A 246273-nucleotide genomic window follows, 5' to 3' on the forward strand; every position below is an offset into this window, starting at 1 on the left:
TACTCAAGTCGGCGAGCGGGGAGTGCAGCTGTCAGGTTGTCAGAAACAGAAGGTGGCAATAGCTCGGGCAATATTAAAAGACCCGACAATTCTTCTTTTAGATGAAGCTACCAGTGCATTGGATTCAGCCTCAGAAATGACAGTACAAGAGGCACTTGATAAGCCAATGAAAGGTCGAGCAACTATCATCGTCACACACAGGTTATCAACAATACGTGACGTGGATATGATATGCGTATTGCAGCATGGAAAGATTGTAGAACATGGTAGCGACGAGGAACTTATGAGTAAACCCGGAAGTGTATATACCCAGCTAGTTAGCCTACATGATACCAATAGAAAAGCTATATCTTAAGAATAGGAAACATAGTCCCTACTCCCAACTCCAATATAAGGTGAAGATGCCTACATTGAGAAAGCTAATTAAAATAAGTGAAATATGAGGAATACAGTCTTCAGTTAGTAAACAGAATGGAAATGGCCAGGGCCTCATCGATTCAAAATGTTCCTCTTCAGTTATCCTAGAGACCTAGTAGGGTTTAAAATCTCAACCCAAGCCCAGACAAAATTAGTTCGGGCTCAGCTTTTCTTGCAAGTTAAGAAAGAGCCCAGCCCAAATCCCAGCCCAAGTAACGCGAATATTCAAAGATCAGAACTACTCCCGCCAAAAAGACATTTGATCAAATGGCTGAGAGAACTTGGCTTGAATCTCAAGCTGGAAATATTTGACAGCCGACAATTATCTCTATAAATAAACAGCCTACCCATTCATAACAAAAAAAAAAATCCAAAACAAAGAAGAAGGTACGTACGTTGTTTTCTGTAGTCTATAAATAAGTGATTTATACGTAGTCAAGATGTTTCCGGTGGGATTTCGTTTTGTTCCAACTGAAGTTGAGATGATGTATTAACTGCGTGATTCCTATGCCTATGGAGGAGGTCTACATGGGATAATGAAGAATATTATTGTTACAAAAGACCTATATGGGAGCGAGGAGCCTGTCGAGATATTCAACGAAAAGTTCGGCAGAGATGTACTTCTTGGCCGCCAAGAAGAAATCGATAATGGCGGCGAACGAATGTAGATAGAACGAATCGGCGATAAAGGAAGGTGGAAGATGCAGAGTCGTGGCAAGACGAAAGGGGGAGTCGAGATGCGGCGATCTACGACCCTCAAGATAAGTCTCTAATTATTGGGTATATGAAAACTCAAATTTTTATGGTAATGATGAATCAAAGAAAGAAGTAAGTTTGGATAATGCATGAGTACACTTTAAGTGTTAATCCTCCTCGTCCAACAAGTATGGGCTCTTTGTAAGATCATCAAAAGTCCAATAACAACACATGTTCAAGTTCGATATCTTAGAGAAGAATACTAGAAAGAGGGTTCGGGAGATAGCGACCCCTTCCCCTTTCCCCCTACACTTCCAACCCTAAACCTGCCGAACTTCTTACCAAGGTTCTCCTATTCGGCTTCAGTTTCGATTATACGATGACTCAAGTTCAAGGTTGCATCCTTTAATATGCACACCACATGATGATGGTAAAGTAGGATCCGGTGGTGCCGTGGTGGCGTGCCCTACGATGTTGATATGTTTTCCAGTCCAGACATTTTCATTAATCTAGATGAGTTATTAGCTTATCTGGAAGATGAGCCCAAATCTCCGTCTGATCTTCTTGCTCAGGCATCGAGTACTCAACTGTGTGCTAATAATAACAATGACGATAAGTTTGGCTTAGAGGAGTTTTCAAATAAACTAGAATCGGTACTAGAAGAAGAGGAGGATAATGATGCCGATGAGGCTGATTTAAAAGAGTTTTCAAGTAAATTGGAATCGGAACTGCTACAAGAAGAGAAGGATATTATTAATGATGGAATGGAGAAACTTGCAGAGGAGTGTATTGTGGAATCATCAGCAGACACTCTGGGCGTTCTTAGTGAAGAGGCAAAGTTTCAGTCTGATGAGGATAATCAACTGGATCATCATGCTATTCTAGCTCACTAATTGGGTCCCTTATAATGAAAAAGACATGGAATCGGCTTACACAGATCTTGACAACTTTAAGTTCTTAGAGGAACTAGAATCTATTGTGGGTATATGATGTGAATATAACACTGCGGAAACAACGTTACCCACTACAATAGATCAATCCTACACAAGGATCAATCATTCTTACTAGACAAGACTTCAACACCCTCCAAGCAATATCACAACACTTTTCAATATCAAATAACAAGCATATAAAGTAAAAACAATTAATGTAAAAGAAGAACAAACCACAAGACGAGATATATCGTGGTTCGGCAATTTGTCTACTTCCACACTGCGAGTTCCAAGCTTTACTGGATGTCCGGAGTAACATATTACAAGTCTCTCAATCTACTCACAAAGAATGAACACTCAACTCACAAAGAATTGCTCTCTTATAATCTCTCTTTTTCTTGGTTTTGGAAAAGTTAGGTTTCTACAGAAAAAACCTATATTTTTACTATTTCAAAAAACTTCCGAAAAAGGGCAAAACTGAAAACGTGTGGAGCGCGGGTCACGCCCTTGGCTAAGCAAAACTGAGCATAGGTCACGCTTAAGCGCCTGGAGTTCACGAAGAACATGAGCGCAGGGCGCGCCCTTGCCAAGGCAAAGTGAGCGCGGGTCGCGCCCTACACGTGAGAGAGAAAAAAAATTTTCTCTACAATTCTCCACCTCGGTGAGGTTTAAACACATAAAACCAAACCGAACACATCCATCCAGAAACTCGCAGTCCATCCGCCCCTAAGGGCCATGCCCACAAAGGGCCCTATCAAGCATGTAGGATTTGGAGCAAGTCCAAACAATGTTGGAACTTAACTCCGGTGACAACTTTAGTCAGCATATCAGCAGGATTGTCATGGGTGTCCACTTTCTCAAGTGCAACATCACCATCCTCAACGACATCCCGTATAAAGTGATAACGGACATCAATATACTTGGTTCGAGCATAATGAACCTGGTTTTTCGCCAAATGAATAGCACTCTGACTATCACAATGCAAAGCAACACTATTTTGCTCAATACCCATATCATCCAGAAGACCTCGAAGCCATAATGCCTCTTTCACTGCCTCTGCCACTGCCATATACTCTACCTCAGTAGTAGATAGAGCAGTTGTAGCCTGTAGCATAGACCTCCAACTAACCGATGCACCATGCATCATAAACACATAACCAGTAGTCGATCGTCGTCTATCTAGATCACCTGCATAATCTGAATCCACATATCCACTGACATAACAAGTGCCTCCACCATAAACTAATCCCACATCCAAGGTACCCGTCAAGTACCTTAATACCCATTTCACTGCCTCCCATTGCTGCTTCCCAGGATTAGCCATATACCTGCTTACAACACTAACGGCCTGTAAAATGTCTGGGCGTGTGCACACCATAGCATACATCAAACTACCCACTGCATTAGCATAAGGAACATGTGCCATATACTTTTGTTCTTCCACCGAACTAGGAGAGAACTTAGCTGAAAGCCTTAAATGACCAGCCAAAGGCGTAGAAACCGACTTTGCATTCTCCATACCAAAACGCAAAAGTACTTTCTGAAGGTATTTCTTCTGAGATACAACTATCCGTCGATTATGCCTATCTCTGTCAATCTCCATGCCCAGTATCTTCTTGGCTCCACCTAAGTCTTTCATCTCAAACTCAGAGCTAAGTTGAGATTTCAACTTTTCTATCTCCACCATGCTTTTGGAAGCAATAAGCATGTCATCCACATAAAGCAGGAGATAGATGAAGTCATTACCACGAAGCCTACGAAAGTAAACACAACAATCATACTTACTTCGGGTGTACTCATGTTGCATCATGAACGTGTCAAAGCGTTTGTACCATTGCCTGAGCGATTGCTTTAACCCGTACAGTGACCGATTCAATTTGCATACATGATCTTCTTTCTCAGCAACGACAAACCCTTCAGGTTGTCTCATATAGATCTCTTCCTCCAAGTCCCCATGCAAGAAAGCAGTTTTCATATCAAGTTGCTCTAACTCCAAGTCGAAGTGAGCAACTAAACTAAATAACACACGAATGGACGTATGTTTGACCACCGGGGAAAATACCTCATTGTAGTCGACTCCTTCCTTCTGTGAAAAACCCTTTGCTACAACTCTTGCCTTGTACCCAATACTGTCGGACTCAGGAAGGACCTCTTTCTTTTTGAACACCCATTTACTGCCGATAGTCCTTTTGTCCTTTGGCAATAAAATTAGGTCCCATGTGTGATTTTTATTAAAAGATTTCATCTCTGCTTGCAAAGCTACCAACCAATCTCTGTAATGAGCATCTCTGACAGCTTCCTTGAAGCTATCTAGCTCATCATCTTCGATATTCAGTGCATATGCCATTAAATCCACCTGACCATAGTGTTTCACCGGCTTCTCATGTCCATACTTGTGCACTTCTTTAACTTGTCCCTTTGGCCTATGGTCAGCCACTACAAGTTGCGGATGCTCTTGCTCTTCTTCCTTTTGCTGTGTGGTTGCATGATTTGGTACCTCATCATGATCTAACCAGTCATTTGCTGCATCAGACAACTCAAGCTCAATAGCTTGAACTTCTATAGACTCATTATTTTGCCTAGCTACTTCCGGCTTACTAAACAATAACACGAAAGTCTCATCAAAGGTAACATCTCTGCTAACTAGGAACTTGTGGTCTTCTAGACACCACAATCTGTATCCCTTTATCCCATTTGCGAAACCTAAGAATATGGTCTTCTTAACTCTAGGATCTAGCTTGCTTTCTCTCACATGGTAGTAAGCTGTCGATCCAAACACTCGCAAAATACTATAATCAGCTGGGTTACCTGACCACACCTCATAAGGTGTCCTGCAATCGATAGCTGGTAATCGGGTGACCTATTATGCGGGTAACACGCCATGGACACCGCATCGCCCTAATACTCTTTGCCTAGGGACCGCATTAGACAACAAACATCTCGCTCTTTCAAGCAAGGTTCTATTCATCCTCTCTGCCATTCCATTCTGCTATGGCGTGCCCCTGACTGTCAAGTGTCTGGCAATTCCCTATTGCGCACAAAACTCTTGGAAAGGTCCATAGGTATACTCAATACCATTGTCAGACCGTAATATCTTTACCTTCCTATCTGTATGATTATCAACCTTTGCTTTCCACTTCTTAAATGTCTCAAACACTTCATCTTTTGATTTCATCATATACACCCACACATAGCGAGTATGATCATCAATGAATGAGACATAATAGCGGTTACCTCCCTTTGAAGCCACCCTGGAGGGTCCCCAAACATCCGTATGCACATAGTCAAGGATGTCTGTTGTCGTGTGCTTACTTGACTTGAACTTGATTCTGCACTGCTTCCCATAGACGCAATGCTCACAGAACCCCATACTTGGCTTCTTCAAATTCTTCAAGAACCCTCGATTGCACAACTCAGACAAACCTTTTTCACTCATATGCCCTAAACGCATATGCCATATCTTAGTGCACTCAGAATCATTACTACATGCACCCACTGCTACATCGCCTATCACCGTACTACCTATCAGAGTATACAAGGTTCCATGTTTTTTACCCTTCATAACAACTAAAGAGCCATTAACAATATTTAGGACTCCACCTTCTCCCACAAACTTGTGGCCTTTGGAATCCAAGGTACCAAGAGAAATAAGACTTTTATTTAGCTCAGGAACATGTCTCACATCGGTTAAAGTCCTCACTACACCATCATACATCTTGACCAGTATAGTTCCAATTCCTACCGTCTTACAAGCAATGTCATTACCCATCAAAACAGAACCACCATCAATGCTCTCATAAGAAGTAAACCACTTTCTATTCTGGCACATATGATAGGAACATTCGAAATCAAGAATCCACCTTTCGGTCATATAGTCTTGCTGGACACACAGAGACTGAACTCATCCTCTTCAAAGCCTGAAGCATAACTTGCCTCAATTTTTGTCTTACCTTTCTTCTAGCCATCTCTCTTGTTCTCTTTCTTCGGGTGAGGACAATTACTTGCGTAATGTCCCTTTTCATTGCAATTGTAGCATTGTACATGTTTTAAAGGCTTATTTGACTTGGACCTAGAATTCTCATTACTTGTAGAATTCTGTTCATACGAATTTCCTCTTGTTACTATCCCCTGACCTGCATCAATGTTATTCTCTATACGTGTCTTCTTCATCAATTCATAAGAAAGAAGTGCACTCTGAACTTCGTCAAGATCGACGACTTCTCTATTCATAAATGTAGTCATTAGATGATCATAGCTTTCTGGCAAGGAGAATATCAAACATGCTGCTTGATCATCATCATCCATCTTCATACCAACATTCAAATAATCTGCTAGACGTCGACGGAACTCACTAACGTGCTCTTGCATCATTGAACCATCGACCATCATGCACCGATAAAGACGCTTCTTAAGGTACATCTTGTTCGTCATGCTCTTGGTCATATACATATACTCTAGTTTGAGCCAAATACCGGTAGCAATATTTTCTCCCATCACACTATACATGACCTCATTAGCAAGACATAACCGGATTGATGAACAAGCCTGAAGATCAAACTCTTCCCAATCATCATTACTCATATTCGCCGCCTTAGATTTAATCCCCTTTAAAGTTTTGTGAAAACCTTATTGGATGAGGATGTTCTTTACTTGGACTTGACAAATCCCAAAGTTATTCTTCACATTAAACTTCTCTACTTCAAATCTTGCGTTTGACATCTTGGGAGCCATCTTTCAAGTTACACACAATAACCCAAAAATAATTTCACTTTGGAATTTAATCGAACACCTTGTCTACACAAATTTCGAACACTAAACTCAAAATCCTAGGTCGTAAACCTACGCTCCGATACCAATTGATGTGAATATAACACTACGGAAACAACGTTACCCACTACAATATATCAATCCTACACAAGGATCAATCCTTCTTACTATACAAAACTTCAACACCCTCCAAGCAATATCCCAACACTTGTCAATATCAAATAACAAACATATAAAGTAAAAACAATTAATGTAAAAGAAGAACAAACCACAAGACGAGATATATCGTGGTTTGGCAATTTGTCTACTTTCACACTGCGAGTTCCAAGTTTTACTAGATGTCCGGAGTAACAGATTACAAGTCTCTTAATCCACTCACAAAGAATGAACACTCAACTCACAAAGAATTGCTCTCTTATAATCTCTCTATTTCTTGGTTTTGGAAAAGTTAATTTTCTACAGAAAAAACCTATATTTATACTATTTCAGAAAACTTCTAAAAAAGGGCAAATTAAATTGAAAACGGTGGAGTGGAGCTGGTCGCTTTAAGCGACTTTGAGGTCACGAAAACATGAGCGCAATCTTGCCGCCCTTGCCAAAAAAAGTGAGCGGGTCGCGCCGTACATGTGAGAGAGAAAAAAATAATTTTTTTCTCTACAGTACAGAGAAGTATGAGTTGCAAGTAGATGATCCGTTTTGTAAATCATGCATGGGAGAGATGGATGTCGCATCTGCAATGCCAGCCTTGAGTGTTCAATTAATTCGCCTACTCGATCAATGTGGCGCAGTACTGATGGTGTGCCAAATATATAATAATCCATGGGCATGAGAAAAAGCTTATGCCGGTGATCTATATAGAAGAGAGGAGGAAGAATAAAGAATGAAGAAAGGACATAAAAACGAAGAGTATAATATATAGTCAATTGGTGGTGCACTACTGAGGGCTGTGTGCCAAGTAGCAAGCAATGGACATGTGAAGAAGCTTACATCATATCTATTGAAGTATTGAACAGAGGAAGCAGGAAGAAGCTACTGATGGTGTGCCAAATAGCAAGCTATGGGCATGTGAAGAAGCTTGTGCAAGTCATTTATAGAGAAGACAGGCAGAAGAAGAAAGAATGAACAGAGGAAGTAAGAAGAAGAAAGACAAGAGAATATGTGCTAATTGCATCTCCAAAGGCAATCCATGTATTAAAACTTGAACTTAATGAAATGATTCTCGCTCCCTGTGGACGTAGGCACAATGCCGAACCACGTAAATCTTATGTTGTCTTGATTTTTGTTTTTGCTTCTTTTTCAATTTTCTTGTTAGCATAGGAGCTTCTCTAGCTACGCATACTCATAGTCAACGATATGCAGGAAACCTTTGCTCAAGAATCTGGTCTTTCCTTAGTTAAATGAAGAGAGGCCTTCTTGTCTGCCTAGCTCTTTTCCATTCCACTCTAATGTATAGAAGAGTATAGGAACACAGGACCGGTCTGCCCTGCTTTATTGATTATTTATTTTTTCATTTTTTTTCGATTCGTTTCTTTGATATCCTGTGGTTACATCCTCTTTAGTCTTTGTTTTTCTAGGTTTAGCTCACTATCAAAATGTGAATTTAATTGTCTCTGATTATTGGCTTAGTCTGGTTTCAGGAGTGCTTCTCTAAAAGCTGATGTTCCATGCATGTGTAATGTCTTCTTATTCATCACCTTGGTCCTTGGAATTGACGTAGTAATCATCATAACAATAACAAGAAGCCGAGAAACAACATAAAACACAAAAAACCAGCCATTATATCTTCTCATTGTGCACCACAAAAGTGTTTGTCATTACAATGTGTCAGTTTAGTGTATCAACATCTCTCCCCTTACTTAAGCAGATATTCATGATTATGCCTCCTAAACTTGTGCGTTGATCTCAAACTTGCTACTGAGAATTACCTGTTCATTCCATGTATTTTGTGTTGTGCCAGCAACATAGCGTGTTTATTGTTGTGGGCTTGTGGCTGTAATGGTAAGGTTTCACATGTCTCCTCATGTAGCAGTAGCAGTACATATATCAACTTCGTAGGGTAACTTTGCATTGTAAAACTGAAAGTGATGATTGGAGGGGATTCACTATCAAATCATATACTCAACTAAGATATTTTTGTGTTATTTATTGCGGAGAAGATTCATAATAGAAGTGTTAATAGGTCGAATCACTAACTCAGTTCATAGACAAACAGTGACTTGGTTAAGCCCCATATTTTCTTTCCATACCTTAGAGAAACAACATATTAGAGTTGATACGTTTTCATATCATGATCTGAATTAGTTATTAGGAAGGTACGAATGTGTTTGATTATGGTTGGTGCCTTGGTGGATCTTTCTGTCTTTGAAAACATCAGATGTCTTTCTTGCTTACATCAGATGTCTTTTAGGGCTTGCTTACAAAGTTTTTGACTGCAGCCTCTGGGAATAGAATTATAGAAGTAGAGGAGGAGCTTATAAGCCAAAGATAAGATTTTTCACTACCATTAGCCCATTAGGAAACAATGATACATTTACAACAAAATTTTCTTGCTAAGAAAGCTGAAATCAAAAGCCACACACAAAACGGCCAGAATTCAAGAATAATAATACACAAATCTTTGCACCCACAGATACCACCGAAGTCCCTAAGGAAACTTCCAAATGCAAGCTTCAAACACACGTAGAAGTCCCTCCATGATGGCTCAAGTACTATCCGCCTCGTTCACCATTTACCAACTTCCAAATACAAGCTTTGAACACCCGTAGAAGTCCCTCCATGATGGCTCAAGTACTTTTCGCCTCGCCCACTGTTTACCAAGCACGCAAGGTAGCTACTAGACACTCTAGATCCAAGACCCAGTCAAGCCATTTTTTCAAGCACATTATCATTCATCAATTTATTTGCAGAAGCTTTTTTACATATGGTTGTCCAATCCACATCAGTGCACTTTGCATCTAATGGAATGCAACATTGCAACTATTACATACTAATCACTAGTGCAGGTCTGGAAGGGTAGGGCGTGATCTGACAACAACATTCAATACTCCTCTTGCAGTTGTTTGTTTGATAAGATGAAGGGTCCATTAGTTGTATTGATTTGACCAATGAAACTAGAAATATCATGAAGCACATACAATATAAAGTTTTACCTCAAAGAAGGAATTGCAGTTGAGACGCAAGAGAAACCATCTCAAGAAGGGGGCTCGTTGACTACCAACAAGCCTGCTACTTCGCAGTATAGTGTACAAAGAATTTGATTTCTTATTAAATTCCTATGGGGGAGAAAACATTAGGAAACCATAACAGAAGAAACAAAAATGGAAAAAACCACCAAAAACAAAAAAGGATGGAGTAAACACAGCCGCATACAAGATATACTTCCAACTTCCTCTACCTCATTCTGTCAAAACTAATCTAGCGAGAGGCTGACTGAACTCTACCACCACAAGACAGTCAGCCAACACATTCTTTCTTTTCTGTTTATGGTCAAACTTACTTTTAACCCTAGATCCATCGAGGTGAAGGTGAAAATAGATCCCAAGATTTTTCCGCAACCCTCCAGGCTTGATATCAGGCTTTTAAAGTTTAGTAACATTTTACCTATATGGAGTTGATGTAACATTTATTACATTGCTACCTGACATTATAAGGAGCGATTGTTTAACAACCAACTACAGGTTTACCATTCCATGTTCTCTTTTGAAAATCCCAGGAACTTAAGAAGTCAAATTGCAATAATCAGAAAGCAGACATCAAGATCTTTAGTTGGGTATATAGTAGAAATTAGATACTATGTACGAATGAAACGTATTTGTTGCTAGTTGCTACCAACATCAAAGCATGAAAGAAATTTACTTACTCAACAATCAATATCTTTGTGTTCTAATTTTCAAAAACATTTATATACATTTTCTTATGTACATTTCTTTTCTCAGAAATGCATTAATTTACTACAAGTTGCTACTACAACTACATATGTGCATATTTATTCTCCCTGCTGCACACAATAGCAAGGCAGTATCTTATGTATACCCCACCTTACATAGAGAAACCACACATAATTAAAAATATTTGGGCCGTACCTCAGTTACATGTTCCAGTTCTGTTGTATTAACACTATCACATTCTATGTTCCAGCAAAACTGCAGGCAAAGCTTCATTATGCTGTCCAAAATCCTCGAGATAGATCCAATGTCCAAGAAAGATTGTGAAATCAGAGCGGACAAGTATCTAAACGAACGCATAACAATAAGCACACAATTAAAAAGTATACATCGTCTGGAATCAAAAGAGACACCGTGATCAGTGAATGAATACTGTGGAGATCAACACTAAGTTAGAGAAGTCCCCTTTGATATATGATCATGGAGATAATTATAGAAACTTGAAAATATATCAAGGAGTCATTGGGATGAAGGGAGGCTCTCAAAGGAAGTGGACAACAAGGTTTTTGCTGTTAAAATGTAGGGAGCACCAATAATGCCGTTTGATTATATCGATTGACAGTATGTGTATGCAAGAAAAATGAATATATCCTGCAATAATCCTTGCAACAATCATATAGGCAAGATGAGGTTTATGTTCAATCAACTGTTCTATCATTCAAAGGTCAAATATGAAGAATGTGGTGACAAGGTATTTGTTAAGATCAAGTTTTTTTTTTTTGGATTGGCAAGCCTGTTTTTAAACGAGATCAATAACTCATTGATATGGCGGGGTTCGAACCCCAGACCTCTGGTATCATCACCCAAAGGTTTTACCAATTTTGCTAGTTGGTATTCGTTAAGATCAAGTTAGAGGTCCATTTGGCCTCATTTAATATCATTTTATTATCGATAAGACCTATTAATTGTTATATCTAAAAAGAAGTATATCAACACCACATTCAATATCAATAAGAGAATCTTGGCAGAATAAGAGCCAGAGGGCTACCTGACATTTGTTTTTAAAGATAAAGAGTAAAAAGGGCTATTTGCTTAATCCATTAGACAATAATATTTGCCTTTATGCATTCAACAAATGTTTCAAAGGAACAAAATCTTGCCTAAAAGGGTAAACAAAAGAATAGTAATGAAAGGTTATATCAGACCATATCCTCAGTTGAAGGTTTAGAGAAAGACGGTAAAGTTCACAAACCCATCTAATAAAAAATCTAAAAAAGAAAGTAATGGACATCCAAAACAGATTGTCATACTGCGTTGATATGAGGGGTCTAGGTGCACACCTGTGTGTGTGTGTTAGGGGGGGTGGATATTAAAGCCATTTAACTTACTCTTGGTGAAACCCTACAAGTTCGGTGAAATCGTGAGAATCTTGGACATGAGCATGCAAAACGTTCCATTGAGATTCTATCACATCAACCAGGAAAAGAAATCAGACCTTATTATGAGAAATGGAATTCTCAAACTGATAATATTGTACAAAGGGCCTGAGACTCCCACAGGCAAAGAAGTAGTAAGACTCTGATGAGACGTTCATGACCTAAAAATGGGGACAACATCTATCTGTAAACAGCTGTAAAAGGACCGAAGCAAAATATTACATCAATCTTACCAGATCAGATCCTCATTGTATCCTAAAGGTTGGACATACCTGAATATCCAATATCCTATTGAAGTTTTAAGAAGACACTCAAATTTAGAAGATCAGATCTAGGCTAGAAATTAATGAACCAGATAAAGTTTATGCATGATCAGATCTACTGATAGACACCTTAATGGTGGATAATCTAAAACCCAAACGGTTTTCAATACAATATTAAAGAAAAACCATATGTTGTCAAATGCGTCCAGGCAGCACAAGCAGTAATTAATAGTGAAAATAGTTACAGGTGTGTGGTACACTAGTGTTATACACGCACAAAGTCAAGTGCTACACAAGAAGAAAGTAAGCTAAGTACTACAGAAGCATAACATAGGCACAGTGCTACACATGCACAGTGTAATACAAGTGATACACAAGCATAAACGCATGAGATTCACAAGAATGTCAACCTTTAAAGAAACAAATATTCTAACAGATGTTCTGTAAAATAGGAGCATAATTCCCTCATTTGCTCCGTCCCACAAGCCGATGTTGCATACTTGCATAAACTCAACCCTAAGGAGGATTATGTAGAATCTGTTGAATTCGTATTGCAGCTACAGTCTCTGCCCTGATTAACTGTTTTGGTTGTTTCTGTTTCTGCGTGGGGGGGGGAGGGAGGAGGTGGCATCCAATCTAAGGATAACTACAATCCCTGAATGATATGGCCCTTCTCCCCACAGGGGTAGCAGTAACCCCAAAAACGTTTGCACTGTTCATTTCTCAATAGTAACTAATGATTCCTTAATCTGTTGCTTCATATGATAATATTGTCCTTGTCGGGTGATAAATGTTATCTTGCTCTAAGAGACATGCTTGATGCTTTTACCTACAACTTCACAAAGTATCCGGTGTTTGTGAGCTTTCCCAAGTGATCCGTTAATCCCTCCTTAAATTCCCTGCCCTTGTGGGACTCATCCAAACATAATCGAATAGCAAATGGAGCTAGTCTCCTACTCAAAAACAGTCAAGGTACCCTGCCTTAAAACTTTCTAGTCTTAACTGATCTAAGGCTCTTTGGAAAGTACAGTAAATAAAATCTTTTGCATAACTCAGCACGGGTGAGTACATGCTTCTCCTCAATTCTCGTGACTTCCATCAAATAAAAACATCTCCTCTCAGACAAACTGGAGCTCAATTTCTGCACTTCTGTCTAACCCATAACAGCAAAAAGAGCTTCCATATTTTCTCACCTGTCTTTGCTTCTATAGGATCACTCGTACCACCAAATTTAGGTAAGGATCCATCTTCAAGAACCTCCCTACCTGTTTTTTCCAGTCATCCTGGTAAGGAACTCTCCCAGCCACAACTGCAACTGCATGTCCTGTTATAGTCCCAACCTCCAACAGAGTCACCCTTTGTGCCCATTGTCTTAGTTGTTTGGTCTAAAGGCCTAGTTAGCTAACCACTTTTCGGGAACCTATCCTCTAGTAGCTCCTGGTGGTGGGCAGGGGGAAGTACTTGTTGATGGCAAGCATTGGCATAGAGACGCATCATATACCACCACCACCACCACAAGGAGTTACAACAGGAGAGGAACGTGAAAACTGGTTAGCTAATGTGACTGGTTTTTAAAGCAGATGGCTCAGACAGTTAACCAAACTTCACAAAAGGTGACTCGGACAAAAGGTTGGGACTACATCAGGGGCAGTCGCAATTGTGCAGGAATGGTATGACTGATCCTACGGAGGCGGAGAACTGGTAGGAAGATATGGAAACACTTTTTGCCAGTACAGGTTATAAAAACCGGAACAGAGGTTAGTTGCAGTTTGTCAGGAAGAGATGCTTCTATCTAGTGAAAGTTCATGACTAAAGCTAAAGAGCAGCGTCACTCACTCGGGCAGAGCTTTACGAAAGATTTGACTTACGATACTTACTTCCCAGAAAGCCTTAAATAGGCCAAGAGTAGAGTTTCTAGGATTAAAACAGTTACCATTATTGTTTTCAAGTCCGAGAATCATTGACTATCTCGATTTGCTACTCTGTTACATTTGGATGAGGCCAAAACGAGCAAGCAATTTGAGCAGAGATTAGAGGATTACTTGAGGCCACTTGTGAAATCTCACGAACACCAAACACTAAACACTTCGTGAAGTTGTGGATACAACGAGTCCATGAGACTCATAGAGCAAGATCATATTGATCACACGCAACAACATCAATGACAACATTATAAGAAGAACCAAAAGACTGGGGGATCATCATCGTCAGTTATTGGATAAACAGATCAAATCTTTTTTGGGGTACTATCAGTACCGATGTGGGTAGAAGGGCCATGTAAGTAAGAATTTTAATTATCCAGAAGAATAGGTACACCCACAGATAAAGGAACAGCCAAAGAAGACACATTAGGCAGAGGCCACATAAAGGACCGTAGAGAGGGGGAGTGGGAGGCAGAGCCAGGGGCACGTGAAGTGCATGATCATGTGTATGCTATAGCACCTGTAATATCTGTTCAACTGATTCCTCCACATGGTCGGACTTATACAATAGCAGCCCGTGCTGGAGCGCAAACGAGGCAGTAGTGGAAATTATGTGCCTATTCCACACAATACCTGTAACAATAAAACTGTCATTCCTGTGCTTTTATACTTGTGTATTGTGCTTGTGTAGCACTTGGCGTACTTTGTGCTTGCGTAACACTTTGGCTTACTTTGTGCTCTTGTAGCAATGGGCTTACGTTGTGGTTGTGCAGCCATTCTGCACTTGGCTTACTTTGTAATTGTGTAGCAACATGCCAACTTTGTGCTTATGTAGCATTAACTTACTTTGTGCTTATGTAGCATTGAGATTTAGATTCTGTCTACATAGCGGTGAACTTGCATTGTGGTTGTGTAGCACTACTCATAGATTAGCTTGTGTAATACATCTGAGCCTAATGTATTTGCTTTGTTCTTTGCTTAGAAGAGAACATCCTAACACTAGCTAGCTCGAACATACCGTTAGGTCACTGGTGTCGCACGTGAGCCAATCACCAAGCAAATTTGAAAGACACCTATTTTACTTGCATGACATTATAATTAAAATGTTGTCGAATATCAGACGGTATTCCTTTTTAAAAGGGATAAGTTGGAATAGTGTTAAGTGGTAGGTCGTTACAAATTTATAGTGATTCCCTGAGTGGATTTTATCTCACATCAGTAGGAAACCATCGAGAAAACCACACACGTATGATGCACGGATACTCCTAAAATGCCATTGCACCCGTATCGGTCCCCGGGTACTGGATACTTCTAGGGTACTGGAATCTCTAAAATAGACCTGATCCAATAGTTCTACTCCGTTGAAATGTAAATTGTTCTTGAGACTTCAAGCTGTATTGACTTTAACATGTGCTATAATAGTTTTTCACATGTTCCTAACTAACTTTACTCAAAGAACTACTAACATAATTTTCATTATACACATATTTTAAAATATTCATATTTATTAGCCGTACCAATAGGCCGTATCCGTATTCTAATATTTCATAAAAGTCGTATCGTACCCCATACCCGTGTCATCGTATCGGTATCCGTACCCGTATCCGTGCATCATAGCCACACCCCTATAATGGGCATGCTTTGGGTGGCTAAGTGGAGACCAGCAACCTCTATTGATACAGATTGGAAGTCGTCTTAGATCCTAGATAAATTGTATTACTTACCACTTACACGTGTCAAGGCCTTTTGAGAATACTCTACAAGTAAGTGGTATGTGATACAATTATTCAGAATCCAAGAATGATTCCTATGCTACATGGGATTGAACACACTCACAATATCACACAAAAATAAAAAATTCCAAGCTAAATATGAAACCATCTATGATCACCTAAGCGTCCATTTTATTTATTATGTAAGCGTCCATTCATCACTAACTCAATTACATTTACATACTACTAATAAATTGATAATGACAACACTAAGGACAAAAACACATATTTAAATGAAATATGAATATACACAAAATCTCAACAACATGATAATCTCTTAACAATATTTTCAAGCAATAAATTGGAATGCCTACTCCCAAAATGTTTTGGGTGTTTTCAAGTCACTCCTCACCCCATGTATTTTTTACTTTGAAGTATGCGCCCACTATTTCATGGTCCAACAGCATAGGCTTGCCTAATAAGCCGATTTTGACAACCCATTTTTCCACCTATTTTTTTATTTTTTTACTCTTTTATAAGCTTGTATATATCTTAATCATGGAGGTTGAATTAGCCACACCCCACACCACACGTACTTTTAAGACCAAGATATACTTCCTTTTTCTTTCCATACTATGGTACCCATCACTGCTCTCATTTGAAAGATCTCATTTTGGAGCTTTTCATAAATGATAATTTTTCCCAAAAACTAACTAATTGATAACCACTCAGCATTTTAAAATTCAAAAACAACAATTCTATCTTTACTATGTAATGCACACCATCTCTCTCCTTCAAAGAGGGAGTGAAACCTAACTACCAAATCTATGATTATCCACGTTTTACCTTAAAAAAAGAAGAAAAGCAAAACAACGAAATCCCACATGCAGTCTTTTCCCTCAATACAAACCCAACCTAATTTATGATGAAGATAATTGTTCCAGTGTGATGGATATATATACACAGGTTTTGTTTGTGTAAGTTAAGTAGTTAACACATACCTGGATATAAAACTGTAAATTTCTAATCAAGAAAGCCATATGCTCCCTCACACGCCACATTGGTCTAATTCCTTGTCTTCATTGTTGAGATATAGAGCAGTTTATCCGATCATGGCAATGTTTAGCAAATTCTGTATGATCTTGATGCATCGCTGATGCCCATGATTTTTCCAATTCCATTTGCGTCCTCTTCAGCCTGAGTAAGTACTGGAAAACCTTGAGGTATCTGAAGCACACAAATTGTTTATATATATGGAAGGAATGAGTACGATAGATTGGAAAGTATAGGGTTTTGCTTCAGTTTTGCAGGAAAGATAGCCATATAGTGAATCAATCTTTAAAAATGATTTTGTTGACTTTTCTTGATGCAAAAGAAAAAGAAAGTGGGGGGGGCATACTTTGAGAGCACATCTTGGGTAAAGAATAACTGCAAGGGCCAATCCACATTATATTCAAGAGCAATACCATCCCATCCATCTAGGGACATCTCTGAAGCAGGATTTCCTTGTGAAAGAAAACCTGAGTTTTCATCAGTGCTAACTCTCACTTTTGGTAAACTCGTTTGGGTGGACGCCATTGTGATTCAAAATGAAGGCATCCTAGTTGGAAAACATAAAGTTAGTTTAACTTAATGAAACGGTCAAAAACTGAATTGAAAATGGACAACTAGAGGGAAAAATGTCCAGCTAGATAGCAAGAGTCATTTTTTGGCCGGTAACCTTAACGATACTCTAGAGAAGTATTTGTCTTCATCACTTATAGTCTTTATCGCAGCCTGCATAACAAAAATTAAAAACCTCGTTAGAATTCATTATTTTATACCATGAGGTTAAGTTTCCCAAATAAAGAAAGGAATGAGAAAGTTAATATGTAATCTACATATGTATTCACATTTAGAGTCCAATTATTTGCACTTGTGATTTTGATTCATAGTTAATTTAGAATTAGAATAGGTACTATTTTAGTTTTCCCAGTACAATTTGGAGTAGGAATTGTTTTAGAAATTAGTTTCTCTATATAAACAGTTGTAGGCATAATACTTTCAGCTTTGATATTTTCTTCAAAAAAGATATTCAATTCCTAATCCTAATTGTATTGGGAAAACTAAAATAGTGCCCATTCTAATTCTAAATTAACTATGAATCAAAATAGAAATACAAACTAATAGAGATATTTTTACCGGATTTAGTATGCATGTGCTGTGCACATGATAATCTATGACACCCTAACATAGTTACATCAACCTGTTCTTCCTTTTTCATTAAATGGGCAAAAAGGTAATGTCTTAACTAGTGATAAGTTGACAGAGCATGGCAAAGCAGATATAGAAATGAAGCGAAGTTGGTTAGTGCAGTTGTGAGGCTTCTAGTTATCTCAGTTTTACTTAGTTGAAGTTAATGTCTATTAAACATATAATTGGATATTTGAGAATGTCCTAATTCTGACCATGGCTTAGAATTAATCTGATGGCTTCTACAGGAAATGCCCATAGTAACCATGCGTTAGTGGGTTAACCACTTTACATGTGTCAGATAGAGGGGCAACTAAAGAATTCTTTATTGGCCTGTTTGCTGTGGGCCTGTGGCTCAAGTGCCCCAGCTTGTTTAGTAAGTAGAGATAAACAAAACAATAATGATACTTGTATAACCCTATGCACATCAGTATGTAATGAAAAGGAATATGCTGAACGAAGCAAATCTCAGGTAGACTAGTGAAGAAATTCAGAATTTACATTAAGAGAAATAGATGGGGGAACACATCGGAAAAGAGAACTAAGAAGTCAAAAGTAGGGGTTGTCAACCTCCAAAAAAAACTTGGTTGGTTAACAGGCAGGTCAAGGATCTCATTAGAAGTCAAATGTGTGCATTTTCCAACTAGATGGTGCAAGGAGAAAACTGATAGCAGCATAAAAACATAATGATGATGACAATGATGCAAAGAACATTAACAAACTAACCAGCTGAAATGGAACCATGAGATCAGATTCAGCAGTTGACTGACATGGTGGTAAACGCATCAAATGGCGACTTTCTTCAAGGAAACACTGATACATTTAGTAAAAACTGTATTAGTAATGAACATAGAGAGCTTTTTCCAATTTCTAGCAAGTGATAATTTGATCTTCTATAAGACCAAGAATGATCTTACTAAATTCATTTTGGGGGTTGACAAGTATGTCAATATATTTTTATGATAATCACAATTCCAACAGGAATGCTTAAGAAGATCAACTTTGGGCTTTGCCGAGGATGACATATTGCAGGAAAATAGTATCACGGTCTCCGTGACAGAAGTCATGATCCAACAAAACAAAGATGAGACATGTATAGTCCCTCAGAAATCATACCATGTATCCTACTCTCCTTCTACTGTTAGTTTCCCTAATGAAGACAGCCAAGGTGTGTTATCCTTGAGGGCCGTTTCTCTTCGAAATTTCCAATTAAAGGCGGAGGTCTCAAAGGCCGGACGTGTCTATTTTAACTAAAGCGGAGGTATAAGGGCAAAACACCTCACCATGTTGTGACTTGGATACATCATTATTTATTTCTTTGCTACCAAGTTTAACCCGCAAAGTTTAAAGCTTTTGTCCTTCGGACCCAACCAAACCATGGGTGAGTGGTAACAACTGCCTCCTGTCTTCAACAGACAAATGATTCTGCTTCGAAGGAAATGTGCTTTTGCGCTGGTGTATAACCAAATCTATTTCCTCCAAATCCTTAAAAAACAATCCTTCAAAAGGATATCTCAAGCAAATATTCCAATGCTCTTCGATCTCAATCAAAGTTCTCACAGTCTTTTCAATGATCTGAATACTCAAAGACCCGCCAATAAATACTGCAGAGGGAATGAAGCTCTCTTAAATTAGGAGAAACATTTGAAGGCGTCTTGCGCTCCTTGCTAGTTCTCCCTAGTAGAAAATATTAAACTACTTTGTTTTCTCCATGTAGTGGGGGTTTCCACAAGCTCCAATTTTTTTTATTCAATTCTCTTCAATTGGAAGGTTTTCTTTCTTCAAACTCAGTTCAATGGCTTAACTAGAAGAGCGGATTTCTTTGTTGGTCCATTCCCTCTCCCCCAGTAACAAAGCTAAATAGATAAAGTAACGTAATTAAGAGTCAACGAATAGTACCCACCCCTTCTCTCTCTTCCAACTTCAATCTTTATCTCTATTTTTATTCAAAGTAATTTATGTCCACCAGGCAGTTGCAGTGGAGGTGTCTATCCTGTCTGACTTCACACCTTACGCATGTTAACAAAGAAGGCTAGAATGGTAGATGGGTGTAGACATTCTACAGCAAACCAGTAAATACTAATGAGCAGAATGAGAGTAATCAAGTTGAAGACGTATGCTTCCCATAAACAACCATTTGTTACATTTATGGTCTCGTAAATACTTGATGTTTCCTCTTACATAAAGACATTTAATATTATTTTCCAGGGCAGCGACCTGTCACTTTCAAAAACACTAAAGATAATTTGAATGATAACCATGAGAATCTGAAGAAATGGAAAAATACTCTCTTAAATTACTTGTTTACAGTACCAAAGGTGTAAGCAGGATAGAGCTTGTAACACGTGCACCAACATCTTGCACAGGGAATGACTAGTATTGTTCATACCACACACAATATCATTCCACTGTGAACATTAGCACGATGCAAGTGGTTTGTCCAAATATTAATAACAGCAGTCTTTTACAACTATGATTAGGAGGACAGCAAAACATGAAGTCTAATCTTTTTAACAAGCAAAAAATAAGGACAACATGTATATGCAAAGTAAGGTTCTTTACAGAATAAAAAAATTGCAGGAGATAAATGAAAAGGTCGGGAAAGGGGTATTCTTTACCTGGAAAAAATCTCCTTTCGCCAGAAGGAAATAATCTTTAAGGGCCTTAAGGTGGCCATTCAAGTCAGTGCGTACAACAACAAGCTGGAAAAAAAAGGTTGGGCTAAATACATGCTTGAAGTGCCGAAAGAAATGAATTGACATAAACTTCACCTGCCAAAGATGACTAGCCCGGATAGCAACGAATAGAGTCGACAACGTATTCAAATGATCTTTTGCGAAACTCAGAAGATTCCTGCACGTGTTGAGCCACAACATCAGTCTAAAAATTTGATACTCAATTAGCGTAGGAAAGAAAAATGTAGTTATCATTCATGACAAGAACTGAAAAATGAATATCAGGGCAAGAAGCCACATTAAGCACGATCCACTATAAAAAGTATCTCTAAGAACTGAGACATGATACCTTCAACTCTTGCAACATAGCATCAATTTTATCAGCCTCTGACTGTGGAAGTAACTCTTCTCCGATCATCTTTTTATCAACAGAAGGTTCCTTCTGCAAAGCAAAGCGTCCTGTAAATCCTTGAATTTTATGTGTTTCCCTTGAAATTTGATGGTGAGAAACCACATCCTGACATTTGAAAGCAGGACTTGGATTCCTCAGCACCCTTATTGCTTTACCAGCAAAAAGAACTGACTCTGCAACACGCATATGGATATAATCTGGTAACATGTCCTGCATAGTTTATGTAATATAACTCAATTAGTAATGAGTTATAGAACAACTGAACAAGATAACTAACAAGCTTTCAGAGAGCAAAATACTTATTATGAAGAAAAAATATTGTCATGAACATGTAATGAGTTACACAGAAGTCGGCGTGGAAAACACTTCATGCTACTAAACTATGCTAATTGGAAGATCTTTGTTCCATAACAACGATTCAAGAATAGATTCACGAGCTGATATGGTAGTTTAAGAAAATGAGGAAACATGAGTGTTTGGGAAGTCACCCAATATGAAAGACTAGCTTTTGCAATGTTATAACCAACCCTTTTACCCAATGCATACATGGGGTAAGGATTGGCTCATTGGTGAGAAAGAGTATAAATTTGTGGAACTGGTTATTAATCCAAAACACAATTAGCATGAATGGTGAATGATCTCATGAAGATAAGTAGCATGACCCTAAACACCTTGTGAAGTGAAGAAAGTGGCGTCTTTATAGTCATTCATCAGAAAAATTCATCACAAATTCTTGGCTATTAGTAGTTAGCACCAAGTAAACAGTCAGATTCCGATGCCTTTTGGTACTGCTTTAGCAACTTAAAGCGAAAAAATGAGATGCCAAATACAACGACAACATATATGATAATTAGTAATAACAGTAAACTGATATTGATAAAACTATCAAAAACCATAGTGACAATCATAGTAACTAATAATAGTGATATTAATAATACTGTAGTTAGTATTAAAACCGGTAGGACATAGTAAAGGAAAGCAAAATAAAAGAAATGGTGGTACCACAAATAAATGTAGATACAGCATACAGGAAAAGAAAAAGATGTGATGGAGGGAAATTGGACCATTGGATCCAAATAAAGAAGAAAAAGAATTTCCAGCATGTCCTCTATATGTAAAAATGCCAACTCAAATAATAGGACGCAAGTGTGTGAATGCACAAAATTACCAGGTAAATATGGAATCCCAAGTGCCAATCAGTTAAAGATGCATCCTCAGGTGATTTTTGTACTGACTTGGCAATCATCTCCAGAGAAAATGGCGCATTTTCTACACCCATATCTTCCTGCCTGAAAAATAATAAGAACATAGTATAGCATATGAAAAATGATACCCGTATGCAACATACTCAGATCTGGAACTTATAAATCAAACTGTAGGAAGAGTTCTCTTTTCATGTTGCATTTGCGTCTATTAAGTAATAAGTAAGTCACAGCTTAATAAACAGAGATTCAGTACCTTCTTATAAAAAATTCTCCATACTGCTCTTGAAGAATTCCGTAAACCATCCAAGACGCAAGTTGGTGGTACATAACCTGATGCCCATGCCAAAGAAGCCTATACTTTTGGTACGTAAAAAACAGCAAATGAAAATCATTTTCAAATTACATAACCAAAAACACAAAAAGAACAAATCTGTATACAGTAAGGAAAATTAACTTCTTATACCTTTGGATACATGCTTGCAGTTCAGGCACTCCACAGTGACATCGTTTGTGCAAAAGGTTAAGAAGTTGACCACCACGAATGTCATCCCGTTCAATCTCAACAATGAGCTCATGAAGAGGTGGTAAAAGCACAAAAAACTGAAACAAAATAAACCACTTTTATCTTCGTCTCAATAAATAAAATTTTAACAAAAAAAAACATCTACGGAAACACTAATTCTATCACGTACAGGAAATGACAGTCATTGTTTGCCCATAGTGGGTAAACAATTTTTTGTGATTAGATTTGCCAATATTTGATCGGCAAATTCACCGATGGACAATGCCCACTACATAAACAACAGATTTATATACCCCACTTGCAATATGCCAATGTTAAAATTTTCCACTAGCAAGTGTACAAACATTTACATTTCCCCACTACATCTCATACCAACACAATAATACTCTTCTTTTTCTTCATTTATAACGCAACACAACATTAATTTCACAACACGTAACTAAGTAAGTAATTCACACACACCTTATTAAGACCCTGAGTAACAGAAGCCAAAATAGGTACAGGATCAGAAAGCAAAACTTGCTCCACATGCAAAACAGCTGAAAGTCTCCAATATAAAGTTGAGTCCCAGGAATTATTTTGCCGTTTTAAGTTTTATTATTAAAAAAAACATGTTTTAGTCCCACATCGTATTTTTATACAGTGTTTATTACGTATTTATTAAGTTTGATAATAGAAACAGATGCTGAGGACTCGGGTCACTCGAGTGGAAACCCCACTCCCCGACGAGGCATCTCACCACCTACCGCCCCACTTCCTGCTGAGGACATGGCCGGGGAAACACGACCCCTCACTGAGGCTGAACCCCCCCTGTCATCGAGGCACTTCCACCCCCTTCTCGGTGAAGGGGCTCCGCCCAATTTTTTTTACTTGGCTGATCTTGATGACCTCCGGAGCACAGAATATGATTGTCTTAATGTATACCTTGAAAAGCTGACTGTTCCAGACATTAAGATGAAGGTGCATGCTAGTGTTTGTCATTCAGAATTAGTTATTCAAGAAATTTTAGAGAGACAGGTGGGCCTATCTCGTGTATCATCAGTTGAAAGTTGCTTGGATATTCTCGCTGAGGTTGTAACTAATACATGCAAAGGGATATCACGAGACACGGTGTAAGATATTCCCAACATGCGTCTAGTTTAGATTTTTCTTTCCACTTGTTATTACTTATTCTATGGAGCATATCCAAAAAAAACAGGGGATGAGGTTTGTGTGTGAGGAGCTAATTGTCTATTTGCGCTGTATTGTTTATCCTTTTTAGTGCATTTAAAATGCTAAAATATGCAACCAGGAGTGAAGAACAGGTAGTTGAATTTTCTGCATGGAATCAGTGGAGATCAAGGAATCTCTTATACTTGCTCAACAAGAGAACACTTAGACTGCTCTCAGTGCCAAGTTGATATTTTCTGCTCCTAAGGTTCAGTGGCTTCAGGTGTTCGAAAGATTGAAAGTTTCAAACGAAGCCCACGAGGATCTTGAGATGATAGTAAGTTGGTTCTTGCGATCGTTAATCACTTGTTCTTTTCAATGATTATCTTATTTTCTTGGCATTTCTACGAAAGTTAAGAGTTATAGTTCCATATTCAGATATGTATACATAATCTTTCTTTAGATAAATTGTTATACACATTCTCTCCAGAAAAAAAACCTATTCAAAATATTTAATTTCTGAAGCCTGACTAAAACTTGTAAAATTAGTGTGAATTTCAGATATTCAAAATATTTAATTTCACATATTCAAAATATTTGTTGAATTTTTTTCTTAAAGCTAATCAAATGGTAAAAGTACTTATTTTGTGCCTCTGCTCATGAAGTCCTGTACGAAGTCCCACGCTTTAAAGTCTATCTTTCAGTTCTCAATGAATAAAATGAATTCCACTGTCTTCATCGGCTTATCCCAGACAAAAAGAAATCTAGAACAAAGTTAGTACAGCTTTCAGAACTTCATGCACTTTTGGATTATGTAATAAGGTAAGATTTGAGATGATGTAATAGCGTGTGTAAGATGTAATGTATACGCGATAAGTTGGACGACGAAATAACGAGGGAAAGGAAAGCAAAATATAATGTTGGAAGATCAGATTTATTAGGAATATTAGGGTTAATTAGACTAAACCCCCCATTTTATGATTCCTTAGACATAAACCCCATTCTGTTTTCTCCCCATCACACCAATGTCAATATTTTACTTAATATCCTAACTGTCCTTGCTGTGTTTAGTGCACAAACTCCTCCACCCTGCAAAATTTAACACTCAATTCAAAGTCTGCAAATATTGAAATATGAAATATACTATTTGCAAAAGCACGACAAGCTGGATTCCTCTACAGGCCTACTATGGTAAGGTTTTTTTAAAAAATCAATGGAAGAAATGAAACATACTCTTTGCAACTTCTAGAAGCAAGTTGAAGACCTTCACAATATTTTAACTCCTTATTGAAACCAAACTGACCTGTGAGATTCTTGCAGCGAGGTTTAAAATGGACAGGGAGGTAATTAGGACAGTTTTCCACAAACGCTCTACACCAACAATATAACCACAATATGATATAAAATAAATTAGATTAGAAAGCCGGCGCACAAGCTCTAAGGATTATACCAAACTTCTGTTAGGACACATCATCACTTCATTGGTAAACCAAAATAACGTGGATGTTGCTTTTGCACCTAAATGAGCCAATAAACATTGGTAATAATGTTGCAAGAGAACAATGCAACTTCCTTTGCAAAAGCAGTCTCTACAATCTCCAATCACTAAAAAAGTGGAAAAGAGCATTGGATTATATTAATCCTGGAAGGATGGGTCTAAGGAAGACAACTGCAAAATAGAGCAGAGACTATCATGGACTGCAGTTATGGAATTGGATGAAGTCTGGTGGACTTTCACAATCAACAAGCAATCCATAGCTCAAATACGATATTTCCCTTGCAATTTTAATATCTACTACTCCTATACAAAAACAAGGTTCTAAGCTACAACTCCTAGAGACACTACATCACTAATTAGTATACCACCAAATTTAGCAAATGTTACATAGCCAAAACTCAAAATAGACCTAAAACAAAAGCGTTTATGAGGATTTTGGTTGTCTTGGTAGGGACTAATAATATCTGACTACAAAAATCTCCATTTAGGATGTTGCAAACTCAACCAATGGTTTACGCTTCGCTACCATTTCAAAATTACAAACAAATTATTTAAATTTTGCATTCATGATGTGAATTTGGAGTAAGATTTAAAACCACAAGTGACCCCTGACTACACTTTTATCCTCAAAGCCAATACTGACCACGCTTTTTTTTTTTTTTTTTTTTTTTTTTTTTTTTCTAAAAACAACTTGTGTGTCATAGCTTACACTAAACACAACAAGGGCAGTTAGGGTATTAAGTAAAATATTGATGTTGGTGTGATGGGGAGAAAACAGAATGGGGGTTTATGTCTAAGAAATCATAAAATGGGGGGTTTAGTCTAATTAACCCGGAATATTAATTGGAATACTAACAACAATGAGGCGCAGCATAGCCGGTCCGGGCTTGGGTTTGCTCCCCAGTGGTCACCGGCTCAAGTGGCCAAAAAAAGAAAAAAGTTTGTGATTCAGATCAATTCTACATATTTTGAAACAGTTACTTCTATATCTTCAATTAAATTTGTCGATAATTCAAAAGTGCAAAGAAATTATAACAATTTCGTTCAAGCTTACAAAGTTACAGTCATAGTACAAAATATCCCGATATATCACGATATTTGGGGATATCTATCCAGATTTCAGAGAAAGATATATAAATATCACGATATGTTCAGAGATATATATGACTGCAAATATCTGCGATATTTGTGATATTTTGCGATATTTGGAGATATTTGACGATATTTTGTGTATATAACAATGTTATTTAATATTTACCATTATATTTCAAATAAATATAAATAATGTATCATGATATATCAAAAAATATCCAATATATCCACGATATTTATCGATATTTTGGATATATCCAAGATATTTGCATGTGAAACAATGTCAAATATCTCCAAAGAGGGGGATATATCCACGATACATATCCAGAAATTGAATATGGATAAATACCCATTTTCTGATATTTTGTATTATGGTTACAGTAATGAACTAATGATATTTGTACAAAGCTGTATATTGGCATAAACAAAGTTAGTACTTTTGTTCCACTTGTGCTTAGTTTATCTTTCAGAATTTCTTCGCCACTACTTATGTTAGTTCACATGGAGCTTTAACTTAATGCTACTCTTCTAAACTCTGATTATGAACCTTGAGGATCAATGCATAAGCATGTGTGCTATATGGCGGTAAGGAGGTGGTGTGGAGAACTCTTCGCTCCACTCGCTATAAACATATATTTGTTCCTTCACTCACTTGCATTGGTTCAACATAATATCCTTTCTACTTGGAATATTGTATAGCGGAGAATGTCAAGTCGTCAACCAAGCAAAGTTGAGATTCTTATGTCTTTTTCTCCCACCAAACAATTGAAAATTGACTACCAATATCACCAGTTATAGTGAACATTTATAGGGGTAGTAATAACCATAAAAAAATAATAGTGGTAGTAATATATATGTAGCTCTGGATCATATTCTTTCGAGTTAGCTATATAACTTAAAGCAACTGTATGTGTGTGAGAAGCTGATTGTGGGAACCTCTGAGTATGGGAAGTATGAAGAGGATCGTATTCATGACATGGGAAAGGAGACTCACAGGTGAAGGGAATGTTGTTAGTCTCGGCCGTGTACAACAAAAAAAGGCGATTAACTGGTGGGACGGATTGGCTGCTGTACAGCGGCTATTGTGGAGGTTCAAGTCACAATGGAGACAGTTCGGTAAATCTAACAGGAATAGCATACGATTTAGATATGATCTGTACAGCTATTGTCAAAATTTTGATGATGGTATCCTTCATCATCTCTCAACGGATCCTACCTCATGACCAATTGGCCAGTGTCACCAGTGTGGTGTCTTATGTATTACTACAAGACCGTTTAGTTTATGCTCTGTGTTTAAACGTCTATAAATATACCGATTTGGATGATAGATACGTGTGACGATCAATCCACCACTTCAGATTTGTCTTGATGGTCTAAGGTAGGAAGCATCTCAAATTTAGTTAGTTGTGCTATGCATGATCATGTACCATCACCAAGTGTCCAACTTTTGTTGCAACTTCGTAAGCTTTTACTAGATATTTTCAAAATTTTGAGGGTGAGAGATTCCAAATATGATTCGGACTAAAGCGCCTGATCAACTTTAGAAACAATTAGTAGTACTGGTACATCCTTCTTCCAGTAGGATTTGGCATGACGGAAGTGTACAGACTGTGTTAGCAAGTAAGTAACTGTCGCAGACCTGTGTTTGATCCAAATTTGGGTCGGTTAACCTGTTTGAGTTAAATAAGGAGATGTAGTTGTGTTCCCCTTTTGCAGCTACAACGTCAACTTTCGTTGGCCTTACTGATCGAGTTTTACCATCTTCTTTTTCCGCTTTGTTGCTGAAGCTGCGCTGACAGGAGAGATTACAGGAATATTCAGCCCAACATGTACAATCTGGACAGTGGAGATGGAGAACGTGGATGCTACTTATCCGCAACAAAATACCATCTTCTTACAGTTTATCCTATTTTCCTATTGATATTATTGGCGTGTTTAGTGATCTATATTCTCTACAAGAACAAGAGAACTCCGTTATGGATAACTTGTACTATGGTTATGGCTTCAGTCTTAACTAGATTTTGAGCTCGGGCATACACCCGAGATCTTTTAGGTATTTTGGGTAAATCGCAATATTCGAACATTGTTTATGCCCTAAAACACTATTAAGATCAAATGTGTTATATGCTCCAATGCGTACTCTATCAATCTATCACATGTGTCCTATGCAGTTTAGATAAGGCATCCATTTCTGGTTGTGGTTTTGGTCTAGCACTTTTTGATGGAAAAAATTTAAATTATATGGCTTTTTCACCGAAGTTTCCTAGGAGTAAAAACTACTAAACCCAGTGACCCACTACTAACATTACTAACAATTTGCTTCATCTGCACAATCTCTCTCCTCAAATATCACTTTTATAATGTGTGATTCATGTAATGTCGGATTGAGTGGAACAATAACATGTTAAGCAAAAATTAATGCAGAGAACATAGTGTCTAGACTATTTTTGAACGTACAATATAATTTTTTTAATTGACTCTTGTGTTGTGTATATTTAAGTAAACAAACAAACTAATAATTGAAACAATGCAAATCTTTAATAATCATCACTAATATTGATGAATTCTTCTTTGTCGTCGGTTATGCATTACCAGTGGTGAAGATTAAAAAAAAAAATTAGAAGAGTTAAATGTCAACAATTTATGAAGATCCCAATAGAAGACGTTTATGCATGTTGTCCCATATAAAAGTTTATATCAAAAAGTTCCCAACCCATAAACATTGCTTCTTAAAAAAAATTGTAACCACACCAATTTCCCGTCCTTAATTGTGGGCTGTTATTTTCCAACGGATTAATTCTATCAACGTATTAAATATTTTATGCCCCATCAAGAAAATATATATAAGTCAAGACTCAAGAGAGAGATAAGTGGAGGCAGTATAGAAAGCTTTGCCAATTTGGAGGTCTTTAGGTTTCTGAAGAAGTCAAGAGTTTTAATTGAGAGAGAAGTCTACATGGTGACATTGTAGGGGATATTAGAAAAGGCTAACTCTTATATTAGAGTGCCACCTAGGAGAGAGAAAATTCTCCATTGGAGGTCTCTACTTTAGTATATAGATAGTAGATACTAGATTTTGGACCGGACATACGCCCGGGATCTATTAAATATTTTGTGTGCTCAAAAGGCTTTACAAAATGTCTCACACAAATTTTCGAATCAGAATATATTTTTATTGAAAATAAACCGAAATACGTTAATGAGCATCGATTATGGTGCATAAGTACTTGGAAACTAAAAAATCAAATTGAGATAGCCTATTCACTTTGTGGTTTAGGATATTAATCCATAATTTTCAAATAAAATTATCTTAAACTCGATCTAGCTTGTATAATAGTTTTCTTATATTTATGGTGATTTAGCGGCAAATTTTCGAATCAGAATATATTTTTATTGAAAATAAACTGAACTACGTTAATGAGTAGCGATTATGGTGCATGAGTACTTGGAAACTAAGGGATCAAATTGAAATAGCCTCTTCACTTTGTGGTTTAGGATATTAATCCGTAATTTTCAAATAGAATTATCTTAAACTTAATCTAGCTTGTATAATAGTTTTCCTAGATTTATGGTGATTTAGCGGCAAATTTTCAAATCATAATATATTTTTATTGAAAATAAACCGAAATACGTTAATGGTAGCGATTATGGTGCATAAGTACTTGGAAACTAATGGATCAAATTGAGATAGCCTCTTCACTTTGTGGTTTAGGATATTAATCCATAATTTTCAAATGGAATTATCTTAAACTCGATCTAGCTTAGTTTGTATAATAATTTTATTAGATTTATGGTGATTTAGCGGTAAATCATCACCACTCGGCTTACGTACTAATGTGTACAAATCACTAAAATAGATTGATTGTTTTCATATCCTCAAAGAATATACTACTCCCACTTGAAAAGATTTATTACATGAACGTGTCCTACGAACGTGTGTCATTATATTAAATTATTCTAAAAAATATTAGCAACTATACATAGCTATGAGATATGAAAATTATATTAATTACTCATTTAAATTTCTTGCACCACTCTCTATAAAAAGAAAACATCAAACCTTGATAAAACTCATCGACTTCTTTTTATTGTTCGGTTTAACAATAGAAGTTTGATTGAAGTTTTGTGAGAATGCCCAATATGGTGAAGATAATATTGAAGCTACTTGAATAGCAAGACATTCCCAATCACAATAAAAGAATTGTGATAAACACTACTTAAAATGCAAAACTATATTTGTCGAGACATTTATTCCCCTTACATATAATACAAAAATATTTTAGGGTTATTAGTTCAATGCATTTGCATCAAATTTCTGATTTTCCATTAATTATTCTTTGAGTTTAGTTTAATGTAGTACGTTGCATCCAGTTTTCAATTTCTCATTAATTATTCTTTGAGGTTAGTTTAATGCAGTTGCATCAAGTTTCCGATTTCCCATTAGTTATTGTTTGAGGTTAGTTCAGTGCAATTGCATCCACTTTATGATTTCCCGTTAGTTATTCATTAATGTTAATTCAGTACAGTTGCATCCAGTTTTTTATGTTTCGTTAATTAGTATTTGAGATTAGTTCATTGCATTTGCATCCAGGTTCCAATCTCCCGTTAATTACTCTTTGAGGTTAGTTCAATACATCTGCATCCAGTTTCTGATTTCACGTTAATTGTTTTTCTAGGTTAGCTCGATAGTTTACAATTTCTATACAGTTTGCATACATGTAAGAGTCTGTTTTTATAAATTTACTTTCGTTTTGGGTTCTTAATTACTCATAATTACTCATGTGAGAAGGCTAAAAAAGCAGATATTTATGCTTTGAGGTCAGTGCGATGTAGTTACATCCGACTTCCGATTTCCAGTTAACTATTTTTTTTAGGTTATTTCAATGCATTTGCATCCAATTTCTGATTTCCCGTTAGTTAATCCCTAATTTTAGTTTAATGCAGTTGCATCTAGTTTTTAGTTTTTCATTAATTATTCTTGGAGGTTAGTTCAATGCAGTTGCATCCAATTTTCGATTTTATGTTAATTGTTCTTTGAGGTTAGTTCAATGCATTTGCATCAAGTTTTCAATTTCCCGTTAATTATTTTTTGAGGTTAGTTCAATGCAGTTACATCAAATTTATAATTTTCTGTTAATTATTCATTTAGGTTAGTTCAGTGCAGTTTCATCCATTTTTTAATGTTTCGTTAATTAGTCTTTGAGATTAGTTCGTTACATTTGGATCCAGTTTCTAATTTTCCGTTAATAACTCTCTAAGGTTAGTTCAATATATTTGCATCTAGTTTCTGATTATTTATGCTTTGAGGTTAGCTCAATGCAATTATATCCGATTTTTTATTTCCCATTAATTATCCTTTGAGATTATTTCAATACATTTGCATTTAGTTTCTGATTTCCCACCACCATTCTATGAGGTTAGTTCAATGCGCTTGCATTCGGTTTTGATTTTTGTTAATTATTTTTTGAGTTTAGTTTAATACATTTGCATCCAGTTTTTGGTTTCCCATTAATTAATTATCTGAGGTTTGTTTGATGTATTTGCATACCGTTTCCGATTTCCCGTTAAATATTTTTCAAGGATTTGCATCCAATTTATAATTTCCTGTTAGTTATTATCTGACGTTAGTTTAATGCAATTGCATCCAGTTTCCGATTTCTAGTTAATTACTTTTTGAGTTTAGTTTATTGCATTTGGATAAAATTTCCGATTTCCCGTTAATTACTTTTTGAGCTCAGTTATGTATTTGAATCCAGTTTCCGATTTCCTTTTAATTATCCAATGTGGTGTGTAATACCAATTTCTACTGATCTATCTGTAGTGTCTTTGCAAACATGACATAAAAAATAAATTATGTTTGATTTACTATGTGGGATCATCGAAGATTATCCAGTTCCTGATTTCCCATTAATTATTCTTTAAATTATGCATGACTCACTATGTGGAATCTTCAAAGATTATCTATGAACGGGTGTTGTTATATTAATTATTCTTAAAAATATTTGCAAATATGTAGAACTATTATATATTAATATTATATTGATCACTCACCCAAATTTCTTATAACGTGAAAACTTCATTCTCCATTAAAAAAAAAATAACTCACCTTTGATAAAACCCTTCAACTTCATTTTGTTGTTTAATAATAGAAGTTTGATTCAAGTTTTGTAAGATTGCTTAATAAGGTGAAGTTCATATATATATATATATATATATATATATTGAAGCTACTTGAATAACAAGGAGTTCCCAATCATACAGAAAGAGATAAGATAAACATCACTTTAAATACAAAATTATACTTATCGAAACATTCCCACAACATATAACCCAACTATGTTTTGAAGCCGGTTAGTTCAATGCATTTGCTTCTAGTTTCTTATTTTTCGTTATTTATATTTTGAAGTTAGTTCAATGCAGTTGCATCCAATTTCCAATTCCCACTATTTATTTTTTGAGATCAGTTCTATGCAGTTGCATCCAGTTAGTTTATGATTTCTCGTTGATTATTCTTTTCGGTTAGTTTAATACATTTGCATCTAATTTTCAATTTCATGTTAATTGTTCTTTGAGATAAGTTCAATGCATTTGCATCTAGTTTCTGATTTCCCGTTAATTATTCTGTGAGATTAGTTTAATGCATTTGCATCCAGTTTTCGATTTCTCATTTATTATTTGATAAAGTTGCATTTGCATCTAGTCTTCGATTTCTTGTTAATTATTGTTTGAGATTAGTTCAATGAATTTGCATCCAGTTTTCGATTTACTGTTAATAATTTCTTGAGGTTAGTTTAATGTATTTGCATCCAGTTTATTTTTTGAGATTAGTTCAGTGCAATTGCATCCGGTTTCCGATTTCCCGTTAATTATTTTTTAAGATTAGTTCCACGCATTTGCATAATGTTTCTAATTTATAATTAATTTTTCTATGAAGTTAGTTCAATACAGTTGTATCTAGTTTTCGATTTCCCGTTAATTTAATCTTTGAGGGTTAGCTCAATGCATTTCCATCCAGTTTCTGATTTTCAGACAATTATTTTTTTATGTTAGTTTGATGTATTTGCATCTAAATTTTGATTTTCCGTTAATTATTTTTTGATGTTAGTTTAATGCAGTTCTATCCATATTCCAATTTTCTATTAATTAATTTTTAAGATTAGTTTAATGCTTGCATTTGCATTCAGTTTTCAATTTCCCGTTAAATATTATTTGAGGTTAGTTCGATGCATTTGCATCCAGTTTTCGGTTCCCCATTAATAGTTTTTTTATGTTAGTTTCATTCAGTATTATATATTTTTTAAAATATTTGTCATTATTGCTTTGCCGTTATTTTTATTTTTTATTTTTTTTCCATTTTCTATTATATATTTTGTGAGGCCGTGTTAAAGATATATTCGAAATAAGTCGGTGTTTTATCATAAACACTAAAATTGTATGATTTGTAATAGAGAATTAGTTTCTACAAATCACGTATTTTTTAGCAATTTTTTTTTATTTGATCAAATATATAAGAATTGGAACACTAAAAGTGTTTGATTCGTAAGAGGAAATTACCTTTTACAAATTACCTATTTTTTAGCCATTTTTTTTATTTGATAAAATATATAAGAATTGGAAATACACTCAAGCTCTCCAAATATAAGAATTATAAATACAATCAAACTCTCTAAAGATTATTTTTCATATTAGAGTGCCACATAAGAAATATAAAAAACTAACTCTCATAGTAGAGTGCCACATAGGAGAGAGAAAATCTTTCATTAGAAGTCTCCGCTTTAGTATATAGATAGTAAATAGTAAATATGAAAATTGCTACATGGGAATATGTGGAGGCAGGATACATAGTCAATTTGAATGTCGGGGAGATGTCTCGTTAGGATACTAGTTTGTTATGAATAATATGTTTACTCTCTAATCTTGATGATGAGAGCTTCATTTACTTATTTCCCTTTTATAGATGATCCACTCATTATCATACTATTGTTTTGATTGTTTTGTTTTATCATACTATTAAGGGCAGGTGAAAATTTTGAAGTTTATTGCCTTGCTATTTAGGATTCTATCTATTACTCGATTTATATCAAAATAATATCATTGACGATAAACAAATAAAACATATAATGGGAAATTGAGAGAGAGGAAAACATATTAAGGTGAAGAAATTAGTGTGGCAACTTCTAGCACATAATAATGGAGATAGTAGAAGCAGAGAGCATGGTTGAGATTAGATGGAAGAGTTCGACTCTAGCCGAGTATCTTTAGGAAGCACTCAGAGAAGCAATTGGCCCTGGTGGGAAGTGGGAACCATCAAGTGCTACAAGCTCTCCTATCAAGTATATCAATATTCATTGCAAGAGACCTCATTGGATAACCTACAATGGCACATCTCGAGTAGCTTCAGTCTCTAAATTTCTGTCGTAATCCATTATGTTTTCCTTGCTGACTCGTTATTTCCGAGATCTGTACATCACTACATCCGAATAGGTTCTAGAACTAACATATTTGTGTTCGAATATCGATCTATTACATTTTATTATGTCAATCTTGAACCTGATCACACTTTTTTTCAGGAGGTTGCTTTGAGTACGCATCAATGAACTAGATAATTGTTATCAATCGCTGAATTACATAAGCCGTCTTAATCCTCCAAGCATCATCACCTGACACTTAGTCCCACATCGTATTTTTATACAGTGTTTATTACGTATTTATTAATTTTGATAGTAGAAACAGATGCTGAGGACTCGGGTCACTCGAGTGGAAACCCCACTCCCCGACGAGGCATCCCACCACCTACCGCCCCACTTCCTGCTGAGGACATGGCCGGGGAAACACGACCCCTCACTGAGGCTGAACCCCCCCTGTCATCGAGGCACTTCCACCCCCTTCTCGGTGAAGGGGCTCCGCCCAATTTTTTTTACTAATATGCAGATTACTTTTTCAAATGGTTTTACAAATGTTTTGAAACAATGTGTTGTGTGATTCTTGGCCAATATGCAGATGCTGAAATGTGGCAGTTTGGCTGTCTGGTTGAATGCAAGACATTCAGTGGTACGATGAGTTTCTCTTCTGTTTAGCTTAACTTTAATCTTTAGTCACACAGACCACCTCTAGGGGTTACCACTCCCACTCTTACTTTTAAACTCCCAAATCATCCATCATCAGAAGTACGAATTGCTTTCGAGACTATCAAATTAGCTGAGCTGTGTTTTATGTGCTATGTTAGCTTCACAACTCATTTTGACATAAATTATTAACTTCAGGTATAAGACGTTTGTCATTTGATGGATTTTTTGACTTTTTTATTGGGTGTCTTAGACTGTAAGGAGGGAAATAATTTCAGGTATAAAATTTTGCTTTTCCTCACTCTTTAGGGTGTCTTGAACTGTAAGGGGGATATTCGCGAGTATGTTTTACTTGGCAGTAAAAAACTTCCATATTGTAGGAAAATATTATTCTCCACGCCTGTGAATTTTTTCTGAGGATTCATTGCGGAAGGGACGTGGAGCAAATTCACTTGGCAATCAACTTTACTATGTCAAGGAAGTTCTTTTATATCAAGTGAGACTTACTCGTCAAAATTCTCTCAATTAGTCGATAACACCTTTTCAATGTTTCCTGGTTTCTAATTTCAACTTCTTACAGTGAGCATGAAACAATGGTTTTGAAAATGGTTTTTTTAAGCCAAAAATATAGTCTGCTCTTGAAACAATGATTCTATATTGTTTAGCTTTCTTCAATTTGTTTTAAAATACTTTCTGTTTTCTCAAAAAAGAAATGTCTCTTTTCTTTTATATTAAGGATTTACTTTCTCTCTTTTTTACTTAGTGTTTGTGTGTTTATTCTTATAAAAATGTTTTTCTTGTATCCTAAACTTTTTTTAATAATGGTTTTGAAACGACAATTCAGTTACTATATACTTTTTATTATTCTTTGGCATGGAATGTGAAATGTAGCATTTGTGGACGACTTTAAAGCATTTAGAAGGAAATTTGAGTCTCACTTGCACAGTTACACGTAGAGAGCCAGAGCCAGAGCCAGAGCCAGAGCCAGTTCAATAAACCTTCACATTGTGGTTTAGAGGCCAACTTAAGGAGAGAATAGGTATTAGGTGCATGTACTTTAGTTTCTCAGATGGGTCCTTTATCTGGAAAAACTTCAACCTCTCCTGTTGGGTCTTTTCTTCTCTGAGTACCAAGCAAAAAAAAAATCTTCTCTGAGTTATTTATTGTTTAGTACTTATTATTATGCTCGGGGATTTGAGGTGTTTCTCTTATTTTCAAAATGAAACTTCACATTTTGGTTTTACCTTACTCTTTAGGGTGGATTGGGTCATTGGGAAATTCCGTGTAGTAGGAATTACGGGTGTGCAAAAAAGTAGTATGAAATGCTAAAACATCTTATCATAATAAATAATAAATACTAAAACTTTATAGCACGGTAACTGATATGGTCATTTGTTATTAAATCTTAGCTTCTGAAAAGTTTGGATATTGTAGTTGATATTTAAAGCATATTAGGAGGTGCTGCCACAATTTCACATAGCAGTCTCATACTCTATTCTGACCTGTTGCTGAAAATTATGAGCACTTCTTCAGTGCGCAGGTCGTAAGGTGCGCAGGTCGTCAGCGCCTTTGGATTCAGTACTTCTGCCTCGAAATACACACGCACCCCCTTGATGAGTGGCCGAGATGTAATGGCGCACCATACATCTCGCGCACGGTAGATTTAGCCGAAAATTATTAGGATCAAGATTTCTGCTGCCCGCCTAGTCAATCCTTGATTCCACTTCTCTATCCTGTAGGTAATAAATGCACGTAGCTGCGTGGCAGCTGAACTGGTGGGAGAAGTGGACAATCTCAACCAAAAACGTCTTCGTGCCTTAGACTCCTAAAAAGCATTCGAAGATGCGCCTCCTTTCAATTACCATTGTAGTGTTGCTTCATATTCTCTGAAGCTGAAATCTTTATTTGTTCTACTCTGGTTGTTATCTAACTCAATGTTCTGTGTTTGCTGACCGTGATCTCTAAACAAATGTAATGAGAAGTGGTTGTAATTTTGGTAGATGATTAGAACTATGCAGTTAACTGGTGTTATATGGTCATAGTTGAGCATTCGTGAATCAGTCCGCGAACAATTTATTCAGCTTATAGTGACTTACAGAACTGTTATAAACTCTTGTTGAAATCTTTATTCACGAAGAATCAGGAGTTTTGGGGGCACTGGTGGGATGAATGACCGGTGTTCCTATTTCATTACTTGTAATTTGTAAGTAGACAAACTTCCTTTACTTGGGGTTGTCCAGGCAAACTTGGATTGGGTGAATAAAATTTGACAGTATATAAAATGGCTGTCCCCAACTAGAAGAATGCTTTCTTCTGACTGTATATAACCTTTTTCGTAAAATTAGTTTCCCATTTGAAGGAACTTTTGTGATGTGTGATCGAATAACTAAGTTGAGATATGAATAGTGATTGTTCATACTCCAAATAAGTATGAACAATCAATATTCATACTATATATACGGGGTCGTTTTGGTTTGGCCGGGCCATTTATTATTTTGTGCTAGGGGCATACTTTACTTTTCATCTACTTGAACAATTTTTAATTTCGCGTCAAAAATATAATTGGCATTTCATCTACCCTGTCCTTGTGAGTGATTAAAAAAATATAGTTATGAGAAGTACTTTTCCCCCGATCTGTCCTGGAGAGTCACTCTGTGGAAAAATAGATGCACATCGTATCGTTATTTCTTACACAATGATCTTTTAGCAAACACTTTTGTGATCTATGTTTGTGAAAAATGCAAGTTTTTTGAATTACAAATAGTTATAGGAATTCAAATAGCTATCTTCCTTCCAACATTGAAGCTGTTAGCTCATTCTTGGAACAGTTATCTGGACCACTTGATGAAGATTGAGTGAGAAGACTTTCTCTGATGAAGAAAGCTGGTTTTTTGGGTGTTACTAGATCCATTGTTTCACTTGTGAGCATGATCACAACAGAGGCCATTGATGGTCGATCTGTGGCATCTTCTTGGACACACAAAAGCCCCAGATGAATGCACTTGATAACATCTTTAACATCACTTCTTGCTTCATTAACTAACAACGGATCAATTAACTCTGACCCCTTGTTTTCACTCCAAAGTCTCCATGCCTGGGGCATAATAAACACTTACGTTAGAAGAGAAGGTAGACTACAACATGAAAGAAGAGTTATTGAAAAGGTCTATTACTCACGTATCCTAGAAGACTGAATGAATTCTCAGAGTGATAAAAGCTAGTAGTTTTCTTCCCAGTGACGATTTCAAGTAGTACAACCCCGAAGCTGAAGACATCAGATTTTGTTGAGAAAAGGCCATCTAAGGCATACTCAGGAGACATATACCCGCTGCGCTAAACCAAGGTACAAGTGTACAACATAAAAAACTAGAACCAATACTGGATTGGAAAATGTACATCCTTCTACACATAGCAGAGACTCTACGGTACCATTTTCATTTACTCCTAAATGAAACTTAGAAATTCACTGTATGTATGCAAAAAACATAAACACATTTTGTTTTCTGAAATAATTCATTCCGCTTATATAATTTAGCTATTCAACTCTTGGTTTTAAACTTCTTCACTATAACTCCGCTCTAAATCATATAATACGTTCATATCTGAGCAGGGACAGAGCCATGATTCGAAAAACTTTTGGAGGTGCACCGGCGAAGCTTTGGAGTTTCAAAAAGTATCATACTGAGTCATATATCATATTCTTGATGGTCAGAAAGTCTTATACTTACTATGTGCCAACTACTCTGTTAGTATTTGCTTGAGTTTGATTTCCTCCAAAAATCCTTGCCATTCCAAAGTCTGAGATTTTTGGATTGAACTCGTCATCTAAAAGAATATTACTAGTCTTTAGATCTCTATGGATGATTCTCAGCCTTGAGTCTTGATGAAGATATAAAAGCCCTCGAGCAATGCCCACTATGATGGTGAAACGCTTTTCCCAGTCCAAGAATTTGGCGATGATTTTGATCTGTCGAAATTCAAAGTTTACATGTATTAACGCCTGAATAGTAACAAAAGTCAGGAGTAGTTATAGGAAATTAAAACTAAATAGATATGATCTTGTAGCTATTTAAGTTTTGTAAAACAAACCAAAGAGGAAGTAGTCCAAGCTTTTCTTCGCATGTATTAGTAGAGTAGCAACATCTCATCTCCTTGAATACAACAGCCTAAAAAAGTCTAACAAGGTTCCGGTGTTGAAGTTTTGCAATTAATATGATTTCAGTCTTGAACTCTTCTAGTCCTTGTCCAGAAGTTCGAGAAAGCCTTTTCACAGCTATTTCTTGTCCTCCTGATAGCTTGCCCTGGAACCACCAATTTTTCATTTTTGACAAAAGGTGATAGAGTGAAAACACCTTAAATTATAATGGTTTGGTTGATATTTTGTCACCTTGTAAACTGGCCCAAAACCACCTTGTCCAAGCTTATTGGAATCTGAGAAATTCTCAGTAGCTGCGGCGATACTACGAAAATCAAAGAATGGAACATCTAGCTCTTCCTTACCATTTCCTCTAAATTTATCTGCAATCCGACCTGGATGTCTTTAGCGCAACATCCAAAACACAGGCAAATAGTTTACTACTTTCCAAAAAGATAAAGTAAGTTCAGAAATTTACCATTTTCCTTAAACATTTTGCCCCTCCACCACCGACTGATGGTGCCGAGAAACAGAAGCCCGACGATAGTGGTAACAGGAATAATCACTGACAGTGATCTTCTAGTCCAAGAATGTTCTGAACAAAAGAAGAAAAAAAATGTCAAGTTAAAACAATTTCTCACCTTTTGTACAGTAACCAGCTAATGGATCCCAACGGAAGCTTGAAATGCAAATGCACCTTCTATTTCCCGTCCCTGACCTCTCTGGCATGCATGCTGAATGTGGCCAGTCCTCACAATCTTTTGGTAAATTGCAGAAGGGCTCCAATGGTGATTCCCACCCTATCTCCACTCCATATGACCAATCACTTACTGGCAGCCTTATAAGATCATTATGCACACTTGCATAAAACTCGCACCCAGTGTTCAACACACCAATCCTATGTAATGTTGAGGACGATTTGCCAGCAATATAACTACAGCAGGTCCTCATAGAGGAAAAACATTGCATTTTGTCCAGCATTATCATGGGGCATAAGCTTGACGAATTGCAATCTGTACCAGATGACCGAAGAGGACTAGGACAGTTGAACATGAAGATAGTATTATTAGAAGTCATGTGGAAAGGCAGCGAAGGATTTAACTGTATATCGCTATGGTAACTTTTTGCATAGCAGGAATTATTTGAGCTGTCCCATTTGATAACAATTGTGCGCATCTCTGGGATAATCTTATTAACTGCATAGCTGGAGTCCAATGCGTTGAAAGTATGGTAACCTGTGGAATCATCGCATTTGAAATTGCGATAAGCTGGATCTCCGCAGTTCGGTCCAGTACTTAAAGGATATGGAATGGCGTGTATGCCACAATTCTGACAAAGTCTTCGATTAGTCACTGCAGAGTTTTGGAAATGAGTATGGTGTTTAGGGGATTCAACCAAAACTTGAAGTTGGTAGTAGATACCAACGAACTATATAATAACAAGTTATCAGATCCCCCATGAATGTTAAGGCACTGAACTAACCAATTATGCCTTACACAAAATGCACCTCACCACTAACAATAGCGACTTAATTAGCTTATAGCTGCTTATATATGGGGCAGTAGATTTGTACCACCACAGTATAGCATCCCAACTCAAAGAGCCTCTACGCAGTGGAGGGTATTGGCAAATAACCATTAAACGAAACAAAACGTCCTTCGTAAGTATTACTAGGAGTCGCCAAATATAAGTTAGACTAGGAACCATCCATCGACCTCTATATATCAGATTGTTGAGCAGTCGAGAAACTTGTTCGCAAATTTATTGTGTCAAGATGTGGATGAGATAATGGAAGGTTGGTACATAGCTATGACCATCGAGCTGAGGAATGGGTAGAGAGTAATCTAATGGGTGATGAATTAAGATGGCTTGCTATATACTATGGTCATATTATATACTATGGTATAATCTAATGGCTCTACTTGGGATTGTGCAGGTTTATGACTTTATGGTTCTGGACAAACTCAACGGAGGAAAAAAAAATGAAACTCACTCTGTCTCTGGCAAAGCATTTTCTTTGCTGCTATAATGGCACTTAAAGCATGCAATTCAAAGGCCCCGTTACCATGAAGGAAAAATTAGTGAAGCCGACTTACCAATTTCCGAAGCATCTATACGTACGAAAATGTCACTAGGGTCAATTGTTGTTGCACCAGTAAAAACTCTAAAACTCCCATCCCAGATTAGGCATGAGATTATGCCAGCGCTGCTCCCATTCGTGTAAGCATAAGCATTACAAGTACATCTACTGAGGCATTCTGTTCGACAACTTTCTGCTGTTGCAGCTTCAAATGCAGAAGTGGGGACTACCGCCTTCACATTTTTTAAAGGATAGAACCCATCCTCTTCCTTTCCACACTGTAGAGGTGTCTTTCTCTTGCAACCACCAGAAAAATCTCCCAGCTCCCAGGCCTCTTGAGAAACAGGCTCAAAATTCGTTATGCACGCACAAGGCCCATCTGTGCGGTAATCATTTCCGCTGTTTCCGCCCACTAAATAAAAGGCGCCGTTAAAATAACAGCTACTATAAGGCCCACAAGACTCAAAGGTGCACAGAGTCTTTGGTAAATACCACACACGCCACCAGAATCCACTACGCCAAACGAGTAATGACAATAGTCCATTGACATCCAACACTAGCCTTGTTAAGTTTTGAGTAGAAAAATATGTGATGTAAGCTTCATCACCATTTCCAATTTTACTGAAGAAAAAATTATTTGTATCGTTTTCTGAAATCTTCTCAAATTGACTATCGTTCAAGGTTCCATTCCAGTATGAAACTGATGATCTCCACAGCCATAGTTGGTCAGAGTTAGAAGCAGTAGTTCCAAATGAAATGGTTCCAACTGCTGGGTCGCTCGAATTTTTCCATGAAGTAAGAAATCTATTTTTTGACTTGGTTGATATCCTTAGCTTCATACCTGGAAGAAATGCATCTGTTGGATGATCGAAACTCTGCCACAGAATAATCTCTGAGTTATTTTTCGAATTTTCTTCACGTACAACTAAATTCCCTGAATCCATAAGTACAGCAGTGGTTCTAGTTGATATAAAGGAACTATCTGTGGACCAAATAGCTTTCTCACTTCCATCTAAAACAACCAGATTACCATCCTCTCCTATCTTAACAACTCCTCTGGAATCTTTTACCGGGTATTCTCTGTTAGCAACCCAAACAACTCCTTGTGGCTGAATCTTGTGATACCATATCCCTACGTATCGGTTAGTTGAATTCTTGGGAGTGAAGAATCCTAATTCGAATAACCCGCCTGAGGAAACTATGGTTTGCCCATCTTTGATACTTTGGTTCCATGTCAAAGTGTTCATCTGTGCATTGCAGGACACTAGATAGAACGACCAAACAAAACTGAAACAAAAATGCCTTATTTCCATTTCGAAAATTGCTTGCAAGGATCAATAACGTCCTCCTCAGCTCCTTAGGAAATGAAATAAACTAAAACATTTTAGGAGAAATTTTGGGGCTCTCCCTGCTGCTCTTCATTGACATGAGAAAATGAAAATCAAATTGGATTGGGCAACCCTTAAAAAAAACAGGGAATTTTACAAGTTTGCCATCAAAGTCCCGGCCTAGCAACCAATTCAACCGGTATCGCCAAAACGAACCCTCCGGGCCGTTTCTGTTTACACTCAAACAACATAACTATATCATTTGAATGTATACTCAAACGATGTGACTATATCGTTTCATGTCGTTTGAATGTTAGTTTGAATAACACTCAAACTACATGACCAAAGCCTAATAAGTCGATTACTGAGGACCAAAGCCTAATAAATCGATTAGTGAGGACCCATTATTTAGGAAAACCAAAACCAAAAAGACCCAAAATGAAAATAACCCCCCCCCCCCCCGTCCAGATTGATATCATCAACCAAGAAAATTAATTCCCAAAAAATAACGATCCAATCCCCAAAACAAGACACAATTAAAAGTAAAAGCCAATTCATATACACAATAAATAAAACCAAACTTTATATTTCCATGTTTTATGTTTTTTGCAAAGATATAATAATAATAAATAAAAAATAAAAATAAATAGTATGTTCTCTTTAAGAAAAAGCTTTTGTGCATAAGACGAGGATTCAATTTTTGAGTTGATTTGAGATTAATTATTACGTACATAACACATAACCTATTTTGAAATTTATCACAATATTACTTTTTTTTGGTAGAAGGATTTATCTCTATTAGTAAAGTACACTATAATTAATCTGACATTTTAAATTAGACCAACCTTTTATCTACCAGTAAATACCCTTGATTAGATATTAAAAAAAAATATTCAATGCCTTTAAAAAAGACTATTCGGTCATTTCAACTTTTATTTCCATTTATACCCTTAAGTTATAACACACTCACAAAGGAGTTTTGTGTAAATTCAGGTTGAAAACCAAATGCACGCACTATATGACTATATGAATTGTACGCCTATATTTATTAGTCATAAATTAAGACTTAAATTACCATAAATATACTAATCCTTTCACTTTTCGTCTCCCTCTCAATCTCTACGTATCCCACCTTTTTTTTTTGCAAACAGTAGGTAAAAAAAATCGTATTATCTCTTGCCCCTCTTGAAATATTTGGGATCAACAGCCTTCTCTTCTCTGTCTCTTAAATTAAAAAAAACCTCTAATCACTTAACCTCCGGTTTCTTAACCTCAACTAAAGTTTCTTTCAGAACAGTCGCACCATTTTGCCCAAAACAACGCATTGTGAAGGAAAAAAAATTGTTCGGTGTAATATAATAGGTAAGTTCTTCTTCTTCTCCTATTTCACATTTTTATTTAGTTCTTACCCAACATGCAGTCTCTCTTCCCATCACCGTTCAAAAAAAAAAAAAAAAAAACAACCGCTCAGTAAGTTCGCAGGCAATAGAAACTAAAAGTAATAAGATTTTCGTTAATTTTTTCTATTACCATGTCCTAGAACGTTGTCTTCTTGAAAAGCTTTTATCCGACAGCCACATCCAAGGGCTTATCCAAAATACTCTATACCGAAGGAATTTGGGAAAAACTCAAACTCTCAATCGAGGGATTTGAACTCGCACATAGTCTAAAACTTACTTTTCTCCTTGCTTCTAATTGTCTTTCTACTGCCGAATGAAGAACCCAGCATTTTTTATGTTGATGTATGTTCGTGATGTGTACTTTTTGATTGTGTAGATGCTTTCGACGAGAAGATCTTAGCTAATCAAATTGTAGAAGGAGGTTAAGAAGATGGTTTAAGGGACCGGGTTAGGCATACAATGTTTGAGAAGGGGCAAAGTAAACGTATTTGGGGTGAGCTTTATAAAGTAATAGACTCCTCAGACGTTGTTGTGCAGGTCAGTTTTATACAATATAGTGCAAATAGTAGTGAAGTGATAAAAAAATGTTGTGAACAGCATCTTCATAGTCTAAAGAGTGAATGAATCGTGATTGTCCATTCTTTTCATCTTTTACTTTCTTACAATTTTGTAGCGAACACACAAAATTTCATTTAACCAATTCAAGAATTTCATATATTGGAAACTACTGATTCGAGGATCTGCAACTATTTCGCTACTTTGGTAGGAATGTTAGTTTCGTTCTAGCATCGGTTGTTTAAAAGGAAATTAAGTTGGTGTTTTGGTTTTTTCTTTTTTTCCTTTGTTCAAAATACATCAGAAGATTCAAGTAACTTAGTTGTATAGCTGTAAGTTGTTTCATATCTCAGTCATGAGAACTAAATTCTGCCGTTGAGGTCGCTTCGAGATGCTCAATTATATATGCTTTTGATCTGCCCGCTTTGTTCTTGTAAATATAAATTGTTACTAGACTTATTAGTTTCTTGCATGTGGCTAGCACGGGGGGTGTAGGATTCGCCTTCATTTCGTTTTGCTTCAACTTTAACCTTTCTTTGGATGATTTGGTGCAAGTCTACCTTTTCTTGATATCTCTTTTTTATTTATTTTTTAAATATTCATTTTCAAGATTTATATATCTACAGAAAGTATGTGCTAGCTTACTTGAAATTTCTCTTTACAAGCTTACATATGTAATCATCTTGGGGCACATTGCAGAAAAGAAGATGGGGGATTCACTGGAGTGGGTATTTGTGTTTTGGATCTCATAGAAATAGGAAGTTTAATTGGCCATTCTCGCTTTAGTCCCTCGAACCCTGCAGTAATGTCGAATCTCACCGGGCTTCCACCGAAATTCAGCCCATCCGCCATTTGTTGTATTACCCCAGCGCTCCTCCCTCTTCCCTGCTTCATTCCTTCAAATCGGAACCCCTTCGCTACCCGGACACCGCCAGGATTCTTATCCTTCACTTCTCTATCCGGCAAATGTCTATTCCCCGGTCCCAATTCCATCTTTGCCATTGGGCCTTATGCGCACGGAGACCCGTTAGTTTCTCCACCTGTTTTCTCAACCTTCACTCTTGAACCATCCACTTTGCTCCCTTTACTCCCCTCCGAACCTTTGCATCGACAACACCTTCGTCACCGGAGGTGCCATTTGCTCGACTACTAACATCCTCGGCTGGATGCAAGTTGCGAGAAATAGTGTAGCCGGTCGAAATTTCCACCTTCTCACTATGAATTCCAGTCCTATTATCTGTATCCACGAAGCCCGGTTGGCCACCTTATCACCCGGGGTTTAGTGATCTCTAATTCGGGCACTTCTTCTCCTTTCCCGGATAATGAGTTCACTTCACCGACATCTTTTTCTCGAAGTTTCGTCTTTCGGAGAACCTCCTAAGCTCGAGTATTGATGGGTTCTCTACACGCAATTGGGGGCCACATCAAGGTTCTGGTTCCATAACACCAGATCCCGTGACACCACCTTCCGGAGACAATTTCCATCTGGAGAATCAGATTTTGGAGGTTGCATCACTTGCAAACTTAGACAATGGGTCCCAAAATGATGACATTGTCATTGGTCACAGGGTATCGTTTGAGTTAACTGCAAAAGTGGGTACCAACCGTATGGGAATGGATCATCTGGCATCAGTAGAATCTACAGCAGAGCCTTTATTAGACAGAACAATAGCGAGAGCTACAATTGAAAGAGATTGCCATTCCAATGGAGCAGAGAACTCAATCGACTGTCATGAAAATCTTTTAATGAGATTGTTTTGTATTACAGGAAGCTAAAAAACCAAAACTGTCGATACTACCGGAAGACTATACTATCATAGATGTGGATGAGTACAAGGCAGCTAATGACTTGCCTTTGCCGATGTTCACAAAACTCACAGAAGTTAAGATTGTATGTACTATCTATGTTGTTGATTAACTAAGACAGCTCTGTGAAACGGGTTTTAAAAATTTTAACTGATGATCTTACACCTTGGGATTATTGTAGGAGGAGGTTGAAATGGAGGACGTATCGCCAGATCCCATTATTGATATAGACAGCTGTGATTCGAATAATCCACTTGCCGTTGTTGAATACATTAAAGACATTTACTCCTATTATAGGAAAACTGAGGTACACTAACTTTAGTCCTGTTTTGTTTCAATAAGCTATTTAGCCGTTTTAACGTTCATCAGAAAAAAATTCCATATTCAAAGTAAATTTCTATAAGAACCTAGCTTTATGTGACCTTAGATAGAAACTATATAGGGATCGATGGGAAATAATATATGGTCGCAAACTTTACTATTCACTCAAATTTTGTTTGGAAAAAGATTTGTTTGTTTTCTCAAATACAAAAGCCCCTTTGAAGAATTGTTTTGTTGGTTGAGCTAAATTGATTTTAATAGTCCTTGGGTACTCTATGAGTTTGATATGTTTTGATTTTTTTTTTTAAAGGAAATTACGATCTTCCAATGGTTTCATCATCTTTCGGCAGCTCATGCTCATCAGCCTTGGCTCTGTTGCTCTTGGTTCCCTCGATTGTACCATTTGTCCACTTAATATTAATTACGTGTCTTTAATTACCATAAATACATATAGTCCTTTCACATTCCGTCTCCCTCTCAATCTCCGTCTCTCTCTCTCACTTTCTTTTGCCAACAGTAAAAAAAACAAAAAAAAAAAATTATATTTTCTCCAGAGACAACAAGATATGCACCACTGTACAACTGGACTGCTTATGAAGAAGCTTTAAGAGAAAATCTTGTTTTAGCTAAAATGATGATAAGTGGCGTAGTCTACTCTCTGGGAGATTGGATTGCGCAGGTAACTCTTTGAGGCTCTCTGATACATTTAGTTTCTATTTCCATAGTTTTCTTCTCATATTCTGTTGATTTGTAGTGGGTTGAAGGAAAACCTCTTTTTGATTTTGATTGGACACGCATGATCAACATCCTTTTTTCTGCTTTAGCTAGAGATTTGATCGCACTGCTGGTATGTGAAGAGAGACGGTTTAGATTATTTCCTTTATAGTTCTTTGGTACTTCTCCTCAGTGCGATTTTCTATTCTAAAGGATATAATGTTCTTTGAAAATTCCAGTTGTGCAACAGAACTTCAACTGGATGCACAGGAAATTCCATCGCACTGTTGGTGGCTACATGGTTTCTCCAAAGAAAGGTACGAAGCAAATATGAAACTCACACTAACGTCATAGTTGAATCTTAATTCTTAATACTGCACAGTTATATTCTTCAAGTGATTATTTGGAGTGATGGTGTGACTTTTGAATATTCATCAGCTAAGTAAGCCATTTCTGTTATCTATGAAAGTAATCCAATGTATACAAATAGAAGCTAGATAACGAGTTTGTTGTTCGCTTTCTGCCATTCTATTTAGCCTAATAGAGTAATTTACAGTAAAAGAGAGCTCGCTCCTAGATTTGAAACTTTTTCCCAACTCTTTGCTTGCAAATCCCCTGAAAAAGCCACTCTTCTTGAAATCAATAAAATCAGTTTTTTCTTTAACAGATGGATGCGAATTGGGTGAGTGAATTCTGACCATCACTTTTATAGTCTACCATGAAGATTGTCTACTGAGAATTTTGATCTTATTGCCCACAGTTCATGTAAATTCATCTCTTAACATACCTTTGTTTTTTCTCATATATCATTCCAATGTTTTTGAGTTTGATGTTACGTCTCATTTTATTAACCATTTTGTCTCTAATCTCTTTGCAAGGGGCCCAATCTCAAAATATTGATAGAAAAGATAAATAGATGTGTATGTGGATTACCAGCATGCAAAAGAGGACTCCATAGAATTAATAGTTTAGAGGTCTGCTTGCAAAGGTTTGATTCATTTTACTTTCTCTGTTCTCATCGGATTTTGTTTATAGAAATGCTTTAGCTATATATCTAAGGTAATCTACTCTTGGTTCACATAAAGAATTCATTGTTGTAACATTCTTAGTTTTTTTTATTTCTTATTGTAAATGCAATGGGATTGCAATATTGTTGAATAAAAGCAATGCAAAACTTTCTTACTGCACGTGCTTCTTTATATTTGAAGTCTCTTACAATGTAGGATTTCACTACCATTCTTCTTTATATGATGTCAATTCAAAAAAATTGAATTCAACAACTTAAAACACATTCCATAACTTTGAACTCACCTTAAATAAACTCATTTGGTTAAGGTATCAATTGCATTAGAATGCTGATGTTCATTTTTTTTTTCGAGATGCTTAAAATAGTTTCAAAAATGTTGTATGGACTTTTGTAAGAAAAAACGGGAAAGATATATTTTTCAGGGATATATGGCCATCGAATGAAGAAGTCGCAGATGTAAGATATTCCATTGTTTCCACTTTTTAGGCTTGCTTGGTGAGATGCAAAAGATTGCAGATTAAATTCTGAAATGGTTTTGCCAAATTAATGGTCTGCTTATGTCATTGTACATGGTTTCCATCAGAAAATAATAGAATTTAGTAGGCAGAAGCCCCTCCGCAAAGTTTTTGACCGAATTCTATTGTTACCGTGCTCTCATTTTGTAGGGTATGCTTTGGAAAGACACCCAGACCCATTATCCCATCATAACAAACCAAGATTTTGCCTCTGCAGTATTTCACATTAACCTAGCAGGGCGTAAGAAATCTTAAGCTCCCGATTCAAGTATTTTATTTTTATTTCTTAATTCCATTTTTGGGGTTTTGCAGGTTGTGCAATCCAGCGTGCTGCCAGACATGTTTAAGGGTACGTATGAAGCAATCACCAAAGGCAATTCAATGTGGAATCAACTGTCTGTTCCATCAGGCAAACTCTATTCCTAGGATCCAACGTCAACTTATATACACGAGCCTCCTTATTTCAAGGGCATGTCCATGTCTCCTCCTGGCCCACATGAAGTAAAGGATGCCTACTGCTTGCTTAACTTTGGGGATAGTATTACAACTGATCCCATTTCACCTGCTGGTAGCATCCACAAAGATAGTCCAAAGAAATGGCACCTCATGGAACGTGGGGTTGATAGGAGAGACTTCAATTCCTGTGGAAGTCATCGTGGTAATGACGAGGTGATGGTAAGGGGTACTTTTGCCAACATTCGCCTTGTGATTAAGTTCTTGAAGGGAAAAGTTGGTCCCAAAACAATTCATATTTCCACTGGGGAGAAACTGTATGTATTTGATGCAGCCATGGTAAGATATCCTCTGCTCCTCCTTTAGGCTATGCATCTTCTCCATACGGAAGAGGCTAGATTACTTTTTTTTCAATTGTATTAACTGTTGTATTTCAGTCCTAGGAATTTCAATCATTGGTTGGATTAAAGAATCATTGGTCAGGATGAAGCTGTCAAAGCTATTAGCCGTGCCATCCGCCGAGCCCGTGTTGTATATGATATCAATGGTAATGCCTGTAACCTTTTATTGATAATATGCTCATTTCCATGGCTTTCAAGGAGGCATTTACTACATTTCAATAAGAATTCATTTCTTTCCCATTTTCAATTAATAACTTTTGGAATTTAGGACGAGGCGAGAGGAAGTAGAACCAATACTAGATCGCTACCAAAACTTGAACAAGAAGATCCTAAATCCCAATAGCCTTTTCACCTTTGTGATTGGACAACATTTGATCTACTTAATCTCTAATTGTCAACCAAAGAAGTCTTAAGTATATGCACTAATAACTGATTCTCAGACAATCTCGTACATATATTGTTCATCGGCAGTGTATATCTCAAATCGATCTGTTGCCTCATGTTGAGGTGAGTTATGATCATGCACCGCTTGCTTTCGGGATTCATTTTAGCTATAATTTGGTTTATGTGCGAAACTTTACTCGAAACAAGAATCATAAGATGGTGTTCCCGAGTATGAAGCAAAGACGGAACCGTTTCAGCGGCCAATTAATTTAAGCCCATTAATGTTTCCCTCAAAATCTTAAATATGATCCCCGCGAGGTCTTCAAAGAATATTGGGAGTCTATTTGGTCATTGAAAAGGTCAAGCCCCATATTTTCAGCTTTCAATAGATACACTGAAAGAGCCTTTAGTCCTTTTTAACGTTAGGGAAATATCCCTTAACGATCCACAGTTAATCTGCTTTCGGATGCAATCGTGGCGCGTAAGACATGCTTTCGGGACATTATTTTACTTGTTCGAAACTCATAGTTGACAAAACCCTTGGCTTTTATCTCATGGAAAGCAAAACCGAGCAATTAGTTATATTACGGAAGTTTCGATCCTTAGATCTTCTTCTAACTTGTGTGGATCTGTATGATAGGTTGATGCAGTAGATCCAAAGAGTATGCACAAAGGAAAGCTTGACACGAAAAACTTACTACTGATCGAGAGATGTGAACTGGACTTCAATAAGACCGGTCTACATTTATGGCCCTTTGAACTACAACCCGGTTGAGGAATGGTTCGTGACGAAGTTAACATCACAAACATATTGTGTCTTCATGGACTGGAATCCAAGTTGACAAAGTATCAAGTGATGAGTCGATAAACTCCTCAAGATGGAAGACACACTCCACCAAAGAATCATTGGTCGGGATGAAAGTATCCCAAAGCTATTAGCCGTGCCATCTGCCGAGCCGATGTTGGCTTTGAAGAATCCAAATCGCCTATCGCGAAGTTTCATATTTTCAGGTCCAACCGATGTTGGAAAGTCGGAGTTTGGCGCGCGGCTACCTATTACTTTGGTTCCGAGGAAGCCATGATCCAATTTGATATGAGTGAGTTTATGGAGAGGCATATACGTCTCCAAGCTGATTGGTTCACCACTGGTTATGTCGGCTACACCGAGGGTGGTCACTTACTAAAGCCGTTATTTTGCCCAACCTATAATCGTGGTCCTCTTTGACGAGATAGAGAAGGCTCACCCGGATGTCTTCAATATGATGCTTGATTCTAGAAGATGGGAGGTTGACGGATAGCAAGGGTCGATCGTTGATTTTAAAAATACGCTTGATAATGACCTCCAATGTTGGTAGCGAAGTGTAATTGAAAAAGGAGGCCGTCGTATTGGATTCGATCTCGACTATGATGAGAAGGACAGCAGCTACAACCGGATAAAGAGCACGGTTACCGAGGAATTGAAGCGATACTTTAGACTAGAGTTCCCGAACGAGGTTAGACGAGATGATTGTCTTCCAGCGATTAACGGTTGGAAGTCAAGGATATTGCGCATATAATGTTGAAGGAGGTATTTGAGAGGCTAAAGGCCAAGGAAATAGAGCTTCGTGTTCTGAGACAGATTTAGAGACGAGTTGTTGATGAAGGATACAACCCGAGCTATGGAGTAAGACCTCTAAGGAGAGCAATAATGAGGCTTTTAGAGGACAACATGGCTGAGAAGATGCTCTCGGAGATATCAAGGAGGGGATTCATTATCGTGGACGCCGATCTTCGATGGAAATGTTACGATTATTAACGGAAGTAGTGGGACTTTGGAATCGTTGCCCCCAGCAGTACCTGTGTAAATAGCACTCTTCCGCATATGATGTTCACAAGCATGTTATTTGTATTTTTAATTACATTTAGATAGATTTAGTTATCTGTTATATATACATACAGTATTGTCACGCTATACTGAATGCATTTCAAGGCATAGGCAGGAGAATTTATCCCGGAGAGCAAATGTTCCTGAAATAACATTGTAATATAGACATAAATTATTGTGTGATGGATTAGGTGAACATTCTATCTCTTCCGTCCCTGCTTTGTTCTGGGGTTCCAACATCACTTTCATATCATGTCATCTTTTCTTTTTCTAGCCAAACCGAAGTTCTCGTGCATGTGCTCAAACCTGTTTTGTCGGTTACTTACTTTTGAAGGATTGGTGCAGTTTCTGCACCTTGAGGTACTTGGAAGTATGCGTATTCAGATGGGAAGCAAATTTTAGGCCACGCTGTCCTACTCATATTTTACAAGAAGAATATGGTGAAGCACAAAATTCCTTCAGTCAACATGCCCGTCACATTGCAAAACTTGCATCACTGTGGAGTGTTGCAAATGTTTTGTTCCCTCTGATTTCTTGGCATAATAATCAAGTTATCTCTCGGTCTCATTCCCGTATCTAAAGTTGCTCTATAAGATTTGGGTGTCATTCAAGGATGTACCTTGCATATTGCCATTTCAGCGTGTATATATAGAAGTCGGGGAAAAAAATCTTTGTAATACTGTAAAATTGTGAACATTAGGAAAACATTAATGATTAGTATTCATGTCTTTTTTATTTTAATTATTATGGTCAAGACCCTTTAAGGTGTCTGTTGTAGTTAAGGAAAGTCCACCTCTTACAGATTGCTAATTTAGTAGAAGTTTTTACTTATTATTATTATTATTATTTTTTATGTCTATGGAATGGAAGGGGCAATTATTATCTTTCTTCGTCAAATTTAGAGGAAACAATTATTCTTTGTGACTATGTTTACCATGCCGTAGAGACTTCAATTCAACTTAGAACCTATGATGGACAATTGCATTTTTGTTTTATGAACTTACACAACATTACCTAATTGTGTTCCACACTTCTAAGTTCCACCTCTAAAACCACGTAACATTTTACGTAACATTTTTTCTAAGAATATATATGTTGCCACTATGTGATTTTTTTTGTATGTATGGGCAGATATATGCTATAACGATATTTAATGGCTTCTATATTCTTTTAGCATGCCCGTTTCAGAAGCTAATGAACTTAGTATGCTAACATAATTTGATAAAAATTAAATGTAGACACCAATATTATATGCAAATATAAATACCTGTCAACATGATCTATTTGTTATCCACGTGCAGATTACGTCCTTCAAATGTGTCACAAAGACTTTGAGGACCATATACATTCATCTTTTTTTTCCTCCCATTTTTTTTTCATGTACTTAGATTGTTCTGCGATTGCGGCATTAGAAATTATTTGTAAACAGAAAATGATATTTAAACAATAATATGTATTATGAATGTAATGTAATGTACATGATTTTTAAATTGTAGTATTTGTTACACGTGCAGCTTTGCTAGATTTTTTGAATTTCATGTATAAATTAATAATAAATTAATTAGGGGTCGTTTGTTTTTTTGAGCCTCTGAATGCTGAATAGCCCACCTTCTGAATGCTAAATGCTGATTGCTGAACTCTGAAAAATAAGTGCTTCACGTTTCTCATTTCAGCATTCAGGAGCTGTGAGACCGCTGAACTGAAGAAGGCGATTTTGGCGTACCAACGCTTAAGACAATTGGGAAAACAAACAACTGTTGAGAACGCTGAACGCTGAAAACTTATGTTTCAGCGCCTCTGAACGCTAAAAAACCAAAAAACAAACAACCCCTTAGTAACAATCTGACATAGCTCTCCTCTTGATAACTATGTTCACATTCTCTTCAATAAATTGTGTGTCGTTCATGTGCAGAGCACATGCATTTTGCTAGTTTCTATAGTTGATAAAGAAGAAGGCCAATGTTGTAATTAAGTAAAATATTAACCCGGACTGGGGGGCTAAGTCAAACGATTTCAAAAATGGGGTGTTAAGTTAAAATGCTACATAGTTTTGAGGGGTTTAGTAAAAAAACCCATTTTAAAAATCTCAAGTGAAATTTAGAGTTTTCAATAATTCATATTATATATACACCAATTTTCTAGGAACAATGGCATTAACAAATTTATGGAATTGGCAGTTTGGCACCCTCATAGGAAAAGAGTAGATGAATAATGGTTATTCCACCTATCTATGTCCAAATAGAAATTGGGTGGGAGTGTGGGACGCCATATCTTTTGCATAATAACATTTTTATGAAAATAAGAGATCTATGGAATTCGTTACCGTGAAAATATATATTTTCACATTTTTTTTTCAACATAAAACTAGGTTCAAAACCCTGATTCCGGTCTTTATTAGCCTAAAACCCGTTGACTTTTTGAATTATGTCTAAAGCCCACCCGGTTTGTAAAAGTGTGAAATAAAGATTTAGTTTTTGAGAGTTTGAGAAAAAACCAACCTCACCTTTATTGTTTTTCAAAATACCTTACATACCCTTTTATATGAAAGTTGTTACTTAATTTCTTTCTTCTTCAATTGGCAATGGTGATTTCTCATATCGGATTTTGACCAAATTGAGACCGTCTTTTCTCTTTTCTTCTTTGTTCTCCTTTTCTTTGGACTTTCTCTGAACCTGTCACCACTAAGGTACATTTATTTACACATACACTTCTATTATTATGTTATCTAGGGCAAGCAAAAGATGGAAATTGACTCATCGATAATTTAACTTATCGCCATCTCTCAGATTTGATCATTTTTTTCATTGAATAATATAACCCGCACTCTTTTTTGAGATAATGGAATTGTTGTAATTTTTAGTTTCATTTCAATTTTGTGTTGTAGGATGGATTTTACTGTTCTTGGAGTTATATCCTACAAAAATTTGACTCTCGCGAGTCGTATTGGTCCGTCTTCTTCAATTATCGATGTCAAAAATGAGATTTCGCCAATTTCCCTTGCATACATGCTATTGCTGTATTGGTAGTAAGGGTGATTCCTTTTATGGCTACATTGATGAAAGATATACGGTGATCGCGTTCGTAATGCTACTCACATTCTATCAAGCCGCCCGAATGGTTTTATGCCAAGACGCATGCTGATTCTCCCTGCGGTTTATCCGTGTAGTCCAAAGATTGGTCCCGTAGACCCAAGAAGAAAAGAATTGAAAGCTCCAAAGTGATTCGTTAGTCTATGATCAGTTTTGATGTTCTCGGCAAACCATATGTTTTAGTTGTCTTAATTGAGATTTTTTAAGTTTGGTCTTTTGACATTTATTAATGAGAAATTGATATTCATTGTATACTTTTATGGAATGTTAATACTCATTTAAGATTATTTGCTAGTCGGTTTGTTTTATTTTTCATTTGTTATAATGAAATTTATAGTCCAGAAATTATTCATGTTGCGGCGACTGACAATCTGCAACATTCATGTTGCGATCATTTCGCGATCGTATTGAGAGTGCAACATGCATGTTGCAGTTGTAATTGATAGTGCAACATTCATGTTGCAGTCGTAATTGAGAGTGTAACATTCTTGTTGCAGTTGTAATTGATAGTGCACCATTCATGTTGCAGTCTGTTGCAGTCGTAATTGAGAGTGAAACATTCATGTTGCAGTTGTAATTGAGAGTGCAACATTCATGTTGCATCTGTTGTAGTCAGATTGAGAGTGCAACATTCATGTTGCAGTTGTAATTGAGAGTGAAACATTCATATTGCATGCAGTCGTAATGCGTGCGACTTACTAAACCCATCTCTTTTAAAGGAGACTTCTCCATTTTACAGGTGCCATGCTATGTACTACAACTACATAGTTTGATAGATGCTTCATTTTAAACTTGGTGTTTTTGTCTTTGGAATCATGTACTCATAATGTAGACAAAGCTAACCCCATTTATTAGAAACTTGGAATTTAGGAAGCAACTGGCTAATGAGGCATTCAACGTCTACTGATACAAATTGCAGGGATTGTAGGTCATCCTATATAGGGTCTGAACTTTACTACACATTCACTATGATGCCCACCAACACAACAAAACATTGCAACCCCTATTGGACAAGGATACCATTCATAACAACAATCACAATTCACAAGAATGAACCTAAGCACAAAATGGGATTTATGAAGTACCAAATTCTCAAGAAATGACCGAAACGAAAGCCTCAAGCATTCCACAACCTTTCATCAATTTAGGCATAAAAAGTAACCAAACTTTACAATTATGCTAACATTTTCTTAAACGCCATCATTCCAATTCAAGATCCATAACCATCATCAATTATAACTGGTTACAGAAATTTACGCCAATAACACCAGATTGGCATTGTAATCAAACCATCTCAAATCTGAACTAGGTAAAACGAATGAAGAAATCAACAAAAATAGAGAACACCAGAAACCTTAATTTCATTCACAAAAGATCTAATTCTGATTCATAGGTTCCAAATCAACTATATATTACATCGACACCACTAACATTGAAACATTCTAATACTAAATACTAAAGACAGAAACATTGAAACATTGAAACAAACCCTAAACAAACATTTTCAAGAACTAGTAAATTTGGTAACCGCCTTGGTACCTTCAGAAACGACATGCTTAGCCAATTCAATAAGAAGAACAAGATCGAACGATGAAGAGTCCGAATCTCCTGAGAAGTGATGGTGGGCTTCTTGTTGTACCTTGCAAGCCTTGAAGATTCCTGAGCCAGCTTCTCAAAGATATCATTAATGAAACTGATGAGGTATCAAACTGATAGCACTAATAAGGAATTTTGTATGCCTTCAAACCCACCAAAACATCAATATTTGCTTTTATTGTGGTCTTAACATTCACCCTATTTTCAATAAAGACACTAAAAAGATTTGCAAACGGTGTATCCATCATTTTTTCCTTATGCACTTCCGTTATATCAGCTCTAATCAAATCTATAATATCAATCATTGACTTTAAACTGGACCTATAATTCAACAACTCGCTTTTCACCAAATTTTCTTTACCTTTCTCCTCTATCTTTTCTTTGCCTTTCGTTTTTGGGTTTTTGCTCGTTGAGGTAGTTGCATCTTTAGTTTGTTTCGGAAGGCTCAGTTTAGATTTAGTGGCCTTCCCTTGTCACAGAACTTTGAAGAAAACTAATGAATTAGTAGCTTGTTGCAACCAATTCTTAACCGCAACATGAATGTTTCAGTGTGTTTTTTTACTACAACATGGATGTTTCAGTGGAAAACATGCCTCAAAACTCAAACAAACATCACCAATTTAAACCTCAAACAACACTCATGTTGCATTCGACCCAAAATACTCATGTTAAAGTGGGATTTGACACTGCAACATCCATGTTGCATTAGGATTTGATAGTGCAACATCCATATTGCGATGGTAAGTGGCGGTTGCAAATGAAAATCTAAGTATATTCGATGCAACACTCATGTTGCAGTGAATACATTCAACACACTTTAACCAATTTTTCATAAAATGAAAATCCTAATATATCAAAATTGTGAAACTATCAATGAAATTTGGTATCTAACCTTTTTGCCATCTTGTTCTCTTTTTTTTGTAGTAGATCTTGTGTTTGCTTGCACATTATCGTTTGAATCTTTTCTTTTTTCTTCATTAGGGTTCTTCATTTCGAAATTTGGGTTTAATTTGAGGAAACTAGGGTTTAATTTTGGGAACTTGGGTTTCAAAATTTGGGTTTAATTTGGGGAAGTAGGATTAGGGTTTCAAAATTTAGGTTTAATTTGGGGAATTAGGGTTTTGAAATTTGCATATGTTGTTGACTGCAACATGAATGTTGCATATTTGTCTAGTTTGATTTCTGTTTTAGGGACAATTGTGTAATATTGCCAACAAATGGACCGGATGAGCTTTTGATATAATTAGAAAAAGCTGTGTCTTTTTTCCGTAATTAAATTGAAACACTGGGCTTCAAGCCCATTCTCTGTTTTTTCAATCAATAGAAAAGACAGTTTTGTGAAACTCAAAAACTATTGAGATAGTATTTCAACCTGTTACATTAAAAAATTGATTCTCACAAAAAAAATTGTCGTAGAGAATGGAAGCTTTGTGCTAGAATTATAGTTGGGGTATAATATTGGGATATGTGTATTTATCAATACTCAATTTCTTGATATGTATTGTGGATATATCCCCTCTTTGGAGATATTTTACATTGTTTCATATACAAATATCGTAGATATATTCAAAATATTGACAAATATCATAGATATTATAGACATTTCTTGATATATCACGATATATAATTTATGTTTATTTGAATTATAATAGTAAATATTAAATAAAATTGATACCTAAACAAAATATCTCCAAATATCTCCAAATATCACGAATATTGCTGAAATATCACCAATATTTACAGTCTTATATATCTCTAAACATATCATGATATTTATGTATCTTTTACTGAAATCTCAATAGATATCACACTATATCACGATATATCGTGATATTTTGTACTATGGTCATATTATACCAAGTCTCTCTATTAATGTAGGAGTGTTTTAACTCTGGAATTTATCGAAGGAAATCGCTTTTTGGGGTTCTAATTAATAAATATTGCCTCCCTTTTTTGACCGTCTTTACATTTTTTATTTACGAGTGCTTCTAGCGTAACACATGGTGTTACAATATGAAGTAACACAGACTAATAAGGCTGCACGTGTATGGTAAGACCTAATACTAGAACAACTGATAGACCAGGAAAAACCAAAAGAAAATAGTGGTGAGCAGGTGACACAACATGCAGTCGAAATGAGGGATCACTGAAGTCCAAAACCACGTCACCATCGTCTTCTTCGTCTAAACACCAACACGGCTACAGTAGTTTTCTTGTTTTATTTATCTCCTTTTCCGTTTTATCTAAAGCTCATCTTTTTTGCCAAATAAAATTCGATAATAATTAAAACTTTAATCTCAAAATGCAAATTTTGATTTAAGATAAAACTTTATGAACTTCCAATACACGAAACAAAGTGGGTACTCTCATATTAATATAGGAAAACATCTTCTACTATGCCACAATTTCATCAAAGATTGTCCACACATATACCCATCATTCCATCAATATCAGTCAGTTTTCCTTTCATAATAGAGTTCACTTGTACTTAAATCAATAAGAGATTAAAAAATAGAGTTCAGATTTCATGAAATTCTAAGAGAAATCAATCTCAAAAACGAGAAATTGAGAGAGAGAGAGGCCAAATTTTTAGAAGAAAAGAGAGGAGGACAGCTAGCTTAGCAGCTAGCGGTGGTGGAGGTTTAGGGTGGGTATATGTATATGGAAGGAAAATGTTTTGTGTTTGGTATTTGCTACGGGCATTTTCCATTTTGTGTTGGGCTGACAAAAAAACAAGAGATTTATTATAAGTTTGCCATTGCCCTAACTTGTTTTTTTTATTGGTATACCACTTTTGCCAGTTGCCTAGGTTGTTTTCCAGGTGTTTTATTTTCTTTGGCTTATGTTATGCTTCAAGTGCAACACGTTGTGTTACCCTATAATTTCCCTTCTCTTTATTTATCATTGGCCTATTTTGTTGGTTAGGTGATGTGGCTGGATTCATGAATGCCACATAATTGATAATTGATACGCATATATGAGGCTTGGACACTTGGTATGATATCTTAGGTTTGATGTAACGCCCGTATTTAAAATACGTATTTATTTATTTATTTATTAATTTATTTATTTATTAAAAATTTGTTGGATTGGATTTGGGATATGTGATACCGATTTTTTTCAAGTCCGTGTTGAGGCTTAAGTTTCAAACCCAGGTATATATACATATTTTTCTAGAGAATAGTGTTTTTAGATAAAAATAAAATAAAAATGGAGGCGGAGATAAAAGCTCGCTTGCTAGAGGGTTGGAGCGCGACGATTCAGACGATGAGGGATTCGTGGAGTTTTTAATATAGGTAAGTAGTTATATTTTATTTTAGGGTTATTTAGGGATTGGTCCTACTTATTTAGGGGTATTTAGGGATAGGTCCTAAAATTATCGATTATTAGGGATTGGTCCTACTTCTATCGATTGACCTTGAGTCGTCTTAGTTGACCGTGGTCAACCCATTTTATAATAATAAAATTTTCATTTTTATCAAAATGGCCAAACTACCCTTCAAAGCGGTTTTGACACGCTACATTATATTGAATTGTTTGTGAACACCACGCGTCGAATGTGAGGAATGAAATTATGTAAGCCTTTTCGATCATTTCAGATTATTAGATCTCGAGGAAATAAGTGAGATAGAGGGGGGAAAATCTACGCCTCCCCATTTTGTCCACTTTACTTAATCTTAGTTACAACAAATAGATCTTCACTCACGAATCTTAGTCTTAATCTTCTCCATTAAAAATGATAACTTGAAGATCTCTCTTGTTTGCTACCAAACACTTAACCTTCACTCCACGAATCTTAGAAAGAAACTTCAACTCAGAATTGTTTGCTTTGAAAAAAACTTCAACCGAAATGTTTGAAAAACTTCAACCTGAATTGTGAGTGTTAGCTAGCTAGTCGTCAATTTTGTTCGTGGACATCTCTCTTGGTGGTGGTCGGATTTTTTGGAGTTGCTCATTGTAAGTCGGCTCAAACTTTGTATGCGTTTACATGTCAAAACATGCGTTTTTAAAGTGAAAAGCATGGATCTTTAGGATTGTTTATAAAAATCGTGTTTTATTCCATTATTTGTTTGTATTGATTGAACCCTATGTTTAAAAAACATTTTTTGTAAGAAGATTGTTGGGTGGGTGGTTGGGTGGATATATATGCATGTATTTTGTTCTTAGGGTACTCTTGTTATTGCATGTTCTTAAAAGTAGGACTATTTTATTGTGATAAGTGTATAATGTCAAGATTTTTGTTGCTTTGTTATGTCCAAGACTATTATGAACTATGGCCAAGACGGGTGCTAGGTGTAAAACAGTATGTTGTACATTATGGGGGTTCTTGGGGGACAACTACCCCTGGGAAGATTAAGAGTAGTGATTACAAAGGTGGTAGGAGAAGCAGTACTATGGAATTTGATGGGGATGAATTATGTATGTTTGATTTGAAAAAGGATGTGAAAAACTTGGTTGGTGTGGGAGTTGAATTTCAAATGGCAAGTATCATTCAAGGGTATATTTGTAGGTTAACAAAAGATGAACACCTATTACATATGTGGCATGAGCTTAAACCTGATAGAGACAAAAAATACCACCTCATGTCTTTCCAAACTCCAACAATTTCTAAACCCACTAGAGTCTCTATAATCCCCACCATCGCTTCTAAACAAATCTCCCCCACCAATGAAGTCACCAAGAAAGGCCCAACCAAGAAAAGCCCAACCAAGAAAGGCCCAACCAAGAAAAGCTCAACCAAGAAAGGCCCACCCAGTTAAGTCCACACCAAGAAAGGCCCACCCATTACCCACTACCCCCAAAAAGAAAAGTGTCCAAGTAAGTGCTAGTGTTAGAAAATCCCCTAGATTTTACTCCCACCACTCTATACCACCACCAAGTCCTATACCACCACCAACTCCTATACCACCACCAAAGTCCCATACCACCACCACCAAGTAAGACTATCACCACTACGTAGACTTCCAACAACCCCAACAAAAGTATAAAAATGGGTGAGGCGCTTAGAGTTAGAAGATCCCCCTGTGGAACCCAGATTCCCTGTATACAACCAAATAAAGTTCTTCAAATAATGTCCAACCTACTGAGAAACCCCTTACTGTGAAACCCCTTTATTTGTGAAAACCCCTACCAAAAGCAAGAAAAACCTTTAAGAAGGTCGGTAGGTCGCGGGTTGGAACCACTTGTAGGCCCTAATGGAGAGACTTTGATGTTGGACCTTATGTCTTTCCTCGATGATGAAGTAGAGAAAAATAATTGAAGTTGAGCATGTTGTGGAAGTCATTCTATAATCACCAATGATGTTGTGGATGATTGGGAACATGTATTGGGTTCACTTGATCCGAAACATTTGATGAGGTTACTTTAGGTGAGACTTTTACGATGGTGATGGTGATGCATTAGATGACAAGGATAGAAGTGATGATGGAGGTGACAAGATGTATGAATATGGTTTCTGATTTTGACCACGTTTTTAGTAATCATCACAAATAATGATGAGTGGAGTGTTGAAGATGAGGATGAAGAAGATTATAACTACAATCCTTCAAATAGTGACTACTCAAGATGTGGTGTGAATGATGAGGCCTTGGATGACATGGAGCCAATGGAGGAAGAAGTACAAAATTTAGAAGAAGAGATACAAGGTAGTGACTCTAGTATTGTGAGGGTCATGACAAACATATTTGAGGCGAGGGAGATGGCTAAACTTGCGGGACCAAAAGTTGAGAATGTTTTTGTGTGTGACTTGAAGCCTAAAATGTCTTGGCCAACAAATTGAGGCTTGTAGGGATTTTTCATAAATTTGGCAATTAGAAAGAAGTTTAGCTATAGACATCCTAAAATGACAAGGAGAGGCTCATTTTAGAATGTAAAGATTTCAATTGTCATTGGAAAGTAAGTGCCTCATACCAAAAAAGAGACAATCACACATTCATTCTTAGGAAGTTTTGGACCAAAGATACATGTGAGGTCGATGATGAAAACAAGTATGCATGGTTACATCACCCAAGCTAAAACACTTGTTGACAAAATGAGAGATCATCCCGATTACAAACCAAGGGATATCTGAGAAAGAGATTTTTGTGAGTTTGGAGTTAGTATATCTTATTGGAGTGCCAGTCTAGTAGAGTTTTGATGCTAGAAAAAAATTAATGGAAATTATGAAGTTGGGTATCAAGTAGTCCCGAGATGTGTAGACAGATAGAGAAGTCCAATCCCAGTAGCCTTGTTAAATGGTTTGTGAAAGATAGCAATCGACATTTGTTGGTGTAGTCATTGCATTCAAGGGTTCACCGGATGGGTGGGTAAACCGGGTGTAGACCGGTGATTTGGGCTTGATGGCTGTTTTTCTCAAAGGTAAGTATGGTGGGTGTTGTTTGACCAAGCATAGGACCGCCATGAATGGGTTTTTCCTATTGGTTTTATGTGTGCAAAAGTGAGAACAAAGATACATGGAGGCTTTTTTGTCCGAATTGAAGCCACATCTCATCAAGCACAAGGAAAAAGTTGACATTCATTAGTGACGGTGCGTAAGGATTGGTACCAGCTGTTACCGCAGAATACTTCCCGATTCTAATCACAGGGTTGTTGTTTTAACTTATACATGTATTTTGTTATAAATCTCATCAAGCCAAATCTAATGTTTCAGACATGTGTATTTCTTGTTGCAATGTTGTTTCAGATTTTGTTATAATGTTGTTTTAACTTGTACATGTATTTCTTGTTGCAGATTTTGTTTTACATATGTATAAAAAAATTTAAAGCTAAGTTTCCTGGTGAATTATGGGAGAGTCTTGCTTGGGAAGCTGCAATGACATACAAGCTACCAGAATTGACTAGGATCTTAGGAACCATAAACAAAACTGATAGTGCAGCATTGGATTGGTTAGATAATGAGCCAAGGGAGTGTTGGGCTAGAGCACACTTTGATTGGACATCAAAGTGTGATGAGTTGACTAACAATTTCAGTGAGTCTTTCAACTCATGGATTTTGAAAATAAGAGATAAACCTTTGGTCCAGTTTATAGACATGTATAACCTGCTTTTGTTGAAGTCCATCTATGATAGGAGAATGTTGTCAATGAAGTCTTTTGAACATGGTGTTGTTCTAAATGTTTTGTACATGATTAAGAAGAGAGAGGAGAGGTATAACAATTATGAGATCAGAGGTGTAACTGAGACTCAGTATTTAGCAATAAGCCACCTAACTGGGAAGAAGTATAATGTGGAAATCCAAAAGCAAAAATGCTCTTGCATTGAGTGGCAAATGTCAGGAGTGCCCTGTGTGCATGCAGTTGCAGTACTCAGGTCAAGGAGGGAACCATGGTTTAGGTAAATCACTTGTGTCTATACTTGTGTCTATATGTGCATTCTCTTGGGGTACTTTCTTTACATTTTTTTCATTATATGGCAGGTATTGTAGTCCTTATTTTAGTGTTGAGGCCTTCAAAGCAACTTACGCAAGTTATTTGTATCCACTTGATAATATAGAGGATTGGCCAGAAATAGTGAGTGATGCCCCTTTCCTAATACTTTTATTATTTAGCAATTTATTTATTTTATTTGTATGTAATTTGTAATGTATTTTTCTTAATGCACCTTGGACAAAGAATTGGTATCGCCTCCCTCAAGTCTCCACACAAACCAGAAGACCAAGGAAGCAGAGAATTAGAAGCAGATGATGAAATGCCCAAGTCAAAAAGAAATGTGCAAAGTGTCAAGAAGAAGGTCACAATTCCAGATCATGTGATGCAAGGAAAAAAGGAGAATTTGGCAAGAAGAAGAAAAGAAAAGGTATCCTTCAATGTCTAATGATACTCATAATGTCATAGTTGGTTATAATGTGATTGTGATGTATCCTTCAATGTCTAATGATACTCATGATGTCACAGTAGCCCAAGTGCAAGATGGACTGCAAGATGGACCTCAGATGCAACAACAAGCTCCTCCAATACAAGAAGATGGACCTCAGATGCAACAACAAGCTCCTCCAATGCAAGAAGATGCACCTCCAATGCAGCAAAGAAAAGGGAAGAAAAGTAAAGGTATGTTAGTTGAATATTGAAAGCAAAATGCATGAGTATGGTTAGTGCATGACTGCATAAACCTTACCTTATGCAAACACTAATTCAATAAGTGAGCAGGTGCCCAAATAGAGCAAGAAGTAAGTCAGCAACAGCCACCACCCCAAGTACAACAACAACAAGAGGCACCAACACAAGGTAGGGGAAGGAGAGGCAGGGGAGGGAAACGAAGAGGAGCCCCAGTGCAAGAGGCAACTCCAGTGCAAGAACCACAAGCAGAACAACCCCCAGGCAGGGGAGGTAGAGGAAGAGGAGCCCCAGTGCAAAGAGGTAGCTCCAAAGTGCAAGAACCACAAGCTCCAGGCGGAGGGAGAGAGAAAGACCAAGAGGAGGCGAGATGGGAAAGAGGAGGGAATGGAAGGGGAAGGGGTAGAGAATTCTCCTGGCTTGTATGGCTTGTTGTTTGGTGATGACAATGTAGAAACTCCATCAACTCCTCCAAAGAATGCAAATCGAGAGCAGAGAGAGCCACTTACACAATAGTTGGTTTTTGAATCCTTTTGGGGATTGTCAGTGAATATTTGTCCATATTTTGTTGTTTGGGTTATTTTGTGTTACATATACTTGAGAAATGGTCTATATGATGTTGTTCATTTTGGGTTAGGTTTATGTATGTGTCCATATATATCTTTTGATTATTATCAGATGCTGACATTATTTTGGTACCCTTGTGAATATTGTCTGAGTGACATTGCTGAGTTTAAGATTTGAATTGTTGTAGGTAAATCTATATTTCATAACCAAGAACTTTTATTTCATAACCAAGAACCTTTATTTGAATCCTTTTCAATGAGGCCTTACATCAGATAGAACCTCACTTGGGATACCCTATTCAATAACACAACAACACTCATTGCCACACACATTACAATCTAGGACAAGTGTAGTCTTGTTTTCAAGAGGGCAAAGATAGGTTGGTTGCAAATAATGTATTACATCTCCCTACTAAAACATCCAACCCAACAAGATTGCAACCACATTCCAACGACTTTGCCTGTTATTTTATCCCAACTCTTGAACAAATACATGATCCCTTGCAATTATCCTCCCTGCATCTCCTATTAAGGTAGGGACAAGTTGGAGCAGATGTGGCCTTTTGCTCACATAGGTCCGACATCATCATCAATAAACCAAGTTCAAAAAAAAGTTAGAATTTGATACAACATAGAATTAGTCTTTTAGGATTTAACCCCTCAGTATTTGAGTTAATTAGGCTTTCATCCTACTTTTCTGCCATTAAAGGAGTTTCAATTTAAGTTCGTGAAATACTTTTGGTGAATTTACCATTTAAGTTGATTTCATACCTTTGGTACAATGAAAGTTTGAACAGGAGCTCCACCCATGTTTTTGCTTCAGTGTTCAAGTTGTTGAGTGAAGAGTGTGAGTGTTGAACGCCTTCTCTTATAGTACAGCAAAGAGACAACTTCCAACGATTCTATAATTTTGGCCATTGGATCAAATGCTTTAGATTTTTGACACGTGGCCATTTTAAACGTCTCTCTAAAGTCACATGCAAAGCACATGTGAAGGGTAGTTTGGCCATTTTGATAAAAAAACGAAAATTTTATTATTATAAAATGGGTTGACCACGGTCAACTGAGACGACTCAAGGTCAATCGATAGAAGTAGGACCAATCCCTAATAATCGATAATTTTAGGACCTATCCTTAAATACCCCTAAATAAGTAGGACCAATCCCTAAATAACCCTTTATTTTATTTTCTCTATTTCACAAAAGCTTTACTGTCAGAGTTTTTGTTCTCGCTCAGTTTAGTTTTTCTGCTTTTTCCTATGTCGTTATTTTACTCATACTGTCAAATTTTTGGACTGGTTAGATGTTAGTATAGTTATTTACTAAATCATTGAAACATTGAAACTCTGAATTTAACTATTGGAACTCGGAAGTAGGCGTTAATGGCGGCGCGAGTCCAGAGTCGTCCTGGACATTAGTTTGAAGTTGAATACTGTTGTGGTTGTTGTTGTTTTGATTGACGGAAGATCAGTCGTAGTGGGTGTTGGAGTATTAGAGAGTTGGGTGGGCTGTTGAAGCTTAGAAAAAAGATTGAACAACTATTAATGGCGGCGAGATCGTGAGTCCAGGATTAGTAATATATATTTTAAATCTTGATGTTGAGAATTTCATTTTGATTTTGATGGGATGATGTTTGGTGGTAGTGGAGGTTTGATTGGATGCTTGGGAGTGTGGTAGAAGCTTGGAACAGGCGTTAATGGAGGTCCAGGTATCGATCCATTTTGATGAAGGATTGTTGAAGTTATGAATTGAGTTTTTAGTGTTAACTAAAGTTGTAGGGGTTTTGTTTTGGGGTATTTTCGGTTGGGTTTGGAGTGGTGGCTGTAGAGAAGAGTGGTGGTGGCCGGAATTGGAGCTGCTGGCGCTAGTGAGAGTGGGGGAATCGGGTTTTGTTGGTATTGGAAGATGGGGTTTTTATGGGAGTTCAAAACCGAACCTTTTCGGTTAGGTTGGAGTGCTGGTGGGTGGTTAGTGGTGGCTAGTGGAGGAGAGCTGGTAGAGCTGCTGGAGCTGGTGAGGAAGATGACCGGTTGGGCTTGGGCTTAGGGCTTGGGCCTTTAGATTTTAGTTGCTGGGCCAAAATCTAATTTTAGTTGTTGGGCCGGATTCAGTTCTTTTTGTTTTGTTTTGGGCCAGTTCTATTAGTTTTTGTTGGGGCCAGTTCTAATTTTTGTATACATGGGCCTGTTTTCTTTTATTTTGTGGGCTGGGTCATTATTGTTATGTGGATCCGGCTAACATTATTTGAATATTGGTTGAGTCATGGGCTTGGCTAGTTAGGTCTGAACTAGCTATGACCTTAGGCATGAGCCCATGAGCCATGCACCTTTACCTTAGCCGTGACATGAACTATGGCCTTAGCCATGAACCATGGCTATGACCCTGAACCTGTTGAACATGGAAATGACATGATGACTTTGACCATTGACCGTGGAATATTGACTTTTTCCAGATTATCACATATTTAATTTTATGGACAGTTGTAATAATAAAATGTTGTCGAAAATGGTATAACCTTATTTGTCATTATCTAATTAAGATTTGACGTGAGTAGTGTTTAAAGAATATAAATATTGGCACGTAATAAGAAGGGAATTCTTATAAGACTTAGATATATACGTTTCTATGAGAATTACACTACATACGGACTCATATTCATGGACTTTAGTATTAGGCTGTTGACGGTTGATCAGTTTGACTTGACTTGTGATTTGGACTCGAATAATTATGCGTGATATTTGGACTTGAGTTATTCTTTCTTTTTAAAGTCGTTTCATTTTGACATTGGTAGAATGGACATATATTTTGGTTATTTATATACTATTTATATTGTGCACAAATGGAAATAATGCGTGCCTTTGATGGTGAATTGAGTTCACATAAATATATTGAACGAATATATTACATGATTGATTACTATTATGAGTTGCTACTTAAATGAATGGTAGTATTTATGAAGGCTTGAGATATTCCATATGGTGTAGTGCAATATATGATTGACACGTGAAATAATAAGTTTCAAGATTTGATATAGAGATACTTGGATATCGTGCAATGAATAGTATTGGCACGTGATAATGTGGATTGTATTATAACGAGAAACGTTGAGCTTCAGTACAATTAAGTATACTGGCATGAGATAGAATAAAATTTATTATGAGATATAAATGTATGACACTTGAAAAAATTACGTAACGAAAATCCTAGAACCTAGCTACCACAACTCATGTGATTTGGCCTTTGTGATGGGCGTATGTGATATGATTGGCCCTTCGAGGGTTTCAGTGAATTTGAATGGCCCTTCTGGCGTAAGTAATTTGATTGACCCTTCTGGCGTTTCAGTGAATCTGAATGGCCCTTCTAGCGTAGCCGAATAGTGGCTTGATTATTCCATTTGCAAAATTAGAACGAGACACGCGATATTTTATGTCGAATAGTGGCAGTACTTACATAATGGCTTTCGTATGAGGGTTACCTGGTGTGCGGCATATTTCTCAGGGTAGCTACGCACAGAGTGGTTCATTATGTGAGGGGAGGCATCTGGATGTACATGTTCGGCGTTGGGTAGCGATTGTGGTAGCCAAGGAAACTAGGTAAAACATAGATACGACGTGATTTTAGGGACACGCAAAGAAATCCTTAAATAATATAATTATGGTAATATGTTGGTGAATGATATATCTCTAAATATATGATTGTATATAGTTTTGCAGAAGGGTGGGTCAAACAAATTACTTGTGCAGAGACGGCCCACTTTGTAATTGAGCATGAAATGCGGTAAGTATAGTATATGCTTGGCTGGTTATTAGTTTAGTTAGAACCTAAAAACCTCGGTGGTGGAGGAACTAAATGCCTTTGTATTATTGTTGGGAAGGCGGAAATACTCAATAGAGGAACTACATGCCTTATTTATTATGCGTATGGTTTGTTGTGTGGTTAGTGGGAAGTTAAGGCACCTCAATGGAGGAACTACCTGCCTTAATTGTTGTACTTAAGGATGTTGTATTATTAGTTGGATGTTAAGGCGCCTTGGTGGAGGAACTAACTGCCTTATTTAGTGTGTAAATATATGTCTAAGTATATTTTGTATTTTAGGGCTACTCACACCAGCATTGTTTATAATGCTGACCCGATTTTCATGTTTGCTTATCGGGTGTGTTCATTAAATGAACATAGTTGATAACTCTTGACAGGTTTCATGTTGAAGAAGGTTGGATGTTGCTTATGGTTTGCATTAGCGTCGCATTCAGGATATGTTTTGTTTTCCCTTAAGGTGTAATAGATTTTAGTTGAGACAAATGTTGTTTTACATTTTCAGTTGTAATTATAATTAAAGAGGGTTGAAAGGAGATTTGTAATTTAATCATATTTGTGAATTTTTGTAATGAAGAGGACTTCTGTTTTTTTTTTTTTTTAAATTTATTGGTTTTTATTTATCCGCGTATTTAAACTGATTATGGGTTTTTGGGAGTTGAGAGTGCATCACACCTCGAAAATCGAAGAGTCGGGAACAAATATTATTTTTTCCGAATTCTGTCGAAATTCGGGGTGTGACATTTGAGGTTGAGATTGAATGGTTGGAATTAAGTCAGTTTGAGGTGGCTCTTTAATGTTTAGTTGTCATAGTGGGGACCTTTGCTATTGTAACCGGCCTTGCTTGACTCTACTAATAATAAGTTTTCCCTTTTGCTACAGTCACCTTCCATTTTGTGTTGGGCAGACAAAAAAAAAGAATATTTATTACAAGTTTGCCATTGATCTAAAAAACATGTTTTGTGTCACCCCCCCCACCAAACTACATAAAGTTAACCTATTGCAACCTCTTTTAGCCCTTCTCCCCCACAATTATTTGGCATAGCTCAACCTTATCAAATTGTCGCACAAGGCCTGGTAGGGCCTTATGAACCCACCCTACAAGGCACACGTAGGCCTTTTGGAAGCTAAATGTTTATGTTTGGCAAATTAGTGACATATGTTTTTAAGCCAGCAGGCGAAAATAGCCTTATGAATCCATCACAAAAGGCATGACTAGGCCTTGTTCATCACTGCTAATGGGCAATATCTTGCCTATAGAGATTGTTGTGAAATAAATAAATAAATATAAAAAAATAAAAACAATAAATATTGAACATTTCAATAGTTATTTCTTTTATTTTTTAAAGTTGAATAAAAAAATTGAATATTATATAAAATAATTAAACAATAAAACACATTATTAATACTAGCAAATATGCACGCACTTTGCACGTGTACGTGTTAGTGAATAGTTGATTCGCAAGTTCATTATTATATAGAGTGAGTACTACCAAAAACCAAAAGTTTATATACAAAAGTATTAAGATAGAGTACAGAGATAGAAGTCACAAAGAACGCCTAAGAAAAGAGTAAATATCATATACAGAGACAGATACAAAACAACAAAAGAGTGGCTAGGTTGTTGGGATCCAAAAGAACAAAAGAGTACTATCATACACATATACAGAGCAAGTAACGTTAGTGCCACTGAAGTTCTTTCTATCTGGCAAGTTCTTCGTTGAGTTATTTATTGAAGCATTCAGTATACCAGGCTTGGAACATGATGACTTGCTTACTGATTCTACCACCTCACCACCTCAGTTTAGCTTTTCATCAAATAAAGAACATATTAGGCACTCGAACCTCAAAAACAGAGCAAAAACACATTATTACACATGAATCTCTAAATTGCATCCCAGTTCTGGTTCTGTCTCAACTCCCAATAGTGACCTGTCCAAACTCTTGCCACGTAACACGACAGATTGAGTAAACTGATAAATTCATAGCACACCTTTTCATGTCCATACTAATTCAATGTTGTTGGGGAGTCTATACACTCAAAACGATATGGCCACGTCGTTTTGGTATACACTCAAACGACGTGGCCATATCGTTTGTGTGTGCATTTTAGATTTGGCTAATCATTTGGTATCACATGCAAGTGGGTCGTTTAGAACTTATATGGGGGGATATGGTCAAGTCGTTTGGACATAAACACCAATTACACTTTTCTTATACATAAACACTAACACTTTTTTTATAATTCAAATAATTAATCAATCATAAGTGTATAATAATTTATTTAAATAATTGTGTGCAAAATTGAATTAGTAATGATCAACTATCAACACATTCCAATTGAATTAGGAAAATTGAAATCCGATTTAAAAAATTGGGTTAGAAATAACACAATTACACCAACACAACATGCACTCTGCACTCTTTATTTGTTATGACATAGTCACCTATTTTTATAACCAAGTTAAAACATGTAATCAAACATGCTAAAATCTAAAATAATAATTTGTTTTATATCTAAACTTGTTATTATTATTTTTTTTTTTCAATTGTGAATCATAAACTAGTTTGGGGTTTGGAGTTCAGGGTTCAGGGTTTAGGGTTTAGAAATTTCGTACCAACATATTTCACTTAATTATTTGCAATAATAATTTGTTTTATATCTAAACTTGTTATTTTTTATTTTATTTTTAAAATTTTGAATCATAAACTAGGTTGGGGGTTCAAGGTTTACAAATTTCGTACCAACATATTTTACTTAATTATTCAAAATAATAATTTGTTTTATTTCTAAACTTATTATTTATTATTTTCTTTTTCAAATTTTGAATTATAAACTAGTTTGGGGGTTTGGGTTTAGGGCTTAGGGTTTACAAATTTCGTACCGACATAAAAAAATTTTAATTTCAAACATATTTCACTCAATTATCCAAATCTAAAATAATAATTTGTTTTATATCTAAACTTGTTATTTTCCATTTTTTTTATTCAATTGTGAATAATAAACCTAGTTTGGGGGGCGGGGGAGGGGGTTTAGAGTTTAGGGTTTACAAACATATTTCACTCAATTATTTAAAATATATCAAAATTTCAAATATACATAGAATACTTATTACTCCTCCTTGCTCATTTTTTCATCAAAATTATTACTCCTTACATAGAATACTCAAGTTTCTCTACATATTAGAATACTCAAGTTTCTCTAAATGGAACATGAAGATGAAGAAGAAGCATTTGAGGTAATGTTTGAGATGCAACAACAAATTGGAGAAAATAGAAGATATGTTGAAAGTGAAGAAGTGGAACAAAATGTTGAAGGTCAAGGTGAAGAATTTGAAGATGCGACTAGTCGAGCAAATGAGATGCCGAGAAATCGTCGACGACAAAGTGCAAACCTAAATAATGAGGTAACAACACTTGATTAAAATGAATACAAAACACTTGATTGAATAAATGAATGGATGGATGCAAAACACTTGAATGAATGCAAAACCCAAGCCCAAACGACATGGCTGGGTCATTTGGGAACACTATAGAACGACATGGCTGGGTCGTTTGGGAACACTAAAAATCGACATGGCTGGGTCGTTTGGGGACACTACAGAACTACATGGCCTCGTCGTTCGGGAACACTATAGAACTACATAGCCGGGTCGTTTAGGGACACTATAGAACTACATGATCGGGTCGTTTGGGGACACTATAGAACTACATAGCCGGGTCGTTTAGGGACACTATAGAACTACATGATCGGGTCGTTTGGGGACACTATAGAACTACATGGCTGGGTCGTTTGGACTAAATTTAGTTAAAAGTTCATTTTTTTTTTTTTGTAACTTTGAAACTAAATGCAAATTGTTTGAGACTCTTGTTTTATTCTTCTATATGTAGAATTCTTTGCCGTTATCCGGGAACCGATCTTCTGCAAACTCGAATGATGTGGATTGTCAACCGATTTTAAGTGATACAACATAAATTTTTACTACGGAAGAGGTATGATTGAGTAGGCATTTATTTCATTTTTTAATTTTTTTTTTCTAAATGTAATTTTATTAGTGTATTAATAATAATAATAGTTGTTGTTTTTTATGTGTTTAGGTCTTTCATACACGTAGCAAGGCAATCGGTTGGGCAACCGCTAGAGGAAGACAAGTTAATGTTGTTGTGGTCATTGAAAAGTCGGAGTGTGCCAAGGGAAACTGAGTAGCAAGATTGAATTTGGCTTGCGAGTGCTTGTGTGTGTATCGGTCACACAAGAAGGAAGGCGAAGGGAGGGCTAATAAGAGAAGGTTGGGAACCAAGAAATTAGGATGTCCATTTAAGTTAAAAGGTGTTTTCCAATGCGGCACTGTCAATAGTTGGAAAATATAAGTTACAAATGGTATTCATAACCATGTATTGGCGAAGACCCTTGAAGGAAATGCATTTGCTACTCGTCTGACCGTTCCAGAGTTCGAGTACTTGTCAGAGATGAGTAATTGTGGAATAAAGCCTAAAAAAAATTTGGATTCCATCAAGAATAGGTATCATGGTAACATATCTAGTATATCCCAAGTCTACATTGCAAGGCAGAAGGTGAGGAAATTAGATATGAACGGTCTCACACAATTGCAGAGATTGCGTGAGTTGTTAGCAAAAGAACATTATTTTGAAGAGTTGAGACAGGATGAGAATACCGAGGAGATAATGGGATTGTTATGGGCCCATCCAGAAGGTGTTAAGTTGGCTCGAACTTTTCCAATAGTTTTCATGTTAGATGCTACCTACAAAACTAACAGGTATCGGTGGCCTTTCGTACAATTTGTTGGGGTGAGTTCAATGTGGAAGTCTTTCACCGTGTGTTAGGTGCTGCTTCAGTCTGGAACAACAGTCGACTATGAGTGGGCCCTGCATCATTTTAGTGGCTTGTTTGGTGACATAAGCCCATCCAGGATCGTGTCTGACAGGGACTTGGCCCTGATGAGTGCTGCTGACAAAGTTTTCCCTAACGCACACAAACATCTATGTAGATGGCATATTGCTACCTGCATCCTTTCAAAATGTTACGATATTTTTCCAACTACAGAACTTGTAGAGAAGGCTCAGTTCTCGTGGAACACTATAGTCAAATCGAAGACGAGAGGTTATTTTCCAAAACAGATGGGATGCTTTGGAAAAATATTACAAGGTTGAAATACTCCAATTTTGTTAGTTATTTGCAAGAGACTTGGTTTCCTCACGAGGGGATCGATTAAGTATGTTGTTGGACCGACCAACACATTCACTTTAAGAGTACAACGACCAATAGAGTTGAAGGGTCTCATGCTCAAGTGAAGCGTGTACTAGGAAATGCAAACCGCCACGATTTTTTTGAATATATTTAGCTTAATCCACCCGATTCTAGAGATCCGGATGTCCAAGATTAGAGCTACCTTCGAGAAGTATGATTGTAACTTCAAAGACCACCACCGGATTCCTTTGTTTAAATGAACTTCGGAGGCCTTGTCTCACGCAAGTGTTTGGACTTGCTATTTGAAGAAATAGATACCCGCGTAAAGTTAAAGATGGAGAGATCAGGTGTTGGTGTTATTTGCGCACGAGCCATGGACTGCCATATGCTCATGAATTAATTGACTTTGAAGAGCAAGAGCGGTCCATCCCTTTGACTGTTATCGACCCCTTTTGGAAAACATTGTCTACTTCTCCCAATGTGTCAATGGGTGTTAGTCCTGATGTTACACCTTCGTTGGACTTGTTCATGAATAGGTTTGCAATGGTTTCTGAAGAAGAGCAAAGGGTTATGATTAGGAAGCTTATGGAGATTGTCGTACTAGAAAGTACATGGCTAGTACCGCCTCGTGAGGAAGCAAAAACTAAAGGTCGGCCGAAAGATAGCTGCAGCAGAAAGCTTCCAACTGAAGATGAGAACTTTTCAAAGCGAGATCCATCTCATTTTGAACATTCTCAACATGATCATGAGGAGTGGGTCTCGTCACAACCAAATACTACACCCACCCAAAACACCCACACCACACCAAGAAAGAAGCCTTCTCCAAAAATACCAACCCAAAACACCCACACCACACCAACAAATAAGCCTTCTCCAAAAACACCAAAAACAACCACGCCAAGAAATAAGCCTTCTCCAAAAACAACCACACCACGAAATAAGCCTTCTCCAAAAACAGCCACACCACAAAATGTGAGAGATGGGTTAAACTTTGGAAAGACGAGGGGTCCTAAGGATTACGGGTTGGATATTCTTGAAGAAATGCATAAATACATTGTTAGAGTCTATGACCCTGTTGGCGATCGCAACTGTGGTTATAGAGCTTTCTACATTGCATTAGGAAGAAGTCAAGAAGATTGGCCGCAGATAAGAAAGGACTTGTACCAAGAGCTTATTGACAACCTCCCCTTTTATTGTACTTTGTACAGTCAAAGTGAGGTTGTTTATGCGATGAAGGAAATCCTACATGAAGAAGGTTATGCACCCTTAAATAAGTGGATGAGCATGCCCTTTGTTAGATACCTATTTGCTTCAAGATTTAATGTTGTCCTCCTACATTTAGGAGCTTCGTCGATCTTCCTTATCATGCCATTTGAACCGATAAGAGCCCAAAACTGTAGTTTTAACCCCTTAATAATCATAATTTGTTAGACCAATTATGTGAATAATAAGTAAGAGTTAACACTCGATTCACGGCGTTTTTATGCATTTCGGGGCTTCAAAGTCCATCCATTATGAAATGTACCACTTTAGCGAGATCTGAGGAGCAAAGTCGTGAGAACTTCGAAAGCCGTATCTTTGGACTCAGACCTCGGAATTGGGCATACCTTATGTCAAAACGACCGGCTCGGAAAGAGCTTTGTAATGGTCCAAGCCTTGACCCAATCAGAGGAGCAGAAGTGGACGAAAAGTCTGTGGAAGTCAACTGCAGCTGAAGAGGCCTTTTGATTTGAAAGAATTGGGTTTGGGCACGATTCTCAGCCCAAACCCTGGCTCCAAGCCCATGCACGATTTTTGGATCTGAATGTATAAGAACAAAAGCTTAAGTCTTTGTTAATGGTAGATTAGATAGTAGAGAATTAGGGTAGATAGCTTATATAGAAAGTAGCCATTAAAATAGCTTCTAGATCTAGATTTAATTGTTTTCTTTAATTAGTTTCAAATCCCTTATTAGATTAAACCTTTGAATCTTGTTCTTCATTTGATTAGATCAATAAAGTAGTATTCTTTATCCATTTCGATTTTTGTCAATTCCAATTCTAGATCTAATTTCAATTCATGTCCTTAGTTCAATTTAGTCATTAAATTAGATTTCATTATTGTTTAATTAAATAAATTTCAATGCTTTATATTATGTTTAGTTTTAATATAAATGGAAATGATTGCGGAATGATTCAAGGCTAAACCTCCATTAGAGGGGTTGTGAAGCCTTGATGAAAGCTTGATTCGATTATCGTTAGAATCGTCGATTTTTCTATTCCACTCTAGAAATGATTAGTTCACCATGAGAATGGGTTTAATTGTTCACATGCTAGTTATAATTGGTAGAAATGCCATGTATAATTAGGGATTAGAAATAACCCATTGTTACTGAAGCGGCGATTCAATTCGGTTCTGACGATTAAATGGATTAGTGGATTAAGTTGAGTTATGGTGGAATCAATCCCCCTCTAACTCCTTATCAAGAATCAACGTAGCATTCCCGGTAGATTACGATAACCGACTAGTTGCATCTTGTGGGTAGTTGCATCGTAGTATAATTCCTTAAGTAAAACTCTCATAGACTTAAAAGCGACTAGTTAGATTAGAAAACATCCATGCTAGAGCACTAGGAGTGGAGCGAACTTATCTACTCCACTATATCTCATAGGATTGAGAGTAGAATTCTTTGATAACTCAAGATAGCATCAAAATAGTTATAGTTTACTTCGTTTGGATTCATAGTTCATTTAATTAGGTAGACTATTCATTTTATAAATATCAAATGGCGCTTATCTTAGTTGCACTTTAGCATTGTTTTCATAATAGAATTAGTAATTTTTTAAGTCCCATTTCACCCACGCCCACCCTTGTTTGATTCATCTTGTGGTTGCCGTTTCAGTTTTGGAAAAATTCGAGAAAATATCTTGGCGCCAGCGCAAAGAAGCGACCCGCTATGTTCTTCTTGGAATTTGATCAATACACCGATATTCTTGGAAGAGAGCGACCAGCGCTTATTCTTGGAATTTGATCAATACATCGAAGCCAAAAAAAGCGACCAGCGCTAAGTTCTTGGACTTTCGAATTTACATAGAAGCGCCATACAAGATAAGTTCGCCTTCGCCGCTTCATTAGCTGAAATTTCCGGATTTCCACGGTTTGCTTCAAACTTCGAGTTGTCAAGTTTTTTCGGTGTTCTATTCTCTTATATACATAAACAACGTACACAAAGGCAGCTATTCATAAGCGAAACAAGGGATGTCGGGTATTCCTTTCTTCCACACCTCGCGTCTCTGTTAGAGGTTTATACTAGTACATCGAATTGTTTGGAGTGTTGCATGTTTAGTTAAGCTCGACTTAGCCTTGCATGAGATTAAGGTCTGGCCTAACAAAAACACCGAGCGTAAATACACAACAACATCAACAATCAAGTCTATCTAGTATACCACACAACTACACCTCTAGCTACTATTCTACACACACCACGATATAATGGGGAAGAAAGAGACTCTCTCTCGGACTTCTACAAAGCCTTGGCGATAGCCCCAAATCTTGCATCGTTCTAGCAAACCCGGTGAGGGATTTGAGAATCCCTCAAATATTTTTAATTTGTTACCCGTTTTCATGGTTTAGACCATGAAAAACCTTACCACTACATCGTAGGATTGAACAAGTCCTAACAACATTCCACCATCCTACGGTTGGTTGAACAAATTAAATTAAGGGTATTCCCTTTCACCTTAGCCCGATAAAGCGCGTCTTGGTTAAGCGCCCAAAGCGCCTAATTACGTGGACTCGTGGGCTAAACTTGTTCAAATTGTTTATGGAACATTTTTACCCACCCCCTAAAGACGGATGAGATGCTTTCCAAGATTCATTTCTTTTCGACAAAATCCTCATGAATCATTTTTCAGAGGCTTGGAATCGTTTCACCCGATCTGCTTATAGAGTGTCCACACCATAACTTAGCAAAAACCCGTTAGTTAGGTGCCTTTTCAAAGGACTTCAACATCACCATAAAGAAGTCCTTGACATAATGAATGGGGTAGTTTCTTAAGTAAAGGAGCCTCGGAGGCTTATAAATTTTTAGAGGATCAAACTAAAGCGAAATAACAACAGGGGGGGTAGTGATGATACTCCCGCTCTCAGCTAGTTCTTCTTCCCGCGATTAAGACTACCGGTATGTTTGAGGTTAAACCGGATCACGAGCTTAAAACTCTAATTGAATCCTCACTAAAAAGGTAGATGCCATTTCACGTACAACAAAAGCCAATCCCGTTATGAATGTAAATTCAAATCCATGTAGTTTACGTTTGGAGTCCCCGAGCATCCCGATTCCCAACGTCCTATAGCCTATGAACGGGCTTGTTCCATTAATAGTGAACCTAAGCCCCGCGGAGACAAAATCCCAACTTAGGTTGGCGGAATAACCAAAACGTCACACCCTCGAAGGTACAATAATCAATATGTTAGGCTCTCGCAAAGCTTTAACCAAGCTCCACTCACGACAAGGGCGAGTCGGGGTAATTTTAATAATTATAACAACCAAGTGCAACCTCGACAAGGTCAAGCACAAGGTCAAGGTAATTATAATAATTATAATACTAATAGAGGTATCGTTCCGGTAAATAATAACTATCAAAATCCACCAATAAATAATTCACGGAAATAGTTCCAGATCCACACCACCCGTGACCACTACACCCCTGGCCGGGATCGTCTTGACACCTTTATACAAGTGAGCCAAAAACTTTTCCAAACCATGGCTCAATCTAACCAAGCAGCTTCTACAATCCGTTAATAATTTAACCCAACGGTTGGCTCAAGATAAAGCCCAACCCAAAGGTGTGTTTCAGAATAGCATGATACCTAATCCTAAAACAACAAACCGCGACCTTTGAGGTAACCGATAATACTAGTAATGAATATGAAAATGTAGGTGAGATAAATGCCATCACCACTCTCCGTTACGGCGAGTGGTTGATAACAAAAAGTAACTATGCCTATAGTTACCCCACCAAGATAACCCCACACTGCTATATTACTAGATACGAAATAGAAGAAGAGCCTACCAGCTTGTAGGGTCCCAATTACAACACAACCTAAAAACAAAAGCCATGGTTAAACATCCGGGTGATACCATTGCTAAATATCGTGAAACCACCGTTTCCACAAAATTAGCCATGTTAACTAGAGATACAAATTACGAGGAGATTAGGGATGTTTTCAAGAATCTAACTATAAACCTTCCTTTCCTCGAGCTATTAAAAAGCTACCACATCATGCTAAGTTTCTTAAGGAATTGTGTACTACTAGGCGTAAAGACAAATATACCAAAAGGCGCCTTTTAACGAGAACAATTCCCAACCTTATCTGAACATAATGGAATTGTTAAGTACAAGGACCACAATTAGATCCCTCTTGTCAATGCACCTTAGGAGATTCCTATCGACCACCGCGTTATTAGACACGGGGGCTAGTGTTAACTTACTCCCATTTTATTTGTATAGACAAATAGGTCTAGACAAAATGCAACCCACTAAAATGGCGTTGCAATTAGGCGATCGGTCTATTAAGTACCTAAAGGGTGTAGTCGAAAATGTGTTTGTAAAAGTTCGGGGATTTCTACTATCCGGCTGATTTTGTAGTCCTCGATCTGAAATTAAGCTAACGACTCTGTCCCGGTCATTTTAGAAGCGTCCTTTCTTGGCAAAGCTGCCAATGCGCTCATTAATTGCCGTGATGGTTCAATGTCCATGTCTTTTGGCCATCTTGCTGTTGAAGTCAATGTTTTTAAAACAAGGACCGCGATTACCCGATTAGATCTATGGATGGAGAGGTTAGCATGATCGAGAGCTTTGCTTTCGAGATTATTATTTCAACAACGTTCCATGATGATCATATGCCCAAAATTCTTTCCTTTGGAAAGTCGGACTCAAACATTTTCATTCCTACACTAGTCGATACACATATTATTGATGAGGGCCGGGATAGATGACTTTCTCAAAGATGTAGAGGACTACCATAGTAATGTGGATATGACCAATCTAGATGAGGAATTTGATGAGTTTCTTGGTAGGTGACAATTCACCCTATCAAGAACTAACTTGCACAACAACAACCACCTCGATGCCCCTCCTTCCACCCTTTCAAAGGAATCCCGAGTTTGCACTTTCGATCCTGTTGTTTCTTACGTGCTTCATAATTTTTTAATCCTCCTAGCAAGCGGATACTTGAAGGATAAACTTTTTGACACCTTCATTTTCAGAATTGAGGCGGTCCACACACACACAATGAATGAGTTGATGCTAAAACCACATCCTCATTGTGTGCAAGCTGCCTTTCTAAAACTTATCCATATCCACCATATCCTTCATAACCATTCACTTTTCCACACTTATTTACTAGTACACCCACTCATTCAAAAATGAAAAAGAAGGTGCATGATAGGTTACACAATAGGGTTATCCGACTTAGTTTTGGATTCCACTAGGGTAATAATGGTAGGAAATCTTGGTGTTTCATTGTGTTTGGATATGTTTCCTCGATATTTATTTATGGAATGATCCACAACTATTTAGGTTGTTGATATATGATCAATGCATGTTCATACATATGTTTTAGATAAAGTCTTGAGTATCGACTATAAGCGACTCAAATTTACTGTGTTGGTGCATTTCCTTTCATTCCAATATATTGGTGAGTGCACCATTAAGGTAACCGGGCCCTCCCTATGGAGTGTGTGGCTGTAAATCTACGGATCCTAAGTCCACGGTTCACATAGTTCCGTTTTCCACTCTTGCATGTTTTTCTCGGATTTTTGAGTCATGTTTCTCTATGGTGTGAATTATGTCTTTATTGCTTATTGTTTTCCTTCTAAAACTAAAATAAAAAAAAAAAAAATAAAATAAACATAGTAATCTATGAAGTCTCCGGGAATCGACTTTAAAAGACCAGCTTGCTAAAAACAAATTTTCTAAGCCGTTGTAAAAATTTGTTTGGGGGTCAAAGTGTTTGTGTTTCTGTACTAAAATGTTTTATGTCCCATTAGAGTTGCTTAGGCGTTTTATTGTATTACGATTCGGATTGACATGATCTATTCATTTAGATTTCATTCGTTAAGCATAACTTCGTCATGCACGCGCCGAGGCGTTTTCCACTATCTCGTATGTCATCTGAAGTCGGAATAGAGTGTTTTATGGATCATTGGATAGGAAATTCTCTCCTGATCATTTCCATATCTCATTAAAAAATCGGACATGTAACGAAGCGGGAATTTTGATTTGAAATTAGCGAAAAAAAATCGAAAAATCGAAAATTTCGATTTTGGGCTTGGACCCAACTTCAGCCCACCAGCCCATGGAAGAAGCCTTTCGCGCTCTTACATTCTCACATAACAGTTCATCTTTTCCATCTTCCACCGCCATCAAACCACCTCCAAACCTAGAAAAATCAAAATTAAAAGAAATACCATAAACCCAGCGCCAAAAATCAAATCCCACCCCAAATCGACTTCAAACACCAATCAAAACAAACTCCACCAATTTAACCCAACAAAAGCGACCAAAATTTCAAAAATTTGTTGCTTGCCACCACTCCACCACCACCACTTTTCTTTAGGTCGGTCAAGTTAAACCCACGACTACCACACCCTCTACAAACCCCAAACCGTAATCAAACTCTAAATGGCTCAGCGCCCGAATCATCTGCGGAGCGGGTTTTCACTCCGGACCATTTAGCGCCCGTTTTCACGGTGTGAAATGGCTAGTAAAGGCTGGAGTAGTCTGTGTGGTACTTTCGACCGAAGACTTCTACCACGAAGACTTGGTCCGGCGGTTCTACTGACACCGGGGAGTTGGAGGAGAGTAGGATTTTTGTGATGGTAAGGAAGAAGAAGGGGAGTTGACTCACGGAATTTGTTGGGTGAGATTCTAGGCATTCGCCTAGAATCCATCTGGAAACCACTCTACGAGCCCCGGTTTGTGAGGGTAGAGCCGTTGATGGGCGTTCTTGTCATCAATGGGAGTTACAATCAAACTCCCATTGTGTGCGCCGCCGACATCCACGAGGACCAACCGGTAGCTCTGACCCGGTGGATTAGTCGAATGTCCTAAAGGGAAGGTCAAGGTCGGTGACATCGGTCGACCCTCCTCCGCGTGTTATGGGTACTCGGGGAGGCGGAAATGCGATTTACGTATCACGGAGTTTTTCTTGAAACATGATCGGAAGTCGGAAGGTCTTTGGCACCTCTCCACGTGCTTATTACTAAGATCATCTTTGAAGATGAAGGCAACTCCGACTTAAAGAGGGATTTTACATTACCACTGCACAAGAACCAGCGTATCTATAGGGAGTGTGTCCAACAAGTCTGGTTGAGAGGATAGAGATGAAGAAGGATGGTGGGCTGGGGATGAAGAGGAGGGCGGGGGACGGCCGGGATGATTCGGAGGAGGATGAGGAGGATGGCACTTGTTTTGATCTGGATGCCTTCGGAGGTGTTGAATCTGATCTTTGGCGCGCGACTATGCTACATAGGGGCATCGTTCACTCAACACTCTCTGCGGACCTCCGGACTCGACGACGACCATTCACCACAACCGAGATCCGCGCCCGGAGGGAGAATGAGAGATGGGGCGGCGAGGGCTGAGATAGAAGCCAGCGCCGGTTTAGAGTGGACATGCTATGCGCTTCCCCCCTCATCACGGACTCGCCCTCGAGGACCGCGACTCTGAGACATGGCGTCGTCGGCGAAGGGCGGCTAACTATTCTTTGGACCTTATACGGAGCCAGGGGAGCCACCACTTTCGAGTCGTGCCCTCCGCCACCCGATGGCGAGGTGTTTAGAAGGATGAGGAGTGATAGTGGTAGTTATTTTTGTTTTATAAGTTGTTGTTTTATTTATTTTTGTTGTTTTATTGTAATGTAATTTTTATTCTCGTAATTTGAATTTTGTAAGTGAAAGGACCTCCGAATGAAAAATTTTTATATAAGGGGTTATTTTCAGTTTGTGTGCTTGTTTCATATTGACCCCACCTTCCCAACTTGTTTGGGGGTGGTTTGATTATGTCAAAATTTGTATTTTTATAAAAACCCTACTTGTTAGAATTTCTTTGCGGAGTAAGGTGAAAATATGGTAGTTTAGGCATATCGTGATTGAGAATCATTGTAGGATGAAATCTAGATTAAATAGGTACATTCGATCATAAAATCCAAATAAGAATCTTGGGGTTTGAATTAGAATCCGGAGATGAGTTGTTTCGTTTTCGAGTTTGGAAATTTTAGGATTTCGGAAAGCTGCCGTAATTAGTTTTGGCAACTTTCCGATCCATTCTAGCAACTTTAAACCTATATAAACTTGATACAATCTATCCTCACAACTCACACTACACCTAAACTCCATCACTCAACCTTCACACCCGCGATTCCCGCGTTTAGTCTCCATTTTCACAAAGCACCTTCGGGCCGCGCCAGCGCCTAGTTATTGGCCTTCCAGCCTAAATTCTGTCGAGAAAAATTTGGTGAGCGCCCGCGCCCAAGTCAAAGCGACCAGCTAAGTTCTTGGAAATCAAAAATACAAAAAGCGCCGCCCGGCCTCTAAGTTAAGTTGGCGCCAGCGCCCTTCTCTGGACCAGAAATTTTCGGTTTAGCGTAGTATCGGATCATTAGCGGCTATTCCAAAGCGTAATTTAGAGATGACATCTCCAATATTGATCACGAACATCTTTTCGATTTGTTCCAAAAGCACTACTTACGGTGCTTGGTTTTGTGAGTGATCACATATGTTGGTTGGGAACCTCTTATGGTAAGACCGGTGAACTTTATTCTCCGGCACTTGCATCTTATTTTTATAATAAGCTGCATTTTCTTTGAGAGACCGGATGGAGAAAAGTGTTCTCCATCAACATTGACGATGAACCAATGGAGATTACCGGGGTTCTTGCTAGCATTTGTTCTTGGACTTGCTATGCCCGGCCGAGATACAAGACCCATGGTGCTATTAGATTCGATAATATGCATGTCTACACTTATGAGTCTTTGCCGCGAGGCTTATGGGGCAGGCATTTTCCGTATTGAGGACCAAAGGGACTATAACGTTGCCCTTGGTAGCTGTCCATGAACATAGGAACTGTTATGTTTTGGATTATGCTAAACATTTTAGGGGAATGGCGTTTTTCTTACGTGAATGGCGCCACTTGCGGCGTTTTTCCTTGCTTTAGCCAATGGGCCTTGATTCTATGACCTTCCCGGAACTTTGATGTCTAGTTTAGCACGAGCCTATACCATGAGGCATAAGTACCTTCTTATGCCTGTTTTAATTCCGCGTATTATGCTATGTTTCTTTCCTGTTTTTGTACCGTTTCCGCGGATTGGATTAAAGGTAGACCGGTCGACCCCCCAATAGTATTATTCGATCTTTCCGTGCAATGACTTGGCATGGGTGGCGGATACAACCTCACCGGTTGCACCACACCCCATCGGACCAAGTGGCACTTAATAGGTTAGCAACCATAGATGATAAATGGCGTGAAGCACGGCAAATTATCATAGCATGGCGGGGCGAAAGGAACCTCACTTCTTTATAGAAGTAGAGGATGGCGAAGATGACGAATAACAACGGGAGTGGAGGTAAGTTTTAGTTTACGTTGAGTGTGCGCTTATGTCCCCGAGCAATTTAATTAGGTTAACCCCATAATGGGTGGAACTCTTATAGAGTTGCGTCGGTTTTATTTCCTATATTAGTATGCGTTCTAACATTGTTTTGCGGATGTTTACGAATTTCCGCGGCGTTTCAATGGTATTTTTCCTACCCTCTTTATTTACAATGCTTTGAGGACAAAGCATGTTTTTTGTTTGGGGGCATAGAAACCGCGTGTAATTAAGACATCTGTTAGGATATAGATAGACATAATATGCATTTGTTTTCTAGTTAAAATTTCAAAATTTTAAAAATATAAATAAATAAGTCATGCTATACACTTAGGAATATTGGTATTGTTTTCTTTCTCCATGCTTTTAACAATCTAGAAGTCTCACATAGTTTTTGATCGAATAATAATTGTTAGAAACTTAGGTTAATCGTGGGTAATAATCTTTGCATCTATCTATAAATATATTACATGAGTATCTATGATTGTTAGCGATAAAGTTTAAAATCTAGGCTAGAGTACTTATTCTACAAATCCTGTGAGAATATAGCCTAAAAAAGCTTATATGAAGCGAAACATTTGAGAAATGACACAAGGGAGAAGTAAAATCCGGATAGAGAAATCACCGTCCCACTTGCTTGATCACTAAACCATATCCTAAGTGAGAATTTAGGCCGCTCTTTGGATCGATATAGCTAGAAATTCAAACCTATGAATTATTTTCCGCTAGTCACCACTCTGAGCCTTTCTTTAGCCTTCCATACACCACAATTCCTTTACCACATTACAAAAAAAAAAAAAAAAAAAAAAAAAAAAAAAAAATAAATCAACCTACCCAATTTAGAATAAGTCGAGAATAGAATGAGTGAAGAAAGAAGAAGAAAAAAAAAACATGTAAACAAAAAAATTGTTAGTTGCTTGAGAAAATAAAGAAAAGTTTCCATCCAAAGAAAAGAAAAATAGAAATAAAATAAAAACTCGAAAAAATAGAATAAAAGGGAGTCAAAAGCGAAAAAAAAAAAAAAATATGGCTAAGGATGGAAACAAAGTGTAGAAGCAAAAAAAAAAACAAGGTTTTCTCTAAGTTACATATCTGAAGACTCTATTATCTCAGACTTGTCCTTTTGAATATCCATTTCCTTCCTTCTTAAACCATCTCCTAATCCCGTAACACCTAATAAAGACCTCTAGCTCGATTAGGAATAGGTTAGTGTGATAGTAAGTGGCGGATGTGTTTGATTGACCCCGAACTTCCTTGTTGTCATTGAGATTGTAAGGTAAAAGTGTACCCACTGTACACTTTGGATGCTTGAAACTTGAGTGAAAAAATCAGTGTTGTTTCTTGACTATTATTGTGAGAACCTACTTAAGGCGCTATTCCGGAGTTCTCGAAAACAAACACTGCTAAACATTTGATAGTACTACTCATTGTATATATGTTTATTGTAGATGATTGATTATTATGCATATATTAACTTAGGGTTTTGGTAGGTTATTCTTATGTAATTGCTAGAGATGTATAGATAGTTGAGCATGAATAAAGGAAGCAATAGTTTTATTTTCTTAGTCGTTGTAGTATAGATGAAGTTTGTGAGTACCTTCATTGGAAAACTCTCACGAGGCTATAACTTCGTCCACTAGGGAATTCCTAGTGGTTTAAGGCCTTGTTGCATATGGTCAATGCAATGCACTCAATGAAAAACGAGTAGTTAGAACTCCATTTTTGGTCACTTATTCTAATTTCTCATTTTTGCTTGAGGACAAGCAAAATCTTTGTTTGGGGGTGGTTTGATAAGAGCCCAAAACTGTAGTTTTAACCCCTAATAATCATCTTTGTTAGACCAATTATGTGAATAATAAGTAAGAGTTAACGATTCTGCGTTTTTATGCATTTCGGGCTTCAAAGTCCATTATGTGCGAAAATGTACCACTTTAGCGAGATCTGGGAGCAAAAGTCAGTGAGAACTTCCGAAGCCATATCTTTGGACTCGGACCTCGAATGGGGCATACCTTATGTCAAAACGACCGGCTCGGAAAGAGCTTTGTAATGGTCCAAGCCTTGACCCAATCAGAGGAGCAGAAGTGGACGAAAAGTCTGTGGAAGTCAACTGCAGCTGAAGAGGCCTTTTGGTTTGAAAGAATTGGGTTTTGGGCACGATTCTCGGCCCAAACCCTGGCTCCAAGCCCATGCACGATTTTGGATCTGAATGTATAAGAACAAAAGCTTAAGTCTTTGTTAATGGTAGATTAGATAGTAGAAATTAGGGTAGATAGCTTATATAGAAAGTAGCCATTAAAATAGCTTCTAGATCTAGATTTAATTGTTTTCTTTAATTAGTTTCAAATCCATTTCATTAGATTAAACCTTTGAATCTTGTTCTTCATTTGATTAGATCAATAAAGTAGTATTCTTTATCCATTTCGATTTTTGTCAATTCCAATTCTAGATCTAATTTCAATTCATGTCCTTAGTTCAATTTAGTCATTAAATTAGATTTCATTATTGTTTAATTAAATAAATTTCAATGCTTTATATTATGTTTAGTTTTAATATAAATGGAAATGATTCGGAATGATTCAAGGCTAAACCTCCATTAGAGGGGTTGTGAAGCCTTGATGAAAGCTTGATTCGATTATCGTTAGAATAAATAAAGTATTTTCTATTCCACTCTAGAAATGATTAGTTCACCATGAGAATGGGTTTAATTGTTCACATGCTAGTTATAATTGGTAGAAATGCCATGTATAATTAGGGATTAGAAATAACCCATTGTTCTGCTTGAAGCGATTCAATTCGGATTCTGACGATTAAATGGTTAGTGGATTAAGTTGAGTTATGGTGGAATCAATCCCCTCTAACTCCTTATCAAGAATCAACGTAGCATTCCGTAGAATTACGATAACCGACTAGTTGCATCTTGTGGGTAGTTGCATCGTGAGTATAATTCCTTAATTAAAACTCTCATAGACTTAAAAACGACTAGTTAGATTAGAAAACATCCATGCTAGAGCACTAGGAGTGGAACGAACTTATCTACTCCACTATATCTCATAGGATTGAGAGTAGAATTCTTTGATAACTCAAGATAGCATCAAAATAGTTATAGTTTACTTACGTTTGGATTCATAGTTCATTTCGTAGGTAGACTAGTCATTTTATAAATATCAAGAACCCAAGCAAATCCTGAAAGAGTGACCCAAGTGTTGGGTAGCGCACATGTTGGTGGAAATCATTTTGTCAATATTGAACTTGTTGAAGATTGTCTGGTTCCTCCAATAATGCGCCAATGGCTTAGAGCTCGATATGATATTGCTGAAAGTTGGAATTTGGCCTTGACAACAAGGCAATTGCAATTTATGGCATTAAACATTCCCAATTTAATATGGAAAAACGAGCCCGTTGAAGACCTAATAGTACATGTTATTGACTAAGTTGTTTGTATATTGTCGATATAATATTTTGATGTAATTTGATATTTTGATGTAATTTGGAACAAGTGTAATTTGATTTGATTTTTATATTATTTGTTATGTTAGGGCTTTTATTTGATTTGATTTGGAAATCGAGTGATCGACTAAGTTGATTCGGACGGCAATCGAGTGATTTGGAAATCGAGCGACTAAGTAATATTTTGATGTAATTTGATATTTTGATGTAATTTGGAACAAGTGTAATTTGATTTTATTTTTATATTATTTGGAAATAATGTTAGGGCTTTTATTTGATTTGATTTGGAAATCGAGTGATCGACTAAGTTGATTCGGACGGCAATCGAGTGATTTGGAAATCGCTCGATCGACTAAGTTGATTCGGATGACAATCGAGTAATTTGGAAATCGAGTGATCGACTAAGTTGATTCGGATGGTAATCGAGTAATCGACTAGTTGATTTGGACGACAATCGAGTGATTTGAAATAATGTTCGTATGTTGTCAATAATGACCGAAACTACATGGTCAAGTCATTTGGCTTTTATACCAAACGACCCAGCCACATCGTTTGGGCTTAAAAGCAAACGACATGGTCAAGTCGTTTGGCCTTTATACCAAAACGATGTGGTGGGTCGTTTTTGGGCTTAAAACAAGCGATCTGCGAAAGTCGTTTGGCTTTTATACCAAACGACATGGCTAGGTCGTTTTAGGCTTAAAGGAAATCGATTCGCCGAAGTCGTTTGGTATAAAGGGAAAACGATCTGACGAGGTGGTTTGGCCTTTATACCAAACGATGCGGCTGGGTCGTTTGGACAAAAAAAAAATTTGAAAGTTCATTTCGTCTTTACAACACTTTTATATTCATTAAATTCCACTTAATTCCATTCAAACATCAAACATCCATTCATCAAATTCATCCATTCATATTCATCAAATTCCATTTAAACATCAAACATCCATTCAAACATCATTCATCCATTCAAACATCAAACATTCATTCAAACATCATATCTATCCATTCGAAGTTAACAAAGTTATAAACCCTAAACTGAAACAAATTACATCCATCAAACTAAAACTGAAACAAAGTTAACAAAGTTTTAAATAATCCATCCATTAAACAAATTACAAAGTTACAAACCCTAAACTGAAACAAATCATGAACTATAACGCCCACCAATGTACTTGCACCTAGTCAAGTTGTACGCCCGTTCGAAGGAGGACCTTGCTTCCTCTGGCATATCATTCCCAGCCAATTGTAGACCTCTCTCTAGCAAACGACTGGTTTCATCGATGACGTCGTTCTGTCGAAAAAAGGAAAATCAAGATAAGTTACCAATCGAATGCAAAAAATCACAGTTATAGAAACTCAATTAAAAATCACAATACTTACGATCGGTGAACAATTAGGCAGTGTCTCCAGGGAGAGATGAATAAGAAGACGCTCAGGATTCACCAAAACCACATGAGAATTCCTCGCATACCAAGTCATGTAGTTTTGATGACACTCCCATGGATAAGACGAGATAGGTCCTCGGTTGCAGGGTTGGATCACGTGATTCTGCCATGACTCCCAGTAAAGTGGCCCAATATTGGTCCAGTTCACCTCATACCCGCATCCTACCACAGTTCGTGTTCTCCAATTTGGTATTGGAGGATCTACAGGTACAAGCTACACGTGACCCAACTGACGCACCACCCTTGCGACAGTGTAAAGCTCGACAATGTTGAAAAAATATAGCAATCCCTTAAAAAATGCAATGTCATCGATCGGGTTTGTATCTCTGACATTTTCGTAGGGATGCCAAACAACCTGAAACAAAATCAAATGTGTCATTAACAACTCCAATGATCAATTACTAAAAAAAAATATAAACAAACTTAAATACTTAAACTTAAACTTAAATACTTACATACATTGAACTTAATACTTACATTGAAATAATTCAAATCATCAATTATCGCTCAATAATACTGCAATGCATGCGTTGTATCGTAATAGTGTGGAGCGACTGGGGTGTGTCTATGAGCACGCGGCTGAGACGAGGTATAGTTGAAGTTTGGGACTGCTATGAATACCGAAAAATACTCATAGATCCACACCTAGATATGCACAAATAGTTAACATATTATTGGTAGAGTAATAGAATTAACATTAAAAAAAAAAGGTTAGTTAGACTTACCCCCCATTACTAGTTGCAATTAGTGTTACCCCGTTTTCAAAATAGTGATACCCCAATTGCAAGATCCAACGGTTCTGAGATGAATTTTTTTCAGATGAAGAAATCTAACCGTTGGATCACTCAAAATGGGGTAACACTAATTACAACTAGTAATGGGGTAAGTCTAACTAACCCTAAAAAAAATAAACTCTAAAATACTCAAGTTTTACATATATAAGAGTCGTATAGCCTGTAATCCCTTTCACCTTTGCACATGTGGCAGCCCCAAGACCTTTATACAAAAACACCAAAATTGCTGCACTCCATGCATACTCTTCTATCTCACTGAATTTCAACAATGGCCTCAGATAACATATAGGTGATAGGGTTATATACTAAAAGCATTACTTTTGTATTAACTCTAATTCTTTATATTTTGAATGAGAATCATATGAGCAAATGTTATGCATATTATATATGCTATTAGTTATATGCATGTGTCTAATAATTTATGTTGTAGATGATATGGTGTGAACACACAGAAGATCATATCATCAGTACCTTATAAAGTATAAGTAATCGTTCACAACCTAGATGGATTTGGACAAACCATTAGTACGGTTGTAATATAATCTGGTATTAGTCTATCTTGACTATAGGATTACACTAGTACACTTTGTGTATATTGAATAGGACCAAGTGAGGTTGTTTCTCCTTATACTGACTATATAAGATAACAAACGCCTCTGTTATTATGGATGCTTGTCCTCCTAATCCGGATATAATAACGGGCACTTACATGCATTGTACATTGCTTTAAATCATCAATGAGTGAGATTCATTTGTTAATCAACAAACTCGATGGATTGGGTAATGACATTGTATGTAAGGTGTCTTTATTGATTATAGAAGGAATCGTGTCCCAAAAGAAGTCGGGTTGATGATGTCCCCTTGAGGAGCTCAAAAAGATTGTCATGTAAACCCTGCAGGTGGATTTATTCCGACATGACAATGAGGTTGAGTGGTACTATTCAAGGACATAAGAAGTTGATTAATGTAGTTAACAGTAACTTGACTTAATTAACGGACATTCGATATCTTAAACACGGGGAGATCCACAAGCATATAATATGGAGCCCATAAATGCTGACACGTAATTTGGGATTAGGGCGGTAGTACAACAATGGCCTTTAGTGGAATAAGCCATTTGTTGATAGACTTGGGTCGTGTGTTCGGGGCGAATATGGGAAGCCCAAGCCCGTCGGGAGGCCCAACCCTAATTTCTCCTCATGGTCCCTATTGTAGCCTATAAATAGAATAATCTCTCTCTAGCCGAAATTAACTATTCACTGGTTCTGAAAAAGAGGCAAGAAAAGTAGATCTGAATTTGTTTCTGATCTTGAGAGAAAGAAGGGGATTAGTAGATCGTTGTCCACACAACGTCCAATCTATTCTAAAGGAATACAACAGAAGATCAAGGGGTTGATTGTTGATTTCAGATTTGATAAAGCTTGGATTCTCAGAGTTATCTAAATCGTATTCAAAGGTATGTTTTCCAATCACAAATCGTGAACACCCATTAATTCCGCTGCGCGTGGTGTTCGCGGTTTGTAGAAATAGTCATTCTGAAATAACGGTTCCTACAATAAGCACTCCGGTCCTAGACTTGTTAGTAAAAATGGCACATCCAAAGAAAAATAGGATAAAAGCTCTGACAGCCCGTTGGACTTCCTGGAAACTCGAGGCCTTCTCCACCACCTTCCCAGCAGCGTCATGATAACCCATAGACTAGATTATGCTTACTTTATTCTTACGGTATCAATTATTTATTTCCTACTCTCACATATATATTCATGCAATATATGGAGTTCGGAATCGTTCCACTCTTAACTCTCTAGACTTAAACGAATTCAACTAATCAAACACAAGGAACAATGGTGAAAGTAATGTGTGATGTGAAATTTTTATTCTACGATTATACTATGGATTCAAATAACTCTAAATTAACTAAACTAATAAAAGTATAGATGAATCAAATATGGAAAAATCTAGAGAGAGATTGAAATCCATTTTTTAAGTTCTTAACATGCTAGCATAGATTTGTGTAGAAAACCTTAGTCTAGATATTCTCACACAAGATTAAAATATAAAGACTAGACCTTTAATGATCCCTAATTACTTTATCTATCTCTAGTCATAAAATAATTAACATGAGAGAAAGTTTGTTCTCATTCTCATGGCAAACTCACTATTCTCTAGTTTAGGTTAAATTCTTCTTATCTCTAAGTCAAGAAAAACATAAACTTAAAATCCTAAACAACAAATCTATACTAACAAATCAAGTCCTCTCAAAGCTTCAGTCAACTCCCTCTAATGGAAGTTTAGCTTTGATTCATGGGATTATCATGAACAAAATAATGAAAAGAATACATAATAGAAAGAGAAGCAATTGAATTGAATAATAATTAAACTTTTATTAAATGGTTATAATGGAGGCTACAAAGCTAAATCTAAATTAAAACAAGGTAATAGAACTAATTACTTCAATTCTAAAACTAATTGTGATTCTAAATAATAATCTATTTTGTTCTAACACTAATTAATTGAAGGTAAAAACTAGATTTAAAACAAGCTATTGGAACTAATTAATGGAGTCTAACCTAATTTTCTAATCTAGATCTAACTATTCTTAAGAGCTAAGTCTTTTCCATACAAATGGAGGAGACCAGATCCACTTTTTCGTGCATGGGCTGAGGAGCCATGTTTTGGGCCGGAAAATCGAGCCCAAAACCCAATTTCTTCAGTCCACAGAGGCCTTTTCGGCTGGATTTGACTTCCACGGACTTTTTGCCCACTTCTGCTCCTCTGATTGGGTCATTTCTTAGACTATTGGAAAGCTCTTTCCGAGTCGGTCGTTTTAACATAAGGTAGGCCCAATTCCAAGGTCTAAGTCCAAAGATACGACCTTCGTAAGTTCTGCTGACTTTTGTGCACTGTTTCTGCCCGCGTTGACTTTGACTTTTCAGCTTTGACCGGGATTTAAAAAGGTTTTTTCTCCTTGAATCTTGGCCTTTAATCACAGAACTTCTTAGCAAGCAACCCTTGCTCCTTTATCTCGCAAAAGGGGCGCATTTCTGCACATATTCGACTCCAATGCCTGAAATACATAAGAACACGATAGCAGTACTAACCATACTTATTAATCACATAATTGGTCAAAAACGATATTGTTAAAGGGGTTAAAACTATAGTTTTAGGCTCTTATCAAACCACCCCCAAACAACATTTTTCTTGTCCTCAAACAAATATGATAAATTAGAATAAGTGACCAAAAATGGAGTTCTAACTAATCTCATTTCGCCGAGTGCGATTGCATTGACCATATGTAACAAGGCCTTAAACTACTAGGAATTCCCTAGTGGACGAGTTATAGCTTCGCGAGAGTTTTCCAGTGAAGGTACTCACAAACTTCATCTATACTACAACAACTAAGAAATAAAACTATTGTTTCCTTATTTATGTCTCAATGATCTATACATCTCACTAGTATTTAAACAAGAATGATCATTCTAAAACTTAAACTAATACATGCATAACAATCAAATCATCTTAAGATAAACAACTATACAATGAACTATGATATCAAATGCAATGGCAGGTCCATTTCTGAAACTTTTGGGTAGCGTGCCTAAGTAGGTTCTCACAAGGAATGTGTCAAAACACATAACACTCTGATTTTTCCACTCAAGTTTGCTAACTCCAGTGTACAGTGGGCACACGTTTCCTCACAATCTCAATGACAATCCAAGGAAGCTGAGGTCGATCAAACACATATACCACTTACTATCACACCAACCTATTCCTAATTTAGCTAAAGGTCTTTTATTAGGTGATACGGGGAATATGTGCTAATTAAAAAGGAAGGAAATGGATATTCAAAAAGACAAGTCTGAGAAAATAGGGTCTTCATATTATGTAACTAGAGAAAACCTTGTTCTTTTGCTTCTACACTTTGTTTCCATCCTTAGCTTTTTTATTTTGGCTTTTTGACTCCTTTTATTCTATTTTTGGAGTTTTTATTTTATTTTCTTTTTCTCTTCTTTGGATGGAACCTTTTTTTTTTCTTTTTTGGAGCAACTAACTAATTTTTGTTTACATTTCTCTTCTCTTTTCTTCACTTATCCCATTTCTCGGACTTATCCAGATAGGTAGGCTGATTTTATTTTTTCTTTTGTTTTATTGGGTAAAGGATTTGTAGTTTGTGAAAATGCTAATGAAAAGCTCAGTGGGGCGATTAGCAGATAATAAATTTCATATAGGTGTGAATTTCTGGCTATATCAATCCAAAAAGGGCCTAAATTCTCGCTTAGGATATGGTGTGGTGATCAAGCAAGTGGATGTGTGATTTCTCTACTTGGAATTTACTTATCCCTTTTGTCATCACTCAGATATTTCACTCTTATGAGGCTTTTAGGCTAGATGCTCACAGGATATGTATTAAGTACTCTAACTTAGGTCTCAGAAAAATATTGCCAAGTACAATCAAAGATGTTCATGCAAGATGTTCGTGAAAAGATGCAATAACTATTATCTACGTATTAATTTATGTTTCAAAAATTAAATCCTAATTCAAGTACTACATGAGATTTCTAGACTAATATCATCATGGAGAACGGAACAATACCATTATCACTAAGTGTCTAGTATAAATAATATTTTTAATTTTTAATTTTTTATAAAGAAAAGTGCGTAATTTACATCCTAAAAGTGCCTAATTTTTGCAAATATTTCTATCCCACCCCTAAACAATCGAATGTTTTGTCCTCAAAGTGTAAAGAGATAAGTAAAGAATTTACCATAGAAACGTGGCAAAATTGGCGCATTGCATGAATAAAATATTGTAAAAATGATATAATAACATGAAGCACAATTAAACTGTTACGTACGAACTAACACAAACTCTACTGGAGTAAACATGACAAGCAAAGGGTGGCAAAAAGATTTAAAATGAAATACTAAAATATGCCACCCCCAAACAAAATTAGAAAACTCTTTTTAAGTTTGAAAATTTTTGTTTGGCCTATACTCCAGAAAGTTGGTATTGTACAAAAACTTGGGTCTTTTAAAGTCAGATTCCCTAGACTTAATGTGATATATATGTATTAACATGCAGTTTCCCATATATCAATAATCTAAATAATTGTGAATCTTTCCATAAATAGTTAACACGGGATGCACCATTAAACATAATTAAGCACCAAGATTTCCTATGGCATGGCTTGGTAGAATGGGAGTGAATTCTGATATATGGATCTAGAACCTAATCGAGCATAAAGTTTCTTCTTTTTCTTTGAACGAAAAGATGTCCAAGTGAATGATCGTGAGAAAATGGATGGTTGTGGAAGATACTTGGAATGTGGATAAGTGTTAGAAGAAAAGGGTGGGAAGAATGATTGGATTCTGTGAGGGATTAACTCAGGTTGTTGGTGGTAGGGTGGTGCTCTAGGCAGTGCTTGAGAGGGTGGATCATCACAGGCTCTTAGAAACTCGTCGAATTCCTCATCTAGGTTGTTCGCATCCTTATAATTATGGTATTCATCTCCATCTTTGAGGAATTCATCTATCTCATCTATTGTGAGGTTTACTCCATCTCTTGTAGTGTCGGAAGGCAGGGTGGAAAATTCTTTCTCTAGTTCAGTTATGTTCAAGGAGTCAAAATTGTGATCTTTGTCTTCTTCCATAAGAGGGGTATTTACTAGTGTAGGGACGAGATCGTCGGAAGCACCAATGTGATATACCAAATTCTCAATAGACTTAACTTCACCTTTTACAGGAAAATCTAGTTGTCTCTACTTTTGTCTAAACATGTTAACTTCCACAGAAGGATTTCCAAAAGAAAGAGTCATTGAGCCATCCTGGCAATTGATTTGGGCATTGGCAGTTGCCAAGAAAGGACGCCCTAAGATGATGGGAATATAATCATGAGCAGCCTCTGTGTCAAGAATAACAAAGTCAACGGGGTAGTAAAATTCTTAAACTTTAACGAGAATGTTTTCAACTACGCCTTTGGGATACTTAATAGAACGATCGACTAACTGCAAAATCATTTTGGTTGGTTGAAGTTTTGTTAGACCTAGTTGTTTATATAAGTAAAAAGGGAGTAAGTTAACACTCGCCCCCAGGTCTAATAAAGCAGTTGTTATGAAGGTATCACCTAAGGTGCATTGTACAGTAGGATGACTAGGGTCCTTGTACTTAACAATTCCGTTATGTTCAGATAAAGAGGGATATTGTTCAGTTAAGAATGCTTCGTAGGGTATGTTGGTTTTCCTCTTCTTGGTGCACAATTCTTTTAGAAACTTAGCGTGTCCAGGTAAACTTTTTATAGCATCTAGAAAAGGTAGGTTTATAGTCAGATTTTTAAACACTTCCCTAATCTCATCAAAATTTTTGTCCTTTTTAGACACAATTAGTCTCTCAGGATACGGTGGTTTACCTCTATATTTAGCATAAGGTTCCAAAGTATTATTAGTCTTTGCTTTATCTTTAGCCGTTTTCCATCTATATGTTCATATTGGAACCTCTACAGGTGTAGGATCATCAATTTCGATGACAGTATTCGATATGGTTTTATTTTCATCTTCTGTTTGCGGGTGGTCTTCAAGCATAGTTACTTTGTTATCAACTACTCTCCCTAAACTAAGGGTAGTGACTGCCTGTAGATCCCCTAGGGTTATATTACCATTACACATAAAACTTTTTATTTTGAAGGCAGTGTTTGTTGACTTAGGATTAGGCACTACTTGACCTAGAGACACGCCTATTTGGTTATTATTTTGGTTAGGAGACATGTCAATAACCTTTTGGCACAAAGATTGCATCGTTTGTTTCATCATATTAGAGTTTTGATCATGTTAATCTTTTATCAAGTTGGAGTTTTGTTGCATAATTTGATTTTGTTTTTCCAACAAGGTTACTACTACTACTTTTGTAGATGGTTGAACTGGAATTAAGGCTTGTTGAGCGTTCATGTCTTGATGTTGATAGTTCTGGGTCTTGAATACTAAACCTCTATTCTGATTACCTAAGTTTCCTTGTCCTTAATGTTGAGTTAACTAGTTGAAATTTGATGGTTGTGGTGGTGGTTGTGCATAGACAAGAGGACAATAGAAGTCGGAATGCTCAAGACTAAAACAAACATTACAACGAGTAGATTTAATGTTCATGACTGGAGTGGGTTGTTGTTGAACAGAGATGGCATCTACCTTTTTAGTGAGGGCATCGATAAGAGTTTTAAGCTCGGAATCAGGTTTAACCTCAAAATAATAAGAAGTGGAGCGGGAAGAGTCGTTACCTCCCCAATTGTTGTTCCTCTTAGATTGATATTCTAAGAATGTATAGGCCTCCAAGGCTCCTGTACTAAAGAAAACTACCCCTACCATGATATCTAGAACCTCCTTATGACTATGTAAAATCCCTTGAAGAAGGCACGAACAACAAACGTGTCTTTTCGCAAGATTATGATCTTGGGCATTCAATGAGATCGATTAAACGATTCGGCTTCAAAAGATTCATGAGGATTAAATTGAAGAAATGAATCTTTTGAAGCATTTCATCCGTGTCTTCGGGGGGGGTAAAACTGTTCCATGAACAATTGAACAAGATTAGCCCATGAGTCCACAGAGTTTGGCGTTTGGACAGTTAACCAAGATGCTGCCTTGTCGGCTAGGGTGAATGGAAACACCCTAAGTTTAACTTGATCCGGACTTATGCTAGGATGATGGAATGTAGTGAGAACTTGTTCTATCCTACGCATATGATGGTAAGGCTTCTCGTGGTCTAAACCATGAAAAACCAGTAACAAGTTAAATATATTAGGGGAATTCGAAAATCCCCTACTAGGTCTGCAAGAACGTGCACGACTTAGGGCCATCGTTTAGGGCTTTATAAAAATCAGAGAGGGGAGTCTCTGGTTCTTTAGCCATTGATGCAGGTGTAGTGTGTGAAACTCTAGATACGTGTGTGATATTGCGTTTACAAAAAAAAACAAGTCTGATCATACTAGAATTGAAACTCCTCTGACAGAAAAAGCGAGGAGTGTAAGAAGGAGTACCTGAATGGCTCCTTGCTACGCATATGAATAACATCTTGTATACGCGAGCTCAATGTATTTAATAAGTTAGAAACACTGAATAATTTGAAGAAATGGAAATTTGGACTAACCTGTGAAAATCGGGCTGCTCAATAAGAGGGCGCGGGTTGCGCTCAGAAATGTCCTTGGTAGGGCGTGGGTCGCGCTCAAGTGGAACTCGACTTACAGTGTTTTGGGCGCGGGGCACGCTCAAACTTTGCCTTGTATGGGCGCGGGTTGCGCTCTTTCCTAGCTCAAGTTACAGTGTTTTAAGCGCGAGTCGCGCTCAAACTTTGCCTTGGTAAGGCGTGGGTCGCGCTCCAAAAAATTTGAAATTTTTACAGTAGTTTGCTAAGACGTCTATCAAGTAGCCTGTAAAATTTCAGATCAATCGGAGTTCTGAAAAATTCTTCTACTTGCCCTTCAAAGTTTGTGAAACAGTTTTCGGACACAATACAAACAACTGAATGGTTAACCAATCAAAACAGAGACAAAAATCGCCAAAATTTTACTAGAGACTCTTGACAAATCATGGGTATTCCTGTAAATATTTTAGAGCAATTGGAGTTCTACAAACCCTCCTTATTGGCTGTTGTTCCAGAAATTAAGTGTTTGCAAAACTGCAGAAACACACTGGAAACACTCCACTAGTTAGGAGGTCAAAACAAATCAAAAACTCGTCAAATTTTTAATGAAAATGTCTGACTTAGGATAGATACTTCTGTAAAAAGTTTAGAATTTTTAGAACTACCTAAGTAATCTTACTCGACAGTTTTTCCCGACACTTACGGTGTGAAAATTGAAATGCAGCACTGTAAAGATCGTATTTGTTCAAAAGGTAAAACAATTAGGAAAATTCTGAAAATATTCCAATAAATCAATAACACCTTATATATTATACCTGAAAATTATCAGAATTTTCGGAAATTTAAAAATACCTTTACCGCAGTATTCTTCGTTGTGATTCCGCAGACACAGGGGAGGGCGGGCGCGGTCTAAACAAGGCAAAAGGGATGGTGTGCGCCCTTGTGCTTAAAACAGTAACGAAAATATGAGAAAAAAGAATGAAAAATGAAAAGGGTGGGTGGGTAGAGAATGGGGGATTGCCCCTTGGATTCAAGCAATTAAATTCTTGTCTTGAACGAGATTAAGACGGCAGCGGCGCCATTTGGTAACCCGTAACAACTAGACTAGGTTATGCTTACTTTATTCTTACGGTATCAATTATTTATTTCCTACTCTCACATATATATTCATGCAATATATAGAGTACAGAATCGTTCCACTCTTAACTCTCTAGACTTAAACGAATTCAACTAATCAAACACAAGGAACAATGGTGAGAGTAATGTGTGATGTGAAATTTCTATTCTACGATTATACTATGGATTCAAATAACTCTAAATTAACTAAAATAATAAAAATATAGATGAATCAAATATGTAAAAAGCTAGAGAGAGATTGAAATCCATTTTTTAAGTTCTTAATATGCTAGCATAGATTTGTATAGAAAACCTTAGTCTAGATATTCTCACACAATTGATTAAAATATAAAGACTAGACCTTTAATGATCCCTAATTACTTTATACTATCTCTAGTCATAAAATAATTAGATGAGAGAAAGCTTGTTCCCATTCTAATGGCAAACTCACTATTATCTAGTTTAGGTTAAATTCTTCTTATCTCTAAGTCAAGAAAAACATAAACTTAAAATCCTAAACAACAAATTTATACTAACAAATCAAGTCCTCTCAAAGCTTCATTCAACTCCCTCTAATGGAAGTTTAGCTTTGATTCATGTGACTATCATGAACAAAATAATGAAAAGAATACATAATAGAAAGAGAATTGAAGCAATTGAATTGAATAATAATTAAGCTTTTATTAAATGGTTCTAATGGAGGCTACAAAGCTAAATCTAAATTAAAACAAGGTAATAGAACTAATTACTTCAATTCTAAAACTAATTGTGATTCTAAATAATAATCTATTTTGTTCTAACACTAATTAATTGAAGGTAAAAACTAGATCTAAAACAAGCTATTGGAACTAATTAATGGAGTCTAACCTAATTTTCTAATCTAGATCTAACTATTCTTAAGAGATAAGTTTTCTCCATACAAATGGAGGAGACCAGATCCACTTTTTCGTGCATGGGTTGAGGAGCCATGTTTTGGGCCGGAAAATCGAGCCCAAAACCCAATTTCTTCAGTCTACAGAGGCCTTTTCAGCTAGATTTGACTTCCACAGACTTTTTTCCCACTTCTGCTCCTCTGATTGGGTCATTGCTTAGACCATTGGAAAGCTCTTTCCGAGTCGGTCATTTTGACATAAGGTAGGCCCAATTCCAAGGTCTGAGTCCAAAGATACGGCCTTCGGAAATTCTGACTTTTTAAGGCGTTGTTTACGCGCGTTGACTTTGACTTTTCAAATTTGGACCGGCTTTAAAAAGGTTTTTTCTCCTTGAATCTTGACATTTAATCACAGAACTTCTTAGCAAGCAACCCTTGCTCCTTTATCTCACAAAAGGGGCGCATTTCTACACATATTCGACTCCAATGCCTGAAATACATAAGAACAAGATAGCAGTACTAACTCTTACTTATTAATCACATAATTGGTCAAAAGTGATATTGTTAAAGGGGTTAAAACTACAGTTTTGGGCTCTTATCACGTCACATATGGGGCTATCATGAACCTTGTTTGCAAAATGTTTTCGAATGAATTCTAGCCTTACTTTTGAAGTGAACCTGCTAGATTCCATCTCCGCTCTAATCAAATCAATAGGGAGCCTCAGAGCAAAATGTAGGAGATTTATCGATTGTTGTAAGTTCAACTCACTGTCCCCTTGCACTGCTCTTCCTCTAACTGTGACTCCATAGATTTGGGCAACATCGTCTAAAGTCATAGTCATCTCCCCAACTAGCATATGGAAGGTGTTGGTCTCCGGATGCCATCTCTGCACAAATGCAGAGATCAATGGTGGATTCATATGCTCGTGATAACCTTCCACGAGATCAAACAACACAGTCCTTCTCAACTGTTAGGCAAATCTCAGAGACCTTTCACATTCATTCTTGAAATTCCATTGGGATAACTTCGCTAAGTGCGAAACACACTTCAACGCTCTGCGATCCTCCTGAAACAACCGAGCACACATTAGATATATATGAACAGAAACAAGATTTTGTAAAAGAAAATCAAAGTACCTAAGAAAAACAAAATATTACCCTTCTCTCCTAAACATCGTGAATGACATTTATGATATTAGACAAGTATGTTTGATCTTTAGAGAAGGGGTACTTTTAAGATTTCTTCAAATAGCTAAGTAGGCAATAATCAGGTACCTCTTTGTGATATCGTCAATTCCTAACAAGTCAATACATTTATACAATAGTGCATTCCATATACATTTTGGAAATTTGAATTTGTGGAGATGTTCCGAAACAAAAATTACCTACATATGATATGGTTCTTAATGAAATGGGAAGCCTTCATAGAAGTTTGAGTTTCAAGTACTTTCAACACAAATGAATCGTTCTCGTACGAAGTAATTTGCATTTCTACTGACATGATGACGATGACTTACGAATAGTTGGAAAAGTACCTTTTCTAAATTATGCATGACACATGGAAAAACAATCAAGCTAAATGGTTCACAAATCCAACATCTCTATTCAATTGAAGACTCGAAAGTCTCTCCCATTTGAAAATTCAAGCGGGTTGGGACCATAGTGAAGCATGTGGCTTTAGCTACTCCACCTCTGCGAGGACTTGCTTTTGTTCTGGTCACGCAAGAAGGCTGAATGATAATACAAAATGCATCCGTGTTCTACTCTTTAGAAGGCGGCCCCCAAATCTATCATCAATAGCCCCGGTAATTGAAAATGCAGTCGTAATCCGCCCGGAGGCTATCATCACTAGTTCACTACCCCTAGAGGGCTAAAATGATTACATCGAGCTTTCGAGCGAACACTCCTCACACCATTGAGTTGAAATGTGATCATTTTTCAAAAAATAAAAATAAAAAAAAATGGAGCATTAAGTTCATTAAGCATTAATAAGAAGTGTTTTTGAAGAACCTAATGTAATAAACTTGACATAGAAAGGAGCTGCCCGACGAAGGATGTTGTTAGGTGTCGCCAACCATATGCACATTTTTCTCTGTTCTCAAAGTGGCTTTGAACTTGTGCCCAAGCAAGGATGTTTCACGAAATCTCCCTCCAGATATATAAGAATTTGGATTAACTAGAATTACCCCCCACTAGATGAGCCAATTAGGATTTATCCTACTGGATCGGAAATTAGAGTCTCCGCCCACCCCCACCCTCTTTTTTACACTACACACCCAAATTGACGGTTAACTTTGTTGAGGGGAGGAGACCCTAATTTCCGATCTAGTGGGAGTAAATCCTAATTGGCTCATCGGTTCTAAATTACAGAACTATAATCCCAACTCGGCCCCTTAATGCCACCACTGCCTATGTGGTTACAAGTTAATATCAATGCTTCTTTGTTTAATTAAAGGAACTTTGTGTTGGGGAAACAATACCAATAGATCCCCACTAAGATAGTTTGCACTAGGATAATCTAAACTCCAATTAAAATATAACATTTCACTACAACCAACAACCACACTTCTAAGCAATGAAATTAACTATCACAAACAAACAATAGTAATGTAAAGTAAAAACATAACACAATGAAACACAAGATTTACCGTGGCTCGGCCAATAATGCATATGTCCACAAGAGCCTATCATTTTATAAGAGTTGAAAGGAAGATTAATTACAATCACTTCTCTCAAGTATCTCCACACTTACTATATCTCTCTTCACTAATCTCTCTCATTACAAGTTTTTTCTTCTTTGCAAGGATTTTCTCTAAATTTTGGTTTCCTCTCAAAATTGGTTTTCTCGCTCTCTTAGCTTAGGATTTCATCTCATTTTGATCCCTTATATAGTGGGTACAAAAAAAATGAAGAGAAAAACAAAAGAAAATGAGTTTTCCTAAAGATTTCAAGATATTTTGGCATATCACAAAATATCGATGAGACTGGGACAAACACTTCAAATATGTTAGAGATTCTCATGGCGCTCGGATGGGCAGAAGTTCTCCCTCTCTTCAAATGCCTCATTCTTTGAACACAAACTCGACGCTTTCGTACCAGACCATGGTGAGGGATAGCCCAACAATCTCCCCCTCCCAAGCCATGAGAAGGGTTACTCTAATCATTCCCAAATCACAGTGTGCCACTAATCCAGCGGTTGCACAACAATTATCAAACTTGCTTTTGGGCAAAACTTTGGTCATCATATCTGACCCATTCTTGTCTGTATGAATATTCTCAATACATAATTGCTTCTCTTCGAGAACTTCTCTAATCCAATGATAACACACACGTATGTGTGTTTTGGGTCAACAAGAATGAATGTATACTAAACTCGCATGATAGTCTATCTAATTACAAAAAAATTATTTAGACTCCCTTAATAACTCCATAGGACTCCATATCTTACGTGGCATCAAAATTATATTTCTCTTTCCAATAATAAAAAACAAAAATGGAAACAAAAAAATAACTAATAACTTACCCAATAACTAACACCCAAAATAGTAACAAATAAATAACAAAAATGTTGTATGTATTTCCGCAAACAAATTAAATAAAAAAAGAAAGAAGATTAAAAAAAAAACACACACACACACACAGCGCCTTAAAAAAAGTTGGGCGCCCAAAAAATTCAACTTCGTTATTCTCAATCCTCTCACTCTTTTTCTTGTCACAAAATTCTTTTTTTTTTTTATCACTTTACTTTACATTAATTTTGAATGGAGAAAAAAAAATCCATGTGATTATCTATCTATTGACTTAAGCAAATGTTCGGATGATTATATAAAAAAAAATATGATGATTTGTATACAAGTGCACCCAATTCATCTTTTTTTGGGGAGTTAAGGTTTATTTTTCTTTTTTTTTTTTGTTGATTTTGTCAAAATATAGGCAAGTTTTTTTATTTATTTGTTATGAGTACTCATTTGTTATTTTGGCTTTAGTCATTTAATTAGGTATGTTATTCGGTATTAATTTATTTCTATGTTTGTTTTTTGAATTTTGGAAAGAGAATAGGATTTTGATGACATATAGGAAATGGAGTCTCTCCATCTAATGGAGTTATTGAGGGAGTCTAAGTACTCATCTAATTAAGGATGTAAACTTGGACATAAGTATAGAAATAGAAAGAGGTACAAAAGCATGCAATGACGGAATGACCTGACTTTACTCAAAAAGGAATTTAACATATATAGTACACATGCTGGTATTAGTAACATGAAAACATGGAGGTGTGGTAGTCCAAGTATGGTTAGTTCATACTTCATACAAGATTGACAAAACAGTAAACATGCAAACAAAATATTGATATGCATATATGCAAATTACAACCCAACTACACATAAGTACATAACACACCATACATAATAAGCATACGAAACCAACGCCAGTACACCACTAACTTGATTACACCAATAATTCTAGAGGTAGAAGAAAAATAGCACACCAAGTAGGTAAGGGTGGAATTTGAGCCGAGGGCTCGGAGCTCGGCTTGGGCTTGGCTCGTTTAAGCTCGGCTCGAGCTCGCTCGTTTACTATATGAGCCGAGCTTGAGCTCAAATTAAAGCTCGTGTAACAAATGAGCTTGATGAAGCTCGGCTCGTTTAGCTCAAATAGCATAGTTATAGTGTAAAATAACCGAGCGGCTCGGGCTCAGCTTGGGCTTAGCTCGTTTAAGCTCGGCTCGAACTCGCTCATTTAACTATATGAGCCGAGTCCAAGCTCAATTTAAAGCTCGTGTAATTAGCGAGCCGAGCTTGAGCATGGTAAAGCTCAGCTTGTTTAGCTCGAATTCCATCAAAGACCAAAGCAAATAGTCCGAAAGATGTGCACACCCAACACTAGCCTCCTTCCCAGCCGCCAAAGCTCTTTCCCTTTTATTTCTTCGTTATAATAATAAGGTACGGTGATGTAGACCTAAACTCGTATTCTCTTTATTTAATCTATCTATTAGTTCTCTCCCAAAAATAGTACTCCCAATTAATTTGAGTTCAACTAGCCCATCAAGTTGGGCCTACTTCGTGCAAGCCGAACAAGTAAATTACTACTACAAGCCCAAAATCTAGATTAACACTAAGCTAATAAATTGTAGAATTATGTCTTCTTATTTAGCAAATAAAATAAATTAATTTAAAATACTTTACGGGATATTACATTCTCCCCCCCCCCCCCTAAGAAATGAATTTCGTCACCGAAATTCGAAGCAACTCAATCAGAGAAATATCCATATACTAACAAATTCAACAAACAAAACAATAGACTAAACTTCAATAAAGCAATATAATCCTTAAGTATAGGTTTCAATATGCTCTAACTCAATCAGTATTATAAGATAGACTGGAAAATGGGAGTAGTGCCTGGGACAAATTTAATGCAATACGCAACCTCTTAACATGAGGCTCACCTGGATTATCTCAAAGGACATCCACTACATACGTACACGGCAACCATCACCACATACTCTCCATGATCACTAAACAGACAAACTCCAAATACGCCTCTGCTAGGGCGTTTCCCTTTTTGTAGTAGCTACCATGACAAAATACTATCTCTTGACCTATAAGGTCAAGATTTAAGCAAAACAATCCAATTAAATATAGAACATACTAACTAATTTTTTTTTTTTTTTTTTTTTGAAAGAATTACAAACCAAAATAGTAGTTACACACAATAAGACATACTGATAACTGAAATTCATCTACAGAAACCAGACTGAGTTAATACTAAACTGAAAAGTTGACTGACATGCTCCATAAGTCCATAATCAAAATATCCTAACATCACAAAATGTACTAATAACGGTTACTGCATGACTATATTCATACCCCTACAAACATAATTCGTCGGGTACTACTATGGAGCTGCCCACTAGTGTGCCCAGACCACTAGTGTGGCACATGGTCTGCCCATTAGTATGGCACATGTATTGCCTACTAGCGTGGCACATGCTCTGCCCATTAGTATGGCACATGCAATGGCCACAAATGTAGCACATGCACTGCCTACTAGTGTGGCACATGTGCTGCCTACTAAAATGACACCCAAATTATATATAACATATTCTGACTATTAAGGAAAATATATTCCTTAGGCAATAATGAATCATTCACATATAAATTTCCCTTCTCTCATCTCAACAAAGAACTACGCACATGCATGGAGATTTGATTCTGGAAAACACTCTGGATACGTAGGCAGCCACCTGGTTCAGTCTCTCTTCTACCACAATCAACACCCCTTACGACTTCATTAGTGTATTTAGGTGAATCATTGCCCAAACAATTGGCGTCGTCTGCGGTTCTTATCAATGAGCTCTCTTCCACATTTTTTCTTGAAGTTCCATTAATGGCGACAAATATAAAGTTTCGAGGAAGCAAACAGACAAGAACACATACAACAACAAGATAAAGACAACTTAGTAAATCGTGAAGTTCCAATCAATCAGGCTGCACCAGATCTATAGTTGCAAGTGCCACAATAACCCAGATCTAAAAGTACACGATCTCAAGCTCCACCATCTTATACAAATGATCAAAGACGCTACAAATCCAAACGAGGCAGATCCAGAAAATATAGAGATCCACAAAAAAAAAAAAAAATCTTGTCGAAAGTTTTTAGATCTCAAATTTTTAAACAAAGTAAGACGAAAGCGTCAACTTTCAACAATGGCGAAAACACAAGAGAATTTCCACAAGTGCTTTAAGACATTATCAAATCTCACAACCTTACTTAGAAGAACATCGAAGTCAACCATGGCAAAAAGCTGAATGAAGAAGTTCAACAAGCATTCAAGTTTCAACTAGAAACCGCGTCACACAAACATAAGTGGTTTCATATGTCATAGTTCCAATAAAAGTGTTCTCTCCCAACAGATCTACAACTTTCAAGTTCAATCAATGGTTGTTACTCGATCTCAGACAAACATGCAAACAAAATTTCATTAGTCTAACACCACAACTCGCTGGATCAAGAGACTATAAGTTAAAAGACACAACTTTGTAGATACAAGTTACATCCTCCAACGTCTTAACAATGCAGATATAGACTTTTACAATCTCAAGTTTCATTTCTTTTGTTTTTTGGTTTTTTATCCTCAGGCTTCAATGATGGAATAATGCTTACTCAAACAAATTACTATCCATGTTAATCCATATCCAAAACTTGACAGTCTCAAAGCAACTCATGGAGGAAGAAGTTAACTACCTAACAAGCGTTTTTCATAAGCAACAGTAAAACTAACGACAAAGAAGATGGACAACACACATAACATTTAGATTTATGCACACCATAATGTCTAGACTACCTATTGCATAGGAATAATGACGTATAATGGAGGAAGATGATATGTGGCTTGAATGCAAAGGGTCGATATATATCATTATATCGAAAATTCCGATATATATCAGGAAAAAAAGATTCAATATTCGGTGGATATATATTGAATATATCTATGTCAGTGTACCAAAAAAATGATATATATCGGCGATATTTTGGGCCTTGGTGGGAACCACGTGCTCAAGGTTAGTGTCACATTAATTCGTAATGAGATGCACATCTGCAAATAATTCAATGCAAATCAACGTTCGTTCTCCAACTATTTGATGGTTGTACACTATCCTAACCATGTAGTATACAATTTACAAGTCACATTGCAGTCCATCTTCGTATGGTTGCATTGCAAGATTGTTTATTACATTTTATTTTTATTTTTTGCTAGCTAAGCAGACTACTTTTTACTATAAAGAATAAGCAGGAGGGAAGGATTAGCAAAGTTGGTAAAACCTTTGGGTAATGATACCAGAGGTCTGGGTCGAACCTAACCCGCCAGCATCAAAAAGTTATTGATCTCATTTAAAACAGGTTTGCCCAAAAAAAACAAGTACAACGTGGTTGTAAAGCCTACAGAAAATAGAAATGTTTTATAAAAAGCACTTGAACATCCAAAAACCAAACAAAACTAGATAATTGTCCATTGTGAAGCAGTTTAAGTTAGTGATCCTATAAAATGTACTGATGGTAAAAATCCATTTTCAGACAAACGCAGACTCCGTTCCCTCCTCAAATTCAGGTATGAACTTTGTAGCACTGGCTCTGTAAAGGAGCGTTTTTCCCTTACATATACAGAGGGAAGAAGAAGGGGATTGGATTTGGGAAAGACCGAGTTCGCTAAGTAGCGAGCTGCCTACGTATCTTCTCTTGATTCTGGGGGAGAGAAAAATCAGGTATGACGTAATTCATGTAGGTGGTATTTATAGACACAAGAGAGTGTTGATCTTTGAGACACGTGTACTCCCTTGTACATATGTAGGGTGGAGATTACGAATGAGTGTTAGGTTGGTTCTGGTAGGAAGGCGGTGATCATTGGAAGTGGGTGTAGTAGTTCATAATTCCCGGTAATTGGAAGTACAGATATGGCTTTGGTAATGATTACCCTTGGATTAAGGAAAATGTCTTTATCCGAAGCGTTCCACTCTAGGTCGTTCAGTCTTCTTGGAACGTTCTTGAGCAAGCTGGAGTGTACCACCTACTTAAAGTGAGCTGCTCGCAAGTTGATCTTAGAGGACGATGTCCTAATTGCGCAGCGATCTCTACTTATGCTTAACGCGTGCTTAATATTCTTTAATGAGGATATTACTCTCTTACACAGCCCCCTCTCAGTAGATTGTGATGTTCATGGAAGCGATTTGCTGAGAGAAAACAGTCATACGTGTTGAGCATGAGTGGACGAGCGGCTGGTGTAAGTTGAGTAATTGGCAAGCTGTAACATTCGACTTGGGTTGCATGACAATTCGGTTGGAAAACAAAAGTTGTCACGTGATTGGCATGTGACCGAATCATAGTAGTTGGTAGAGAAACGTGTCGCCGTATTTTTCAGAATCATGAAAAGACAGTTCCTTGAGTCATGTGTGTGGGCAAGGCCGTAGGTTGTAATCATAACTCCTTGGTAACTGAACGGACGGTTGCACAAAATCAAATTTGGGACAACTGCAAAGTTATTTTTTGTTTTCGTCTTCAGCAAAACTGCAAGCTAGGGTTTCTCATGTGAGTGTTTTTGCTGCTGCTGTCTTTGTGTTTTTCATTTTCTTTCATCTTAGTCAAGCATTGTGTGTTTAGTAGATAGGTCGGTGTTAGGCTTTATTATTTAAGTTTGGGTAGTCGGTAAGAAGAAAACGTAAAAATGTCTGATTCTGACAATACTTGATCTGAAGAGGTTCGAGAGGTCTCTTTAAGCTGTGGTGAGTATGAGGATGATAAAGAAGAGTCAGTGAGTCTTGGTAATCAATCTGAGCATGGTGAGGAAGTTAGGGGAGATGAAGGTAGTGTTCGATCTGGCTTTGTTGGTGTTGTGGCTAGCACGTCAGGTCATAGTGAGGGGTCGTCTTCAAGTGGGTTGCCCCCTAGGACGATGGATCGTCGTGCAGCGAGTGCGTTTTCCGAATTGAGGGAAGCTTATGGAATAAACGTACCGGACCTGGAGATATACGAACCAAGGTCGAGTGAAAATGTGAGGAGTGAAGAATACAATCCGCCGAATGGTGGGGTAATAATCTGTGAGGGTCAGCTGAGAACGCATATGCAAATACCATTCTCGAAGCTGGTTTGCAACTTTCTAGCTCATTGTTGGAAGTCCCCTTGTCAGTTTGTTGGTAACACCTGGCGGCTGTTCAAGGTGTTCGACTTGCTGAATGCAAGTGGCGAGTACCACATAGGGGTGTCTGAAAGTACCACAAAGGCGAACTGGTAATTTCAACTTTAGCCTGTAAACTATGACCACACGTTCTGGTGTGATCGACGGTGTGAGCAACGAGGAATGGACCAAGAGGCCGTTGCTGCTAGTTGGCAACTACTATGCTAGTGGGTGTAGGTTGCAAACTAGGATTTGCAATATCACCGGTGGCTGGGAGTGTCTTGTACATGTCATTTTAATGGGTGAGTTGTTGCTATTCTAACTGATCTGTGTCTTTGCTTGGCTTGTAGATTTTTCTGTCAAGACACGAACTGATCGTGGGGAAATAGAGAGGTTCGCACGGTTGAGTCGAAAGTGCGTAAAGCTTGCTGCGCCTCGGGTTGCTCATTTCTTTGTAGAGAAAGGGGGTCCAGTGATCCGGGAGAAAAGAAGAATTCAGAAGGATCGAGCTCGAGGTCAAGCTAGGAGGGAAGTGATGGAGAAGCGCGCAAGTGACTTGGTAACCAGGGAGGATAGAAATCGGGGTCGCATTAGCTCCAGACGACCCTCAAGAAGTGCTGGTGCCTCAGGTGTGGGTGGGTCAAGTTGGTGACCTGAGGGTGGGTCGATTGATGCTCCTGTAGAGCTGGAGACGGTGGTCTTCAACCCTCGTGTAAGGAGCAGGTCGTTGAAGAGGAAAGTTGATGCGTCTGAGCAAGACGTTGTAAGGGTAGCTAAAGCTGCGAGGTATGCTTTGGGGGAGAGTTCCAGCACTGGGGGTGGTTCTGGTGGGACTACCACTCGCAAAACTCAGGCGAGACCGGAGCAGGTTCTGGACCTGGCTACTTTTGGAGCTAGGCTGAGCTCGTCGTCGGTGGTGCGAGAGCCTAGTCCGCCAGCGAAGGCGAAAAGTTCTCGTAAGGCGAGTGGGAAATCAACTATAGCTGCTGAGGACTTGGAGACCCAACTGGTGTATCTGGATGACAATGGGGTGCAGCGTACTATGAAGCGGACTGATTGCAGCTTCAGGTCGAGTAAGGTAGTGGCCTGTCTGCTTGATCATATAGCTTTGGATGGCAACCGTAAGGAGCTAGATGAGAGGGGGTTGGAGGACAACTTAAAATGGATGGAAATCGCTCAATGTCTGGTACGTGGGGCAGTCCTGCTTTAACCTATTTGCTTGCCTAGTAAACTCGTTGTGAACTGATTATTAGCATATGTGTGCGTCTGTAGCTTGTAAGTGGATTTCAAAAGCTGAAGGAGATTGCCCAGTTCTCTGAGATAGATAGGGAAACTGTGGTGAAGTTGACTGAGGAACTAAAGAATGTTCAGGATGCTGCTAAGATGGAACGCGAGGAGCTTGAAGACCTGAAGAAAACCCACCAAGCTCTTAGTTTGGCTTAAGATGTCGGGCGGATACCGAGACGGAAGATCCGTCGAAACTACAGGTGTCAAGAGAACGCTAATGCAAATGACCGTGGGAAATTGGTAGGTTTGAATGAGTACACTCTGCAGAATCGCAAGGGAGTTGCTCAAGACGCTTACTAAAGCTTATGACGAGCTGGACGCTGACTTTGTTGATCTGGAAGCTGATTATAAAGCTTTGAAAGAGGAGCATGGACGCTGTACTCTTCGTCCTCCAGTGGTGCTCTTACTTCTTCCATCGCTGCTCCGGAGATTGTTGTGCCTCGCACTGAAGCTGCTGCGCCTGATGTTCTTATGAGTCTAAATCTAGACGGTGTGTCCATAGTAGTTGAGGGGAAATAAGCTGAAGTTGACGACTCCCTGGTGGCCAGAGGTTTGGCCGTTATGCCTGGAACTAGCGAGTTGTGATGTAAGGATGGTAAGTTAAATGGTTGTTAGTTGTGATACAATAGAACTAGTTTCCCAGGATAACCTGGGCAGTTCACTTTTCTTATTTCTATTTGTGAATACTGGATAACCATGCGATGATGAATGTTAGTTAACCGAGTTGGATTTCCTGGGTAGACTCAGCAGCTCGGCTGCCATGTGAACTGTGTTTGGGCCTGCCTTGGCAGATCGCTTTTTGTTTATATGCTATGCTTATCTCTTGTTTCGTTGCTTTGTAAGATTCTTGTATTGGTTAAACATATGAATGGAGATATCGCTATATCTGTATGGCTGTGTAGACGCTTCCTAGTGACCATAGTTGACTTTAAGTAACCTGTGATCGTAGGACGTAGGTCGATAGTAGGACGTAGGTCGATATCACCGTTTTGTAGAAGTGAAACAGTTCTGCACATGCATGCCACGTGTAAGCAAGTGAGTGGTTAGATGTGTGCAATGATGGCTGCCAGGTGGCCTGACGTTTGGCGTCTCGATGTAATTATGATGTGCCTAGGGAAGATACGTTATTACACTATAAGTAACATCATTTGTAGGAGAGCAAAGGCATTTGCTCCCCTTTACTCTTCCTGCTACTGCCTTTCTTCGTCCCCAACCTGTACTGCGTCATCTTCTTCGTTGCTTCTTCAGGTACGTCTGTCTTCCTTATTTAGGTATCCCGTTTGAACAAAGACTGTTGTTTTGGTTGGTAACTCACGTAATGTCATTCTCGCTCGTAGGTTACACTATGGCCAGGTGCCGCAGATATATAAGAGGAGAAGGAAGTTTGAGGGAGACTTCACCTCTAATAATGGAGGAAATGGAATTCCATCCCCACGTGCATGGTGATCGGGGCAAGAGGAAAGTTGTTGTGGTAGAAGCCAAAGGGAACAAGCGACCTAAAAGGTCGTCGCTCGGTGACCGTGGCGTTAATATTCAGTCGCCTTTGGCGAAATCGATGATACCGATCGACATGCTGAGGAGCGTAGCGACTTGGGGCAAGGTCACCACGTCGCTGGTGAGAGTTCGTCTCCGTGTCACGGTGATGTGGGGAGCGAGTTCTACTACATGGAGAAGATAGGGAAGAAGCGTGTGGTGAAACGTTCTGACTGCAACTTCCACTCGGCACCCATAGTGACCAGTCTGCTGAAGGGGATCGTGTTGGACGGTGACAAATCTAAGGTAGAGGATGAAGATATAGACACGCTATTGGGTACCATGGACATGGCTGCTTGTTTGGTGAGTAACTTATGCGTGATGTTTTTGTTTCTGTTACTTGGGCAGTTTTGACGTTAACATTGTACTTGCAGTTTTTTGCAGGGTACGACAAGTTGAAGAACGCTGTGCAGCGCGCCGATACTAACACTAATCCGCACGTCGAGCTAGGATATATGCGAGCTGCGTGGGGAGCCGATAAGAAGAAATTGGAGGTGATGACCAAGAAGTGTGAGGATGCTCCTGACGAGAACGCTGTGTTGGCTACTGCTATGACCAATTTGCAAGGGGAACTGGCTAAAGTGACTGAGTATGCCAAACAATGTCAGAGGGTGGTGCGCAAGGTGCAAGAGGGCGATACCATGGCCCGTGGTCCAATACCGAAATGGATGAGAAATATCACCACCGAAGAAGGCTAATGGACGGCGAAGGATAGGGTTCGGTATCATGTGTAGTGGTAATCGATCTGCCAGGCACACCCCTTCGACTAGCGCTACCCCGAAAGATAAGCATGTTGTGGCTGATTCTTGATTGTGATGTATCTTCTTGTCTTTGTCAGTTATGGGAATTTTAGAAATATTTTGTAAGTTCACCTCTCTTATATGAGAGTTAACAATAGAGCTGTGTCTTCATGCTTGCCTGAGCAGTTCGCCATTTTGATACTGAGAACTGGTTTCCACGCGAGTGGCAGTTCGATGTTTTGTGAACATGTTAAAAGTATCGATCTGGATTTCCTGGGTAGACCCAGCAGATCGGTAAATTAATGTCTTGGCATTGGCTGAGTATTCCCCTTGACTGTGTATGGAATGCATGTTTTCGCTTGAATGTTTATAACTAGCATCTTGTTTATAATGCGTATGGGATGGAATGTCGAAGGAACCTGTGGTTTATCTTAAGGAAACATTATGCTTGTAGTTACCGCTTTCTTTCTTGGTTGTTGCGCTCTGCTGTGAGGCTCATTGGGAGTACTCTCGTCGAGCTGAGCTTAATATTAAGGATTTCTCACTAGGTGAGTTGGTAAGGCGTTGGGGCCCGTGGTCAAGATGGATAAGCGTTACGCCCTGTAGGACAGCATGGTTAGCTTAAGAAAGTGTGTTGCTCACTGAGAGCGTTCTCACTGAGTCGATCCTAGAAGTATAGGTCCTCGACTAGCGAGACTTGGAGAGACTGTGGAGCCTGTAAGCTCTTGAGAGCGTTATGCTCACGGAGAGCGTGTGGGCTTATGAAAGCGTGTTGCTCACTGAGAGCGTTCTTGCTGAGTCGATCCTAGAAGTATAGGTCCTCGACTAGCGAGACTCGGAGAGGCTGTGAGCTCTTGAGAGCGTTCTGCTCACGGAGAGCGTGTGGGCTTATGAAAGAGTGTTGCTCACTGAGAGCGTTCTCGCTGAGTCGATCCTAGAAGTATAGGTCCTCGACTAGCGAGACTTGGAGAGGCTGTGGAGCCTGTAAGCTCTTGAGAGCGTTCTGCTCACGGAGAGCGTGTGAGCTTATGAAAGCGTTTTGTGAGATTTGCCATTGCGAGTAAATGGAGTGAATTGTAATAATAAACAAAAGTATATTAACTTTGAATTTACAGTAAGAGAAAACATGGGATATACGACAATGTAATTTTATTGATAAAACTTCTTCAACAAAAAAGTATTCCAAGGTCGTGGTAATAATTTTCCTTCGAAGTTTTGATCCAAAGATGCTCCGTTGCCTACAACGCGTTCCACTATGTATGGGCCTTCCCATGTTGGTGCTAATTTGGAGTCATCCTGAGTCTTTTTCAAAACTAGATCACTGGGTTGAAAAGATCGAGGATGCACTCGCTTGTTGTAGGACTTCTTCAGAATTTGCTGATAGGATGCTACTCGATACGGCTAGGTCGCTACCGCTCTTCCGCAAATAGATTGACCTCTCGTCTTTAAAACTGAATCGTTGTCTCCAGACTCGACAAGTTCTGACCGAGTAGTGGTGATTGTCAGCTCGGTTGGAATAACGGCTTCTGTGCCATAACACAAGGAGAATGGCGATTCGCCTATACTTGCACGAGGAGTGATGCGGTGAGCCCACAAAATGTTTTCTAGCTGATTTGGCCATTGGCTTTTGGTCTTCTCAATCTTTTTCTTCAAATTTTCTAAGATTGCTTTGTTGTTAGCCTCAGCTTGACCATTACTTTGTGTGTACTAGGGAGTAGAAAATGCATGAACTATCTTCCACTTGGCCAGAAATTCTTTGACCATTTTGCCCTTGAACTGTGAGCCATTGTCCATCACCAGTGTGTGCGGCAAACCAAATCTGGTGATGATATGAGTCCAGATGAAGTTTCTGACATGTGATTCTTTGACATTTGCGAGTGGAATAGCTTCGACCCATTTAGTGAAATAGTCAGTTGCAGCTAAGATGAAATGGAATCTAGTACTTTTTTGTGGGATGAATGGTCCCATGATGTCCATGCCCCACATATGAAATGGCCAAGGCTCGCGATGTTAATCAACTCACGAAATGGTTGATGATGTCAGGGCCAAAGGTCCGCATTTGACGACTTGAGTACATATGCTTTGGCCGACCGCATGCGAGGCCAAAAGTATCCCCGAGATCGCTTTGTGAGCCAAAGAGCGACCTCCCGCGATGGTTTCCACGCTCCTTCATGAATCTCGAAAATCAGTTGGCCTTGTTCGGGTTTACGACCTCAAGTGAGGATTTCCCGGACTTTCTTCAATAACTTATTATTGAGCACGCAGAATGCATAGCGCTTGATATGGGATTTGCTTTAGCCTTGCTTGGCACGCTTCGTCCTAGGAGCGTCTTTGTGGTGGATGTATTCAATGATGGGTCGATCCATGTTTGGCTCATCCGATTGGCGTAGAGCGGAATAGGTCACTGATTTATAATACATGGTCTACTTGATAAGCAGGTCGGTCAACTACTTCAATGAGTAATTGTCTAGGGGCGCAGCTCGGTATTTGAGTGGTCAAATAAGCTAAACTGTCTGCGTGACGGTTCTCGTCACGCAGGAAGTGGTGTATCGTGACTTTTTTGAAAGAAGGAATTAACTAATTAACAACTTGAAGGTATTTAGCGAGGTTACCTTCATGGGTAGTGTACTCTTTTGCAATCTGGCGAACAACCAGTTGCGAGTCACTAAAGACCTGAAGCTCCTTGACACCAAGCTGCATTGCCATGTGAAGTCCCATTATTAATGCTTCGTATTCGGCTTCATTGTTAGAGGTCGCGAAGTCAATGCGAACTGATTTCTTGACCATGGCTCCTTCTGGGGATGCTAAGACGACGCCGATCCCACTTCCTCCAGGGTTACTAGAACCGTCAAAAAAAAGAGACCATATTGATTTGGTGGCTTCCTTTGTGGGTACGACCTTTGCTTCTTGTTCCCAATTTGGGTCATCGACAGGGAAATCTGCTAGGAAATCAACCACGACCTGCCCTTTCTGTGAAGTGCGGGGGACGAACTCCATGTGGTGCTCTCCGAGCTTTTCGGCCCATACTACCATGCGAGTTGTCTTGTTTTCTTTGTGAAGAGTTTTCTTCAAAGGTAGGTCGGTGAGAATCTTGATTGGATGTGCTTGAAAATAGGGCCTGAATTTTCTTGCCGAGTATAACAATGCGAGTACTGCTCTTTCAATGTATGAATAATTCTTCTCAGCTGGAGTGAGCGTTTTACTTGTAAAGTAGATCGGCTTCTCGGAGTTGTTTTCTTCTTTGAAAAGAACCGAGCTAATGACAAAGTCTGATACTGCCAAATATAGCCCCCAAATTTATCCATCCCAGGCTTGGCCACGACGGGGTGTAGTCGCACTCTTTGAGGGTGGAGAACGCTTAGTGGCATTGATCGTTCCACGAAAATTGCTCACCCTTTTTGAGAAGTTGCAAGAAAGGTCGGCACTTGTCTGATGCCCTTGATATAAATCGGTTAAGTGTCGCGACCATTCCAGACAACTTCTGAATTTGCTTCTTTGTCCGGGGATCGTGCATGTCCAAGGACTCTCGATTTGGTCCGGATTAGCGTCGATCCTCTTTTGTGATACTTGGTATCCAAGGAACTTCCCCGGAGGACGCCCAAAGAGACACTTCTCGTGATTAAGCTTCATTCGAAGTTTGGCTTAACTTGGAGAACGCTTTCGACGGAGTAAAGGTGGTCTTCCGCTTTCTTTTTGACGACCATGTCGCCAATGTAAACTTCCATGGTGTCACCTAACATGTCCCTGGAACATGTCGGTGGACGACGCCGGGTATACGTTCCGCTCTTAAGTCCGGCGGGGAGGACGTTGTAACAATAGATTCCTTGTTCTGTGATGAATGATGTTTTTTCTTGATCCTCTTCAGCGAGTGGGATTTGGTTGTATCCACTGTATGTGTCCATGAAATAGAGGAGCTCATGGCCACATGTCTGATCGACAAGTCGGTCTATGCGAGGTTGGGGGAAGCTATCCTTTGGCGTTTCCTGATTAACGTTCGTGAAGTCGACGCAAAGACGAACTGTGTCATTCTTTTTTGGAACTGTGATGATGTTAGAGATCTAGTCTGGATAGTCTAATTTTCTAATGAATCCGACTTGCTTAAGTTTTTCGACTTCATCATTGATGGCTTTCTAGAATCGCAGGGAGAGTCGTCTAGGTCGTTGGCGAACTGGTCTGGCATTAGGGTTCACATTTAGTCTATGACACACAACATTAGGATCTATTCCAGGCACATCGACATACGACCAAGCAAAAACATCTTTATTCATGGCCAAAAAGTTTACAAGCTGGGCCTTGAGTGTGGGGTCAAGGTTAGCCCCTACATATACGAACTTGGGATCATCTTCGGTTCCTAGGTTCACTCACTCTTTGTCTGCCTGTTGAGATGCTGTCTTTGGTACGGATGCTTCCTCAGATTGGGATATTATATCGATCTGAGGGAGAGTGGAATTGGTCGCACGAGCTAGAGCAATATCTGTGGCGACGACAATAGGGGCTGGAATGGCCTCTGTGGTTATGACAACAGATTCTGGAGTGACCTTTGGGATTGATATTTGTTGCGCGACACATGACGGCGCGACTTCTGATGTGCTAACTGGTGGAATGACAACAACGGATGTGACTTCTAGGGTCTTGACCGCTGGATTGACAACAACTGATGCAGCTTCTGGGATCCGACCTGGTGGAGTGACAATGACTGGATTAACTTCAATTCTGGAGTCAAAACAGACGACTGAACCTTCTTGTTGGAGCCCCCAGCGTGCTGCTTTGATGCTTTGGCTCTGACCTCAGCAACCAGGTCTTTGGCCATTGTACAACTGATTGGTTCGTTCCTTGTGTGAGTATGTAGGTCAGCGGTCTTGTTTGTAGAAAGGATTTGATTACAATGATAAGCTTCAAGTTGATTGCTTCGAAGCTCCATCATGCCTCTTGGTCCTGGGAAGCGGAGAACTTGATACAGTGTGGATGGTATAGCTTGCATTTGGTGAATCCAGTGCCGCCCTAGGATAGCATTATAGGACAACTTGATGTCTAGAACGCTGAAGCGTGTATTGAAGCTGACTTTGTCCTCTCTAGATCCCACTGACACTGGGAGTATGATATCACCGATTGGGTCGGCCCTGGAGCCATTAAACCCATACAGAGGAGCGATCGGATCTATAAAGACTGACTTAGGTAAGTTCATTTCTTAAATTGTATGATAGAACAGGATGTCGCACAAACTGCCCGGGTCTATCAGGACGCGTTTGACTGTCCAGTCACTGATCTTGACATGGACAACAAGTGCATCGTTGTGTGGGAGGCAAACCTTGTTGAGGTCGGCCTCGGTAAACGTAATATCCCCCCGCAACCTCGAACCCACGGGCGCGGTGACGCTTTGTGAAGAAAAATGATAAACTTCTTGAAGGGCGCCGACACGCCTGCGTTTCTCTCTAGAAGATGTCACAGAATCATCTGGGAAAGTGATCATATGAATAGTTCTGGCGTTGTCACGATCTGATGAGTGCTGTCGGTGCTCATGGCGAGAACGGTCACAGTCTCTGGGACGTCCTCTACTGCGGGAGCGAGCTTGAACCTTGTGATGGTTCTGGCGAGGTGGGGATCTACTGCGCACTCGGCGAACCATGAGTTTATGGCGTAAGTCGTCGTCGGCTATGTTAGTATACTGTTTGATATGCCCTGCTTCGATGAGATCTTGGAGGTAGTGCTTTAGCCCCCAGCATGCATTAGTCTCGTGACATTTGGCTCGGTGAAATACGCAGTACGGTTTGTCAGGTCGGTCCACTGGTTGCCGCACATCAGGTCGGAAATATGAAGCTCGTTTGATCTTTTCTAAGATGTAACTGGGCGAGCGTGTGAGAATGGTGAGCTCGCGGTTGTTATTCATTCTGTTACCCGGCTTCCTCTCTTGCTGTCGGGGGCGCTTTTTGGAGACTGGGGGATCATCTGATATTGCTGCAACCTCTTCTTCTTCTGGTAGGCCTTGACGCTTCAGGCCTTCTTGCAACTTTATATACTTGTCGACTCGAGCGTATAGCTCGGATAAAGTCTCAGGACGCTCTTTCATCAGCCAAGTGAGAGCTGGAACGGCTAGTCCATATCAGCTTTCTTACGTCTGTTATGCACATACTGGCTAGCAAATGAATCGGTAAGTTGCTCGAAGGTCTTTATCGAGTCTGGCTCGAGTGAGAAGAACCAATCGAGTGCTCCATCTTTGAGATTGGCAGGGAACAAGCGACAGTGGAGATGATCGAACTCTGGTGCACTATATAATGCCAAGCTTTGGATATAACGAGCCACATGTTGCCCGGGCATGTCTTTGGCATCGCATTATCGGAAAAACGCGTGGTGAATCGAAACTCGAGGAGAGGGTTTATTTAGTACCTCCGTGGTGAATGGCGATGCACGGTACGTCTTGAGCAATTTCTGGACGATCTGGGTTGCGTCTTTTCTCACTGCGCTTTGACCAATTCTTTGCGATAGTTCGTTAATTTGCTGATTAACTTCATTGATGCCGTTCTCGACGAACGCTCCCGGTGGTTGTTGTTGTTGCGTCTACTTGTGCCGCGAAAGAAAGATTTTCTGCCGAGCAAGGAAATGCTCTCATTGGTCAAACCTAGCTGGTTCACGAGGCTTTGAACTTGAGCTTCAAGGTTTGTCATGCTTCGTGGGCTTGAGAATTTTCGTTTTTTAGTTTGATTTGTGTGAAATTAGTGTCTCAAATAATCGAGACCACAGACAGCGCCAATGTAAAGAAGCGTTTTTTCCTTACATATACAGGGGGAAGAAGAAGGGGATTGGAATTGGGATAGACCGAGTTCGCTAAGTAGCGAGCTGCCTATGTATCTTCTCTTGATTCTGGGGGAGAGAAGAATCAGGTCTGACGTAGTTCATGTAGGTGGTATTTATAGACACAAGAGTGTTGATCTTTGAGACATGTGTACTCCCTTGTACATATGTAGGGTGAAGATTATGAATGAGTGTTAGGTTGGTTCTGGTAGGAAGGTGGTGATCATTGGGAGTGGGTGCAGTAGTTCATAATTCTCGGTAATTGGAAGTACAGATATGGCTTTGGTAATGATTATCCTTGGATTAAGGAAAATGTCTTTATCCGGCGTTCCACTCTAGGTCGCTCGGCCTTCTTGAACGCTTCTGAGCGAAATGAGAGTACCACCTACATAAAGCGAGCTGCTCTCGAGTCGATCTTGGAGGACGATGTCCTGATTGCACAACGATATCTACTTATGCTTAACGCGTGCTTAATATTCTTTAATGAGGATATTACTCCCTTACAGGCTCCATCCACTAGCTCTCTTGGCTTGCTTTAAATTTGCTTTATATTTGGTTGAGATAGCCAGTGTGAATTCCATTTCATCTTCTTCCCTAGTACCCTCAAGCCTTGAGTTCACCAACATGAGAATGTGACAAGCTTCATTGTCCACTTATTCCTGAGACTCTATGTTGGAATTAGTAATCTTAGATCTAGCTATTTTGGTTAAATTAGAGTTGCAAATTAATTAATTAGAAAGTGGTGTGATTAGCAAGTATGAGTTGCTATTAGGAACCAAGTTGATATTGGCAATACAAGTAAGATTAGAATTGGGTTGGTATTAAAAGTTTCTAATTAGTAGCTTAGTAGAAATTAGTAATTAGAAAAGCTATATATATATATATATATATATATGATCATGATGATGATGGTGACCATTTTACGGAAGATGCAGATAATCCTGATGATTCTTTTCACTTATTCAATGGCCATAAGGGTAGAGTCTATCATACCTTTTCAATTCTTTGTTTTGTTTTTCGCAATATATTACTTTTTTGAGAATCAACATTTTCAGAGTTGATAATTGATTGAAATTGACATGAGTCGCGTTTTAGTGGAGTACACATGATGTAGTTTACAAAATACAAACAACTTGTTAGACATTTGTTTGTGTTTATTTTTTCCTATTTTTTGATGAATAAACTTGTTTTATGAGTGTCGCCAGTGTTTGTATGTTGATTCATCCATCAATATGAATATGTAGATACTATCTCGTTCTTTCAATTTTTTTTTTTTAAAAAAAAAAGGTTTTTGTTTTTGACTTTTTGCTTACTGTTTGTATGGGCACAGATGCAATCCTGACAGTTGCATGCAGTCCTACAATTGAAACATTGGTGGCAACAGGTGGTGAAGATGATATGGCGTTTCTGTAGAGCATTGGTCAGGGAGATCAGCCTCACGAGCTTCTAGGTATATCTTTGGATACAAGTCATCCAAAGATTTCCTTGATTGCCATTTCATTCTTTGGAGGTTTTGGCTTTTTTTTTTGTAAACCTCCCTCTTGTTTTATGCAGGTCATTCAAACTCCATTACCAGTTTAGCATTCAGTGGTGATGGGAAATTGCTTGCTTCTGGAAGTTTTGATGGGCTTGTTCAAGTATGGGACGCATATTCTGGTAGCCATAAGTGCACACTTGCAGGTCCTAGTGATGGTGTCGAGGTGAAGTCTCAAATAATATTGGATGTTTAAGGTAGTTTGAATATGAGAGCTGAAATTTGAACTTTATATCTTCTTAGTAGGTTAGGTGGCATCCAAGAGGAAATTTGGTTTTGGTCGGTTGGGAAGATTCCACAGTTTGGTTGTGGAATGCTGACAAAGCCACGCATCTGAATATTTTTTTCGGTCATGAAGGCAGTGTAACTTGTGGAGATTTTACTCCCGATGGTAAGTACTTACTGTTACATTTCTCCTTATATCCTTGTTTTTGCCTCTATGTTTTCAGTTTTGTTAACTTGGTATACTTGGTTTCGTTTCTGCAGGGAAAACAATTTGTACCACTTCTAATGATACATCATTGAGGATATGGAACCCTAAAACGGGGTCCAAAATTCATGTTGTGAAGGGTGTGTATCTTGCGTTCTTATTGTGTCTTTTCTTTTTAGTAGTAAATAAAATAATTCTCTCTTATTGGAAGCGATTTACCATTAGTTCCTTAATCTTTATAATAAATAAGAAGTTAAGCCCTAAAATCATATAAAGTTTAGCACAGTTTATATGTGAAAGATTTATACTAAGAAAATATTCAAAAGTAGATGGGTGAGGTATAGGTCCAGTACTTTCTACACTTTACATCTGGTTTTCTGGTGAATTTATGAAAATATGAAACTTTAAGTCCCGCTATGCCATTTGGCAACATCGTTTACATGTACTTGCACTAGTAGACTTTGTTAGAAAAATAATTTGCTCAAATCCATTTAAATATGAATGAGTAGTTTGTTCCCAAGTTACCCCACTTTAAGATTTAAATGAGTTTTTCAAACAAGACGTAATGTGAGAAAAACCTTTTCAAAATGATGATTTGTTTGAAACAAATAAGATTATGTCGAAAAGGTGCGACCTTTTTTAATGCTGCAGACCCGTTTTGAAAAACAGATCATGCCGGTGCGTGCAACCTTTTCAAATAAAAGACCTGGGTTCGAAAAAATATCTTATATGCCGAAATGGTGTGTCCTTTTCAAACATGTGACTTTTCAAAGAGTTTAACTTTTTCCCAAGAGTCACCACCGTGTTGTTTCAAGAGGCACCACTCACCTATAAATAGTGGATGAATTTGGAGAGAAAATACACCGTGATCACACAGAAGTTCGATCTTTCTCTCCCTCCTCCGCTCTTACCAAATACCACGTTGTGTTCACGAAAGTTCATAGAATTGAAGTCTTATTTCTATATGAGAAATCCGCTTCTATCTTGGGAGATAGTTTCCCATCAACCTTCAAGCACCGCGGGGGAAAATCTGTCTTAAGGACATAGTGTATCTACACTGCAGCTCGGATTTAATTAAGAAGAAAAGACACTTACAAGACAAAAGGTTTGTATAGTTTGGTAATTGGTAAAGAGTAAGTACAATTAAGTTGTATATTCCTAACAGACTTTGCAGTCCGAACTAGCAATGCAGAGTAGACAAGCTTCAATTACTTGCTGTTGTGTAGACAAATGTCTGTTCCTGTGAATAAGTTTAGCATTATATACATGTCTGCCCTCGACTGAATGCAACATTTCTCACATGTGAACTGTGATAATCTTTGATTTCTTAATCTGTACATAAAAAGTTGATGAAATGTGTGGGTTTGTGCTCTTGCACAAACGTCAATTACTTGATGTTGTGTACACAAATTTCAGTTCGTGTGAATACATTTACCATTGTATATATGGCTGTCCTCAATTGAATTCAACCTTGCTCATTTGTGAACTGTGATGTGCTTTGATTTCAAAATATACACATAAAACTCAGTGAAATGTGTGGGTTGTGCTTTTGCACATTTGACACCTTGTTACTTTGGTTTTGTTGTTATTATCTTTTTCTGATCCTTTTTTATTCTTCCCTCCTTATACACCCTTGATGCATTGGTTTTTCTGACAGTTATTTGTTCTTATGTTCTGTTTTAGGTTATCCGTATCATACCGAGGCAATCACGTGTTTGACAATAAGTTATGACTCCAACCTTGCTATCACGGGGTCAGAGGATAGTTCTGTCCACATGGTGCACATTGCAACTGGGAAGGTTTGTATCTCTCCCTTTCTCACCTATCGGGCTTTCTTTTCACCTCTTGTTTTACTATTGTTGGGTGCCCGAGCCCCTGGACCACAGTGAATTGGATCCATGTGCAAACCACCAAGACTGTTGTATTGACTTTGAGGAGTATTGATAATGTTGGATGCTCCATGTCAGGGGCAGATCACACAGTCCCACAGTGGTGACCTAGGCAAGTGTCTCAGGTGAAATATTTTTAAGTACTATTACATGTATTATGTAGAAATGGAATATTTGTTCTTCTAACTGAATGTGTTTAAGTTGCTTGTCTACCCTAATCGATTTTTATGGATGGTGCAATCTCTCAAGTCATTTTGAACTCCCCACCCACCCCCTCCCCCCCCCGCCAAAAAAAAAAAAAAAACTCTATCTATGTTAATCTTCTTTCTAGTATTAATATATCGAATATCTTGCCACAATTCTGTGTTTTGAACTAGTTTTTCCTTCACGGTCTAGTTTGATGCATACGTTCTTCGCTTCATAAAATTAAAAATTTCCCACATATAGTAGCTAGTAGCTTGTTGAGGCGAGTCTATCAAATAAAAGTTTCACACATATCGTAGCTCATTGAGTTTAATACATTTTAGAAGTTATGGACCTAAAAGAAATGCTAGATACTAATTTTTCTAATTTTTTTTATATTTGTAAAAACATATTTTGATGAAATTATGGATGGATAATCCTCAAATTAAAATCCATAACTTTCATACTATATAGTTTCTTATTTTTTACATTATTGTTATTTCTAAGACTCGATTAATATTTGCCAATTAAATCGCTAGTATGATTTCTTAAAAATAAGGAGAGTTCAATTTCAAAAGAAGCGTATTAAATCCCAATTATTGGCAGGTTGTTAATTATTCCCCTAACCTTTTGGTGATTAACACAATTGTTGAGGCATGAAAGTGTATCTTAGCCATGACTTAGACAAACCATAGCATTTAACCTCAGTCGCAAACTAAAAACCATTATTGATACGGATATCAATATGGTCAAGCCCATGGGCCGCGAGCCCACTAGTTTAGTTATTTTATTTTAGTTGTTGACACATGTCGTGTTCCTATTGGTTTATAGTTTTTAGGATTATTATAAATAATGGACTTGTAATTAGGGTTGAGGAGAGTGGTGTTATTGAGAATATTTCAGAGAGAAATAAATATTTGTTTTAGTTTTAGTTGTTTTGTTTAATTCAAGAGTAGATTTGATAAGCTGAAGCTTCCGCTAGTTTAATATACATCATTTGGTATCGGAGCACGAATCGTTCCTGAGTAAAATCCAATTTTTCTTTTTCTTATTCGTTTTTAATTTTCCGTGTTACTGTTCATCGGTACTGTTCAAGAAACACTGTTCATCGGGGACACTATTCATGCATTACTATTCATCACGTTACTGTTCATCCGAAAATTAATTTTCTGTCTTTGTTTTCTTTCAAGATCAAAGTTTTAATTTTTATGCCGTATATCAAGAAACCAAAGATGGAACACCTAGAAGAAAATTATCAGGGTTTGAATGCCAAATATGAAGCTATGCAAGAAGCCTTGAATGTGCTTCTAGCCGCCCAACAACAAAATTCTAGGGTTTCTCCAGAAGTTAGTTTACCTTTTCCACAGCTGTCACAAGTTCCACCATGGCGCCTTCTCAAAGTTTTCAGACACCGCCAGTTTCTATGCCATTTGGCTATTATCCAAATCTCTATCAGCAGCAGATGATGTATCAGGGTTATTCTCCTTATTATCAGTCTTGGAATCCTATTCAGTATCAATATGTGCCACAATATGCGCCTAACCCTAATCTGGGATATGCGCCTATGCCAAGCTATCCTCAACAAGAATTTTCTAGGTTACTGACCGCCCGGTTACCGCAGGATCTTGAAGTGGTGGAGTGCCTATTGTGACTACAAGATTTTCTGCCCTCTACCTTGGTCACTACTACATCGCACTGTAGACACTATAGTAATTCCAAAGACCCATAGATCTTTGTCTTGCTAGAATAGGTTGCGCATCCCGCACTAACCATGCGTCCTTTTGATGTTCGGCCGTCACTGACTCCTCACCCGTGTCTTATCGATACAGATTCTTGCAACAAAAGAGCGAAAACGAAGTTGAACAATGCCTCCAACATGACCATCTAGTCGAGGTTCCTCCATTAGTTCGTGAACATTTTAATCTTCCAGCTCTTATTCCTCCTCAACGTGGGGGAAGACCCAATTCTGTGTCAAGTTTACCACAACTCCAACCATTGGAGCGATTTGTTCCCCCCCGGAGGCGGATGTTATTATACAACCGCAAGTGCAACTCACGGGGCAACATCATCGGCTACGGGCTACACCGCCAAGAAATAACATGTAGGAAGGTCCTCTTATTCAGCCGAACTAGGGGTGGGCAATGGGCCAGGTCGGGATAGCCCGTCCCTAAACATTTAAAAGCCCTTTAGATATTAAGGCCGGGTCGGGCCGGGTCACAAGTCTAAATCTCAAGCCCTGACCCTATCCTAAGCCCTCTTTAAAGACTTTAAAGCCGGGTTTTAGGGTCGGGTTTTAGGGCTGTGCCTATATATTTTCTTCGTTTTACAAATGCCATTTTTCGCATTAAAGGTTGTTTTTTTTTTCACGATTACAAATGTCTGCTCTGTATTTCGCTTTAATGGTGTGGACGAAAACCTTTAGTTCTAGACTTGGCTTGCATGTGAATAAAAATATAATTTATAAGAAGTAAGTGAGAAAATAAATTGAGAATAATAAGTTCTAGACTTTGCGCTTTGATTTGATGATCAAAGGAATAAAGTCTTATTTTTTTATTAGGCTAGTGCTTATTGTTCTTCATGGCAGCTAGATAGGTTGACAAGTTTTTGTTATATAAGACAAGTTATTGGAAGTACCCTTGGATGTAAGTGATAAATTACAAAGGACAATGTTATTTTAATTTAAAATATTTAACAAAGAGTTGGACAATTATGGTACGTGTATTTATAGTGAAAATGTAAAACTATAACTAGGGCTTGGTTAGGGCTGAATTAGGGTCGGGCCTATGTTTGAACCTTAGCCCTAGCCCGCCTAGAAGGCCTTAGGGTCGGTCGGCCCTTACCTCTAAACTCTGTGAGGGCTTTATAGGGCTTAGGGTCGGTCGGTAGGAAGTTAGTGGTCGTTAGGGCCAAATTCCCACCCCTGCCCGAACCACTTGGGTGTTGGTTATGGCATGGCTCCTGGGGACGGGTCATGGTCAGTGCAAATAGAGGTAGGGGTGGTCACCCACCTCATACTCAGCATGTTCCCCCTTGGCAAGCTAGGCAAGCTCAACTTCCTCCACCACTACTCAGGCGACATGCTAGTGATACTCTCTCTCTCTTTCTTCTGACAGTGATTCTTCAGACGATAGTGCGCCTATAACTGGTAATCATGTAGCTACTGATTTAAATATTGTTGATCGTTTAATTCGTTTGTTAGAAAAAAAATAATCATGGTGATATTAAGATTGGGGTACCTGAGTTTGATGGGAAGATAGATGCTGATGTGTTTGTGGATTGGTTGACTCGAATTGAAAAGATTTTTGAATACAAGAGTATTTCGGGTGCCAAGTGTGTTCGGCTGGTAGCTACAAAATTAGGGGGGTTATGCGCAGGTATGGTGGGATGAATACCAAAGAGGTCGCACTATTAAGGGCAAGAAATTGGTGCAGTGTTAGTCTAAGATGAAACGAGCATTGCGCAAAGAGTTTGTTCCTAATAATTATGAGCGTGATTTGTTTAATCGCCTACATAATTTGCGGCAAAACTTGTCCACTGTTCAAGAATACACTGAAGCTTTCAATCTGCTATGCACTCGCTTAAATATGACTGAGACCGAAGAATTCAAGGTCCATAGATATGTCATTGGCTTACATAAACGCATTCAAGCTGATTTGTCCTTTGTTGATATTCAAACTAATAATTATGAGCGTGATTTGTTTAATTGCCTACATAATTTGCGGCAAAACTTGTCCACTGTTCAAGAATACACTGAAGCTTTCAATCTGCTATGCACTCGCTTAAATATGACTGAGACCGAAGAATTCAAGGTCCATAGATATGTCAATGGCTTACATAAACACATTCAAGCTGATTTGTCCTTTGTTGATATTCAAACCATGGCAAATATAGTTACTTATGCTAGAAAGTCAGAGGATCTCCACAAGTCGCCCAATTCATCATCATCTTCTGTTGGTCTATCACCTGTTAGTACTGCCTCTACTCACATTCATCCCGCCGGTGCATTTTCTCGCATCTAGGAAGTGTTTTGAATGTGGTGTTATTGGCCACATTGTTGCTGAATGCCCAAAGAAAAAGAAACGCCCTGTTTTATTCACAGAAGGAGATGAGGATATTGGAGAGGTTACTGAGGAACCACTTGACACTGTTCCAGATTTCCAGCATGAAGCGTTATCAGTTTTTCCCGCTTCTAATGCACCACCATTGTAGTTTGTGGACAAACTCTTTCAACTTGGGGAGAGTAATGCGGACATCAGTATGGTCAATCCCATGGGCCGCGAGCCCACTAGTTTAGTTATTTTATTTTAGTTGTTGACTCATGTCGTGTTTCTATTGGTTTATAGTTTTTAGGATTAATATAAATAATGAACTTGTAATTAGGGTTGAGGAGAGTAGTGTTATTGAGAATATTTCAGAGAGAAATAAAGATTTGTTTTAGTTTTAGTTGTTTTGTTTAATTCAAGAGTAGATTTGATAAGCTGAAGCTTCCGCCAGTTTAATCTACATCAATTATAGTCTGGAGTTTTTTCGTGGTGTTCATTGAAATAGGTAGACCTTTGGGCTAGAGCAAGTTAAATGGTTCTAGTGATAGGTGTGCAATCAATATTCTAAAACTTGAAGGGAACACCCTGGTGAGAAATGACTCTATGGCCGTGGCAAAGCTCTACATAGCCTCGTGTTATTTTTCATAATGTGGTGTTGGTAGTGTCTGATCAAATAATGAGAGTAACATCTTCAACATTGAGAATTATTGTGCTAAGAATACTGTGTTAGTTTCTTCTTTCAGCTTGAACCTGTGTCTATTAGTCTAGTACTCGATATGTTTTTCCTTTTTCATTTTTACCACTCTGCTTTGAAAGTATAATTAAGTGCAATGAACATCTCGATCTCTTTCAACCAATGTTTTTATACTGATGATTTCATATTAACTGAAAGTATTGAAACTTGTCTTTTTAGATGACATTGACTGGAAGCTGATCGTTCAATTTTATCTTGATATAAGTAATCAGTTCCCTGCTTACTCTCTCGGGCTCTGTCATGTGTGTTGGGCTTTCACCAAGGTATTAGCAGTCAGTGGCAGTGCCATGAATCCCCTTCAGGTGCGGTACTTGGATAAATTTCAAACTTTTTTTTCCCAAACCATTATTTTGTTAATCATAACTAAGGCCTAAGCAATTTAATCTTAATTATTAGGTCACTAGACATTTATTCGAGAAGGAAAAAACTTTGAACACGTAAAGTATTACATTTTCATTGAAAAATTATTTTTTTTAGAAAAGTAGTACGTTCTTTCCCTAGAGTTACTTTGCTTTCATAAATACACAGAAAATTATGCACATATGACTTGAATGGGACGGGGCGGGGATAATGCCTTGAGTATGAAGACATGTCCTACCATGTGAATCAACAATTCTGCAAAGTTACTTGTGAACCATGGTTCTTAATGACTCGATTGATAGGATTATAGGATAGTTATTAACCTTGCGTTTTGTGGTTTGACTCGGGAGTGGCACAATTTTAGTGCTGTATTATAGTCTATGGACCTACATAGTGAAATTAGTAATTACTCTGATTTCTTTTTCAAAGTTCACCTGCGGCACGTACAATGTTTGAAAAAGCGCTAAACTCACTGAAAGTTTTCAAAATGGTACCCAGCTACCCGCACTTTTTATTTTGGCCTACTAGTTCCATGAATTTTCAATTTTTTACGATTTGGTACATTTGGACAATTCAGTCTTGTTAATTTAACCTAGGCAAGAGTTGGCATTTTATTTCTAAATTGTCACCAAGTTTTTGTCCATCACACTAAAGGTTGTAGACACGTGTTCATCTAATCCATCCCAATAGAGCGAATCCTATGGTGGTTTCTTATCTTTTTCATCTATCTCTTACTACCACCACAAATTCCACCACCACCAGTTATAACTTAGTTTCTTTCAAGCCACCAATAATAATTTAGTTTCTTTCAAGAATTGAAACTAGGGTTGTAAAAAAAAATCGTTGACCCATCACCCAACAGATAAACCGTCTTTGACCCACCACCCAAACCCGGACCGACCCAAAAGTTGACCCACCCCGCCCCGCCCCCGTTTCTATACGGTCTGGGTATGGGTGTAGATATTGTCTTCCAACCCGACCCGTCCAACCGCCCAACCCGCACCGTTCCAAAAGCCGTTTATTCCACCCCATTGACCCGCCTCAATAGTCAAATAAGACCTGACCCGACCCAACCCGGTAGTTTTTTGAATTGTCGCCAAAATCAATTTGGGACGATTTTGAAATCCCACACTATGCGTGTACTGTACAGTACGACAGTGTACAGTGTACTACAAGTCTACAATTAACTTTCCAAGAAAAGTAACAAGTTTGGTAAGAGAATCTCCTCACATGTGACAAGTGGTTAGTTGGTTACTACACAAATGACTATGACTTGACTTTTAGCTAATTATGTGGGCGTCCAAACATCAAACTAGGAGAGTAGGAGTCTATGAATGCAACTTTTAATGAAATAGATATCACAAATCACAAATTATTTTTTTGGTCTTAATATATGGCAATTGGACTCTCAAAAAATATATTTTGAATAAATAACTATAAGGCGTTAATATATAGCAGTTAGACCCTCAAACAACTATATTTTGAGGTTACAATTATAAATTACTCAACATTCAAAACAATAAGTCTATAACAACTATATTTTGAGCAAATGACTCTCTTGGCCTTAATATATGACAGTTGGAACCCCCAACAACTATATTTTAATGTTAAAATTGTCGATTTCGATGAAAAAAAAAAAATTATAAATAGCCACTTGTTTGTATTTTTTTCTTACAAATTCACAAACTCTCTAACTCTCTCAATTTTAAATATTATTCTCAAACTCTCACACTCAAGTACTCAACACTCAAGTTTCAAGCAATCAAGTTACTCTTTTAAGATATATTCTTAAGTTAATTTGGACTTCATAAGTTACAATTATATTCCAGTTAGTTATTTCTTCATTTTTTTTTATAACTATTGTCATTTATTATACATCTCTTCCAAAAACCCCTTTATTATTATTTATAATATATATTATGCATGTGTATTAGTATTAATATTTAATTTTCATAGTCAAGTTTTCTTTATCTCACTAAAATTTTATTATGGAAGGTGGAGATAGTGTTAATGATAGTTCATATTTTAATGATAATATTCATGAGAGTGATCCAACTTACCAGTCGGGGTATTTTCCAAATCTTGATTTCTCAATTGGTGAAACGGCTACATTACAAACTCCTAATAATCTTGAAACGTTGGCGGATCCTTTCCAACCTAGGGAGTTAGTAGATGAACAAAAAAAAAAGAAAATCACCGGTTTGACAAAATTATGATCTTTTAGAAATTTATGATCATAAAAATAAAGTATGGAACAAAAAAGGTAGATGTCATATGTGTGCAAAATTATTGGGTGCAAATGCAAATGATGGTACTAGTAGTCTTAGAGATCATACATTAGCTTGTGCTAAAAAAAGAAAACTTGATCTTAGTCAACCAAGTTTAACTAGGAACCCCAATGGTCAACTTATTGCTTTTAATTTTGCTCAAGATGTGGCTAGAAGAGAAATTGTGAGATGGATTGTGAAAAAAGAAATTCCATTTACAACCGCTGAATGCCCCGAATTTGAAAAGATGGTACGTAAATCTTTATGTCCTCAATTTATAAAAATTTCACGTAATACGGTTAGAGCGGATGTTATCAAAACTTTTATAGAGGAAAAAGAGAAATTAAAGTCTAATTTAAGAAACTTGAATGGAAAAATTTGTTTGACTTCGGATTTGTGGACATCAAACCAAAATATGGGTTATTGTACAATTACGGCTCACTATATTGATTTTGAGTAGAAATTGAACAAAAGAATTGTTTGTTTTGCTCAAATAGATTATTCACATACAGGTGAAGAAGTTGCTAGTTATATTGTTGAGAAACTTCATAGATTGGGCATTCATGATAAAATATTTTCCATTTCTTTAGATAATGCAAGTTCAAATAATAGTGCCGTTAATATTTTGAAACATTCATTGAAATTGCCTTTAGATGGTTCACTTTTCCATGTTCGTTGTAGTTGTCATATTTTAAATTTAATTGTTCAAGATGGTTTAAAATTTCGAAATTCATAGAATAGTAACTTCATTATTAGGGATAATTTGCAATTTATTTTCAATGCTCCATCAAGATATCAAGCATTTAGGTGAAGCATGTAGTGTTGCAAATCTAACTCCTAGAAGACTTCCTATTGATGTCCAACATAGATGGAATTCTACTCATAAAATGTTAAAAGAGGCTATTCCTTATTATGGCACAATTAAAAAATATTTGAATGATAAAAGATGTCCACAACCCGTATATGATGAGGATTGGAATATGGGCCAAATGATTAGAGATTTTTTAAGTGTGTTTAATGATGCTTCTTGTTTTCTTTTCTGTATTTATTATACAATTGTTAACATGGCAATACATCATTTGGCTAGTATTAGTTTGGTTTTTGATACTTATAGAGGTATTAGTGGGTTTGAAACCATTGTTGAAACAATGGAAAAGAAATTTGTGAAATATTGGGGGAAAACTCCGACATTATATGGAATTGCTTATATTTTAGATCCTAGGGCAAAATATGATGGACTAGATATAATGCAATCAATTATTCTAAGTAATTTTCAAAATTCTACTGAAATTGCTAAATGCTTTGATACTAGTACTGTTATTAAAGATGAAATTGTCAAACTCTATGAAGAATATGTTCAATACCATATTGATGCTGACAATGCAAATATTAGTACTAGTACAAGTAGTGGTAGGCCTAGTAGTTCTAATTTTGGCCAAGGAGGTACATGGGGTCTTCTACAAGGTCGTATGAAATCTACTAGTTCAACTGGATCCGAACTAGTACGATATCTATCCGAACCCACTGTTACAGAATTTGGAGATGATTTTAATGTTTTGGATTGGTGGAAAATGAACAAACAAAGGTTTCCAATACTCTCAAGAATGGCGCGTGATGTATTAACAGTTCCAATGAGTACAGTTGCATCGGAATCGGCATTTTCTACCGGGGGACGAGTTCTTAGTGATTATCGAAGTCGAATGGTGCCACCATTAGTGGAGTCTCTTGTAAGCCTTGAAGATTGGTTTAGAGCGGAAGATGCCACAATCGTAGAAGAAGATGACGATGGAGAGATTATCGGAAAGGAAATAGAATTTTTAAATCTAGATTAGAAGTCACTCTGTAATTTTTCCCTTTTGTAATTTTGCTTACCACTTTTGTAATCCGACCGGCATTTATGAACAATGGGTCTTGAGTTTTCTTATAATCTTGTAATCCGACAATTTATTTTCTTATAATCTCATGAAATTTTGTTAGTTGTAGACTTATAGTTGGGAAGTTACAACTTACAAGCAAGTAGACCTAATTAACTCAAGATCAAACATCGAAACAGTTCAATAATCATAATTTCGGTTAACCATAAAAAAAAATAAAAAAAAAGAGGATTGGTAGCATTCTACCTCCTTAATGGGTAGGACGACCATCCCAATTCCTAACCCACATACAGAAAAAATAAATGACTTGTTCACCTCTTCAATAAGTTACAGTGTTACACATTAAAGCTTAAAGCCTTAAACCATTTAGAAAACAATGCATCAGTGAGTTAATCCCCAATCATCTTCTCCAAAGTGTAAACCAAGAACACAGCAAATGAACCACTTTCTGAAGCACATGGACGACTCTCACCTCAACCAATCAGTTTCCATCTGGTGGAGACTCCAACAACATCAAGGTGCTTGCCATATTTAGGCTTCTTTGGCAATCAACGGTAATCATCTTTTTCACTAATATTGGTATGCTTGCTCGCTTTAAATTCATGCTATACTCTATTTATTTCCTCATTGCCCCATCATATTTATGATTCCAGTTAGCATCAGATTGAATGAAAGGGATGACCAGCAAATGATAGCAAGGCTAAACATATTCGAGATTCTCGATCAGATGAGCGGACAGGGCAAGCACGTACTGGGAAGGATAGGACCTCGGTCGGTTCCAAGGAAGAAGATCTGCTTAATCGGAAGAATCCGCTGAGACAAAAGCATTAGCAGAGGCTGAATCAGCTGCATCAGCAAGCGAATGCCTTTCTTAGAATGGTTCGGAAACCCAGTTAGAATCACCTTCTCACCCCGAATCCTAAGATCCAGGGAGGTTGCCTAGAAAGATAATTTCTAAATCGAAAGAAGAGGCTAAAGCATCAGAATCCGCTGAAACAAAGGCTGATAAATTGTTCATTTTGCTACCTTTAATTTGTTGAATCGGCTCAATTTGATGGTTTCACATGAATTCTTCATGAAATATAAACATTTCACATTTAGTGGATGGTAAATTGGTATCTTGGCGGTTTTTCTCATATCCATTCGTGTTTTTCTGTTTTTTCCCGTATTTTTCAAGAAAAATGGGTGGAGAAGGTGCTGTTTATCCATTTTGGATTATCCGACCCGTTATCCGACCCAAGACCTGCCCCAATAGGTTGGGTGATGATATGGACCGTACCTTGACACTTTGCCCTGCCCTGCCGGAGACTGCCGGACCTTCAACCCCCAGACCCGCCCCACCCCGCCCCGTTACTGTTTGACCCGCGGATGACCCGACCCGCCCCGTTTTACACCCATAGTTGAAACTACCCAATAAAATTGGTTTAAGCCCCTCCAATTCTAAATATATGTCGGACAATTCTAAATATGTGTCAAGACATTACCCATTTGTGATTTGTCCCAAGAAAATGGCAACTGAAAACTCTTTCTTTCAATCGTAAAGGAAAACTTGGGGTTCTTAAATTAGTGATTTGGAGTTTGTTCATGGTATTGTTGGGCCAAAAAAAATGCTGGTACCATTTTTAAAAATTTGGGTTAGGTAGACTTACCCCCTATTACTAGTTGCCAATTAGTGTTACCCTCCCATTTTAAAAAATATTAGTGATACCCCTCCCCCCCACACCATTTGTAAGATCCAACGGTCAGATTTCTTCATCTGAAAAAAAAAATTCATCTCGTAGCCGTTGGATTTTACAATTGGGGGGTATCACTAATATTTTTGAAAATAGGAGGGTAACATTAATTGCAACTATTAATGGAGGGGTAAGTCTAACTAACCCTAAAAATTTCGCTAATTTCACCGAACTATTATTCCAATTTAGATAGTTTGAGATTTCTAGATTTGTTCATGCAAATAACATGGTATCTAGTTTCAATTGCCTTTTGTGTTGATTAGGTCCTTAAGAGAATTATATTACGTTCCTACTTAATTTAGGGACCGTTACTGAATGCCTTTTGATTGGACATGTATTTGGAAAGTCCTGGTGAAGGATTTCGACTTCTACCATGATAAAACCTTCAAATCCTAATGGAGTGGAAACCCCTAAGAGTTTTTGGAAAACAAGAAGAAGGTTCTGGTGTTAATGAGGATATGAGTTTGAGGAACCTTCTCGGAACCTCCTTTGTAAATTATAACTCCACATTTCCCCAAACCAAAAAAACAGGAAGCCCCTGGAAACAAATCAGGTAAAATTCCCTTTCCTCAAAATCTTCTTTCAATTCCTATATTTACGGCTTTACAAAAAAAAATGAGTCATCAGCAGCAGCAACAAAATAGATTAGAAGCATTACGGTGCAAAGAAACAGCAGAAAAATTAATAATAACTAATTCAGATTACATGTCAGCAAGAGATAAATTAATACAAGCTAAAAAACTAATACCATCATTAGAAAACATAGAATCAATGCTAACAGTTTGCGACATTTTATCCGCCGCGAGTTTAGAATTCCCCGGTTGTAATATTGACTTTTATTGGATACTACAATTAAAACCATCAGCTAATGAGACTGATTTACGTACACGGTCGCAAAAACTGGTGTCGTTAATGCAACCAATTAAGAAGAGTTTTCCTGGGACGGAGTTGGCGTTGCAGTTGGTTAAGTCTGCGTTTGTTGTGTTGTCGGATAAGTAGAAACGGGCTGCGTTTGATTTGAAGAGAGTTGAAGGGTGGGTTAGTTTTGCTGCATTGTATGGTAGGGAGGTTTTTGATTGTGTTGTTAGTGGACAGAGTTCTTCGGGGAATAAACGGGTTTGTATGAGTGAGTTATCGGATGGGAGTAATGGGCATGATGTTGTTAAGAAGGTTAGGTTGAGTGGTGATGAAATAAAGGAGGGTGGTGTTGAAGTTGATAGAATTGAGAATAGTACGAGTTCTCAGATAGTAAATGATACTATGGATGTGAAGTGTACAAAAGACGTGAGTGAGGAGAAGACTAGTTGTGCATTTTATGATTTTGAGAATGACAGAAAACAAGATGTTTTTGAAGTAGGACAGATTTGGGCTGGTCATCATCAGTCAAGACTGCCTCTTAGATATGGTAGGATTAATTCGAAGACAGGCTGAATTGAGTGTTACGTGGTTGAAACCGGTTCCGTTTATGGAAGATGAGAGGAGATGGTGTGAGGCAGGGTTTCCGGTTGCTTGTGGCTCCTTTGAGCTGGATCCAGATATGAGTGAGGAGAAAGTAAGTGGAACAAAGGTGTTTTCGCAAATATGTTCTTGGGTTCTTGGTGTAACGGATGAACAGTTTGTGGTTTACCCTAAGGAGGGGGAAGTTTGGGCAGTGTTTGAGGACTGGAATTTAGCTGAGTGGTCATCGAATCCTGAAATGATAAGCGGATGTAAGTTCAAGATAGTGGAAATCCTTTCAAATTTTTCGAAATATAGGGGTGCTCTTGTTACATCTTTGGTGAAAGTTGAGGGTTTCAGTAACATTTTTGGAAGAGATTCAGTTGAAGGAAACAGATTCCATATACTTCCAAACAGTTTGTACATGTTCTCTCACAAAATTCCAGCATTCAGGTTTAAAGGTGGAGAGATGGATAGTGGAGGATGGGATGTTTGAACTGGATCCCTTGGCCTTGTCTGACTATCCTGTGATAGTCAGTTCCTTTGATGAACACAGTTCGAGCAGCATATCTAGTCTGAACCGTGTCCCTGAGAGCATACCTCCCATGAGATCGTATTCAGCTAAGTCCTTGAGACTTAATTGGTGTGCAAATGATTTTTCAGTTGCTCAGATATGGGCTATATACAGTAGTAACGATGCCATGCCACGTAGATATGCCATAATAAACAAAGTGCTTTCAAACAGCCAAGTACGGGTAGCAGTTTTGGAGCCACATCCTGTTCTTGACTACGAGATTTGCTGGGAAAAAGAGAACCTACCTATTGTTTGCGGAATATATAGAGTTGGTAAATCTGTACTCAATTTGGAAATGTCCTTGTTCTCGCATTCAGTGAAGTGCCAGCGTAGCAAGAATCAGCTTTATTACAGGATTTACCCCAAGAAAGGTGAAATTTGGGCTATGTATACAAATTGGAATAAGAACTGGAAGCAGTCTGACTATAAGAACTACCAATATCGGGTTGTTGAGATCCTTGAGGATTTCTCTGAAGCAAGTGGGGCGAGAGTAGCCAGGTTGGTTGAGGTTAAAGGTTGTATGACCTTCTTCCAAAGACATCGACATGATGGCTTCGAGTTGACTCTTGCAGTTTCAAAAGATGAGATGCTTAGTTTTTCTCACCGGATTCCAGCATTCATAGTTCCAGGAATTGAGCGCTACGGCATTCCTGAGAGCTCGATACACCTGGAATCTAATGCATTGCCCCCAAGGTCAAGGAACTAAATTTCTCACTTGCTGTTGTGGGTTCATACACTTGTTTCAACCGAAGTAATCTGTTGTACTTCGCTGCTGCTTTGTACATGCTATAAACAACAGTGGTACTGTACTCGACTCCTGCTTTGTACATTACGAATGGTGCTATTTCAAAGCACTTCAAATGCAAAATGTTTTTGGTTTATGAAGTGTTCTTGATGGATTTGTTGCATAAATGCTTATCTAGATATCAGATGTTTAGATGCCTGACATAAGATTGTTTTGTTGTTTTCATTGCTTTCATGATTTAACTACAATGTTTTTCATTGCTCTTGGTTGATTTGTTCTCTATTGACTTTCACCCTTTTTAGGTTTGACCTTGTATCTTAGTTGTGAATAATGAGTTGTTTATTTAAATGGCATCTGCGGTTACTTGATTAAATGTGCTGTTAGTGCTGAGTATTGCGTTAGATTGGTTTTTAAATTGGTTTATAATCCCTTTCAATTGGTCTACTCATTGTAAAGAATCCCTGTTTTCCAAATCGTTGTTTCATCCATTAATAATGTTTTTTTATTGGTCTCATATTTCTAAAGTATCCATGTGAGGTTTTCTTTTAAGTAGTTAGTTCAATCCTTCATTCCCCTCTCAGTGATTGGTTGTACATTAGAATCGGCCTTCATATTATTAATGCCTTGTGAGGTTTTCTTCTAGGTAATTGGTTCTATCCTTCATCATTGGTCATTTGGCTGTACATTAGAATTCTCACCAATGAATCCCCTCCAATATTCTGTGCTGTATTATTTCATTTTAGATGTATCTCTTATGTGACTTTGGGGACTTGTCAGCTTGTCAGAACTTGAGTTTGATTGAAGAAATGCATCGCCTGCTGGTAAAGTTTATAGGTTTTTTCCATTAATAAGTGCTCTTTTCAGTTTATATGAACTTGTATAAGACTTACTTGGGACACTTGCTCCCCTTTTTTTTATGGAATTTCCTGTCGTTGGGAAGTTCAAAATGCATCTTTTGTCGAAGTTACTATCTTTCTTTTCAGTGTTTCTACAGGTTATTGAGGACTTAGTAGCAAGCAATGACAGGTTGACAGCCCCGCCCAAACCCAAATTGACATCAATGAACTGGCACCACATAAGAACAACTTTTCCCGCTTTACACATGCAATATAATATCAACTTCAGCCTTGATTCCGTTCTTTCCCATCAGATCAAGCAGTTGTTTTGCTGCTTCAGCAAAAAGGCTGTTTACTGGAAAATCTTTGGAAGCTCTTCTGCACAACTGAACTTGAATCAAAACGGTTATAGGTGGCAGTGGTTGGAGGAGTAATCATATATTTAAACACTTTGATCTTCTGCCATTGCATTCTACGTAGTCCTGTGGAGAAGTAAGAAGTACCGTGTGCCCATCAGCAGAATATGGCATCCTTAGATATATATTATAGCTATACCCTCTTGGCTCTATTTTTCGAGTCTCCAACTTTTTCTAAACTTTAATACTAATTACCAAAAAAAAAAAAAAAAATCCAAATCCTTAGATATATATTATAGTTATACTCTCACCAATCTATTTTTTGGAGCACTCCAGAGACTCCAGTTTTTTCTAAACTCTATTACTAATTATGAAAAAGTATGATATAAATAAATAAACAATTTAATCTAGAGTTTCACAGAGTGTCCAACTTTTCCTAAACAATATAGCTAATTACGGAAAAAAAAAACTAAATTGCAAAAAACAATATTTTCAACTAAAAACGATTTTCCTAAAACTCTTACGCCACAAAGAATAGTTTCCACATTAATCTCAGACGAAGTTTAACATAACAAAGTTTCTTTCTAGAAAATGATAATGAAACTATAAAAGAACAAAGGAAAAAATGAATTGAATTGCTTGAACATTTACTTTATGCATTCGTTAACCACACATGTGACTAGGAAAAAGGGAAAAAAAATAAACTAATCATAAAATAAGTAATAGTGTATACAAAAACAAATAAAATTGTATTGTATGCACTATATATATGGGCATAACAAATAAAGTTGAATCAATTTGAAGTGTAAAATTTAGTCATAGTTAAGGATTTCAAAAACCACAGGCCATAATAATTAATTACGACATATTCTAATTAAATTTATGAATTTTATAATTTCCAATTTTAGCAGAATAACGAGATTCAGTTAAAACGGACGTTGGCTTAAGTAAATTATATAACTATTGATTTAGTTAAAATAGACGTTGAGCTTAAATAAATTATATACCAAACCAAACCAAAACAAATTACATGTGGAAAATTAAATTATACAAAAAATAACATCACAAAATATATAATAGCAATTGGAAAAAAAAAAAAACCAATAATAACAAATATTTTCAAATATATATAATACTGCATGAAACTAACATTAAAGAACAATTAACGAGAAACAGAAAACTATATGCAAATGCATCAAACTAACCTCAAATAATATTTAACGGGAAATCGGAAATTGGATGCACATGCAAGCATTAAACTAATAAACTAATCTTAAAAATTAATTAATGGACAATCAGAATATTGATACAACTGCATTAAACTAACCTCAAAGAATAATTAACGGAAAATCAAAACTTGAATGCAAATACATCAAACTAACACCAACAAATAATTGTCGAGAAATCGAAAACTGGATGCAAATGCATTAAACTAACCCTCAGAGATTAAATTATGAAAATCGAAACCGGATGCAAAATCAGATTGAACTAACCTAAAAAAATAATTAAATTGCAAAAACAATATTTTCAACCAAAAATGATTTTCCTAAAACCCTTATGCCACAAAGAATAGTTTCCACACTAATCTCAGGTCAAGTTTAACATAACAAAGTTTCTTTCTAGAAAATGATAATGAAACTATGAAAGAACAAAGGAAAAAATGAATTGAGTTGTTTGAACATTTACTTTATGCATTTGTTAACCACACATGTGACTGGGAAAAAAAGAAAAAAAAAGTAAATTAATCATAAAATAAATAATAGTGTACACCAAAAACAAATAAAATTGTATTGTATGTACTATATATATGGGCCTAACAAATAAAGTTGAATCAATTTGAGGTGTAAAATTTAGTCATAGTTAAAGATTTCAAAAACCACAGGCCATATGCCACAATAATTATGACATATTCTAATTAAATTTATGAATTTTATAATTTTCAATTTTAACGGAATAACGAGATTTAGTTAAAACGGACGTTGGCTTAAATAAATTATATAACTATTGATTTAGTTAAAGTAGACGTTGGGATTAAATAAATTATATACCAAACCAAACCAAAACAAATTACATATGGAAAATTAAATTATACAAAAACTAACATCACAAAATATATAATACTAACTGGAACACCCCCCCCCCCAATAATAACAAATATTTTCAAATATATATAATACTGCATGAAACTAACATCAAAGAATAATTAACGAGAAACAGAAAACTAGATGCAAATGCATCGAACTAACCTCAAATAATATTTAACGGGAAATCGGAAGTTGGATGCACATACAAGCATTAAACTAATCTTAAAAATTAATTAATGTACAATCAGAATATTGATACAACTGCTTTAAATTAACCTCAAAGAATAATTAACGGAAAATCAAAACTTGAATGCAAATATATCAAACTAACACCAACAAATAATTGTCAGGAAATCAGAAACTGGATGCAAATGCATTGAACTAACCCTCATAGATTAAATTATCGGGAAATCAGAAACTGGATGTAACTGTATTGAACTAACCTAAAAAAAATAACTATAAATTGGAAACATGATGCAAATGCGTGAAACTAATCTTTACAAATAATTAACGGGAAATCGGAAACCGGATGCAACTACACTAAACTAATTTCAAAAAATAAATTTAATGCAAATGCATTGAACTAACTTCGAGAAATAATTAATGGAAAATCAGAAATTTGATGCAAATTCATTGAACTAACCTCAAACAATAATTAACGTGAAATCAGAAACTAGATGCAAATACAACCTCATCGAATAATAAACGATAAATTGGAAACTGGCCGGATGCAAATGTATTAAACTAATCTCAAAAAATGATTAATGGGAAATCAGAAACTGGATGCAAATGCATTGAACTGAGCTCGAAGAATAATTAGCATGAAATTGGAAATTGGATGCAAATGCATTAAACTACAGCAAAAAATAATTAACAAGAAATCAAAAACTAGATGCAAATGTATTGAACTAACCTCAAAATATAAATAACAGAAAATCAGAAACTAGATGCAAATGCATTGAACTAACCTCAAAATATAGTTGTGTTATATGTTGTGGGAATGTCTCGATAAGTATAGTTTTGCATTTAAAACGGTGTTTATCTTATCTTTTTTCGTATAATTGGGAACGCCTTGCTATTCAAGTAGCTTCAATATGAACTTCATCTTATTAGACAATTTCACAAAACTCCAATCAAACTTCTATTATTAAACAACAAATGAAGTTAAAATGTTTTATCAATGGTGAGTTATTTTTTTTAATAGAGAGTGCGTGAGGTTTTCATGTTATAAGAAATTTGGATGAGTGAGCAATATAATATATGTATATAATAGTTATGCATATATAGTTGCATATATTTTTCAGAATAATTAATATGACAGGACCCGTTCGTAGATAATCTTTGAAGATCCCACATAGTGAGTCAGGTATATAATTTAAAAAATAATTAACGGGAAATCGGGAACTGGATAATCTTTGATGATCCAATATAGTAAATCAAACATAATGTATTTTTATGTCATGCTTGCAAGGACAGTACATATGGATAAGTAGAAAATTGGTATTACACACCACATTGGATAATTAAAAGGAAATAAAAAACTGGATTCAAATATATTGAACTGAGCTCAAAGAGTAATTAACGGAAAATCAGAAACTTTATACAAATGCAATAAACTAAACTCAAAAAGTAATTAACTATAAATCGAAAACTGGATGCAACTGTATTAAACTAACGTCAGAGAGTAACTAATGGGAAATTAGAAATTGGATGCAAATCCTTGAAAAATATTTAACGGTAAATCAGAAACAGTATGCAAAAATGCATCAAACAAACATCAAATAATAATTAACGATGAATCAAAAACTGGATGCAAATGCATTGAACTAACCTCAAAATATAATTAACAGGAAATCAAAAACCAAATGCAACTGCATTGAACTAACCTCATAGAATAATTGACGGGAAATCAGAAACTACATGCAAATACATTAAAATAACTTCAAAGAATAGTTAACGGAAAATCAGAAATCGGATGAAATTGCATCAAACTAATTAAAACCTCAAAGCATAAATAATCATAAATCATAAACTAGATGCAGATGTATTGAACTAACCTCAAAGAGTTATTAATGACAAATCGAAAACTGGATGCAAATATATTGAACTAATCTAAAGACTAATTAACAAATATAGAAACATCAAAAAATGGATGCAAATGCACTGAACTAACCTCAATGAATAATTAACGGGAAATCATAAATTTGATGCAACTGCATTGAACAAACCTCAAAAAATAATTAACTGGAAATCGAAAACTTGTTGCAAATACATTAAACTAACCTCAAAAAACAATTAATGGGAAATCAGAAATTGGATGCAACTGCATTGAACTAACCTCAAAGAATAATTAACGGAAAATCGAAAACTGGATGTAACTGCATTAAACTAAAATCATATATTAACTAACAGGCTAGGAAATCAGAAATTGGATGCAATATCCTTGATGAATATTTAATAAAAAATTAGAAACTGGATGCAAATGTATTTAAATAACCTTAAAGAATAGTTAACTAGAAATATAAAACCGGATGTAACTACATTGAACTACTCTCAAAGCATAAATAACCGGAAATTGATTGTAAACTAGATGCGAACTAACTTCGAAAAATAATTAACGGGAAATCAGAAACTGGATGTAGATGTATTAAACTAACCTCAAAGAGTAATTAATAGAAAATTGGAACCTTGATGCAAATGCAATTAACTAATCTCAAAGAGTAATTAACGAAACATTGAAAACTAGATAAAACTGCACTGAATTAACTTTAATGAATAACTAACGGGAAATCGTAAACTTGGTGCAACTGCACTAAACTAACCTCAAATAATAATTAACAAGAAATCAGAAACTTGATACAACTACATTGAATTAACCTAAAAGAATAATTAATGGAAAATCAGAAACTATATCCAACTACATACATTGAACTAGCCTCAATTAACGTAAAATTGGAAACTTGATGCAAATGCATTAAACTAACCTCAAAACATAGTTGTATTATATATAGGGAGAATATAATATCTCGACAAGTATAGTTTTACATTTTAAGTAATGTTTATTATAATTATTTTATTACGATTGGGAATGCCTTGCTATTTAAGTAGCTTCAATATCATCTTTGCCATATTGAGCATTCTCACAAAATTTCAATCAAATTTCTATTATTAAATATAACAACAAAAATAAATCGATGAGTTTTACCAAAATTTGGTGCTTTCTTTTGATAGAGAGTGGTGCAAGAAATTTAAACAAGTGATTAATATAATTTTCATATCTCATAACTATGAATACTTGCTAATTTTTTTAGAATAATTTAATATAACGACACCCGTTCGTAGGACGGGTTCGAAAGCTAGTTAGTATGCAAATTGCCTCACCTAATCATTTTAACCCCCGCTCAAAATGCCAGCGATAAATCTCGACATCTAGGTGTCGATATGTCGTAACAATATCAGCTTTTCCATCAAAACGTGTCGTCTAGTTAAGTTGCACGGAAGCAACACTTCTGTAGCAACTCTCTCCACTGTCCCCGCACTTGAGAAGCTAAAGCTCATTTTTTTAATTCCTCCCAACTCTCTCAAGTAAACTTCCTCACCATGCAGCAGAACATAATGCACTAGAGAAGTTCCAAAAAGACCCAAGTAAGTTCTCTTTGTTGACAATTTTTGTGTATGGAACAATGGGCACTGTTTTATTTTTCATTTATTTAACTAGGATATCTTTTTTTCTTTCAGAAAAATGGAAGCAGCACTAAAAGAAAAGAGGTTGGCAGAAACACTAGTGAAAATAAAAGACTACAATGGAGCTAGAACAAAATTACTAAAAGCCCAAAAACTATTTCCAAAACTTGATTATATTACTGACATGATCAAAGTTTGTAAGATATTATGTGCTGCTAATGTTCATGGTTGTTTTAAGGATTGGTACTGCATTCTTGAGATAAGTGTTGATGCTGATGAGTCTCGAATTCGGTCCAAGTATGAAATGTTAGTTAAGTCTTTGGAACGGATAAGGAATGTGTTTCCGGGTACTAATTCTGCACTCACTGTTGTTAAAAAAACGCGTTTGATGTGCTTTGTGATAAGAAAAACGACTTATATTTGACTCTGAGAGAGAGCGTGCTTGCAACCCTTTGTGTATTGTGGAAGGTTTTATGCGAATGCTGTAGCTGAAAGGGAAGTGGGTTTGGAGAGAGTGGAGAGGAAGAAAAGGGATATCGTTCATGAACTGAATCGGGTAAGTTGTGGTAAGAAATCTGATTCTAACCATTATGGCTTTGGTAATAATAGAAAGGCTGAGTTGTTTGCCGTAGGACAGATTTGGGCTGCTTATGATGAGGAAAGAATGCCTAGATGCTATGCTCGAATTGATAAAGTTGGACATTCGCCTTTTAGATTGGGTGTTACATGGTTGAAACCCGCCCCCGGTACAGACAATGAGAAAAGATGGTGTGAAGCGGGATTGCCAGTTGTTTGTGGGGCTTTTGATCTGAAAAGAAGTAATACCGTGGTGTGCCAACCGACTGTGTTTTCACATTTGGTTTCTCGGTTCAGCTTTAAATTTTGAGCAAGTTGAAATTTGCCCAAAAAAGGGAGAAGTTTGGGCACTTTTTAAAGATTGGAGACCATTTGATTGGTGTTCTAATCCCCAAAAAAGGGAAGGATGTGGACATGTGATGGTAGAAATCCTTGTGGGTTACTCAAAGGAGGCAGACATCACTGTTGCACCTTTGGCAAAGGTAGCGGATTTAGAAGTGTTTTTTAAAAGGTCCGTGGATGTAGATGGTGGTTCTACTTTTACTATTCCTGCAATTTACTTGCTGAGATTTTCTCATAAGCGTGCCAGCGTTTAGATTCAAGGATGGAGAGATAGCCGGAGTTTCAAACGGGATGTTGGAACTGGACCCGTTGGCTGTGCCTAATGATTTGGTTGAAAGTATGGCTAAACCATCGGGGAAAACAAATTCCAGCTACTCTTCTAGTTTTAGTGACCATCCTGGTCCAGTTTCTTCTTCCATCATTTTGGATCCAGAGAACACATCAATGGAGGGTAAATGGTGCAGAAAAGATTTTACCTCAGGTCAGGTATGGGCTGTATATGATGGTTCAGATTCCATGCCTCGGCGTTATGTTCTTGTAAACAGTGTAATTTCTGCGGTTGGAGTTTCTGTGACGTTTTTGGAGCCTCATCCAGTGCTCTATGATGAGATACATTGGGTAGAAGAGAATCTACCCTTTGTCTGTGGATTATTCAAAACTGGGAAAACCACAGTTAACTTGGGAATGTCACAATTCTCGCATTTAGTAGAGTATGAATGGAGCAAAACGGATTCTTTCTACAAAATTTACCCAAAGAAAGGTGACGTTTGGGCCATGTATAAGAACTGGAAACACATATGGAAGAGTTGTGATTATAATTGTCATCAGTGCCAGGTTGTTGAAGTCCTTTCAGATATTTCTGAAGGCACTGAAATGAAGATAACCAGTCTGGGTGAGGTGGACTGTTGTAACACTTTCTTTCAGAGGCAATATTGTGATGGTTTTGAGTTGATTCGCACCATTCCGAAGAGGGAGATGCTTAGTTTCTCACACCAGATACCATGTTTTAATGTGCCAGGTATCGAACGCTATGGTATCCCTGAAGGCTCTTTGCACTTAGAACCTGATGCATTACCTCCCAGACTTGCTGTTTAGCTCGTGCAAGAAAGTCTTCAGGTGCATATTGGTCTTGTTTTATATCAAATGTGAATGTACTCCCTATACTTTAAATATAACTCATGCAAACTCTTTTGACATAAACGTGTATGCGTGAACTATAACTTTTATAGTGTTTTTATTCCTTTTCGTTGATACATACTGTTTGTAAGTAGAAATAATTTATACAGTTGAATGACAAAATGATATTGCATTGCCAAACCATTAGTTCTGATAATGAGAAACACAACTACAATGATGATGCTTTTAGCACCACTTCTTTGTTACGTTTCCGCTCCATTCATAAGTTCTAGTATTGATTAATGATTAGTACATATTTGAAATGTCTTATGTATATAAAGCACTCATTCGGGATCCTCCAATCTTAGAATATTCAAAAGAAATTGCTTATGAGGAATAGGAGGGGATGCCACGAGTTGATGGATTGGAAGGAGACAAGGCGGGTAGGGTGACGAACAAAGCAGGAGGCTTGTCAATAGTGCTTCAATGGTCGTTGGTGGTCCAGGCTTCGTGGAATGTGTTGGGGTTCTATGAGTTTTTCTTTTTTGCTTTTTCGGCTTTCATATTTTTTCCCCTGTTTTTTTATTGTGTAAGGAATTGTTCTAGTAGGGTATTGGGTGTATGGGGGTCTTGGATATCAAGTCCTGGTGGGTATCAGCTGCTGGCTAATTTTAGGTGTTGATGTAATTTCTTAACTATATCAATATTGAATTTTACGGGGAAAAAAAAAAAATTGGTTTGCTTTTCTGATTGAAAGTTACATTGGAGATAGTAATAAAATAGTAATAGCGCTGCTAGTGCCTAGGTCTTAAGTGCTTAAGCCATTATGTTTTGGTAAATTCAGTTTTGGCTGCTCATCATCAATCAAGAGTGCCCCTTCCATATGGTAGGAAACTCCAAATTGAGTTTTACCTGATTTAAAACAGTCCCATGGATGATGAGAAGAGATGGTGCGAGGCAGGTTTTCGGGTTGCTTGTGGCTTATTTGAGCTGAATCAAAAGATGAATGAAGAGAAATACGCAGAACAAATGTACTTTTATAGACATGTTTTTGGGTTCAGGATGTAAGCGTAACAGACAACACTTTGAGATTTACCCGAAGGAAGGGGAAGTTTGGGCAGTGTTGGGGGATTGGAAGTCAGTTAAGTGGTTGTCAATAGAGTTTGTTAAACTGTAATCGATTTTGAAATGTTTTGGCTATCTCATTCAGTGAAGTACTGGAGTAGCTAGAATCAGTTCTTATACTGGATTAGTCCCAAGAAAGGAAATTTGAGCTATATACACAAATTGAAATAAGAACTGGAAGCAGTTGACTATAACAACGACCAATATCTGGTTTTTGAGATCCTCAAGAGTTCTCTGAAGCAAGTAGGATGTGAGTTGCCTGATTGGTTGAGGTTAGGTTGTATGACCTTCCAAAGACATTATTGACATGGCGGCTTTGAGTTGCCAGTGCAGATCTAAAAGTAGAGAGTCAAGCACTGTATTTCATTGTGGTTGTTAGTTTGTTCTAAAGCCTCTCTACTTTACTGTTCCAAAATAAAAGCGATTCCAGAATTTACTGTTCCAGGAATCAAGTGCTACTGCATTCCAGATAGCTCGATCACGCTGGAAGCTTTTGCATTGCCCAAGGTCAAGGAACTTATTTTCTTTCTTTCTTTCTTGCTGCCAAGGATTTCAATTATGATTGGGTGTAAGACCTTACACTTATTATGATCACAGTAATTTGCTGTACTTCGCTGCTGTTTTGTTAGTGACAAACTAACAACCATGATGTGGTACAGTGCTTGGCTCGTCCTTTGTACTTGCGAAGAGTTCTATTGCAATGCACTTCAAAGTAAAGACATTCTTGGTCTACCGAAGTTCTATCGGTGGATTTGTTGCATAAATGCTTATTTAGATATCAGATATTTGTACTATCAAGGAAAAAGATATCAGATATTTGTATCTATCTCATAGGGATTTTATGTCAGTTTTCATTGCTTTCATGATTTAAGTACATTTTTCCTTTTTGTTTTGGTTGATCTGTCCCTAATCGACTTTTATCCTTTTACTGTTTTTATGTTCAGCCTTGTAGTTTAATTGTTTGAGAAATGAATAAGTCTTGAAAATGCATCTGTGCACTTTATTAGTTATGTCGGTAGTACTGATTGTATTTAGTTTCCTTTAGCTAGGTTCTTAAATTGGGAAATGATAGCCACACTCATTTGGTCGGGTAGTCAGTGAATGCTTTTTCTTTTGGACTTCGATATCTACTTTTTCATGCATGTCCTATGTGTAATAACATGGCATAGTTGTTTGAGAGTGCATTGTTGGTGACTTGGTGCCTATAATTTTCGTTCCAGTAGTGATGCTCAATTCAATTAGTATTCATACTTCTGTGCACATTTGTCTTGATCTGTTATCTTCCTTGTGAGGTTTTCTTGTAAGTACTTGATTCAATCCTTTACCCACCCCACCATATGTATGTATATATATTTATACATACACTGTACATCTGTAGAAATAAGTTCTTTCATTTGTGTATGCGACTGTTATTGGTTGTACTGGCGTTAGCATTCTTGTTGAAGTATTTTCGGTTGTTTTGTTTAACAGCTGGCCCACACGGCCACACCTCTCTCTCTCTCTCTCCTCTCTCAAATTTTCTTTTGTATTACCTATTTGTTAAAAGAAGTTCTGTGACTTTGTGGACTTGTCAGACGTCAGCACTTAATTTTGTATCAGGGATTGCCTGCCTGCCTGTTAGGATCTAGGTTTTTCCATTAGTAGGAGCCTCTTTTAGCCTTCCAAATATTTTAAAATGACTGGTTCCATACATGAGTAGGAGCTTCCATTGTTGAATTCAACAGTGTAATGAATTTCATATGCAACAAATTCATGAATTATGAATTACTGGTTATAGTGCTAATATATATGATTGGGAGTCTGGGATATTAACATATTTTTAGTTAATAGAAATTACTTTTATGTTGTTTAATAAAAAGTAGCATTAGATGTCATATAGGGTGTTCTTGTTGCAATATTTATTTGTCAGAAAACCTAAGATTTTCACACATCAGTGATTTTTGAATTTTGTGAGTGCCTTCAGTTCAAGGAGATATACATGGCAAACAGGATGAGGGAGAAGTTAACTCTGCAGTTGACTCGCTGGAGTCCGCCATGGATGCCGGGGAACCCAAGTATTGACAAATGTGAGGACATTAGTAGCTTGTAGTTTAGATTCGATGATACAACTAGGTGCCTACTAGTAGGGATGTCACATAGGGTTCTCAAACGCGTAGTTCTATACTTTTTATACCTTCTTAATTTTACCTTTTCCATACGTTTAGCATCACCTCCAATATGATCGCAACACCATTTGTTCCCCACGCTAGGTGCTACGGTTACTGTCTTTTAGCTACATCAATCATCATCAAACCCCATTAATTGGCATCGACTGCATGTAGAATCATTTTAATGCGCGTGGAGAAAGTTCGTGTTCCTCCATCCCCATCAAGTGGAGCAAATTCATGACAAAAATCAACGAGCCATCAATGAAGTCGACATGAAATTCATCGAAAAAATACACATAGCATCAGAACCATCTTCACATAAACTGGTCGATCTCCGGACTACTGATGTCGTAACCTACAACAGTTCAGTGAATGAATGTGAATATAATGCACAAGCGAACATGTTTATTTGAAAACTATTTTGCCGTTTTATAAAAAAAAACATGTTTTAGTCCCACATCGTATTTTTATACAGTGTTTATTACGTATTTATTAAATTTGATACTAGAAACAGATGCTGAGGACTCGGGTCACTCGAGTGGAAACCCCACTCCCCGACGAGGCATCCTACCACCTACCGCCCCACTTCCTGCTGAGGACTTGACCGGGGAAACACGACCCCTCACTGAGGCTGAACCCCCTGTCATCGAGGGCACTTCCACCCCTTCTCGGTGAAGGGGCTCCGCCCAATTTTTTCACTTTTTTGGCCAATATTGATACTTTTTTTCGTTTCCTATTTTAAATAATTGGAACTTCATTGTTTTCTTTCTATAGGTTTATTTTGAGATTTCTGAATCACCATTTACTTCTTTCAATATTGTTTTTAGTTATTGTCTTCTATTACTTTCCATTTGAGCACACTAAATTTGCATATCAATAATCACTAACTTATTTTGGATATCATTCATGGACGCAGCTTATTTATTGAATATTTCTTTTCTTGGGGTCCCATTCTTGAAGGGACCATATCATGAGGAAATATTGAGAAAAAAAGTGGTACACATATAAGTATGTCAGGAAGTTAGCATAGTTTAAGAGCATCTTTAGGAGTGATATCAATCTAACATCAAACACCAAATTTTCAAGAATTTGGTGTTTTTCAACTTCGGAGAGAGTGAGAACATCTTTTTAGCGAGAAAGCAACAAAAAACACCAAAATTTTGAACCAAAAAACACCAAGAACTTTAGAGCAACATCAAAAACACCAAAACTACGCGGTTTTGCCAAAACCGCGCCCGTATAAAATTTCACGTTTTGCCAAAACCGCTAAAAGCCCAACTAACAAAGCCTAGTTTTCCACGCGGTTTTGGCAAAACCGCGCGGTGTTCAACACCGCGTGCTACTTCTATATAAACAAATCCAAAGCCATTGTTCACCACTTTCACCTCTTCTCACAATTATAAAACCCTCTCCTTAGTTTAATAAAAAAAAAAAAGCTACCTAAACTCTTAAAATTTGATATGAATCCTTTTGAACCTTTCGACGGTGATGATTGGCAGTACACAGACGACATTGACGATGAGGGAGAAGAACCTGAGGAAGTAGAATATGGTGGGAGAGAAGAACCCGAGGATGTTGCGCCGACTGATAGACATCCCTATGTACTGGAGTATCAGATGAACGACTTCGATTGTCAATTTGCACCTGGAGAAGCACTTGATATGGAAGTTGTGTATTCTACACGTGATACAAAACACATGTCGAGTGCAGTGGCTAATACTCAGGTAATTAATTAGTTTTGATTAAATATTTTGAATATTAATTAGTTGAGTTGGACCAATTAATTATTTATCTTATAATTATTTTTTTTATATAATATCGAAGATGTTGTTGACTAATCGAAGTTAGATCGGCTTTACTTGGTGTTAGAGAGTGGTGGAAGGTTATTAGGAGTTTGGATGAGTTTGTACATATTAGAGATAGTATTTTGTATACACCTTTGGGCATTTTGATTGATACTGGATTATGAGAAGGCCGATTGGGTAGTGGTCATAGCTTTAGTAGAAAGATGGTGGAGTAGAACTCATACATTTCATTTTACTTGTCGCGGAGTTAGGGTTCACACCACTAGACTTCACTATGATTTACAGGTTGAGTATCGGTATAGGCCAACCGATACCTTTTCATACAAATTATGAGAATATGGATAGTATGCTTATGAAGTTTTCCTCGTTTGGGGTGCGGATGCTTATGATTCTTCCGGGATTAAGCTATCTCATATTAAGATCAAGATATATGGAACCCTCTCTTGCATCCCGATACACGAAAGCGAGTTAGCTTTGATTGTTCTAAGGGTAGTGAAGGTGTTGATCGGTATGTTAGGGCATTTTTATGTTTTTATTGGGCATGTTTTGTTTCCCAATGGTCATTCTACTGCACGGGATATTATACTTATGTATCTGATTTGCATACTATGAGAGATTATAACCCGGTAGCTCGGTATATGCCACATTGATATCGGCGTTAGATAAAGATTCACGTGACATTCGGAAGTAGAAGTCCTCGATTGCGGATTCACGGGACTTTTAGATATTTGGTTTTATGAGTACTTTTGATGTCTTTGTCCTAACATAGACATGATTGTTGATACTCGCCCTAGATTTGCTAGTTGGTCGTATTCCCACTTGACTCGTAATGAGAGGGCATATTAGGAATAATATATATATGGCTCGTGCTTTCGATTGATATTAGATCATTGTCATCTATTGAGTGGAGACCTTGGCGTTTGTCTACTACCTTTGATGATCTAGTTATGCAAAGATGCTTGTGTGTTGTCACGCCACCAGAGTTGTGTTTTGCCGCGACGTGATCAGTATGGTTTGGCAATCTTGGCATGCATGTGTTGGAGATGACCGGACGCTATGGAGTTCCATGTGCTCCCATGCCGATGTTAGTTGTAACATATTTAAAATATGTATTTATTTATTTATTAATTTAATTATTTATTTAATATTTGATTGGTTTGGATTTGGGATACGTGGGCCTGATTTTCTGGGCCCGAGTCTGTGTTGGGCTTGGGTTTCAAACCCAAGTATATAATCACATTGTTCTAGAGAATAGGATTTTGGGAGAATAAAAAAATAATAAAAATGGAGGAAGAGATAGAAGCTGGATTTTCTATAGCGTTGAACGCGAATTTATCTCGACTAGGAGGATTTGTGGAGCTTGGGATTAAGGTGAGTAGTTATTTTTACTATTTCACTAAATCTACAGTTTTCCGTGTATCGATACGGACATTTTCTCTGTCCAAGGTTTATGTCTGTTATTACTACTAAATTTCCTGTTTTTATTTGGCATTTTGTGTATTTGGTAAATTCGGTTGGAGTGTTAAACTATGGAATACTTAATAGAACCGCTTGAAGCTTTGAGTTTCGTTAATGGCGGTGAGCCAAAACAACAATAAGCCTCAGATAATGATTTGGACTATTTGTATAATGATTGGAAACCGTTAGATATTAAATCTTGTTGGTTGATTAAGGGTTGACGTCGGGATGGAATTTGGGTGGATCGGTTGAAGCTATGAACAAAGCGTTCATGGAGGCCGCCCATGAAAATCTTACCGCCCTTATATTATGTTGTTTTGTTTTGTTGTGTTATTGTTGTTATGTTTTGGTTGAGGTCGGAGTTTAGAGAATGGACGCCGGATTGAGGAGTTTTGGTCGTCGAAGTAGGGTTTGGCTCAGAAAAACGCTAATGGCGGCCGAGAATCGCCCGAGAAAAGTATGGGAACCGGGATTGTTGTGTTTTTGATGGTTTGTTGATGTATGATTGAAGTAGCTAGTGTATTGTGCGGGGTCGAATGGGGATGACGGGCAGCTCTGGAGAGGAGCCGTTAATGGCGGTAATATTTTTAGATCTAGTTTGATGGAGAATCGGATTGAAGGATTTGGGGATTTTGTTTTATTAAAGTTGTGGGGTTTTTCACCCACACAATTTTTGATAAGGTTTTGTTTGGGGTGGTGTGTGAAGGTGTGGTGGTCGGTTTGGTGTCTTTGGTGGAGGAGGAAGCTTGAGAAGATGAACCGCTGACCCGGTCGGGCTGGGCTTGGGCCGAGTTCAGTTTTTGGGCCCGGTTTGTTTTAGTTGTTTGGGCTAACCTTTTATTTGTTTTGTTTGGGCCCGGTTTGATATTAGTTAGTGGTTTGGGCCATTTTCTATTTCTTTAGTTTGGGCTGTTTAATTTAAAGTTTTGGGCCTGGTGATCGCTTTAATTTTTGGGCGAACCACTTAATCGTTTTGGGCAGTCCATAGACTTAATAGAGATCCAAATGGGTCTTTCAACATTTAGACTTTTTGGTTCTAAGGTTTGGGAGGCGGCAAATTGGGTTAGAACCATTACCTTGGTCATGAGCCCAGCCAGCCATGCACCTGACCTTAGCCATGAACCAAGGCTATGACCACGCGACTCGTTGAACATATAAACCACAGTTTGACTTCAACCATGATGCGATTTGACTTTGACCATTGACCGCTGACTTTGATCGCTGATCGTGGAATGTTGACTTTTTCCAGCTTTTCTCATATTTAAGAATATGGACAAATATAGTAATAAAATATTGTCGAAAATTATATAACGCTGTTTGTTATTATCTAATTAAGATTTGACGTGAGTAGTGTGTAAAGCATATATATATATGGGCTTTGATTGTGGATCGTGGATCATTTAATTGTGCTACATTTTATGTTGTAAATTGTATGGACAAATCAAATGCTAAAATGCTGTGGAAGCTTGTATAAATTTGGTGGTCATTATCTAATTAAGATTTGACGTTGATATTGTGACATTATATAATATATTGGGATATGTATATTAAATGCAATAGTTTTGGAGAAATAAATGTATCAACACTCCATTATTTTATCCGTGAGATGCTAGTAGAGTATTTGTGGATATTTCCCACGGATTGTGGCGTAGTGCAATAGTATATTGGCACGTGACAGAATGAAAATGGTTATGAGATATATTGAGATATTTCTAAATATTGTGGTTTAGTGCAATAAGGTAATTGACCTGCACGGGATATAGTGGAATGATTCTGAGATATAAACGTATGACACTTGAATAAATTACGTAACGAAAATCCTAGAACCTAGCTACCACAACTCATGTGATTTGCCCCGTGGTGGGCGTGCAATTTGATTGGCCCTTCTCGCATTTCAAGAATCAATGGCCTTCGGCGTAAGTAATGTGATTGGCCCTTCCGGGCGCTTCAAGAAAACTGAATGGCCCTTCCGGGCGAGTCGAATAGTGGCTTGATTATTCCGCTCGCAAAATAGAACAAGACGCTACGATATTTTATGCCGAATAGTGGCAAGATTTACATAATGGCTTCCGTGATGAGGGTTACCCGTGCGCATCCCGCCGTGGTAGTTACGCCGCGAGTGGTTCATTACGTAAGGGAGGCATGTGGATGTACATGTTCGGCATTAGGAAGCGATTGTGGTAGCCAGGAAACTAGGTAAGACATAGATAATGACGTGATTTTAGAGACACGCAAAGAAAGCCTTAAATAATATAATTATGGTAATATGTTGGTTATTTGTTTAGTTAGAACCTAAGACGCCTCGATGGAGGAACTACATGCCTTATTTATTATGAGTATAGTTTGTTGTGTGGTTAGTGGGAAGTTAAGGCGCCTCAGTGGAGGAACTACATGCCTTAGTTATTGAACTTAAAGATGTTGAATTAGTCGTGGAAAGTTAAGGCGCCTCGGTGGAGGAACTAACTGCCGTAAGGATTGTGTATATATTTGGTATAAGTATATGTTGTATTTTAGAGCTACTCACACCAACATTTTTATAATGTTGACCCGATTTGCATGTTTGCTTATCGGGGGTGTTCATTAAATGAACATAGTTGATAAGTCTTGACAGTTTAGTGTTGAAGAAGATCTGGTCATTGGTTTGTTTTCATAAGCGTTGCATCTCAGGATATGTTTTGTTTTCCTTTGAGGTGATATTGATTTTCAGTTGAGATAAGGTTATTTGCATTTTCATTTGTTAATTTTTGTAATGAAGAGAAATTTTGTTAATTTGAAAATTTTATTGGTTTTTAAATTATCCGCGATATTTAAACCGCTTTATGGGTTTTGGGAGTTGAGAGTGCGCCACACCTCTGGAGATCGAAGAGTCGGAACAAATAATGTTTTTTCAATTCTCGAAATTCGGGTGTGACATTAGTGATGCAAAGTCGGGTAGAATTCAAGTTCATGAAGTTCATGCCGGTGGTGGTCCTTGGCCGACGCGCCTTCTTTGTTGTTGAAAGGGGATCACCGATCAAGATTATAGATGGTGGAACCGTGTTCCATGGGTCCGTTGTTGCCTCCTATCGGGTCGGGCTAGCAACTTCGAAGTTTGTGGGCCCGAAGGGATGAGACGTAAGCTACGATTCCTCATTCGCCACAGCCTGTTTACAACCCACAACCTCTGAATGCATATCATCCAGCTCCTGTGTCTGCCAGTAATCCTCAGATGTTTGCCGTGTGTGGACCTGATGGGGAGCCTACTTATATTTCCATTCCTGAGGTGTCTCATGCTCGTTTCTCGAAGTTAGAGTCGATATTGATCAAGATACCATGGTGAGTTTAATTGTTTTATTTATCTTTTTCATTATATATATAATATGTACTCACACTGTATTTTCTTGGATTTTTAGGCTGAGGTTATAGAAAGATATGAGAACCAGGTTCTTATATTTGATGGGATGAAGACTGCCCTGTATCATTATAGGCAAGAAAGAGAGGAGGCATATTCTCGACATATCGCCAATCCCAATCCAAGTATGCATGACGACTTCTTCGGAAGCAGATGAGGATATGCGCAGCAAGTGTACACGCAAAGAACATCGTGGATATGAGGAACTTCAGTCGAAGAAGTTAACCTCCGCGTGCGCATTGAGAAGATCATAATTCTCGATTAGGAACTTAGAGGGAGCAAAATTTTCGAACGCCCAAATAGAGAGAGAGGGATCGAGTGGTAAGGGGCGAAAAAGAGAGCTAAATAAATTTGATGTAATATGATAGGTTTTGGATTATTTTGATATTATATGATTATATTATAATCATAGATTTTTTATAAGAGCCCAAAAATCAGTAGTTTTAACCCCAGAACCTCAGAATACCATACTTTTAGACCAATTATGTGAGTAATAATTAAGAGTTAATAATCGATTATGTGTTTTATGCATTTCAGCTTCAAAGTCCATTATGCAGAAATGTGCCACTTTTAGCTGATAAAGGAGCAAAGGTCGGTTGGGTTAAGGAGTTTCGGATTAAAGGCTAAGAAGACAAAGCCTTTCTAAAGCCCGGCCAAAAGCTGAAAAATCAACGCGGCGTAAACAACACACAAAAGTCGCTGAGAACTTCCGGGGTCGTATCTTTGACTCAAACTCAAGAACGCCCTTAAGTAGGTTCTCACAATAATAGTCAAGATACAACACTGATTTTTCCACTCGCTTTCATACTCCAGCAGCAGCAAGCACACTTTACCTTACAATCTCAATGACAACAAGGAAGCCGGTGTCGATCAAACACATCTGCCACTTACTACCACACTAATCTATTCTTAATTGAGCTAGAGGTCTTTATTAGGTGTTGTGGGGATTAGGAGATGGTTTAAGAAGGAAGGAAATGGATATTCAAAAAGGACAAGTCTGAGATAATAGAGTCTTAACATTATGTAACTTAGAGAAAACCTTGTTATTTTCTTTTGCTTTTATACTTTGTTTCCATCCTTAGCCATATTTTTTTTTTCTTTTCTTTGGCTTTTTGACTCCCTTTTATTCCGTTTTTGGAGTTTTTATTTATTTATATTTTTCTTTTCTTTTTCTTTGGATGGAAATTTCTTTTCTTTATTTTCTCAAGCAATTAACTAACTTTTTGTTTACACTGTGTTTTCTCTTCTTCTTTTTTTACTCATTCTATTCTCGACCGATCTAAATCGGGTAGGTTGAATTTTTATTTTGTTTTGTTTTTGTAAATGGTAAAGGAATTGTGGTTTATGGAAGGCTAAAGAAAGGCTCGAGGGGCTTAATTAGCGGAATATAATTCATAGGTATGAATTTCTCGCTATATCGATCCAAAGAGGGCCTAAATTCTCGCTTTAGATATGGCATAGTGATCAAGCAAGTGGACGGTGGATTTCTCTATCCGATTTTACTTCTCCCTCAGGTCATTTCTCAAATGTTTCGCCATATAAGGCTTTAGGCTATATTCTCACAGATTTGTAGAATAAGTACTCTAGCCTAGATTTTAGAAACTCATCGCTAACAATCATAGATACTCATGTACTATATTTATAGATAGATGCAAAGATTATTACCTACATATTAACCTAAGTTTCTAAAAATTATTCTAATGCAAAAGCTACGTGAGACTTCTAGATTATTAAGAGCATAGAGAAAGAAAACAATACCAATATTCCTAAGTGTATAGCATAACTTATTTATTTATATTTTTGATTTTTTTTTTGAAATTTTAACTAGGAAACAAATGCATATTATACATATTTATATCCTAACAGATGCCTTAATTACACGTGTTTCTATGCCCCCCCCCCCCAAACAAGAAGCATGTTTTGTCCTCAAAGCATTTAAATAAAGAGGGTAGGAAAAATACCATTGAGCGCCAAGGAAATTCAAACATCCGCAAAACAAGGTTAGAACGCATTAATATAGGAAATAAAACCGACGCAACTCTATAAGAGTTCCACCCATTACGGGTTAACAAGAATCAAATTGCTTGGGACATAAGCGCATTACACTAACTAGAATTAAAACTTACCTTATCTCCCCGCTTTATTCATCATCTTCCTCATCATCTTCTTCTATAAAGAAGGAGGTTTCTTCGCCCCGCCATGCCATGATAATTTTCCGTGCTTCCCGCCATTTATCATCTATTATTGTTAACCTATTAAGTTTAACTTGGTCTGGACGGGGTGTGGGTGCAACCTGATGAGGTTGTATCCTCCACCCTTGCCAAGTCATTGCACGTAAAAGATCGAATAATACTATTGGTGGGTCGCATAAATTGTCGCATCGTGAATCCAATCCGCGGAAACGGTACAAAAAACAGAAAGAAACATAGCATAATACGGAATTAGAAATGCATAAGAAGGTACTTATGCCTCATGCTATGGGCTCGAGCTAAACTAGACATCAAGGTTCTCGTGGAAGGTCATGGCACATACGCCCCGTGGGCTAAAGCAAGGAAGACAATCGCAAGTGGCATCATTCACGTAAGAAAAACGCCATTCCCTAAAATATTTAGCATGATCCAAAACATAACAGCCTCCTATGTTCATAGACAGCTACCAAAGGCGACGCTTATATTCCCCTTGGTCCTCGATACAGAAAATGCCCGCCCCATAGGACTCATGCAAAACTCATAAGTGTAGACATACATATTATCTACCCAATAGCACCACGGGTCTTGTATTTCAAATGGGCATAGCAAGTCCAAGAACAAATGCTAGCAAGAACCCGTAATTTCCATCGTTCATCATCAATGTTGATGGACAACACTTGTTCTCCATCCGGTCTTTCAAAGAAAATGCAGTTATCGTAAAAATAAGATGCTAGTGTTGGAGAATAAAGTTCAAAGGTCTTACCATAAGCGTTCCCAAAATTTACGATGTGATCGCCTTTGCGAGAAACCAAGCACCATAAGTAGTGCTTTGGAACAAATCTTCAAAAGATTGTTCCGTATCAATGTAGGAGATGTCATCTCAAGTTATCGAAGCCGAGCGCCGACTACGCTTCAAACCGAGCCGACTACCAAACCGAAGCGACCCGCCAAACATCGTGAATCCGAAGTTTAAGTTGAAGCGACTACCGAAATGAAATTTGCCGGATTTCCACACAGTTTGATTCAACGTCGATTTTTCAAGTTTTTCGTTGTTCTAACTTGTTATATACACTCAACACGCCAGAAACAAGACGCTATTCATAAGCGAAGCAAGGACGCAATCAGGTATTCCTTTATTCCATACCTCGTATCTCTAGTTAGAGGTTTATACTAATATATCAATTTGATATCCGTAAAAATAATAGTATCCTAAATATTAATGTTAACAACACTAATACGTAATCCTACCGTTCTTACGCTTTAATCAATTCTTCTTACTCTCAAAACATAATCATGCAATATAATGAGTAAAGATTCGCTCCACTCTTTAACCTGCCTAGACTTAAATTGAATTCAACTAATCAAACCCAAAAGGAACAATGATGAGAGTAATGATTTGATGTGAAATTTCTATACTACCATTCCCAACACAAGAACAATAATAAGAACAAGACATAATTAAATTAAACTGAAATTAAAACTAATTTAGAACTAAGATTGTGAATAACTAATTATGAATTTAAGACAACTAAATCCAAATAAGAATTTAAGCAATAATCTAAATTGAAATGAAGAACTAATACTTTATTCTAAAAACTGAATATGATTCTAAACTAACTAATTGAATGAATGTAAAAAAAAACTAGATCTAGATCTAAAAGCTAAGGTTTAATGGCTACTTTTCTTATCCTAACCTAATTTATTTTCTAACCTAACTATCTACCATTAACAAAAAGTCAAGCTTTTGTTTTTATACTTTCAGATCCAAAAATCGTGCATGGGCTTGAGCCATGTTTTCAATCGGAAAATCGGGCCCAAAACCCAATTTCTTTAGTCCAAAATGGGCTCTTCAGCTGCAATTGGCTTCGGCAAACGTTTCGTCCACTTCTGCTCCTCTGATTGGGTCAAGGCTTGGACAATTGGAAAGCTCTTTCCGAGCCGGTCGTTTTGACATAAGATACTTTCAATTCCGAAGGTCCGAAGTTCAAAGATACGCCTTCGAAGTTCTCACGACTTGTGCAATCAAGCTCAAGCCTCGTTGACTTTTCAGCTTTGACCTGGGCTTTACAAAGGCTTTGTCTTCTTTGAATCTTGGCCTTTATTCACGTAACTCCTTAGCAACCGACTTTTTTGCTCCTTTATCTCGCTAAGGTGGCACATTTCTCGCATATAATGGACTTTGAAGCCCGAAATGCATAAAACACGAATCGGTGATTAACTCTTAATTATTACTCACATAATCGGGTCTAAAAGTATGATGATTAAGGGGTTAAAACTACAATTTTGGGCTCTTATCAAACCACCCCAAACAAAGATTTTGTTTGTCCTCAAGCAAAGATGAGAAATTAGAATAAGTGACCAAAAATGGAGTTCTATCTACTCTCGCTTTCTTGAAATGCGACAGATTGCACCACCATACGCAATAATGCCTTTAAACCACTAGGAATTCCCTAGTGGATGAGTTATAGCCTCGCGGAGAGTTTTCCAAAGAAGGTACTCACAAACTTCATTTATACTACAACGACTAAGAAATAAAACTATTGTTTCCTTATTTATGTCTCAATTATCTATACATCTCACTAGCAATGAATACGTAATAATCATGTCGAAACCTAAGCTAATATATGCATAATAATCAATCATCTACTTAATAAACATATATACAATGAGTAATGCTATGAAATGCAAGAATGTGTCCGCTTTCAAACTTTGAATAGTGTCCTTAAGTAGGTTCTCACATAAAGTCAAGACAAAAATCACTCCCGATTTTTCCACTCAAGTTTTGCTACTCCAAAGGTCAAGTGGGCATACTTTTACCTTACAATCTCAATGACACACAAGGAAGCCGAAGTTGATCAAACACATCTGCCACTTACTATCCCACTAACCTATTCCTAATCGAGCTAGAGGTCTTTATTAGGTGTCATGGGATTAGAGATGGTTTAAGAATGAAGGAAACGGATATTCAAAAAGACAAGTCCGAGATAATAGGGTTTTCATATTACTGAACTAGAGAAAACCTTGTTCTTTTGCTTCTACACTTTGTTTCCATCCTTAGCCTTTTTCTTTAGCTTTTCGAATTCTTTTTATTCTATTTTTGAGTTTTTATTTTATTTCTATTTTTCTTTTCTTTTATTTTCTTTGATGGAAACTTCTTTTCTTTTTTTTTTCTTTCTAAAGCAACTAACTAATTTCTGTTTACACGTTTTTTTCTCTTTTCTTCACTCATCCTATTCTTCACTTTATCCTAAAAATTAGGTCGATTTTTTTATTTTATTTTAATTTTTTTTTTTTTTTTTTTTAATTTTGTTTTGTTTTGTAACAGGGTAAAATGAATTGTGGTTTATGGAAGGGCTAATGAAAGGTTCAGTGGGTCGACTAGCTGAAAATATATACTTAGGTCAAATTTCTAGCTATATCGATCCAAAAAGTGGCCTAAATTCTCTTTAGGACATGGTATAGTGGTCAAGCAAGTGGACGGTGATTTCTATTCGAATATACTTCTCCCTTGTGGTCATTTCTCAAATGTTTCACTCATATAAGGTTTTAGGCTATATTCTCACAGATTTGTAGAATAAGTACTCTAGCCTAGATTTCATAAACTTATCGCCAAACAATCATAGATACTCATGTAATATATTTATAGATAGATGCAAAGATTATTACCTACATATTAACCTAAGTTTCTAAAAACTATTCTAATGCAAAAGCTACGGAGACTTCTAGATTATTAAGAGCATAGAGAAAGAAACAATACCAATATTCATAAGTGTATAGCATAAACTTTTTATTTTTATTTTATTTTTTAAGACAAATAATAATGTAATATACAACCTAATATGTGCTTAACATTTACATCGTGGTTTCTATACCACCCCAAAACAATTTAGGAGAAGGGGGTTCATGAAACAATTCAATAGCACAATTAAATTATGTAACTAACTAATTTTTATAATTTTTAACATTTTATAAATAAAAGTGCGAAATTTACATCATAAAAGTGTCTAATTTTGCAAATGTTTCTATCCCACCCCAAACAATCAACGCTTTGTCCTCAAAGTGTAAAGAGATAAAGAAAGAATTTACCATAGAAACGGGGAAAAATTGGTAGTACCAGAATGTAAATATTGTAAAGATGATATGATAATATGAAGCACAATTAAACCGGTACATACTAACTAACACAAACTCTAATCGAGTAAACATGACAGGCTTAGGGTGGCAACATGATTTGAATTGAATACCAAAAATATGCTGACCCCCAAAACAAAATTGGAAAACTCTTTTAAGTTTGAAAATTTTGTTTGGCCTATACTCTAGAAAGTTGGTATTATACTTTAAAACTTGGGTCTTTAAAGTCGATTCCCTAGACTTACTAATATATGTTTATGTTTTTATTTTATTTAGTTTTTATATGTTTGATTTTTAGAAAACAAAACAAAATTACGATAAAGAAATAAAAATGAAACTCACTCCATAGAGAAGCACTACTCAATCCACGAGAAAAGTGCAAGAGATAAATGCGCGAGTCACATGAAACGTAGACTAAGAATCCGACACTTACAACCACTCACCCAAAAAGGAGGGTCCGTTGCCTTAAATGGTGTACTCCCATAACATAAGATTGAAATGGAGTACACCCAAGAATAAAATGAGTCTTTTATAGTCGATACTCGAGACTTTATCTAATATATATGTATTAAAATGCAAATTTTACCATATATCAACAATCGAAAAAGTCAGGGGTCTTTCCACAAATAATTAACATGGAATGCACCATCAAACGAATTAAGCACCAAGATTTCCTATGACATAGCTTAGTGGAATGAGAGCAAAGCCTTATAGATCTAAAATCTAATCGAAAGCATACAGCTTTTCTTTGTCCTCCTACGGGCGGGATGCCAAGTAAAATGAACGGAGAGAAAATTGATGGTTGTGGAAGATATGTAGGATGTGGATAATTTTGAGAAGAAAAAAATGTAAAAAATGAAAAGTGTCGTGGCTTGTCCTTGGGTGTTACTTCTTCACCAGTTTTTAGATAGTTATGAAGCATAGAGAAACGCCAAGGTCAAGTACAAACTCAATGGTTTTTTAAAAAGGTAGAGGGCGAGGAACATTCGCGATGGAAGGTGAACGAGTTTAATACGGGATGTGAGGTGGGTGAATGGTGTTCAACTAGTATTCTTAGGTCTATATCATCGTGAGGCCTTGAGATATGCAAGACATTCCTCAATAGGTGGGTAAGAAGAATCACCGGGATGAGGGCTTAAAAATTCTTCTTCCGGCCATGGCCAAGAGATGAATGGATGTCAATAGAGAGCACTCGCAGGAAAGCGCAAAAGAAGGGTTGCAAAAGAGTCGAGGAAATCCTCCTTGATGTTATCTACGCCTAGGGAGTAGAAATTGTGATTCTTGTCTTCTTCCATAAGAGGGTATCTACTAGTGTGGGGACTAAAGTGTCACCGCGACTAATGTGAGGTATAAACTCTCAATGGACTTCACTTCCCTTCTACAGTAAACCTAGTTGTCCCCTGCTTTTGTCTAAACATGTTAACTTCTACGTAAAGATTTTCAAAAGAAAGAGTCATTGAGCCATCCCGACAATTGATTTTGGGGTATCAAGCGGTGCCAAGAAAGGACGACGCCCTAAGATGATGGGAATGGAATCATGAGCAACTTCTCGTGGTCAAGAATAACAAAGTCGGCCGGATAGTAAAAAAAATCCCGAACTTTAAAGAGAATATTTTCAACTACACCCTCGATACTTAATAGAACGATCGGGCTAACCGCAAAGTCATTTTGGTTGGTTGAAGTTTTGTTAGACCTAGTTGTTTATATAAATAAAAAGGAGTAAGTTAACACTCGCCCCGTGTCTAATAAAGCAGCTTGTTATGAAGGTATTGATCTTAGCACTTTTCAGTGTTTTTAGAAGTTGACTTACTACGCGGCTAAAACTCAATAGTTCCTTACTCACTGTTTTTTTCTTTTAGAATGTCAATCTAGTTCGAAAGTAGGATTTCGCTCCAACTTCTAAGACAAGAATTTAAATGATCACAACCTAAATCTACACCTCGAGAACTAAGTGAGAAGGATTTGATAGATAGATTTTTTTTACACAAGTTATCTAAATTTTGTAAGTTTGTTTATAGTTAAATGAAAGAGAGAGAAAGATAGGGAAGGATTAATCCTACTCATGCAAGGCCTAGCTACAAGTGTTTTTAGAAACAGTCACTACCATCTCAAATCCCTAACATAATATACCTATCTCTAAACATATCATGCTAGAATGTAATTGAAATGATATTTCATCTCTGAAATATCATTCCAACTCCTAGTTCTACTTTTACAACAATTGATCGATAATTGTCAATCTCTGGCCATTTTGGGGACAGGATGAAAAATAGAACCTAAGTCTTTTAAGTAGTGATTTTGAATCCTAAATTTGTAGATGATCCTCACATGAGTTATCATTAACCCTCCCCTCGGGGAGAGTTTTAGCTCATGATCCTGTGGATTGAATTAAACTACAAGAAGATAAGTGAAATGAAAAAGAAAGAGAATGAAACAAGAAAACTACCACCTGTTTACCTAAAAGAAGAAGAGTTTATTAAAACTAGAGAGAGTTCCCCATTAACAAGTTACAAGCTTTTCTCTAAAAACTAAGAACTCCAAACCAAAATTAAAGACATGGAAGTAAATGAAAAGTAAAAGTCAAGGAAGTAAAAGCTAGCCAACTCCCAAAATCAGCCCCCCTTTACATAAGAAAGCCTTTTTTCTCTTCTCCCACGTGAAACACTCTCCTCTCATTTATTTTTCACTTATCCACAACTAACCCCCATTTGACACCTTTCATTTTTTTAGATAATCATCACCTAAATCCAACCAACTCATTAACTTCATGCAAGGTGTCAAATTTGCACCAATTATTTGCACTTTTGTCTTGACTTGCATGATGACTCATCAAATCTTATGGGCCCGCCTAGTGGGTCCACGTACAGTGTCAGTGGCAGTCCGGTCTTTTGGCATTTTTACAACTTCCCGCCTATTCGTAGAGTTCGTCGCACTGATCGTCGGAGCAGCTCACTCGTCGCATTCGGAGTCCTGGTTCAAGAGATATGAGCTTCGGAAGTTTGATGCTTCGCTACAGAATCCCGCTTTCCTCGACCGATTCTCGTACTATTTGAGTCTTTGGGCTTTAGTCCTGATTTGTTGGGCTTCACATGGGCTTGATCGAAGACATGCGCGATACTCCCTATTCCGCGCTTAAATAATCGGCTTTATCATAATTTTTACATTAGTTGTCTAACCCGCAAAAGCACGAAGACGCTGATTATTTCATGATTATTAAGCACAAAATCGACCGAAATGTTATGTCTCTACAGGTTTTATAATAAGTTTTGGGTGCTTATCGTATCACCTAAGGTGCATTGTACAAGAGGATCTAATTGTGGGTCCTTGACTTAACAATCTGCTATGTTCGATATAAAGAGGATATTGTTCAGCTTAAGAATGCTTCGGGGGTATGTTGGTTTTCCTTTCTTGGTGCACAACTCTTTTAGAAACTTAGCGGTCCAGTAGACTTTTTATAGCTTCTAGAAAAGGTAGGTTTATAGTCAAATTTTAAACACTTCCCTAATCTCATCAAAATTCTCGGCCCTTTTAAACATAACTAGTCTTTGGGATATGTTGCTTTATCGCTATTTTTAGCGTATGGATAAAAGTATTATTAGTCTTTGCTTTATCTCTAGCCGCTTTCCATCTAGGTGTCCATATTGAACCTCTACAGTGTGGTCTTCACTTTCTATTATCGGGTCTTGTAATGTTTTCCTTTTGGTCATGGTTTAACCGGTACTTCTACAACCAGTGGTCTTCGGCTTCTATTATAGTATTTGGTATGGTATCATTTTTAGTTTGCGGGTAATCTTTAGGCATAGTCACTTGGTTATCAACTACTCACTCAACGGCGGTAGTGGATCACCAGAGGGTCCCCTTTGGTTTATATTACCATTACAAAGAATACCGCTTATTTCAAAGGCGTGTTTGTCGACTTAGGATTAGGCAATCGCTTTGATTTGGAAACACGCCGGTTTGGTTATTATTTTGGTTAGAAGACATGTCAATAACCTTTTGCACAAATACGCATCATTTGCATCGCTTTGTTTCATCATATTGTAGAGTTTTGATCATGCCGATCTTTCATCAAGTTGAGTTTTGTTGCATAATTTGATTTTGTTTCTCCAACAAGGTCACTACTACTTTGTCCGGTAGATGGTCAGGGTGGTGTTTGTGCATAGACAAGAGGACAATAAAGTCGGAATGCTCAAGACTACAAATGCACATTACAACGAAGTAGAAAGTTAATGTTCATGACCGAGCTGGTTGTTGTTGAACGTAGATGGCATCTACCTTTTAGTGAGGGCATCGATAAGAGTTTTAAGCCCTGATCATATTTAACCTCAAGAGAAGAAGGAGAGGAGCGGAGGAATCGCTACCTCCCCAATTGTTGTTCTTCTTAGATTGATCTTCTAAGAATTTATAAGCCTCCGGTGGCTCCTTTACTTAAGAAACTACCACCAACATGATGTCAAGGACTTCTTTATGGTGGTGTAGAAGTCCTTTGAAAAGGCAATCTAACTAACGGTCTTTCGCTAGGTTATGATGTGACACTCTATAAGGAGATCGGTGAAACAATTCTAAGCCTCAAAAATGATTCATGAGGATTTTGTCAAAAGAAATGAATCTTGGAAAGCATCTCATCCGCCTTTAAAGGGTAAAATGTTCCATAAACAAATTTAACAAGTTTAGCCCACGAAGTCCACGTAATTAAGCGCCAGGCGCTTAACCAAGACGCCTTTATCGGGCTAAGGTGAAAGGGAATACCCTCGCTTTAATTTGTTTCGCACCAACCGTAGATGGTGGAATGTTGTTAGGACTTGTTCAATCCTACGCGATAGCCGATAAAGTTTTTCATGGTCTAAACCATGAAAAACGGGTAACAAATTAAAAATATTTGGGGATTCGAAATCCCCACCGGGTCCGCTAGAACGATGCAAGATTCGGGGCTATCGCCAAGGCTTTGTAGAAGTCGAGAGGAGTCTCTTTCTTTAGCCATTATATCGTGGTGTGTGGAATAGTAGCTGTGGGTGTAATGGGTGGTATACTAGATAGACGGTTTTGTCGACGCTGCCGCGGTAATTACGCTAGTTGTTTTTCTTCGGCCCGCACCTTTAATCTCATACAAGACTAAGTCAACTTAACTAAACATGCAACACTCCAAACAATTCTCGATATACTAGTAAAACCTCTAACCGAGACGCGGTGGAAGAAAGGAATAATTGACAAGGCCCTTGCTTCGCTTTATGAATAGCATTGTTTACGCTGTTCGTGTATATAACAAGTTAGAACACCAAAAACTTGAAAATTGAAAATTTGAATCAAACCCGTGGAAATCCGCAAAATCACCGAAAGCGCAGTGTGTTCACTTTGGGCACAAAAGCGCCAAAGCAAATTCGAAGTTCCAGTTGTTTTGAGCGCGGGTCACGCTTCTATGGGCGATGTTGATAAAACGCTTTTGTGCACGCTTATTGGTTTCGCCATTTATTTTCTTAAGTCCGAGGTCCATAAATTCAAAGTCCGAGGTCCATACCCAAGTCCAAAGTCCAAAGTCCAAAGTCCAACGCTCAGATTGTCGTGACGCTTTAGTCAAGTTACCTTACTCACGCTGGATTGGTAGATAGGTCGAAAAGGGATCGGCCCAAACCTTAGTGGCACTGGATAGGTTCACAACCGAGTTACAACTTTAGCGTGAGTAGGATTTTTAGGTTTCTTTTAGTTGGTTTTAATTAAAATAACGGTAATGCAAATAATATAACTTACTACTACGGCGATTATATGTAGGTAAATAAAAGTAGAGAAACAGGAGAGAGAGTTAATCATGCTCATGCAAGAATCATTTTTCAACAGCTTTTATTACTAAATCACTACATCTCTAGTTCGCCCCCGCTTCGAGACGACGCCGAGTATTGATCCCTAGTGCATGCCCACATCTCTAGGTCGATTTCACTAGCATAAGGAGTTTTGATAATACCTCATCTCCCGTATATTATTTCTCGCTTCCTCGCACAGTTCACATCACCGGACGAATCGGAGAGTCATTCCGACACTGCAGAGTCGCTACATGGTGACATTTCGGTCGCTACAGGAGATCGGGTCTCCCCGAGCATCAAGATCTAACTTGTACAGCCTCGCCATTTTGGGACCGGATGTTAATTCTATGTCTAATTCCTAAGTAGTGATTCTAGAATATTAACGAAGTCAATTCGATTTTACACGAAGCAAAGATAACCCTCCCCCGGTGGGATTAGCTCATCATCATGAGGAATAATAAAACTTTGTCAGATACATTAAGTAAATAATTGCGATAGAAATTAAACAAGGAAAGAAATAACTGTTATTAAGGTAAAATAACTTCATCAGATTAAGTCAATAAAACAAAATAGCTTTAGCGGTAAGTAATCAAGAAAGAAATTTAACGTAGCTAAAGCATTAATATGTCGGTGTTCTAACGGGCGCTTAAACCTTCATATATATAGGCAATACAAAAGTGACCCGTGAATATTTAAGATTTTGTTCTTTTGCTAATCGAATGGTTCAAACCAAACTTTGTTTTCAACGGCTTTAAGTTTTGTCCTTTGCCATTTTAATGTTTTGTTTTTAGTTTATGTTAATTCAAACCACCAGTTTGAATCGATACGCTTCTTCTTTTCGACGATGGTATCAATTTGAAACCATCAATTGCCACCGCCTATGCCGACTACCATGCCTTCTCGGGGTCATAGCAGAGTGTGTCCACTTAGTGTGGTCCAAGCAGAAATTGGGCGCTTTTACTACTTTTGTCCTCATACAGAGTTCGTCGCCTCGTCGCTATGGCAGCCTTCACTAGCCCACGCTTCAAGACCTAGATTTATCCGATTCGAGCTTCCTAAAGTTTCCCTTTTTATACGTGGGCCCGCTCGCGACCGGGTTCTCGTTTTTTTGGAAACTTCGGCTCTAGTCGCTTTGTTCGGGCTTTATTTGGATCGAGCGGAATTCCAATATTCCCAGATTCTTGTACTTGGCAATTTTCACTAGCCAACGCCTAAGACCTAGATTTATCCGATCCGAAAGCATCTAAGTTTCCCGCGCTTCATACGTGGCCCGCTCGCAGACCGGGTTCTCGTTTCTTTTTGAAACTTTGGCTTTACGGGTCGAGCTGGAAACTCCAAATATTCCCGTGATTCCTCAGACTTTGATGCATGTTTTATCGCTATCTTCATTTTAATCATGAAACCCGCAAAAAGTAATGAAAATATAATTATTACATGATTATTAAACACATAATCGACCAAAATGCTATGTCTCTCGAGGTTTAATATTACGCTTTTGGTGCTTATCACACCACCCCCCAACAAAGACTTTGCTTGTCCCTCAAGCAAAGAAGACATTAAAACGATAAGTGATAAAATGTGTCATTCTAAGCTAAATCTCATTTCGCAGAGCTGCTGTTGCATCGGGATGATTTAACAGTACTTGAACCACTAGGAATTCCCTAAATGACGAAGTTATAGCCCTCGCGGAGAGTTTTCCGAGAAGATACTCACAAACTTCATTTATACTACAACGACTCAAGAATAAGGGCTCGCTTTTTAATTAATCTCGTGTATCTAGACATCTCACTAGCAAGGGAAATAAGGATTTTATTCTTTCAAATTCAAGTTAATATACATACAATAATCAAACATCTACGTGCATGAGCATGCATGCAGTGATCTAATAATGAAAAGTAATGAAAGGTGGCCGCTTCGATCCTTTGATAGCCCCTTAAGTAGGTTCTTATGTACGCGGTCAAAACACAATTTCTCTTATTTTTCCACTGCTTTATATCTCCAAGCAGGCAGCTGGCACACGCTTCCCTCACATACTTAATGACAAATGTAGAGCCGAGGTCGAAGTCACAACTACTACTTATTATCACACTATCCTATTCCTAATTGAGCTAGAGGTCTTTATTAGGGTGTTATGGGCTTAGTGGTAGTGTGTAAAAGAAACTGAATGGAAAATTCAAAAAAATGATAAGTATGAGAGAATAAGGTCTTCGAAGCCATTTATACTAGAGAACAATAACTCATTGATATATATTGGTTGAACCCAGACCTCTAATATCATCACCCAAAGGTTTACCAATTTTGCTAGTTGTTATTAGTTAAGATCAAGTTAGAGGTCCATTTGGCCTCATTTAATATCATTTTATTATCGATAAGACCTATTAATTGTTATATCTAAAAAAAGTATATCAACACCACATTCAATATCAATAAGAGAATCTTGGCAGAATAAGAGCCAGAGGGCTACCTGACATTTGTTTTTAAAGATAAAGAGTAAAAGGGCTATTTGCTTAATCCATTAGACAATAATATTTGCCTTTATGCATTCAACAAATGTTTCAAAAGGAACAAAATCTTGCCTAAAAGGGTAAAACAAAAGAATAGTAATGAAAGGTTATATCAGACCATATCCTCAGTTGAAGGTTTTAGAAAGACGGTAAAGTTCACAAACCCATCTAATAAAAAATCTAAAAAAGAAAGTAATGGACATCCAAAACAGATTGTCATACTGCGTTGATATGAGGAGTCTAGGTGCACACCTGTGTGTGTGTGTGTTAGGGGTGGATATTAAAGCCATTTAACTTACTCTTGGTGAAACCCTACAAGTTGGGGTGAAATCGTTGAGAATCTTGGACATGAGCATGCAAAACGCTCCATTGAGATTCTATCACATCAACCAGGAAAGAAATCAGACCTTATTATGAGAAATGGAATTCTCAAACTGATAATATTGTACAAAGAGCCTGAGACTCCCACAGGCAAAGAAGTAGTAAGACTCTGATGAGACGTTCATGACCTAAAATGGGGACAACATCTATCTGTAAACAGCTGTAAAAGGACCGCTAAAAATATTACATCAATCTTACCAGATCAGATCCTCATTGTATCCTAAAAGGTTGACATACCTGAATATCCAATATCCTATTGAAGTTTTAAGAAGACACTCAAATTTAGAAGATCAGATCTAGGCTAGAAATTAATGAACCAGATAAAGTTTATGCATGATCAGATCTACTGATAGACACCTTAATGGTGGATAATCTAAAACCCAAACGGTTTTCAATACAATATTAAAGAAAAAACATATGTTGTCAAATCCCAGGCAGCACAAAGCAGTAATTAATAGTGAAAATAGTTACAGGTGTGTGTGGTACACTAGTGTTATACACGCACAAAGTCAAGTGCTACACAAGAAGAAAGTAAGCTAAGTACTACAGAAGCATAACATAGGCACAGTGCTACACATGCACAGTGTAATACAAGTGATACACAAGCATAAACGCATGAGATTCACAAGAATGTCAACCTTTAAAGAAACAAATATTCTAACAGATGTTCTGTAAAATAGAGCATAATTCCCATTTTTGTCCGTCCCCACAAGCCAATGTTGCATACTTGCATAAACTCAACCCTAAGGAGGATTATGTAGAATCTGTTGAATTCAGATTGCAGCTACAGTCTCTGCCCTGATTAACTGTTTTGGTTGTTTCTGTTTCTGGGGGGAGGGAGGAGGTGGCATCCAATCTAAGGATAACTACAATCCCTGAATGATATGGCCCTTCTCCCCACAGGGTAGTGTAACCCAAAAAAAACGTTTGCACTGTTCATTTCTCAATAGTAACTAATGACTCCTTAATCTGTTGCTTCATATGATAATATTGTCCTTGTCGGGTGATAAATGTTATCTTGCTCTAAGAGACATGCTTGATGCTTTTACCTACAACTTCACAAAGTATCCGTGTTTGTGAGCTTTCCCAAGTGATCCGTTAATCCCTCCTTAAATTCCCTGCCCTTGGGGACTCATCCAAACATAATCGAATAGCAAATGGAGCTAGTCTCCTACTCAAAAACAGTCAAGGTACCCTGCCTTAAAACTTTCTAGTCTTAACTGATCTAAGGCTCTTTGGAAAGTACAGTAAATAAAATCTTTTGCATAACTCAGCACGGGTGAGTACATGCTTCTCCTCAATTCTCGTGACTTCCATCAAATAAAAACATCTCCTCTCAGACAAACTGGAGCTCAATTTCTGCACTTCTGTCTAACCCATAACAGCAAAAAGAGCTTCCATATTTTCTCACCTGTCTTTGCTTCTATAGGATCACTCGTACCACCAAATTTAGGTAAGGATCCATCTTCAAGAACCTCCCTACCTGTTTTTTCCAGTCATCCTGGTAAGGAACTCTCCCAGCCACAACTGCAACTGCATGTCCTGTTATAGTCCCAACCTCCAACAGAGTCACCCTTTGTGCCCATTGTCTTAGTTGTTTGGTCTAAAGGCCTAGTTAGCTAACCACTTTTCGGGAACCTATCCTCTAGTAGCTCCTGGTGGTGGGCAGGGGGAAGTACTTGTTGATGGCAAGCATTGGCATAGAGACGCATCATATACCACCACCACCACCACAAGGAGTTACAACAGGAGAGGAACGGAAAAACTGGTTAGCTAATGTGACTGGTTTTAAAGCAGATGGCTCAGACAGTTAACCAAACTTCACAAAAGGTGACTCGACAAAAGGTTGGGACTACATCAGGGCAGTCGCAATTGTGCAGGAATGGTATGACTGATCCTACGGAGGCGGAGAACTGGTAGGAAGATATGGAAACACTTTTGCCAGTACAGGTTATAAAACCGAACAGAGGTTAGTTGCAGTTTGTCAGGAAGAGATGCTTCTATCTAGTGAAAGTTCATGACTAAAGCTAAAGAGCAGCCACACTCACTCGGGCAGAGCTTTTACTTAAAGATTTGACTTCATTTATACTTACTTCCCAGAAAGCCTTAAATAGGCCAAGAGTAGAGTTTCTAGGATTAAAACAGTTACCATTATTGTTTTCAAGTTCGAGAATCATTGACTATCTCGATTTGCTACTCTGTTACATTTGATGAGGCCAAAACGAAAGCAAGCAATTTGAGCAGAGATTAGAGGATTACTTGAGGCCACTTGTGAAATCTCACTTAACACCAAACACTAAACACTTCGTGAAGTTGTGGATACAACGAGTCCATGAGACTCATAGAGCAAGATCATATTGATCACACGCAACAACATCAATGACAACATTATAAGAAGAACCAAAAAGACTGGGGATCATCATCGCCAGTTATTGGATAAACAGATCAAATCTTTTTGGGGTACTATCAGTACCGATGTGGGTAGAAGGGCCATGTAAGTAAGAATTTTAATTATCCAGAAGAATAGGTACACCCACAGATAAAGGAACAGCCAAAGAAGACACATTAGGCAGAGGCCACATAAAGGACCGTAGAGAGGGGGAGTGGGAGGCAGAGCCAGGGGCACGTGAAGTGCATGATCATGTGTATGCTATAGCACCTGTAATATCTGTTCAACTGATTCCTCCACATGGTCGGACTTATACAATAGCAGCCCGTGCTGGAGCGCAAACGAGGCAGTAGTGGAAATTATGTGCCTATTCCACACAATACCTGTAACAATAAAACTGTCATTCCTGTGCTTTTATACTTGTGTATTGTGCTTGTGTAGCACTTGGCGTACTTTGTGCTTGTGTAGCACTTGGCGTACTTTGTGCTTGCGTAACACTTTGGCTTACTTTGTGCTCTTGTAGCAATGGGCTTACGTTGTGGTTGTGCAGCCATTCTGCACTTGGCTTACTTTGTAATTGTGTAGCAACATGCCAACTTTGTGCTTATGTAGCATTAACTTACTTTGTGCTTATGTAGCATTGAGATTTAGATTCTGTCTACATAGCGGTGAACTTGCATTGTGGTTGTGTAGCACTACTCATAGATTAGCTTGTGTAATACATCTGAGCCTAATGTATTTGCTTTGTTCTTTGCTTAGAAGAGAACATCCTAACACTAGCTAGCTCAGAACATACCGCTAGGTCACTGGTGTCGACGTGAGCCAATCACCAAAGCAAATTTGAAAGACACCTATTTTACTTGCATGACATTATAATTAAAATGTTGTCGAATATCAGACGGTATTCCTTTTTAAAAGGGATAAGTTGGAATAGTGTTAAGTGGTAGGTCGCTAAAATTTATAGTGATTCCCTGAGTGGATTTTATCTCACATCAGTAGGAAACCATCGAGAAAACCACACACGTATGATGCACGGATACTCCTAAAATGCCATTGCACCCGTGACGGGTCCCCGGTACCGGATACTTCTAGGTACCGAATCTCTAAAATAGACCTCGATCCAATAGTTCTAATTCCAAGAAATGTAAATTGTTCTTGAGACTTCAAGTCAGTATTGACTTTTAACATGTGCAATAATAGTTTTCACATGTTCCTAACTAACTTTACTCAAAGAACTACTAACATAATTTTCATTATACACATATTTTAAAATATTCATATTTATTAGCCGCACCAATAGGGCCAGATCCAGATTCTAATATTTCATAAAAGTCGTGATCGCACCCCATACCCGTGTCATCGTATCGGTATCCGTACCCGTATCCGTGCATCATAGCCACACCCCTATAATGGGCATGCTTTGGGTGGCTAAGTGGAGACCAGCAACCTCTATTGATACAGATTGGAAGTCGTCTTAGATCCTAGATAAATTGTATTACTTACCACTTACACGTGTCAAGGCCTTTTGAGAATACTCTACAAGTAAGTGGTATGTGATACAATTATTCAGAATCCAAGAATGATTCCTATGCTACATGGGATTGAACACACTCACAATATCACACAAAAATAAAAAAATTCCAAGCTAAATATGAAACCATCTATGATCACCTAAGCGTCCATTTTATTTATTATGTAAGCGTCCATTCATCACTAACTCAATTACATTTACATACTACTAATAAATTGATAATGACAACACTAAGGACAAAAACACATATTTAAATGAAATATGAATATACACAAAATCTCAACAACATGATAATCTCTTAACAATATTTTCAAGCAATAAATTGGAATGCCTACTCCCAAAATGTTTTGGGTGTTTTCAAGTCACTCCTCACCCCATGTATTTTTTACTTTGAAGTATGCGCCCACTATTTCATGGTCCAACAGCATAGGCTTGCCTAATAAGCCGATTTTGACAACCCATTTTTCCACCTATTTTTTAATTTTTTTACTCTTTTATAAGCTTGTATATATCTTAATCATGGAGGTTGAATTAGCCACACCCCACACCACACGTACTTTTAAGACCAAGATATACTTCCTTTTTCTTTCCATACTATGGTACCCATCACTGCTCTCATTTGAAAGATCTCATTTTGGAGCTTTTCATAAATGATAATTTTTCCCAAAAACTAACTAATTGATAACCACTCAGCATTTTAAAATTCAAAAACAACAATTCTATCTTTACTATGTAATGCACACCATCTCTCTCCTTCAAAGAGGGAGTGAAACCTAACTACCAAATCTATGATTATCCACGTTTTACCTTAAAAAAAGAAGAAAAGCAAAACAACGAAATCCCACATGCAGTCTTTTCCCTCAATACAAACCCAACCTAATTTATGATGAAGATAATTGTTCCAGTGTGATGGATATATATACACAGGTTTTGTTTGTGTAAGTTAAGTAGTTAACACATACCTGGATATAAAACTGTAAATTTCTAATCAAGAAAGCCATATGCTCCCTCACACCACATTGGTCTAATTCCTTTGTCTTCATTGTTGAGATATAGAGCAGTTTATCCGATCATGGCAATGTTTAGCAAATTCTGTATGATCTTGATGCATCGCTGATGCCCATGATTTTTCCAATTCCATTTGCGTCCTCTTCAGCCTGAGTAAGTACTGGAAAACCTTGAGGTATCTGAAGCACACAAATTGTTTATATATATGGAAGGAATGAGTACGATAGATTGGAAAGTATAGGGTTTTGCTTCAGTTTTGCAGGAAAGATAGCCATATAGTGAATCAATCTTTAAAAATGATTTTGTTGACTTTTCTTGATGCAAAAGAAAAAGAAAGTGGAGGGGGGCATACTTTGAGAGCACATCTTGGGTAAAGAATAACTGCAAGGGCCAATCCACATTATATTCAAGAGCAATACCATCCCATCCATCTAGGGACATCTCTGAAGCAGGATTTCCTTGTGAAAGAAAACCTGAGTTTTCATCAGTGCTAACTCTCACTTTTGGTAAACTCGTTTGGGTGGACGCCATTGTGATTCAAAATGAAGGCATCCTAGTTGGAAAACATAAAGTTAGTTTAACTTAATGAAACGGTCAAAAACTGAATTGAAAATGGACAACTAGAGGGAAAAATGTCCAGCTAGATAGCAAGAGTCATTTTTTGGCCGGTAAACCTTAACGATACTCTAGAGAAGTATTTGTCTTCATCACTTATAGTCTTTATCGCAGCCTGCATAACAAAAATTAAAAACCTCGTTAGAATTCATTATTTTATACCATGAGGTTAAGTTTCCCAAATAAAGAAAGGAATGAGAAAGTTAATATGTAATCTACATATGTATTCACATTTAGAGTCCAATTATTTGCACTTGTGATTTTGATTCATAGTTAATTTAGAATTAGAATAGGTACTATTTTAGTTTTCCCAGTACAATTTGGAGTAGGAATTGTTTTAGAAATTAGTTTCTCTATATAAACAGTTGTAGGCATAATACTTTCAGCTTTGATATTTTCTTCAAAAAAGATATTCAATTCCTAATCCTAATTGTATTGGGAAAACTAAAATAGTGCCCATTCTAATTCTAAATTAACTATGAATCAAAATAGAAATACAAACTAATAGAGATATTTTTACCGGATTTAGTATGCATGTGCTGTGCACATGATAATCTATGACGCCCTAACATAGTTACATCAACCTGTTCTTCCTTTTTCATTAAATGGGCAAAAAGGTAATGTCTTAACTAGTGATAAGTTGACAGAGACATGGCAAAGCAGATATAGAAATGAAGCGAAGTTGGTTAGTGCAGTTGTGAGGCTTCTAGTTATCTCAGTTTTACTTAGTTGAAGTTAATGTCTATTAAACATATAATTGGATATTTGAGAATGTCCTAATTCTGACCATGGCTTAGAATTAATCTGATGGCTTCTACAGGAAATGCCCATAGTAACCATGCGTTAGTGGGTTAACCACTTTTACATGTGTCGAGATAGAGGGGCAACTAAAGAATTCTTTATTGGCCTGTTTGTTGTGGGCCTGTGGCTCAAGTGCCCCAGCTTGTTTAGTAAGTAGAGATAAACAAAACAATAATGATACTTGTATAACCCTATGCACATCAGTATGTAATGAAAAGGAATATGCTGAACGAAGCAAATCTCAGGTAGACTAGTGAAGAAATTCAGAATTTACATTAAGAGAAATAGATGGGGGAACACATCAGGAAAAGAGAACTAAGAAGTCAAAAGTAGGGGTTGTCAACCTCCAAAAAAAACTTGGTTGGTTAACAGGCAGGTCAAGGATCTCATTAGAAGTCAAATGTGTGCATTTTCCAACTAGATGGTGCAAGGAGAAAACTGATAGCAGCATAAAAACATAATGATGATGACAATGATGCAAAGAACATTAACAAACTAACCAGCTGAAATGGAACCATGAGATCAGATTCAGCAGTTGACTGACATGGTGGTAAACGCATCAAATGGCGACTTTCTTCAAGGAAACACTGATACATTTAGTAAAAACTGTATTAGTAATGAACATAGAGAGCTTTTTCCAATTTCTAGCAAGTGATAATTTGATCTTCTATAAGACCAAGAATGATCTTACTAAATTCATTTTGGGGGTTGACAAGTATGTCAATATATTTTTATGATAATCACAATTCCAAAAGGAATGCTTAAGAAGATCAACTTTGGGCTTTGCCGAGGATGACATATTGCAGGAAAATAGTATACGGTCTCCGTGACAGAAGTGCGCAGTCCAACAAAACAAAGATGAGACATGTATAGTCCCTCAGAAATCATACCATGTATCCTACTCTCCTTCTACTGTTAGTTTCCCTAATGAAGGCAGCCAAGGTGTGTTATCCTTGAGGGTCGTTTCTCTTCGAAATTTCCAATTAAAGGCGGAGGTCTCAAAGGCCGGACGTGTCTATTTTAACTAAAGCGGAGGTATAAGAGGGAAAAACACCTCACCATGTTGTGACTTGGATACATCATTATTTATTTCTTTGCTACCAAGTTTAACCCGCAAAGTTTAAAGCTTTTGTCCTTCGGACCCAACCAAACCATGGGTGAGTGGTAACAACTGCCTCCTGTCTTCAACAGACAAATGATTCTGCTTCGAAGGAAATGTGCTTTTGCGCTGGTGTATAACCAAATCTATTTCCTCCAAATCCTAAAAAAACAATCCTTCAAAAGGATATCTCAAGCAAATATTCCAATGCTCTTCGATCTCAATCAAAGTTCTCAGTCTTTTCAATGATCTGAATACTCAAGACCCGCCAATAAATACTGCAGAGGGAAGCTCTCTTAAATTAGGAGAAACATTTGAAGGCGTCTTGCGCTCCTTGCTAGTTCTCCCTAGTAGAAAATATTAAACTACTTTGTTTTCTCCATGTAGTGGGGGTTTCCACAAGCTCCAATTTTTTTTATTCAATTCTCTTCAATTGGAAGGCTTTCTTTCTTCAAACTCAGTTCAATGGCTTAACTAGAAGAGCGGATTTCTTTGTTGGTCCATTCCCTCTCCCCCAGTAACAAAGCTAAATAGATAAAGTAACGTAATTAAGAGTCAACGAATAGTACCCACCCCTTCTCTCTCTTCCAACTTCAATCTTTATCTCTATTTTTATTCAAAGTAATTTATGTCCACCAGTCAGTTGCAGTGGAGGTGTCTATCCTGTCTGACTTCACACCTTACGCATGTTAACAAAGAAGGCTAGAATGGTAGATGGGTGTAGACATTCTACAGCAAACCAGTAAATACTAATGAGCAGAATGAGAGTAATCAAGTTGAAGATGTATGCTTCCCATAAACAACCATTTGTTACATTTATGGTCTCGTAAATACTTGATGTTTCCTCTTACATAAAGACATTTAATATTATTTTCCAGGGCAGCGACCTGTCACTTTCAAAAAACACTAAAGATAATTTGAATGATAACCATGAGAATCTGAAGAAATGGAAAAATACTCTCTTAAATTACTTGTTTACAGTACCAAAGGTGTAAGCAGGATAGAGCTTGTAACACGTGCACCAACATCTTGCACAGGGAATGACTAGTATTGTTCATACCACACACAATATCATTCCACTGTGAACATTAGCACGATGCAAGTGGTTTGTCCAAATATTAATAACAGCAGTCTTTTACAACTATGATTAGGAGGACAGCAAAACATGAAGCCTAATCTTTTTAACAAGCAAAAAATAAGGACAACATGTATATGCAAAGTAAGGTTCTTTACAGAATAAAAAAATTGCAGGAGATAAATGAAAAGGTCGGGAAAGGGGTATTCTTTACCTGGAAAAAATCTCCTTTCGCCAGAAGGAAATAATCTTTAAGGGCCTTAAGGTGGCCATTCAAGTCAGTGCGTACAACAACAAGCTGGAAAAAAAAGGTTGGGCGGGCCGAAAGAAATGAATTGACATAAACTTCACCTGCCAAAGATGACTAGCCGCGATAGCACGAATAGAGTCGACAACGTATTCAAATGATCTTTTGCGAAACTCAGAAGATTCCTGCACGTGTTGAGCCACAACATCAGTCTAAAAATTTGATACTCAATTTAATAAACAGAGATTCAGTACCTTCTTATAAAAAATTCTCCATACTGCTCTTGAAGAATTCCGTAAACCATCCAAGACGCAAGTTGGTGGTACATAACCTGATGCCCATGCCAAAGAAGCCTATACTTTTGGTACGTAAAAAACAGCAAATGAAAATCATTTTCAAATTACATAACCAAAAACACAAAAAGAACAAATCTGTATACAGTAAGGAAAATTAACTTCTTATACCTTTGGATACATGCTTGCAGTTCAGGCACTCCACAGTGGCATCGTTTGTGCAAAAGGTTAAGAAGTTGACCACCACGAATGTCATCCCGTTCAATCTCAACAATGAGCTCATGAAGAGGTGGTAAAAGCACAAAAAACTGAAACAAAATAAACCACTTTTATCTTCGTCTCAATAAATAAAATTTTAACAAAAAAAACATCTACGGAAACACTAATTCTATCACGTACAGGAAATGACAGTCATTGTTTGCCCATAGTGGGTAAACAATTTTTTGTGATTAGATTTGCCAATATTTGATCGGCAAATTCACCGATGGACAATGCCCACTACATAAACAACAGATTTATATACCCCACTTGCAATATGCCAATGTTAAAATTTTCCACTAGCAAGTGTACAAACATTTACATTTCCCCACTACATCTCATACCAACACAATAATACTCTTCTTTTTCTTCATTTATAACGCAACACAACATTAATTTCACAACACGTAAATAAAGCGCGCAAAACAGTAAGTAAGTAATTCACACACACCTTATTAAGACCCTGAGTAACAGAAGCCAAAATAGGTACGGAATCAGAAAGCAAAACTTGCTCCACATGCAAAACAGCTGACCTGTGAATAGACAAAGTCTCCAATATAAAGTTGAGTCCCAGGAATTATTTTGCCGTTTTAAGTTTTATTATTAAAAAAAACATGTTTTAGTCCCACATCGTATTTTTATACAGTGTTTATTACGTATTTATTAAATTTGATACTAGAAACAGATGCTGAGGACTCGGGTCACTCGAGTGGAAACCCCACTCCCCGACGAGGCATCCCGCCACCTACCGCCCCACTTCCTGCTGAGGACATGACCGGGGAAACACGACCCCTCACTGAGGCTGAACCCCCCCTGTCATCGAGGCACTTCCACCCCCTTCTCGGTGAAGGGGCTCCGCCCAATTTTTTTTACTTGAATTCTCTCTCGAAAAGCTGACTGTTCCAGACATTAAGATGAAGGTGCATGCTAGTGTTTGTCCTATCTCGTGTATCATCAGTTGAAAGTTGCTTGGATATTCTCGCTGAGGTTGTAACTAATACATGCAAAGGGATATCACGAGACACGGTGTAAGATATTCCCAACATGCGTCTAGTTTAGATTTTTCTTTCCACTTGTTATTACTTATTCTATGGAGCATATCCAAAAAAAATAGGGGATGAGGTTTGTGTGTGAGGAGCTGATTGTCTATTTGCGCTGTATTGTTTATCCTTTTTAGTGCATTTAAAATGCTAAAATATGCAACCAGGAGTGAAGAACAGGTAGTTGAATTTTCTGCATGGAATCAGTGGAGATCAAGGAATCTCTTATACTTATAGTTGCATGTATTCAGATATGTATACATAATCTTTCTTTAGATAAATTGTTATACACATTCTCTCCAGAAAAAAAACCTATTCAAAATATTTAATTTCCGAAGCCTGACTAAAACTTGTAAAATTAGTGTGATGCACATAATACATAGAGGCCTATTCTTTAGAAGTTGTTAACTTACATCAGCTTAACAATGTTTGTGTTTATTTATTTATTTTTATTTCTAAATAAAAAGAGGTATATAATTAGTTTCTAAAGAAAGTGCATCACAAGATGAGTAACTTAGCAATTAACTAATTTTAGTTTACCCCCTCTCCTCCAACTCAAAAACAAAAAAGTGTACAGGACAATGGAATCCCGATTAATTTTGAAATCTTGGGATCTCAATTCATTTTAATTCTTGAGCACTCAAATAGAAATTCCTTAACATCCATTATAATTTGTGCGTGTCCTTGAACATGGAGTTCACTCAATTGACTTTTTCTCCTTTTTCACAACGTAATGAACACGCGCATAGCGTGAGCACATCAGTAGTAGCTTTACAGAAATGATACAACAAGATAGACTCGTGTTGAATCTAGTCATTTTACATTTACTGTTGTTTTGAAGATGAATTACGATACAAGGAAAAGTGTAACAGGAGATCTAAAATTGAGTAAATATTAACTCTAGTCATGAGATTGATCTTGGAAAATATGGACTGGGTAGATTTGGATGTAATTTTGAGTAAATAGTTTTTGCTTTTATCTCTGTTCATTATAGGAATTTATCGGCATATAATTTGCAACAGGAGATCTTTCTAATAGGTAGTGTCTCAAGTAGATGGAATCGCTTAATTGAACACTTCCTGTCAGTTTCTCATTGTTTCCTACCTATCTCAGCTCAGTATCAAGAAGTGCAGAAGTTGCCTCATGGAAGGCCTCAGCTTCTACATTCTGAGCAGGTAAAAGTGTAAAATTGGATTTACAGTATACTCCCCTATATTCTAAACATTATCCACTTCAAACTTTCATTTCAGTTTCATGATGAATAGAGGAAAGTTTCATATTCAGTTTCATGGTGAATAGAGGAGCGAAATTGTCTCCAGCATATTGAATAAATAGTTGCATACTTTTTTTCGTTTCCTATTTTAAATAATTGGAACTTCATTGTTTTCTTTCTATAGGTTTATTTTGAGATTTCTGAATTACCATTTACTTCTTTCAATATTGTTTTTAGTTATTGTCTTCTATTACTTTCCATTTGAGCACACTAAATTTGCATATCGATAATCACTAACTTATTTTGGATGTCATTCATGGACACAGCTTATTTATTGAATATTTCCTTTCTTGGGGTCCCATTCTTGAAGGGACCATATCATGAGGAAATATTGGGAAAAGTGGTACACATATCAGTATGTCACGAAGTTAGCATAGTTTAAGCATTGAGAAGCTAGCCAAACAAATTTTATATATTAGAGTTTCTCTGAAAATAAAAGTAATGTCCATGTATGTGAAAGTCTGATTAGTACAGCATGCAGCTGTGCAGTGTAAATGAGGCTTTGTCTCTGCGCAACCAGATCCTCATCTTTCTTTGCTATCATATAATCCCTTCTGGTAATTCGGTTTGAGCTGCTAGATTCCACGTTATTTTTTGTTTTGTGGATTAGGGACATGGCATTGTTGAATATTTGATCGCGTTGTTGTCCAACCAACTTAACCAATTGTGGAAAATATCACCAATCCTTGCAGCAATTGCAATCTCTCTCTCTCTCTCTCTCTCTCTCTCTCTCTCTCTCTCTCTCTCTCTCTCTCTCTCTCTCTCTCTCTCTCTCTCTCTCTCTGTTATGCGTGTGTGACCCTCCTCCCCTCCCCTCCCCAACACAAACCTGTACATTTATACTGCTTTATTTTTGCATAATTTATCTGTGAGGCACAATTCTCTGCAAGCCCGCATCTAAGGGGGGTAGAAATTGTCACTCTCTTTCTTAGTTTCTGTGCTCATCCATAATTGCTGATATAACGAGTATAAGTCGGAAGCATTGGTTTGAAGTTAAATTACTAGTGTTTTTTCAGTCTGTAGTGCAGTTTGACATGAAACCTACCAGATTGTTTATGGTGGTATCTCTGAATAAGCTAGACAAAGTAACTGTGGAAAGAAATATATGGTAATGTGTTAGTTACTCTGGCTGAGATACTGTGTAACAAAAAAAGTCAGTGAATATCAAATTCTGTACATTTTAAAGAAGGTAAAATGTTGAGTTCCAGTTGTTTCTTATAGTTGCATATTAGGGGTCGTGTGGTGGTCGTGTGGTGATTTTGAGGTTTGATATAGAGAGTAAAGAAGAGAGGAGAAAATTAAGAGAAGAAGAATGCGAGTCTCAACAAATGTCAAATGTTGGCCCACATACTTGCAACAGAACAATAGGGAAATTTCATGTTTATATTACTCCCACTCAGTTAAGTACTTCAATGAATGACTTAGTCAATTTGGCATTTTGATTCTGTGTTAAGTGCAGACACAAAACAAAGAAGGATGTCTTATAATATGGAAGGAATATGTACATAGGCATTCGTCAAACATGCATTTGACTCCATGAGTGATGATACGTAATGAATCAAATCAATCATTTATTTTCAGGTGTCCCTTATTCAGATTGTATATGCTCGAGATAGAGACACAATTTAAAGGAGATTCATCCGCAATCAGGTTTTGCATTTGCATACTTTTTTATTATGTATGTGTGTTCGATAGCTCGCTGCTCTCTCTTGTATTAAGGAATTAACTATTTTCTATTGCAGATGCTGCAGCTGTATTAAGGATGGGAAGAAGCACATAGATTGTAAGTTTATAGGAAACACTAAAGGAAACCATAGCTAGAATAAGTGTATTTCAAGAAATTAAAAGCATTTTGAGGGCGGGGTTCAGGTTGATATTCAAGAGGGGAATGAGGGAAGGCATTCTGTTTTGTTTTTCACTTAAGGTTTTATTTGATTCACACGCCCTACCTGCATTCAATCAAAATCTTACAATTACATGAGCTTCACTTGTCATTTTATGAGGTTGAATGTCAGCAGAACAACACTATTAGTGTTGAAGACAAGGAAAAGTGGAGACCTCCATGTCTTTTAAGGATAATACACATGAAAAAGGAGTGTCATGACTCATGAAAGGAATTTAAGATCATGAGATTATAACAGGCAGTGAGGCACATAAGTGAGAAAAGCTAATTTATGTGTCATTTGCCTAGGTGAACTTGCTGAAAGGATCTAGTGCCTTTATTGTTAGAAAAATGATTTGCTCAAATCCATTTAAATATGAATGAGTAGTTTGTCTCCCAAGTTACCCCACTTAAGATGAAATGGGTTTTTTCTTGAAACAGTACGTAATGTGAGAAAAACCTTTTCAAAATGATGCATTTGTTTGAAACAGTTGCATTATGCGAAAAGGTGCGACCTTTCGAAATGTGCACCGGTTTGAAACTTGCATCATCATGCGAAAAGTCTGACCTTTCGAAATAGGCAATTGGTTCAAAACAAATAAGTTATATGTCGAAATGGTGTGTCCTTTCAAAACATGTGACTTTTCAAAGAGTTGCTTACTTTTTCCCAAGAGTCACTGTGTTGTTTCGAAAAGGCACCACTCACTTATAAATAGTGGATGAATTTGGAGAGAAAAAGACACCAGATCACACAGAGTTCTGATCTTTCTCTTCTCCCTCTGTTCTTAGTCAAATACTATGTTGTGTTCGCTGAGTCTATAGAATTGAAGTGCTAGCTTTCTATAGAAGGAAATCCGTTCTATCTTGGGAGATAGTTTCCCATCAACCTTCAAGCACCGTGAGGGAGAAAATCTGTCTTAAGGACATAGTGAATCTTCACTAGGCTCAGGATTTAATCATTGGTAAATTAAGTTCATTAGTTGAACTAAAAGGTTTGTTTGTTTGTTGATATTAAAGGTTTGTTCATATCAATTTGATTTTCTTGTTTACTTAACAATAAGTATATTTTTGGAATAAGTTTCCTACAAACTTAAGACAGATTTCTTTTTTATTGCCTTGAATTAATTTGGTTGAATTAATTTAGGCTATACTTATTGTTAACTTTGAAGCACTAACAATCTTTATTGGTGTGAGACAATATGAAAGTGTCTACAGGGAAATACTAATACAATTTAGTAACACAAAGAAAGTCAGGTTCAATGATTTCTTAAAAAGGAAGGAACGTTTGGGTCGGGTGCATACAGGTTGGTTATTAGTTTTCTTTTAACCGTTGGCAACTAAGAACTAACTAAGTTTGACGTAAAATTTTTTTTTTTCAACAAACTTGGGTTGGTCAATGCACACTTTAATGTTGTGAACAGTCGCAATTGTTAATTGGTAACAAGACACGTGGCGGGTGGTTAAAACTGTTTGTCCAAACCAAGAGACAAAGATATGTCATTACCATTAGACCATGGGACCACACCCGCCGGGGAAAGTCTTGACTTTGGAAAAATGTTTGAATCGGTGCATGGAGTATGTTACAAGGCATCGTTTGGAAAAAGCGAATTTTTGAAAAGGCTAAACACGGTACCACCTGTTAGCAAGAAATGGTTTAAACCGTTTGGTTTCAACACGTACACAATGCAACTGTTGGTGCTTGGTGTCTTGACGTTCCAGAATTTTTTAAACAAATAAGCGGTGGCTTTTCATTATTTTGGTTTGCGGAAAAGTACTTAAAATCGACTGTGTTGTTTTAATAACTTGCGCAAACAATCACTTGGTCTATACACAGAGGGACGTTCAAGCCTCTTGAGAGCAGCCAACAGTAAAGGCTCTTGAGAATAGCGAACAAAGAAGATTCGTTGAATTTCTGAGTGTATCTTCTTTAGTGAACATAATTTGTTTATGTTTTTTGGTTTTCAGAAATAAGAGAGTGGGTTTCTATTTCAGAATAGAAATGACAACACCACCAGGTTCTCCTATTAATGTTATTCCTATTTCATTTGCTTTACCTACTAGTTTGTTGAATGGTATGAATATTTTGGTCCCCGATGATGACCTTATGTTAAGTAGAAGTGGAACTCAACAACTCTGGTGTCTACTAGCAATGGTAGATATCGGGTTCAACTCATATCGTTAATCTCTCGAGTATGTATCCGAGGCTATTGGATTGAAACTTCGCAGAATGTCTGAGGCTCTATGAGAGGCTTGAACCAAGAAGTTCGAACCGGTGAAAGGACTTCGCTTTGGAAGTTGACATTAAGATGCAATAACCGGCGAGGAAAGGTGGACTGATGGTAGCTTCGCTTAGACCATTTTCAAGTCATTCTTGGAATGGACTTCTTGAAAGCCAACAAGGTGGTGGTAATGCCACACTTGGAGGGAATTATGATCCAAGATTCCGAGAATCCTTGCTTCATTCCAGATGTTAGGAATGGCTGGTGCTAAAAGGGTTCTAAAAATATTTTATTATTTGTAAGATGTATGTGTTTTACTATTGCGCCAAAGAGTGCCAATAAAGAAGATTGTTTAAGATATTGTTCTGTAAGCATACTTATAAGCAAAATTGAGGTCTTAGAAGTGTTTTATATGAATGATATGTGACATTCTTTAACAAGACGTCTCACTTGCTAAACATATATCTAAATGGTTTTCCAATTTATTGACTTTGTCATGAGAAATTGGTAAAATGTGGGGGATTATGAATCTCCTTGAATTAATCAATTCAAAATTGGAAATTTGTTGAAGCATTACTCAAAAGACATCAAATGTGGTGTTTTACTCTAGGAGAGATGCATAAATTTCTTGGAAATCCTCAAAAACAAACGTGCATAGTGAGGTCCACTATGGAATCAGAATTCATAGCATTGGACAAGGCTGGAGAAGAAGCAGAGTGGCTTCGAAATTTCTTAGAGGATATTCTAAACTGGGCTCCACTGTGCGGCCGTGTGTATAACTGTGATGACCAATCTGCTATTGTAGAGAGCCTGAGTAGCATGTATAAACGGAAGTCTCGACATATACGTCGTAGACATAATACCGATTAGACAATTGCTCTCAAATGGAGTTATCTCAATCGACTATGTAAGGTCAAAGATAACATTGCGGATCCGCTTTACAAAAGGTTTAACAAGAGAGCAAGTAGAAAGATTATCAAGGGAATGGGCTTCAAGCCTTTGAGATAATCAACCAAGAGTCATCATAATGGAAAAACCAACCTAGTTATTTGGAGATCCCAAGATCTAGGTTCAATGGGCCAACTGAATTATGTTTGTGACTCGGTTAGCACCGGAGTAATATTATACTCTAACCCATTCCTATATAAGGCCGGTGCATATCCGCCATGAAACTGGGATAAGTCAAGCTTTTAATGATTTACTATATTTTGGAAAGTTATGTTATCCAAGTGGAGTATTGCAGGATACTCTTTATAGAAATCACCTATGTTAGTGCGAAGTGGGGCCGCTTCTATGAGAATTTTAAAGACAAATGTCTCAAAAGCACTATCTGAAACCAAGAAGTGTTCAAGGCCAAAATGAACACAAACGTGAGAACCAACAGTATTCGAGACGGTACTGCGTGAAGATGATTGTCTAGGTTTATACAAACGGCTGACAGTTCAAGGACATTAATTGAAGTCTACTGATCGTCCAATTAAATCCGATCGTCTTTCACTAAGGCAAGTTCAAGGCCTCCCATGCTACTTGACGATCGCGGTATCTTTTCATTTGTAAAAAGAACGTAAATCCGATGTTTATAATAGAAGAAGCCAAATTTTCATTCATGTGGGGGATTGTTAGAAAAAATGATTTGCTCAAATCCATTTAAATATGAATGAGTAGTTTGTCTCCCAAGTTACCCCACTTAAGATGAAATGGGTTTTTCTTGAAACAAGATGCGTAATGTGAGAAAACCTTTTCAAAATGATGCATTTGTTTGAAGCGATTGCATTATGCGAAAAAAGGTCGCGACCTTTCGAAATGTGCACCGGTTTGAAACAAAAGCATCATGCTTGCGAAAAAAGTGCAACCTTTCGAAATAGGCACCGGTTCAAACAATTGCTATATGTCGAAATGGTGTGTCCTTTCAAAACATGTGACTTTTCAAAGAGTTGCTTACTTTTCCCCAAGAGTCAATGTGTGTTGTTTCAAAAAGGCACCACTCACCTATAAATAGTGGATGAATTTGGAGAGAAAAGACACCGGATCACCACGAGTTCGATCTTTCTCTTCTCCCTCTGTTCTTAGTCAAATACTATGTTGTGTTCGCTGAGTCTATAGAATTGAAGTGCTAGCTTTCTATAGAAGGAAATCCGTTCTATCTTGGGAGATAGTTTCCCATCAACCTTCAAGCACCGTGAGGGAAGAAAATTGTCTTAAGGACATAGTGAATCTTCACTAGGCTCAGATTTAATCATTGGTAAATTAAGTTCATTAGTTGAACTAAAAGGTTTGTTTGTTTGTTGATATTAAAGGTTTGTTCATATCAATTTGATTTTCTTGTTTACTTAACAATAAGTATATTTTTGGAATAAGTTTCCTACATTTATGCCATACATATTCAAGGTGCCAATTTAATGGAGAATACAATTAGTCCGTGAGAAGATGGACTTGCAGAATCTATGCCCCTACATAGTCGAGATTGACGGTTCCTGTTAATGTCAGTTTCAGATAGTACTCTAATCTAGAACAAAGTTAGTACAGCTTTCAGAACTTCATGCACTTTTGAATTATGTAATAAGGTAAGATTTGAGATGATGTAATAGCGTGTGTAAGATGTAATGTATACGCGATAAGTTGGACGAATTAAATAACGAGGGAAAGGAAAGCAAAATAAAATGTTGGAAGATCAGATTTATTAGGAATATTAGGGTTAATTAGACTAAACCCCCCATTTTATGATTCCTTAGACATAAATCCCATTCTGTTTTCTTCCCATCACACCAACTTCAATATTTTACTTAATATCCTAACTGCCCTTGTTGTGTTTAGTGCACAAACTCTTCCACCCTGCAAAATTTAACACTCAATTCGAAGTCTGCAAATATTGAAATATGAATTGAAACATACTCTTTGCAAAAGCACGACAAGCTGGATTCCTCTACAGGCTGCTATGGTAAGGTTTTTAAAAATCAATGGAAGAAATGAAACATACTCTTTGCAACTTCTAGAAGCAAGTTGAAGACCTTCACAATATTTTAACTACTTATTGAAACCAAACCGACTGTGAGATTCTTGCGTGAGGTTTAAAATGGACGAGGAGGTAATTAGGACGGTTTTTCCACAAACGCTCTACACCAACAATATAACCACAATATGATGTAAAATAAATTAGATTAGAAAGCGGCACAAGCTCTAAGGATTATACCAAACTTCATTAGGGACACATCATCACTTCATTGGTAAACCAAAATAACGTGGATGTTGCTTTTGCACCTAAATGAGCCAATAAACATTGGTAATAATGTTGCAAGAGAACAATGCAACTTCCTTTGCAAAAGCAGTCTCTACAATCTCCAATAACTAAAAAAGTGGAAAAGAGCATTGGATTATATTAATCCTGGAAGGATGGGTCTAAGGAAGACAACTGCAAAATAGAGCGGAGACTATCGTGGACTGCAGTTATGGAATTGGATGAAGTCTGGTGGACTTTCACAATCAACAAGCAATCCATAGCTCAAATACGATATTTCCCTTGCAATTTTAATATCTACTACTCCTATACAAAAACAAGGTTCTAAGCTACAACTCCTAGAGACACTACATCACTAATTAGTATACCACCAAATTTAGCAAATGTTAAATAGCCAAAACTCAAAATAGACCTAAAACAAAAGCGTTTATGAGGATTTTGGTTGTCTTGGTAGGGACTAATAATATCTGACTACCAAAATCTCCATTTATGATGTTGCAAACTCAACCAATGGTTTACGCTTCGCTACCATTTCAAAATTACAAACAAATTATTTAAATTTTGCATTCATGATGTGAATTTGGAGTAAGATTTAAAACCACAAGTGACCCCTGACTACACTTTTCAAATCCTCAAAGCCAATAATTTTTTTTTTTTTTTTTTTTTTTTTTTTTTTTTTTTTTTTTTTTTTTTTCTAAAAGCAACTTGTGTGTCGTAGCTTACACTAAACACAACAAGGGCAGTTAGGGTATTAAGTAAAATATTGATGTTGGTGTGATGGGGAGAAAACAGAATGGGGGTTTATGTCTAAGAAATCATAAAATGGGGGGTTTAGTCTAATTAACCCGGAATATTAATTGGAATAGTAACAACAATGAGGCGCAGCATAGCCGGTCCGGCCTTGGGTTTGCTCTCCAGTGCTCACCGGCTCAAGTGGCCAAAAAAAAAAAAAAAAGTTTATTTTTGTCAATTTTTTTTTAAAAAAAGTTTGTGATTCAGATCAATTCTACATATTTTGAAACAGTTACTTCCATATCTTCAATTAAATTTGTCAATAATTCAAAAGTGCAAAGAAATTATAACAATTTCGTTCAAGCTTACAAAGTTACAGACTACAGTAATGATATTTGTACAAAGCTGTATATTGGCATGAACAAAGTTAGTACTTTTGTTCCACTTGTGCTTAGTTTATCTTTCAGAATTTCTTCGCCACTACTTATGTTAGTTCACATGGAACTTTAACTTAATGCTACTCTTCTAAACTCTGATTATGAACCTTGAGGATCAATGCATAAGCATGTGTGCTATATGGCGGTAAGGAGGTGGTGTGGAGAACTCTTCGCTCCACTCGCTATAAACATATATTTGTTCCTTCACTCACTTGCATTGGTTCAACATAATATCCTTTCTACTTGGAATATTGTATAGCGGAGAATGTCAAGTCGTCAACCAAGCAAAGTTGAGATTCTTATGTCTTTTTCTCCCACCAAACAATTGAAAATTGACTACCAATATCACCAGTTATAGTGAACATTTATAGGGGTAGTAATAACCATAAAAAAATAATAGTGGTAGTAATATATATGTAGCTCTGGATCATATTCTTTCGAGTTAGCTATATAACTTAAAGCAACTGTATGTGTGTGAGAAGCTGATTGTGGGAACCTCTGAGTATGGGAAGTATGAAGAGGATCGTATTCATGACATGGGAAAGGAGACTCACAGGTGAAGGGAATGTTGTTAGTCTCGGCCGTGTACAACAAAAAAGGCGATTAACTGGTGGGACGGATTGGCTGCTGTAATGGCGGTTATTGTGGAGGTTCAAGTCACAATGGAGACAGTTCGGTAAATCTAACAGGAATAGCATACGATTTAGCTATGATCTGTACAGCTATTGTCAAAATTTTGATGATGGTATCCTTCATCATCTCTCAACGGATCCTACCTCATGACCAATTGGCCAGTGTCACCAGTGTGGTGTCTTATGTATTACTACAAGACCGTTTAGTTTATGCTCTGTGTTTAAACGTCTATAAATATACCGATTTGGATGATAGATACGTCTGACGATCAATCCTCCACTTCAGATTTGTCTTGATGGTCTAAGGTAGGAAGCATCTCAAATTTAGTTACTTGTGCTATGCATGATCATGTACCATCACCAAGTGTCCAACTTTTGTTGCAACTTCGTAAGCTTTTACTAGATATTTTCAAAATTTTGAGGGTGAGAGATTCCAAATATGATTCGGACTAAAGCGCCTGATCAACTTTAGAAACAATTAGTAGTACTGGTACATCCTTCTTCCAGTAGGATTTGGCATGACGGAAGTGTACAGACTGTGTTAGCAAGTAAGTAACTGTGGCAGACCTGTGTTTGATCCAAATTTGGGTCGGTTAACCTGTTTGAGTTAAATAAGGAGATGTAGTTGTGTTCCCCTTTTGCAGCTACAGCGTCAACTTTCGTTGGCCTTACTGATCGAGTTTTACCATCTTCTTTTTCCGCTTTGTTGCTGCATGAAGCTGCGCTGACAGGAGAGATTACAGGAATATTCAGCCCAACATGTACAATCTGGACAGTGGAGGTGGAGAACGTGGATGCTACTTATCCGCAACAAAATACCATCTTCTTACAGTTTATCCTATTTTCCTATTGATATTATTGGCGTGTTTAGTGATCTATATTCTCTACAAGAACAAGAGAACTCCGTTATGGATAACTTGTACTATGGTTATGGCTTCAGTCTTAATATATGAAAGTTGCTACATGGGAATATGTGGAGGCAGGACACATAGTCAATTTGAATGTCGGGGAGATGTCTCGTTAGGATACTAGTTTGTTATGAATAATATGTTTACTCTCTAATCTTGATGATGAGAGTTTCATTTACTTATTTCCCTTTTATAGATGATCCACTCATTATCATACTATTGTTTTGATTGTTTTGTTTTATCATACTATTAAGGGCAGGTGAAAATTTTGAAGTTTATTGCCTTGCTATTTAGGATTCTATCTATTCTTTTTCTGATTGTAATTTAGGATTCTATCTATTACTCGATTTATATCAAAATAATATCATTGACGATAAACAAATAAAACATATAATGGGAAATTGAGAGAGAGGAAAACATATTAAGGTGAAGAAATTAGTGTGGCAACTTCTAGCACATAATAATGGAGATAGTAGAAGCAGAGAGCATGGTTGAGACTAGATGGAAGAGTTCGACTCTAGCCGAGTATCTTTAGGAAGCACTCAGAGAAGCAATTGGCCCTGGTGGGAAGTGGGAACCATCAAGTGCTACAAGCTCTCCTATCAAGTATATCAATATTCATTGCAAGAGACCTCATTGGATAACCTACAATAGCACATCTTGGGTAGCTTCAGTCTCTAAATTTCTGATCAATAATCTTGAACCTGATCACACTTTTTTTCAGCAGGTTACTTTGAGTACGCATCAATGAACTAGATAATTGTTATCAATCGCTGAATTACATAAGCCGTCTTAATCCTCCAAGCATGACACTTAGTCCCACATCGTATTTTTATACAGTGTTTATTACGTATTTATTAAGTTTGATAATAGAAACAGATGCTGAGGACTCGGGTCACTCGAGTGGAAACCCCACTCCCCGACGAGGCATCCCACCCACCTACCGCCCCACTTCCTGCTGAGGACATGACCGGGGAAACACGACCCCTCACTGAGGCTGAACCCCCCCTGTCATCGAGGCACTTCCACCCCCTTCTCGGTGAAGGGGCTCCGCCCAATTTTTTTCACTTTTTTGGCCAATATTGATACTTTTTTTCGTTTCCTATTTTAAATAATTGGAACTTCATTGTTTTCTTTCTATAGTGGTACACATATCATGAGGAAATATTGAGAAAAGTGGTACACATATAAGTATGTCACGAAGTTAGCATAGTTTAAGAGCATCTTTAGGAGTGATATCAATCTAACATCAAACACCAAATTTTCAAGAATTTGGTGTTTTTTCAACTTCAGGAGAGTGAGAACATCTTTAGCAGAGCAACCAAAAAAACACCAAAATTTTGAACCAAAAAAACATCAAACCAAAAAAACACCAAGCAACTACGCGGTTTTGCCAAAACCGCGCCACTAAAGCCCAACTAACAAGCCCAAGCCCACGCTGTTTTGGCAAAACCGCGCGGTGTTACGAACACCGCGTATGCTACTTCTATATAAACACTCCAAAGCCGCTGTTCGATCCACTTTCACCTCTTCTCACAATTATAAAACCCTCTCCTTAGTTTAAAAAAAACAAAAAGCTACCTAAACTCTTAAAATTTGATATGGATCATTTTGAACCTTTCGACGGTGATGATTGGCGATTACCACGATCGACATTGGCGATGAGGGAGAAGAACCCGAGGAAGTAGAATACTGGTGGGGAGAAGACGATGGGGAGAAGAACCCCGAGGATGTTGCAACCGATATAGACATCCCTATGTTGGAGTATCGGATGAACGACTTCGATTGGCAATTTGCACCGGAGAAGCACTTGATATGGAAGTTGTGTATTCTACACGTGATACAAAACACGGTCGAGTCGAAATGGCTAATATTCGGAGTAATTAATTAGTTTTGATTAAATATTTTGAATATTAATTAGTTGAGTTGGACCAATTAATTATTTATCTTATAATGCATTATTTTTTTATAATATCGGCATGTTGTTGACTATGAAGTTAGATCGGCTTTACTTGGTGTTAGAGAGTGGTGGAAGGTTATTAGGAGTTTGGATGAGTTTGTACATATTAGAGATAGTATTTTGTATACACCTTTGTGTATTTTGATTGATCTGGATTATGAGAGAAGGTTGACATTAGGCTGGTGGTCATAGCTTTAGTAGAAAGATGGTGGAGTAGAACTCATACATTTCATTTTCCTTTGTCGCGGAGTTAGGGTTCACACCACTAGACTTCACTATGATTTCTGGGTTGAGTATCGGTATAGGCCAACCGATACCTTTTCATACAAATTATGAGAATATGGATAGTATGCTTATAAGTTTTCCTCGTTTGGGTGCGGATGCTTATGATTCTTCTGGGATTAAGCTATCTCATATTAAGACTGCATATATGGAACCCCTCTTGCATCCTGATACACGAGCAGAGTTAGCTTTGATTGTTCTACCGGGTAGTGAGGGTGTTGATCAGTATGTTATGGCATTTTTGATGTTTTTTATTGGGCATGTTTTGTTTCCCAATGGTCATTCTACTGATTTAATCGAGATATTATGCTTATGTATCCGATTTGCATACTATGAGAGATTATGACCTGGGTAGCTCAGTATATGCCACATTGATATCGGCGTTAGATAAAGCTTCACAGACATTCGGAAGTAGAAGTCCTCAGATTGCATGATTCACGAGACTTTTAGATATTTGGTTTTATGAGTACTTTCGATGTCTTTGTCCTAACATAGACATAATTGTTGATACTCGCCCTAGATTTGCTAGTTGGTCAGGGCCTCACTTGACTCGTAACAGAGGGCAGATTAGGAATAATATCTATATGGCTCGTGCTCAGATTGATATTAGATCATTGTCATCTATTGAGTGGAGACCTTGGCGTTTGTCTACTACCTTTGATGATCCAGTTGTACAACATGCTTGTGTGTTGTCACGTCACAGAGTTGTGTTTGCCGCGACGCGGATCAGTATGGTTTGGCAATCGCGGCTTATGTTGGAGGCAGATGACTGGACGTTATGGAGTTCCATGTGCTCCCATGCCAGATGTTAGTTGTAACGCCCATATTTAAAATACGTATTTATTTATTTATTAATTTAATTATTAATTTAATATTTGATTGGTTTGGATTTGGGATACGTGGGCCTGATTTTCTGGGCCCGAGTCTGTGTTGGGCTTGGGTTTCAAACCCAAGTATATAATCACATTGTTTTAGAGAATATGATTTTGGGAGAATAAAAAAATAATAAAAATGGAGGCAGAGATAGAAGTTGGATTTTCTAGAGCGTTGGAACGCGACGATTCGGACTAAGAGGATTTGTGGAGCTTGGGATTAAGGTGAGTAGTTATTTTTACTATTTCACTAAATCTACAGTTTTTCGTGTATCGGTGTATACGGACATTTTCTCTGTCCAAGGTTTATGTCCATTATTACTACTAAATTTCTGCTTTTTATTTGGCGTTTTGTGTATTTGGTAAATTCGGTTGGAGTGTTAAACTGTGGAATACTTAATAGAACTGTTGAAGCTTTGGAGTTTCGTTAATGGCGGCGAGCCAAAACAACAGTCGCCCTGTATACGATTTGGACTGTTTGTATACAATTGGAAACTGTTAGATATTAAATCTTGTTGGTTGATTAAGGGTTGGACGTCGGGATGGAATTTGGGTGGACTGTGAAGCTATGAACAGGCGTTCATGGAGGCGCCAGTCTATGAAATCTTATTGCCCTTATATTATGTTGTTTTGTTTTGTTGTGTTATTATTGTTATGTTTTGGTTGAGGTCGGGAGTTTAGAGAATGGACGTCGGGATTGAGGAGTGGGGCTGTTCTAGTTAGGCTGAAGCTCTGTAAAAAACGTTAATGGCGGCCAGAGAATCGCCAGTAAAAGTATGGGAACTGGGATTGTTGTGTTTTTTGATTGGTTGTTGATGTATGATTGAAGTAGCTAGTGTATTGTGAATGGGGCTGTCGAATGGGGGATGACAAAGCTCGGAGAGGAGCGTTAATAGCGGCGGTAATATTTTTAGATCTAGTTTGATGGAGAATCGGGATTGAAGGATTTGGGGATTTTTGTTTTATTAAAGTTGTGGGGTTTTTCACCCACACAATTTTCGATAGGTTTGTTTGGGGTGGTGTGTGAAGGTGTGGTGGTCGGTTTGGTGCTGGTGGTGGAGGAGGAAGCTTGGAGAAGATGAACTGTTGACCGGCTGGGCTTGGGCTTGGGCCGAGTTCAGTTTTTGGGCCCGGTTGTTTTAGTTGTTTGGGCCAACCTTTTATTTGTTTTGTTTGGGCCCGGGTTTGATATTAGTTAGTGGTTTGGGCCATTTTCTATTTGTTTAGTTTGGGCCTGTTTAATTTAAAGTTTTTGGGCCGGTTTCAGTTTAATTTTTGGGCCGAACCACTTAACTGTTTTGGGCCAGTTTCTAATATTGTTTGGGGCCAGTCCATAGGACTTAATAGAGATCCAAATGGGTCTTTCAACATTTAGACTTTTCGGTTCTAAGGTTTGGGCTTGGCCAGTTGGGTCCGAACCATTACCTTGGTTATGAGCCCATGAGCCATGCACCTTGACCTTAGCCATGAACCATGGCTATGACCACGCACCTGTTGAACATAGAAACAACAGTTTGACTTCGACCATGATGCGTTGACTTTGACCATTGACCGTTGACTTTTTTCAGTTTTTCTCATATTTAAGAATATGGACAAATATAGTAATAAAATATTGTCGAAAATTATATAACGTTGTTTGTTATTATCTAATTAAGATTTGACGTGAGTAGTGTGTAAAGCATATATATATTGGGCTTTGATTGTGGATCGTGGATTTGCTTAATTGTGCTACATTTTATGTTGTAAATTGTATGGACAAATCAAATGTTAAAATGCTGTGGAAGCTTGTATAAATTTGGTGGTCATTATCTAATTAAGATTTGACGTTGATATTGTGACATTATATAATATGTTGGGATATGTATATTAAATGCAATAGTTTTGGGGAAATAAATGTATCAACACTCCATTATTTTATCTGTGAGATGCTAGTAGAGTATTTGTGGATATTTCCCACGGGATTGTGGCGTAGTGCAATAATATATTGGCACGTGACAGAATGAAAATGGTTATGAGATATATTGAGATATTTCTAAATATTGTGGCTTAGTGCAATAAGGTAATTGACCTGCACGGGATATAATGGAATGATTCTGAGATATAAACGTATGACACTTGAATAAATTACGTAACAAAAATCCTATAACCTAGCTACCCCAACTCATGTGATTTGCCCTGTGTGGGCGTGTGCAATTTGATTGGCCCTTCTGGCGTTTCAGTAAATCTGAATGGCCTTCGGGCGTAAGTAATGTGATTGGCCCTTTCCGGCATTTCAAGAAAAGTTTGAATGGCCCTTCCGGGCGTAATTCAATAATGGTGGCTTGATTATTCCGTTCAAAAAAATAGAACAAGACGCTGCGATATTTTATTATGCCGAATAGTGGCGATGCTTACATAATGGCTTCCGTGTGAGGGTTACCTCGGTGTCGCGCATCCCGCCGTGGTAGTTACGCACGGAGTGGTTCATTATGTAAGGGGAGGCATGTGGATGTACATGTTCGGCGTTGGGAAGCGATTGTGGTAGCCAGGGAAACTAGGTAAGACATAGATACAACGTGATTTTAGGGACACGTAAAGAAAGCCTTAAATAATATAATTATGGTAATATGTTGGTTATTTGTTTAGTTATAACCTAAGACGCCTCGATGGAGGAACTACATGCCTTATTTATTATGAGTATAGTTTGTTGTGTGGTTAGTGGGAAGTTAAGGCGCCTCAGTGGAGGAACTACATGCCTTAGTTATTGAACTTAAAGATGTTGAATTAGTCGCGGAAAGTTAAAGCGCGATTGGAGGAACTAACTGCCGTAAGGATTGTGTATATATTTGGTATAAGTATATGTTGTATTTTAGAGCTACTCACACCAACATTTTTATAATGCTGACCCGATTTGTATGTTTGCTTATCGGGTGTGTTCATTAAATGAACATAGTTTATAAATCTTTACAGGTTTAGTGTTGAAGAAGATTGGTTGCTGCTTGTGGTTTGCGTTAGCGTTGCATCTCAGGATATGTTTTGTTTTCCTTTGAGGTGATATAGATTTTCAGTTGAGATAAGGTTATTTGCATTTTCATTTGTTAATTTTTGTAATGAAGATAAATTTTGTTAATTTGAAATTTTTATTGGTTTTTAAATTATCCACATATTTAAACTGTTTATGGGTTTTTGGGAGTTGAGAGTACGTCACACCTCGGAGATCGAAGAGTCGGGAACAAATAATGTTTTTCCGAATTCTGTCGAAATTCGGGGTGTGACATTAGTGATGCAAAGTCGTGGGGTAGAATTCAAGTTCATGAAGTTCATGCCAGTGGTGGTCCTTGGCCAGATGCGTCTTTTTTTGTTGTTGAGCAGACTGCTGATCAGTATTATAGATGGTGGAACCGTGTCTCCATGGGGTCCGTTGTTGCCTCCTATTGGTCGGGCTAGCAACTTCGAGTTTGTGGGCCTGGAAGGGATGAGACGTGAGCTACGTATTCCTCATCCGCCACAGCCTGTTTACAACCCACAACCTCTGAATGCATATCATCCGGCTCGTGGTAATGCGCCAAGAATCCTCGGATGTTTGCGTGTGTGGACTGATGGGGAGCCTACTTATATTTCCATTCCGAGGTGTCTCATGCTCGTTTCTCTGAGTTAGAGCCGCATATTGATCAGTATACCATGGTGAGTTTAATTGTTTTATTTATCTTTTTCATTATATATATAATATGTACTCACACTGTATTTTCTTCGATTTTTAGGATGAGGTTATAGAAAGATATGAGAACCAGGTTCTTATGTTTGATGGGATGAAGATCGCCTCAGTATCATTATAGCCAAGAAAGAGAGGAGGCATATTCTCGGACATATCGAAAATGCCGGTGTGCATATGACGAGACTTCGAAAGCGATATGAGGATATGCAGCAAGTGTACACGCAGCAACATCAGGGATATGAGGAACTTCAGGCTGAAGTAGTTAACCTCCGTGCAGACAGAGAAGATCATAATTTTCAGATTAGGAACTTAGAGGAGCAGCTTCGGAACGTCCAAATAGAGAGAGGAGAGGGATCGAGTGGTAAGGGGCGTAAAAAGAGAGCTAAATAAATTTGATGTAATATGATAGGTTTTGGATTATTTTGGATATTATATGATTATATCATAATCATAGATTTTGGACTGCATAATCATAATCATAGGTTTTTAATTTCTTTAATTTTTTCAATTTTGAATTACAATTTTGAATTTCTTCAATTGCACAATTGTTAATTTCTTAACTTCTATGCACAACTCATAATTTTTCAAGTTCTATGCATCACAGTTCTAATTTTCAGAAAAAACGCACGCGGTTTTGGCAAAACCGCGCCATCGTTGAAGCCCACGCCGATTTGCCAAAACCGCGTCATAAAAGCCCATTTAGCAGCCCAAGCCCACGCGGTGTTGGAAAAACCGCGTGAGTGATTTGATACAGCACCAAACCTGGAACCAAATATTGGTCAATTTGGTGTTTGGTTTGGTGTTTTTTTTGTGTTTTCATCAACATGTAGTTCTCCTGAAGTTGAAAAAACACCAAATTCTTGATGCTAGGTTGATATCACTGTTAAAGATGCTCTGACATGTTGATGAAAACACCAAAAAATAACCAAAGCTAGCACCAAATCGGCCAATATTTGGTGCTAGCTTTGGTACTGTATCAAATCTCTCACGCGGTTTTGGAAAAACCGCGCGATTTTTCTAACACCGCATGGGCTTGGGCTTCTAAATGGGCTTCTATGGCGTGGTTTTGCCAAAACCGCGTGAGAGATTGGGAAAAAAAAATAAAGAATAAAGTTGATGTGCGAGGCATTGCGCGGTTTTCTCAAAACCGCGTGGGCTTGGGCTTTTAAGATGGGCTTCATTGGAACGGTTTTGGGAAAACCGCGTGGGCTATATGGCGCGGTTTATCCAAAACCGCGTCATTTGATGTCGAGAATTTGATGTTGCTCCTAAATTTGCTTGGTGTTTTTTTGGTTTGGTGTTTTTTTGGTTCAAAATTTTGGTGTTTTTTTTGTTGCTCTGCTAAAGATGCTCTTAGCATTGAGAAGCTAGCCAAACAAATTTTATATATTAGAGTTTCTCTGAAAATAAAAGTAATGTCCATGTATGTGAAAGTTTGATTAGCATGCGGCATGCAGGCAAAGGTAAATGAGGCTTTGTCTCTCACGCTGACCCGCATCCTCATCTTTCTTTGCTATCATATAATCCCTTATGGTAATTCGGTTTGAGCTGCTAGATGTTGTTAGAAAAATGATTTGCTCAAATTCATTTGAGATATGAATTAGTAATTTGTCTCCCAAGTTATCCCACATTGAGATGAAATGAGTTTCTCTTGAAATAGTACGTAAAGTGAGAAAAAGCCTCTTGAGAGCAACGAACAGTAAAGCCTCTTGAGAACAACGAACAACGAAGGTTCGTTGAATTTGTGAGTGTATCTTCTTTAGTGAATATAATTTGTTTATGCTTTTTGGTTTTCAGGAATAACAAAGTGGGTTTCTATTTCGAATAGAGAAATGACAACACCACCGTGTTCTCCTATTCATCTTTGTTCCTATTTCATTTGCTTTACCTACTAGTTCGTTGAATGGTATGAACATTTTGGTCCCTGATGATGACCTTATGTTCGTAGAAGTGGAACTCAACAACTACGGGTGTCTACTAGCAATGGTGGATACTGGTTCAACTCATACGTTAATCTCTGAGTATGTATTCGAGGCTATTGGATTGAAACTCGCAGAATGTACAGGCTCTATGAGAGGCTTGAACCTAGAATTCGAACCGGTGAAAGGACTCGCTTTGGAAGTTGACATTAAGATGCACAACTGGAGAGGAAAGGTGGACCTGATGGTAGCTCGCTTAGACCATTTTCAAGTCATTCTTGGAATGGACTTCTTGAAAGCAAACAAGGTGGTGGTAATGCCACACTTGGAGGGAATTATGATCCAAGATTCCGAGAATCCTTGCTTCATTCCAGATGTTAGGAATGGCTGGTGCTAAAAGGGTTCTAAAAATATTGTATTATTTGTAAGATGTATCGCTTTTACTATTATTGCCAAATAGTGCCAATAAAGAAGATTGTTTAAGATATTGTTCTCAGAAGCATACTTATAAGCAAAATTGAGGTCTTAGAAGTGTTTCGACACTATATGAATGATATGTGACATTCTTTAACAAGACGCCTCACTTGCTAAACATATATCTAAATGGTTTTCCAATTTATTGACTTTGTCATGAGAAATTGGGAAAATGTGGGGGATTATGAATCTCCTTGAATTAATTAATTCAAAATTGGAAATTTGTTGAAGCATTACTTAAAAGACATCAAATGTGGTGTTTTACTCTAGGAGAGATGCATAAATTTCTTGGAAATCCTCAAAGCAAACGTGCATATCAAGGTCCACTATGGAATCAGAATTCATAGCGTTGGACAAGGCTAAAGAAGAAGCAGAGTGGCTTCGAAATTTCTTAGAGGATATTCCAAACTGGGTTCAACTCGCAAGCGCAGTGTATACACCGCGATGATGTAATCAAGCTCTTGGTAGAGCCGCAGTAGCATGTATAACGGGAAGTCTCGACACATACGTCGTAGACATAATACCGTTAGACAATTGCTCTCAAATGGAGTTATCTCAATTGACTATGTAAGGTCAAAAGATAACATTGCGGATCCACTTACAAAAGGTTTAACAAGAGAGAAAGTAGAAAGATTATCAAGGGGAATGGGCTTAAAGCCTTTGAGATAATCAACCAAGAGTCATCATAATGGAAAAACCAACCTAGTTGACTGGAGATCCCAAGATCTAGGTTCAATGGGCCAACTGAATTATGTTTGTGACTCAGTTAGCACTGGAGAGTAATATTATACTCTAACCCATTCCTATATAAGGCGATGATCATATCCGCCGTGAAAACCGTGATAAGTCAAGCTTTTAATGATTTACTATATCTTGGAAAGTTATGTTATCCAAGTGGAGTATTGCAGGATACTCTTTATAGAAATCACCTATGTTAGTGTGAAGTGGGGCCGCTTCTATGAGAATTTTAAAGGCAAATGTCTCAAAAGCACTATCTGAAGCCAAGAAGTGTTCAAGGCCAAAATGAACACAAACGTGAGAACTAACAGTATTCGAGAAGGTATTGCATGAAGATGATTGTCTAGGTTTATACAAACGGCTGACAGTTCAAGGACATTAATTGAAGTCTACTGATCGTCCAATCAAATCCGATCGTCTTTCACTAAGGCAAGTTCAAGGCCTCCCATGCTACTTGACCTGATGCGGTATCTCTTCATTTGTAAAGGAACAGAAATCCGATGTTTATGATAGAAGAAGCCAAATTTTCATTCATGTGGGGGATTGTTAGAAAAATGATTTGCTCAAATTCATTTGAGATATGAATGAGTAATTTGTCTCCCAAGTTATCCCACATTGAGATGAAATGGGTTTCTCTTGAAACAATACGTAAAGTGAAAAAAACTTTTTCGAAATGGTGCACTGGTTCGAAACAGTGCATTATGCCAAAAGGTGCGACCTTTCGAAATATGCACTGGTTCGAAACAGTGCATCATGTCGAAAAGGTGTGACCTTTCGAAATAGGCACTGGTTCGAAACAGTGCTTTATGCCGAAATGGTGTCTTTTCGAAACATGTGACTTTTCAAAGAGTTGCTTACTTTTTCCCAAGAGTCACTGTGTTGTTTCGAAAAGGCACCACTCACCTATAAATAGTGGATGAATTTAGAGAGAAAAAAACACCAGATCACACAGAGTTCTGATCTTTCTCTTCTCCCCATGTTCTTAGCTAAATACTATGTTGTGTTCGCTGAGTCTATAGAATTGAAGTGCTAGCTTTCTATAGAAGGAAATCCGTTCTATCTTGGGAGATAGTTTCCCATCAACCTTCAAGCACCGTGAGGGGGAAAATCTGTCTTAAGGACATAGTCAATCTTCACTAGGCTCGATTTAATAATTGGTAAATTAAGTTCATCAGTTGAACTAAAGGTTTGTTCACGATATATTTGTTATATCAATTTGATTTTCTTGTTTACTTAGCAATAAGTATATTTTTGGAATAAGTTTCATACAGATTCCACATTATTTTTTGTTTTGTGGATTAGGGACATGGCATTGTTGGATATTTGATCGCGTTGTTGTCCAACCAACTTAACCAATTGTGGAAAATATCATCAATCCTTGCAGCAATTGCAATCCCTTTATGGTATAACTCTCTCTCTCTCTCTCTCTCTCTCTCTCTCTCTCTCTCTCTCTCTCTCTCTCTGTTATGCGTGTGTGCGTGCGTGACCCTCCTCCCCTCCCCAACACACACACACACACAAACTTGTACATTTATACTGCTTTATTTTTGCATAATTTATCTGTGAGGCACAATTCTCTGCCCAAGCCATCTAAGGGGGTAGAAATTGTCACTCTCTTTCTTAGTTTCTGTGCTCATCCATAATTGCTGATATAAAGAGTATAAGACGGAAGCATTGGTTTGAAGTTAAATTACTAGTGTTTTTTCAGTCTGTAGTGCAGTTTGACATGAAACCTACTAGATTGTTTATGGCGGTATCTCTGAAATATATGGTAATGTGTTAGTTGTTGGGGATTATATCAATACCAATCGATTCCCCCACTACACAGATAACTTGTATGAACATACTTCAACTCCAGACAAATTCTAAATATCACCAACTACTTATACTAACATGCCCAACTCGCTAAACAACTATCAACAACAAATAATAATGTAAAGCAGTAAAGGCAAACTATAAAACAAAGATTTACTGTGGTTCGGCCAATGATGCCTACTTCCACAAGAGCCAGTTCTTTATAAAGTGGGAATAAAGATTACAATCTCTCCTTTCAGTCTCTCACCTTACTAGATCACTCTTATCTCTTTACAGGGTTGTATCTCTGTAAAGGTTATCTCTCTCTTTGTTTTAGTATGGATTCCAATCCTTCTGACTTGGTTAGGTTTTCCAAAGCCTTGATTTTGGTTTTTATATCCAAAAACCAAATTTCAGCTCATTCTTACATAGCGAACCCAAAAAATTAGACACATGCGTAGGTGCTTCATTTTAAGCTACGCCAAAACACTGGAGCCATGAGTGCGGGTTCATCCGAATGCGGTGGTAGCGTCAAACATCGGAGTCACTGGCCCGCCAGTCCTTTGCAGCATGTCGCTCGAACACCGGACTGATTCCAAAACGAAAGCCAGTGCGTCGCTCGAAGCCTTGATCGCCTCTCGACATATCCATGCAGAATCAGCTCCGTTTCTCTCCTCATGTGAGGGATAACTCCAACATTAGTAACTTTGGTTGAGATACTGTGTAACAAAAAAAGTCAGTGAATATCAAATTCTTTATATTTTAAAGAAGGTAAAATGTTAAGTTCCAGTTGTTTCTTATAGTTGCATATTAGGGGTCGTGTGGTGATTTTGAGGTTTGATATAGAGAGCAAAGAAGAGAGGAGAAAATTAAGAGAAGAAGAATGTGAGTCTCAACAAATGTCAAATGTTGGTCCACATACTTGCAACAGAGCAATAGGGAAATTTCATGTTTACATTACTCCCACTCGGTTAAGTACTTCAATGAATGACTTAGTCAATTTGGCATTTTGATTCTGTGTTAAGTGGAGACACAAAACAAAGAAGGATGTCTTATAATATGGAAGGAATATATGTACATAGGCATTCGTCAAACATGCATTTGACTCCATGAGTGATGATACGTAATGAATCAAATCAGGTGTCCCTTATTCAGATTGTATATGCTCGAGATAGAGACACAATTTAAAGGAGATTCATCCACAATCAGGTTTTGCATTTGCATACTTTTTTATTATGTATGTGTGTTTGATAGCTCTCTGCTCTCTCTTGTATTAAGGAATTAACTATTTTCTATTGCAGATGCTGCATCTGTATTAAGGATGGGAAGAAGCGCATAGATTGTAAGTTTATAGGAAACATTAAAGGAAACCATAGCTAGAATAAGTGTATTTCAAGAAATTAAAAGCATTTTGAGGGCGCTGTGTTGTCTTTCACTTAAGGTTTTATTTGATTCACACGTCCACATGCAAAACAGCTGACCTGTAAATAGACAAAATCTCCAATATTAAGTTGAGTCCCAGGAATTATTTTCAAGTTTTATTATAAAAAAAAAACATGTTTTAGTCCCACATCGTATTTTTATACAGTGTTTATTACGTATTTATTAAGTTTGATGCTAGATACAATTGCTGAGGACTCGGGTCACTCGAGTGGAAACCCACTCCCCGACGAGGCATCCCACCCACCTACCGCCCCACTTCCTGCTGAGGACTTGACCGGGGAAACACGACCCCTCACTGAGGCTGAACCCCCCCTGTCATCGAGGCACTTCCACCCCCTTCTCGGTGAAGGGGCTCCGCCCAATTTTTTTAACTTTTTCAAATGGTTTTTTCTTACCAAAGTTAACATGAAAACTCAATGTGTTGTGTGATTCTTGGCCAATATGCGGCTGTCTGGTTTAATGTAAGACATTCAGTGGTACGAGTTTCTCTTCTGTTTAGCTCAACTCTGAATTTTGCAGAATTATTAGTTCAAGTGCAGATACATTCCGGGGACAACTAAAATCTGTTGCTTTCTTTTCCAAAGAGTTCCTTCAGTTTTCTATGTTTACTTGTAGACCTAGTGCTATGTTCTCAATCCTATGTTTGTGTAGCATCAATTATTTGCTTCCTTTATATTGGTGTGTAGGATTATTTCGAGAAATTTGAACATTTTTAGGTAAAATTTTAAAACAGTATAAAACATTTCTCTCCTTTTGTGTTCCTTCTGATAATATGAAGTTCATCAAAGGGCAAAACAAAAAGTTGTAGACGTGAGGGCAGATGGGAACTAATGGCTATTAGGCTTATTCAGCGAAAGGGTGGATGAAGTAGCCTTGATAGGTGGCGTGGTGCATGTACAAGTTTGAAAGAAGAAACTTAGGTTCAAATTCAAGTCTACTTGGTTTTTGTTGTAAACTAAGTGACTGCTTTTTCGATGTTAAGTGTACTTATCTAAACTTAAATTTTAGGATTGGGTGGATATGGAAAGTATATATGCATCATTCTGTCTATATTCTTGATTTTTACATGTAAGTTACACCCCGCTTCAAGTTCAGGATATAAATGCATAAGAGCTACCTATGTTATATACAGTCCCTTTCAAGATTGTGCGTGTGCACACATGTAGATATTCGATATCTTTCGCGTTGCAATGGTAGTCCTCCACGTCAGAAATCAAGGGCAATTAGTACATGTACAGCCATGCTGAATTCCATTTAGAACTTTGTAAAGCTTCTCCCCGGGTCGTGTTTATGTAATCTCATCATATCCATTGTTAGTCTCAAAAGTACCTTCCAAAATGTCCACTAAGATGTGTCCCATATATGTGAGTTGTGACAATTTTAAGGCTCTGAAAGGAGTCTCAGTAGGGGTTCTTTTATAAACCTTAAGATAAGTAGTTGTGCTATATTTGGAGTAGCCTCCTATTACACTGTTAGACTTGGAGAATAAGTACAATTGTGTACACTATGGCGAACTGTGCGTAACTCATATGTCATACACTCATACCCCTTGGTGAAGTTGTTCTCTGTTTAACATATATTTTGTTGCATTTATACATGATCCTCAAAGGCTATGCTGCTAGCACACTGTTTGGTGTACAAAAAGGTTGTTTTCCATATATGTAAGCTTTCATGCTTATGAATAAGGGTTTCAAAGTGTTATTTCAAACGAAAAGTGTATAGTGCAGGAAGAAGTGGCTAGCGAGGACATTGTTGAAATTCTTGAAGTTTTCGTGGTAAATAGTTGAAAATCTATGCATAGGCAAGTAAGGGTGTAAGATCAAAGGAATGATTTTTCAGCCTTTGTAATTTACAATCTTTGAGACTTATTGCCGCTTTTCAAAAATTTGATATTTTTAGTGTTAGCCTATGTATTCCTATAGTGTGATATATAGGAAACCACGGATAATGGAAAGCCATTGGAAATAAGTATAACATTTTATTTTATCTGTCATACTTCCTTTGTAATTTTATGTGTGTGTAATTGTATTGGTCATAATTATCTTCTACACTAGGTGTAGTCGCATTGGGTGTCTGATTGACAGCTCTTTCTTAATATTTACAAACGACAATAGAACTATTTGTTGGGATACAATCACGGATGGTTGGTTTTGACTGGCATTCAATTGTTGTTGCTTCATTTTTGGTTGTGTTGTTCTTCCATTTGTAAAGATATATGGAGAGTACGTCTCTGAAAGTGAGTATTTCTGGCAAAGAATAGGTACATTTATCTATGCTAGGAATGATTGGAAAATTTTAAATGTGAAATAGGCGGATGATGGACTTTTTTAAATGCAAATCAATGAAGCTAAATTAATTTGCAAATTAAATATCTGTTTCCCTCATTCATTATCTAATTGTTTTATCGATTTCTCCTTTGCCCACCATGTTCTTCTTCATCTAAATGTCTTACCAGAGTAGTGACTTTGGATAGATTAAAATGCAGGAGATATGGATGGTTTTTTAATTGATAGCAACTAATTTGTGTAGCTTTGTTTGGCATTAAGAGGATTTGAACCAAAATTTTGCTTATGTCCTGAATCGAGTTTTTGTGTTTCTCTTTGTAAGTTGTTGTTGATTGTCAATGTGTGTGCGTGCAACAATTGATGAAATAATATGACAAAAGGGACAACTCTTTGTTGGTATGGTGTGATATGCAGTGCAACAAATTTGAGTAAACTTATGTTCACAAAATGAATGAGAAAAATAATACAATCTAATTCAGGAAAAAAATATATAGTTTTAGAGTGATACAGTGATTACATTTTTGTTTGAAGAAAGTCCTCACTGAAAAGTGATTCTGTTTCTTTGGAGTAGTTAGCTATTTTTGACATTGTGGGTACTGTTTTTTAGGTTCTGTTTGGACTTTGGAATTGCATGAAAATGTTAACGTTCTATTTCAGTTCAACAAGTATAATGCATGTCAGCATGTGTTAACTGAAAATATTCATATTCATATAAGTTTTTGCATTTGGAACTCTGTTGTTTGAAGTTCTATTACCCATATTCACCATATCCAATATGGTTTACTATGTTTTTAGCTTATGAATTGAACTGATATAAGGTTTCTACAATGTAGCCTGCCAAGTGTCAAAGCTAGAAAAGAAGATTGTAGATCAATTACTCAGTATTGCCTCTTTATTATGGTGCAAACAAAGAGGTATGTCCCATTTTCTCCATATGAGCATTTGTTTTTTTTTAAAGAGCTAATATGAGGTTGTTATTGATTATTGAAACTTGTTCTCAGTATGAGGGTGCTATGGGATATCTGTTTATTTTCTTCTACTGAATATAAGTTTATTCTGTATGAGAAATAAGGATTGTGTGTATACACACCAAGAGTATGTTATAAATCCTTTTTAGCCTTTTTTCTAGGACTTAGATTTGGTTATTATCTAACTTGACTGACCTCATTTGATTTTAGTTTTGAATAAATGAAAAATCTAAGTCTGTAACTTTCCGTTGTCTATACGTATATGGTATATATCCTAAATGAATTATTGAAATCCACTAATACCTGGATGTAAGCATTTAGCTACGATTCTGGAGTCTTACATGCTTAGAGTAGATTCAAACCTAAGCAACCTGTATGCCGTCTACCACTAAGCTAAGGAAGATTTTCCCGAGATTGCAAATAGTAGTACTTGTGCATTCATCCAGAAGAAAAGAGTGAGGAATTTTTTCAGAGACTACTAGCAGTATGAGTAATGGTTCACAGCTTGGTTGTGTGGCTCTATTCACATTGCACACTAGACCAAGACTGCCCAGCCCCAGTCCTGCATTGAGTCCTTTCCTTTCTACAGTTTCAGAAAGAACTTGATTTGCACCAGAATCAACAAGAAATTCAAAAATTAGATAATTGGCGTAAGGGGGATAAAAGCTAATTTGTACCAGGATAAGCTGGAAATGAGAACACTGATGGATATCTAAAGGGAAATGAGACTGAGGTGTACGATCCCGTTGATTGATATCTGTATGTTGATTCTATGTATCATCTCTAAACCATCACGCTTGAAGAGCTTACAGTCGATTACTAAGAAATAATAATAGCCTAATAGCCATTTTAGAATGAGATTATAAACGCTCTTACAATCTAAAAGGTAAACTAGTAGTACTTATTCTGTTTTACCATACTAGGAAAGAAGTGAATCATATGGAAGGGGACTCCGGTTACTTAATTTTCGATGAGTGAAAATATATGAGGCACGTGAAGTTGAATGTTCCACTGGACATCTAATTATTTTCGTTTAAAGAACAGATTAAGAAGACTGTATCACTTGCTAAATCCACTGAAGTAACTATATAGCAGGGTGAGATAGGGAGTAATTTGCATGTCTTTTTCCAAGTATCCTGTTCACACACAATTTCCATCCATTGGCGCGTTAATTTTTTATCAGTTTTTGTTTTCAGAAAAACTATATCTAATGGGTGAAAGCTGCACAGAGCCAAAGATCCTTGACATGTTTTTGTGAAATAGTTTAAAATTATGTGCATGTTGTTATGTCTTGTCTTCCGGCTACCTGATGCACTTTATTACCATAGTATGCCTGACCAAATATGTAATATTAGTATTATTACAGATGAAGAGTATCTAAGTGCTTCGCCTTCATCAATCCCAAAGCATACAAAGCTTATGTCCACTTGTTTACTTTGCCATCAATTTCTTCTTCCAAAGGTTTATTTCAGTTACTCTAGTTTCAGTTTGCAATATGGCTTGGTTGGTTTTTCATATCTTTGCATGCTATGTCTTGACTGATGAGCAGGGGAGAACCAGAAAGAAATATTAGAGCTAGTTTAACTCTGTGTCCTGAGCAGTCCTGTCAAGTTCAGGTAGTTTCTTCTTTGTTTTCTTTATTTATCTTGGATCTAAATATTGTGCCGTGTTTCATCTATTTAAAGTAGACTCTGATTAGTAAAATTTATATCAGATGTTGAGTTTAATACTATTGTTTCAAGGGAAAATTAACTGCTCCAGAAAGAAACCTGCGTGCAAAGGTATTTCCCTGATTTCTCTTTTGTATATTACTCCTTATCATTTTTTACTACGCTTATCAAGATTACAATACTCAAAATTTAGGATTGGTATTCTTGATGGCAGGTAGGAGAATTCATTGATGTCAAACGATCCACGGTGTACCCACGCGCAACTTATTAAAACTGCAAACAACGATCTCTCACTCATCAACAATCTCATCACCTCGTATTCCAAATCAAATCTCTTATCTGACGCTTTACGTCTCTTTCGTCAAATTCCATCACCCAATGTTGTAACATGGACGGCGCTGATTTCTTCATACACAAACACCGCCTTCTCATTTCATCACTTCATTTCCATGCTCCGTTACCCTAAACTCCCCAACGAGCGTACCTTTGCATCTCTCTTCAAAACCTGATCTCTCTTTCTTCGCTACCTTTTGGTCTTCAACTTCATTCCTTTTCTCTTAAACTTTGTCTCTCTCACTTACCATTCACTGGTTCTGCTTTGGTTCATTTTATTCAAAATGCCGTCTCCCCAATGATGCTGTCAAGGCATTTCATGAAATTCCTGACAGAGATGAAGTTAGTTTTTTCTGCTATAATTGTTGGTCTTGCACAAAATTCTCAGCCAATCCATGCGTTATCCCTTTTGCTGATATGGTGTCTAGTAATGTTGGATCTACTATGTATAGTGTGTCAGGTGCGCCGTGCTGCTGCTCACCTTGCTGCACTTGAACAATGTAGGATAATTCATGCCCATGCTTTTGTTGCTGGCCATACTGAGGTTGTTGTAGGGACTGCATTGGTTGATGGGTATGGAAAGTCGGGTACTGTTTCGGATCTTGCGCGTCGAGTGTTTGATGAGATGTTAAGTAACATGAATATCATTGGGTGGAATGCTATAATGGCAGCTTATGCTAACAAGGGGATGTGAATTCAGCAATTGAATTGTTTGATGGGATGAAACAAAGAGGATTTGTTGCTGATGAACTTAGTTTCCTTGCGATTTTGACTGCTTGTAGGAATGCAGGTTTGGTTCTTGAAGCTGAGAAATGGCTTAATTGTATGATTTCAGACTATGAGGTGGAACCTGGACTTGAGCATTATACCTGTGTGGTGGGTGCACTGGCTCGAGCTGGAAGACTAAGAGATGCCGAACGATTAACCAAGACAATGCCGTTCACGCCTGATGCTGCAGTGTGCAGATTGTTACTCTCGGCGTGTGCAATCCATGGTGAAACGAAAATGGCTTCCGAAATGGCTCAGAAATTATTAGAGAAAAATTCACAAGATGATTCAGCTTATGTCATCCTTGCGAATGTCCATGCGGCTTCGAAGAGTTGGGACAAGGTGGCTGATGTCAGGAAGATGATGAAAGTGGGAAGAGTGAGGAAGGAAATTGGGCGGAGTTGGATTGAAGTACGTGGAGAGGTCCACGAGTTTTTTTCTAGGGATACGAGGCATGAAAGAACCAAGGAAGTATATGACAAGTTGGAAGAGTTAATGGAAGCAATACGGAAGTTGGGTTACAAGGAGGTATCGGATGCAATGTTGCATAACATGGATGTGGCAGAAAATAGCAAGGCACTCTGGTATCATAGTGAGAAGTTGGCTGTGGCCTTTGGGGTTGTTAGTGGTGCTGCACCTCCAGGGAAGCCCCTGAGGGTGGTAAAGAATCTAAGGATATGTAAGGATTGTCACGAGGCGTTGAAATACATGAGCATAGTGATAGAGAGGGAAATTCTTGTAAGGGATGTGAACAGATACCACAGATTCATGCATGGGAGTTGCACATGTGGTGATCATTGGTGATTATATTGACTGAGTGTAGAACACTACCACAAAATGTTTCAAAGACATACATGAAGATCGGAAACAACACTACTATAGAATCTTACATTGACATACATGAATATCAATGAAAGCACCAGTGGAAGATGTTTACTTCAGTGTGAAGGTCCCAGAAAGACTGGACGGAATTGATGCCAGAATTTATTCAGTGCATGCCTTGATTGCAGACCCAGTCACATAGCAAACCTGATTCATTTGGCAACCCCGGTAGTAAAATTTATATAAGGTGTTGAGTTTAATACTATTGTTTCAAGGGAAAATTAACTGCTCCCGAAAGAAACCTGCGTGCAATAAATTGAGAATAGTTTTTTTGTGGGAATTGAGAGTAAATTATGGCACAGAGTAATTGGGTAGCAGATAAGATGTATGTTCAATTTTGTTACTGGTTTAATTACTTTTTATGTTGAATTCTTGTTTTGAAATTATATTTCTTTTAGCCAGGCTTGATGTGTATATTTATGATTACTTGTTGAAAATAAATCTTCATAATTCGGCAAAGGCTTTCATGACCCAAGGGAAAGTAGCCATGGATCCAGTAGGTAATAAACGACATCCTTTCTCTGCCCTCTGAATTTTAAGTAATAGTGGATATTGGGTTAGTGTCTTTTTTGCTAATGGAATTATATTGGAGGTTTTTATGGAAATTTTAACATGCAATTGATATCAGCCATGAACATACAATATTTTATGAGGTTTATGATTTTAACTGTTTTCCATTTTAATGGTTTTTGCATGGAAAGTGGTCTTGTAGTAATAGTATTTCAAAATTTCTTAGGAATGAATTGATTGCTTATGTGAGTAGCTAATAGAATGAAGTTTGAGCATATTAGGGCAAGCTTTTGATAATGAAACCTTGTGTTGATATGCAGCGATTGATGCTCCTGTAGGGTTTCTTTTTGAATGGTGGTCTGTCTTTTGGGACATCTTTATTGCAAGGACGAACGAGAAACATTCTGAGAATGCTGCAGCTTTATATAGAGGTACGTGAAATCAGTATCGAGTCATCCATTAGTTTCCAGAGTGTGTCTCTTACTTGATTCATAAATTCTCTATGGAGGGACAGACACAACAAATCAAGTCAAGAGAGCATCACCAACAGCTCCAGATGCCGCAAATGCAAATCATGCAGCAACATCATGCTCTGCAGCGAAGGGATGGTAATCATCCTTCAATTGGTGGGCCTGGAAGTGCTATTAATGCTGAAGGAATGATTGGGGGTTCTACAGCCAGTGTATTGGCAGCAAAAATGTATGGAGAACACATGAAACATTTGCACTCAATGGAATCAGAAGCATCGCCACAACTTATGGATGCTAGTAGAAATGCCCTTTTGAAATCAGCAACCAACCATCCAGGGTAATCTCTTTCGTCACAGTTTTTACTTGCTTTGCTTGAGTACTTCGGTGCGCACCCCCCGGATATGCGACTTGATCATCGTTTGCCCTTCATGACACTGCCAGTTGGTTCAAGGTAATCCAGGAAGTGTCTCCACAGCATTGCAGCAAATTCAGGCAAGAACACAGCCAGCCACTGTAAGTACTTGAACTACAATGTCTTTTCCATTATTATTTTTTTTGTTTTTTTGCCTGTTAATTTTTTGTTTTTGCTTGGGTTAGATTGCATTCACTTACATGTTTCCAAACGACTGTAGGACATCAAGACCGAAGTTAACATGAGCGTCACTCAAAGATCTTTGCCTATGGATCCATCTACAATTTATGGACAGGTTATGCAATCAAAATCCGGAATGGTCAGTGCAGGTAGACTTTTCCAAGATCTCCCACTGTTAATCTTTTCACATGCATCTACATAGAGTCTATTGCTTCTTTTTGCAATTCTTGAAGAAAGTTGTGAGCCAACTTTGTGACCAGTTAGAATTGAGAGAGTGAGCTTTTTGGAGATTTCATGTATGATTCTGTCTGAACAGAAGCCCCTGTGGGAGAAGTAGTTGATGGCCCAAAATGATCTATTGAAGCGGTATTTGTCCACTTGGTTATTGAAACTTAGATCAAGATTGTTAGGTTATAAAGCTTACGTTGAGGAAACCTTGGAGAAGGTTGGATGTCACTTTGGAGATAAGACATTAGAGTTCCCCTTGATCTGTCCTTTGTCCTTGGCATGTTGCTAAAAAAGCCAAGTCATTGTGTGGATTTTGAGTACTACTAGTCTACTACTGCAATATGTCTTTTGTTTTTTTTTGTGAAATTTTGTTGGTTAAGGAATCTATTAAGACTGTCTTTTGAGAAAACTGATGGCAGCCTCCTTTTTTATTTTATTTTATTTTTTTTATTTTTTTATGAAAGTTAAGTTATTGTCCCTCTATAAATGATGTCCAGAGTGTATATGGTTGGCACCGAGCTTGCATATGCTTCTGGTTTTGTAACATATCATTCATCATTAGCATTGGACACATGTCTTTGCCCCTCACTATCAGGCTATTTAGAATCCGCTCAAAAGAACATACTTAGTTTGTTGACTTTTAAGAAAACAACAGAGTTTTCTGTATTATCTTTTGGTGATTAATTTTGTCTGGAACAGTTTAGTGATTTGTTTTAGTGGTGCAGTTGAATGAACATTCCCCATGTCTTTTCCTACAGGGTTGAACCAAGGTGTCGGTGGCCTTCCTTTGAAGGGTTGGCCCTTAACTGTAAGTGTAATAGTGAATTTCTTATTTTTCTCTGTTGGACACTATCTTCTTATTGCGTTTTGAATCATTCTGCATCGTGTAGGGCATTGACCAAATACGACCAACTTTAAGTGCACAAGTACAGAAGCCATATCTGCAGAACCCCATTCAGTTTCAAGTTCTCACACCTCAACAACAGCAACAGATCTTAGCACAGGCTCAGGCACAAGGCAACCTTGGCACCTCTCCTAACTACGCAGATATGGACCCTCAAAGGGTTAGGGTTTTACGTCGGGGAAACATTAATACAAAAGATGGTCAGTCTACAGGGAATGAGGGCTTTATAGGTTCTCCCATGCAATCAAGTTCACTGAAGGTTAGAGAACTTCCTCATGATCAAGCTGAATATATGATGAAGGTCAGCATTAATGACAAATTTGTGTATATGTAGAGTATGAAATTTGTTATTGAAAGACGAAATAAACAAATGAATAAGAATAAATTCAAATAACTTGAGAACGCAAAGATCAACAATGTTAAAATGGTTGACACTGAATGTTATCTTTCTAATATAAAATTTTGCTTCATATATTTTTTCATTTATATGCAGTAAGTTGCCATTGATTTTGATATGATTGCCTTTGGTGGCCCTAAGCAGATGAAGATGGCCCAAATGCAACAGTCTTCCTCTCAGCAACAAGACAGCTCCAACAGGTTAGTATAGTAATTTCAATTGTTGGTTCAGTTAACCATGTTGTTTTTTCCTTACCCTGCAAAATTTATGAACTTGTGAACGTTTTTTTAATAGATTTATCTGAACATCATGTTTAGTTGTTTTTCTTGGTCATTTTTTTAGAGTAACAAAAAAAGGAGTCAACCTTCTTCTTCTGGAGCTGCTAACAGTACTGGTACTGGGAATACAGTGGGTCCTTCACCTAATTCCTAGGTTACATTGACATGGGCACGCATGTCGGTGTCCGACACGGATACGGGGTGTCGGATACGGCGAGCAGTTTAAGATCGACACGGGGACACGGATAGGAATAATTAATTAATTTTTTAATAATTATAAATTTATTAAATTAGATGGTAAATCAGAAATTCGAGGTAAATGAAATACAATATGTGTCCGTGTGTGTCCGACACGGATACGGACACGGACACGTGGATACGTATCCGACACAGATTTTTTTCAAAATATGGTGTATCCATGTAACCTAGCCTAATTCACCTCCTTCAACTCCATCGACTCACACACCTGGTGATGGAGTGGCTATGGCAGGGAGTATGCAGCATGCAATGATATATGGTTCTGATGGAACGGGGGGGTCTGGCATCATCTTCAAATCAGCTGGTTTGTGTAAACCCTCTCCCCTGCTTCCTACTCAATTGATTGAAGTTGACAATGAACAAGTTAGTCGGTCAGAGGTTATCTCAAGCGAGGACGCGTTCTATGGAAACAGACCACGCGAGAAAATAAATATAAGGAAGACCATGTTGTAAATTCTTGTTTTAATTGGAATAAAAAGTCCTCTTTGAATAAAATAATTTAGGCGAAATTCTCCATATTTAAAATTCAATTTTTGTTTGAAGAAAACTTCTTTTATCTTGTTCCCATATGTTATGCTTTATATTGATTTGAAAATTTAATAGTATATTATTGTTAAAAACAATAGGTTATGCATTGACCCAGCTGGGATTACCACGAATTTCTTTTTAAATTGCAGGAAGAAATGGAGCTTGGTTCTTTGGATGATCATGTGGAATCCTTCCTGCAAGATGATGGAGATGGTAGGGACCTTTTTGGAACACTAAAGAGAAGCCCTGCTGAGCATAGTACAGAATCTTCGAAGGGTAATATATATGGTCTTTGTACCTAGTTTCTACTATTGCTTAGAGTAACAGTAGTTATGACTGGAACCCCTTTCAGGGTTTTCGTTTAGCGAAGTTGGTTGTATATGAACAAGCACTGGAAAAGTTGTCTGCTGTCATTTTTCATCTGGTGGAAAGTTATTGTGTAGTGCTGGGCATGAGAAGAAGGTATTTCATCGTAGGATAGTACTAATTGACTCTTTTTAACATGTGGTATCTTTCTTGCCATGCTTTTACGCCTTCAATTCCGTTCCTTAAATGAATATATCTTGTTCATGAAGTCCTTCACCATTATTTAGATGCTTGTGATTTTCCAATCAAGTTCTGAATTGTTTAAAAGCTAAAAAATGATTACTCATTTATTTTTCCATGTAACTAGACTGTTCTTTGGAATATGGACACACTGCAAACAGAGAGTACTCCTGGAGAACATGCTCTTATTATTACCGATGTTTGTTTTAGACCAAATTCAACTCAACTGGCAACATCTTCATTTGATAGAACTGTGCGACTATGGAATGCAGCAGAAGTAACAACTCTTCCTCCATTCCTCTTATAAATGCCTGTTCATATCTTAGATCTTTGTGCTTAAATCCAATAGCTGACAGATTATGGACCATTAATTATTGGGCTTGTTTCACCTGTTGAATAAATTATATTTTTGTATTGTTCTCTTAAATTTGAAGATAGAGGACCATATAAAGGCCCCATTGGTGATGCCCTAAGGAAGGGGGAATCGGATCCAAGAAAGATAGGGAATCAGATATTCCTTGAATTAAGTATTCATCCATTTCTTAATTTAACTTAGCTTAATTTAATTTAGCTGTGTTATTATTATGACAGTAAGGAGTTTAAAGAAATTAGAACGGAATGTCCACGTAGTAATTAATTAATGACTGTTTTGTTGCTTAGTTTCACATGGGTTTACTTGTTTATTTATTTCTGGAAGTAGAAGACAATTCTTGATATGGCTTTATTTGGTCTTTTGGTAGTAGCTAGTTGTGTTGCAGTAGTATGAATTGATAATTAGGTAAGTGTTATTAGTTCATGTATGAGGCCGCCATAGGCCGTTACAGGCCATTGTCAGGCCGCTTCAGGCTACAGGCCAAGCCACTTATAGGCAATATCGCCAGGGCCAATGCCAACGCCAGGCCATGCGTAACTTATTGTTTGATTTGTCGCGTAATTATATTTTAGTTAGAATAGTAATTAGCTAATATTATTTTATTAATATCGATTATTCGTTATTTTGTTCGAGAATTACGAAAATTCTTGAAAGATTAAAAGTAAAGTGACATACGATATAGATTCAAGGTAGAGAATCAGTTAGTAGACGTGACGTGACATGATTAGAACAAGAGTGAGGAACCTATACCGCCCCTTTCCTCATCGGAATGGCTTAATCCATTCCCATAGAACCTTACATCCCAATAGGAGAACTACAACTGGCTTGATCCCTAAAAAGGGTACATAGGCAGCCACCCGGCTCAGCTGCTTCTATAGGAAAATCCCTACCAATATTTTTTTATCGATGTTTACTATTGGGAATATATATTTTCATGTGTTAAGCATGATCTTAATCTCGTAGTACTTAATATCTAACAATATTTATTAACGTTGAATGTTTAAGTGTTTTCATATTTGTTAGCGTTCTATCTCAGTTCAACTAGCATTTTGTCCACTCACTCAAAATGATTTTGGACAAATTGATTGTACACTCACCAAACACATGCTGATAAGCAATTCTGGTTATGTGGTTCAAGTCATGTCTGTAACATCTATCTAGCAGTTTTGGGAGAGAGGTTATAGTTTGCGGTATGAATCATGTTAGAAGAGGACAGTTCAAAATGTTGCAGTTATAAACTTCCGAACTTCCTTTCCCCATAACTCTGGGAAGAAAAATCACTTTTATCTCCTTATTGGCCTCTCTTTCCACCATTAAGGTGGTCTGCACTGTCCTCACTGTCACTCCCTCATCATATCTTTTGGACATTGTGGGTTCTGTTTTAGCTTGGAAAGCTTGGTTTTCATTTCATACTACATGTCTCCTTCCACATTATTTTAATTTGATAATTTGCACATTCATTAAATGTATACTAAAAAAACCAAAAACACAGTTGAGTTTTGTTTTAAAAGTAATGGGGTTTCATTGTGCTTTTTTTTTATCTCTTTTGGGATTTAAACACCCAAATAAAGAGGAAACGAAAGGGGAAAACTTACAGTTTTTTTTTTGTACTACACTTAATCAGTGCTTGGTAATTATAAGCTTGTGGAAGTAAAGTTTTCCAACGTATTACACTTTTGGCACTTTTATGCAAATTATACCAAAATAAGACGTCTACTTGTGCAAATTATAAGTAGCTCAAAAGCAAACACCCCGAAAAATTGGTCCGCCAACATACAAGTTAGAATTAGTGGCAAGTGACTTATAATTAAAAGCTACTTATAGTTAATAATCAGTTGTGTGGATAACTTATTGGTTTGTGTCAATCGGTATCCTACATGCCTTATCAGTTAATGCCTTTATACAATAGATTTATGCACCTTTCCTGGTTTTTTGTTTAATTGACTTAATATAGTTTTGGTGTTTTGTTTTGAGACTTTGAATCCTTTTTAAAGATTTTTGGTTTGGGTCTTGGGTTTCATATGCCGGGATGCTAGAATAACTTAATTAAGTAGACTAAGTGCTATGTTCTCAAACCTATGTATGTGTAGCATCAATTATTTGCTTCCTTTATATTGGTGTGTAGGATTATTTTGAGGAATTTGAACGTTTTTTTTTCTCTTCCTATTAAAATTTTAAAACAATATCAAACATTTCCCTCCTTTTCCGTTCCTTCTGATATAGACAGTGAGTACATTTATCTAGCTAGGAATGATTGGAAGATTTTAAATGTGAAGTAGGTGGATGATGGACATTTTTTTAATGCAAATCAATGAAGCTAAATTAATTTCTAATATGTTTCCCCCATTCATTATCAAAGCTCTTTATTCATCTAATTGTTTTATAGACTTCTCCTTTGCCTACCATGTTCTTCTTCGTCTAAATGTCTTGCCAGAGTGGTGACTTTGGATAGATTAAAATGCAGGAGATATGGATGGATTTTTAATTGATAGCAACTAATTTGTGTAGCTTTGTTTGGCGTTAAGAGGATGTGGACCAAAATTTTGCTTATATCCCGAATCAAGTTTTCGTGTTTCTCTTTGTAAGTTGTTTTTGATTATCAATGTGTGTGTGCTTGTGTACAACAACTGATGAATTAATATGACAATAGGGACAAATCTTTGTTGGTATGGTGTGCTATGCAGTGCAACAAATTTGAGTAAACTTATGTTCACAAAATGAATGAGAAAAAATATAGTCTTATTCAGGAAAAAATATATAGTTTTAGAGTGATACGGTGATTACATTTTTGTTTGAAGAAAGTCCTTACTGAAAAATGGTTCCGTTGGTTCCGTTTCCTTGGAGTAGTTAGTTATTTTTGACATTGTGGGTACTGTTTTTATTTGGGTTCTGTTTGGACTTTGGAATTGCATGAACATGTTAACGTTCTATATCAGTTCAACTAGTATATTGCATGTCTGCATGTGTTAACTGAAAATATTCATATTCATATAAGTCTTTGCATTTGGAACTCTGTTGTTTGAAGTTCTATTGCCCATATTCACCATATCCAAAATTGTTTTGGTATTTTGTGTTGGTTTTAGAGTGATGGCCGTTGTGAATGGTGTTTACAATTTTGTTTGAAGAAAGTCCTCACTGAAAAATGGTTCAGTTAGTTATTTTGGACATTGTGGGTACTTTTTGTTTTGGCTCCGCTTGGACTTTGGAATTGCATGAACTTGTTAACGTTCTATCTTAGTTCAATAATGCATGTGTATTAACTAAAAATATTAATAGTCACATAAGTTCTTGCATTTGGAACTCTGTTGTTCAAATTTCTATTGCCCATATTCACCATATTCAATATTGTTTATTATGTATTTAGCTTATAAATTGCACTGATATAAGTTTACTACAATGTAGCCTGCCAAGTGTCAAAGCTAGAAAAGAAGATTGTAGATCATATTGCCTCTTTTATCGTAGTGCAAAAAAAGAGGTACATCCCCTTTATGAGCATTTTTTTTTTTTTAAGGAGCTAATATGAGGTTGTTATTGATTATTGAAACTTGTTCCCAGTATGAGGTTGTTATTGGATATCTGTTTATTGTCTTCTACTGAATATAAGTTGATTCTGTACGAGATTATGTGTATACACACCAAGAGTATGTTATAAATCCTTTTTAGCCTTTTCTAGGATTTAGATTTGGTTGTATCTAACTTGACTGACCCTAGTTAATCTTAGTTTTGAATAAATGAAAAATATAAGTTTGTAACTTTCCGCTATCTATATGTATATCAGTATATGGTATATATCCTAAATAAGTTATTGAAATGCACTAAATACCTGGATGTAAGCATTTAACTACAATTCTGGAATTTTACATGGTTAGAGTAGATTCAAACTTAAGCAACCTGTATGTCGTTTACCACTAAGCTAAGGAAGAATTTCCCGAGATTGCAGATAGTAATACTTGTGCATTCATCCAGAAGAAAAGAGTGAGGAATTTTTTCAGAGACTACTAACAGAATATTAGCAATGGTTCACAGCTTGGTTGTGTGGCTCTATTCACATTGCACACTAGACCAAGACTGCCCAGCCCCAGTCTTGCATTGAATCCTTTCCTTTCTACAGTTTCAAAAAGAAATTCAAATATTAGATAATTGCCTAAGGGGGATAAAAGCTCATTTGTACCAGGATAAGCTGGAACTGAGAACACTGATGGATATCTAAAGGGAAATGAGATGGAGGTGTACGATCCCGTTGATTGATATCCGTATGTTGATTCTATGTATCATCTCTAAACCATCATGCTTGAAGGTCTTACAGTCGATTACTCGGAAATAATGATAGCCTAATAGCCATTCTAGAATGAGATTATTCACGATCTTACAATCTAAAAGGTAAACTAGTAGTAGTTATTCTGTTTTACCATACTAGCAAAGAAGTGAATCATATGGAAGGGGACTCCGGTTACTTAATTTTCGATCAGTGAAAATAAAAGAGGCACGTGAATTAAATGTTCCACTGGCCATCTAATTATTTTCGTTTAAAGACAGATTAAGAAGACTCCATCACTTGCTAAATCCAATGAAGTAAATAACGGGGTGAGATAGGAGTAATTTGCATGTCTTTTTCCAAGTATCCTGTTCAGAGTGCGTTAACTTTTATCAGTTTTTGTTTTCAGAAAAACTATATCTGATGGGTGAAAGCTGAACATAGCCAAGATCCCTGGCGTGTTTTTGTGCAATAGTCTAAAATTATGTGCATGTTGTTATGTCTCCTGATGCACTTCATTACCATAGTATGCCTGAGCAAATATGTAATATTAGTATTATTACAGATGATGAGTATCTAAGTGCTTCTCCTCCATCAATCCCGAAGCATACAAAGCTTATGTCCGCTCGTTTATTTTGCCATCAATTTCTTCTTCCAAAGGTTTATTTCGGTTACTCTAGTTTCAGTTTGCAATATGGCTTGGTTGATTTTTCATATCTTTACATGCTATGTCTTGATTAATGAGCAGGGGAGAACCAGAAAGATATATTAAAACTAGTTTAACTTTTCATCCTCAAGCACTCCTTGCAGGTAGTTTCTTTTTCTTTTCTTTAGTTATCTTGGATCTAAATTTGCTGCTGTGTTTCATCTATTTAAAGCAGGATGCAACTGTGTTAAATTTTAGACTGTGATTAGTAAAAGTTATATCAGGTGTTGAGTTTAGTACTATTATTTCAACGGAAAATTGACTGCTCCAAAAGAAACCTGAGTGTAAAGGTATTTCCCTGATTTCTTTTTTGTATATTACTCCTTATCATTTTCTACTGCACTTATCAAGATTACGATACTTAAAATTTGGGATTGATATTCTTAATGGCAGGTAGAGTTTGACGAGGAAGGAGAATTCATTGATGTCAAACGATCCACAGTGTACCGACACGCAACTTATTAAAAATGAAAGATCTCTCACTCATCAACAACCTCCTCACCTCGTATTCCAAATCAAATCTCTTATCTGACGCTTTACGTCTCTTTCGTCAAATTCCATCACCCAATGTTGTAACATGGACGGCTCTGATTTCTTCAACAAACACCGTCTTCTCATTTCATCACTACATTTCCATGCTCCGTTACCCTAAACTCCCCAACGAGCGTACCTTAGCGTCTCTACTCAAAACCTGTGCATCTCTTTCTTCGCTAACTTTTGGTCTTCAACTTCATTCCTTTTCTCTTAAACTTTGTCTCTCTCACTTACCCTTCACTGGTTCTGCTTTGGTTCATTTTTATTCAAAATGCCGTCTTTCCAAGATGCTGTCAAGGCGTTCAATGAAATTGCTGAAAGAGATGAAGTTTGTTATTCTGCTATAATTGTTGGTCTTGCACAAAATTCTCAGCCAACCCGTGCGTTATCCCTTTTTGCTGATATGGTGTCTAGTAATGTTGGATCTACTATGTATAGTGTGTCAGGCACGCTTCGTGCTGCTGCTGACCTTGCTGCACTTGAACAATGTAGGATAATTCATGCCCATGCTTTTGTTGCTGGCCATACTGAGGTTGTTGTAGGGACTGCATTGGTTGATGGGTATGGAAAGTCGGGTACTGTTTCAGATGCGTTGAGTGTTTGATGAGATGTTAAGTAACATGAATATCATTGGGTGGAATGCTATAATGGCAGCATATGCGCAACAAGGGAATATGAATTCAGTGAGAATTGTTTCCTTGCGATTTTGACTGCTTGTAGGAATGCAGGTTTGGTTGTTGAAGCTGAGAAATGGCCTATTTGTATGATTTCAGACTATGAGGTGGAGCCTGGACTTGAGCATTATACTTGTGTGGTGGGTGCACTGGCTCGAGCTGGAAGACTAAGAGATGCCGAATGATTAACCAAGACAATGCCGTTCATGCCTGATGCGGCAGTGTGCAGATTGTTACTCTTGGCGTGTGCAATCCATGGCGAAACAGAAATGGCTTCCGAAATGACTCAGAAATTATTAGAGAAGAATTCACGAGATGATTTAGTTTATGCCATCCTTGCGATTGTCCATGCGGCTTCGAAGAGTTGGGACAAGGTGGCTGATGTCAGGAAGATGATGAAAGTGGGAAGAGTGAGGAAGGAAATTGGGCAGAGTTGGATTGAAGTACTTGGAAAGGTCCACGAGTTTTTTTCTAGGGATACGGGGCTTGAAAGAACTAAGGAAGTATATGACAAATTGGAGGAACTAATGGAAGCGATGTGGAAGTTGGGATACAAGGAGGTATCGGATGCATTGTTGCATAACAAGGATGTGGCAGATGACAGGAAGACGCTCTGGTATCATAGTGAGAAGTAGGCTGTGGCCTTTGGGGTTGTTAGTGGTGCTGCATCTCAAGGGAAAGGCCCTGAGGGTGGTAAAAAAATCTAGGGATATGTAAGGATTGTCACTAGGCTTTGAAATACATGAGCATAGTGATAAAATGGGAAATTCTCGTAAGGGATGTGAACAGATACCACAGATTCATGCATGGGAGTTGCACATGTGGTGAGTATTGGTGATTATGTTGGCTGAGCCGCTGAGTGTGGCTCATTTGTATTTTTTCTTTTGTCAAGGAATACATTTTTAATGTGATGGGCTTCTCCTTACCTCCAGTTTTCCGTATTAACATTTTAGCATTTGCAATCCTGGAAATTCAATGCTATTTCCAGTTGGAAGTAAAAGCTATGATCAATGATCAGTGTAAGAACTAAGAACTGTAACATAGGCCATATCATTTTAAGGGTCTGGATCCACTGATCTTGTCCAATCAATACTGATGGGAAAAAAAATGTAAAATGTAATTTTTTATACTTTTAAATGACTGCTCCAAAGGAAGGATTCATCTAAAATAAACAACTTCTGATGATTAATATAGATAAAAGAAAACAAAAAGAAAAGGCTAGAATCGAGGAAGAATAGCAAAATAAACAATGTGCCCCATTATTTCGGGGACATGAAAGTAACAAAGCCCAATAAAACCCTTCATTTTGAAGCCCATCCCAAATCCAACAGACAAATATAAACCCTCCCCTTGGTTTTTTTCTTCATTCCACTAAACCCTCACTCTCAATCAAGCCCAGGGATGGAGCCAAGATTCTGAGTCAGGGGTGCGAGATTATATGCACACCCCACCCCACTCAAAAAGTATGCAATTTTTTTTTTTTTTTTTTTTTTTGTCAGAAGGTCTAAATAATAAAGATTAATAAAAGTATGTATTTATTTCAATTCACAAAACTAGAGTGCGTTGACTACTAAGAATTTGATATGGACTAATGAAGTTAACTACTTAATCACTTAAGTCATTAAATTAATTGATATTACTATATCTATATATATCTACATAATCTAGTTTACAAGTCTACAATAATTCAACAAATTGTTAACTTTCTATAATGTTACAAGTCTATATAACTCTACTATCATGTGGAGAAAACTATAAAAAATTAACATTGGAAGTGAAAAATTACATTGTTTTGTTTTTTTTTTAAGTGGAAATTATATTGATAATGATAACGAATTTTACAAATAATTAGGACAAGCGTGTAACAAGCTGCGCCGCAAATCCTTAATGTTTTTGTTTTTTGTTTTTTGTTTTTTTGTTGTTGTTGTTGTTGTTGTTGTTTTTTTTTTTTTTTTTGAGCTTGTTTGAGAGTGAAAGAAAGGAGGAAGAGATTACGGGTTTGTCATGGGTGACTAGAATTATACAAACGAACCCGTTAGGCTTTGGGCCTTTGGCTATTTGTTTTAGTTTTAGTAACCCATCAAACATTTAAAGACACATTTGTCCATTTTTAATGGACTCAAAATAAATGATAAATGATAATTTTGTAAAGGCAAAAAGAGAAGTAAAAATAAATGTTGGTTTATTGGAATATTTTTTATTAGTTTTTTTTTTACTATTATTTTTTGTTGATTATATTCTCACTATAGTTGTGAAAATTTTGGGGGTGCGGTAGTGGAAGTTTGTTAAAATAATTGGGGGGTGCGAGTCCTTATAATTTGAAGATTTTTTAGGCAATTAGTTATGTGGTAATTGAGTTTTTCTAATCTTAGTGGGTGCGACCGCCCCACGCACCCCCTATATCCATCTATGATCAAACCCTCACTCTCGTTTAAACCTCACTCTGTCAACTTCTTCATTTCACTTTTTCTCTCAAAATGGCCGAACCAAACACTAGCAGTGGGGATGGGTAGCTGAAACGAACAAATGAATGTTGTGACGCTATGAAAATACGTTACAAAAAGGTGTGCGTGTGGAGGAAGGCAAGAACAACTGTGCTACGTAATTCCCTTCACGACTGGTCGGTTGCTTTTCAAGGACATTATCTTGCGCTACGTATGTGAACGATAAAGAATGTGGAATTTTTTTCGCAAATGGATTACTACTGAAGCTACAACTTTCCGTCGTAATTGGATGATGATTTGGTGGGTTTTTCATGTATTTAATTTGGTTGGATTCGTAAGTTTAATGATAATTCATTTTATCGACACGAACGACTTTTGGAATCGAAATGTTTATTGATTCAGTATTCTCCTTGTTGTCGGCATTATCCTAATTACACTAGTTGCTGTACTTGTGTTTTCCACTGAGGCGAAACTTTATGAATCCATTCCCAAAACGCTCATTAATAGATTTGGGAATAATTCTTTGTTGACCACTCTAGTGCATTCTCTCGGTAAGGTGTGTGTTGATTTTGCTTTTACGGTCGCCTTGAAAGCATTGGAATGCATCACTACGTGTGCTTCCTGCCTTTCTTATTCCTTGTTCACATCTCATATTGCCAATCTGTCTTGGTGTAAATACTTGCTGCTTATATTTACTCTAGTTAAAGTATTTTAGAGGAAAATTTCTCACATGATGCAGTTGATTGGGTCTAGAATAAATCATATATTATTATTAACATGGCATTACTCTGCTTATCTTTTTTGCATGTACCAACAATACCAGTTCTTGGCGTTCAATTTTTGCTATGAGGTGCAAAATTGGCAGTGAAGATGGCAAGACAGGAGCAGCTACAAGGAATCACCTTGGAAGGAAGTTCTATAGGGTCTTTCTGATCCAGATATGAATGTGGATTGGTCATCCTAGATAGCATTCACCTCAGGTTGTTCTTGTTCGTTTTCGTTTTTGTTTGCATTTACTAGTAAGGGTTGTATTATGTGGTCATATGTTTTAGCTGACAGGGCTTTCAAGCATGCTCTAGGTTCTTTTGGATTTTGTATGCACCCTCCTCGAGACTTTGAAACTAGTGTTGTGTTTGGATGAATGAAATGTTTGGTACATGTCAAAAGGAAAAAAAAAAAGAATAACTTGGAAATTTACATCTTATTCTCTAGGTTACGTGCCACTGAACTTCAAGCACACCTCCCTGTTCTAATACAACTTAAGATAAATTTCACAAACTTGAGTTTTTACTAATGAATTAATAATGTTAATTGAAATTATTATATGTGTTGGTCTTTGGTTCGAAGGTATCCAAAAACAGTTCTCCCATTGTTATGATCTTGGCTAGCTATGTTGTTACCCTTCTTCTTTAATCATCTAAAAATAGATACCTTTGGATCCATGCTGACTTAAGAACCTCAAGAAGAGAGTTTAATTCTGAACGAAAACATTAGTCAATCTCTTTGGTGGGCTTTATGGTTGACCCAGCCCAGGCCTAGGTCTATCTCCAGTACTCCAGTTGATCCATTAAAAGGGTGACAACTGTTAACTGCAATACCGCACTTCATATTTTCACAAGTATGCGAAACCGTGCTACGCATCAGTGTTTTTTTAAGTCTTAAACTTATCGCTCTAACATCTCTCGGATAGTATGATTTTTTGAATTCTAGTTCTAATCTAAAAAATAATGTAAAAACATTAGGAAGGGTTGAATATAGGCTTTCTAAATTATTTTAAATAATATGAAACTATTTCTAATTTCAATAAAGTGAGGGAGTTTTTTATAAATTGTTTAAAAATGAGGGAGCTAATTAGAGTAATTAAGAGAGGTGGTTCTAAAATATTAAAATAGAGAGATTAGAAATACACTGTTCGGTTGAGAAGTGTGCCTCTTAAAGATCCGGCTATCATATAGTGTAGAGATAAAGACAAAGTGGTTACCTATAAAACTAGCCTCTTTGTACGTGTCTCCGCCACATTAACAATCTCCGATTTTATTTTATTTTTCATTAATTTATGAACGTGAAACTACCATTTTACCCTTGCAAAAAGACAAAATAAAAAAATAAAACAAAAAATGGCATGAGCTGTAATATTTGTGTTTGGCAAGGGGCAAAATCGAAAAAAAAATTAATAGCGTGATGAATTTACTGTTGAAGCCCTCGTTTTCTTTAAAGAAGTTAGATGATCTGAACCAGTGGAATTTCTAGAAAGTGCATTATTAGTAGACTTAAATTGTTCTACAATAACAACGTTGTGAGCAGAGTCACTAACTCTACTACACAACTTTGTGCTACCTCTAGCAGTATTAGTAGATTTAAATTGTTCTACAATAACAAAGTTATACTATACTATCTCTATTACTCTTATAAAGGCGTGGGTGAGTTAGCCGATTGAACTGTCTCTCGGTTCTGCCTTTGCATAATTTCACGACACCTGTTTATTTGAGCCGGTTTTGTTTTTTATTTTTTATTTTTTATTTTTTGTCTTTTGTTGGGCCCACCACAAACAAAAGTATGAGAGAGGTGACGTTAAAAAGAAGAGAGAGAGAGAGGCATGTGGTTCATCTAACAAATAGGTATGAGAGAGAGCATAAAAGAAGAGAGAGAGAGACGACGTGGGAACCACGTGCCAAAGGCTAGTATATATAGTTGGTCACCGAACCCACCTGAAAGCTAGAGTTCAAGGTTCTCGAATATGTTAGGTTCGTTGCATGTTTGTACGCAGAGCATTCTCTTAGAAAATGATGGCTTCCTTTATGTGTTGCTTGGTTACTTGGTCTCCTAAGAGCATTCCCAATGCAAATTCAACAATTTGTTACCTCCATATAGGCGCCACATAGGACTATTTCCTCTCACAGTTACCTTCTTGGTGAGTGCCCAATGCAAATGTAACTTTAAAATTTAGACGGAATGTTTTATTTCCGACTGAATGTAAAAAATGAAAAAATATCGAAAAAAAAACTTCGCAAAACGGAATAAAACATCCCGCCTGAAAGAAAAAAAAAATGAAAAAAATCGAAAAAAACTTGTGAGACGGAATGAAACATCCCTTCCGAAAAAAAACGAAAAAAAATCAACAAAACCACGATAAACAAAATAAAAGGTTCTGTCCAAAGATCACAAGTCGACAACTATCTCAATAGTAAGTGCTACCCACATTGTAACTTAGTGAAAAACTAGTTTCATTGTCACCCTTACATTGGGCCATTGTTTTGGCTCATAAGAGCATTCCCAATGTAGGTGAATATCAAGGGGATGTGACAATTTTCACCTCCAAATGGTCAAAAACCTTTGCCCAATGCAAATGTGAAAATGGAGGTAACTTCAGACGGGATGTTTGATTCCATCTCGTGTGTTTTTTTAATAAAATTTTGATTTTTTTTTCGAATGGAATGTTTTATTTCGTCTTGCGTGTTTTTTCGACTTTTTTTTTTTTTTTTTTTTAACTTTAGACGGGATGTTTCATTCCTTCCGGCACATTTTTTCAATTTTTACATTCAGACGGAATCAAACATCCCGTCCTAGATTAATATTCACTTTTGCATTGGGAAGCCTCACCTTGCTTTTCACCAAAACGGTGGAAAAGAGGAGAAATAAAGCTGATCGACGTGAAGGTGAATAAGAGTTGCTTGCATTGGGAATGCTCTAATTCTAGTGCCAAGAGTTGCTTACATTGGGAATGCTCTAAGGGTGACAAGTTGCTATTTCCCCTCAAAGTTGCTTACATTGGGAATGCTCTAATTCTAGTGCCAAGAGTTATTGTAGAAGGGCCGGCTCACCATATAGGCAAGTGAAACAAGTGGTGAGGGACTCACTTTAAGGGGACCTCATAATTCTGTAGGCCTATATTGGTTTGGGTATTTTTAATTTTATTTTTTGTTTCCCCACTTTAAAGCCCACTAAGAACATGTTTCCTAGAGGCCCAATGAACTGAGTTATGTTGTCCTAAAGTTTGGTGTCCAGCTATCCCAAAAAGATCACAATCCCTTTATTGTGCTTCGAGGTTTACACATAACCGCTTGGCATGTATTTCAATGCAAACCGAAGGTACATCCGGTTTCTGGACAGCTAAGACACATTTTTAGGACAACAAAATCGGGTTTTTTTACATAGATCATTATTGTTGATGCACATGTGGTTCAATCCTTTGTGGTTTGTAGTTGACAATTGTAGATTGAGTACTTATGGCAAGGGATGCATTTTCCACTTCATATATATTTGACGGGCAAATTTTTAGGATTGAGCTTGCTCTTTGGGTGACAGGTATTACTCATAGTGTACATTGTTAGTCCTAATCACAAATTAAGGACGAGGGTTTGCAGTTTTGCATTAGTCACACATAGAAGGGGCCTCATTTAGACTTTCGCCTAGGGCCACATATTGTCTTGAGACGACCCTATTCTCCTTTGCTAGCTGTTATTTGTAGTTGCTATGGGGCATTCCACTCCTACATTATGGGATCACAACCAACAAAGCAATTCGGTATCTTTTATCAAAACTAACAACAAATCTAGCCTTGAACCACATATTTTTTTTCCTTAAAACCCCCCCCCCCCCAAAAAAAAATAAAAATAAAAATACTACTTTTTTTAAATATAATTTGACTTAGCCCTCCAATCCAGGTTGACATCTTACATAATGCCAATCAATATTACTCTTTTTCTTCATGAACTATAAAAATCCATTCTCCAAAATAGTGATCCAATCCAAAAACAAGACACGATTAAAAGTAAAAGTCAACCCATATACACAATAAATAAAAACAAACCTTAAAATCCTTATTTTATGTTTTTTGCCATGATTAAAAAAAAAAAAAAAATGTTCTCATTAAGAAAAAAATGTTTTTTATGCACCAATTAATAGTATTTGACAAATAGCATCTTTGAAACTGTGAAGCTTATGAGGGTCTTTGGTTGTCGAATTAAACAAGGAAATCACGGTATAACGGGTATGGAGTTGATGTTTTTTGCATCTTTGAGTGGGTTAAGGAACGAAGATTAACAAAATATGAACTTGAAGAAAGAAGTGAAGTTCATGGTTTTCGGTTAATCTGAACAAAACGAAATAAAAAAAAAAAAAAAATTAAATTTCAAAAAAAAATTGAACAATGGGATTTCAAAGAGGGAGGTTAAAATGATTTCCTTTTGTTATCAATAAAAGATAAAAACATTCCGTTTACTAAGATGAGGAAGAAATTTACCAAACTATTAGGCAATCATCTCCTTCATTGAAGGAGATGATTGCCTTCTAGTTTTCTTCCTCATCTTCCTAAATTTCTTTAAAGGTGTGCAAAAAGAACTAAACCCCAATGTTTTATCTTTTATTGATTGTTTGGTCAAAATAGGAATTAAATGCCTATTTTTGACCCGATTTGGGGTTGGTATAGATTGTATTGAACCTGTTTTGAGATTTATCACATATTTCATTTTTTTTTTGGCAGTAAGAGTTATTTCCATGGGTGGCTTTCTCAAAACGCTACATACTTTTGGAGGGTTAAGTAAAAAAAAACCTCTTCTTTTTATCAAAATCTTGGAAGAATTGAAAAAGGGGAATTTTGACTTAACCCCCCAAAGTTTGTACCCCTTTTTAGAATACCCCCCATTTTCAAAATCCTTAGTGATTGCCCCCTACTCCGTCAATTTTCTATGTAATGGACGTTGATATTTAGCATAATGGCAATTTTACCCCTACTACAGAGCGGGAATATTTTGGGTTTCCCACCACATTAAAATGAACAATGATTCGTGAAAACCCCCTAAATTATGCCCTAATTTAATACGATCGTTCTTTCTCTCTCACACTCTATCTCACTCTCGTGCTCATCTGGCCTGGATCGATCGTGGTCACTTGAAGTTCTTTTCTCGTGTTCATTTGGATTGATCGTAGTCACTTCTCGTTCCCCTTTCTCTCACACTCTCTCTTTCACTTCACTTGCACTGGTAAGTTCGCTAAAAAGATTTACTTTTTAATAGTAATGCGTGATACTATCTATATTTAAGCAAAACATAATTTTGAATTTTGAATTTGTACAGTATTATGTTTAAGAAAAATGTATGTTAGATGATATAGGGTTTTGATGATACATATTAATGGAGAATGGAGAGAAGCAACTAGAGATGGTGTTAGGCGTAATGTTTATATGGGTGGGGAAATAGTGGATACAAACATGATAGATGGTGATAAAGCATCTATGGTGGAATTGGTTGCTTGGGTCACATGTAAAATGGATTGTCCCCCAAATCCTATACTTAAGCTTAGTTGGGCTGATGGAGAAAACATAAAACAAATAGTGTCTGATGATGATTTGTTTTATATGTGGGCTCATGCAAGTAGAGATAGGAGAGGGTATATCCATTTGTATGTCAATGTTATTGAGGTGGAGGAACTGAGTAATGATGATGAAGATAATTCTAATGAGGGCCCTTCTAGTGATTACCCACCCACAGACTATGAAGCAGAAGAAAGTGATGATGATGATGATGTCATATATGTTGAAGGAGTACCATGCAAGAAAGGACATGAATTTGTTCTTGATGAGTGGCCAACAGTTGAAGAAGTGGATAGCTAGGTTGCTGGACTTGACAAGTGGGTCTTGTAAGGGTAAAAAACTCTTGGAGTATAATATTGTGGATGATGGGTCTGAGTCCAATATTTTAGGGCCCAATAACCAATGCAATACAACACATAGAGGGGACTAGTTGGGTTTGGGAAGTTAAGCAAATTGTTCTATTGAAAGAGAAAAGTCTCAAAGCAATTAACTCTAAATAAAGGAAGAGTAGGAAAAGTTCCCAGTCCCAAAGCTCTTGCTCTAAAGTTGTAGGTCTACTTCTTATTCATTTTGTTATTCATTTTGAGATGTATTCATATTTGTGCAAATGTTTCATTGATTTTAGCAGATGAATTTAGCCATGGTGAGTTTGATGACACTGTTAATTTAGACTTTTTGAACTTTGGAGTGGAAGGCAATGTTGTTGAAGCAGATGAAGTTGCAGGTATAGTTTACTTCTTATTTTGTTCTTCATTTGATTTATATTGTACAAGATAGAGGTGATGATATATTTACTAGATGCTTGATTAATTTTGTAGCTAAACCAGCAGGCTCACGATCAGTAGATCGATGTGGGCGAAAATGATCTGAGGAGGGGATATCCATGATTTATGCATCATCAGATGAGGAATACATCCCTTCTGTAGGTGATAGTGAAAGTGAATTTGATGACTATGTTGAAGAAAACAACGGAGAGCAAGTGGAAGATATAAACAATGTTGCTAGAGTTAATGACCTTTTAAACACAACATTCAACATATATTGCGGAACCACAACCAATGAAGTTGTTTGTTGGTCAGATTTGGAAGGATAGGTATGAATTAAGAGATTACATGAGACTTTATGCTATTACTAATAAGTACATTCTGAAACAAAATAGAAATGATAGTGATAAGATGGAGTGGGTGTGCAAGGGTAATGATTGTAAATGGTTGTGTTATGTGAGGGTGTTGCCAAATGGTCATGGTCATACAATGAAGTGTAAGAAGTTAAATGATATACATACATGTGTGGGTGATGCATAAGACAGGAATCCAATGGCAAATGCTAACTGGATAGCAAGTCGAATTGAGATAAAAATGAGGATGCATCATAGGACCTTTATTCCTAATGATAATAAAGAAGAAATTATGCATAAGTTTCAAAAGTTTCAAGTGATGATTAAGTATTGGCAGGCTTGGCATGCTAGGAACCTAGAAATGGAGAAGATACATGGAAGTTATGATCTTTCATATGCAAAATTGCCTGAGTTGTGTAGGCAACTTCTTGCTTCTAACCCTGGAAGTGTTGCAATGCATTCTAGGCATGAGAATTACTATAGTTTTGATAAGGTTATATACTAAAAGCATTACTTTTGTAATAACTCTAATTTTTTATATTTTGAATGAGAATCATATGGGCAAATGTTATGCATATTATATATGTTATTAGTTATATGCATGTGTCTAATACTTTATGTTGTAGATGATATGGTGTGTGGTGACACACAGAAGATCATATCATCAGTATCTTATAAAGTATAAGTAAAATGTTCACAACCTAGATAGATTTTGACAAACCATTGGTACGGTTGTAGTATAATCTGGTATTAGTCTATCTTGACTATAGAATTACACTAGTACACTTTGTGTGTATTAGTACACTTTGTGTGTATTGAACAGGACCAAGTAAGGTTGTTTATCTTTAGACTGACTATATAAGAGAACAAACGCCTCTATTATTATGGATGCTTGTCCTCTTAATCCGGATATAATAACGGGCACTTACGTGTATTATACATTGCTTTAAATCATCAATGAGTGAGATTCATTTATGAATTAACAAACTCGCACTACACCAAAACAGCTTTTTTGTGACAGGGGCTTTTTCTGATTTGTGACGCCAAATAGACGTCAGAAAATTTGTGACGCCATAATAGCGTCACTATATGGGTTTTGCCGTCACAATAAATTAAATAATTAATTTGTTTATTTTTAGAAATGTTTAGAAAATATAGGGACGGCAATGAGGCATGAGATAATAATGAACGTGATGGGCATGTGCAACAAGATGAGGCGTAAACTCGGAACTGTCTGCAAAGAATTGGATTTCTTCTCGACCTCAACTCAAGAACACAACAAAGAGAAACCCTTCCCTCTTAACTCCGCCTGATCTTTTCTCCATGTTTCTTGATCTATTCGAATTCCACCTCATTTTCGTTGATCTTCCCCAAATTTCGATGAAATTGAACTAAAGGAAGCAGTTTGTTCATCTCAATTTGTTCATCTTAGACAAAGGTACCATCTTTCCAGCTGAAAAGCTTGAGATCCCAGATTGGTCTTGTTAATCAAGAGCCTATTCTATTCGCAACATCCATAAAAGACAATATACTGTTGGGCGAAGAAGAGGCTTCAATAGATCTTGTAATTGAAGCAGCCAAGGCAGCTAATGCACATAACTTAATTATACTCAAGTAAGCGTCCATAATAGTTTTTATCATCTATTAAAAGTTTATTTATTGTTTACTATAACTAATTTGTTGAACCATCTCGTCTGCTCGATCAGGTTGGGCAATTTGGAGTTCAATTGTCTGGAGGCCAAAAACAAAGACTGGCAATTGCATGAGCTCTAATAAGAGACCCGACAATCCTGCTGCTTGACGAATCTACAAGTGAATTGGACGCATAGTCAGAAAGGATAGTACAGGACGCTCTGGATCAAGCAGCACAAGGGAGAACAACAATAATTGTGGCCCATCGCCTCACAACCATCAGAAATGCCGACTTGATTGTGGTTCTTGAATCAGGAAAACTACTAGAATTGGGTTCTCATGATGAACTGATGCGTATGAACAATGGAGAAGGTGGTGCCTACTCTCAAATGGTGTTCCTTCAACAATCGGGTAAGAATGAATTTAAGCAACCCCCTCATTTTCAGACAGAGGGTAGTAGTCAGCATAGAATGATGCCCATGCCAAGTCCAGTCAGTGCGAGGTCAAGTAGGCAAATCAGACCCGTATGCCATGAGTCCTGCATGCCCCTTCAGCCCAGCATATGCAATGAGTCCAGCATTCTCCATCCAAACTAATCACTATGATATTCCAGCTGAAGGAAATTTGAAAGCCTTAACCTATCCTCCACCTTCGCAGTGGCGCTTGTTGCAAATGAATGCACCTGAATGGAAAAATGCAGCTCTTGGGTGCCTGGGTGCAGTTGGTTTTGGAGCTGTTCAACCGGCACATTTCTTCTGCTTGGGAACAATGATCTCAGTGTTTTTTATCCAAGATACTGCACGTCTCAAATCAGATACCAGATTCTATTGATTCATGTTCCTAATTGTCGCAGTTATGTGCCTCATCACCAATCTCCTCCAACATTACAACTTTGCTATCATGGGAGAAGGCTTGACCAAACGGATACGAGAGAAAATGCTTGCAAAGGTGTTAACATTTGAGATTGGATGGTTCGATGAAGATGAGAACACAAGTGCCGCCGTTTGTGCAAGGTTGGTTACGATCTTTTAAGGTATCTATAGTTCCATACTACTACTTTCGACGAAGTTCAATTTTGTTTTTCGCTATTTTGGTTTTGTAATTCTTGAATTCGTTTTCTAGGGTTTATAAATTTCTTGTTGATTGAGTTTTAAATTTTATTGTTTTGAATTTCAGCTGTATCAAAAGAAAAACAAGTTCCAACTTGTTTTCAATTCATTAGCATTTGTTAGTTCTCCAGAAGAAAGAGAAGCGAGCAAGCGAGACCAAGGAGCAGCAGCGGTTACCACTCTCTCAATCTATCATCAGGTAGGAATAAAACCCGTGTGTTTTTATATCAATTAGCAGCTTTGATTTCTTAAAAGTTTTTTTGAAAGTGAATACTGGCTGTATGTATGTCAGTTTCACTTCTATAGGTCGAAAACTTCTTTTTCTAATTTATCAATGTTTAAAGTGAGCCATTGAGTATAATAGAATTTTTATAGGTCTGTATGTGTGTCAGCAGAGCAGCTATATCAGCAACATCAACGACCAACAAAGGTGTTGGTGCTGCTGCTCGATTTTTGAAATCCAGTAAATAAACTGAACATGTTGGTGGTGGGGCTGGGGTTCTTCCAAATACCTTGCTGCTAAGGTATATCTCTCTCTTGCGCTCAATTAAGAAGGTGAATGATTTTGTAGGTAGCATAGACAAGAGCAAGAGATATGGAGGAAGAGATATTAGTTTTGCAGGAATGCTTAGAAGAGAGGAATGGGTTGTTGCTAGCTTCAGCTTCAAAGGCTGAGCAGGTAAAGATCATGAAATCTTCTCTTTGGAAGTTTATTATTCTAGATCCTGTGTAATTTTCTTGAATGATTATGTTTTGTTGCCCTTTTTGTAATGATCACAACTACAAAATCCTGTGAGTTTTGAATCATAGACTTACAATATCAGCTTCCACTTCCTGACATAACATTATGCACTCACATTATCAAATCTAATGGAGAGATGGACTGATGGAGGTCATGCATGTAATCATTTCCCAAGTGAGCGAGGCGTTTCTTCTTGTTCTTCACATCAGTTAATATACTCATGTTTTTCTCTACACTCCCAAAGATTTTTAATAGCCAGGCCATTACCAAATTCTCCCCACTTGTGTGTGTTTTCAGCTGGTCTGTCCCCCATTTTTAAATATTTGGCTCTATATTCATTTATAGTTTCACTTACATATGTACATACTTCACATTATTCTTCATTGCTCTCTCAAAGCTAGAATGTAAATCTTAACCATGTCCATCTTCACAAATTCTGTTCTTGTTCTTGTTGTCCTACACACTTTAAAGTCTTTTGCCACAACCTCTCCACGACACCCTCTAAAAGTCGATTTTTACTCCAGTTCTTGTCCTCACCTTGAACAACTGTTAGGATCAGTGACATCTCAACAATTCAAAGAAGCACCAGTTTCGGCACCAGCAACGATTCGTCTTTTTTTCCATGACTGCTTCATCGAGGTAATAATCTACAATTCGACTCTTCTTTCATGACTGCTTTGTTGAACTGTTGAAGTGTTGATTTACTTCAAATGTGCAATATAGAATTTTGTGTAGTCTGAAGCTAACATGCACCCGTAGTCCAGTCCACAAATCAAGTAGCATTGATACATAATGTGTCTTTGACACTAACATGCACTTTGCGCCGTTTTGTGATTATGATTTATGAGTGTATGTATACTGTTCAGCACAAGTGTCATTCTGGTGCATTATACTATTATAGCAAGGACCACAGTAGTAATGACTGAGAATTGAATTTTTTGTTGTATTTGTTGTTTTATAGGGTTGCGATGTGTCTATTCTTATATCGACGAAGGCAGGGAGTGCAGTTTTAGCAAAGAAGGATGCACAGGATAACAAACATTTGGTAGTGGAGGCATTTGATGGTATAAAGAACACTAAAGCCTTGGTGGAGAGCAAGTTCCCTGGTATTGTTTCTTGTGCTGACATTGTGGCCATTGCTGCCAGAGACTTCGTTCACTTGGTAATTAGCTATCTTGTACTATAAGGAACTCTTTCAGGTATCTGGTATCTAAGTTATTATGAATAGCCTACAAGGAACTCTTTCAGGTTAGATACAAATCCTAGAGTTTAGTGTTTGACCATCTTTTTTTTTTTCAAAAAAGTTTTGAATTGACAGGGACTGTGTAATGTGTAGGTATTGCTAGAGGAACTGGCTAGTAGCATCTGGGTGCCTATGTCAACCTCCGAGCATTTTTTCTATTGTTGTGCACAAGAATATTAGCCACAATTCTTTGACCGAGCCAATTGGCGCTATATGTTCACTCGTTTGCAGAATACAAAACAAATGTATGATGAATTTTTTTGTATTACTTTTTGCTCATAGATGAACTTGAATACTTAATATGTGATCTTGAGTTGTAAATTTGTAGTCAAGTGATTACATTAATTGAAATGGTATGTTGGTAGATTTTTTGATATATATTTTGTGTTAATCATTTTGTGATACATGCTTTGTCAAATTTTGGTGTTTGGGGTTTTGTGGTTGTATTTATGCAGGTGATTTAAGGGGAGAAAAAAAAACAGGAAGGCAACCAAAATGAAAGTTATTTTTTTCAATTAAATGATATTTTTGTGACCTTTGTCGAGGCGTCACTAATTGCAAAGGGCTGTCATAAATAACTGACGCCGAAATCGCGTCACAAATATTTTTCGACGCTAGAATGCCGTCATTAAAACAAAAAGTGACACCACAGTGTTGTCACAAATTACTGACGCCAACATGGTCATTAAATATTTTTGACGCCCACGATCTTGCGTCACAAAAAAAGTGACACAAATTGAGGCGCTAAATTTTTGGCCAAAATGGCGTCAAAAAAAATAATTAAAAATATAGCCGTCACAAATTTGTCATTTTGGTGTAGTGTCGATGGATTGGGTAATGACATTGTATGTAAGGTGTGTTATTGATTATAGAAGGAATCCGGTGTCCGCAGAAGTCGTGAGGATGTCCCCGAGGAGCTCATAAAGATTGTCATGTAAAAACCGTAGGTGGATTTGATCCGACATGACAATGAGGTTGAGTTGTACTACTCAAGGACATAAAAAGTTGATTAATGTAGTTATCAGTAACTTGACTTAATCAACGGACATTCAATATCTTAAACACGGGGAGATCAATGAGCATATAATATGGAGCCCATAAACGCTGACACATAATTTGGGATTAGGGCGGTAGTGCAACAATGACTTTTAGTGGAATAAGCCATTTGTTGATGGACTTGGGCCATGTGTTCTGGGCGAGCATGGGAAACCCAAGCCAGTCAGGAGGCCCAACCCTAATTTCTCCTCATGGTCCCTATTGTAGCCTATATAAAGAAACCTCTTTCTCTGGCCGTTTTTCTCAGACATCACTCAAGCAAAAACAGATCCAATTTGGTTCTAAGGTTGTGTGAGAGAGAGAGAGAGGCCAAGTGAGAAAGAAGAGGTTGGAAGATCGTTGCCCACACAACGTCCACTCTGTGCATAGGAATACAATAGAAGATCAAGAGGTTGCTGATTCTGGATTCTTAGAGTTATCACAACCGATCTAAGAGGTATGTTTTCCAATCAAAATCGTGAGAACCATTAATTCTGTGTGCATGGTTTTCACGGTTTGTAGATATTTACATTATGAAATAACGGTTCCTACAAGTTTTACTACTCTCTGTATTGCATTCAAGGCTTCTCTTGATGGATTTGTTCAAGGGTGTAGGCCTCGATCTGTTAGGTCTTGATGGTTGTTTCTTGAAGGGGAAATACGGAGGTGTGTGTCTATCCATCATTGCTCTGGATGGTAACAATGTATTGTTTCCTATTGCCTTCTATGTCTGTATTGTAGAAAACACAGAGACATAGACTGATTTTTTAGATAAGATGACACCACACTTGAATATGCACCCTGAGAAGTTGACTATCATTTCTGATATGCAGAAAGGATTATGTAATGTAGTGGCAACTGTGTTTCCAGACTACAACCAAAGGTTTTGCTTCAGGCATATGGTGCAAAACATGAAGACTAAGTATAAAGGAGTTGACTATGAAGCTTGGTGTGCTGCCAAAGCTTTTGCATCAACAGAGTTTGAGAAGTTGATGGGTGAACTAGAAAAACTTGATAATGGAGCCAAGGGGTATTTGATGAGTGAAGACCCAAGGCTGTGGGCAAGGTCACACTTTGATATTGTGTCAAAGTTTGCATTTGTCAAACAATTTTTCAGAAGCATGGAATAGTTACATATTGGATGATAGGGACAAGCCCATTGTGACTATGGTGTCACTGGTGATAGTGTTACTGATGAAATTGTTGTATGATAGAAAGGAAAAGTGTGAGTTATGGGCTGATAATGACTTAGTTCCTAGGGTTAAGCAAATCATAGATGAAAGATGTGACAAAATTGGAAACCTTCATGTCAGTGCTTCTCAAATCCAAGGCAAGTTTTTAGTTACTCATATCTTTGGTAAATGGTGGAATGTGGACTTAAAGTCTCTCACATGTGATTGAAATGAATGACAAGTCACTGGGATTCCTTGCCTCCATGTTGTAGCAGTCATCAAGCCAAGAAGACTTATATGGGCTGAGTAAGTTATTATATTTACAAATTATACTATTGTCTTATGTTGATAATGTGCATATTTATAATAGTTACATGTTGTGCATTGGTTTAGGTATTGTAGCCCTTATTTCTGTGGAGCAACTTATAAAAGAGCTTGTGCTGGTCACATTACACCATACTTGCATAAAGATGAATGGCTACCAGTGAGTGACTTAGCCCTAGTTTTTGAATATGTTATAGTTTGTTATTGTTAGTGATTTAGCCTTAATGTTGAGAACTTCTTTTGTAACAGCCAAGTGAAACTGAGTTTATCTATCCACCAATCGGAAGAAGAGAACCTGGTAGGCCAAAAGTGACTAGAAGAAGAGGTGCAGATGAAGCAAATACAATAAGATGTTCAAGGTGCCAAGCATATGGGCATAATGTCAAAGGTTGTCAAAGAGATGCAGTGGGAGACAATGCCAATGCAGAAGCAAATGCAACTAATGTTGGCAAAGAATCTCATAGATCTAGGAAGGGGAAGGCCTAGGGAGACCTCGAACAAGGCCACTACCTAACCCTTTCCTAATCAGACTAATCAATGCTGCTGATGGGACTCAAGTACCTGAAGGTGAATTGCCTGCAAGGGGAATAAGAAGTAGAGGTCAAGGTAGGGGTAGGGGAAGGGGAAGGGGAAAGGGAAGGAGAAGAAATACTGATCAGGAGGGGAGCCAAGTGCCACCAACTGTGGATGGGAGCCACCAAGGAGTTGCAAATGTGGATGGGACTTAAGAACATGCAACTGTGGATGGGAGCCAAGGACCAAGTGGGAGAGGACCAAGAGGTGGTAGTGGTAGAGGTAAGGGTAGAGGTAGGAGTAGAAATGGTGAAGATGATGGGAGTGAGAGAGGAAGTGCTAAGGGTAGGGGTAGGGGTAGGGGCAATGCTAAATATGAGGCAATGCAAATAATGTCAGAGCTTATATTTGGAAATTCACAGGATCCCCCACAGCCCAGCCAGTTCAGCCAGCCTGAACCAATTCAAACACAAGAAAGTGTACATTGCAACAGGCCACCTATGCCACCTCCAAGAAAGAGAGGAAGGAAGTCCACAACTTCTTCACAAGTAGAGTGATGATTGCAGTATTGAATTTGGACAATAAATTTGTGTTTTTAGTACTTATTTATGTTTTTGTTATGTCAGACATAAGTTGAAATGGTCTAATATAGTTATGTTTTGTTTTGTTTTGTTATGCTTGGTACATAAGTTGAAGTGCCATTTTACATTGAAGTGCTCTGTTATATTATGTAAGGTACTGACATGTTAGCCTATTTTGATTCAACATGTAAATGTAGACTTCAATACACCATGTAAAATACAACAACTCCAAATTTCATATATTACATTGTCAGTTTCTTTACAAGCTCAGTTACATCAGACACACTGCCTTCAATGTGCATCTTAATAGCACCATCAATGCATAACTTCAATTTCCCATCCTTTTTTGGCTTATCTTTTTCCTTGGAATCAACTTCCACATCAACAACCTTTCCTTTTGCTTCACAGGTTCCTAGATCAATCCATTTGAAACCACTACATCTTTGGTGCTTTATTACATCTGAGGAACCTCTGTCCATTACTACACTCTTGGGTACTCCAACGAACCATCATGGTATCTCCACATCCCATAACACAAGGGTAGTTAATCCATTTGCAATCACACTTCTAGTGATCAGCATCTCCACACAGAAAACACAATCCATTGTTTGTTGATGACATTGCAATAGGTTCTTGAAATACCAACATAAAACTTAAATTATTCTATAAAATGTAATGTTCTAAAACACCCCAAAATGAAATAAAGTATTTGTCAAAACCCCCTATTTTTAACATACACCTTTGACCAGTAACCCCCCATTTTCAAAATCAGTGAAACAAACGAGATGATAGTTAATTTAAGACGAATCAGACATAACATAAGAGGGATCAACCTTGTTAGGACCAGATCCACCACCCATGAAACAAAAAAAAAGATTTTGAGAAGAATCGAGATGGAGAAGAATGGTCTTCGTGTCTTCGTTTTTGCTGCAAGTTCGGTGGTCCAAATTGGTCCAACTTGGTCTTAAATAATATTAGAAAAGGAAAAAAACAAAGAAATGTAATGACTATTTTTTAATGGTAAAACTATCATTATCTAAAATATCAATGTTTGGACAACAATTGATTGACCGGGGGGAGGGATCACTAAGGGATTTTGAAAATGGGGGGTATTCTCAAAAGGGGGTACAAACTTTGGGGTGGGGTTAAGTCAAAATTCCCCATTGAAAAAAAAACTACTTAGCCAATCCATTCACGATTATATATATTGGCAGTGAAAACAACAAGCAACTATGCTAATTGCAAAATGAACACACACACACACACACACACACACACACACACACAACACACACATATATATATATATATATATATATATATATATAAGTGAACAAAATAACTTGAAACTATTTCTAAACTACACGCTTTGCTTGTAAAATTGGTTAGGTGTTTGTCATAATTCAACACTAAAAGTATGAAAATCTGAAATTGTCTTTCACTCTTTCCAATTGGCGCAAAATGAAAAAAGGATATAAATATAAATAAAAAACATAAATTAATGCATTCCTGGGTTTGATAAAACAATCCGTTTACATTTTCAGAATATAATTAGAGTTGTGTCTCCAAGTATGGGTCGGACTGCATGAACACCTGAACAAATCCTACAACTAGACCGGGTTATTACCGAAAGAGGAAAAAAATTATACAGCTGATAGAAACAGACTTATA

At 37.3% G+C, this 246273-nt stretch overlaps 5 protein-coding genes, 4 long non-coding RNA genes and 9 pseudogenes across 56 annotated transcripts in view; 13 read left to right on the forward strand and 5 right to left on the reverse strand.

Annotated features, from left to right (window-relative positions):
• Positions 1 to 855, forward strand: part of LOC147506204 (ABC transporter B family member 13 pseudogene) — a 2174-nt pseudogene extending 1319 nt beyond the window's left edge. The window contains exon 2 of the transcript XR_015221129.1: positions 1 to 855. This exon is cut by the window's left edge and continues 841 nt beyond it. The product of XR_015221129.1 is annotated as an ABC transporter B family member 13 pseudogene (transcript).
• An 8431-nt stretch (positions 856 to 9286) lies between these two features.
• LOC147506205 (gamma-tubulin complex component 4-like) lies at positions 9287 to 23249 on the reverse strand (annotated as a pseudogene). The gene is made up of 14 exons (XR_015193619.1): positions 23246 to 23249; positions 23017 to 23153; positions 22807 to 22905; positions 22517 to 22637; positions 21286 to 21558; positions 21033 to 21114; positions 20880 to 20963; positions 18988 to 19074; positions 17750 to 17805; positions 17429 to 17629; positions 17029 to 17256; positions 12085 to 12171; positions 10895 to 11042; positions 9287 to 10084 (listed from the first exon to the last, which is right to left on the reverse strand). The product of XR_015193619.1 is annotated as a gamma-tubulin complex component 4-like (transcript).
• Positions 23250 to 23549: 300 nt separating this feature from the next.
• LOC147506206 (uncharacterized) lies at positions 23550 to 191788 on the forward strand. 4 transcript variants are annotated; one of them, XM_086558459.1, is made up of 6 exons: positions 23551 to 24562; positions 184841 to 184902; positions 186582 to 186650; positions 186743 to 186783; positions 187192 to 187213; positions 191460 to 191788. In XM_086558459.1, the coding sequence occupies exons 1-6, from the start codon at positions 24557 to 24559 to the stop codon at positions 191515 to 191517; spliced, it is 258 nt and encodes an 85-aa protein (XP_086414585.1). In that variant the 5' UTR covers positions 23551 to 24556; the 3' UTR covers positions 191518 to 191788. The 4 variants fall into 4 exon arrangements, 1 of the variants encoding a protein (XP_086414585.1); XR_015193621.1 differs by lacking the exons at positions 184841 to 184902; positions 186582 to 186650; positions 186743 to 186783; positions 187192 to 187213; positions 191460 to 191788 and adding an exon at positions 28603 to 28948 and having other exon boundaries at positions 23552 to 24188; positions 24368 to 24562; XR_015193620.1 differs by lacking the exons at positions 184841 to 184902; positions 186582 to 186650; positions 186743 to 186783; positions 187192 to 187213; positions 191460 to 191788 and adding an exon at positions 28603 to 28948 and having other exon boundaries at positions 23550 to 24562.
• Positions 27473 to 28948, forward strand: LOC147506207 (uncharacterized). Its single transcript, XR_015193623.1, has 2 exons — positions 27473 to 28435; positions 28532 to 28948. It is a non-coding gene; the product is annotated as an uncharacterized LOC147506207 (long non-coding RNA).
• Positions 38443 to 43496, reverse strand: LOC147506208 (G-type lectin S-receptor-like serine/threonine-protein kinase At4g03230; annotated as a pseudogene). The gene is made up of 8 exons (XR_015193617.1): positions 42112 to 43496; positions 40657 to 41367; positions 40494 to 40610; positions 40268 to 40410; positions 39970 to 40181; positions 39609 to 39847; positions 39058 to 39208; positions 38443 to 38974 (listed from the first exon to the last, which is right to left on the reverse strand). The product of XR_015193617.1 is annotated as a G-type lectin S-receptor-like serine/threonine-protein kinase At4g03230 (transcript).
• Positions 44904 to 50800, forward strand: LOC147506209 (aconitate hydratase, cytoplasmic-like; annotated as a pseudogene). Its single transcript, XR_015193616.1, has 7 exons — positions 44904 to 45360; positions 47366 to 47491; positions 48060 to 48184; positions 48260 to 48352; positions 48459 to 48536; positions 50074 to 50553; positions 50652 to 50800. The product of XR_015193616.1 is annotated as an aconitate hydratase, cytoplasmic-like (transcript).
• Positions 51810 to 53097, forward strand: LOC147506210 (chaperone protein ClpC, chloroplastic pseudogene; annotated as a pseudogene).
• Positions 90221 to 91322, reverse strand: LOC147506211 (uncharacterized). The gene is made up of 2 exons (XR_015220762.1): positions 91179 to 91322; positions 90221 to 90902 (listed from the first exon to the last, which is right to left on the reverse strand). It is a non-coding gene; the product is annotated as an uncharacterized LOC147506211 (long non-coding RNA).
• Positions 122531 to 125598, forward strand: LOC147506212 (uncharacterized). 2 transcript variants are annotated; one of them, XR_015220763.1, is made up of 6 exons: positions 122531 to 122605; positions 122959 to 123078; positions 123183 to 123328; positions 123409 to 123553; positions 123649 to 123732; positions 125276 to 125598. XR_015220763.1 is itself a non-coding variant. In XM_086604226.1 (6 exons), exons 3-6 carry the CDS (start codon positions 123222 to 123224, stop codon positions 125479 to 125481), a joined length of 537 nt encoding a protein of 178 aa, XP_086460352.1. In that variant the 5' UTR covers positions 122531 to 122605; positions 122959 to 123078; positions 123183 to 123221; the 3' UTR covers positions 125482 to 125597. The 2 variants fall into 2 exon arrangements, 1 of the variants encoding a protein (XP_086460352.1); XM_086604226.1 differs by having other exon boundaries at positions 123414 to 123553; positions 125276 to 125597.
• Positions 137666 to 139587, forward strand: LOC147506213 (uncharacterized). Its single transcript, XM_086603710.1, has 3 exons — positions 137666 to 138121; positions 138168 to 138247; positions 138480 to 139587. The coding sequence occupies exons 1-3, from the start codon at positions 137818 to 137820 to the stop codon at positions 139410 to 139412; spliced, it is 1317 nt and encodes a 438-aa protein (XP_086459836.1). The 5' UTR covers positions 137666 to 137817; the 3' UTR covers positions 139413 to 139587.
• LOC147506214 (uncharacterized) lies at positions 146088 to 147583 on the forward strand (annotated as a pseudogene). The gene is made up of 3 exons (XR_015219742.1): positions 146088 to 146372; positions 146466 to 146801; positions 146880 to 147583. The product of XR_015219742.1 is annotated as an uncharacterized LOC147506214 (transcript).
• LOC147506215 (gamma-tubulin complex component 4-like) lies at positions 177788 to 183264 on the reverse strand (annotated as a pseudogene). The gene is made up of 9 exons (XR_015219743.1): positions 183139 to 183264; positions 182601 to 182737; positions 182396 to 182489; positions 182241 to 182348; positions 182104 to 182187; positions 180216 to 180302; positions 178974 to 179029; positions 178652 to 178852; positions 177788 to 178478 (listed from the first exon to the last, which is right to left on the reverse strand). The product of XR_015219743.1 is annotated as a gamma-tubulin complex component 4-like (transcript).
• Positions 186999 to 191592, reverse strand: LOC147506216 (uncharacterized). Its single transcript, XR_015193624.1, has 2 exons — positions 191468 to 191592; positions 186999 to 187217 (listed from the first exon to the last, which is right to left on the reverse strand). It is a non-coding gene; the product is annotated as an uncharacterized LOC147506216 (long non-coding RNA).
• A 2112-nt stretch (positions 191789 to 193900) lies between the features above and the next one.
• On the forward strand, positions 193901 to 195318 carry LOC147506217 (uncharacterized). Its single transcript, XR_015220764.1, has 2 exons — positions 193901 to 194443; positions 194857 to 195318. It is a non-coding gene; the product is annotated as an uncharacterized LOC147506217 (long non-coding RNA).
• Positions 195319 to 212969: 17651 nt separating this feature from the next.
• Positions 212970 to 215407, forward strand: LOC147506218 (pentatricopeptide repeat-containing protein At4g33170-like; annotated as a pseudogene). Its single transcript, XR_015221130.1, has 4 exons — positions 212970 to 212977; positions 213024 to 213090; positions 213217 to 213255; positions 213363 to 215407. The product of XR_015221130.1 is annotated as a pentatricopeptide repeat-containing protein At4g33170-like (transcript).
• On the forward strand, positions 215313 to 227311 carry LOC147506219 (transcriptional corepressor LEUNIG_HOMOLOG-like; annotated as a pseudogene). The gene is made up of 17 exons (XR_015193618.1): positions 215313 to 215452; positions 215530 to 215627; positions 215958 to 216068; positions 216152 to 216443; positions 216544 to 216620; positions 216740 to 216848; positions 217686 to 217735; positions 217818 to 218132; positions 218373 to 218428; positions 219442 to 219568; positions 219645 to 219754; positions 219966 to 220115; positions 223614 to 223686; positions 225032 to 225126; positions 225215 to 225276; positions 225397 to 225462; positions 225566 to 227311. The product of XR_015193618.1 is annotated as a transcriptional corepressor LEUNIG_HOMOLOG-like (transcript).
• On the forward strand, positions 225978 to 226565 carry LOC147506220 (pentatricopeptide repeat-containing protein At5g66500, mitochondrial-like). Its single transcript, XM_086605715.1, has 2 exons — positions 225978 to 226281; positions 226435 to 226565. The coding sequence occupies exons 1-2, from the start codon at positions 225978 to 225980 to the stop codon at positions 226563 to 226565; spliced, it is 435 nt and encodes a 144-aa protein (XP_086461841.1).
• A 10123-nt stretch (positions 227312 to 237434) lies between the features above and the next one.
• Positions 237435 to 241353, forward strand: LOC147506221 (peroxidase 19-like). Of its 36 annotated transcripts, none has more exons than XR_015193625.1 (9): positions 237435 to 237865; positions 237958 to 238294; positions 238497 to 238916; positions 239060 to 239191; positions 239368 to 239516; positions 239615 to 239671; positions 240288 to 240373; positions 240696 to 240982; positions 241071 to 241353. XR_015193625.1 is itself a non-coding variant. In XM_086558462.1 (7 exons), the coding sequence occupies exons 5-7, from the start codon at positions 239588 to 239590 to the stop codon at positions 241155 to 241157; spliced, it is 372 nt and encodes a 123-aa protein (XP_086414588.1). In that variant the 5' UTR covers positions 237435 to 237865; positions 237958 to 238294; positions 238497 to 238916; positions 239060 to 239191; positions 239368 to 239587; the 3' UTR covers positions 241158 to 241353. The 36 variants fall into 36 exon arrangements, 9 of the variants coding, with proteins under 9 accessions (XP_086414588.1, XP_086414591.1, XP_086414592.1 ...); XR_015193630.1 differs by having other exon boundaries at positions 240696 to 240896; XR_015193632.1 differs by having other exon boundaries at positions 240294 to 240373; positions 240696 to 240896.
• The last annotated feature ends 4920 nt before the right edge of the window (positions 241354 to 246273 follow it).

This window comes from Coptis chinensis, chromosome 4 (genome assembly GCF_015680905.1).
Source record: "Coptis chinensis isolate HL-2020 chromosome 4, ASM1568090v1, whole genome shotgun sequence".
NCBI classification, from domain to species: domain Eukaryota; kingdom Viridiplantae; phylum Streptophyta; class Magnoliopsida; order Ranunculales; family Ranunculaceae; genus Coptis; species Coptis chinensis.

Coding starts and splice junctions, on each gene's coding strand:
- LOC147506206 (XM_086558459.1), top strand. Junction 184,903..186,581: donor AGCTTCTACATTCTGAGCAG/GTAAAAGTGTAA, acceptor ATTTATTTTCAG/GTGTCCCTTATTCAGATTGT. Junction 186,784..187,191: donor TGGGAAGAAGCACATAGATT/GTAAGTTTATAG, acceptor TCATTTGCCTAG/GTGAACTTGCTGAAAGGATC.
- LOC147506212 (XM_086604226.1), top strand. CDS start 123,222: ATGGGAAATTGCTTGCTTCTGGAAGTTTTGATGGGCTTGTTCAAGTAT. Junction 123,329..123,413: donor GTCCTAGTGATGGTGTCGAG/GTGAAGTCTCAA, acceptor TTAGTAGGTTAG/GTGGCATCCAAGAGGAAATT. Junction 123,733..125,275: donor CAAAATTCATGTTGTGAAGG/GTGTGTATCTTG, acceptor GTTCTGTTTTAG/GTTATCCGTATCATACCGAG.
- LOC147506213 (XM_086603710.1), top strand. CDS start 137,818: ATGAGTGAGTTATCGGATGGGAGTAATGGGCATGATGTTGTTAAGAAG. Junction 138,122..138,167: donor TAGGATTAATTCGAAGACAG/GCTGAATTGAGT, acceptor CGTTTATGGAAG/ATGAGAGGAGATGGTGTGAG. Junction 138,248..138,479: donor CAGATATGAGTGAGGAGAAA/GTAAGTGGAACA, acceptor CTTTGGTGAAAG/TTGAGGGTTTCAGTAACATT.
- LOC147506220 (XM_086605715.1), top strand. CDS start 225,978: ATGCCGTCTTTCCAAGATGCTGTCAAGGCGTTCAATGAAATTGCTGAA. Junction 226,282..226,434: donor TGATGGGTATGGAAAGTCGG/GTACTGTTTCAG, acceptor GTAGGAATGCAG/GTTTGGTTGTTGAAGCTGAG.
- LOC147506221 (XM_086558460.1), top strand. CDS start 240,152: ATGTCCATCTTCACAAATTCTGTTCTTGTTCTTGTTGTCCTACACACT. Junction 240,374..240,695: donor TCCATGACTGCTTCATCGAG/GTAATAATCTAC, acceptor GTTGTTTTATAG/GGTTGCGATGTGTCTATTCT. Junction 240,897..241,070: donor CCAGAGACTTCGTTCACTTG/GTAATTAGCTAT, acceptor TGTAATGTGTAG/GTATTGCTAGAGGAACTGGC.